General features: G+C 41.1%; 18 protein-coding genes and 5 pseudogenes across 26 annotated transcripts; 13 read left to right on the forward strand and 10 right to left on the reverse strand.

Moving 5' to 3' along the window:
* Nucleotides 1-2498: 2498 nt before the first annotated feature.
* On the reverse strand, nucleotides 2499-3449 carry LOC308645738 (olfactory receptor 7G2-like; the record flags this gene model as incomplete). Its single annotated transcript, XM_081288151.1, has 1 exon — nucleotides 2499-3449. The coding sequence occupies one exon, from the start codon at nucleotides 3447-3449 to the stop codon at nucleotides 2499-2501; it is 951 nt and encodes a 316-aa protein (XP_081144277.1).
* A 6539-nt stretch (nucleotides 3450-9988) lies between these two features.
* Nucleotides 9989-10927, reverse strand: LOC308645921 (olfactory receptor 7G2-like; the record flags this gene model as incomplete). The annotated part of the gene is made up of 1 exon (XM_081288378.1): nucleotides 9989-10927. The coding sequence occupies one exon, from the start codon at nucleotides 10925-10927 to the stop codon at nucleotides 9989-9991; it is 939 nt and encodes a 312-aa protein (XP_081144504.1).
* A 9287-nt stretch (nucleotides 10928-20214) lies between these two features.
* Nucleotides 20215-21153, reverse strand: LOC308645917 (olfactory receptor 7G2-like; the record flags this gene model as incomplete). Its single annotated transcript, XM_081288372.1, has 1 exon — nucleotides 20215-21153. One exon carries the CDS (start codon nucleotides 21151-21153, stop codon nucleotides 20215-20217), a length of 939 nt encoding a protein of 312 aa, XP_081144498.1.
* Nucleotides 21154-30368: 9215 nt separating this feature from the next.
* LOC308645907 (olfactory receptor 7G2-like) lies at nucleotides 30369-31310 on the reverse strand (the record flags this gene model as incomplete). Its single annotated transcript, XM_081288362.1, has 1 exon — nucleotides 30369-31310. One exon carries the CDS (start codon nucleotides 31308-31310, stop codon nucleotides 30369-30371), a length of 942 nt encoding a protein of 313 aa, XP_081144488.1.
* A 4841-nt stretch (nucleotides 31311-36151) lies between these two features.
* Nucleotides 36152-37090, reverse strand: LOC308645910 (olfactory receptor 7G2-like; the record flags this gene model as incomplete). The annotated part of the gene is made up of 1 exon (XM_081288365.1): nucleotides 36152-37090. The coding sequence occupies one exon, from the start codon at nucleotides 37088-37090 to the stop codon at nucleotides 36152-36154; it is 939 nt and encodes a 312-aa protein (XP_081144491.1).
* A 3237-nt stretch (nucleotides 37091-40327) lies between these two features.
* LOC308645947 (olfactory receptor 7G2-like) lies at nucleotides 40328-41285 on the reverse strand (the record flags this gene model as incomplete). The annotated part of the gene is given in 2 exon segments (XM_081288398.1): nucleotides 40328-40739; nucleotides 40741-41285. Coding segments are annotated over 2 exon segments (936 nt in total). The 5' UTR covers nucleotides 41265-41285.
* Nucleotides 41286-45946: 4661 nt separating this feature from the next.
* LOC308645929 (olfactory receptor 7G2-like) lies at nucleotides 45947-46882 on the reverse strand (the record flags this gene model as incomplete). The annotated part of the gene is made up of 1 exon (XM_081288384.1): nucleotides 45947-46882. The coding sequence occupies one exon, from the start codon at nucleotides 46880-46882 to the stop codon at nucleotides 45947-45949; it is 936 nt and encodes a 311-aa protein (XP_081144510.1).
* Nucleotides 46883-57098: 10216 nt separating this feature from the next.
* LOC308645911 (olfactory receptor 7D4-like) lies at nucleotides 57099-58037 on the reverse strand (the record flags this gene model as incomplete). Its single annotated transcript, XM_081288366.1, has 1 exon — nucleotides 57099-58037. The coding sequence occupies one exon, from the start codon at nucleotides 58035-58037 to the stop codon at nucleotides 57099-57101; it is 939 nt and encodes a 312-aa protein (XP_081144492.1).
* Nucleotides 58038-69497: 11460 nt separating this feature from the next.
* On the reverse strand, nucleotides 69498-70432 carry LOC308645772 (olfactory receptor 7G3-like; annotated as a pseudogene). The gene has a single exon. The product of its transcript is annotated as an olfactory receptor 7G3-like (transcript).
* Nucleotides 70433-78682: 8250 nt separating this feature from the next.
* LOC308645776 (ADP-ribosylation factor-like protein 5A) lies at nucleotides 78683-82392 on the forward strand (annotated as a pseudogene). Its single transcript has 2 exons — nucleotides 78683-79157; nucleotides 82328-82392. The product of its transcript is annotated as an ADP-ribosylation factor-like protein 5A (transcript).
* Nucleotides 82393-86872: 4480 nt separating this feature from the next.
* LOC308645926 (olfactory receptor 7D4-like) lies at nucleotides 86873-87811 on the forward strand (the record flags this gene model as incomplete). Its single annotated transcript, XM_081288382.1, has 1 exon — nucleotides 86873-87811. One exon carries the CDS (start codon nucleotides 86873-86875, stop codon nucleotides 87809-87811), a length of 939 nt encoding a protein of 312 aa, XP_081144508.1.
* Nucleotides 87812-97626: 9815 nt separating this feature from the next.
* LOC308645777 (olfactory receptor 7G3-like) lies at nucleotides 97627-98565 on the forward strand (the record flags this gene model as incomplete). Its single annotated transcript, XM_081288190.1, has 1 exon — nucleotides 97627-98565. One exon carries the CDS (start codon nucleotides 97627-97629, stop codon nucleotides 98563-98565), a length of 939 nt encoding a protein of 312 aa, XP_081144316.1.
* A 3975-nt stretch (nucleotides 98566-102540) lies between these two features.
* On the forward strand, nucleotides 102541-103478 carry LOC308645918 (olfactory receptor-like protein OLF4; annotated as a pseudogene). Its single transcript has one exon. The product of its transcript is annotated as an olfactory receptor-like protein OLF4 (transcript).
* A 10271-nt stretch (nucleotides 103479-113749) lies between these two features.
* ZNF317 (zinc finger protein 317) lies at nucleotides 113750-124502 on the forward strand (the record flags this gene model as incomplete). Its single annotated transcript, XM_081288342.1, has 7 exons — nucleotides 113750-113939; nucleotides 118459-118593; nucleotides 119547-119686; nucleotides 120165-120291; nucleotides 120736-120831; nucleotides 121876-121958; nucleotides 123183-124502. The coding sequence occupies exons 2-7, from the start codon at nucleotides 118563-118565 to the stop codon at nucleotides 124500-124502; spliced, it is 1797 nt and encodes a 598-aa protein (XP_081144468.1). The 5' UTR covers nucleotides 113750-113939; nucleotides 118459-118562.
* A 10451-nt stretch (nucleotides 124503-134953) lies between these two features.
* On the reverse strand, nucleotides 134954-224853 carry LOC308645778 (olfactory receptor 7D4-like; annotated as a pseudogene). The gene is made up of 4 exons: nucleotides 224678-224853; nucleotides 143309-143444; nucleotides 142721-142948; nucleotides 134954-135932 (listed from the first exon to the last, which is right to left on the reverse strand). The product of its transcript is annotated as an olfactory receptor 7D4-like (transcript).
* On the forward strand, nucleotides 151502-155307 carry LOC308645022 (olfactory receptor 7E178-like; the record flags this gene model as incomplete). The annotated part of the gene is made up of 2 exons (XM_081286902.1): nucleotides 151502-151728; nucleotides 154365-155307. 2 exons carry the CDS (start codon nucleotides 151502-151504, stop codon nucleotides 155305-155307), a joined length of 1170 nt encoding a protein of 389 aa, XP_081143028.1.
* On the forward strand, nucleotides 170551-171555 carry LOC308645945 (olfactory receptor 7D11-like; the record flags this gene model as incomplete). The annotated part of the gene is made up of 1 exon (XM_081288396.1): nucleotides 170551-171555. Exon 1 carries the CDS (start codon nucleotides 170560-170562, stop codon nucleotides 171553-171555), a length of 996 nt encoding a protein of 331 aa, XP_081144522.1. The 5' UTR covers nucleotides 170551-170559.
* On the forward strand, nucleotides 174587-176046 carry LOC308645903 (nucleosome assembly protein 1-like 1; annotated as a pseudogene). The gene has a single exon. The product of its transcript is annotated as a nucleosome assembly protein 1-like 1 (transcript).
* LOC308645951 (olfactory receptor 7D11-like) lies at nucleotides 193998-194945 on the forward strand (the record flags this gene model as incomplete). The annotated part of the gene is made up of 1 exon (XM_081288402.1): nucleotides 193998-194945. Exon 1 carries the CDS (start codon nucleotides 194007-194009, stop codon nucleotides 194943-194945), a length of 939 nt encoding a protein of 312 aa, XP_081144528.1. The 5' UTR covers nucleotides 193998-194006.
* On the forward strand, nucleotides 210189-217899 carry LOC308645905 (olfactory receptor 7D4-like; the record flags this gene model as incomplete). The annotated part of the gene is made up of 2 exons (XM_081288358.1): nucleotides 210189-210957; nucleotides 217658-217899. The coding sequence occupies 2 exons, from the start codon at nucleotides 210189-210191 to the stop codon at nucleotides 217897-217899; spliced, it is 1011 nt and encodes a 336-aa protein (XP_081144484.1).
* Nucleotides 224854-240544: 15691 nt separating the features above from the next.
* On the forward strand, nucleotides 240545-241483 carry LOC308645919 (olfactory receptor 7D11-like; the record flags this gene model as incomplete). Its single annotated transcript, XM_081288373.1, has 1 exon — nucleotides 240545-241483. The coding sequence occupies one exon, from the start codon at nucleotides 240545-240547 to the stop codon at nucleotides 241481-241483; it is 939 nt and encodes a 312-aa protein (XP_081144499.1).
* Nucleotides 241484-251231: 9748 nt separating this feature from the next.
* On the forward strand, nucleotides 251232-270071 carry LOC308645920 (olfactory receptor 7D4-like; the record flags this gene model as incomplete). 4 transcript variants are annotated; one of them, XM_081288376.1, is made up of 2 exons in its annotated part: nucleotides 251232-251303; nucleotides 269205-270071. In XM_081288376.1, 2 exons carry the CDS (start codon nucleotides 251232-251234, stop codon nucleotides 270069-270071), a joined length of 939 nt encoding a protein of 312 aa, XP_081144502.1. The 4 variants fall into 4 exon arrangements, with proteins under 4 accessions (XP_081144502.1, XP_081144500.1, XP_081144501.1 ...); XM_081288375.1 differs by lacking the exon at nucleotides 251232-251303 and adding an exon at nucleotides 262523-262597; XM_081288377.1 differs by lacking the exon at nucleotides 251232-251303 and adding an exon at nucleotides 262523-262594.
* Nucleotides 270072-277900: 7829 nt separating this feature from the next.
* Nucleotides 277901-278896, forward strand: LOC308645904 (olfactory receptor 7D4-like; the record flags this gene model as incomplete). The annotated part of the gene is made up of 1 exon (XM_081288357.1): nucleotides 277901-278896. One exon carries the CDS (start codon nucleotides 277901-277903, stop codon nucleotides 278894-278896), a length of 996 nt encoding a protein of 331 aa, XP_081144483.1.
* Between the last annotated feature and the right edge of the window lie 9462 nt (nucleotides 278897-288358).

Here is a 288358-nt window from a genome sequence, read left to right on the forward strand (position 1 = left end):
TGTATAATAATTCAGAAAAACCATTCAAAGTCCAGATGGTGCTACAGCAAACCATGTTTCCTTTATGCTTATCCCTATAGGTGGCCCATGCAGCCAAAATCTCTCTGCTCAAGAGACTAGTAAGATTAATGTAGCATGGCTCATGTCTTAAAGGGACAGTATCAGACAAAAAAACAAACAACAACAACAACAACAACAAAACCCCAAACAATAGAGGATCACGAAACCAGGGCTGACAGACAGGAACCTTTAAAACAGATGGACTTGATTGAACAAATTTCTCTCACTTATTTTACCTCTGATAGACCAACTCCAACTGCAAGATTGTATAATAATCTAGAAAGCTATTTAAAAGCCAGATCATTACAGTAAAAAACACTATCTTACAGATGGCCCTTTCTTCAACTCTCTTTATCTCTGACAGAACAATTTCAATTGCAAAATCATAGAAAAAGAAACAGAGAAACCACCAGAGAGAAGCCCCCAAACCATGGCTGACAGATAGGAACCTTTAAATCGACCAGCCAAGAACTTCCCCAGCCAAGAGACCATTCATGGAGTCAATGCAGTACCAGCTAGGTCTCAAAAGCAGATACAAACAAAACAGACAGCAGAGGAATTCCCAAGCCCACGGCCAACAAACAGAGGAGACCCAGAACACATCAGAAGGAGTACATATCCCTAGGTTCTCAAGTGCCACTTACTGGTGACTCCTACACCATTGACACCAGAGATATCCCCAGAAAGAGGGACCAGATGTTCCTACAAGGAGAAACTAGGGGTATGGAGTCAAGGGTCTCGGCGTGCACACCTGGGGAATTACCAAATGGCCCAGGGTGTTTCGACTGGCCTGAGTTCAGTTTCCTTTTTCTCAAAGTAGAGAAAGTGATGGGGCAACTTGTGCAGTTCAGGGAGAGAAGGCAGGAGTGCCCTGAAACAAAAGGAGCTTCCACGGCTGCTGGGAGGGTCCCTCTGGTTCAGTGTGAGGCACCTCACACCATCTCCCAATTTCTCCAGCAGTAGGCACTCAACAAACTCACCAGCACCATGAATCCTCAGCATGGAAGCAGGTTTCCTTGGAGAGCCAGGCCGGCCCAAGAAAGCTGGAGTGGGGGCGTGCTGCTCTTGAGTCCCATCTGGGTTGTCAAATTTATTGCCCAAAGCTGGGTCCTTGTCCCAGATGCCAATCCATTAACAAGGACAAGGTTTTGAGTCAAAGGGGGTAAATCAGTGCTTTGCTAACAAAGGAGAAACACAGGGGCCTCCTGTCCCATAGGCTGTGATTCTGTCCATCCACAGGAAAAGGGGGCTTTTATAGAGGGGATTCAGAGAAAATGAGATTAGGGAGGAGAGATCGGGAAGGAGAAGATCAGGGAAAAAAGAGGATCAGAAAGGAAAAGTTGAGGGTAAAGAATATCAGAGGATATCGGGGAAAAGAAGGTCAGGGAGAAGAAGTTTAGGGAAAAGACAAAAGAACATGTAAGTTTCACAGCCACAAAGGATATAGTCAAGGCATCAAGTGCACCCTGTTACCTGGTGCGCTAGAGTCAGGTTTTCCTTTTCTTGAAGAACTGATGGAATATTCACAGACAAAACTCCAACATTGCGAAATCATCTGAAATCTCTAAGATAATCTAATGATGTAGATGTTACAGTGATACTCGGGGGTGGATGATAATGCGACAGCAGAAGGATACAGCTTCCCAGGAATTGCTTCATTTCCCCCCTAATGGATCAGGGGAATTCAGTTCTTGGGCTTACAGGAGGTCCCCCTGTGAGATGGGCACGTGTGCCCTAACACGGGATCAGGTGAAGAGAGTCTCTGGAAGCAAACCCAGCAGAAAGAGGGACGGACCACAACAGATCAGAAAGGCGTTCTTCATTACACAGTGCAGGGGTACGTTTCCAGGGAAGAAAACGGCACCGGGTTACAAGAGGGGTCTGATTTTTATAGGGTCTAGTGAGAGTTCATCTTAGCAAAATGTTTAGTGTGACTTCATCACTAAAGACAATAACAGTAGCATGTGTCAGTTGGACAGTCAGGAAAACTTGTGGAAGTCATGGGAAATTTGTGAAGTTCAGTGACTGTTGCTTTCCTCCTCTCCCCAGGACCCATTGTCCTCCTTTCTCCCTGGGGCTGTTGTTCCCCCTTCCTCCCCAGAGGTGAGGAGGTTTTCCAAATCCTTCGGTCTCGTTGTCCAGAGTTTGCCTTTCTCAGAGAGTGCACGAGAGCACAGTTTGGTGACACGAGAAACACGGCTTCAGTTTCTGCTTCTCTGAAGCCCAAGCAAAGAAAATTACTTAAAGAACTTGAATTATGTGTCAAATATCTCAAGTTAAATAAAAATCATACTCAGGTTTCAAGCCAATTTAAAATGCACATGGTCATTATTTTGTCTCATTCTTTAAGAACAATGTAGTGATGGAAGAATAAGGTATTCCGTTGAACCAAGAGATCTGTCACTGGGACTCACCGGATCCGGAAGCCCAAATCCAAGTCAGACAATACATCCTAGAAGAGGAGCTCTCCTTCCTATGAGCTTCCTCAAGGCCCCCTTCATGTCCCTGTTCCTCAGGCTGTAGATAAAGGGGTTCAACATTTGAGAGACCACAGTGTACATCACTGAGGCCACTGCAGAATTTCTGGGGGAGTCAGTCACTGCAGAGCTGATGTACACTCCAAAACCTGTCCCGTAGAACAAGAAGACAACCGACAGGTGAGACCCACAGGTGGAAAAGGCTTTATACTTTCCTCCTGATGATGGCATCCTCAAGACAGAAGACACAATGTGAGTGTAAGAGAAAATGATCCCAGAGATGGAAGTAACAGCAAGGAGACCAGTGACCAGATAGACCAGGAGGTTATTGATGAGGGTGTCAGAACAGGCCAGTTTGATGACCTGAGCAAGTTCACAGAAGAAGTGGGGGAACTTCAGGGCTGTGCAGAAGGAGAGTCTCAGCACCATCAGAGTGTGGAGGAGGGCATTCACAGAGCTGATGAGCAGGGAGAGTAGAATCAGCAGGACACACAGGCAGGGGCTCATGATGACACTGTACCTCAGTGGGTAACAAATGGCCACATAGCGGTCATAGGCCATCACTGTTAGGAGACAATTTTCTAAAACAATAAAAATCAAGACAAAGCAGACCTGGGAGAGGCAGCCTGTGTAGGAGATGTGCTGATTCTGTGCTTGGATGTTCACCAGCATCTTGGGGACGGTGGTGGTGCTTAAACAGATGTCATTGAAGGACAGGTTGGAGAGGAAGAAGTACATGGGGGTGTGGAGGTGGGGGTCAGAGCTGACGGCCAGGATGATGAGCAGGTTCCCCAGGATGGTGACCAGGTACATGGACAGGAACAGGCTGAAGATGAGGGGCTGCAGGGCTGGGTCATCTGTCAGTCCCAGGAGAAGGAATTCTGAAACAGCTGTATAGTTTCTAGTGTTCATGTTGTTGAGAAATCTGAAAGAAATATTGGGTAACAAGGAAATGTATGGGCAAAAGCAGAAACACACTTAAAAAAAACACACCTGCAGACAAATGGTCTTTTATTTCTAGAATTCAGAACTGTATGAAAATGAAATTCTGCTTTTATGCCACCCTATCTCTGGTACTTGGCTAGGGCAGCCCTACCAATTAGTACACTCACAAATTAACTTCTCAACAGCTGTACAATATCCAAGTGAATCTCAGAATATGTTAAAACATCATCATTGCTGTAAAGAGTTCAAGATGAACTTCACGCAGAATGGGGACTTCTTGTAGACAGCTCACAAGAAAGGCGGGGGACCCTGTTCCTCCCTCCCATTTTGCTTATCCCCCCCGCAACTGTTTCCAAGGACGAAATTCTAGTGACATACTTGCTTTCAATTCCAAAGCATTTCCTAAGCCACTCTGTATTACCTGGTTGGCTTCAAGAGGAATGGTTTCAGCATCTCAGAGCATTCACAGAGCTGATGAGCAGGGAGAGTAGAATCAGCAGGACACACAGACAGGGGTTCATGATATTGTGCCAGATATTAACTATAGAAGACTTGTCCTCAGGAAATGCAGAGAAACTAAATGAGTCAACAGGGTCCTGTTCCTGAGGAGTCGTCTCTGGGAAGAGGCCCAGTCACTGTGTCCCGATGAAACAGGTCTGTTGAGTGAGGTGGTCATGGGCTGACTCCTATGCTCTTTATTTCCCTGGGGCTCAAGATCCAAAGCTCCTCGTTAGACCAGTAATTTTACAATCATTCAGATCCCAGGAGTGCATATGTTTAAAGACCAAGAGGATAGAAAATAGAAATTTGGAATGGCTGATTTTCTGACCCCAGAGGTCACATGGACACAACTCAGTTCTCCACAATTTTTTTTTTTCTGATTGTCTCTGTTTTATGGATCTAGCCTTCAAAACTCAATGTTTTCCAGTATAGTTACTAATACCAGGAACACTGATTCCTGTTGTAGATGCAGCCATATGCTTTATATTTGTGGGCATAAAGAATGTAATTATATTGGGGCTGGGGATGTGGCTCAAGCGGTAGCGCGCTCGCCTTGCATGCGTGCGGCCTGGGGTTCGATCCTCAGCACCACATACCAACAAAGATGTTGTGTCTGCCAAGAACTAAAAAATAAATAAATAAATATTAAAAAATTCTCTCTCTCTCTCTCTCTCTCTCTCTCTCTCTCTCTCTCTCTCCCCTCTCTCACTCTCTCTCTCTCCCCTCTCTCACTCTCTTTTTTTTTTAAAAAAAGAATGTAATTATATTAACTAAGATGTCATGAAAATACAAACATCCAGGAAGTGTCTTTACCAATGTCACATGGATGTGGAATGAACCTTAATTTTTATTTTTTATGATTGCACAGATTATCATACTGTATCCCAGCATATTGTCCCTAATGATTGTATTGATTCTACTCAATGTTGATTGACAAAAATATGGATACAAAAATAAATTCATGATTATAATTCCATAAGAACTTAAGTCCATAAATATTTTTTTGAATCTTGTTGCAATATTTTGGAAAATTTTTGAGTTGAAGTAGAAAATTTTAATTAAAGTGTTAAATACAAAATCATCAAAAAGTAGCACAGTGCTGATGTGTCCGTATACTCAGAACATTTCTGCTCACTTTGAAACTTCTTATAATTAAGGACTTCAATAATTCCTTAGTTTATCATCACATTTTATAAACACAGCATCCAATCATGTTAAAAATGTTTAAAATAATGTTAAAAATCTCCCCCCCCAGCAAGAACTTACCTCAACTAAGCAAACAAACAAAAGCTTAGAGAGTCTACAGAATGGGAAAAGATATTTTCCACCTGATCCTCAGATGAGGCATTAACATCTAGAATAAATTTAAAAACTCAAAAATCATAAATGGAAAAAAAATCAAATAACCCATTTAAAAATGGGGAAAAAAGTAAACAAAAGAAGAAATACAGACGGCCAAGAAGTATATGAAAAAGTATTCAATATCTTTAGCAATTAGAGAAATGTAAATCAAAACTACATTGAGATCCAGGCAGAATAGCAATTCTCAAGAATACAAATAATTATGAAGTATCAGTGAGGACTTGGGGGAACAGTACTCTCATTATTGTTGGTGGGACTGCAAATTAATACAATCACTCTTGAAAGTAGTATGGAGATTCCTCATCAAACTAGAAATGGAACCACCATAAGACCCAGCTATCCCACTCCTTAGTATATATCCAAAAGATCTAAAATCAGCATGCCATAGAGACACAGCTGCATCAGTGTTCATTCTGTACCCTGATATGCACCTACACCGACACCTGCTGCTTTGATGAGACAGACTTCCTAATCACCACCTGCAGATTCAGTCAAAACTTTAAGTGGAGGGATTGTGCTTATTTTCTGTCAAGAGATAAGAAGAATGAGTGAAAAGATAGAATATGCAAGGTGTTGGGGAAAAAAGAAAAACCACAGCAACACGTTAACGTATCCCAAACTGAATACTATGATGATAATGACACAACCTCCCAACTTCAGTGTTCAGGCAGCCTGTGAACCTTCAGGACTAGCAACATCCCAGGACACTGGGAAATGCATGCCATCACAGGTTAATAGCTGTTCGATTTGAGGAAATTGAAATATTGGCTCAATACAAGAGGCTTGGCAGGAAACTCAGACTTGGCAAATTCCATGTTCTTGTTATGTAAGATGAACATTGTAGATGGATGAGAAAATATGCTTAAATTTGATAAGCACCTTATGTCTCAAATTTGGTCAAGGAAAGTTGTACAATTTAGCTTATAATTCTACTCCAGTGGACAATGGACCCAGAGAAAGGGACTCTCATTACTGCCTCTGGTATCATGTCCACATGTGATGCCTGCTTCTTATGTTACCATCTGGGGACTCAGAGTACATCAAGTCCTTGGAAGATGCCACCTCATGTAGGGCTCAGAGATACCTTAATCTCTGAATCTACACCGAATTCAATGTAATGAACCATAGTTCCTTTATGGCCTCAGGATATTAGGATTAGGGTTTTTTTTTTCCTTTCAAAACTAACAGTGGCTTTACTGATGATGTCTAATATCAGAACACATCCCAAACAATGACAATGATCTAATGATGTGCATTTTGTAAATAATGAAGCTGGGTAGGGTGGATGCTAACATGACCCCATAAGGACACAGTTTCCCAGGGAATGCCTCATTTATTCCTTAACCAAGTGTGGAAGGTCAGTGCATTTCCCTCCCAGGAGGTCAACCAGGGGGATGCAGCCCATGTGGCCCTAAAAATGGGAACAGGATTATAGGGATGACATTGGCCTTGATTCAACCTTACCTTGCCCTATCCACCTTCTACAAATTTCCTTCTTCTGAAACAGATCCAGAAATTTTTTGTTAAAACAGAATAAAACCTGGGGAGATTAGTACTCTGTTTTTGGCTTACAAGACCAAAGTATTCTTTATCCTCCTAGGGCTCTTCATTGAAAGAGCTGGTTTTCAAGTAAGCTAATTGTAGGTATGATCAAGAAAATAGTAGAGAACAAGAGGATCGATGGTAGTCTGCCAATAATAATTAAAGGGTGTTCAAGTGGTTCACCACCAATTCATGTGAATGTAAGTAAGTCAGCTAGTCATACTCAGAAAAGACATTGTTTGAGGGGTTGAAATATTATGTTTCACTGGTTGGATAGTTGGAGCAGGGAGACAGTGCTAGAATAAAAACTGAGAACACTAGTGCATGAACCCCACCTAATTTGTTAGGAATGAATTTTAGAAGTAAGAATTTAAAATATCATTCTGGTTTGATCTGAGGTGGGATATTTAGAGGGTTGGCAAGGATACAGTTGCCTGAGTCTCCTAGTAAGTCATGGGAGAAGTGTACTATAGTTATTAAGAATATAATAAAAAATAATAATAACCCTAATATATCTAATTGTGTAGTAAGAGTGAAATGGTGTTTTAGCTGAGTCTGTTGTTACGTCTTGATGGAGTGTCAGACTCTGTGTAGAAATAGCAGGTGAACTATTACAACAGCTGGAAGGAAAAAATGGGGAGATGAAGTGCAAAAATCAGAGTCACTTTGTCAACAGAAAATCCACCTCAAATTCATTCTACTAGATTAGTAATGACACAAGGGATCGCTGAGAGGAGATTATTCATTACCTTACCCCTCAGAAGGATATTGGTCCTTGTGGCAAGACACAGCCTATGAATGTTGTTGCTATGACTGCAAAGAGGAGTAGAATTCTAAAATTTCATGTTTCAATAGAGGTACAGGATCCACTATAAGGACCTCTGCCTACATGAAGGAATTAGCAGAATAGAGAAGAACAGAGAGGCACCATTGACATGCATATAAGGCATTAGTCATGGGTAGTAGTGAACCTCTCCCACAGACATGTACAACAGAAGAAAATGCTGTTATGGTGCGTGGTGTATAGTGTATAGGTAGGAAAGGTCCAGTAAGAATTTAGATGATTAGGGATATGCCTTAAAGGGATCCAAAGTTTCCCCATGCTGAGATATTGGATAAGGTTAGAAGGCCAATGAGTGAGCATTTCATTATTTTAATTAAAGGGTTGGTTTTGCTGATTTGGGTCATTATGGTTTCTGTAGTACAATAACAATGATGATTTTCATGTTATTAGTTATGGTTAAATTCCATATACAAATAATATCATATGCTGCATTTTTATTAAGTATAATTGTTATAATTTTATTAAGTATAATTTAGACATGTAAATGCTAGGTGACACTGATTAACACCAGTGACAACAATTATTAATCCCAGAGGCATGGAAGTGGAGGATGCAATCTTTTATTTTTAATGTCCTTCTGTGTCAGGGCACAGGGTAGCAAGGTCTTATAGAATTTTCTTCAAAAGAGCCACATTTATGGTGGACTAGGTTTAATTATTAGTGGAGGAATTGGATATGGGATTGTAAAATAGTTTGGTGGATTTTTCTTGGGGTTAATAGTTTTTAAAAAATATTTATTTAGGGGCTGCAATAATGTTTGGGTATAATACAGCTATCACTACAGAAGAATATCCTGAGACTTGAGGTTCTATTATGATTTGAAGTGCTTCATTGATAGAACGTTTAATAGTATTATTATTGGTTCTCTTATGAATGTATATGATGATCTGGGAGATGTTATTCAGTTTAAGAATTTAGAACATTGGATTATGTTTGATAGAGATGAGCTTGGTTTAATTCATGAAGTCTACAGTTATCACAGCTTTATATAGTTATGGAAGTTGATTGATGATTGTAGCCAATCAACCCATGCTTGGTAGCATTTTTCTTATAATTGAAAACACCTGTGGGAATTAAAGAATAATTCCTAGGATTAAAATGATGGATGGGAGGAATGCTCAAAAATATACTTTGATTGGTCTTTTATGTTTAGAGTTGATAGTTGAAACTGTAATTTGAGTGTAGGCAATAGATCTCAAGGGTGTTTTTCCTAATCAAATTAGATGTAATAGAGTTGATGCTGATTTTGGACTAAAAGTAAATTGAGGTGGGGTGATGGTCAGTGTATAGGAACTGAAAACTATCTTAACATGGTTGTAATTAAGGGAATTTTGAATAATATTTGTTAATAGATTCACTTGTACTGTGATGGTAAAGCCTACCATGGTAGTCAAGGGGGCTGAAATTTTTAGGGGCAGTGGTGTGGATATGAATGGGGTATTTATAGGGAGAAATATTGATAGAAAGGAGAATTCCTGGAAAAATTCTGCCAGTTGTAAGGTGTTTAATTGAATTAAATAATAAAGATTTGTTTTCATTGATGCAGACTAGCGTTGAGATTCGTGGCTATCCTAGTTGAGCTAAGGAAATTAAGGTGTGTACTGTAGACAGCAGTGAGGGACTTGGCAATGCATGTGATGAATAGGCTCAGAGGTGGGTACACGACATGTGTGCTGACTCCACAATTAGGTCTTCAGAGAAGAAACCTGTTAGAAGGACATGCCTGAGAGGGCCAGGCTTCTGCTGATAAGTGAGGATGGTAAGGGTTAAAATAGAACTCCTATTTTTGAATGTCCTCTTTGTCATTCAGGTTATGGATAATTATTCCAGAGCATATGAATAGAATAGCTTTAAAAAATCATGGGTACAGACATATAGAAATGCTAGGTGACACTGATTAACACCAGTGACAACTATCATTAATCTGGGTGATATGGAAGTGGAGGATGCCATCTTTTATTTTTAATGTCCTTCTGTGTTGAGGCACAGGGTAGCAGTAGCTCTTAAGCATAGAGTGTTTGATCAGATGAATTCTGGAAGCAGAGCAATGGGATGGAGCATAGAGATGAAAATCACTATCCTATGTCACAGAGCTGGGCAAATGCCAAGTCAGATCAGAGCCCAGGTTGACATGTATTTAGGCGACCATCACAGCCATTGTGGAAGGTGTGGGGAGGGAGGACCAGGCATTCTAGCTCACCAGTACTCTGTCAGCTGATCTCCTGGTAGAGAACACAGCTCACAGCAGATGATAAAGTCACAGAGAAGAGGGTGACCCAGTGAAGAGGCTGCCCAGGGCTCGCTTCATTTCCCTGTTCCTCAAGCTGTAGATGAAGGGGTTCAGCATTTGAGGGACCACCATGTACATCATAGAAGCCACTACATTCTTAACGGAAGAGTCACTTACTGCAGAACTCATGTACACACCAAATCCTGTCCCATAGAATAAGGACACAACCGAGAGGTGAGACCCACAGGTGGAAAAGGCTTTATACCTTCCACCCACTGATGGGATCCTCAAAATAGAGGAGACAATTCGAGCATAAGAGAAAATAATCCCAGAGAGAGGGACACCAGCGAATAGGCTTGTTCCCCAAAACACCAGCAAGTTGTTGATGAGGGTGTCAGAACAGGAGAGTGTGATGACTTGAGTCAGTTCACAGAAGAAGTGGGGGATCTCCAGGGCTGTGCAGAAGGACAGCCGCAGCACCATCAGAGTGTGCAGAAGGGCGTTCACAGTAGTGACCAGCAGGCAGAGTAGAACCAGCAGGACACAGAGGCAGGGGTTCATGATGACCATATACCTCAGAGGGTGACAAATGGCCACATAGCGGTCATAGGCCATCACTGCGAGCAGACAATTTTCTAAGCCACCAAAGATCAAGACAAAGCAGAGCTGGGAGAGGCAGCCAGTGTAGGTGATGCTCTGAGTGTGTGCTTGGATGTTCACCAGCGTCTTGGGGATGGTGGTTGTGCTTATACAGATGTCAGTGAGGGACAGGTTGGAGAGGAAGAAGTACATGGGGGTGTGGAGGTGGGGGTCAGAGCTGACGGCCAGGATGATGAGCAGGTTCCCCAGGATGGTGACCAGGTACATGGACAGGAACAGGCTGAAGACAAGGGGCTGCAGGGCTGGGTCCTCTGTCAGTCCCAGGAGAAGGAATTCTGAAACAGCTGTGTGGTTTGCGGGTTCCATGTCACTGGTCAATCATACCAAAAAGGTCGGGTGAAAAAATGAATCAGGTGGTTTCTAGGGACGCTACAGCCTGCATCTCCTGAGTGTGCACATGTAACTCCTTGGTAACACTCTGGGCTTACCTTTTATGGGGTCTGGGAATGAGGACAGTACTGTATGTCTAAAAACATTCTAGGTGAATTTTAAATCCCTTAACTTTGAGAATAAGTGCTTTAAAAAAACAGAAAAGAAAGAAAAAACATTTCTCTTGTGAGCAACATGAATATGTAACATTGTCTAGAAACTGTCTCCCGTGCTCTCCTCAGCTCCTCTACCGTCCTTTCCCTGTACTGAGACCAACACTTTTCCATGCTTTGTACTGGATACTGAGACTGTAGCAAAAAATAAGACAGAGATTTCCTTTGAAAATATTTCCCTCCTTCAACAAAAACAAGGTGAGGATAAATGTATCAAGCCCATTTCCAGTACAAGGGTCTCTGCCTTTTCCATGACTCAGGATCCCCTGAAGGGCTTATCTAAGTACAAATGCCTCAGTGCCTGCTCCCAGGACCCTGCACCCAGAGAACAAGCCACAGACACCAGGAAGCAAGTTAGTGTTGCCCAGTAATTCACATGTGCTAGGCAGCGCTCTGTCCCTGAGCTACAGCCCCAGCCCTTAAATCTTTATACCAACAAGTCTAGTGTGTATGTTAGTTTTAATTGGAATTCTCTGGGCATCTATTTTTTGATTATTCATGACATATTAGTGCTTCTTTATTTAACTTAAATACACACTATTCTGCTATATTGCCACAATTTATTTCCACATTCCTTGGCTGGTAGTTGTTAAGGGGACTGCCTCTTTTTATTGATGATATGAGAGTAAAATGAACATGGTAAAATGAACCGCCTCAGAGGAAACGTGTCCTGCTGACACCGTGGTTGTTGGAAGTCTGGCCTCCAGAACTGCGAGAAAACAAACTCTCACTGTCCTGTGTCCCTCTTGCGCTAGTTTGTGTAGAAAGCTCAGGAGATGAACACACTGTCCGAGAGCCCTCCTCAGCACCCCACGGGAACTCCAGTCAGCAGCAGAACATTTAGAAACAGCCACTGTGTTTGAGGGAGGGCTGATTTCTGCTCAGAAGGAGACGCGTCCTGTCCCTGAGGACAGGATGAGGCCAGCAGCGTCTGAGCTGGTGAGCACTGGTGTGCGGGCACTCGAGGGCTTGTCCAGAGCGTGACGGACAGCGGACAGGGGAGTCGAGGGGCAGTTTCTCCTGATCTGAGCTCATCCTGTCCTCGCTGCTTCCCCAGGCTGAGCGCTCGTGAAACACCTGCCCTCCCTCCCAAAGCACCAACTGAGCAGCCGTCAGTTACCTGGCTGACCTCACTGGCAGTGGTGCTCAGCCTCTCACCTGGAGCTAGAGAAGTCCTGGTCACCCAAAGGTGACATTCCTAGTGAGAAAGCTCATCTTTGGGAGGAAGCCCAGGTGCTGCTGTCTGGCTGAGTCAGGGCTGTCCATGAGGTGGTCACAGGCCGACTCCTACAGTCTCTGTGTCCCTGGGGCTCAATATCCAAAGCTGCTCATTAGACAGCAGTCTTACTCTCATTCTGATCCCAGGAGAGAACATCCTTCAAGACAAACTCCACACCTCCTGACAGGTGGGGAGCCGAGGAAGGTGATTTCCTGACCCCTGAGGCCCCGCACACAACACCCCGTTCTCGCCATTGTTTTTTGCTCCCCGCTGTTAGATGGACTGGCACACATTTCTTTCTTTTTTATTTATTTATTTTTTTAGTTTTCGGCAGAAACAACATCTTTATTTGTATGTGGTGCTGAGGATCGAACCCAGTGCTGCACATATGCCAGGCGAGGGTGCTACAGCTTGAGCCACATCCCCAGCCCCCGGGCACACATTTCTTATGGCACTTTTCCAATAAATTCCTACCTTCCATTCCATCTATACACAAAAGCATCTCTATATGTGTCATGGTAACACAAAGTCTAATTCCAATATGAGTTTGAACATATGTCTTAAACATTAGTAAAATACTACAAATGCTAGCAAGGATATTCTAGAAAAGAAGGCACACCTAGTTTCTCCTTTTGAAAAATCATCACGTATTATCTAAATATTTGGAATTTTTACTCGGTATATTTTGCACAGTAGATTCTAGTTAATTCTCAGATGAATGTCGAGTGCAAATAGTTCAGACAGGGCTGTTACTCCCTATTGAAATTGTACTTATAACTTTTCCTATGCCACAATGTAATAAATTGTTGTTAATTATATTTGCCTTGATATGCCATTAAACACTACAATTGATTCTTCATTTCAAATAACAAGATTGCACCTGTTGACATCCCCTTTCATCTTCCCTCTGCTTTGTTTAAATAATTATCCCTGCCCTGTCTGCTGCCTCAACTTGCTTTGCTCTGAGATCACACCACAAAAAAAGATGCTGTCACTAGAAACCGTGCTCCAAGCTTGGCCTCTTTAGTTTCAAGCACAGACATTATGCTTAGAGAATTGAAGTCATGTGTTGGCCTTGCAGAGATGGTCATGAAACATTGGAAAGTTTCAAAGAAAGTGAAATTGCAGCTGGTCATTACATTATCTCCTCCTTTTAACAGAATGTGGGGCAGAGAGTATCAGGCGATTGACTCACCAGGAATCCCCTCACTGTGAATCACTGCAGAAAACCAAGTCCAAAGCAATGACACATCACAGGGGAAACATTGTCCTATACATGAGTTTCCTCAAGGCCCCCTTCCTGTCCCTGTTCATAGGCTGTAGATAAAGGGGTTCAGCATCTGTGGGACCACAGAATACATCACGGGGACCACTGCAGTCTCCCTGGTGGAGTCAGTCACTGCAGAGCTAATGTACCTCCCAAAACCTATCCCATAGAACAAGGGGACAACAGACAGGTGAGACCCACAGGTGGAAAAGGCTTTAGGCTTTTCACCCAATGATGACCTTTTTTAAGACAGAAGACACAATGTGAACATAAGAGAAAATGATTACAGTGAGAGAAAAACCAGCAAATAGGTCAGCCACCAAAGCTATCAGCAGGTTATTGATGAGGATATCAGAACAGGCCAACTCAATGACCTGAGCAAATTCCAGAGGAAGTGAGGGACCTCAGGGTCTATGTGGAAGGACAGCCACAGCGCATCAGACTGAAGTAGAGCATGCACAACACTAAGGAACTGGGGAGTAGACTCAGCAGGGAAGCGAGGCCAGGGCTGTTGATGGCCTTGTGCATCAGGGAATGTCAAATGGCCACATTGTGGTCAGAAGCCACCACAACAAGGAAATATTTTTTCAAACCAGTAAAAATAAGGAAAAAACAAACTTGGAAGAAGTATACAGTGAGTGATGCTCTGATCCTGTGTTTGGATGCTCATCATCTATGGGACTCTGGTGGTGGTTAAACTCATGTCCATAGAGGACAGATTGGAGAAAAAGTAATACATGGGACTGTGAAGGAGGCAGTCAGTGCTGACTGCTGGGATGATGAGCAGATCTCCCAGGTAGGACCAGGCACCTGCACCAGAAGAGGCTGAAAAGGGGCTGATGCTCTAGATCATCTGTCAATCCAAGAAAAGGGGATTCTGCATCAAATGTTTGGTTTCTAGCTTCCATGTCATGGAGGAGTCTGATAGACTAAGTAATATTTTAGTTAGCATTTTTACTGCTGTGACCAAAGTACCTGACAAGAAATGTGTAAGGGAGAGAAAGTTTAAATAAACTCATGGTTTTGGTGGTCTCATTCCATAGACATCCTATTTCATTGCTCTGGGCAGAGGTGAGGTCGAACTTCATGGCAAAAGATTGGCCAGAAGACGGAAGTCCAGGACATAGCAATCGGGAAGCAGAGAGAGAGAGCTCTGCTCATCAGGGACAAAATATAAACCCCCAATCACACCCCACGGTGTCCTACCTCAACCAGCCACACCCTACCTGCCTATGGTTACCACCCACTTAAACCATCAGTGGATTAATGCATTGATGAGGTTCAGGCTCCAGTAACCCAATCATCTCACCACTAAGCTTTCTTGCATTTTCATACACGTGAGATGTGGGGGAACACCTCATATCTAAACTGTTGATAGGCATGCGCAGATACTAAGGTCTTTAAATGGACAAGGTTTTAAAATGAATACCCAGGTGGAGTGAAAAGATACTAAAGGTATGGACAGCAGCAGTTTCACTTAGAATAGAATTTGAAAACCATCCCTGTGGACACATTGAGTTCAGACTTCTATATTCCAGAATTGTGAGAAAATAGATTTCTGTTGTGATGGTGCCCAGTCTGTGGTTCTCGGTTATGCCAGCCCTGGCAACGAAGAGACTCACAAACCCCCCTCGCCAACATGTCTATAAGAATTCAAGTAAATTTTGGAATGCTTTGTAACTGTCATCACACTGGAGAAGGGGCAGATTCCTGTACTGAAGGTTATGGGCTCTGTCCTTGAACAGGGTGAGACCAGACAATGAGAACTGGGTCAGTCCTGGGAGAAACAGGATGGAGAACGTGTCATGGGGTCCCACAGTGGACAGGAGAGGGGTGGGCCTGCTTCTCATCATGCCTTTTTTTTTCCTGATTCTTACACTCCTACCTGTTTCCCAGGATCTGATTGCCGTCATACACTCACCCCCTTCCAAGGCATTTGATAAGGGACTTTGGGTTACCTGGTTGACTTCAAAAGGAGCAATATCCAGCATCTCACCTGGAAATTGAGGGTGGAACCTCTGTCCTCAGGAAGTACCGTCAGACTAAATGAGCCAAAGGGGGAGTGTTCTCTTCTATATCAATAATGTTTACTGAACCTTAATTCCGGTTTTTGTGTTTTTCACAGAAGACTCATCTAGTGTAGGATTAACACTGAATGCCAAATATACAGACAGGACCACGACGCCCTGATTAGAACTTTATAAACAAATTTTCAGTCTTGTCAAAGAGTCTTTTTCCTCACTAATGGAGACTGTGAATTGAAATCACAGTTCTTTCTTTTTCATGGAAGGGTTGATTCAATTCCAAAGTCATCAAAAAGTGGTAATACACAGATGGATTCACATGCTTAGCGCATACGGACAGATTTCAGCTATCATTTGATGTGTGGAGATTCTGCTCCATGTGGGAATTCATTTTAAAACCTTGTCCATTGAAAAAGCTCAGTCTCTGCGTGTGCTTACAAACACATTTCACCGTATGTTGATTCATTGCTTCTCTGTGGTGCCAAGGATGAAACCCGGGGCCCTACAGGTGCTGGGTACACACTCTACCACTGAGCTCCACCCTCAGCCCACATAAGTCACTCTATATGAACTTTCAGTTTTCAAGATGCATGATTTAATATTTAGATCAAATAGCATCAAATATCTTCCTTCACATCTCAACCTTGGTCTCTTATAAGAAGAGGAATGGGAGATAAAATATCTAAAATTCTCAATGGGCTTATAAAACATGGGGAATTTTTCTTAAAACACAAAAACAGTGATAATGTGAAATAATAAAATTAATTCAGTTTCAAAAAGAATAAAAGGCAAACATGACATCGCAAATAGACAGCAGCTAGAGCCTGTATGAATGTATCTCTCTAAGCAAAAACACGATGCTATGTCCAAGTAATGAGGACTGACTCTTCTAGGAGACTGTAGCCAAGAACAACTATAAAGTTGTCTTTAATCAACGAATTGATTTGGTTTTGACTTGATCAAAATAGCTGTATGTATTTGTGAGGTACAATATGATGTTTTGTTTCTTTTGTGGATTGAGTAGTGATAACTCAGGTTAACTAGCATATCTGTCCCCTAAAATGTTGTCTTTGGTCTTTGGTGAGCACATTCATATTTCTGTCTTCATTTGAAGATATACATCTCTGTTAATTATGTTTACCTTGCTGGGCCAGAAAAAAACATAGCTCATTCTTCCTATCAAACCCTAACCCTGTACCTAGTGATCGATCTCCCTTTCTCTGCCCTCTCTCCTGTGATCCCTGTATCTGGTGGCCACTATTCTGTTCCCACTTCTATGATATCAGTTTTGTGAGATTCCTGCTCTGTGTGAGATCATGCTATGTTTGTCTTTCTATGCTTGACTTATCTCACTTACACGGTGTTCAAAGTATCCTGCATTTGTCACAAATGATAAAAATTGCATGCTTCCTCATGATAGGATAGTATTTATTCTATGTGTGTGTGTGTGTGTGTGTGTGTGTGTGTGTGTGTGTGCGTTTGATGCCTCTGGCACAACAGACCTAGGAATACTGGTGGAGTATTTTTTCACCTGTTTATTTCATTTTCTTTGAGTAGATACTCAAGAAAGGAATTCCTGGGTTGAGTGGTAGCCCTACTTTTAGTTTTGAGGGGAACCCCATAATATTTTCCATATGGCTGCAATAATTTAAATTCTCAACAAGAATATACAGAGTTCCTATCTCCACATCCTCACTAGGACTTGTTATGTTCTATCTTTTTCATGGTGTTCATTCTCACTGAGAATATGGGGTTGTATTGTCAAATACTTGCCCCTGTAAGTTGGTTGAAGGGAGCTACACTCTTGCTGGTCACAGAGGTACAAGCCTGTGGTGCCAGCTACTTAGGAGACTGAGGCAGGAGGATCACAAGTTCAAGGACTTCCCGGACAACTTAGTGTGACCCATTCTCAAAACAACATAAAAAGGGCTGGGTGTATAGCTCAGTGTTAGTGGGTCTCTGATTTCAGTCCCCAGTATATGAAAAAGGAAGAACAGAAAAGTAAGCAAGCTAGTTAGCAATGCCCAAAGGAAGGAAGACCTTGTAGCCAATAATTACTTCCCAAGTCAGACATGTTTCATTTTGAGGAAGAAACATGAAAGACAATATCCATTCAGCTTTATTCATAATGGCAATAAAACAGATACACAAATTTTATCAAAATTGTGAAGACTGAGTTTTTACTGTCACCATACAGCATGCAAAATAAAGTACATTAAACCCCCCAAAGTGATGGGCTCTCAGAGCTACGCCAATGAAAGTGACAATCAAGATGCAGAAATCATTTATGACCTTGACAACCAAGATGCAGAAATCATTTATCAAGGTCAAAGAGAAGAAAATGGTTGTAATCACTTGTTCAGCCATGTAAGAATGAGTGATAAGAAGGCCTTACTGTTCTGTATAAGGTTTAGGGGGAAGGATTATGGGCATTAGTATTAAAAACTGACCACAGGGCTGGGAGGAGCTCAGTGGCAGGGTGTCTGCCTGTGGTGTTCTAAGCCATGACGTCACAAAAAGAAACAGAAACAAAACTGGCCGCAGTAGTCGAATTTCTCTACTTCTCTGATGAGGATATATGTCATTACACTTACAGACTGTCATATCATCTGGATAAGATCATTCTCTGCAAAATCCTTTTTCAACATGAGTAACACCCACACACATGCTCACATTCACAAGTGAAGAGGATCGGGATATGGAAGTATCAATTTTAAAGCCAACATTCAGGGCTGGGGATGTAGCTCAGTTGGTAGAGTGCTTGCCTCACATGCACAAGGCCCTGGGTTCAATCCCCAACACCACCAAAATAAATAAATAAAGCCACAGATGACACAGATGTCTTCTACACAAATTCTTAGAGAGGTCTGTGATCTGTGGACCAAGTCAGGGCCCTCAGCTTTCTGCCTCTGGCACCATGTCCAGGCACAACACCTGGATCTGTGGCAACCACCTGGGGATGAGGAGAGCACTCCTTAGAAGAGTCCACCTCCTGTAGGACTCAGGGGAACCACAAGTCTGGAAACTTCTCTTTCCTACTCCTGAAGTCCTTTTAAGAAAAAAAAAGTTCTCTTTGTTCCAAACCATGATTTCAAAACCATTACTGAGATAATCTAACCATTTGCGTTTTATAACAGTGCTAATGAACAGGGTGGATGCTGATGTGACCTCACAAGGACACAATTTCCCAGGAGGCATCTCAGTCATTCCCTGAGTGTGAATCAGTATTTTTGCTTCACAGAGGGTCCACCAGTGAGATCAGTGCCCGTGGCCTTAACCATGGGACCAGGCTGAAGATGGTCTCCACACAAGGCCTTGACCTGGGCAAATTGTTCCCAGCCCACTCTACCTTCTTATGTTACAGAACTGTCCAAAAACCAAAGAAGAGCTTGAAATCCAAGCGGAAGTGCAGCTAGCCTTTCTATTCGCGCAGGCTTGTGATTGGGAGAGGTTGTGTTCTAGGTGACAGTAGCAGTGCTTACATACTTCCCTAGCTTTTCCTGTCCTGCAACTCGCCTGTTTCTAAGACTGTGCCAACACAAGTTTTCTAGATCTAAACGCTTCCTTCAGGCTCTACTTCTATACAACCTGAGCCAAGAAACTGTGTTTGCAATATTGAAAGTTTATGTCTAATGGCACAGACTTAGACAAAACTCAGTGTCATGTTTCAAGAGAAATTTACATGCACTTGTTTGTCACCTTTTCCCATCACTTTAGGAACATGGGGTGGCAGAATCACAGGGCATTCTGGGTCTTGAGGAAAACTGTCAATTTGTTTTCATCTAGAAATACAACTCAAAAGCCAAAGACACAGCCTAAAGGAGCAGTTCTACCGATAAGCTTCCTCAAGGCCTCCTTCACGTCCCTGTTCAACATGTAAAGGACCAGAGTGGACATCACTGAGGCCACTACACTGTTTTTTTAATTACTTGAGTATATTAACATCGGGTTTCTTCGTTTTATTAGGATGGAAGGCATCTTCACTAATCAAGTTCAACTATCACAGAATCTTCTCAATGACATCATCTAATTATGAAACTTTATGGCTAATGACCCAAATGATGGTGGGTGTTCTTACTGCCTTGAAGGATATGGATTAGCAGTAACAGGTCCCAGCTGTGGCTTCACAGGGCATGAATACTCAGGCTTTTGCATTTATCCTCACAGTAGGATTAAGTTTAGGATGAAATGAACAAGATCCCAACCAGGAGGACAGCTGGAAACTATTCCATATTCAAAAACACCAATTTGTTTAAATACTACCCTGCCCTGTCTGCCTTCTCCACCTACCTTCTTGTGAGAATGTACCACAGAACATTTGCTTCAGACAGATCCTATGGGACCTGAGAAAAGGTGTTGTGTTTAGATCATTGAAGTCGTGTGGAAACCCTCATGAAGCAATGTCAGGATCTGAACCAAGTTCAATGCACCTGCTCATTATGTTGCTTAGTCATTTTGGGAAAATGCAGTGATAGCAGTACCGGGCTTTCTGTTCTTTTATGAACACTAGAAACATAATTCCAAAAAACAATGTGAGTGCATCATAGGAGAGAACTTGTTCTATCAATGAGTTGTCTCAAGGCCCCCTTCATATCCCTGTTCCTCAGGCTGTAGATGAAGGGGTTCAGCATCTGAGGGACCACAGAATACATCACCGAAGCCACTGCAGTCTTCCCGGGGGAGTTGGTCACCTCAGAGCTAATGTACACCCCAAAACCTGTCCCATAGAACAAGGAGACAACACACAGGTGAGATCCACAGGTGGAGAAGGCTTTATACTTTCCTTCTGATGATGGCATTCTCAAGACAGAGGACACAATGTGAATATAAGAGAAAATGATTCCACAGAGAAAAACACCACCAAATACACCTGATACCAAATATACTGGGAGATTATTGATGAAGGTATCAGAACAGGCCAGTTTGATGACCTGAGCAAGTTCACAGAAGAAGTGGGGGATCTCCAGGGCTGTGCAGAAGGACAGCCGCAGCAACATCAGAGTGTGGAGGAGGGCGTCCACGGTGCTGATGAGCAGGGAGATCCGAAGCAGCTGGACACACAGGCAGGGGTTCATGATGACCGTGTACCTCAGGGGATGACAAATGGCCACATAGCGATCATAGTCCATCACTGTTAGGAGGCAGTTCTCTAAATCACCAAAAATCAAGACAAAGCAGACTTGGGAGAGGCAGTTAGTGTATGTGGTGCTCTGAACCTCTGTTAGGATGTTCACCAGCATCTTTGGGATGGTGCTTGTGCTGAAACAGATGTCATTAAAGGACAAGTTGGAGAGGAAGAAGTACATGGGGGTGTGGAGGCGGGGGTCAGAGCTGACAGCCAGGATGATAAGCAGGTTCCCCAGGATGGTGACCAGGTAGATGGACAGGAACAGGCTGAAGATGAGGGGCTGCAGGGCTGGGTCATCTGTCAGTCCCAGGAGAAGGAATTCAGAAACAGCTGTGTGGTTTCTGGGTTCCATGGTGTTGAAGAATCTCTAATAAATGTTGGGTGAAGAAAAATTGTTGAGACTGCAGCGGTAAGGCTCTTAGAAAACCACACCAGCAGACTTCTTAGGAATTTCAAACACAGGGGATTTGTTTTTCTCTCTCTCTCTTTTCTCTTATTACCTTTATTGCTGCTCAGGATGAAATTATAGTGATATCCTTGCCCTCAAGTTCAAATCATTTGCTAAGGGACTCTGTTACCTGGTTCTCATCAAGAGGAATGATTTCAGCATCTCACCTGGATATTGAAGATGGAAAGTCTGTCCTCAGGAAATGCAGACAGGCTAAACAAGTCCACAGGCTCCTGTTCAAGAGGAGTCCTCTCTGGGAAGAGTCCCAGGTGCTGTGCCCTGACGGATGCAGGGCTCCTGAGTGAGCTGGTCACAGGTTGATTCCTATATTGTCTGTTTCCCTGGGGGCCCAATATCTACAGCTCCTCCTGAGACCAGTTGCTTTAGTGTCATTCAGATCCCAACAGTGCATAGCTTTAAGGATGAAGAGTATAGAAGAGAGTAATTCAGGGCGGCTCAGTCCCTGACCTTGGAGGTCACATGTGCAGCATTGAGTTCTCCACATCCTTTATGCTCACCTCCATTTTATGGTAATGGCACAACACACATCTCAATAAATTCCATTATTCCTTTTAAATTACAAAAAAAGAAATCTACATAGTTACTAATATCAGGAACACTGATTTCCACCATAGATATGAAAATATGCCTTATATATGGGCATAAAGAATGCAGCTATAAATATTAACTAAGATATGGTGAAAACACTCTCACAAATGTCTTTTCTTATGTCACATTGCTGTTTACTGAGTTGTAATATTTGTTCTTTATGTTTGCATAGAGGGCCTTAATCAGTTTATTTTTTTAATCAGTATTGACTACAAAAAATATAGGCAAGGACCATGACTCATGGGTTAGAATTTCATAAGTACTTTTTTCAATATTGTTAAAATAGTTTCAGTAATATTTTTTAGAAATGGAGACTTTGAGTAGAAATTATGTGTCTACATTTTTTTGAATACATAGAAATTGTATCAACTTTCCAGAATATAAGATTAATATGTATCAGCAATTAACAAGTGAATTTTGACATTAAAACACAATGCTATTCACATTAGTACAACAATAAATAAAATAAGTAGGAATAAATCTATAAATATATACAAAATCTATATAAGGAAAATACAAACCTCTGTTAAACAAATTAATAAATAAATGAAGAGTATCATGGATGAGAAAAGTCAATATTTTCAAGACGTGAGTTCTTCCCAATATGATCTATGGAGTCAATACAATCCCAAAGAAAGTTCTAGTAGATTATTTTATGCATATTGAGAAACTTATTCTAATGTCTATGTAGAGAGCTAAAAGACTCAGAATAGACAACATAATATTGCAGAAAAGAACATATTTTAAAGGAATTACTCTGACTTCAATGTTATATTAATATTATAAAGTTAATGTTATATATAATATATATTTACTATGATGTTATATTACAATATATGATGTTATATTAATTTATAGTATATGATGTTATATTAATTACTATGATGTTATATTAATAAAGACATTGTGGTATGATGAAACAGTAGACAAATCAATAGAACAGTAGACAAATCAAAAGTACCTGCATAAATATAGTCAAATGATTTTGGGGAAAAGAGTAAGACAGTGAAATGCAGAAGGAAGTGTTTTCAACAAATGAGCTGGAACACCTGGGCATCCACTTACAAAAAGTGAAGGACAAAAAAATAAAACAAAACAAAACCTAGGCACAGACTTGTACCCTTCACAAAAATTAACCAAATTAACATAAAATTTGAAACTGCAAAACTCCTAGAATATAACATAGGAGAAAACGTAGATGACCTTGGTTTTGGTGATGACTTGGTAGATAATGACAACTAAAGGAATAAGCCATTTAAAACAGAATTAACAAAATGTACTATTTTAAAATTAAAAATTTTAGCTCTGTAAATACCATGTCATAGAATGAAAATAAGCCTCAGTATGGGAGAAAACGTCTGATAAAATACTTTTAAAATATTTTTTATGTTTTATTTATTTTATATTTTTCATAATTTTTTTAAATTTAATTAGTTCTACATGACAGCAGAGTGATTTTGGTTCATCGAACACAAATGGAGCACAGCTTTTCCTTTCTCTGGTAGTATACGATAGTATATTGGTAGTATAGAGTTACACCCCATGTGCAGTCGTACATGTACCTAGAGTAATGATTTCCATTTCATTCCACCATCTTTCCTACCCCCATGTGCCCTTCCCTCCCTCTGTTGTTGGGCAGGTTGCTCAGAAAACACACCAAGTTTTATCCAAATTGAAGACTCTTTATTTAGCCCGTGGGCCAGTGACTGCTCCCCACAGGACTCATGAATATCTCTGCTAGGAACAGCCTCAAGTTTCAACATTTTAGGATACTTAAAGGCAAAAACCACATCTGGGTTGACATAGCTGCAAGAAAGCAGGGTTCAGCGGCTGGACTGGGCAGTTAGCGAGACAATGCAGTGGGTACATTGGGCTTTCCCACAGGACTTTCCAGAAAGCAGAAAGGAAATGAGTCAAAATGACCCTAGTTGACTACAAGTTAGAGAATGATTGCTAACATCTAGACAATCAATCTCTGACAAGGTACATTGCCCAAGAAAAATGGAAACCAAAGAGAACAATTTCACATTGTTTAAGAATTGCTATTTTTTGTTGCCAAGTATGCTATGCTAGGTAACTATTAATGGGTAGAGAGGTAGGACTTTCCATGGGAGGAGCATTTCTTACATGATATGGAGTCTGCTTTGTTATTGCCCATAGAGCCTGACCCATAACACCTCCCTTTGCCCAATCGAAGTTCCTCCATTCTTCCCATGCCTCACCCCCATGATTTTCATTTTTAACTGAGGTGATGATTCAATTACAAAGTCACCAAATGGTAGTACCATTCAGATACACCCACATGCTCAGAGCATTTAGTCAGATTTCACCCATCACTTAGTAGGTAGAGAAGGTGCTCAATCAGTGTTGGTGTTCATTTAAAAAAATGTTGTAATTAAGGGCTGAGCCAGTGAGACCCGCCCTCTCTCAACTCCTGTATGCTTTTTAAGGTATTTTAATTAATTAATCAGCATCTTCTGTGTTTTCAACACATTTTACCCCATGATAACCCCTTCTGTAGGAATTTGTGATTTTCAAGATAGAATATCTGAAATTCATGATGTGATGTGTTTCTCCAACATCTTAAACAGATGCACTTTTAAAGATTTTCCTTTGCCTCCCCTCCTCCCTACTCCCGCTCTCTTTCCTCCATTTCCCTGCTCTTCTGTTTTTTATAATTTTTAAACTAATGCATTATCAATACACATAAAGATGAATTTCATGGTGGTGTATTCGTAAGTGTTCACAGAAGAGTTTGCTCAGTTTCATTCCACTGTTCTTCTCTTATTGCACTCCTCCTCCCTCTCCTCAATCCCCTTCCTCTTATCCACTGATCTGTTTTCTATAAAGTCAATCACTCCCCCCGCTCCCCCGCCGGGGGTACTGGGGATTGAACCAATGGCCTAGTTCATGGTAGGCATGCAGTCTACCAACTGAGCTATATCCCCAACCCCAAACCCATTTACTTTTTTTTTTTAATACCAGGGATTGAACTTAGGGGCACTTGACCACTAAGCAACACCTCCAGCCGTATTTTGTATTTTATTTAGACACAGAGACTCACTGAGTTGCTAAGAGCTCTGACATTGCTGAGACTGGCTTTGAACTGTCTATCCTCCTATTTAGCCTTCTGAACCACTGGGACTACAGGCTCCTGCCTCTCATTCACTTTTAAAAAGAGAAATAATAGGTAACATGTAGAAAGTCATCTATGGGATTATAAAATAAGATAAATGTTTTCATCAACCAAAACAAAAGTACATGAAAAATACAGTAAAATACTTCTGGTTTCAAAAACAATGCTAACATGATATATTGTGTGGGATAAAGCCAAAGTCCTTTGTGGATTTATCTCCATAGTGAAGAGTGTTCTTCATTATTCTTTCCAGAATACCAGAAATACATTGTTTGCCAAGGAAAAGTGCAGAACTCTGTTTTTCATAAGTGTTCCTTTGTGTTGCGAATGACCTATATGTGCACATATCTAGGAAGAGTACTGTGTAGTTCTGATTCCTATATCCACTGGGGATAGATCAAGTCAGGGTCATTAGCACATCCATCTCTTCAAAGCTTTATCATTTTGTTGTGGAGATTACATTCAAATCTCTCTCCTCTCTGTGTGATATACAATGCATTTCTGTTCTTATGTTTACCCTGTGGTGTCCCAAACACCTAAGATTATTACTTTTCTCCAACAATAACATTGTGTCTATGATTCAGCCATCCCTCACCCCCTTCCATACTGTAACTATCTTATGTCACTTTTCTAGTTTTAAACTTTTTCTTGAATTCATATTCTGAAACAATCCTTATGAAAATTTTGAATTTATACAAATTATTCCTTTTGTATAAGATGAAATACTGAATGAATTTTATGGTATTTTAATTTAAATGCAGCTGATTTTTTTTTTACTCTTTGCTATCAAATTACACCTGTTAGAAAACTCTTAGTAACCTTGCTTTTAGTGAAGTCAGAAATACTGCGATCTGAAATTATTTTTCCATTTACCAATCTATAAAAACACATTTACTAAACCCAAATATGTGTTACCTTGTGGAATTCAGAAACCAAGTGTACCTGAAATTATATTTAGCAGTCAATGTTTATGTACTTTAATTTTATAAATAAATCAGATGTCCCCTCTAATGAACATTTATAAAGATTAATCCTAGGCTGAGGTTTTGGCTCAGTGGCAGAGTGCTTGCCTAGCATGTGTGAGGTACTGGGTTCGATTCTCAGCACCACATATAAATAAATGAGTAAAATAAAGGTTCGTCAACATCTAAAAAAAATATTTTTTAAAAAAAGATCGATCCTATTATGTTAAATTTAATTTACTCAGTTTTAACTGTTAACTATGAGTTATCCATGAAAAACAAGCTTACTCAATATTTTAAGCCATCTTTTCTCAACCAAAGACAAATCCTAAAAGCAATGGACATTATGCTTTAAACATTTTATACTGCTCAAATTTTGCACAAACCAGTACTCATCAGTGTGAGGTTTCATAACAGTAAGAATAAGCATGTAGTAGGGGGGCTGACAAACCAAACCAATCTGTGATTCAAGATTTGTCCAGAGGAGAGACAATGGATCCCATCAAAGCCTTGCTCTTAAGGGGAGTTTTTTGTTTGTTTGTTTGTTTTTGTTGTTTTGTTTTGTTTTGTTTTGTTTCCTTCCTGGGGCATGTTATTTCCTCCTTAAACAAAATCTTGATTAAGATCACATGGATCATTCTCCCAGGGTCCCTTTAGCCCAAATGGCCTTGTTCGCTTTTAGAAGACCTCCAGAGGAGAAAGCTTGTTTTTCCTTTTCCTGGGAGACACTTGCAAAAGAAATTGTTGCTGTTTGGTTGAGAAAGTTATTTATGCATTTAATTTAAACAACAAATTTCACCCCTGGAGAGGGACTGGATTATCTGGCTTATACACACACACACATACAAAAGAAAAAAACAAAACAAAACATTTCTCCACTGCCAGGTGCATTCAAGGGGTTGGAGCACAGGATATTTTTGAGCAGGACTTGTCTCCCTTATCATCATCACAAGGCCATTAATTTTGAGTGATCTCCGCACTGTCAATTGTGCCCAGAGGCTCTTTGGGCTTTTTTCTGACACTGGGCAGATTGATATTCAACGGAGGAGGCCCTTGACCATCCCTTAGCAGAGGCTGCCAATAAACCTCAGGATGGCTTTAGCTTCTGTTTTTTTCTTTTCTGGATACAGTTCTTTATCCCCTTGTTTCCCCCATGCATTTAGTTTGGTGGACACTGTCACAGCAAGAACCCAAAAACAACTCAGCAAGGTCCTCAGCCCACCCAGACCCCACCGGCCAGCAGAAGCAGTTGACCAAGTCCCATTCTCAAACTCTAGTTTTACTCCTGTGGGCAAAAAGGGGGCTCTAAGGCAGGGCAGAGGCCAGGTCCTCTGGTGACTGAACGCTCAGTCCTTGCCTCCAATGCCAACCCAGTAAGGAGGACACGATTTCGAGAATAAGGAAAAAAAGTTTGATTGTTTTGCTGACAGAGGAGAAACCCAAGGCACTCCTGTCCCAGAGGCTGTGATTCTTCCCATCAGCAAGAACAGGGGGCTTTCAGAGGTGATTCAAAGGCCACATTCCACATGCTTTCTGTCGAAGTTGTGATTCGCTGATTAAATTGTAAATATTCATTTTTGAGATCTTCTGGTGCCATCCCCAAAGCCTGGATTCCTTCCTTCCTGTAGGACTGTGAACTCGAGGACAGATAAATCTGCATAACATGGAGAGGAAAGGCCACCCTATTTCCCCTGAGATTAGGGAGGGGAAAGATCAGGAGGAGCAGGGAGACAGGAAGAAAGAGAAACATGTCAATTTTCAAAATAAGTTGCAGGGGCAGAGCACAAGGGCTGTATTCCAAGCACAAACTCAACCACTGTTACTCTCTTTGCCCATTTTTTTTTTCAACCCAAGCAGCTTTTTTGGGACTTTTCCCCTCAGCCCAGGGCTGGTGTCCCTTACCCACACTGAGGTGACCTGTGACTTCTCGGAGACAGACTGAGAAGCAGTGCCTTTTACACCATCGACTCGGTTTCTAGCTGTTAAGACTCCTGATGACTGGCTACCAAAAGCTCAGTCCTTTTCCTTGATGCCAATTGAATGATGAGGACACCGTTTTGAAAAGGAAGAGTCAGTTTTATTGTTTTGCTAGCTAAGGAGAGACACAGGAGACTCCTATCCCAGGGGCTGTGATTCTGCTCATCCAGGAGAACCGAAGGTTTTGAAAGAAGCGACTCATTCCAGGTGTTCCCTGTGGAGGGTTGTGATCCACGTGTTATTCTGGGGACAGCCATTCCTTGGATCGCCATCCCTGAAGTCTGAATTGTACTTGGTTCCTGTGGTGGCTGTGTGTTCAAGGACAGATAACTCAGCCTAGGGTTGGAAAAAGGTGATCCTGTTCCCTGGCCCCAGGTTAGGGAGAAGGAGAGGGAGAAGAGGAAAGGAAAACAGGTCCATTTTAAATTAACCCTCATGGCAGAGCAGCAAGGGCTGTATTCAAATCATGAAGGGGACCACTGTCACATGACTACATAATAGGAAATAAGGTCACTCTACCAAAAAATCCGTTTCACCCTCTTATCATGCAGGTCCATCTTCATAAGTAAGAGGCATTAAGATCTGGAAGCCTCATTCCCAGGGCCACCCTTCAATTTAGGACATGGATGTCTTCAGTGTGACTGTTAGAAACATCTGGGTGCTGTAGGAAATCAGCAAGGGAAACCGGACTTCTGCAGAAGAAGATCTGCCCAGGTGTTTAACCGTCACACAGCACAGCCCCTTGCTTTAATAGGAGGAGTGTGGGGTCACAATCTACGTGATTGACAAATTAAATTGGGGAGTACCAGGAGCAGGGCTGTGGTGATGACTGGGTCACCCTCTACTCTCTGGGCATTATGATTGGAAGACTGAGGACAAAGGGAGATAGACTGGGGGCTCAATATGAGCATTTGGCAACCAAGTGACAGAGGCAAGAAACGGGAAGCAAACCTCCGGTCTGCAAGCTTTTCTTTCATCTGCAGTGAAGTCAGTGGACCAGGTACGGGAGGGCTCATTTTCTGGGTATGGGAAATGGCCCCCTGGTTACAGAAGGAGTCTGGGTTTTACAGTTTACAATGAGAGTGAACGCACCATTGGAGACTGCAGAGGTGCAGTTTGGACAGTCAGCGACCTAGTTGTGCAGGTGAAAATTTTAGCTCAGGAAGGCAGGTGTAAAAAGTTTTAAATTTGTTGTCATTGGGAAAAGCCTACAACTCGGTGTTCACTGCTTGTCTCTGGGACACACTGGTACCTAGAGCTTCATTATTTGCTATTCTCCATTTAGGACTCATCTGAAATGAGTTCAGGGCCCAGTACTTCAGTATTTGCCTCCTCCCTTCAGAACTGTGAGGTTAGTGCTTGGCTAGTTTCCTGACCCTCCACCTGAGCTGCACCTTCTCTCCGGGATTCTTCAGGGGCTGGCTATCTTGCAGGAATATTATTTTCCATAACTCTTCTCTCAAAATGCCTGCATTCCAACCACATGGTCTGGTAACTGGAAAAGAGCTCTTCCAAAATATGCAGGATGAAATGTAGGTTTTAGATGGCAGCACGCACATTTTTGTTACATATTAGGGAACTTAGAGAACAGGTTTAACTTTGACAGAAATTAATGTTCCACAGTCTCCACAGAGAGGGCAGTTACCAAAGCACAGAGACACGGGCACTCAGCTTTCTGCCTCCGGCCCCATGTCCAGGTACAGCCTCTGCATCTCCTGCAACCTTCTGAGGACCCTGAGGAGCACATGTCCTGGGGGGAGGCCACCACAGGTAGGACTCAGTGGAGCCCAAATGCCTGAAATGACCCATGTATGTCTGAAATCACTGCCATGAACAACAATCCTCTTTACTATCTCAGTACACTAGAGTTAAGTTTCCTTTTTCTTGGAGAGCTGAGGGCATCTTTATAAATAAAAAGGTCCAATATTGCAAAATGATCTGTACCCTCTAAGATAATCTAATTGTGGAAATTTTGTAAATAATGGAATTGTACAGGCTGGGTGATAATGTGACAGCATAAGGATACAGTTTTCTAGGAATTGACTCATCCTCCCCCACAATTGATCATGAAAATTCAATTCTGTGCCTCACAGGAGGTCCTCCTGTGAGGTGGACACATACTTTCCGTGTCCTCAGCTTGTGGTTCTCTCAGAGCACACAGCAGAATTTGCTAGAGCTACAAACGCTCCTTCAGTTTCTGTTTCTCTGAAACCCAAGCAAAGAAAATTGTTTAAAGAACTTAAATTATGTGCCAAGTATTTCAAATTGAATAAAAGAAATACTTAGATTTTAAGCCAATTGAAAATGCACATGGTCATTATGTGGTCTCATATATTCAGAACAATCTAGTGACGGAAGAATAAGGTATTCTGGTGAAACAGGAGTCCGGTCACTGTGACTCACTCTGGAAGTCCAAATCCAAATCAGATAATACCTCATAGAGGAGGAACTGCCCTTCCTATGAGTTTCCTCAGGGCCTCCTTCATGTCCCTGTTCCTCAGGCTGTAGATAAAGGGGTTCAGCATCTGAGGGACCACAGAGTACATCACTGAAGCCACTGCAGTCTTCCTGGGAGAGTTGGTCACCTCAGAGCTAATGTACACCCCAAAACCTGTCCCATAGAACAGGGAGACAAGAGACAGGTGAGACCCACAGGTGGAAAAGGCTTTGTGCTTTCCTCTGGATGATGGCATCCTCAAGACAGAGGACACAATGTGAACGTAAGAGAAAATGATCCCAGAGACAGACACAACAGCAAGGAGACCAGTGACCAGATAGACCAGGAGGTTATTGATGAGGGTGTCAGAACAGGCCAGTTTGATGACCTGAGCAAGTTCACAGAAGAAGTGGGGGAACTTCAGGGCTTCTGTGCAGAATGACAGTCGCAGCACCATCAGAGTGTGGAGGAGGGCATCCACGGTGCTGATGAGCAGGGAGATCAGAAGCAGCTGGACACACAGGCAGGGGTTCATGATGACCGTGTACCTCAGAGGATGACAAATGGCCACATAGCGATCATAGGCCATCACTGTTAGGAGGCAATTCTCTAAACCACCAAAAATCAAGGCAAAACAGACCTGGGAGAGGCAGTCAGTGTATGTGGTGCTCTGAACCTCTGTTAGGATGTTCACCAGCATCTTTGGGATGGTGCTTGTGCTGAAACAGATGTCATTAAAGGACAGATTGCAGAGGAAGAAGTACATGGGGGTGTGGAGGTAGGAGTCAGAGCTGACAGCCAGGATGATGAACAGATTTCCCACAATGGTGACCAAGTACATGGACAGGAACAGGCTGAAGATGAGGGGCTGCAGTGTTGGGTCATCTGTCAGTCCCAGGAGAAGGAATTCTGAAACAGCTGTGTGGTTTCTTGTTTCCATGTTGTTCAAATCTGAAAGAAGTTTTGGGTGAGAAGAAAATATATGGATAGAAGCAGAAACACTTTCAAATAAAACCACACCTACAAAAACCATGGTCTGATGATTTCTAGACTTCAGAACTGTGAGAAAAAAGTTTTTTTTTATGCCACACTATCTCTGGTACTTGAATTATGGCAGCCCTCTAACGTGTACACTCACAAAATGACATTCTCAACATCTGTACGCAACATCTGTATACATATTCAAGGGGATTTCAGACTATGTTATAATATCATCATTGTTGTACAGAGTTCAAGATGAACTTCATTCATGCAGAATGGGGACTTCTTGCAGACAGTTCACAGGAGAGGCGGGGGACCCCCTGTTCCTCCCTCCCATTTTGCTCATCCACCCCTCCCCTGCCCCCACTGTTTCCAAGGATGAAATTCTATTGCACACTTGTCCCTCAAGTCAAAGCATTTCCTAAGCTACTCTGTATTACCTGGTCGGCTTCAAGAGGAATGGTTTCAGCATCTCTCCCAGATATTAACCTTACAAGACATGTCCTCAGGAAATGCAGAGAAACTAAATAAGTCGTCTCTAGGAAGAGGCCCAGTTGCTGTGTCCCTAAGAAGCAGATCTTTTGAATGAGGTGGTCACAGGCTGACTCCCATGCTCTCTCTTTCCCTGGGGCTCAATATCCAAAGCTCCTCATTAAACCAGTTAGTTTACAATCATTCAGATCCCAGGAGTGCACATCTTTTAAGACCAAGAGGACAGAAAATAGGGATTTGGAATGGCCGATTTCCTGACCCAGTAGGGCACATGTGCACAATTCAGTTCTCCACATTTTTTATTTTTCTGCTCATCTTCATTTTATGAACCTAGCTTTCAAAACTTAATGGTTTCCAGTATTCCTTTTAAATAATAAACAAAAAAATCCACGTAAATTACTAATAGCAGGAACACTGATTCCTGTTGTAGATGGAACCATATGCTTTATATTTGTGGGCATAAAGAATGTAATTATATTAACTAAGATGTCATGAAAATACAAACATCCAGGAAGTGTGTTTACTGATGTCACACTGATGTTTAATGAAACTTAATTCTTATTCTTTGTTTTTTTTTATGCTTGCACAGAACATCATGCTGTACCCCAACATATTGACCCTAATGATCATATTGATTCTAGTCACTGTTGATTGGCAAAATTACTGATAGTACAGCAAATTCATTGTTAGAGTCTGTAAACAAGTCTGGATGGCGCCTGGCAAAATGCCAGAGGGAGTGGTTTGTGAGGTAACGCCAGAGAGCCATTAAGTGTGGAGATTCCTTATTGGTTGACTGATGTATCTAGTTTATGTTAATTAGATAAGCTGTGTGAAATGTATAAATACCACTCCTGTCCTACAATAAACGGCTCCTACCCCTGCTGTATCAATCTTCACAAGTTCCTCGTCACCCCCCAGTTATTTTGCTGTAGCTGGACTGCGGCAATTCATGATTATAACTCCATAAGTAATTAAGTCCATAAGTACTTTTATTCAATCTTGTTACAATATTTTCATGAATTTTCTTCATGAATGGAAAATTTTTGAGTTGAAATAAAAAATGTTAATTAAAGTGTTAATTATAAAATCATCAAAATGTAGTACAGTGTAGATGTGTCCATACACTCAGACCATTTTTGCTCATTTTGAAACCTCTTACAATTAAGTTCAACATTTCCTGAGTTTATCTGTCCATTTTATTAACATAGACTCCAGTCATGTTAAAAAATGCTTGAAAATCTAGTGATGGAAAGAACTACATCAACAAAGAAAACAAACAAAAGCTTGAAGAGAGTCTACAGGATGGGAGTTCATTGCCACCTGTTCCTCAGATGAGGCATTGATATCCAGAACATATTAAAAAAAAACTCAAAAAATCATAACAGCAAAAAATGAAATAACCCACTTTTAAAATGGGGAATGGAACTAAATGAAAGAAGAAATAAAGATGGTTAAGAAGTATATGAAAAAATGTTTGATATCTTGAGCAATTAGAGAAATGCAAAATCAAAAAACTACATTGAGATTTTATCTCACTCCAGGCAGAATGGCAATTCTCAAGAATACAAATAATAGTAAATGTTAGTGAGGACTTGGGGGGAAGGCCCACTCATTTATTGTTGGTGGGACTGCAAATTAGTGCCAATCACTCTTGAAAGCAGTATGGCGATTCCTCATCAAACTAGAAATGGAACCACCATAAGACCCAGCTATCCCCACTCCTTAGTATATATCCAAAAGATCTAAAATCAGCATGCCATAGAGATTCATCTGCATCAGTGTTCATCCAGAAAAACATAAGAAAAAAAGTGTTAATATGTCCTAAACTGAATCCTATGATGATAATGACACAACCTCCTAACTGTAGGGTCCAGGAAGCCGGTGAGCCTGCAGGACTAGGAATATTGCATAGAGCAGAAAAAGACACTGGGCAATGTGTGCCATCACAGGCAAGTAGCTGTTGGATTTGAGGGAACTAAAATATTGGCTCAATACAAGAGGTTTGGCAGGGTATCTGGACTTGGCGAATGCCATGTTCTTGCTATGCAAGATTATCATGATACATGGTTGAGACAATGAACTTGAATTTGATAAAATCTGTGTGTTTCTAACTTGGTTAGTTTGAATTCATCCTTGATTTTAATTCTTGTGCCATAGGAGTCTTATTAAGGAAGCTGGGGCCTAATCCAACACAATGGATATCTGGGCCTACTTTTTCAGAGTAGAACACTGTTAGAAAAGGTATTCCTGAGAAGACCAAGCTTTTGCTGATAAGTAAGGATGAGTGAATGGTAAGGATTAAAATAGACCTCCTATTTTTTGAACATTCTCTTTGTCATTCAGGTTATGGATGATTTCTCCAGACAATATAAATAGTATATCTTTAAAAAAATGCATGGGTACAGACACATATGTACAAATAATGCAATATGCTGCATTTTTATTAAATATAATTATTGTTCTAGGTCTTGTAGGATTTTCTTCAAAAGTGTCACATTCATGGCAGATTAGGTTTAATTGTTAGTAGAGGAATTGGATGTGAAATTGTACAATGTTTTGGTGAATTTCTCTGAGGGTTAGTTTTTAATTTATTTTTAATTTATTTGGGGAACTGCTGTAATGTTTGGGTATATTACAGCTATGGCTACAGAAGAATATCCTGAGACTTGAGGGCCTACAATTATGATTTGAAATACTTTATTGGGGCTGGGGATGTGGCTCAAGCGGTAGCGGGCTCGCCTGGCATGCGTGCGGCACGGGTTCGATCCTCAGCACCACATACAAACAAAGATGTTATGTCCAACGAAGACTAAAAAATAAATAAATATTAAAAAATTCTCTCTCACTCACTCTCTCTCACTCTTTCTAAAAAAATGAAATACTTTATTGTTAGGACTTTTAATGTAATTATTAATTGTTCTCTCATGAATGTACATGATGAGGTAGGAATTGCTATTGACTTTAAGAATTTAGAGGATTTGGTTAAATTTGATGGAGAGGAGCTAGGTTTAATTCATGAAGACTCGAGATGTGGCTGCTTGATACAGTTATGGAAGTTGGCTTACGGTTGTAAACCATGGATCCTTGTGTGTTAGCATTTTTACTGTAACTTATGGGAATTGGATAATAATTCCTAGGTTAAAATAATGGATAGGAGAAATGCTAGAAAATGTTACTTGATCAGTGTTTTGGATTAGAGATGATAGATGAAACTATAACTTGAATGTGGACAATAGTTCAGGAGGGAGTTCTAATCAGATTACAACTAATAGAACTGGTACTGGTTTGGGGCTTATAGTTAAATTTAGGTGGGGAGATAGTGTATAATAATTGGGAAATATCCTAATATGTTTGCACATTTAGAGAAATTTGAATGATGTTTGTTTTTGAGATTTAAAGTTAATAGATTAAATTCTGCTGACATGGCAACACCTACATGGTAGTCAAGGGGCTGTTCTTGTTAGGGGCAGTGGCATGGTTATGAGTGGGGTGTTAGTAAGTGAGATGTGGATAGAAGAAATCCTGCAAAAATGCTTCCAGTGGTAAGGTGTTTAATTAAATTAATAAACAGTTGTTTTCATTAATAAAGATTAGTGTTGAGAATCGTGGCTATCCTAGTAGAGCTAAGGATTAGCTGAAGGTGTGTACTGTAGACAGCAGTGAGGGACTTGGCAATGCAAGTGATGAATAGGGCTCAGAGGTGGGTACACAACAGGTGTGCTGACACCACAATTAGGTCTTCAGAGTAGAAACCTGTTAGAAGCACATTCCTGAGAGGGCCAGGAATGATAAGTGAGGATGAGTACATGGTAAGGTTAAAATAAACCTCCAATTTTTTGAATGTCCTCTTTGTCATTCAGGTTATGGATAATTATTCCAGAGCATATGAATAGAATAGCTTTAAAAATTGCATGGGTACAGACATATAGAAATGCTAGGTGACACTGATTAACACCAGTGACGACTATCATTAATCTGGGTGATATGGAAGTGGAGGATGCCATCTTTTGTTTTTAATGTCCTTCTAGGTTAGGGCACAGGGTAGCAGTAGCTCTTAAGCATAGAGTGTTTGATCAGATGAATTCTGGAAGCAGAGCAATGGGATGGAGCATAGAGATGAAAATCACTATCCTATGTCACAGAGCTGGGCAAATGCCAAGTCAGATCAGAGCCCAGGTTGACATGTATTTAGGCGACCATCACAGCCATTGTGGAAGGTGTGGGGAGGGAGGACCAGGCATTCTAGCTCACCAGTACTCTGTCAGCTGATCTCCTGGTAGAGAACACAGCTCACAGCAGATGATAAAGTCACAGAGAAGAGGGTGACCCAGTGAAGAGGCGCCCCAGGGCTCCCTTCATTTCCCTGTTCCTCAAGCTGTAGATGAAGGGGTTCAGCATTTGAGGGACCACCATGTACATCATTGAAGCCACTACATTCTTAACGGAGGAGTCACTTACTGCAGAACTCATGTACACACCAAATCCTGTCCCATAGAATAAGGACACAACCGAGAGGTGAGACCCACAGGTGGAAAAGGCTTTATACCTTCCACCCACTGATGGGATCCTCAAAATAGAGGAGATAATTCGAGCATAAGAGAAAATAATCCCAGAGAGAGGGACACCAGCGAATAGGCTTGTTCCCCAAAACACCAGCAAGTTGTTGATGAGGGTGTCAGAACAGGAGAGTGTGATGACTTGAGTCAGTTCACAGAAGAAGTGGGGGATCTCCAGGGCTGTGCAGAAGGACAGCCGCAGCACCATCAGAGTGTGCAGAAGGGCGTTCACAGTAGTGACCAGCAGGCAGAGTAGAACCAGCAGGACACAGAGGCAGGGGTTCATGATGACCATATACCTCAGAGGGTGACAAATGGCCACATAGCGGTCATAGGCCATCACTGCGAGCAGACAATTTTCTAAGCCACCAAAGATCAAGACAAAGCAGAGCTGGGAGAGGCAGCCAGTGTAGGTGATGCTCTGAGTGTGTGCTTGGATGTTCACCAGCGTCTTGGGGATGGTGGTTGTGCTTATACAGATGTCAGTGAGGGACAGGTTGCAGAGGAAGAAGTACATGGGGGTGTGGAGGTGGGGGTCAGAGCTGACGGCCAGGATGATGAGCAGGTTCCCCAGGATGGTGACCAGGTACATGGACAGGAACAGGCTGAAGACAAGGGGCTGCAGGGCTGGGTCCTCTGTCAGTCCCAGGAGAAGGAATTCTGAAACAGCTGTGTGGTTTGTGGGTTCCATGTCACTGGTGAATCATACCAAAAAGGTCAGGTGAAAAAATGAATCAGGTGGTTTCTAGGGACGCTACAGCCTGCATCTCCTGAGTGTGCACATGTAACTCCTTGGTAACACTCTGGGCTTACCTTTTATGGGGTCTGGGAATGAGGACAGTACTGTATGTCTAAAAACATTCTAGGTGAATTTTAAATCCCTTAACTTTGAGAATAAGTGCTTTAAAAAAAAAGAAAAGAAAGAAAAAACATTTCTCTTGTGAGCAACATGAATATGTAACATTGTCTAGAAACTGTCTCCCGTGCTCTCCTCAGCTCCTCTACCGTCCTTTCCCTGTACTGAGACCAACACTTTTCCATGCTTTGTACTGGATACTGAGACTGTAGCAAAAAATAAGACAGAGTTTTCCTTTGAAAATATTTCCCTCCTTCAACAAAAACAAGGTGAGGATAAATGTATCAAGCCCATTTCCAGTACAAGGGTCTCTGCCTTTTCCATGACTCAGGATCCCCTGAAGGGCTTATCTAAGTACAAATGCCTCAGTTCCTGCTCCCAGGACCCTGCACCCAGAGAACAAGCCACAGACACCAGGAAGCAAGTTAGTGTTGCCCAGTAATTCACATGTGCTAGGCAGCGCTCTGTCCCTGAGCTACAGCCCCAGCCCTTAAATCTTTATACCAACAAGTCTAGTGTGTATGTTAGTTTTAATTGGAATTCTCTGGGCATCTATTTTTTGATTATTCATGACATATTAGTGCTTCTTTATTTAACTTAAATACACACTATTCTGCTATATTGCCACAATTTATTTCCACATTCCTTTGCTGGTAGTTGTTAAGGGGACTGCCTCTTTTTATTGATGATATGAGAGTAAAATGAACATGGTAAAATGAACCGCCTCAGAGGAAACGTCTCCTGCTGACACCGTGGTTGTTGGAAGTCTGGCCTCCAGAACTGCGAGAAAACAAACTCCCACTGTCCTGTGTCCCTCTTGCGCTAGTTTGTGTAGAAAGCTCAGGAGATGAACACACTGTCCGAGAGCCCTCCTCAGCACCCCACGGGAACTCCAGTCAGCAGCAGAACATTTAGAAACAGCCACTGTGTTTGAGGGAGGGCTGATCTCTGCTCAGAAGGAGACGCGTCCTGTCCCTGAGGACAGGATGAGGCCAGCAGCGTCTGAGCTGGTGAGCACTGGTGTGCGGGCACTCGAGGGCTTGTCCAGAGCGTGACGGACAGCGGACAGGGGAGTCAAGGGGCAGTTTCTCCTGATCTAAGCTCATCCTGTCCTCGCTGCTTCCCCAGGCTGAGCACTCATGAAACACCTGCCCTCCCTCCCAAAGCACTCACTGAGCAGCCGTCAGTTACCTGGCTGACCTCACTGGCAGTGGTGCTCAGCCTCTCACCTGGAGCTAGAGAAGTCCTGGTCACCCAAAGGTGACATTCCTAGTGAGAAAGCTCATCTTTGGGAGGAAGCCCAGGTGCTGCTGTCTGGCTGAGTCAGGGCTGTCCATGAGGTGGTCACAGGCCGACTCCTACAGTCTCGGTGTCCCTGGGGCTCAATATCCAAAGCTGCTCATTAGACAGCAGTCTTACTCTCATTCTGATCCCAGGAGAGAACATCCTTCAAGACAAACTCCACACCTCCTGACAGGTGGGGAGCCGAGGAAGGTGATTTCCTGACCCCTGAGGCCCCGCACACAACACCCCGTTCTCGCTGTTGCTCCTGCTCGGCTCTGTTCCTTGGACTCGCCCACACTTCATGTGCCACTTTTTCACTTAATTCCCACCTTCCCTTTCATCTGTACACAAAAGTATCTCTATGCACCTCATGATATCTGAAAGTCTCATTCAAATTCAGGTGTGAACATGTGTCCTCTGTTTGTAAGTATAATTAATAGGAATATAAGCATCAGGAAAGACAATGCCAAGTGCAAACACGATTTCTCTTCTTAAAAACCATTTAATGTTTGCTGAATACTTGCAAATTCCACTCTCCCTTTTGCATAGTAGATTCTCATTTAGTTGATTGCTGCTGAATGCAGAAATTATAGGCACAGCTCATATTCTTTTTTGGAGTTTTAAAATCACCTTTTGTAATTTCGTCACAATACTTTCAGTGTGAAGTTTTCCTCATTTTAGCAGAATGTGGGAGAAACCTGTGGTTCTTCATCCTCAATTAAGTTAATTCAATTATAAAACCCCCTGAAGATGGTGACATGCCGAAGTGTTCATGCACTCGGCACACCTGGACGGACTCTCTCATCCAACGAGTGTTGTTCTCGTTCTGTTAATGCCACTGTATACTTGAGATTCAAGAACTTGTACATTTTATATGTACAATGCCATATTTTACACCATGTTCACTCATTCTATATAAATACATAATTTCTAAAACAGGTTATTCTAGTATTTAGGGCCAGATGTCTTGCAGCATCGTCTCAACTCCATTCCATTTTTTTTTAGGAGTAATAGACAGTCATCACTGGGATTATAAAATAGAAAAAAAAAAAAGCAAACCTAGTATGGTGAGTGGACTGAAACCAAAGAAATCTCTGTTTTATCTCTGTAAACAAGAATCTTCCTATTTCCAGGTGGTAAGGATTCCATGTCTTAGATGGAGATTAGTTGCAAAGGACAGAGAAGGATTATTTTAAGTGTATTTTTATTGGCTTAATATTTGCACATATTTATGAGGTACATTAGGATTATTTAATTCTCCTATATACTGGGTGGTGATCATCTCAAACTTTACCGTGTCTTTGTGATGACATTATGCAAATGTTCTCTTCTAACTATTTTTGAGGTAAACATTACTGTTAATTATATTAACCTGTTTTGCCACAAAACACCAGAACTGGTTCATCATGTCAAACAATAACATCCCACCAACAGATTAAAGGCTTGCTCTCCCACCTCCCTCTGAGTTCCCTTGTCCACCTTCTCAACTTGCTTTTCTCTGAGACTGTACCATAAAAGTATGTGCTGATGGAAGAACCCCAGCGTCAGTCTCTGCCTCTGTAGACCTGAGCAAGGAAATCTTGTTGAGAAAATTGAAACCATATTTCAAACACACACAGTATTTTCCATGAGGCATTGAAAAGTATCACAGGAAGTTAAAATGCACCTGGTCATTAAGTTTTCTCTACATTTTAAAGAATGGAGTGACAGAAGGATTAGACATTCTGTCTCACACAAATCCTGTTACTGTGACTCACTCTATAAACCCCAGTCTGAAGCAATGGTACATCAGAGAGGAGAAGCTGTCCTTCCTATGAGCTTCCTCAGGGCCTCCTTCATGTCCCTGTTCCTCAGGCTGTAGATAAAGGGGTTCAGCATCTGAGGGACCACAGAGTCCATCACTGAGGCCACTGCAGTCTTCCTGGATGAGTCAGTCACTGCAGAGCTAATGTACACCCCAAACCCTGTCCCATAGAACAGGGAGACCACAGACAGGTGAGACCCACAGGTGGAAAAGGCTTTGTACTTTCCTTCTGATGAGGGCATTTTCAAGACAGAGGACACAATGTTAATATAAGAGAAAATTATTCCAGCGAGAGGAACACCAGCAAATAGACCAGCCACTAAACACACCAGGAGGTTATTGATGAGGGCATCAGAACAGGCCAGCTTGATGACCTGAGCGAGTTCACAGAAGAAGTGGGGACCTCAGGTCTGAGCAGAAGGACAGGCGCAGCACCATCAGAGTGTGGAGGAGGGAGTGCACGACACTAATGAGCAGGGAGAGTAGAACCAGCAGGATGCAGAGGCAGGGGTTCATGATGATTGTGTACCTCAGGGGGTGACAAATGGCCACATAGTGGTCATAGGCCATCACAGCAAGATGACAATTTTCCAAGCCAGTAAAAACCAAGAAGAAACAGACTTGGCAAAGACATCCTGTATAAGTGATTCTCTGAGTCTGCGTTTGGATGTTCACCAGCGTCTTGGGGACTGCAATGTTGCTTAAACAGATGTCAGTGAGGGACAGGTTGGAGAGGAAGAAGTACATGGGGGTGTGGAGGTGGGAGTCAGAGCTGATGGCCAGGATGATGAGCAGGTTCCCCAGGATGGTGACCAGGTACATGGACAGGAACAGGCTGAAGATGAGGGGCTGCAGGGCTGGGTCATCTGTCAGGCCCAGGAGAAGGAATTCTGAAACAGCTGTGTGGTTTCTGGGTTCCATGGTGTTGAGCAATCTGATGGAAAAGATGGATGAAAAGACGATAAATGTATGGACAGCAGCAGTACCACTTCGAATCCTGTTTGAAAACCACACCTGTAGACACCATGATTTTAGACGTCTATATTCCAGGATTATAAGAAAATAAATTTCTGTTGTGATGGTGCCCAGTCTGTGGTTCTTGGTTATGCCAGCCCTGGCAACGAAGAGACTCACAAAACCCCCTGACCAGCATGTCTATAAGAATTCAAGTAAATTTCAGAATGTTTTATGATAGTCATCACACTGGAGAAGGGGCAGATTCCTGTACTGAAGGTTATGGGCTCTGTCCTTGAACAGGGTGAGACCAGGAAATGGGAACTGGGTCAGTCCTGGGAGAAACGTGATGGAGAACATGTCATGGGGTCCCACAGCAGGCAGAAGAGGAGTGGGGCTGCTTCTCATCATGTTCTCTTTCCTGATTCTTACTCTCCTCACGGCTTCCCAGGGTCTGATTACAGTCATCCACTCACCCCCTTCCAAGGCATTTGCTAAGGGACTTGGTGTTACCTGGTTGACTTCAAAAAGAATGTTGTCCAGCTTCTTACCTGGAAATCGAGGGTGAAACCTCTGTCCACCGGACGTACAGATAGACTAAATGAGTCAGCAGTTCCTGGTCAAGAAGGGTGGACTGTGAGAAGAGGCTCGGGAGTTATTGCCTGACGCGGGCAGGGCTGTTGAGTGAGGTACTCACAGACTGACTCCTATATCTCTTTCTGAGGCTCAGTATCTAAAGCTCCTAATTAGAAGAGCTATTTCACTATCACTCTGATCCCAGGAGTGCATGTTCTTAAAGACCAACGTACAGGAGTGAGGAGTTCAGGACAGCTGATTTCCTAGTCCCTGGAGCTGGGTGTACAGCATCCAGTTCTCTCCATCTCTAACCTAACCCTAACCCTAACCCTAACCCTAACTCCTCTCCATTTAACGGGCCTTGCATGCAAAACCCACACCACTTCTCTAATAACCTCCAGTATTTTTATTTAGTTATGCATAAAGGAATCTATGAAATTACTGATGTCAGGACACTGGTTCCTATTTTAGGTGTGAATATATATTTTTATATGTAGGTATAAACTATGGAATTATAAATATTAACTAAGATATTATAAAAACACAAGCTTTCAGGGATGTCTTTTCTTATGTATCATTGATGTTTACTGAACATTAATTTTTGTTCTTTATATTTTGCACAGAAGATTCTCACCTATTTATTTGGCGAATGCTGAATGCCAAATATACTGGCAGGACTATGACTTGGTGGTTAGAATTTTTTTTTTTTTAAGAAAGAGTGAGAGAGAGGGAGAGAGTGGGAGAGAGAGAGAGAATTTTAATATTTATTTTTTAGTATTTGGCGGACACAACATCTTAGTTTGTATGTGGTGCTGAGGATCGAACCCGGGCCGCACGCATGCTAGGTGAGCGCGCTACCGCTTGAGCCACATCCCCAGCCCTGGTGGTTAGAATTTTATGAACATTTTTTCAATATTATCAAAAGAGTTTCAATAATTGAATTCACAGGTGGGGACAGTGAGTAGAAATTATGGTTCTTTGTTTTTAATTGAGGTGTTAATTCAATTACAAAATCACAAAAGTATACAAATGTGTCCTCAAAAGTTCTGCTCCATGTTTGTGTTCACTTGTAAACCTTGCACGTTTAAGAACTTTAGGATATTCATCTGTTTGTCAACACATCTGACACCATGCTACCTCATTTATTTTTGTGTGTGTGGTGCCAGGGATTGAACCCAGGGTCTTGTGCCTGCTAGACAACACTCTACCACTGAGCGACACCCCCAACCCCATGTTAACTCATTCTATATGAATTGATAATTTTAAAAATGCACTAATTAAAATTTAGAGTAAGATGACACTGTCATATCTTCCTTCCCCACCTTAGCACCAGTCTTTTCCCAAAAGAGTAATACTTGATAAAATATTAAAAGTTGTCAGCTATAAGTCAAGGTCAGTTTTCCACAAACCACAAAAAGAACAGTCGCAGTAAATAAAAAAAAATTATCCCAGTTTCAAAAAAATATTAAAACGGCAAACACAATATGCTGAGTGGGATGAAGCCCAAGGGCTCTTGGATTTGTCTCCATAAGCAAGAAAATAGTTCATGTGTCAAGATCATCAAGAGGAGATTAGTTGACAAAAACACATGTAAAACTTAGTTTCTTGATTCAAATAATTAATTTGGCTTTCATTTACTCATACTATTTATATTTTTGTACCTCAAAAATATAAATAGTATGAATAAATGAAAACAAATAGTATAAGTAAATGATGTTTTGATTGTTTTGTAGATTGAGTACAGATAATTCAGGGCAATTAGCATACCTGTCTCCTAAAATACTATCATTTTTTTTTTCTTTGGTGAGCATGTTCATGTTTCTCTCTTCTCACTATCTGGAGATATGCAATGCATTTTTGTGAATTGTATTCACTCTGATGTGTCGTAGAGTGTAACTCCTTTCTCATGTCAAACCTTAGCCCTGTACCTAGTGACTGACCTCCCTTTCTCCTCCCTCCCTACTGTGCTCCCTGTATCTGATGATCACTCTTCTGCTCTCCTCGTCTATATCCACTTGGTTAGATTCCTGTAGTTGGTGAGATTGTTCTGTGTATGTCATTCTATGCTTAACTAGATCTTAATCTTGCTTAGCATATAACGTACTCCAGGTCCATCTACATTTCTGCAAATGACAGGATTTCATGGTTTTCATGGCTAAATAGTATCCCATGTTGTGTATACACATGTACATGCTGACAGCTGTGAGATCTAACAGCATTGTAACGTGTGATCCTTATGAACAGCTCAGCAGGGAACTCAGGTTTGGTGAGCAGGCTGTGCTTGTTATGTAGGGTTATCAAGATACATACATGGTTGAGAAAATGGGTGTGATTTTTTTCAAATCCTTTTTCCCCCTTTTTTTATTTTTTTATTTTTTTGTTCTAAATGTTTATTTTTTATTGGTTGTTCAAAACATTACAAAGCTCTTGACATATCATATTTCATACAAATTATTAATCTCTGTAAATCGGTTGAAGAAAATTCAACTCTTCCAGGCACTGGGGTGCATACCTGTGATGCCAACTACTGGAGACCTGAGGCAGGAAAATCGCAGGTTTGAGGTCAGCCTGGGCATCTTGGCATGACCGTATCTTAGAGTGAAATAAAAAGATTGGGAGGATGGGGAGTAGCTCAGTGAGACAGTACCCCTGGGTTCAATCCCCAGTGCTGAGAAAAGAAGCTACACCTTTTAACCAATAATTACATCCCAATAAAGAATTATCTTTAATTTTAACCAGGAAATGTGAAAGCAAACACTGTTAGCCTTTTTCACAATTACAGGAAACAGATATCCAAATTTCATTGACAGCAATTTCAATTTTTTTTGTTGTCACCACTCATCATGTAAAATGAAGTGAACTGAAAATAAATAAATAAAATAAAAATGATAAATAAATAAATAAATGGAATCTGGAAGAGCAGAGGTGACATGAGTGCTGAGACACAGAACTCAATCAAGATCTTTAAACTGTCCCTAACAGAGTCAGAAAGAAGCAAATTGCTGTAATGTATACCGGGGCCAAATGCAGAGGGGTGATAACAATGAATTAGATTGCCATGGAGTTAGTTTGTTTTTTTTTGTACAATACTGATAATGAAAAAAAGAAAAACGGTCACATTAATCCAATCTCTCTATATATAAAAATAGATGATTACATGATCTGGGGTAAAATTCTCAAAAGATCCCCTTTGAACATAAGTACATTCATTCTCTGGCTATGAAAGGTCAGGATCACAAGTGGACCAAGGGCAGGACACTCTGTTTTCTGTCTCTGGCCCCATGTCCAGGCACAACACCTGCTGAAACCACCTGGGGACCCTGAGGAGCACATGTCCTTGGAAGAGGCCACCCCATGCAGGACTCAGTGAAGCCCTAATATCTGAAACTATATATTACCAACTTCTAAAGTTCTTATAATAAAAAATAGTTCTATTTCTTGCCCCAGCATATTATATATATAGTTATTATTTTTTTCTTTTTGTTAAGAACTTCTTTACTAATGGAGTCCTGATACCACAAAACCATCTCAAACCCCTGACATAGTCTAATTATATGCATTTTATAAATAATGAACCTGAGGAGGGTAGAAGTTAACATGACTTCATAAGGATACAGCTTTCTAGGGAGTGTTCCAGTAATTTCTTCCCAAGTATGAAAGTCGAGTTCTTTGACCTCATATAACATCCATCTACCTGTGGGCTGTAACCCTTGTGGCCATAACCATAGACCAAGGCTGAATCTGGTCTCTAGATATTGCCACAGCCTTTCTTAAAACTCTCCCTTCCCTATTCACCTCATACAACAGTCCTGAGTCTGAGATTGATCTATACAGTACCACTACAATACAACCCCCAACTCAGCCCTGTCTGATGGAGTTAGAGCAACAATTTGGAGCTCAGAGATTGAAATCATGTCTGGGGGACAGAAAGCACATGCAGATTCGAAATCCAAGTTGATAATTGGACAACATGTATCTAGTCATATTTGGAAGAACTTGATAATGGATAAGTAAGGTATGCTAGGTCACCACCAGTTGAATCTGGAAACTCAAACCCAAAGAAGATGACATGATCACAGAGAAGGCCTCCCAGCGATGAGATGTCTCAGGGCTCCCTTCATTTCCCTGTTCCTCAAGCTGTAGATGAAGGGGTTCAGCATTTGAGGGACCACCATGTACATCATTGAAGCCACTACGTTCTTAATGGAAGAGTCAGTCACTGCAGAACTCATGTACACTCCAAAAGCTGTGCCATAGAATAAGGACACAACTAACAGGTGAGACCCACAGGTGGAAAAGGCTTTATACCTTCCATCCATGGATGGCATTTTCAAAACAGAGGACACAATTTGAGTATAAGAGAAAATAATCCCGGAGAGAGGGATGCCAGCAAATAGGCTAGTCACTGAATAAATCAAGAGGTTGTTGATGAGGGTGTCAGAACAGGCCAGCTTGATGAGCTGAACGAGTTCACAGAAGAAGTGGGGGATCCCCAGGTCTGTGCAGAAAGACAGTCGCAGCACCGTCAGTGTGTGCAGAAGGGCATTCATAGTGGTGACCAGTAGGCACAATAGAACCAGCAGGACACAGAGGCAGGGGTTCATGATGGTTGGGTATCTCAGTGGGTGACAAATGGCGACATAGCGGTCATAGGCCATCACTGCAAGGAGGCAACTTTCTAAACCACCAAAAATCAAAACAAAGCAGACCTGGGAGAGGCAGCCTGTGTAACTGATGCTCTGGGTGTGTGTTTGGATGTTCACCAGCGTCTTGGGGATGGTGGTTGTACTTATACAGATGTCAGTGAGGGACAGGTTGGAGAGGAAGAAGTACATGGGGGTGTGGAGGTGGGCGTCAGAGCTGACAGCCAGGATGATGAGCAGGTTCCCCAGGATGGTGACCAGGTACATGGACAGGAACAGGCTGAAGATGAGGGGCTGCAGGGCTGGGTCATCTGTCAGGCCCAGGAGAAGGAATTCTGAAACAGCTGTGTGGTTTCTGGATTCCATGTCACTGGTGAATCCAATGGGGAAAAAAAAAACAATGAGGAGAAAAAGACAGAATTGATGTGTTCTATACAAACAACAGCAGAATCAACCAGGATCGTGGTAATACAAAATTCTTGATAACATTTTGGACTTTATTTTGTGATATTCTGGGAATGAGGACCCACCACGTATCTTTGTACAAACATTTCCAGTAAACTCACCATCTCTAAAGTTTAATAACTAGTGTTCTGAATTTTTTCTCGCGTATATTGTGAAGCACAGGAACATTCAGATCTTTATTTACATTCTCCCACCGTTCCTCTTGTTCATACCTCCCCTAATCTCCAATGTCTTTATTAAACTTTTTTTTTTCAAATATTGTGCCGAGTGGTTAGACTGTCACTAAGAATCAGATAATTCCTTCAGAATTATCCCAAGCCTTCAAAGGAAAAGAAAGGTCAAAATGAACTTATGCAATCTGTGTTTTTGAGCCATGGTATCCAACTTTGCCATGACCTAGAGTCATCTGAAGGGCTCATCGCATGATTTCATCCCACAAACCCATGAGGAAAGGTCACAGACACAAGGTACACCGTCAGTGTTGGCCACAAACAGGGTCACAGCTAAGATCCTCTGACTGCTGAGGCGACTCTCTTGATCAATCTCTGGACAGTACAGAACTAACATTGCCAAATGTTCATGAATGTATCATAATAAAATCTTATGATCTCTTTTTAATCTTAATAGTTCCTTCCTGAACATAGCCCCCCAAATTCTCTTGATTTTCAGTTCTGCCCAACTCTGCCCATTAAGTTCACTGTAGCAGGTAGAGAGCATCCATCATTTGAGATGAGTTCAAATACTAGAAAATGTCACATTTCAACGTGAAGCGCCTAAGACTGCCTTGGAAATGCAGGCAAACTGCTTTAGCAATTAAGTCTAAGAGACGCTGGGTAACCATGCTGAAAAGATTCTCTGCTTTGTCCTAAGGAAACTTCTTCCAGTAATCAGGTGGATAAATAACAAGTAGCTAAATGAGAGAAAGAGTGAAAAGCAAAAGTTACTATGAAAAGAGAAATAAACAAAATTTTCGGTGTTCGTAAAACAGGGGTTTACAAAGTTACAGGCTTAGTTCATCAGGGTTCATAACAGGAATGTTCCTGGGAGAAATGTTGTCCTTTCCTGAGGGAGAAAAAGCGCTGTGACAGGAAAGATGGTGGGTATGACATTAGACTCACACACTGAGTGGAATCCAGAACCCAGCCTGAGACCTATGGGAGGGAACATGCTTCATGTGGATGAGCAACTCTGGTGCCCTCCCCTCACTGCTTCCACAGGATGAAATTCTCCTAAGGCATCCGCCCCATCTCCAATGCACACACTAAGTGACTGTCAGACCCCCTCTGACTCCACTCCACCAAAGTGGTGCTCAGCGTCTCACCTGAAGGTCCAAAGCAGGAGATCTACTCCCCCCATAAGTAGACACAAGGACTGAGTCCTGGTCCGGAAGGCTCATCTCTGGAGGAGGCCCAGGTGCTGCTTCCTGGCTGGGGTAGGGCGTCTGAGTGAGGCGGTCACAGGCTGCCTCCTGCAGCCTCCGTATCCCTGGGGCTCAGAATGCAAAGCTCCTCATTAGAGCAGCTATTTCACCATCATCCTTATCCCAGGAGTGAGTATCCTTAAAGACCAAGACGATGGAGGTGAGGAGTTCAGGATGGCTCATGTCCTGTCCCCTGAGGCCAGGAGTCCAGCGCTCCCTTCTCCCCTTTGTGGCATGCAGAACATTTCTAATAAACTTCAGTATTCACCTCAAGTTACAAAGGCATCACTATAGGATGAATGATGTCAGGAAGACTGGTCCCTATTTTAGGTGTGAAAATATGTCCTTTATATGTAAGTACAAAAATAAAAATATAAGCCAGGCATGGTGGTTCACAACTGTAATCACAGCAACTCAGGAGGATTGCATGTTCAAGACAAGCCTGGGGAACTTAGCAAGACCTTGTCATAAAATGAATAAAAAAAAATAAAAATTTAAAGGGCTGGGCACGTAGTTCAGTGGCAGAGTGTCCCAGGGTTCCATCCCTAGATATGCAAAAAAAATATGTAAATATTAGCAAAGATTCAAGGTGCTTCTTCTTTCTTCCTTTCTTTCTACTTATTTTTGTGGTATTAGGTTTTGAATCCAGATCCTGTATGCAAACTCCACCACTGAACCACAACTCCAGTCTTATTTTCAATTATGAGGCAGTCTCACTGCATTTCTCAGGCTGGCCTCAAACTTGTGAATCCTCTACCTTGTCCTCCTGTGTGTCTGGAATTACAGGTGTGTACCACTATACCAAACTAAAGTGTCTTTTCTTAAAAGTCATGGAGCATTTGCTGAACTCTATCATTAATTCCTTGTATTTTACACTGAAGATTATAATCTATTTTCTTTATGACCATTGAAGGCCAAAAATTATAAATGGGGCAGTTACTCCCTATTTAGAATTTTCTAAATATCTTTTCTAATTCTATCACAATATTTTGATTTTGTTTATGTTTTTCTTGGTGCATTATAATTATAGATGATAGTGGAAATTCATTAGGACATATTTGTACATGCATATAACACAATTTGATCAATTTAATTCCCTAGTACCTTCCTTTCCCTCCCTCCATCTACCCCTGATTCCCTTCCTGTACTCTACCAATACACCTTCTATTATGTTTAATTGGTATGTTACAATTATAGACTCAATTGTGATATATTCCTATATGCACATAGCATCATTTGGTAGATTTCATTCCAATTATCTTCCTTTCCCTTCCTTCCTCCCTTGACTGGTGACAATTTTCTCTACTTTATTGGTTTTCCTTGTATTTTAATGAGATCCTCTTTATCATTCCTTTTTTTGTTCTCCCTAGTTTCCATATATGAGAGAAAACATTTGACCCTTGATTTTCTCAGCCTGACCTTTGTTAGTTAACATGATCTTCTTCAGTTTCATTCATTTGCCAACAAATTTCATTCTTCATTCTGGCTGAGTGAAACCCCATTGAGTCTATATGCCACTTTTTTTTATCCATTCATTTGTTGACAGACAACTAGGCTGGCTGCACAACTTGTCTAATGTCAATTGCACTGTTATAAACATTGGCATGCATATATTCCTATAGTATTGTGATTTGGGGTAAATATCAAGGAGTAGAATAGCTGGTTCATATGGAGATTCCATTCCTAATCTTTTGAGGAATCCACGTTCTGATTTCCATAGTGGTTGTGCTAATTTGGAGATCCACCAACAATGTGTGAGTGTTCCTTTTCCCAGTATCCCCACTAGTATTTATTATCATTATTTCTATTTTTGGCAATGTCTATTCTAAATGGGGTGACATGAAATTTCAGTGTAGTTTTGATTTGCATTTACCTGATTGCTAAAAATGTTGAACATTTTTCATATATTTCCTAGCCCATTTGCATTTCCTTTTTGAGAAATATTTAGTTCATTTTCTCATTTGTTAATTGGATAAAATTTTTGGTGTCCAAACACACACACACACACACACACACACACACACACACACACACACACATATATATATATATATATATATATATATATATATATATATATATATTCATCCTCTGTCAGAAGAGGAGCTAGCAGAAGCAGAAACTGGGTACAGTGCTGCACATCTATAATCCAAGCAATTCAGGAGGCTGAGACAGGAGGATCATAAATTCAAGGAAGTCTCAGCAATTTAGCTAGACCATCAACAACTTAACAAGACTGTGTCTCAAATTTTTAAAATAAAATTAAAAGGACTTGGGATAAGGATTTGGAAAATAGCTCAGTGATAAACTGCACTCGGGTTCAATCCCTAGTACAGGAAAAAAAAAAAAGTAGTTAGCAAAGATTTTCTCCCAGTCTGTAGACTCTCTTTTCATGCTTTAGATTAGTTTCTTTGCTGTACAGAGCTTTTTAATTTGAGACCAGCCCACTTATTGATTCTTGGTTTTATTTCTTGAGCTTTAAGAATCATATTAAGAAAGTCGATGCCTGCATTTACATGTTGGATTGTTGACTGTAATATCTTCTAGCAGCTGCAGAGTTTCTTGTCTAATTTTTTGGTCTTCAATCCACTTTGAGTTGATTTTTGTGCAGGGGGAGAGAGAGAGAGATCTAATGTCTACATATAGATATCCAATTTTCCTAGTACTCAAGAAAATATAATACAAGGTATCCTGACTGCCAAAAAATTACTAAAGTAAAATCCAGTAAGGAATACAAAGAAAATCTGGCATTCTGCCAGATTGGGTTTTATTCCAGGAATGCAAGGTTGGTTCATTCTCTATAGAACTATAACATTCACTTCTGAAACTGTGTCAGGTCTCTACTCAAATATCAACTTTTCAGTGAAACTTTGCTTCATCTTTCTCTGTATGATTATAATAATTTTAACACTTTCTTACTTGATTCCCCAATGTGTACTCTCCATAACATCTAGTAGTTGATACCTTTCTCATAGCATCAGGTTGGGCAGCCAGGGGAGACTCAGACCAAAAATTGGCATGTACAGATTTATTAGGGTATGCACATGGTATCAATGCTTATGACAGAAATGAGATGAAGACAAGATTAGGAAAGTCTTGAGCTGAAATATCACACTCTTCCAATGTTCATATTTGGATATGAGGTGCCCCTTATACCTTCTGCATTGACACAGAAATATTCAGATTACATGATTGGATTATGAGAGCTGTAACATAATAAGTCCATCCTACTTTTTTTAACTTTTTTTTTTTTGAAAGAGAATTTTTTAAATTTTTCTTTCTTTTAGTTTTCGGCGGACACAACATCTTTGTATGTGGTGCTGATGATCGAACCCGGGCTGCATGCATACCAGGCAAGCGCGCTACCACTTGAGCCACATCCCCAGCCCCGTACATCCTACTTTTAATGGATTGGGTGGCAAAGGTAGGCAATTGAGGCACAAATGGAGGAGGTGGGTTGCTGGGGTGTGCCCTGGAAGGGTTGATTCCCTGTGGTCCCTCTCCCCACAATTCCTAGCTACTGGGAATGGAGAAGCACTCCTCCCTCCACCATACCCTTCTGCCATGATGTTCTTCCTCCCCTCAGGCTTAGAGCAATGGAGTTGACTGACCAGGAACTGAATCTCTAAACTTGTGTGCCCAAATCAACTTTTCTTCCTCTAAGTTTTTCTTGTCAGATATTTTGGTCACAGTGATAAAAAGATGACTAACATGGTGTCCATTCATCTGGCAAAGCAATATGGAGATGAGATGTAGCTGGAGAATTGCCCCACATTGTGGCAAATGGACCAGGTTTTAGGTTGTGTATTGATCAGCCTTTGGTTGCATCCTTGGGAAGGAAGCATGAATTTCAGTACAGTAATAATTTTCTTCTGAATGATGGGAAGTCCCAGAAAAGGACTAACAATGATGAGCTGCCTGCCAGCAGTACTCCCAGAAGGTGGGGTAATACATCTAGTAGCACATCACAGTGCCAGCTACACTTACATTTCTTATTTATTGCCTATTGCTACCCTCATGGGTGAATGCCCCCAGAGGAAAAGAATTTCCATCAGTTCTTGTACCATTGCATATGCAGAATCTAGAACAGAACATGGCTGTACTGAGCTATCAGCTTTTGTGGAATTAATGAATAAACAAACAAATATCTACTGGGGAAAAAAATATTTCCACTATAACTGGAGTGCCTAGTGGTAGAGTCCTTCACACATATCTTTCTTTTCTTTTTTAAACATTTTATTTTTGCTATGCTGGGCGCTCTATCACTGAGCAACATCCACAGCACTTTTTATGTTTTACTTGGACACTGTGTGTGTGTGTGTGTACTTACCCATGCTAGGCAAGTGTTCTACCACTGAGCTGTGTCACTGCTCAGTTTATTTTATTTTGAAACAGGGTCTCAGTAATTCACCAATCCTCCTGCCTCAGCCTCTGAAGTAGCTGGGATTACAGGCATGAGCCACCTCACCTGCCTTGAACTTCTTTATATATGAAATTCCATAACACATGTAGCATGAACCAATCAAATCCAACCACCCTTTTCCACCCTCTCCCAACTGCAAACCCTTCCTATTCTCTAGGAATCACTCTTCTACTTTAAAGTCAACTTTTATTTCCTAGTTCTTACATATGAAAGAGAGCATGTGGTACCTGTAGTCCTGTGTCTAGCTTATTTTGTTTAACATAATGTCCTTCATTTCTATCCGTTTTGCTGTAAATGACAGGACTGTAACAGAGACCTTTTAAAATTAAAGGCTCCAGATTGACTTTAGCCCTTCCATTTCCTAGTAAAAGTTTTTATGTTTTTGTTTTTGTTTTTCCCTCAATGAACTTTCTCAAGTGGAAACTGAAAAACTATCCCGGTGCCTAGGTGGGTGCCAGGGAAACAGGAATTCTGACATGTCCTCTGGCCAGCACAGCCGGTGCTGGGTATTCAATCTATGTACACATGTTTCCTGACTTTTGCTTCTGGGAGTTGTGACCACCTCTGTAGGACAGGTGGAGGTGAGCTACCTGCCTTTCCAGGTTTAACCACAACTTCAATTCACTTTTTCTTTTTACATTTCTGCTTATTTCTTATGTGGGAGGGCAATCAAATGCAGTTAGCTGAGCTTTTCTGATTTGCCTGCCAGTAAAAAAAAAAAAAATCATTTTTTTTTTAATTTGGTTGAATAATACTCCATTGTGTATGCACCAAATTTTTCTTATTCACTTATATGTTGATGGACAGGGAACTTTAGCTATTGTGAGTAGTACCATAATAAACAATGGCATGCTGGTGTCCCTTCGATATACTGGTTTCGTTTCCTTTGGAGAGATAACCAGAACTGGGATAGCTAGATATGATTGAAGAGTTTTTTTCAGAGTGGAGAAGTAGCCTAGTGGTAAAGTGCTCTCCCAGCCCGTGTGTGATACTCTGAGTTCAATCCACATCATGTGAAAACACGCGCGCACACACACACACACACACACACACACACACACACACATACAAACTCAAGTACAAAATAGAAGTCTCTTTCAATGTTTCTTCTTTATTATGCTGTGTGTGTGTGTGTGTGTGTGTGTGTGTGTTTTGCTAGGGATGAAATGCAGGGTCTTACACGGGAACTTTACTATTTTCATACCAGGAGACTCCCCTGGCTATGGACTCACATGGTTGGTTATATATAGATCCAGCGCTGTAGGGGAGACACTGAGATGCAAGGAAAGAAGGTGAGTATATGCCCGGTCAGCTTGCCCTTTGGTTTGATGGAGGGTCCTGGTGGATTCCAAATGAGTCCTTTTCTTACCACTCAGGTGTTGTTCTGTGGACGTTCTCTCTCCCTCCTATCTTCTCTACCTTTCTTCTCTGGCTTGCCAACCTTTTCAACACACATAATTGCAGTGCTGAGGAAGGAACCCAGGGCCTCATACATGCTAAGCAAGCACTGAACTACACCTCCAGCCCCAAGCTCATGCCCTTCTCTGGAAGGATCATTTCGGGATTGAGGATCTCTGCTCAAGTCCTACTAATAGGGAAACAAGGATGTGGACTCTTTCACCTGAATCTCTGCCTTCATTTTGCATCGGTCTCCTTTGCTCTGAGTCACCTGAGATTCCTGGAGCAACAGGTCTGATCAATAAGCATTTTGTGAGGCAACAGAAACTTTCTTATCATCAAAAAGGCCTGGCCTGCCAAACCCTGAGATGAAGATCTCTGAGACCATGCCTGGTCAAGATGGTCTGCTTTGACAGCTGTGCAAAGCCTCTAACAATTCAACTCCTGAACGTTTACATAATTAAAACTCAAAGTTTGCCAGATCCTTAATAACAAGGCTATTGGCTCTTGTCTCCTCTTGTCTACCCTGATTAGAGCTTCTTTTCTGCTTTTTCCCCCTTACTTTTTCTATTTGTCATTCAAGATGAGTGGCAGGACCTGATGACTTGTCTGACACCTCCTTCCTGAGTCAGGCCTCTGGCCTAGGACTCCAGTAATAATAGTAATATAAATAGCCCTTAAACAAGCTGGTCTCTAACTTATGATCCTCCTGCCTCTGCCTTCCAAATAGCTGGATTACAGGTGTGCCCCCACTGGGACTGTCCCACACTAATTATTAATGTGACACTTGTGTGTGTGTAGGCCAGGACAAATTTCCCTTTTGCCACATGGCTTCCTATTGTTGTATCAACAGCAACAATAATTATAGCTGGTATCTCTAGAGTAGTCACCATATCTCCAGGCCCTTAGGTCTTTTCTTAAAGCCCATCATGCATTATTCATAGAAAACGCACAAGCAAACTTGGCTCAGCTTCACTTTCTCTCTGTTTGGGTAGATTAATATCCTTCTTCCCCTGCTTCATAAAACATCATGTGGTCTGTGATCCTGAAAGTCAGCACTGATCCTGCAGTACCCTCCCCCTCACCAGCCAGGGTGGATGCACAGGGAACACTGCTCGCTCCTCTCCTTTGCTCTCTCCAGAGCCCCTCCCTCCACCTCTGTCATGAGCATGTCTCCTTCCAAAGCTCACATTCTACATGAATAATATCAGTTGTATAGGTTTAAAAAATCTTAACTAACAGTATAACCATTTTTTTAAAGATCACATAGAAATTATCATATGGGTGTGGCATTTACATGACAGATAAAATGGAGCCTTATTCTTTTTGAAAAAGTTTTTCATTGCAGGAACAAATAGCAAACTACAGTTCAAAAAAGACCAATTCTATTGGCTAAAGATATTTCTTCAAATTAAACAGTTCACAATGCACTAGCTTGATGGGCTTGTAAAGTATAATATCTTTAAAGGGTTAAATGATATGTCATGTCTTACAAAGAGGATGTATAAGATGTGACAGAGTAATTTTCAGGAAAATCTGAGGTTTGTAATAATAACCTTCTGCAGAGAATATCTTGTTAATGACAGAGTTAAGATTTTCTGGGAATTGATGTCATCAAACCAGGTTTGATGCTGTGTGAAGAACTAACTACAATTTAATGCTAGATTTAGCAAAAGCATTAAGGCGGTTGATAGTTCCTAACCAATACAACATCACACATTTTTATTGTTTTAAGTTCTAGCTTTAGAAAAATGCATACGTTTTATTTTAAGAATCATGAGGCATAATAAATTCCCTCAAGAACTAGTGGGTGGCATGAAAACAGAAGAGAGATCAAGTAGGATAGAGGAAAGGGACTGAGGGGGAAGGAGGAGGAAGGAGGAAAGAAAGGAATGGTGGAAGGGAACTGAGGACCCGGTCCTGGGTACACACATGAATACATGAGAGTGAATTTCACCTTGATGTGCATCCGTAATGCACTGAATAAAAAAAACTACAACTACGCAGAAGAAAGGCCAGTAGTATAAATAATTTTTCAAAAAGTGGGAGAGGAGGAAGACATGAGGGTGGAAATGGACAAAATTAAATTCCATGCTTGTATAATTATGTCACAATGAACTCTACTGTTATGTGCAATTATAATGCACTAAGAAAAAATTTTAAAAGAATCAGTGCGTGAAGAAAACAATGAGTAGGAGGACGGATAGGAATTATTGTTTGAATATTACTAGAAAAATGGCTTCCCAGCTGGGGTAGCTGGGGGGGCTGGAGGTGGGAGTGCAGGGGCCTCAGCTGCCTGTGGGGGCGGGAGGGGGGAGGGGGGGTTCCTCCCCAGGGAGCACTCCCACTTCCAGGGAGGGCAGAGTCTGCATCCTGTGTCTGAGGTCACCTCCCCCATGCCCCTGCCACACCCTGCAGGAGCTTCTCTGCCCTGGGCTGAGGATGAGCAGCAGCAGCTGTCAGAGGACTCCCAGGTGTGGGGTGAAGGGAAGCAGCAGCCATGACAGCCCATCCTCAGGGTCCTGGAGTTTGCTGCTTCTGTGACTCCTCAGCTGTTCCACCCTCATGTGGTTTGTCCTTGCAGAGTCCCTGGGAAAGTGTCCTGACTTAGAGATGCCCCAGACATGGGAGGTGAGTGGGACTGAGTTTGAGTGACAGGACAGGGAAGGCACCCACCATGAATCCTGAACAGCTAACCAGCCACAGCTACCAGGGAGTCCTTGGAGGGCATTTGCCCTTTTTGGTTACGGAGAGGCCCGAGGGTCTCATCCCCCACAGCTGTCTTACTCTCCTAAACTCAAGAGGTACTATTTTTCTGGAAGAACTCACTCACTTTGACTCAGTCTAAGAGCTCACAGGCAAGGCAGGTGACAGATTCATGAAATGGAAAATGTCTCCAAGGTGAGTTTTCTCAAGGCCCCCTTCATGTCCTTGTTCCTGAGGCTGTAGATGAAGGGGTTCAGCATGGGGGTGACCAGCGCATACATCACAGAGGCCACTGTACCCTTCCTGGGAGAATCAGTAACTGCAGAACTAAGATAAACCCCAAGAGCAGTCCCATAGAACAAGGAAACCACCGACAGGTGAGACCCACAGGTAGAAAAAGCCTTCCGCCTTCCACCAGTGGACGGGATTCTCAGGATGGAGGAGACAATTTGAACATAGGAGAATATTATGCCACACATAGGACCAATACCCAACAGAGTGGTTGATAAATAAACCACAATGTTGTTGATGAGGGTATTAGAACAGGCTACCTTGAGGACCTGAGTCAGATCACAGAAGAAGTGGGGGATCTGCAGGTGTTTGCAGAAAGACAGACGCAGCAACATCAGAGTGTGCACCAGGGCATCCACAGTGCTGATGAGCAGACAGATCAGGACCAACAGGACACAGAGGTGGGGGTTCATGATGACTGTGTAATACAAGGGGTGGCAGATGGCCACATAGCGATCATAGGCCATCACAGCCAGCAATAAGTTGTCCATACATAGAAAAACCACGAAAAAATATGCCTGAGTGAGGCAGCCTGCATAGGAGATGGCTTTGCTTTCTGTCTGGATGTTCAGCAGCATCTTAGGGACTAAGGTGGAGGTGCTACCGATGTCGGCCAAGGACAGGTTGGAGAGGAAGAAGTACATGGGGGTGTGGAGGTGGGGGTCAGAGCTGACGGCCAGGATGATGAGCAGGTTTCCCAGGACGGTAACCAGATACATCGTCAGGAACAGTCCAAAGAGGATGGGCTGCAGCTCTGGGTCCTCTGAGAGTCCCAGGAGGAGGAATTCTGCTGCAAGTGTTTGGTTTTGGGACTCCATGTGGTTGAGAGATCTGTTGGATGATAGAGACATGGTCAGCAATGGAACACACCCAGTTATCACTTGGTGGAAAGAAGCCTTTGGTAGTGACTCAAAATTGTGGGTCCTATTTAAACATTTCCTCTCTTCAGCTTCTACTCTTTATTCCTTTCTTCACCCATTCATTCTAGAATTTATATTTTATGATTTAAAAAACAAAATGACTGTGTTTTTTAATGTTACAAGACAAGAATAAAAATATATGCTATTTCATTTATTAGGAATTATCACTCCTCAATGCTCTGACTTAACCTAGTATTAAAGGGTCTTCAATTATTAAATACAGTTTCAATCCTAGTTTGATGACATCATTTCCTAAAGAATTTTAAATCTGTCATTAATGTCATTCTCTCTGTCTCTGCCCATCATTGCCAAGTTGAGTATTGCTCAAAATTGCCATATCATGTTTTTTTCCTTCCTCCTTGTGAGAAATGAGGCAATCCAGTCAGTCCTTTAAAGATATTATATTGTTCAATCATCTCAAGCATTGTGACTTATTTAATTTAAAGGAATTCCTTTTTCTTTTCTTTTAATATTTATGTTTTAGTTATAGGTGGACCCAATAGCTTTATTTTATATTTATGTGGTGCTGAGGATTGAACCCAGTGCTTCACGCATGTTAGGCGAGCGCTCTACCTCTGAGTCACAATCCCAGCCCCAAGAATTCCTTTTTTCTACTAGAATTCTAGCATTGACTTTGTGTGTGTGTGTGTGTGTGCGCGCGCGCGCATACACGGGTGTGTCTGTGCGTCTGTGTGTGATGATGATTTGTGATTTGGTCCTGAAGTGAGGAACATTTCTAAAATCACTGAATGAATGAATCTCAACATTGTGTCTTTTTTTTACAACTATTGCAACCATAAAGAAAATGACTATCTGGTCCTGAAAAAAAAAGTAGATTAGTGTTTTTGAAAGTCTGGTTCATTTATTCATTTTAAAAATTATTTATTTGTAATTGCAGTTTCTTTCATTGCTTTGCCTTCTGGGAAGCTTGGAGTCTGATGAGTGGATCACGTCTGGAAAGAACATTTCAGACGCGTATATTTTCACTGATTTTTCTTCTGAGCAGAAGTTTCCAGACTGTGCCCGTAGGGCAATGATTTTGTAATTATCCCTCACACTTAGAGCTCTCCAGAGGGCACTCACCTGTGTGAGTTTTGCAGAGAACTCCAAGATGCAGGTGAAGACCAACGCTGCCTTGTGTCACATGTCCACGGCATTCCACCCAGCACACCTTTAAGACACGCAGGCTCCCTCTGTACCTGGCCCTTGTAAGAATCCTATGTGTGCTGATGTCCTCTTAGCAATCTTCACCTTGTGAAACGGACACTCCCTATCCTAGCTGAGTCAGGAAATCTGCCAGTGTGAACAGTGCTAAGAGCTGATGTGCTGATGTGACTGACTAAAGTCATGGCCAAATGGCATGCTTCTGGTTCCATCCACATTGATGGATATAACAGAAAGTGAAATGAGCCGGGCCAAAAAGACAATAATACTGTATGTTTCCTTTCATATTTAGAGGCTAAAAAAACTTGATTTCATAGCAGTAGACAGCAGAGCGGTGGTCACTGGATCTAGGGATGGGAGGAAGAAGGGTGACAAAGGGAGGCTGGGGAACATGGACCACTGTAGAGTGGAGAGCAGGAATATGTTCTAGGGTGCTACAGCACGGTAGCCTGGCTACGGTTTACAGCCATGTGTTATATATTTTATAAAGAACCTAAAAAATATATTGCAAAGGTTCCCAAACCTAAGAAATGATAAACGTTCTTTTGGAAATACTAATCACCCTCATCTGATCACTGTACATTGACACATATACTGAATTTTCATACTGCTCTTTATAAATATGTGTGATTATTATGTATCAAAAGTTTCTCGCTTCTCCTTGTAAGTGGAGTACGTTCAAATCTCAATGTAGTTTTGATGTGCGTTTTCCTGGTGGCTAAATATGCTGAACATTTCCTCTTGTAGCATTTGGCCATTTGCACTTCTCATTTTGAGAAGTTTGTGTTCAGGCTATTTGACCATTTATTGGTTGGGTGATTTTTTTTTTACCTTTTTTTTTAAATTTTATTGTTGGTTGTTCAAAACATTACATAGTTCTTAATATACCATATTTCACAGATTGATTCAAGTGGGTTATGAACTCCCATTTTTACCCCGTATACAGATTGCTGTGTCACATCAGTTACATTTCCATTGATTTACAAATTGCCTTTCTAGTGACTGATGTATTCTGCTGTCTATCCCATTCTCCACTGTCCCCTCACCCCTTCCCTCCCCTCCCCTCCCCTTCTCTCTCTCCATCCCCTCTACTATAAATCGTTTCTTCCACTTATATAATTTTCCTCCTACTCCTCCTTTCCTCTTATATGTAATTGTGTATAACCCTGAGGCTCACCTTCCAATTCCATGCAATTTCCCTTAACTCTCACTTTCCCTCCCGCCTATCATCCCTGTTTAATGTTATTCTTCTTCTCCAGCTCTTCGTCTCTACCCTGTCCTTGGTTACTCCCCTTATATCAAAGAAGACATTTGACATTTGTTTTTTAAGGATTGGCTAGCTTCACTTAGCATAATCTGCTCTAATGCCATCCATTTCCCTCCAAATTCTATGATTTTGTCATTTCTTATTGCAGAGTAATACTCCATTGTGTATAAATGCCACATTTTTTTAATCCATTCATCTATTGAAGGGCTTCTAGGTTGGTCCCACAATCTTGCTATCGTGAATTGTGCTGCTATGAACATTGATATAGCAGTGTCCCTGTAGCATGCTCTTGTTAGGTCTTTAGGGAATAGACCGAGTAGGGGAATAGCTGGGTCAAATGGTGGTTCCATTCCCAGCTTTCCAAGGAATCTCCATACTGCTTTCCAAATTGGCTGCACCATTTTTAATTTGAGTGGTTTGTGTTTTGAGCTTTTAGTACATCTGGATCACAGCCCTCTTTCAGAATAGGAGCTGGCCACAACTTTCTCCCAGTCTGACAGTTTCCTCATTATTGCGTTTTATCCCTTTTTGACTCCATGTCATCCTGTTTATTAATTCCTTCCTTATTTCCTGAGCTATGGGGTCATTTAGGAAGACTTTACATACACCTAGATGTGAAAGTGTTTCTCCTTTTTTTTCTCCTAATATTTGCTGTATAACTGGTTTTATAGACAAAATGCAAGCATAAAGAATAAAAAATAACAAAAAGTGCTAGCTAAGGTATGGAGCATGAATGACTGGTGGTGGGAACCTAAATTAGTCCAGCCCCTATGGCAATAAAAGAGATTTTCCTGAAAAAGCTAAAAACGCATCTACCATATGATCCAGCACTCCTGGGTACTGGTCAAAAAGGGCTAAAGTCAGCATGGTTTAGAGACACATGATTAGCCATGTTTATTGCTGCATGATTCACAATAGTCAATTAGGGCAACCGCCCAAGTGTTCATCTACAGATTCAGGGATAAAGAAAAGGTGGTATGTTGTGGTACCACATGATAGAATTGGACAGCCTGATATTGAGTAAGTTGAGTGAGACTCAGAGAACAAATTATTACACATGTTATCTCCTATGTGGAAGCTAAAAGGGGAAAACAAATTGGAAGGGAAACAAGAAGAGTAGAGGAAGGGGATTTGGGAGAAACCCATGGGAGGTGGGAGATAGCATTGGGGAATGAAATTGATCAAATTCTGTGTAAACAATATGCACCAATTGTTTAGATTTTTAGATGGATTTTTAAGTATTTATCTGAGGATGTGCATGTGGGAGGATGCGCATTCCCAAGGGAAGTGGTGGAGGGGCCTGCAGGAGTCCAGAGAGACTGTCAAGCATGTTTTTCTCTCTGCCTGTACCCTCGCCCCTTGAAAGGATCACAGACCACAGGATGCATTATGAACTGAGGGAAGAAGGACATTAGTCTACACAGGACAGAGAAATGAAATGGAGCCAAGTCCAGCTGTGCCATTCAAGGGACTGAGCTTTGCAGACATTAATGAAGAATGGTCCACAGTGATAGGGATATTGTGATGAGTCTGGATATATTAGCATTATTTATTGCTGTTGTTACTTTATTAACAATGGCACAGTTGTTGTAAGAAGAAGAAGCTGTCTTGGTATAACACGGGAGAGAAAAGTTTCAGCTCTGTTTAGAACCTTCCCTTTCCCCTGGATATACTGATCTCACTTAGGGCTCTTGAAACGAAAATAGTGCTTATATATTTGTAAAAATAAAAAGTTCAATGAGAAAGGATTTCTATACTTTCTTTTAAAATGTTAAAGATTTTCTCAGAAAATTAAAAATAGAATTAATAAATAGGGGCTCAGTGGCATTTATCTCAGCTACTCATGAAGCCAAGGCAGAAATATTTCTAGAGTCTAGGAGCTCATGGTCAGCTGGGCACCTTAGAAAGACCTCATTGAAAGATAAATCATGATAAAAAGAGTGTTACCACACAATCCTGTAATTACAGTTATGGGTTTGCTTATCCAAAAAACACTGGAAGCAGAGTATTAGAGAGATGTGTACCCCCCATTTACTGTAGTGAACCAAGAAAAATGGCTTCCCTACTAGGGAGCTCACTAGAGCTGGGGAAGGAGGCAGAGGAGGGAAACGGGTTTGGTTTACTGGTAGCTTTGAGGAAGACAGAGGAGAGCTATTTTCTGTCTTAAATCTCCATCTTTCAGGAATCAGGGGCTCAGAAAGCTTTTATAAGTCAGAGCTGACAATGGGATAAAAGGCAGTCTATGCATATATAGACTGCGGCAGGCTGTGTTCATCAGAAACCAGCACAGACTGGGTTTCCTGCGCTGGTCAGGGCCAGACACACTGCTCAGCCTCCATTCTCAGTGTGAAGAAGTTGAGGAGCTAAATCAGTTGGGAGCCTTTGATTTCCAAGGTGACCCTTATCATCAGCATTATTCACAGGACCAGCAGGTGGGAGAAACGCAAGCGTCCAGGTATAGAGGAGTGAAGGTAACCAAGATGGCATGTGGGTAGAGCAGAGTAGCCACTGCCCTCACCAGAAGGATGTTTCCCACAACAGGCTGAGCCTGGAGGACCCCGTGCTCGGTGACAGTGCTCAGTGACGTGAGCAGCCACAGAAAGGCAGAGGCTGGCCTGCATTTCCATGGGGCACCATGCACTGACATTCACAGCGAGGGGGACAGGAGCAGGGCTGTGAGGGCTGGGGGCAGAGAGTGAGGAGTTAGTGTGGATGGTCCAGAGATTGGGTTTTGCAGGATGAAAAGTGTCTTGAGGATGGACGTTGGTGATGTTTGCAAAACATCATGAACATGACTCAGGCCTTATAATTGTCAACTTAAAACTGGTTGTAATTGTAAAGCTTGTTATATCTATTTGCCACAAATTAAAAATTAATTAATAAAAAGCACTGAAGGAACACTTTCTGAGTAGCTTTATTGATGCTCCTCTGCTAGATGGAGCTTTGAGAAACCACCCACCCCTCATGTCTCCCTCTGCATGCAGGAGAAAGCCCTTCTCAGGTGCAGTCCCACGCTCACCCCTCTCCCCTCTCTCTCCCTCAGTCAGGAAGCTGCAGGTCAGGGAACATTTAGCACATTTAGGGAGATATAGACCTTTCCTCTGCCTGTTCTTGGTTAGAATCACCTCCATATCCAGCTCAGAATCAGGGGCTGATGTGTCTCCAGGAGGAGCACACGCAGGGGCAGGGCTTACACACTCACCGCCTGGGTCCCCTCTCCACTCCGGAACTTGGAAGACTGATCTTTGATGACACACAGAAGCATGAAAGTACTGGCTGATCCTTTTAATGTCTGATGAATGGATTTTACAAATAAAGGGACAGGAGCCATTCTAATGAGCCCCTAAGGGTCAGAGATTAAAAAAAAAAAATAAGCACAAAGTTCTTAACACCCAGCCTTCCTGAAAGACCCACAGGGGACAAAAAGAGACCAAGAATGACGAGGTGAGTATTCTCTAGAAAGAAGAAAATTATTATTCCTCTCTGGCCCCAAAACTGCTGTGCATCTTATTCCCAAAAGGGCTTGTTAAACACACATATTTAAGGTCTATTGGAGAATTTGACAATGTTTAGATCTTCAGAAGGATCCTAGAATTTTCCTTCTGTCAAGTTTCCAGGTGCTACTGAATCTAATGGTCTAGGAACTCCACATTGAGAGCCAGTAGTGGAGAACACGGACATTTGCAAGTCCTTCCCACATGGCAATGAACGTAAAATTGCTTCTAAGTGGTTCTTGGTGTCTGTAAGCCTAAAGAAATCCATAATTAGTTTCAAATAAAAGGAATTTATTCTGCTTCTTTTAAGGAATTGCAATAACTGGAGACCCAGAATCTGTCACTGGAGAGGAGGCCTGGACTGGAGATGAGTGGGTTCCTTGACACACATGATGGAAAAGAATTTTAGCCCATGTCGGTCAGAGACACGGAGGTTCATTTAGGACAGCAGATGTACATACCAGGTAACAAGGAAAGCTTGGCCCTATTAGGTAGGAGTTCAGGGACACTGAAGTGATGGAGACAGGGTATTAACAAGAAACTGCTGCAGGACAAGACAAAGAGATCAGTCCCATCCCTATTTACAGTAAATTCCATTACCATGACAACTCCAGGCACTGGGCACTTATCACCATGACAACTCTTGCCACCTGTTCAAATTGTTAAATGGCCAATGGAAATAAAGTGGATAGTAGTCTAATTAGGTTTTCTAATTTGTAAAAATTAAAAGTTCAATGAGAAAGGATTTCTACACTTTCTTTTAAAATGTTAAAGGTTTTCTCAGAAAATTAAAAATAGAATTAATAAATAGGGGCTCGGTGGGGGAGTTGGAAAATATTCTAATCAGGTATCTTAAGATAACCAGTTGGAGAAAATGGGGTAAGGTCTTCAATCAGGTCTGTATAGGCAAGAGAACACCTCAAAGTTCAGGATATGCGACCCTAATTTCCAGATCCTGAGGCCTTGAGCTGGTGACAGAGGGCTTTAGAAGGGATGCAGGGTTCCTCCTCTCCAGATATGATCAGTGGGTATCATCATGTCCAACTTTAACCTGGAGAGAGCTCTTCTCCCATTTCCAGGTCCATGATTTCTTTGTGGGGTTGGTCTGTAATTGGAAAATCAGATAATTGTGCTTTGGACAGGAATAATGTGAATCTTGTTTTCCTCACAGTTAGTGAAGGGAAGAAGGAGAAGACAAAAGAAGAAAAGTGACATGTCTCCAGTCAGAATGGCAGCTAGCAAGAATAAATACAACGAAAAGTGTTGGCGAGGATGTGGGGGAAAAGGCACACTCATACACTGCTGGTGGGACTGCCAATTGGTGCAACTATCTGAAAAGCAATATGGAGAATCCTCAGAAAAACTTGGAATTTGACCCAGCTATCCCACTCCTTGGTTTATACCCAAAGGACTTAAAAACAGCATATTTCAGGAACATAGCCATATCAATGTTTATAGCAGCACAATTCACAATATCTAAATTGTGGCACCAACCCAGATGTCCTTTAGTAGATGAATGGATAAAAAAAAATGTGGTATACACAATGGAATATTACAGAGCAATAAAAGAGAATAAAATCATGGCATTTGCAGGTAAATAGATGGAGTTGAAGAATATAATGCTAAGTGAAATTAGCCAATCCCCAAAAAACCAAATGCCAAATGTTTTCTCTGATATAAGGAGGCTGATTCATAGTGGGGTTGGGAGGGGGAGCAAGGAAGCATTAGAAGAACTTTAGATAGGGCAAAGGGGTAGGAGGGGAGGGGAGAGGGCATGGGGATAGGAAAGATGGTGGAGTGAGATGGACATCATTACCCTAAGTTCATGTTTGAAGACACGAATGGTGTGACTCTACTTTGTGTACAACCAAAGACATGAAAAATTGTGCTCCATATGTGTATTATGAACTGTAATGCATTCTGCTGTCATATATAACAAATTAGAATAAAAATAAAATAAAATAAAAAGAAAGAAAAATGACATGCCATTTTAAAAAATAAGTTGCCCCTGGTGAAGCAGCAAGGTTTGTATCCAAATCTCAGAGTCAAACCCTAAGTTTTGCTGTCTCCTATTGGGCTATTTTAAGAAATGAAACTTCTGTTGACCCCACCTCTCTTCATTCTCTTGTGGCAGGAAGACCTTTTCTGGGGTGAGTACATCTTGGTACCACGCAATTGATTTCTGTTGGTCAGGCTGGACCCTTTCCCCCGTCCTGTTTGTGTGGCCTCTGAATTTTCCACACTCAGGCATTATCTGCTGGTAACCACTCTGTTCTATTTCTGCTCAGCCTGGTTTTTTGGTTTGGGTTTTTTCGTTCTTTAATATTCCCAGTAGTTTCAAATTTAAAGGTAACTACAGTGTTTTGAAAATGGACCACGGCACTTTCTATTTCTCACAAGGGTGGGTGTGGGAAAGTTCCAAGGGTGGCCATCAGTCTAGGGATAACAAGGTGCATTATGGTGGTCTGGTCATTCTCAGGATCTTTTGACTAACGTGGTCTCCACTATGTGATGCTAGGTGGGGGATTTTGATTTTGTGGTGGTAGAAATGAAAGCAAAACATGCAGGCAAGGATTTTATTAGGGTTGCTATTTGAGAAGAGAGACACAGCATCAGGGTCAGGATCCCTTGCTCCCAAAAAAGCTAGTTTTACTCATGTGAAAGGGGTGTTGGCAAGGTGTACGATGGTTTAGACATGTCCGTTAGCATTAGGTGCATTTCAAAGGTGTGTTTTCCCCTCTGTGGGGACTTCAACTTTGAGGCAGGACTGGCCAGCCAGCCACACAGGAGCCCAACATGCAGATACCTTGGGATCGGGAGGATCTGCTGCAGCTGTTAAGGAAGACACAGGAGGAAAACAGGAGAGAACCCAGGGCAAGGAGCACGTTGAAGGCCCTGGGAATTTGTCATTTCCCTGTCTCCTTAACAATTTTTATCTTTCTTGTTATTTGTCCTTGGAAAGCCATGGTAAGTGCATCCTGGTCTTAATACTGCACCTGCTCTGTGAAGCTGACAAGGGGTATTTTAAGCTTTTAATAGCTAATGAATGTTGAGTCAAAATGGGAGAGCACAGCTATAGGCAAATTTTTAAATACAAAAAGTTTTAAAATCTACGGTCAGTACATTTTTGACCACAATGCAAAAAGGGGAAGATAAAACACAGAAGCAAGAACAGGAACCTTCCTTATGTTTGGATATTGAGAAATGCATTTCTATATCATACATAAATTACATAAGAAAACAAAATGGAATTTTTTTCAAAAATTGTTTTTATAAACTCTGGTAGAAAGGAGGAGAAAATCAAGAGGAAACTGATGATAACTGAAAGGGAAAGGGGTGAAGTGAGGAGTGATTTAGTGAAGGTTAAGTGGTTCAGTGGAAGAGGGCGTGTCTCAGGGCCTATGTTCAATCCCCAGAACCACACTTCCCAATAAAACAATATTAACAATGAATGTTGAAGCTAGAAAACATCTATTATCATTTTACTAACACAGCATTGTGCACCAGTAAGTACTGGTTTAATTTGACTTACTTAATGCAATTTGGTTTTTATGTACATATTTTTATGCTGAGATTGCAATAAATCACCAAGTTGATCTTAAAGAAGGAGACAGAAACTTTACTCACCAGCTGGCGGTCAGGATCCACCAGCTTGTGGACCAAGAGGCAGGCTACAAGTCTACACCCTTTGAGCCCCTCCAAGTGTCTGAGTGCTCATCTTGTAGTCCAAAACCATATTAATCATAAGTGGCTGTTGCTATAATTCCAAACCATAACAAAATATCATGAGATTTAAAATCATAAGGCAAAGGGGAAGTGGGTCAAAATGACTCTAGTTGAGTACAAGTAAAAGAATTGCTACTAACGTCTAGACAATCAACCACTGACAGGGCACATTGTCCAAGAAAAATGGGAACCAAAAAGAGAATAATTTTACATGGTGTCAGATTTGTCATTTTGTGCTGCCAAACATGCAATGATATGCAATTGTCTATGGGCACAGAGGCAGGGTGTTCCCATGGGAGAAGCATTTCTTACATGATGTGGAGTCTCAGGGTAAAACAGAGTTTTTTTGGTCATTGCCCATATAGCCTGGCCCATAACAATATCATACATTAAGGGTATCTCACACATACGTATAAGATAGATATAGTCCCTAAGTAACTACCAGTGTGTGATGCTTGTCTGACCCTTTCACAAGTGTGGAAACTGAACTCAGAAAGACAAGGTAGTGGGTCTGTGATATGGAGTAAAACATGGGATATAGAGAATCATATGTAACTGCGCTACTATTACTGTCCTTGATGGAGTCTGCCTACAAACGGGATATTCTGTCAAGGTATAGATAAGTAACAGTGGACATGCTTGAAAACGAGGTGTCTGCTGTCCTTGGGAGGGCCTACTTGCAAACGAGAGGCTCCTTCAAGGTTTAGATAAGGTAACAGCCGACATGCTTGAAAACGAGGTGTCTGCTGTCCTTGGGAGGACTTGCCTGCAAACGGGATGTTCTGCCAAGTGGGCTAGGAGGGCGCTAAGAAAAATTTTATTATCTGTTCTTAACAAAGAGCAGAGCTCAACATACTCCGGGCCAAGAATAGATTAGCCATGAGAAGCGGGTCACTTCTGATTAGAAAGTAAAACTTCTATATGCTATGTTTAATTAGCTGAAAGACCTGATTTATTGATGTTGGAAGGCTGCCTTCTTTGTTCACAATACTATAAAAAGATTGCTTGTACACAATAAAGGACTTTTTTTCTGCTGCTGCTTTGCTTGCTCTGCTTCTTCTTCTTTCTTTTCCCATGCTGACCTGCAAGTGAATTACTGCAACAATGGGAAAACAGGATTTCTTACAAAGCTATTTTCTTCAAAGTCCACAATTAACCATTGGCTAGGAAAACAGGATTAAGTCAGACTCAAGCATATTTTTTTAATCAGCTCCGCATTGCAGTGACCAAAATAACTGAAAAGAGCCACATAGAGAAGAAACAGTATAGTTTGGCCTCCAGGTTTCCGAGGTGCGATCCATGGTTGTCCACATTCATAGCTGTGGACATAAGGTAAGTCATAACAATATGAAAGAAGGGCTTGGCAGAGAAAGCTTCTTGGCTGATGGTTGACTGATGGGAGCCAGGATGGAAAAGGGAAGAGGGACCAGAGACAAATTATATCCTTCAAGGACATGGTCCAGGGTGATGAACTTCATCTAGCCATATCCCACCTGCAGATAATTACTAACCAATAATACATTAAAATTATTAATTAATTAATTCACCAATAAGGTTACCATCTCATAGTCTAATCATACCACCTCTAAGATTCCTGCATTGCTAGTTGAGCTTTTACAGGGACATCTCATATCAAAATCATAACATATGCCCAATATTTAATCTCTTTGCCTAACTCTAGAAGCCCACACCAGGATACTTGAGAAATCATAAAAAAGAAAAGTTGCCCAAGTTGAGTTTTCTCAAGGCGCCTTTCATGTCCTTGGTCCTTAGGCTGTAAATGAAGGGGTTCAGCATGGAAGTGACCACAGTGTACATTACCGAGGCCATGGCACTCATTCTGGGAGAATCAGTAACAGCAGAACTCAGGTAAACCCAACTAGCAGCCCCATAGAACAGGGAAACCACAGACAAGTGAGACTCACAAGTTGAAAAAGCTTTATACTTTCCACCAGTTGATGGGATTCTCAGGATGGAGAAGACAATTTGAGCATATGAGAAAATTATGCCACACATAAGACTAATGCCCAAGAAGATGATTGCTAAATATACAACAATGTTATTGATGAGAGCATCAGAACAGGCCAACTTAAGGATATGACTTAGTTCACAGAAGAAGTGGGGGATCTCAGGGTGTTTGCAGAAAGACAGATGCAGCAACATCAGAGCATGCACCAGGGCATCCACAGTGCTGATGAGCACACAGATTAGAACCAGCAGGACACAGAAGCAGGGATTCATGATGACAGTGTAATACAAGGGGTGGCAGATGGCCACATAGTGATCATAGGCCATCACAGCCAGCAGTAAATTGTCCATACATATAAAAACCATGAAAAAGCATAGCTGAGAAAGGCAGCCTGCTTAAGAGATGGCTTTGCTGTCTGGATGTTCAGCAGCATCGTAGGGACCACAGTGGAGGTGCTACAGATGTCAGCCAAGGACAGGTTGGAGAGGAAGAAGTACATGGGGGTGTGGAGGTGGGAGTCAGAGCTGATGGCCAGGATGATGAGCAGGTTCCCAAGAACAGTGACCAGCTACATGGTCAGCAGCAAGCCAAAGAGGACAGGCTGCAGCTCTGGGTCCTCTGAGAGTCCCAGGAGGAGGAATTCTGCAACCCGTGTTAGATTTTCTGGCTCCATGTTGTTGAAGACCCTGCTGGAGGACAGGGACAAGGTGACGATGGAACACACAGAGATGAGTGTGGGACAGAGGACTTTGGTCCATGACTTAAAATCTAGTAATATTTAGAAAATTGTTCTCTTCAAATTCTCCTACTCAATTCTTCCTTTACCCACTAATTGTTGAGTGAATTTATACATTCTAACATATAAAATTCAATATGTGCATTTTTCTAATACCAAATTTCAAAAATAAACATATGTGGTATCTATGTTTGAAAACTATAAAGTTTGTATGCAATCTTTAAATCTAGCTTCAACCATAGTACTTCTTTAATAAAGCATCCAATTTGGCAAAATTACTATATTTTATCATAAAATCTCTAGTGTGTTGTTCACATAATTTTTCTGAATATGATAATCTTTTCTGATTTCAGGTTATTGCTAAAAATTATAATCTCACATGCTCCAATACCTTATTGTAAGAAATGACTTATTCATTCATTTATTCAAATATTTAAGTCTGCTTCAAAGAATTCATTGGGGGCTTATATAATTTTAACTAATTGGCTTCTAAATTTGCTATTTTTTCCTTTTGAATGGCGATTCATCATTTTTCTTATGTTCCTACAGTGAATGACATTATTAAAAGGTAGTTTGAGTCTATATTTTGCCTATTATACAAACATTACCCCCAAAGTGTAAATTCCCACCTCGCACAATTTTGTTTAAGTGTTACTTGGTGCTGACCCTGGGCTGCTGCATCACAGACCTACTCCTCCCTCCCTCACTTTGTATTTTCCATCTGAAGACAGTGTATCATTAAGTAGCCCAGGCTGGCCTCCAGTTTGCAATTCTCCTTCCTAAGCCTCCAGGAAAGGGAATGATAGGGTGTGCCCCACTATGCCAAGCTACCATCTGATCTTTATAACAAGAATAACGTGCTACACCTTCAAGTGTTACTGTGCCTGCCCAGACCCTCATTGTCTGGCCCTTCTAATACTTTGATGTGTGGTGATGAACTCCCAGCCATCCTCACATAGTATTTCCACACCCTATCATAGCTGAGACAGAAAATCTGCAAGATTAAAAATTCTAAAAGCCAGTGTGCAAATATGTTACTGGACAAGGTGTGCCATGCCAAAATGGAACTATTCTAGACCTATGCATGCTGGTGGAAACAAGAGAAAGTAAAATAAGCCAATCTTAAAAAAGAATACTGCTTGTTCTCGCTGATATGTGGAGGATAGAAAATTGAGGTCATGAAAAGTGAGAGTAGAGTAGTGATCACTAGAGGCCAGGACTGGAGGGAGACAGGGGAACAAGAGGTCAGATAGAAGGTACCAAAGTACAGGTAGGTGGGTGAATAAGTTTTGATGATTTATAGCACTAAAGGGTGACTATGGTTTATAAAATTCACAATAGATTTTCAGTTATTATTCTGACACTGGTATTTGAATGCAGAAGTACTCAGCCATTGATTATATTCCCAGGCATTTAATTTTTATGTTGAAAGATAGACTTGCTAATTTTCCAAGGCTGGCATTGAACTTGGGAGCCTCCTGCTTCAGCTGGTGAGAAGCTGGGATCAGAGGCATTTGTCAATGAGCACAGTGTATTACATATTTTATAAAGAACCAGAAGAGATGAGTTCAAAAGTTCCCAACTCATGGAAATGAGCAATGTTTAAGGAGATGGAAATCCCAATAACCGTGATCTGATTATTGTACTTTGTGCATATCTATCTACTACTTAGTTGTCATATTGACCTATTATGATGTACCTTAAATACATGTTCAACTTTATGTGTTAATTAAATATTTTAAAATATACAACTGAAGGGGAACAAGGGAAGAATGGAGGAACTTTGGATTGAGCAGAGGGGGAGGGAGGGGTTGGGAAAGGGTGTGTGGCGGGGAGAGATGGTGAAATGAGATGGAAATTATTACCCTATGCATGGGTATGATTGCACAAATGGTGTGACCCTACATCATAGCAACCTGAAAAATGAAAAAAAAATAGATATACAACTGAAATTATTCACCTAGAATGTGAGCTTTGGAAGGATGTTTACTCATAACACAAGCGGAGGAAGGGCGGCCCGCATGGACTCTGGGAGAGCTCACAAGAAGAGCAAGCAGTTTTCCCTGTGCATCCATCTGGCTGGGGAGGGAAAGGGCACTGCAGGATCAGCCAACGCTAACTTCCAGGCCAGTTTCGGGATCACAGACCGCTTGATGTTCATGAAGCAAGGGGAAAAGGACATTAATCTATGAAAATGGAGAGAAAAGAAGCTCAGCAACATCTTCCTGTGTGCATCCAACAAAGAAGTCTCTGTGGGTTCTAAGAAATAATGAATTAATTTTAAAAGTTTTCGATGCTGGGAACAAATGACTTTTATAAAAATGAATGTACTTTAAACAGTAGCTAGGGTCATTGCTGCTGTTATTTTTATTAGGAATAGTAGGGTTGAAGATGCAGCAGCAGACGTGTGGCACCACAGCGGGAGGACTGCAGCACTCGGGAGAGGAAATGTGCAGTGAGGTGTGGGATCGTCCCTGGCCTCAGTTTCCTGATCCACAGGCTGCCAGCTGCCTCATTATTTACTAAATATTCTAGAGGCATGAATGGGAGTTGCCCATTTGAAAATTTCAAAATGCAAGAACAAGTCTTGAACATCTTCTGTGTTAAAATATTGAAAATTTCCTCAGAAATTCAGAAAAGGAATTCCCAAAGGATTCAGCAATCCCACCTCCGTGTCATGGTATCTACCTAAAAATAATCAAAGTCAAGGGTGTCAAAGAAATATTTGTACACACTCGTTCCTAACATAATTATTCACAAGAGCCAGAGGCTGGGAGAAACTCCAGCACCCATGGACAGGTGGAAGGGCTCATGAAAAGTACTCTCTGCAGATAATGAATAAAGACTCAGCCTTTAAAAGGAAGGCAACTGTCTCACAAGCTCCAGCGTGGACCTTGAGGATGTTGTGCTCAGGGAAATCAGCCAGGCACAAAAAAGGCCAGAGATTCCACTTCTATGAGGGACACAATGTGTTGAAATTCATAAGGACAAGAACAGAGGACTGGGAGCCAGGGCCAGGGGAAGTGAAGGCAGAGCTCCTGATCAATGAGGATGGAGTGTAATTCTACCAGATGAGAAATGTCCTGAAGATGGATATTGGTGATGACTGTTGAACAATTGTAAATGTGCCTGTTGTCCCTGAACTGCATTTAGAGAGGGTCAAGATGTTAACCTTTGCTATGTACACTTTACCACAATTTTAAAAACAATTACATTTAAAAATGTTTAAGGAACACTTTCTGATTTACTTTATTTATATTTTTCTTTGGTGGAGTTTGGACTCACCACTCTTTTCCCCCACTCTTCATCCATGGGAAGGCCCTCCTTAGTGAATGGTCCCACCCCCACCCAGTCCCATCTCTCTCCCTCACCCAGGAAATTCTGCAGATCAACAAGTATTTAACATGTTTCATTCAGACACAGACACCACCTCCTCCTGGGGGCTGGTCCTTGCATGCAACAGAGGGCAGAGAGGACTGGGTGGTTCTCTAAGTGGTTCTTATAAATAAATGGACAGCAGTCCTCCATAATAAGCCTCAAGGGATCAGAGATACAAGGCAGTGAGAATCACTGAGCTCTCAATAAATATCCCAGCTGCCCTCTCCAGGGAACAAATAAATGGAGGACGCTATGTTGGCTATTCTCAGATTGACAAAGATTACTCTTCCACTGTGGCCCTCAGACTTGATGCCATGCCAACAACTAAAAGACCCTTTAAGAATACTCATCCTGGTCCTTCCCTAGAGTCTCAGACTTACTAGGGTTGGCCCTGTGGTCCTAAGAGCTCTGTCCTACCAAGTTTCCAAGTGATGTGCTCCTGCTGGCCCAAGAACTCCACTTTGAGAACCCCCAGTGTACTGCATTACAATTGGCCAGGACCTATATGTGGCAGTTGTTCTGATACCATTGCTCAGAACTTCCTGATATCAGCAAACTTGTAGAAAAACCATCAATCAGGCCAGAGTCAAAAGCATTTGTTCTAAGACCTTTAGGCATAACCAGAGACTCAGGAATAAAGAGCAACTGTAATGTGTTGTGATAAAAGGGGAGAAGGACACAGTTTAAAAATGAGAAAATCACAACTGTACAAGTTGTTCTCCACAAATTAGGACTGGTGGAAGCTAATGCCTAGCTTATGGGTCTGAAAGTCTTTTGGTTGTCATGGATGATCAGCTCTGGACACAGCAGGAGTAGGTAAGTGTCCAGGGATGGTAGCTGCTGTGGTTTGGCCAAGTTCAAAATACTCAGTAGAGCAGATGTGAGAGGCCCTCCATCTGGAAGACTTCCCCACTCCATTTAAAGTGCTCTGAAACAAGGTGCAGGCACTTTGCAGTCTCAGTCCACACACATGCAATTCCAAAAGTAGAGTTGCCTGCTGTGTGACCATGATGGATTGTACATTCAATACTGCTTGGGGTCAGATGGCAGGTTGAGGTAATGGGGACTTTAGACAGTTTGTGCCAACAATTACTAACCCAAACCAACTGACATTACTCAACCTATGCTTCTGCTCCTTCATGTGTAATATGATCAACTAACAATTAAAAACTATTTGTTTTTTTGATTGTTTTTTCATTTGTTCCTTTTAGATATACATGATAGTAGATTATATTTTGACATATTATACATATTGGGGTATATCTTGTTCTAATTAAGACTGTGGTTTAAAAAGCTTCATAAAACAAATCCCATTTGGTCATGGTGGTGCATACGTATAATCCTAACAGCTCAGGAAGCTGAGGCAGGAGGACTGCAAGTTCCAAGTCAGTCTCAGCAACTTAGCAAGGCCCTAAGCAACTTGAACCCTGGTTCAAAATAAAGAATAAGGGGGCTAGGGATGTGGCTTATGGTTAAGTACCCCTTGTTTCAATCCCTGGTTCCCTGCCCCCCCAAAAAAAATTCCAGTGCAGAGAAACAGAGAAGGTAGGGTTCCAGATTAAGTAAACTCAGTTCCTGTATCTAGATTGCATGATAAATAAATGACTTTTTTCTAATTCATGTGTTTGTGTAAATTCCAGCAAAAATGAAGACAAAATGAAGAGGAAAATAAAGGAAAAAATGAAGTGAAGTGAGAATTGATTTAATGAATAGATTTAATATAGCGGGCTGGAACACACACACACACACACACACACACACACACACACACACAAATAATATATTTCTGATTATGTGGAGGCAAGTAACTGTGCCCCACCAGTTTACTAATGTGGTGTTGTAGTCCCAATAATTACTGTTTAATTTGTGCTGAAACAGACACATTTCTGTGTGTATACAATATATTGAATTGTCTCAGACATTTCAGAGTATTCCCCAAATACTATTGAGTCTGATCTTTTCTGGCTGGGCACAGTGGCTCATACCTGTGGTCCAAGGGACCTGGGAGGATAGGGCAGGAGGGTCACAAGTTCAAAGCCACTCTCAGCTACTTAGTGTGGTCCTAAGTAACTCAATGAGACCCTGTCTCTAAGTAAAATACAAAAAAAGGGAAATGGAGATGTGGCTCAGTTGGTAAGTGCCCTGCCTTCAATCCCCACTACCAAAATAAATAAATAAAACATTTCTCTGAGTGTTTTATAGGTGTGAAATGGTAATCAGAGTTGAGTTACTTGGTAACAGAGTAAAACTAGGAAACAGTGGTTCAATACCAAGCTCCTTGTGTTAAAAGCCCACCCTGAAATCCTTGGCTCTGAGAACTGAACACAGAGGGAGTCAGGATTCCTGCCGCACCCAGTGCTCAGTGCTCTTGTGAGAAGCTGGGTGGCTTCTTCACCAGAAGATTCAGAACAGGCACAGCCACAGTGGGAACAGGACTCTTTACTGGAGCCTCTTGCTGTGGCAGAAGGAGACAGCACTGCCCAAGAGTGTGCAGCTGGCCCCAACAGGAAGGGTGCTGGCTTCCCAGCTGGGGTAGCTGGTGGGGCTGGAGGTGGGAGTGCAGGGGCCTCAGCTGCCTGTCAGGGGGGTTTCCTCCCCAGGGAGCACTCCCACTTCCAGGGAGGGCAGAGTCTGCATCCTGGTGCCTGAGGTCACCTCCCCCATGCCCCTGCCATGTCCTGCAGGAGCTTCTCTGCCCTGAGCTGAGGATGAGCAGCAGCAGCTGTCTGAGGACTCCCAGAACCCCACTTTCCTATTTCATTTACCAACCAAGCCAACTATCTAATTTCAGTTTCCACATCTATAAAATTTTTAGACTAACGTCAAACACTTAATGGTGATTTGGATAATAATCAAAGTTCAAGATAATTCAATATATTGTATCTACATGGAAATTTGTTTGTATTGAACAGAGATAAACAGTAACTATTGGGTCTACAACAGCCACATGAGTAAACTTTCAGGGGACATAATTTTGCTTCGACCTAATTATAAGCATAATAACTCTTTTTTGTCTGTCTTCAGCCACCACATTGATTATTCATTAAATCAACTTCATTTCACCCTCTTCCCTTTCTTTACTTTTCTCCCATTTTGTCCTCATTTCTGTTGTAATTTGTTCCAAACAAATGGATTTGAACAAAATTCATAGAAATTTCTTATGTAATCTACATATAATGAGAAATGCATTTCTTAATATTTAATTATATGGAAAAATCTCTATTATGCTTTAATGATTTATTTTCAGCCAGTTGCATTGTGGTAAGAGAATATTCTCTAGCAAATTTTAATTCTTTGCAATTAAAACTTTGTCTTCTACAGCATCTCTGGTCAAAAGTAGAAAGTGTTTTTTTTTTTTGTTTTGTTTTGTTTTTGTTTTTTGTCCTGAATAAACAATGAATGTGATAAAATTATTGAAAACATTTTTTATGTATGTTCAACAAATCTAGTTTGTTAATCATAGTCAAATCTTGTTGATTTTTACTGATTTTGTTGATCAAACTATTACTCATGGAGTAATATGATATTGAAATCATACAGTGTGTTCTTGACTTTGCTAATCTGCTTCTAATTCATTTAAAAGTTCAATAAATGACTATTAATTCTTAATTGCAAAACTTCCTGGTGCATTGGATGTTTAATCTTTATGCAATTACCTTTGTTATCTCTTGGCATGTCTTTACATTGAAATCTCCTTTTGGGGGGGCACAGTCCAGTTACACAAACTTCCTAGGAGCTCCAGGTGATGAGAAGCCTGGATATACTTCATACTTCCAAATGGTTTGCTTCCCATTCTGTCCTTCTGAGACCCACCCCTGTGTGGTCCCAGGCCAACCAGGGGAATTCTTGACTCTTACCCTTCACTCTTAAGCCTGCAGACACCTAAATTTCAGGATAAGACCAGTCCTGGTGCTCAGATCACATTTAAGGAGCTCTATCCTCTTCATATCTGTACACTAAGATTTGTCATATGGTCGTTATTAAAAACAGATTTATATATATATATATATATATATATATATATATATATATATATATATACACTTATACTAGGGATTGAACTCAGGATCACTTGACAACTGAACCACAGCCAGCCCTATTTTGTATTTTATTTAGAGACAGTGTCTTACTGAGGTGCTTAGCGCCTCACTTTTGCTGAGGCTGGCTTTGAACTCACAAGCCTCCTGTCTCATCCTCCCAAGCTGCTGGGATTTAGGCATGCGCCACCACACCCAGCTACAGATTTTAAATTTTTAAAATCCTGGGTGGAGTGGTGCAGAGTGGCACAGACCAAAAGCCTGAGGGAGGAGGATTTTGAGGCCAGCCTCCACAACTCAGTGAGAACCTGCCTTAAAATTAAAAATAGGAGATGAAACTCAGTAGCAAAAGGCTCCAGGGTTCAATTCCCATTAAAAAATAATAATAATAAATAAAAATATTTTTTTTAAATGGTGTTAGTTGATCTACTTTTACATCTGGTATTACACATGATGGGGCAGAAGCATATAGAGGTGGAGTAATGTCAGCTGGTATGGGTTAGTAAATATTGAATCCAAACTGTCCAGAGTCTCCATTGCCCTCACCCTGCCTCCTACCCCAAGCAGTATTGAATGTGCAATCCATCGTGGGCACACAACAGAGAACCCTACTTTTGGGATTGCATGTGTGACCGCAGCGGTCCGAGAAGAGCTGGGGGAGGACGGCGGCGGCAGCGGGGGGCCTGGGTTTTGGCCTCCACCCGGTTCCCTGGAAGCCGGCCAGCGCGGGAAGGGCAGCAGAAGCAGCAGCAGCAGCAGCAGAGGCGGAGGCTTCACTGCGTCTCTCTACCCTTGAGCCTGAGCCAAGGGAGGCCAGGCAGCCCGGGTGGCTGGAGGGGGTCCGCTGCCCGAGGATGGGAATTCTCTTCACCAGGATATGGAGTCTGTTCAATCACCAGGAGCACAAAGTTATCATTGTTGGATTGGATAATGCAGGAAAAACTACCATCCTTTACCAATTTTTGTAATAGTAGTTGTGGACAGTACAGACAGAGAGAGGATTTCTGTAACTAGAGAAGAACTCTACAAAATGTTAGCACATGAGGACCTAAGAAAAGCTGGACTACCGATTTTTGCTAATAAACAAGAGGTTAAAGAAGGCCTGAGGGTAGCAGAAATCTCCCAGTTTTTGAAGCTAACTTCTATTAAAGATCATCAATGGCATATCCAGGCATGCTGTGCTCCTACTGGTGAGGGATTATGCCAAGGACTTGAATGGATGATGTCACGACTTATGGGCTGGGGATGTGGCTCAAGCATGGGGACCAGTTTCGATCCTCAGCACCACACACAAACAAAAATGTTGTGTCCCCCGAAAACTAAAAAATAAATATTAAAAAATTCTCTCACTCTCTTAAAAAGAAAAAAAAAAGAATAGATGATCTCTACTGACCTCTTCTCATAGACTTTGTATAAACAAAGTGCTGGACTTTACCTGAAAGCTGCAAAGATTAATGGTTTAGATATATTTATAATAAACTGATTTCAATTTTTTTCTATAAGAAGAAAAATTAAGACCACTTATTTGAAAACAAGATGAAGTCTCATCTTCCAATTTGCTTTCTCATTAGTTCCTTCCAAAGTACTTTATTAAAGCTGTGATTGACATTTTTCTCAATGAATCCTCTCAGGTCAATGTAGAGCCTGTGGTAAGTACAAAGGGAGAGGAAGATGTTTTGAACTTTAAGAGCTTTATTATCAGTATACCCCTCCCCAACTGAATGTTGTTCTCTTTTTGTTCCACTAAGTCAAAATTCAAATCAGCACAGATACTGTTTCCAATATTTTAAGTGTCATGTTAGTTATGAAAAAAATGTATTTTACTTAAGGTTGTGTATGTATTATGTATATACCTCAAGTTCAAGTTAATGGCTTTGGTTTGTGTTCTAAAGAAAAGCAAATAACACAAAAATTAGTAATATCCTTAGTTATTGCCCTAATGAGACAAGTACTGGCATTGGTATTAAGTGCCATTTTATACTTTTCCTGTATGTTTTCTGTATTGTACTAATCAAACGTCCCCTCTCCCCCAATCATTGAGCTGCTCTTAAGAAAAAAAAAAAGATACAGAAAAAAGCTTGACATTGTATACCCATTTTTGTTGATCAGTAACACACCTAGAAATGTGTAATCCAACTAAGTGAAATATCTGTCAAATTTTTGGCTTACCCAGTTGACAGAATTGCACAGTGGAGCATTGATCAGATTAATCCTTGTATTGGTCTAAATTATTGAATAGATTATTAATCCATTTATAAATCAATCATAAATTGCGATTAAAACTATCAAGTGGAGCTGGAGATGTGGCTCAAGCGGTAGCGCGCTCACCTGGCTTGCGTGCGGCCCAGGTTCGATCCTCAGCACCACATACAAACAAAGATGTTGTGTCCGCCGAAAACTAAAAAATAAATATTAAAAAAAAATAATAATAAAATTTACACAGTGGACCATTTGTCATCCATGCTGTCCTACAAGTAGTTTAAAAAAAAAACTATCAAGTGATTTTTTTCTTAATTAAAATCTATTGTGTGAAACATGTCTACCCAAAGAGGCAACATTCTATAAATATTATTAAACAATTAGCTACAGTCTTTTTAAGTATAAAATTATATATGTCAAGCTGTTAAAATGAGAGTACAAGTAATGCATAAAAAATTTCTGAGCAACATTTGAAATTTTTTAATTTCCAGATTTCTTATTTCTTATTTTAGGATTTGGAATCCTTTTGAGGTTTTTTTTTGTTGTTGTTGTTGTTGTTGTTGTTTTCTTTGATCTTTCACCATGTAAATGCATTGTTTAACAATTAATAGTGGTAAATTTTTAATGCTGTTGGCTGGAAAACTGATTGGTGTATGATATATTATTTGTACTAAGAAATAACTTGACCCAAAATACCTCTTGTTTGCTTAGGTTTCTTTCTTTCTTTCTTTCTAATGTCTGAAAATTGAAGGTATTTTTGTCATAATTATAAACAGAATTATCCTGTATTAAAATATATACTCTATTTGTGAATCTTTTATGCCCTGAAAATTTGAAGGTTAATTCATACTGGCATGTTTTAGAATATTCAAAAAAAGAAATTACTTTTAATACCAACCTTTTAAATTTCATGAAGATTTTGGTAGGAATAATAGTATATACTATAAGCATTAACAAAACTGAAAATTTCTTTCTATGAAATATAAAATGCTGAGTATCTAAATCCAAGTTGGGTGTGGTATATCAGTGTTAACTTTGGATGTTTTGTGTTTTATATTTATGTTGCAGTGTTCAAAATGCAAATATAACATTTAATATTTGTCATGCTTTTACAAAAGTGAATCCTAAATTACTAAGCTTTGACCATATGTACTCATACTTTTGGAATTACTTGTTGTATATTGAAAATTCCCTTAAACCGCCCCCCCCCCCAAAAAAAAGGAATTGCATGTGTGTGGACTGAGATTACAAACTGCCTGCACCTTGTATCAGAGCTCTTTAAATGGAGCTGGGAAACCTTCCAGAGTGGAGGGCCCATGCATCTCCTCCATTGAATACTTAGTATTGAGCCAAACCACAGGACCTAGAGTCCCTGGACCCTCACTTATTCTTGTTGTGTTCACAACTGATCATCAACAATAGCCAACAGGTGTTCAGACCTATCATTGGACTATTTGTTTCCACCAATCCTAATTTATGGAGAACAACTTGTACAGTTGTGATTTTCTCATTTTTAAACTCTGTCCTTCTCCCCTTCTGTCACAACACACTATTAGTTGCTCCTGTCCCCTGGGTCTATGGCTATTGCAATTCCTAACAGTCCTCGAACAAATGCCCTTGACTGTGGCCTGAGGGTTGGTTTTTCTGTGAGTTTGCTGACACCAGGATCTTCTGGGCAATGATATCACAGCAACTGTCCTATAGTGGGATATTGTCAATTTCGATGCCCTACACTGTGGGTTGTCAAAGTGGAGTTCCTGGTCTAGCTGCAGCACATGACCTGGGAACGTGGTAGAACAGAACTCCTAGGACCACAGGCCAACCCTAAGTCTGAGACTCTAGGGAAGGCCCAGGATGTGTACTCTGACAGGGCCTCTCAGTAATTGATGTGTGCACTAAGTCTGAGGGCCACAGTGGAAGAGCAATCTTTGTCTTTCTGGAGAATAGCCAACATAGCACCCTCCCTCTGTTTTGCTCTCTGGAGATAGCAACTGGGAAGTTGGGTATCAAGAGATCTGTGATTCTCACTGTCTTGTATCTCTAACCCCTTGGGGTTCATTATGGAAGAATCCTGTCCATTTATTTGTAAGAACCACTTAGAGAACCACCCAGTCCTCTCTGCCCTCTGTTGCATGCAAGGATCAGCCCCCAGGATGCTGAAGTAGAGGGACAGAGCTGGTGAGTACTGAAGCCTTTGCCCTGCCTTGCCTGATCCAAGACATTTTTGAACTGGACATGGAGGTGATGCTCCCAAGAACAGGAGGAGGTGGTATCTTTGGCTGAAAGGTGTTAAATACTCCTTGATCTGCAGAATGTTAACAAAGAATTAAAAAAGAAAAAGAAAGGTTTCCTCCCTTTTAAATGCTGAGCTTTACTTAATTCACTGTCTGCATAGAGCCCTATGTGTGCCCTTTTGTCTGTGCATGGGTGCTGGGGTTTCTCCCACCCTCTGGCTCTTGTGAACAATGGTGCTAGGAACAAGTGTGTACAAATATCTCTTTGACACCCTGATTTTGATTAGTATAGGTAGAAACCCTGACACAGAGGTAAAATTGCTGAATCCTTCAGAAATCCTTTTCTAAATTTCCGAGGAAACTTTCAATATTGTAACACAGAAAATGGACAAGACTCCACTCTTGCATTTATAAATTTTCAAGTGTGCATTCCATTCATGCATCCAGAGAGTTCAGTGAGGAATAGTGAGGCAGCTCACAGCCTGTGGGTCAGGAAAGCGAGGCCCAGGGACCATCCCACACCTCGCTGTACCTTTCCTCTCCTGCTCCAGGCCTCTCCCTGTGGTACCAAATCTTCTGCTGCTGCATCTTTAACCTTACTATTCCTAATAAAAATAACAGCAGCAATAACTTAGCCACAGAGCCTTAGTCATTGGAAGCACCCAAACATTGCTGAGCTTCTTTTCTCTCCATTTTAATAAATTAATGTCCTTCGTCCTTTGCTTCATAAACATCATGTGGTCTGTGATCCTGAAACTGGCCTGGAAGTTAGCGTTGGCTGATCCTGCAGTGCCCTTTCCCTCCCCAGCCAGATGGATGCACAGGGAAAAATGCTTGCTCCGCTCCTTTGCTCTCTCCAGAGCCCATGCCTGCCACCCTCCCTCTACTTGCATTATGAGTATGCATCCTTCCAAAGCTCACATTTTAGATGAATAATTTTGGTTGTATACTTTTAAATTTTTAATTAACACAGAAAATTTGGACATATATTTAGTGTACCTTGTGATAGGTCTATGTAGATAACAGAGATAGTAGAAATATATGCGCAAAGTACAATAATCAGATCAAGGTTATTGGGATTTCCATCTCCTTAAACATTCCTCATTTCCATGGGCTAGGAACTTTTGAACTCATCTCTTCCGGTTCATTATTATATGTAATACACTGTGCTCATTGACAAATGCCTGTGATCCCAGCTTCTCACCAGCTGAAGCAGGAGACTCTCAAGTTCAATGCCAGCCTTGGAAAATCAGCAAGTCTATCTTTAAACATAAAAATAAAATGCCTGGGAATATAATCAATGTCTGAGCACTTCTGCATTCAAATGCCAGTGTCAGAATAATATCTGAAAAATTGTAGCAGATTTTGCAAACATCAAAAGGTATTTATCCCATCCACCTGTATTTGGTACATTGTATCTGACCTCTTGTTTCTCCTGTCTCCCTCCTGTCCTGGGCTTCAGTGAGCACTACTCTACTCTCTCTTTTCCAGGACCTCAATTTTCCAGCCTTTATATATGAGTGAGAACAAGCAATATTTTTTTCCCCTAACTGGCTTATTTCATTTTCTCTCATTTCCAGCAGCATGCATAGAACTAGAAAAGTTTCATTTTTGGCAGTGGGGGTGGGGGTGTACCAGGGATTGAATTCAAGGGCACTAGACCACTGAGCAACTTTCCGGCCCTATTTTGCATTTTATTTAGAGACAGGGTATCAATGAGTTGCTTAGCACATCGCTTTTTCTGAGGCTGGCTTTAAACTCTTGATTCTCCTTCTTTCAGTCTCCCAAGACTTTGGGATCACAGGCGTGCACCACCATGGCCTCACTAGAATAGTTTCATTCTGACATGGCAAAACCTTGTTCAGTAATATATTTGCACACTAGCCCTTAGAATTTTTCAATATTGCGGATTTTCTGCCTGCTATGAAAGGTAAGGATGGCCAGGAGTTCATCAGCACATGTGAAAGTATTGGAAGGGCCAGATACTGAGGCTCTGGGAAGGCACAGTGAGCACTAGAAGGTGTAGCAACTTACTCTTGTTTTAAAGATCAGATGATAGCTTGGCACAGTGGGCCCCACGTATCTTTCCCTTTCCTGGGAGGCTGAGGCAGGAGGATCACAAACTGGAGGCCAGCCTGGGCTACTAAATGTCACCCTGTCTCCAAGTAGAAAATACAAAGGGGGAGAGGGTGGTGTCCATGTGTGGTGAGTTGCCAGCACCACTAAAAGAGAGGTTGGGAAGTGGGAATTTCTACTTTGGGTGTAATGTTTCTCTAGTAGGCAAAATATAGACTCAGCTTTTTTTTTTTTTAATTATTTTATTGTTGGTTGTTCAAAACGTTACATAGTTCTTATTATACCATATTTCACAGATTGATTCAAGTGGGTTATGAACTCCCATTTTTACCCCGTATACAGATTGCTGTGTCACATCAGTTACATTTCCATTGATTTACAAATTGCCTTTCTAGTGACTGATGTATGGGAATGTCTATCCCATTCTCCACTGTCCCCTCACCCCTCCCCTCCCCTCCCCTCCCCTACTCTCTCTCCATCCCCTCTACTATAAATCGTTTCTTCCACTTATATAATTTTTCTCCTACTCCTCCTTTCCTCTTATATGTAATTGTGTATAACCCTGAGGCTCACCTTCCAGTTCCATGCAATTTCCCTTAACTCTCACTTTCCCTCCCGCCTATCATCCCTGTTTAATGTTATTCTTCTTCTCCAGCTCTTCGTCTCTACCCTGTCCTTGGTTACTCCCCTTATATCAAAGAAGACATTTGACATTTGTTTTTTAAGGATTGGCTAGCTTCACTTAGCATAATCTGCTCTAATGCCATCCATTTCCCTCCAAATTCTATGATTTTGTCATTTCTTATTGCAGAGTAATACTCCATTGTGTATAAATGCCACATTTTTTAATCCATTCATCTATTGAAGGGCTTCTAGGTTGGTTCCACAATCTTGCTATCGTGAATTGTGCTGCTATGAACATCGATATAGCAGTGTCCCTGTAGCATGCTCTTGTTAGGTCTTTAGGGAATAGACCGAGGAGGGGAATAGCTGGGTCAAATGGTGGTTCCATTCCCAACTTTCCAAGAAATCTCCATACTGCTTTCCAAATTGGCTGCACCATTTTGCAGTCCCACCAACAATGAACAAGTGTACCCATTTCCCCGCATCCTCGCCAGCACTTGTTGTTGTTGGATTTCTTAATGGCTGCCAATCTTACTGGAGTGAGATGGTATCTTAGGGTGGTTTTGATTTGCATTTCTCTGACTGCTAGAGATGGTGAGCATTTTTTCATGTACTTGTTGATTGATTGTATGTCCTCCTCTGAGAAGTGTCTGTTCAGGTCCTTGGCCCATTTGTTGATTGGGTTATTTGTTATCTTATTATCTAATTTTTTGAGTTCTTTGTATACTCTGGATATTAGGGCTCTATCTGAAGTGTGTGGGGTAAAGATTTGTTCCCAGGATGTAGGCTCCCTGTTTATCTCTCTTATTGTTTCTTTTGTTGAGAGAAAACTTCTTAGTTTGAGTAAGTCCCATTTGTTGATTCTGGTTGTTAACTCTTGCGCTATGGGTGTCCTATTGAGGAATTTGGGGCCTGACCCCACAGTATGTAGATCATAGCCGACTTTTTCTTCTATCAGACGCCGTGTCTCTAGACTCAGCTTTTTAATAATGAACTTCATGTAGGAATATAAGAAATATGATGAATTACCATTTAAAAAGAAAAAATAGCAAATCTAGGGACCCAATAATTAAAATTATATAGAACCCAAAATAGTTCATCGAGGCAGACTTAAAATATAAAATATTGGAATAAATGCATGAATAATGGGATTTATTACAATAAGGTAGTAGAGCATCATAAGGTTATAATTTTTAGTAATACCTGAAATCAGAAGAGATGAGCATATACAGAGAAATCATGTGAACTACACACTGCAGGTTCTGTGGCAAAATATTGTTAATTGAAATTACATAGGTCCCAAAGGAGTTGGTTGGTGTGGTTTTGAAACATGTAATATTTGAATAAATACAAGAATGATATCATTTCTTACAATAAGGTAGTAGAGAATGTGAGATTACAATTTTTAGCATATACCTAAAATTAGAAAAGATGAAAATATTCAGAGAAATTATATGAGCTATATGCTTGACCTTCTATAGTACAATGTTGTCATCTGACCAAGTTGGATGCTTTATTAAGGAACTACTAGAGTTTAAGACTCGATTTAAAGATAGCGTTCAAACTTCATAGGTTCTCAAATATAAATACCACATGTTTATTATTGAATTGTGGTATTAAAAATGCACACACTTAATTTTCTCTATTAGAATGTAAAAACTTAGTCAAGAATTAGTGGGTAAAGGAAGAAGTGAATAGGAGAAACTGAAGGGAAGAATTTCTTAAAGATTCCAGATTTTAAGTCATGGACCAAAGTCCTCTGTCCCACACTCATCTCTGTGTGTTCCATCGTCACCTTGTCCCTGTCTTCCAGCAGGGTCTTCAACAACATGGAGCCAGAAAATCTAACACGGGTTGCAGAATTCCTCCTCCTGGGACTCTCAGAGGACCCAGAGCTGCAGCCTGTCCTCTTTGGCCTGCTACTATCCATGTACCTGGTCACAGTGCTGGGGAACCTGCTCATCATCCTGGCGGTCAGCTCTGACTCCCACCTCCACACCCCCATGTACTTCTTCCTCTCCAACCTGGCCCTCACTGACATCTGTAGCACCTCCACCTTAGTCCCTAAGATGCTGCTGAACATCCAGACAGAAAGCAAAGCCATCTCCTATGCAGGCTGCCTCACTCAGGCATATTTTTTCATGGTTTTTCTATGTATGGACAACTTACTGCTGACCGTGATGGCCTATGATCGCTATGTGGCCATCTGCCACCCCTTGCATTACATGGTCATCATGAACCCCTGCCTCTGTGCCCTGCTGGTTCTAATCTGTCTGCTCATCAGCACTGTGGATGCCCTGGTGCATGCTCTGATGTTGCTGCATCTGTCTTTCTGCAAACACCTGGAGATCCCCCACTTCTTCTGTGATCTGACTCAGATCATCAGGATAGCCTGTTCTAATACCCTCGTCAATAACACTATTTTATTGTTAGCAACCATCCTCTTGGGTTTTGGTCCTGTCTCTGGGATAATTTTCTCATATGCTCGAATTGTCTCCTCCATCCTGAGAATCCCATCTACTGGTGGAAAGTGTAAAGCCTTTTCTACCTGTGGGACTCACCTGTCAGTGGTTTCCCTGTTCTATGGGGCTTCTATTTGGGTGTACCTGAGTTCTGCTGCTACTGATTCTCCCAGAATGAGTGCCATGGCCTCGGTGATGTACACCGTGGTCACTCCCATGCTGAACCCCTTCATCTACAGCCTGAGGAACAAGGACATGAAGGGCGCCTTGAGAAAACTCATCTTAGGAGTATTTTCTTTCTTGTGATCTGTCAAATGTCCTGGTGTGGCCTTCTAGAGTGAGTCATAGACAGTGAAACATTGGGCATATATTATGGTTTGGATATGAGATGTCCCTATAAAAGCTCATGTGGCAATGCAGGAGTGTCAGAGGTGATATGAATACACTATGAGATGGTAACCATATTCAAATTTAATATATTACTGGGAGGTAATTGTAGACAGGTGGGATATGGCTAGGTTAAGTATATCACTGGGGGCATGTCCTTGAATGACAAATTTCGTCTCGGGTCCCTCTCTCCGTCTCCATTCTGGCTGCCATCAGTCCATCATCAGCCAAGAAGCTTTCTCTGCCATGCTGCTCTGACTTACCTCTAGTCCACAGATATGAACGTGGACAACTATGGACTGCACCTCAAAAAGCATGAGCCCAAAATAAACCTTTTCTCCTTTTTCTCCTCTGTGTTGTTCTTTTCGGTCATTTCAGTCACTGCAGTGAAGAGCTGATTAAAACAGTAGCCATGGCCCGGGATTGTGGCTCAGGGGTAGAGCGCTTGTCTAGCATGCGTGAGGGTTTGATCCCCAGCATCACATAAAAATAAAAACAAATAAATAAATATTGTGTCTATCTACAACTAAAAAGCAAAACAAAGCAAAAAAGCAGGATGCCAGAATCCTGAGTCTGACTTAATCCTGTTTTCCTAGCCAATGGTCAACTATGGGCTTTAAGAAAATAGCTTTGTAAGAAATCCTGTTTTCCTATGTTTTACTCCATATCACAGACGCATTACCTTGACTCTCCGAGTTCAGTTTCCACACCTGTGAAAGGGTCAGACAAGTGTCACACGTTGGTAGTTATTTAGGGACTATATCTGTCTTATAAGTGTGTGTGAGATATTTTAGTGTCTGGTATATACACTAAAATTGATTGCATTAAGCAAGAAGAATTAAATAAGTAGTTATTGGTATACATCCTGTATTAGTAAAAATTTTAGTAGATGTTTTCTTTCTTCTACATCCAATATTAATGAAATTTTATCAGGAAGTGTGGCTCTGGGGATTGAACACAGGCCCTGCACGTGTGAGACACGCCCTCTTTCCACTGATCCACTTAATCCTCACTAAATCACTTCCCACTTCACCCCTTTCCCTTTCAATTATCATCAATTTCCTCTTGATTTTCTCCTCCTTTCTGCCAGAATTTATAAAGATAACTGAACTTGCAAAAAATCCATTATGTTTTCTTATGTAATTTATGTATGATATAGAAATGCATTTCTCAGTATCCAGACTCAAGGAGGGTCCCTTTTCATGCTTCCGTGATTTATTCTGACATTGTTGCATTGTGGTCAGAGAATGTTTTGCCCATATAATTTTAATTCTTTGTATTTAAAAATATGCCTATAACTGGGCATGGTGGTATTTGCCTGTAATCGCAGTGACTGCAGATACTGATGTAGGAATATCTCAAGTTCAAGACCATCCTTAGCAATATACCAAGGCCATAAACAACTCAGTAAGACCCCATCTCAAAATATAAACTGATCATTGCTGGGGCTGTTGATCAGTGGTTATGTGCCTCTGGGTTCAATCCCTGATACCAAAAAACAAAACAAAAAAGTTGCCTAAATATTGCTTTTGTTCAAAATGGGCCAAGGACCTGAACAGACACTTCTCAGAGGAGGATATACAATCAATCAACAAGTACATGAAAAAATGCTCACCATCTCTAGCAGTCAGAGAAATGCAAATCAAAACCACCCTAAGATACCATCTCACTCCAGTAAGATTGGCAGCCACTATGAAGTCAAACAACAACAAGTGCTGGCGAGGATGTGGAGAAAAGGGTACACTTGTACATTGCTGGTGGGACTGCAAATTGGTGCAGCCAATTTGGAAAGCAGTTTGGAGATTCCTGGGAAAGCTGGGAATGGAACCACCATTTGACCCAGGTATTGCCCTTCTCAGACTATTCCCTGAAGACCTTAAAAGAGCATGCTACAGGGATACTGCCACATCGATGTTCATAGCAGCACAATTCACAATAGCTAGACTGTGGAACCAACCCAGATGCCCTTCAATAGATGAATGGATAAAAAAAAATGTGGCATCTACACACAATGGAGTACTATGCAGCAATAAAAAATGACAAAATCATAGAATTTGCAGGGAAATGGATGGCACTAGAGCAGATTATGCTTAGTGAAGCTAGCCAATCCCTAAAAAACAAATACCAAATGTCTTCTTTGATATAATGAGAGCAACTATAAACAGAGCAGGGAGGAAGAGCAGGAAGAAAAGATTAACATTAAACAGAGACATGAGATGGGAGGGAAAGGGAGAGAAAAGGGAAATTGCATGGAAATGAAGGGAGACCCTCATTGCTATATAAAATTACATATAAGAGGTTGTGAGGGGAATGGAAAAATAAACAAGGAGAGAAATGAATTACAGTAGATGGGGTAGAGAGAGAAGATGTGAGGGAAGGGGAGGGGGGATAGTAGGGGATAGGAAAGGTAGCAGAATACAACAATTACTAATAGGGCATTATGTAAAATTGTGGATGTGTAACCGACGTGATTCTGCAATGTGCATTTGGGGTAAAATTGGGGGTTCATAACCCACTTCAATCTAATGTATGAAATATGATATGTCAAGAGCTTTGTAATGTTGTGAACAACCAATAAAAAAAAGAAAAAAATATTGCTTTTGTTCATATTTTAGTAAAGAGTCCATCTCTGCTGATTAAATATATACATAGACTTTTTTTTTTCTTCCTTCCTTTTTTTCTTTTTCTTTTTGCTATTGTTGTTTTTCTGGTCCAAGGATAGAAATGTGAAGCACTGTACCACTGAGCTATAACATTTTTCATTTTTTATTTTGTGACAAAGTCAACCACAATTGACAAGGCTGGCCTTGAACTTGAAATCCTCCTGCTTCAGTCTCCCAGCTAGCTGAGATTAAAAGACATGTGGATCCTATAGTTACAGTTCTCTGCATTTCCCATCAGTCCAAAGTGGAAATCATATTCAAATCTGGGTGATGCTTTCTGATTTTGTTAGTCTCCTTGTTGAACAATTATGAGAAGATGTGTGGTGAATTCACCCAGGATATTGTTTTGTTTGTCTATAGTAAAAATTCATTCAAGTAACCATCAGGTGGGTGCAAATTCAGAATTGCCTCTCTTGTGATCACAATGAACTTTTCGTGTTTATGAAATCACCTTTGTCATCTCTGAGCTTCGTTTGCAGTAGGGTCTGCTCTGCCTAATGGGAACCCAGTGCAGTTACACAGGCTTCTCTGGGTTCTCCAGATGAAGGGAGCCTGGAGCAGTCCATACTTGCAGGTGCCTTACTTCCCATTCGCCCTTGTTTCTACCAGGTCAAAGAGGAAAGGGCGACTCTCAGCCTTCACCCCTGCCCTGCACACACCCTCAGCTCACACTGGGCCCTTGGGCACCCCTCCCAGATCCCACCAGGGGTGCCTGGTTCAGTTCTCTGGGGTCCTGTCCTCTCCTTGTCTCTACATGGTCATTTGTTGCATCTACCTTTACTTATGTTCTGTTTTTAATTTTTAAATGAATTAATGTTAGTTCCTGTGCTATAGATGAGTAAGCAGAGGCACAGAGAGGTTGATTTATATCCCCATGATTGCACAGCTCATTAGGGTTAATAGAGGTCTGGACACTGAGCACCCACAGTCCACACTGTGCCCACCACACCATGCTGCCTGAACAAGCAGTGAATTTATAAGTAATGCTAGTTACACAGCAAGGACCTCTACTCTGAATTTACCCCTGTGTGAGCCGAGATCATGAATGGCTGTTCTTTGGTTTAGAGCCCCTCGAGGAGAGCCGGGGAGCTCCGTGTACATCCTCATTTTGTGAGCTGAGAGGTTTGCGGGTTGAACCCAGGGCCTTTCGCATGCTAGGATAGCGCTCTGCCTGTTTTTTGTTTTGTTTTGTTTTGTTTTAATTATTTGGGGACAGGTTCTCCTCAGTTACCCAGGTTGACTCAAACTGTCGATCTTCCTTTCTCAGAGTCCAGAGTCCCTGGGATTACAGCAGGTGTCACTGTGCCAGGCACAGTGCTGTGGAACCGGTGTGTCCTGGGCCATTGCTTCCCCTTCCTATACACACAGCAGATGAACAGCAGAATGCATCAGACCTTGGGCTCCACAAACTGCCACTGGCCTCCACGTGTCATAGTGTGTTCCCAACAACTTGTCCAGGTGGAATTTTTGTCATTTCCTGTCCCTTGTCCTCAGAACACATACCACTTACTCCTAGACTTTTAGTGGTATATAAAACATTAAAAAAGAGCATCAGGTAGAAAGCAGATAAAAGAAAGGACAGGGCTGTCATTGTAAAGATCCACAAGTCTCTCTAGACTAGTCACACCCAAGTAAGTCTCTTTCTCAGACCATTCTTTCTCAAATTTTAGGGAATTCTGTAATCCTGAAAGGTACCCCATATTCACCCAGGGTTAATCCGTGCATTGTTCATCACCTTATGCACTCTACAGAATAATATATGGAGAGGAGCCCTGCATTCCCTCTAAAGCCCTCTGTCCCCAGCAGGTGCAATGGCAGCCTCTGTGACGTGAGGAGGCTCTTGCAGATCTCCTTTGCTAGCAAAGCAGTCAAATTTCGTTCTTCCTTTTTTTTTTCTAAAACCCTTGTCCTGGTTATTGAATCAGCATCAGGGACAGGAACTGTTGCCATTGGGATTTCCAGTTGAAGTCCAGGACCTTGGGGTCAGGAACAAAGAACTGAGCAAGGCACCAAGAAGTAACAGAGTACAGGTTAATTGAAGGTAAAGATGGCACTCCATTAGGTGGAACGCAGTGGGCCCAGAGAGAGGCTCAAGACCCCAATGTCTGGATATGAGGATCACATCCTGAACTGTGGGGTGTTCTCTTGCCTACACAGACCTGATTGAAGACCTCACTCCATTTTCTCCAATTGGTTGTCTTAAGATACCTGATCTAAATATTTTCCAATCCCCCCTCCACCATCGGTTACTTTAGAAAACATAATTAGAATACCATCCATTTTATTTCCATTAATCATGTTAAAATCTGAACCTACGGCAAGAGTTGTCATGGTGGTAAGTCCTCAGTGCCTGAGGTTCTCATGGAAATGGGATTGATTGTAAACAAGGACAAGACTGGTCTCTGTCTTGTCCTCCATCAGTTTCTTGTTAATACCCTGTCTCCAGGTATTAGACAGGTTAATACTCTGTCTCCTATTAGGTCCTACCTCATAGGACCGAGCTTTCCCTGATACATGGTATGTGCATCTGCTTTCCTAAATGAATCTCCGTGTCTCTGACGGACATGAGCTGAAATTCTTTTCCATCATGTGTGTCAAGGACCCCACTCATCCTGAGTCCAGGCCTCCTCTCCAGGAACTGCTCAGTCCTCTTCCAGTGACAGACTCTGGGTCTCCAGCTATTTGCAATTCCTTAAAAGAAATAGAATGAATTCCTTTTATCTGAAGCTGATTATGAATTTGTTTTTAGGTTTCCTGACACCAAGAACTACTTAGCAGCAATTTTACGTTCATCGCCACGTGGGAAAGATTTGCAAATGTCCATGTTCTCCACTCCTGGCTCTCAAGGTGGAGTTTCTGGACCAACAGAATCAGCATCACCTGGAATCGTGACAGAAGGAAAATTCTAGAATCTCTCTGAAGATCTAGTCATTGCCAGATTCTCCAATACACCTCAAATATGTGTGTTTAACAAGCCCTTTGGGAATTAAGATGCACGCCAGTTGTGGGGCCACAGTGGTGTACCAACCTTCTTCTTTCTGGAGAATACCCACTCATCATTCTTTGTCTCTTTGTGTCCCCTGTGTGTGGATCTGGGAGGCTGGGTGCTGAGGGCTTTGTGATAATCCATAAGTTTTGCTGTTGTTTTTCTTTTTGTAATCTCTAACCCTTAGGGGCTCATTACACATAGTTCCTGTCCTTTATTTCTAAAAACATTTGTAGACCTTAAAAGGAGCATCCAGTTCTTACATGAATCTCTGTACCATCAAAGATCCTTCTTCCAGGAGTGAGGAGTGAAGAGGGGACCAAGGTGGTGAGTGAGAAAGCCCTGTCCTTGCGTGCACTCCTCCTGGAGACCCATTGGCCCCCTCATTCTAAGCTGGACACTTATGTGATTCTAACCCAAAACAGGCATAGGAGAGATCAGCATCTCCCTCGATGGTGCTAACTGTTGTCCTATCTGCAGTTTCCTGGCTGAGGGAGAGGGAGGGGCCAGGGTGAGTGGGGGACTCTTCCCTGAGAAGGGCTTTTCCGTGCATGAAGAGGGAGACATGAGGGGTGGGTGGTTTCACAAATCTCCATCTAGGAGAGGGACATAAATGAGGCTACTCAGAAAGTGTTCCTTCAATGTTTTTTTATGAATTAATTTTTAAATTGTGGTAAAATAGACATAAAAATTCTATGGTTACAACCACTTTAAGTTGCCACTATTAAGGCCTGAATCATGCTCTTGATGTTTTGCAAACATCACTAGAGTCCATCCTCAAGACACTTTCATCCTGCAAAACTCATTCTCTGACCATCCACACTAACTCCTCACTCTCTGCCCCCAGCCCTCACAGCCCTGCTCCTGTCCCCCTCTCTGTGAATGTCAGTGCATGGTGCCCCATGGAAGTGCAGGCCAGCCTCTGCCTTTTTGTGGCTGCTCACGTCACCAAGCACAGGGTCCTCCAGGCTCAGCCTGTTGTGAGAAACGACCTTCTGGTGAGGGCAGCGGCTACTCTGCTCTACCCACAGCCTTCTTGGTTGCCTTCACTCCTCTGTACCTGGACGCTTGTTTCTCCCACCTGCTGGTCCTGTGAATAATGCTGCTGATAAATTAGCTCCTCAACGTCTTCACACTGAGATTGGAGGCTGAGCAGAGATAGCTGGACCTGACCAGGGCTGGCCCAATCCAGTCTATGCTCCTTTCTGATGAATGCAGCCTGCCACCTTCTACATATGCATGTCAGTTGCCTTTTATCCCCCCTTTTATCTGTCTTATAAAAGCTTTGTGTGCCCCTGATTCCTGGAAGGTGGAGATCTGAGACAGAAAATAGCTCTTCTCTGTCTTCCTCAAAGCTACTGGTAAATAAAATCCATTTTCCTTCCTGTGCCTCGCTCCACAGCTCTAGTTCTCCCCCTAGTGGTGAAGGAAGTCCACTACAGTAAATGTGAGGTACACATCTAATACTCTGCTTCCAATTGTTTGTGGATAAGCAAACCCAGAACTGTAATTACAGGATGATAAGTTAAGACTTTTTTAATCATGATTTAATTTTCAATGGGGTCTTCCTATGGTACCCCATTGACCATGAGCTCCTGGGCTCTAGAAATATTTCTGCCTTGGCTTCATGAGTAGCTGGGATACATGCCACTGAGACCACATTTATTAATTTTTTTTTTCTGAGAAAATCTTTATCATTTTAACGGAAAATGTATGAAGACTTACTCATTGCATTTTTTATTTCTGGAAATATATAAGCATCATTATGTTTAAAGAGCCCTTAGTGAGTGTCAGTGAAGCCGGGTGTCAGTATATCCAGGGGAAAGGGAAGGTTTTAAACAGAGCTGAAACTTTTCTCTCCTGTGTTACAGCAAGACAACTTCCTCTTCTTACAACAATTTACCATTGTTAGTAAAGTAACAGCAGCAATAATTAGAGCTAATATTTCCAGACTCTACATCACGTCCCTAGCACTGTGGACTTCTCCTGATTAACATCTGCAATGCTTAGTCCCTCAGATGACACAGCTGAACTTAGCTCCATTTCATTTCCCTGTCCTGTGTAGAGGAATGTTCTTCTTCTCTCACTTTGTAATGCATCCTATGGTCCCTGATCCTTTAAAGCGGCCTGAGTGTCAGCAATGCCTACTCCAGCTGTCCTCTTCCCCACCCTGACCAGGGTACAGGTGGAGAGAAAAACATGCTTGACAGTCTCCCTTGGGATTGTGCATCCCTCCACATGCACCTTCTCAGATAAATACTTAAATTTTAAAATGAGTCTGAAAATCTACACAATTGGTGCATATTGATTACACAGAATGATAGACTGATTGTGGTTATGCTTGCATAAAGACACTATTTGATTAACTTCATTCCCAAATGCTATCCCCTCCAAAAAAAAAAAAAACCAAATCCGCTTCCTCTGTTCTTCTTGTTTCCCTTCCAATTTCAGGAGTCCCCTTTTTTCCCTTCTAGTTTTCACATCAGTGAGTCTCATGTAATTTGCTCAATATCATGCTCTCCAATTGTATCAATTATACACCATCTTTTCTTTACCCCAGAATGGTCACCTAGGCTGATTTCCAAATTGGCTATTGTGAATTGTGCAGCAATAAATATGGGCACTTGTGTATCTCAAAACTATAATGACTTTAGTTCTTTCTGACCAATACCAAGGTAGGCTATTTATACCTGGATCATATGGTGGATGCATTTTTACCTTTATTAGGAAAACCTCCTTCCTGGTTGCCTTAGTGGCTGGACTAATTTACATCCCCATCAGCAGTGTATAAAAGTTTCTTTTATTTCCCACATCCTAACCAGCACTTATTGCTCTTTTTATTCTTTATGCCTGCCTTTTTTTTTTGCTATAAAACCAGAACATCACAAATATGAGGAGAAAAAAATAGGACAAATACTTCCACTTTTAGGTGTTTGAAAAGACTTCCTGAATAACCCCATCGCTCAGGATATAAAGAAGGAATCAATAAACAGGATAACATTAAATCAAAAAGGTCCTGAACAGCAAGGGATAAAACACAGTGAAGAGGCAACTGTCAGACTGGGAGAAAGTTGTGCCCAGCTTGTACTCTGAAAGAGGGCTGTGATCCCAGATGTACTAGAATTCAAAACAAAAACAATTCAAATTTTTAAAAAATAATAATAACCCAATCGGTAAGTGGTCAAAGAATTGAACACCCACTTCTCAAAATGAGAAATGCAAATGGCCAACTATACAAGAAAAAATGTTCACCGTATTTAGCCACCAGAAAATGCACACCAAAATCACACTGAGATTTGAACTGAAGAAATGAATAAATGAACCAGCTTTTCAAAAAACAGCAACCTACTTTTCTTTTAAAGACTAGATAGTCATTTTCACTAGAGCTGTGATATTTGTAAAAATGATATAATGTGGGGACTCATTCAGTGCTTTTAGAAATATCCCTCATTCGAGGATCAAATCACAAATCATCACACACGAAAAACAAACAAAAATCAGTTCAAGGATTTTAGTGGTTAAAGAAATCCCTTCAAATTAAATAGATCCCAATGGAATGGCTTGAGATGAATGAACACTCTGATATCTTTCAAGGAGTGGGTAGATGATGTCATTTCTCATAAGGAGGCAGGAAAAGACCTGAGATGGTGATTTTCAGCAACACCCAAGACTAGCATTGATGAGCAGAGACAGAGTACGACATTCACAACAGGTTTAAGATGATTTAGGAAAAGATGTCACCAAACCAGCTTTCAAACTGTCTTAATAATTGATGACAATTTAATACTAGATTTCGTGAGAGCATTTAGGCCTGAAATTTCCAATAAATAAAGTAGCACATTTTCATTTCAGGGCTGTTTTTACAATTATAAAAAAGCAGTCATTTAATCGTATTAATTGCAATATATAAATTTACTCTTGAATTAATAGGTGAAGGAAAGAATGAGTAAGAGAACCTGAAGAGAATCATGGTTTACATACTACCCATAACTTTAAGTGATTACCAAAGACTTCTTTCCACCAAGTATTAACTGGTGTGCTCCATTGGTATCCATGTCTCTACCCTCAGCAGATCTCTCAAATACATGGAGTCAGAAAACCAAACACTTGCAGCAGAATTCCTCCTCCTGGGACTCTCAGAGGACCCAGAGCTGCAGCCTGTCCTCTTTGGACTGTTCCTGACGATGTATCTGGTCACCGTTGTTGGGAACCTGCTCATCATTCTGGCCATCAGCTCTGACTCCCACCTCCACACGCCCATGTACTTCTTCCTCTCCAACCTGTCCTTGGCTGACATCTGTAGCACCTCCACCTTAGTCCCTAAGATGCTGCTGAACATCCAGACAGAAAGCAAAACCATCACTTATGCAGGCTGCCTCACTCAGCTATGCTTTTTTGTGGTTTTTGTATGCATGGACAATTTACTGCTGACCGTGATGGCCTATGATCGATACGTGGCCATCTGCCACCCCTTGTATTACACGGTCATCATGAACCCCCACCTCTGTGTCCTGTTGGTCCTGATTTGTCTGCTCATCAGCACTGTGGATGCCCTGGTGCACACTCTGATGTTGCTGCGTCTGTCTTTCTGCAAACATCTGCAGATCCCCCACTTCTTCTGTGATCTGACTCAGATCATCAGGATAGCCTGTTCTGATGCTCTCATCAATAACATTGTGGTTTATTTATCAACTATGCTGTTGGGTATTGGCCCTGTGTCTGGCATAATTTTTTCATATACTCGAATTGTCTCCTCCATCCTGAGAATCCCGTCCACTGGGGGAAGGCGGAAGGCTTTTTCTACCTGTGGGTCTCACCTGTCGGTGGTTTCCTTGTTCTATGGGACTGCTCTTGGGGTTTATCTTAGTTCTGCAGTTACTGATTCTCCCAGGAAGGGTACAGTGGCCTCTGTGATGTATGCGCTGGTCACCCCCATGCTGAACCCCTTCATCTACAGCCTCAGGAACAAGGACATGAAGGGGGCCTTGAGAAAACTCACCTTGGAGACATTTTCCATTTCATGAATCTGTCACCTGCCTTGCCTGTGAGCTCTTAGACTGAGTCAAAGTGAGTGAGTTCTTCCAGAAAAAGTAGCACCCCTTGAGATAAGGAGAGTGAAACCCTGGTGGGGGATGAGACCCTCAGGCCTCTCACCAACCATAAAGGGCAAATGCAGCTCTGGCCAATTAGCTGTTCGGGGTTATGATGGGTGCCCTTCCCTGTCCTTTCACTCAAACTCACTCCCATGCCAGGGGCACCCCTGAGTCAGGACCCCTTCCCAGGGACTCTGAAAGCATAAACCACATGAGGGTGGAACAGCTGAGGAGTCACAGAAGCAGCAAACTCCAGGACCCTGAGGATGGGCTGTCATGGCTGCTGCTTCCCTTCACCCCACACCTGGGAGTCCTCTGACAGCTGCTGCTGCTCATCCTCAGCCCAGGGCAGAGAAGTGGCAGGGGCATGGGGGAGGTGACCTCAGGTACAGGATGCAGACTCTGCCCTCCCTGGAGAGGAAACCCCCCTGACAGGCAGCTGAGGCCCCTGCACTCCCACCTCCAGCCCCACCAGCTACCCCAGCTGGGAAGCCAGCGCCCTTCCTGTTGGGGCCAGCTGCACACTCTTGGGCAGTGCTGTCTCCTTCTGCCACAGCAAGAGGCTCCAGTAAAGAGTCCTGTTCCCACTGTGGCTGTGCCTGTTCTGAATCTTCTGGTGAAGAAGCCACCCAGCTTCTCACAAGAGCACTGAGCACTGGGTGCGGCAGGAATCCTGACTCCCTCTGTGTTCAGTTCTCAGAGCCAAGGATTTAAGGGCGGGCTTTTAACACAAGGAGCTTGGTATTGAACCACAGTCTCCTATACTTACTCTGTTACTTACCAACTAACTCAAATCTGATTTTCATTTTTAAATGCTCCTTTTTTTCTTTTCTTTTCTTTTTTTATTATTATTTTGATGGCTCTGGGTATTGAACCCAGGCCCTTGTGTATGCAAGGCAAGCACTTCCCAAATTAGCTATATCCCCAGCCCTAATTTTCATTTTTATACTTATAAAATTCTTAGAAAAAATATCACCCACTTAATGGTGATTTGAGGAATATTCTGAAATGGCTGAGACAATTCAAAGCAATAAAGATAAATAGCAATGTGGCTGCTTCAGCACAAATTCCACAGTCATTCTTGCAACTGCAGCACCACAGTAGTGAACTTGGGGTGCACAGTTACTTGCCTCCACATAATCAGAAATGTACTATTTGTGTGTGGTCTGTGTCTCAGCCCACCATACTAAATATTCATTCAATCAAGTCTTCACTTCTCTTGATTTTCCTCTTCCTTTTGTCATCATTTCTGCTGGAATTTATACAAACATACAAATCTGAAAAAAAGCCATTTATTTATCATGCAACCCAGATACAAGAGCTCAGTTTACTATCGATTTACCTCCCTTCTCCCTGTCTCTAAATTTTTTTCTTATTTTAGTAGCAGGAATTGACACCGGGAGTGCTAATCACTATTCTACATCCCCAGCCCTTATTCATTTATTGATTTATTCATTTATTCAAGACAACATCTAAGTTACTTAGGACCTCACTAAGGTGCTGAGGCTGACTTTGAACTGCGTGTACCACAATGACCAGCTGTTTGTTTGTTTATCTTTTAATGCCTTTTTAAAATCATATTTCCTATTAGAATAAGTTACACTCTGTGTATATATAATATGTCAAAATACACGCTACTATCATGTATCTAAAAAACAGCAAATAAAAAAACAATAAAACACAGCTTTTAATTGTTAGTTGATCTATTTTGAGTTCTCCTATTACAGGTGAAGGAGCAGAGTCATATAGAAGTTGAGTAATGTCCTGAAAGTTGCACAGCTGTATGGGTTAGTAAATGTTGGATCCAAACTGTTCAAAGTCCCCATTGCCCCCACCATGCCATCCTACCCCAACCAGTATTGAATGACAAACCACTGTGGTCACACAGCAGGGAACTCTACATTTGGAATTGCACATGTGTGGGCTTAGATTGCAGAGTGACTGCACCTTGTCTCAGAGCCCTTTAAAGGGAGCTGGGAAGGATTCCAGGGTGGAGGGCCCTTGCATCTGCTCCACTGAATATTTGGGACTGGGCCAAGCCATAGCAGCTACAGCACTTTTACCCTCGCTTACTCTCATGTCCACGGCTGATCATCAACAACAGCCAATAGACATTCAGACCTATCAGTTGGCTTTCTGATTCCACCAATCCCAATTTGTGGAGAACAACATGGACAGTTGTGATTTTCTCATATTTAAATTCTGTCCTCCTCCCCTTCTGTCACAACACATTACAGTTGCTCCTGTGCCCTGGGTCTCTGGCTATGGTAATACCTAAGGGTCCTAGAATAAATGTCCTTGACTCTGGCCTGATGGTTGTTTTTTCTTGCTTTGCTCACACTAGGAACTTCTGGGCAATGATATCAGAAGAACTGCCATCCATTGGGCTCTTCACAATCAGTGCACTACACTGGGGGGTTCTCTAGGTGGAGTTCCTGGGCCAGCAGCAGCATCACCTAGAGACTTGGTAGAACAGAACTCCTAGGACCACAGGCCAAGCCTAGGAAGTCTGAAAGTCTAGGGAAGGACCAGGATGTGTGTTCTAACAGGGCCTTTCAGTAACTGATGTGTGCACTAAGTCTGAGGGCCACAGTCTTTGTCTTTCTGGAGAATAGCCAATTCAGTGCCTTCCCTGGGGAGGGCAGCTAGGAGGCTGGGTGTTGAGAGCTCTGTGATTCTCACCGTCTTATATCTCTGACCCTTAAGGCTTGTTATGGAGGATACATGTGCATATATTTGTAATAACCACTTAAAGAACCACCCAGTCCTCTGCCCTCTGTTGCATACCAAGATCAGCCTCCGAGGGTGCTGAGGTAGAGCGACAGAGCTGGTGAGTACTGAAGGCTTGCCCCAGCCTTGCCTCCTCCAGGATTCAGTATTCTCCTAATATTCCTGAGCTGTGTTTGTCTGCAAGACATGATCTACTCCATGGTCTCCAAGTTTGGCAACAGTCAAAGGAATGAGAGAAAGATGTGATTATAAAAGAAAATTAATCAGCTCGTCAAAAATAGTAAGTTATGCTTGTTTTAAATACCAGATGGGAGCTGAGTACAGTGGGCCACACCTGTAATTCCCTTACATAGGAATCTGAGGCAGGAGGATCACACATGGAGGCCAGGTTGGGCAACCTAATGAGGCCCTGTCTCAAAATATAAAATCAACAGGACTGGATGTGGGTCGCGATTCAGCACCCCTGTGTCAGTCCCTATAACACCACAAAAGGGGGTCAAGGGAGATGGGCATTTTCACTTTGGATGGGACATGTCAGTATGAAACAAAATACAGACTCATTCAGCTTTGTGAAAATGTCCCTTCCTGGAAAAATATATGACAAATGTCAAATCAAAATCTGAAAAAAAGAAGAGCAACCGTTCTAGGTCTAGAGCATGTAATTGAAATTACATAGATGCTGTTGGAGTTACTTGGTGTAATTATATGATATGAAATATTTAAAGAAATAGACAGGTAATGTCATTTGCCAAAGTAAGGCAGTAGAGAACGTGAGATCGTAATTTTCAGCAACATTTGAGATTAGATCAGTGTAAAGTACAACTTAGGATTCCATGAAAAATGATTGATTCCACCCGTTTGGTGCTTTATTAGGAAACTACTATAGTTTCAGGCTAGATTTAAAGTCTGCATTCAGACTTCAAGTTCCTCAAGCATAAAATAGCACGTTTGTTTTGTATTTTATTATTGGAAAAATTCTCACATTTAATTTTATATATGATAATACATAGAATTCATTCAAAATGCAAGGGCTAAAGAAATGGGTAGGACAACCTGAAGAGAACTTTCTAAATATTACTAGAATTCACATTGTAGACCGAAGGACTGTGTTCAGCACTGATCTCTCTGTGCTGTGTTGTCACTATGTCCCTATCTTGCAGCAGACTTCTCAAAACTATGAAACCAGAAAACCAAACACTTGCAGCAGAATTCCTCCTCCTGGGACTCTCAGAGGACCCAGAGCTGCAGCCCCTCCTCTTTGGACTGCTACTGTCCATGTTCCTTGTCACTGTTGTTGGGAACCTGCTCATCATCCTGGCCGTCAGCTCTGACTCCCACCTCCACACCCCCATGTACTTCTTCCTCTCCAACCTGTCCTTGGCTGACATCTGTAGCACTTCCACTGTGGTCCCTAAGATGCTGCTGAACATCCAGACAGAAAGCAAAGCCATCTCCTATGCAGGCTGCCTCACTCAGGCATATTTTTTCATGGTTTTTGTATGTATGGACAATTTACTGCTGACTGTGATGGCCTATGATCGCTATGTGGCCATCTGCCACCCCTTGCATTACATGGTCATCATGAACCCCGCCTCTGTGCCCTGCTGGTTCTGATCTGTCTGCTCTTCAGCACTGTGGATGCCCTGGTGCACACTCTGATGTTGCTGCGTCTGTCTTTCTGCAAACATCTGCAGATCCCCCACTTCTTCTGTGAACTGACTCAGATCATCAGGATAGCCTGTTCTGATGCTCTCATCAATAACATTGTTGAATTTTTAGCCACCATCTTCTTGGGTATTGCTCCTCTCTCCGGGATAATTTTCTCTTATGCTCAAATTGTCTCCTCCATCTTCAGAATCCCATCTACTGGTGGAAAGTATAAAGCTTTTTCTACCTGTGGGTCTCACCTGTCAGTGGTTTCCCTGTTCTATGGGGCTTCTATTTGGGTTTACCTGAGTTCTGCTGTTACTGATTCTCCCAGAATGAGTGCCATGGCCTCGGTGATGTACACTGTGGTCACCCCCATGCTGAACCCCTTCATCTACAGCCTGAGGAACAAGGACATGAAGGGCGCCTTGAGAAAACTCACCTTGGGGACATTTTTATTGTTGTGACCCTGTTAAGTTTCCTGAGTGTGGGTTTCTACAGGCAAAGAGAATGAAATATTGGGTCTCTATCATGGTTTAAATATGAGATGTTCCTATAAAAGCTCATGTAGCAATTCAGGCATATTCAGAGGTGAAATGATTAGATAATAAATCAGTGGGTTAATCCTTATTGGGAATTAATAATTTCAATGTATTAGTGGATGGTAACTGTAGGCAACTGCTAATAGCTAGAGGAAGTAGAACACTCAGGAGATGCCCTTGGAGACTCTATTTTCTCTCTGTCTCTCTGCTTCCTGCCTATCATAAGCTAAACAGCTTTTGTATGCCACACACTCCTGCCATGATTTCCTCATCTCTGGGGCCCATTAATGAACTGAGCCAACCAGGGACTGAACATCTGAAACCAAAAAGCCAAAATAAACTTTTCCTCTTCTATGTTCTTCTTCTCACATATTTTAGTCACAGCAATGAAAAGGAGACCAATAAAACAGGCAGGAAATCTTGAATCTTCCTTAATTCTAAGTTTTCCTTGCAAACAAATGGTGAAACACAAGCTTTCAAGAAAGTGTCTTTGTATGGAATCCTGTGTTAATATGTTTTGCTCCATGTCACAAACCAACTAACTTCAACTCTTGGTTCAATTTCTACATCTATCATAAGCTCAGACAAATGTCACACACTTAGTAATCATGTAGGGAATATATCTCTTTTACAGAAATATGTGAATTTTTTTCAAGTATCACAATGTTTACAGACAGATACATATATATATATATAAAATCAGGGCATGGACATGACTTAATAAATTAAGTATACTTAATTTCAATACTACAATAAAAGGGACCAATTCAAATTCTCACCGTTTGCTTCACACCCACAAAAACCACTTTAAGGGCACTGAGAGGTTTTAAAATGTATACAAAAAATTGATTGCATTGAGCAAGTAATATTAAACAAGTAATTATTTTATCAACAATCTTGTATTAGTAAAATCATAGTAGACGTGTTCTTGGTTCTACATTAATTGTTAATGTAACTTGATTGACAAATGTGGTTCTGGGGAATGAACCCAGGCCCTGCAAATGTAAGCCCCCACTTACACTTCATCACTTCTCACTTCATACCTTTCCCTTCCAGTTATTGTCAGCTTCCTCTTGATTTTGACCTCCTTTCTACCAGAATTCTAGAGATAAATGCATTTGAAAAAAAAAATCCATGGTGATTTCTTATATAATAGGTATATTATGTAGAAATGCATTTCCCATATCCAAACACATGGAGGGTTTCTCGTCATGCCGTTGGGACTTATTTTCACCTTGTTGCATTGTGGTTATAGAAGGTATTCTCCCCATAATTTTAATTCTTTGAATTTAAAAAATGGCCTTAATTCTCACTGTTGTCAAACAATTACATGTTCCATCTGTAGTGATGAAATAAATGTGCATTCTTTGATGGGTGTGTGTGTGTGTGTGTGTGTGTGTGTGTGTGTGTGTGATTCCTGGGACTGAAAGCAGGGGTGCTCTACCACTGAGCTCCACTCCCAGAACTTTTTATTTATTTATTTTTTTCTGGGACAGAGTCTCCCTAAGTTACTGAGGCTGATCTTGAATTTTAAATCCTCTTGCTTCAGACTCCCAAGTAGCTGAGGTTACAAAATATGTGTATTTGGACTGGGAATATAGCTCAGTTGGTAGAGTGCTTGCCTTGCATGCATAGGGCCCTGGGTTCAAGCCACAGTACCACAAAAAAAAAAACCCAAAAATATGTGTATTCTACAGTTATTGAAAGCATCGATCTCTGCATGTCCAGTCCATCCAACTTGGTAATCATGTTCAAATCTGGGTAAAACTTTCTGATTCTGCTGGTCTCCTTGTTGTACAATCCTGATGAGATGGGTGGTAAATTCACTCAGTGTGATATTGATTTGTCTAGTTATGCTTGTAATTCCATCAGATGACTCTTAAGTGACTGCAGATTCAAAATTTCACCTCTTCCTAGTGCATCAGATTTCTCATGTTTATGAAATCACTTTAGTTATCTCTGAGCTTGGTTTGCATTAAGGTCTGCTCTCTTTGAAAGGAACACAGTGCACTTACACAAGGCTTTTCTGAGTTCTCCAGATGAGGGGAGGAAGCCTGGGTGTAGTTCTTACTAGCAGTTAGTTTATTTCCCATTGTCCCTCATTTCTAAGGCCATCCCTTTGCACAGAACAAATAGTAAAGCCCTTTATTCTCGGCTTTCACTCCTGACTCTGCAGACACCCACAGCTCACATCTGTGTCTCCCAGACCCCTTCATTGGTGAGATCCATTCTAGTGTCTAACTCAGCTTCTGGAGTCCTTGTCTATACACAGTGATTTATTTTATGTTCCTTTATTTGAATATAGTTTTAATTTTAACTAAAGGATTTTTAGCTCCTGTGCCATAAATGGGGAAGCAGAGACATGGAGAGGGTAAGTAATGTCCCCAAATTTTGCACAGGAGACTTCTGGATACAAACCACCCAAAGTTCACACTGTACCCACCATGAATGATTCTGCTTGAATGATTCTCCCAGGAAGACTGCAGTGGCTTCAGTGATGTGCACTGTGGTCACCCCTATGCTAAACCCCTTCATTTACAGCCTGAGCAACAAGGACGTGAAGGGCGCCTTGAGAAAACTCATTTAAGGAATATTTTCCTTTTGTGATTCTGTCAACTGCCCTCAGTATGGAACCTCTAGAATGAGTCAAAGAGGATGAAATATTGGCTGCACCAGAAATCCTGACTTTTCTTTTTCTTTTATTTTTCAGTCCTAGAGATTGACTCCAGGTGTGTTCTACCACCAAGCTATATCCTTGTCCCTTTTTACTTTTTATTTTGAGACAAGAGTGTCACTAAATTGCCTATGCTGCCCTCAAACCTGTGATTCTCCAGCCTCAATTTCTTGAGGTGATGGAATTACAGGCTTGGGCCACCATAGGAGGCCTGACTCTATCTTGGTGCAATTCTCTGAGCAAAGTGGACTTTCAAGACAAACAGCGTTGTATTGACCCTGCTTTTGTGTGTTTCCCTCCATTTCACATACCAACTAACTTACTTTGAGTTCAGTTTCTGCATCCATAAAATGGGCAAAGTAATATAGTGCAAGTAAATAGTGATTTGGGGAATGTGTCAACTATATTGGAATGTATATGATAATTCAAAACATTTGTATACACAGAATTTTGACTGTCTGACGTACCAGTAAAATGAGCATCGGGTGTGCAGCACACATTAATCAACTTGGAGTGAACACTTCCACATTATCACTGGTTGTTTTTTGTTAGTTTGTTTTGTTTTGTTTTGTTTGTCTCTTACTGGGGATCAACTCCGTGACTGCTCATGCTGGGAAAGTTCTCTACCAGTGACGTCACCACCAATCCACCACGTTAATTATTAGGTAAATCAGTTCTTACTGCACCCTGTTCCCTTTGAGGGTGGAGATCCTCCTTGTTTTGTCCTCAGTACTTCCAGAATCCATACATGCTGCGCCCCTCCCCTGACTCAGGCAATGGCAAGGCCCTGCTGAGGTGGATGGCGCAAGGCGTCCATCCTCTGGAGGAGCGCAGTATGTTTCTGGGAACGGGCTGGTTTGTTTCTGTATTCCTTTAATAAGTATAGTTGTGATTTCTCATATGACCATTAAGTATGAAGGAAAAAACATGACTTTCCCAATTAATGCAACTACTTCTAAAGAATAGATCTGTTTGCTCTAAATGCAATTATTCAGTTGTGGAGCGTAAATTGTTAATGTCTAATGAAAAACTCCCTGTATTCCTGTCAAGGAAGTTTTTAAGAAATTAAATTAAAAATCTAGAGAAGAAGAATTAATGTTAAGAAGACAGATTAGTGCTTGGTACTGGACAACTTGTCCTTGTTCCTGTGCACAATGGTTTGTGCTCTTACTCTTGTTTGATTAAAATTAACAACAGGTTAACCACTTGCCGTAACCTTGGCACCGGTTCCAGTCAGCAAGTCAAGAAAGAATAGTCAAGGTATAGGCCAATAGTTTGGGACATTTCTAACGATTATTAAAAGTTAACTAAACAGAAACAGCTCAAAGCAAAACGCGAACTGAAAGGAAAAATGCTTGCTTATGCATATGCCAAGATACATTCTTCTATTCTAATTGTAGCTACGTAATATTTTGTTTCTTTTAATAATGATTCCTGTTTTGTAGCCACAAAGTACTGTGAGCCTGTCAAAATGAAAAGTATATATGATCAACTTCACAAGTAAAGATGGGGACTCAGCACCTTCACTTTGGTGTCTGTGTTGTTTCTCCACCCCCTTTCGCGGATTCCTCACCATCCTTTGTCTCCTGAGACCCCCTGTTGGAGCTGGACTCGACACATACATATAAATGAATTTAAGCAAAGTCCATCTAGAATTTTACATAATACATGTGCTATGTAGAAATTCAGTAGAAATGCATTTTTTTCTTTTTTTTTAAAGAAAGAGTGAAAGAGAGAGAGAGAATTTTAATATTTATCTTTTAGTTCTCGGCTGACACAACATCTTTGTTTGTATGTGGTGCTGAGGATGGAACCCGGGCCGCACGCATGCCAGGCGAGCGCGCTACCGCTTGAGCCACATCCCCAGCCCTCTTTCTTTCTTCCTTTTTTTTTTTTTTTGTTCTCTCTTGGTATTGAGGATTGGACCCAAGGATGCTTTACCACTGAGCTATGTCCCTAACCCTTTTATTTCTTTATTTTGAGTTGGCCTCACTAAGTTGCCCAGGCTGGTCTGTGACCTTGGACCCTCATGCATCAGCCTGCCAAGCATCTAGAATTACCAGTGTGTAGCACTGTGCCCAGATAGAAATGGGAGACCTCTTGTTATGTTTTGGTGGTTCATTTGTAGCACAGTTACATTGTGGTCATATTCTTTATATAATTTCAACTGTTTGAAATTAAATGTCTTGCATGGCATTTGTGGTCAAATTTAGTAAATGTACCATTTGTGCTAAAACATAAATGTGCATTCTATAATTATTGATTGCATTTTTCTATAAAATTTTCAATAAATCAAGTTTTTAATCATGTTAAAATCTTGTGGATTTTTGCTGATTGTTTGTTGGTCTCCTTTTTGTATAAATTATGGAGGAATATATGATAAAGTCACAGAATGTGGTTTTTAAGTTTTTATTTTGCTTTCAATTCATTCAAAGGACCGTTAACTGAGTGCAAATTCATAATTTCGTACCTTCCTGGTGCACTGGATGTTTTATCTTTATGCAATTACCTTTGTTGTCTCTGGGCATGTTTTTGCATTAAAGTCTGCTTCAATGGGAACCTTGCAGTTACACAAGCTTTTCCTGGGTGCTCCAGATAATGGGAAACCTGGATGTACTTCCATACTTCCAATTGGTTTGCTTCCAATTGGTTTTGCTTTCTTTGTTTCTTTCTTTCTTTTATTTTTTATTTTTTGAGAGTGAGAGAGAGAGAGAGAATTTTAATATTTATTTATTTTTTTTTTTTAGTTTTCGGCAGACAACATCTTTGTTTGTATGTGGTGCTGAGGATCGAACCCGGGCCGCACGCATGCCAGGCGAGCGTGCTACCGCTTGAGCCACATCCCCAGCCCCTCTTTTTTTCTTTTTTATCTTTTAGTGTTTTTTTTTTGGGGGGGGTGGTGCTGGGGATCAAACCCAGGCCCTTGTGCATGTGAGGCAAGCAATCTAGCAACTGAGCTATATCCCTAGCCCCTCTTTTAGTGCTTTTATTAAAACATTATAATTATGCACAGCAGTGGGTTTCGCTGTGACATATTTATACATGCACATAACACAGATTTGCTCCACTTCATTCCCCAGTATTTCCCCTTTCTCTCCCTCCTCCCGACCTCCTTTCTTCTCCTTACTGGTCTCCCTTCTATTAATGTATTTTCAAATTGGTGCATTATTAATTATGCATAAAAGTGGGATTCACTGTGCTATATTTATAGAATAATTTGGTCAATTTCCTTCCCTAGTGCTTTCCCTTTCCCTCCCCAGTTCCCCTCTCTCTACTGCTCTACCTTATATTTTTGTGAGACCTTCTTTTTTTATTCCTTTTTATTCTCTCTAGCTTCCACATGTGAGCAATAATACTCAATCCTTTCCAAAATCCCCATTCTATCCATTATGTCATATTTCCTCAGTGAGTTTAGAATCCATAAGTGATCTGGTCACGGAGCAGGAAACCCCACTTTTTAAATTGCATGTGTGTGAACTGAGATCACAGGATGACTGCACTTTGGTTCAGAGCTCCCTAAACAGAGATGGCAAGTCACTGAAGGTGTGGGGCCCATGCACACTCTCAATTGAATATTTGTGATTCCATCAAACCCAGGAGCTACAATACCCTGGACCCTCACTTACTTTTGCTGTCTCCAACTTCTTTTTTTTTCTTCTTTTTTTTTAAATTTTTTTTATTGGTTGTTCAAAACATTACAAAGCTCTTGACATATCATATTTCATACATTAGATTCAAGTGGGTTATGAACTCCCATTTTTACCCCAAATACAGATTGCAGAATCACATCGTTACACATCCACATTTTTACATAATGCCCTATTAGTAACTGTTGTATTCTGCTACCTTTCCTATCCTCTACTATCCCCCCTCCCCTCCCCTCCCATCTTCTCTCTCTACCCCATCTACTGTAATTCATTTCTCTCCTTGTTTTTTTTCCCATTCCCCTCACAACCTCTTATATGTAATTTTGTATAACAATGAGGGTCTCCTTCCATTTCCATGCAATTTCCCTTTTCTCTCCCTTTCCCTCCCACCTCATGTCTCTGTTTAATGTTAATCTTTTCCTCCTGCTCTTCCTCCCTGCTCCGTTCTTAGTTGCTCTCATTATATCAAAGAAGACATTTGGTATTTGTTTTTTAGGGATTGGCTAGCTTCACTTAGCATAATCTGCTCTAATGCCATCCATTTCCCTGCAAATTCCATGATTTTGTCATTTTTTAGTGCTATGTAATACTCCATTGTGTATAAATGCCACATTTTTTTTTTTATCCATTCATCTATTGAAGGGCATCTGGGTTGGTTCCACAGTCTAGCAATTGTGAATTGTGCTGCTATGAACATCGATGTGGCAGTATCCCTGTAGTGTGCTCTTTTAAGGTCTTCAGGGAATAGTCCGAGAAGGGCAATAGCTGGGTCAAATGGTGGTTCCATTCCCAGCTTTCCCAGGAATCTCCATACTGCTTTCCAAATTGGCCGCACCAGTTTGCAGTCCCACCAGCAATGTACAAGAGTACCCTTTTCTCCACATCCTCGCCAGCACTTGTTGTTGTTTGACTTCATAATGGCTGCCAATCTTACTGGAGTGAGATGGTATCTTAGGGTGGTTTTGATTTGCATTTCTCTGACTGCTAGAGATGGTGAGTATTTTTTCATGTACTTGTTGATTGATTGTATGTCCTCCTCTGAGAAGTGTCTGTTCAGGTCCTTGGCCCATTTGTTGATTGGGTTATTTGTTATCTTATTGTTTAATTTTTTGAGTTCTTTGTATACTCTGGATATTAGGGCTCTATCTGAAGTGTGTCTCCAACTTCTGATCAGCAATAATCAATAGACTTTGAACCAATGTGCTTGCCATTTGCCCCACCAATCGCAATTTGTGGAAAACATTTTGTGCAGTTGTGGTTTTTGCATTTTTAAATTCTGCCCTTGTCCCTTCCCTTAGAATGTTACCAGAAAAATCTGAAATAAACCCTTTGGCTTAGTTTGCTCTCAGTTGATTTAAAAATGGCTAGTTTGGGGGTGGGGAGTCACACAGTGGGGCAATGCATTGTAAGTCTCCCACTAGCTTTGTGCTAGATAACGCCTCTTACATGTGACTTATGATGAGAACTCTTCTCTAGGTTACTCTCCAAAGATCTGAAGGCTTTTTCTGAAAACACAGACTCTTTTCATGCCAATGTCAAATGGGTGGCTGGAATGGCTGGGAATGCTTGGCATCTCTGCCTTCACGTTGTGTCTATCTATTTTGCTGCCTTAACCTTTGTGTCATATTCTACTCAATACTGCTGTAGGCATGTTTATAATGTGAGAAATGTTTTGTTCTGAACTATAACATAGGGTTAATTTGACCTAGACTTCCTTAGTGTCCTGCCTCACCCCTACCAGCTGCCATGAACAGAAAAATCAAACATGAAAGGAGGAAAGAGCAGCAACACTAAAATTCCTGGAAGATTTCTGCCTTTTCCTGAAAAAGTCATAAATATTCATCCTTATTTAATAGCCTGTCCTACTCTCTTGTTATTCCTATCCTCTATCTGCAACCCCTCAACCCCGTTAAATTAAGAACTGGTTTGTGAGCAAAACCCCCTCCCTCTTCTGTAACCTTTGACTGCTAAATAAAACCTTCCTTTCTCCCCAAAACATGGTTTTCCTGTTGAAGCTAGATCTAAAGATAGGTAGTGTAGTTAGGTAAATCGGGTCTAATATCCAGTAAAATAAAAAATAAAGGCCATGTTGAGAATGGGGTCCAGGAAAGCAGAACAGCACTTGGGAAATTGAAATGTTAACGTTCCCAAGGCCCAGAGCCCATTCTAAAGAAATGTTAATGAAACAGCTCCCAGCAAACAGGGAGGTGCTAATCAGAAGCGGCCCCAGGCCCTTCTTGCCCAGATTACTCTAAAGGCCCTTCTGCCCCTCACCTTTTGTGTCTCCCCAGGTACATTCTATCCCTGCAAGATAACAGAACAAAGGACAAGAAGCTGACAGAAATGCAGGAAAGCTGAAAGAAGACCTTAGCTATGAAGAGGGGAGACATCGCCCTTCCAGGGATTCCACCTCTTGGGTCCCCTTCTTCCTCCGGGAGAAGTCTTTTCTGCTGTCCTTTAATGAAGCCTCTACTTTCCACTTGAAAGACCCCAGCCCCATAACCTAAGGCCCGACTATGAAAAGTAGAAAGTATGCAGTAAACAGGGTGAGCTCACCACATAACCAGTTGAGAAAGGGCACCCTACCCACATCACAGGACATGCTTGAGCAAACTGGGATCATAAGCGGGAACAGGGAGGAAACAAAATGTAAACCTGTGAGATTTATGAGTTTTTCGGGAACCTATAGTGAAAAATAAGTTTATCATAGTGAAAAACAAGTTTATCATAGTGAAAAACAAGTTTACCCTTTAAGTGACCTGTACGCTGGATTCAAAGGGACCAATGAGACACCTGTTACTGTGCTAGGTGGGAAACAACTCCTTTTTCCCTATAAAAGACCTGTACCCCAAAGCCCGGTGTGCCAGTTCACCAAAGCTTCGGCTGAGGTTTTGCTGTGCACCCGCAGGCGCCTGTGTATTAATAAACTTGCCTCTTGCTTTTGCAGCCAGTGTGACGCTAGTTCTTTTGGATGGGGGATTTGAGGGCCTGAGGGTCTTTCAACTTCAGCATTGGGGAAGCAAGGACTTGTCACCGGTAAACAATGGTAACACCATGGCATGAGTTTCCAAACCTGGGTTTGGTAATAAGAATACAATCCAGTTGCTACTGGATCCTGGGTCTCCAGGATTGCAATTCCCAAAAGACACTGAATAAATGTCTTATCTCAAGCCTATTTATTGGTTTTGTTTCAGGTTTTTGGAGAATTTCTGAGCAGTGATTTTATGATCATTGCCATGTGCTAGATACTTGCAAATTTCAATGTACTAATAAAGTGAAGTTGCTGGGCAGGCCGCATCAGCACCACCTGGAATGCAGACTCTTTGACCCTAACCCAGACTTGCTGAATCAAGTTGCTGGGCTGGGATACAGTTCAGTAGTAGAGCATTTCCTTAGCATGCATGAAGCCCTGGATTCAATCCCCAACACCACATACACAAACACACGTGTAGCTCAGAGGTAGAGTATTCCTGGGTTCAATCCCTAGTACTGTGGAAAAGAGTATGTGCTATTTGAGATTGAGAAAGTTTTGAAGGAAATTGGTTTGCTGCATTTTAACAGATCTATAAAATATGCAAGTGCCAAATGTCTCAGGCAGTATGCAATTTAGAGTTGTGGACAGTATGAACAGTTAAAACAGTGAGATTCACTGCTACCATAGAGTTAATGATTATAGGACGAGAAGGTGGCTGAGGACTGAGCCCTGGGGCAGCCAGACAACTACAACTTGGGAAAGCTGCTAGAGGGAGAGACACCACTTGGGCAGCTCCGCCAAGTCCGTTAAAGCTTGTGAACTACATTTCCCAGAATCCCCTCTGTCCGCGCTTCCTGGCTAGAAGCGGCCAATGAGGTACCGCGAGATTTGGAAGGCGGAAGTGAAGCGGAAGCCATTACTCTCGAGAGGCGATTACTGTAAGACACATGGGCAAAGGAGAGGTCTGCGGCTTCTCCCTTCGGCCTGTTGGGGACCCTCGACTTCCTTACAGCATATGGAGCCTGTCATATGAACTTAGTCTCCGGCGGCGGCTTCCGAGACCTCCGCTCCCTCGATTGTACCCCAGCCCTGTAAGCCCGGTTTTCATCACTAATCCTTCCACCCCCCGCGTTCCTCCGGACCCGAGAGGCCCCGGAAGCGGGGGGCCAGGGGCAGGAATGAGGGGGCCGGGCGGCCGGGCAGGCACGCGAGGAGTGCCTCTTTGGTGGCGGGGTGAGAGGCTGCGGGTGCTGGAGCGGAAGTCCACAGCCTTTGAGTGACGGCGGAGGTGCTGGGAACCTGGTTAGGAATGGAGCCCTGGAGGTGGGGCGGCGACAGACCGTCGGTTTTGCTTCTATTCTTAGGGGCGCGCTGCCTTTCGATGTTGTTTGCATTTAACTTGAATAGTACCTTGTCTGTATCAAGTCTCCGGTGCACCTATTTCAGTTGTCATTCTTGTGTCAGTGACCTACAGGTAGCTTTAAAATTCCGTCTCACATCCGGTTTTTTAACTTTTCGAGAAGAGTTAAGTCTATTAATACTAGCAATGGTTTCTAATATGTTGCATTGAATTCTGCCGTCTTATGTTGTGTTGATTAACCTTTTACTTTCAAATACTTGCACGTTAAAAAGCAGGGCATATGCCCCACCCGCAGCCCCGAAGGAGAAAGAAAAAGTGTGAAAACACATACACAAACTTGGAATTGAAAGTTTGAGAATTGAAATTGAACGCGAATCCTCAAACTAGGCCGAGAAAGAGGTTATTTAACCTCAGAACTGAGTGCTCCTATACCGCATCCTCATCTTCCCCATGGCTTTCTTAGTTACTTTCTTTTTTTCTTCTTCTTTTTACTGTGCTAGTCAAGAGCTCTGCCACTGAGGTACTTGCTCACCCCTTTCTGGTGGTTAATTTTATTCTTGAGACAGGGCCTCCAAGTCGCCCAGGCAGCTTCCAACTTGTGATCATCCCAACTCAGCCTTCTGAATAGCGTAGTGCACCCAACTCCTCCAGGATTTTCTTTATGAATTTTACTGCTTATATATGCTTTCTCAAAAATATGCTTGTTTTTAGGGGCAGCACTGGGGATTGAACTCAAAGGCACTCAACCACTGAGCCACATCCACAGCCCTAGTTTGTATTTTATTTAGAGACCGGGTCTCACTGAATTGCTTAGCACCTCACCATTGCGAGGCTGGCTGTGAACTCGGGATCCTCCTGCCTCAGCCTCCCAAACCCCTGGGATTACACGCCTGTGCCTGTAAATACAAAAATGTATTTGTTAATTTTGGTAATTATTAGTGAATAGACTCACATGCTTAAGTACTTTCATAGATATCCTTTTTTTCTATATTGCTGCAAGTACACATCCATGATTTAGCGATTTCTAAATAACTTACAGGTGAAGTGCTTAAATTTTAGCAATTATTTTTAGGAATGTCAGCTTAAATTTGAAAATAAGTTTGCCAAATTCCACAAACTGGGCTTTAATTTGAATTTATATTTAAATTTTGAGAATATTGGCATTTTCAAAGGATATTTATGAATTGGGCACTAGGCATTGAACACAAGGGTGCTCTAACACTGAGCTACATCCCCACCCCTTTTTAAATTTTTTAAAAAATTTTGAGGCAGGGTCTCGCTTAGTTGCTTAGGCTGATCTTCATCTTGCAATCCTCCTGTCTCAGCTTCTGGAGTAGTTGGGATTATAGGCATGAGCCACTGAGCCTGGCTCCTAACCGTCTTTATACTCTTCATCTTTCTGTGCTGCCCCCATGTTCTTTTGAAGAACTACTTTCTAAACTTAAGCATGCATAGTGTCACCTGTAGAGCTTGTTAAAACACCACTTCTTAGGCCCACTCCACCAGGTCTTAGTTGGACTGGCCTGTGATCTGGTATCAGAATTATTACATTACCCCGAGCGATGTTTGTGCCCTGGCTTGCAGACCACACTTTGGGTCATACCTAGGAAACAAAATCCATTACAGTTTTTAAAATTACTGTATGTTTATTTGTTGTCAGCCCATGAGTAGTTTTGAAGATAGTAAATGTCTGTATTTTGTATTGCTTTGTTTTTGGCACCAGTGATTGAACTCAGGGCACTTATCCACAGAGCCACATCCCCAGCCCCTTTTTATTTATTTATTTATTTTTATTTTGAGACAGGGTCTCCCTAAGTTGCTGAGGTTGGCTTCGCACTTGGCAATCAATCCTCCTGCCTCAGCCTCCAGAACCTCTGGGGTTACAGGCCTGGCCACCACACCTAACTGTTGCTTTTTTAAAACAGGTTGAGTGGAAGGTTTGGTTAGGGTACCTATATTACCTGTTGGAAACAAATCTGACCCTACCTTTTTAGCTCCTGCAACATTTTATCTAGTTGGTTGAAAGCTTAAAGATGGTGGAGTGTACATAGATATGTTGAGTTCCTAGTGCAGCATACTTCTGAACTGAGAAAACAATAGTTGTATGATGTTCTCACTATATTTGTTGCTTTGTGTATGTTTGCTTGCATGGATAACACTGGTAGAAATAGTTGTGGCAAGGGCAAACATTAGTAAAATAATTTGTGCCTGTAGTGTTTGCATATGTTAATTCTGAATGTCCTGGTGCAGCATTGTAAAGTTGAATATAGAGATAAAGTTATATTGGAAGAATTATAGCCACAAAAGAAAACTCACGTTGGAATCATCTGAAAGGGCAAAACTAACCTTAGACTGTAACTAGATGGAAGAGGCAGATCTGTCATTATGAGAAGTGTGGCTGGGCCTCAGTGGGACATGGGAGGTTCCTGGGGTGCTGATTGAAGAAGGCACTCACCCTTGGTGCCAACTCTGTGTTCACGTGAAGCTGAAAGCACTGTCTTGAATTATGTGCCCTGGCACCTTGTAGCCCCCCGAGTCCTATCCCTGATCCTCTTAAGGGTAGAGTAAGATTTGTGGAAATGGTATAGTAGAGCTGCTTTTACTGCATCATGAAGAGCTGAGGGAGAAGTTAAACGACTCATTAACTCTGCAAAAGTAATCTCCATTCTCACTTATCCTTATGGTGTCGTTCTGATTTTCATTGTTTTGTGTGTCTCGTAGAAAACTTCTGAGTTCATAGACTTACACTTCTTCCTATATACCTGTGCTCCACATCCAGCCAGTCTTCCTGCTGTGCCTCTATATTCAGGGCCACCGATTCTTGGTGACTCTCATTCAGCACTGATAAGCCGCTGTGAAAGTGGTACAGTCACTGAGGTGAGAAATGGCCCAGAATTTCTGCTCTGACAGTGAAAGGGTCCCACAGGCCTGAGTTTGATGGGGATCACTCTCTAAGCCTGAGCCACCTGAGCACTTTGCCCCACGTGGAAAGTGTAGATGACGGGGCTCCAGGTCCTGGCCTCAGCCACATGGCTGTGTCTTAGCCACTTGGTAGCCATTCTCTTCACAGGGGAGAGTGGATATTTGGTTGGATATTCAGAGACTCCAGTCCTTGAATTTCATGAGTTCTTCCTCTGTGTTATTGTCAAGGTTATGCACAGCTTTTACTTGATTAATTTCTAGGTACTTTATGTGTGCTAAAAGAATGTATGTAAGTTTTCTTTATGTAGCATACAGAAAACTGATTTTTAATCTTCATTCTCCAATTCTTTGCCAAGGTATGTTTCTTTCTGTATATGATTGCTGTGGAGCGAACTCCAAGATTATTTGCTGAAAGTAAGAGTGATGGTGAGGAAGATTTCTAATTCAGAAACACTGGTGAGACTTTCTTGGTCTCTGGGAGACTGGAAGGTGGGATGGCCTAGTTCGCTTATTTAGTATAGGTGTCCTTTTGGGGTTTGCAACTCCGTTTTTACCCCAACGGGGAGACTTTGTGTGCACACTGGTCTTTCCAAGTGCCTTCAGGGAGGAGGAGACAGATGGCTGGAATCACCAAGCTTTTCTTGCTGGAGACGGGTAGAAGGCAGAAAGAAAAGAATTTAGACAAAGAAGTGGTTGAGGTGATGTGGTGGCTTGTGGGGCAGTGAGAAGCATAGGTGCCTGCAGTCTTCTCTGAGGGGAGAGGTAATAGGATGAGAAAGATATGCAGGGCATTTTATGCAGAGAATCAAGTTTCTTTTTTCTTTCTTGTTCTTTTTTTGTTTTGGTTTGGTTTTTTGTTTTGTTTTGTCTGTTTGCTGGGATTTGAACCCAGGGCCCTTGTGCATGCCAAGCGAATTCTGTACCATCCCAGAAGAGGTGAGGCTGATTTCAGTGGTGAAGGTCGTAATCCATGACTGTGTGTGCCGGTGTGGGTGCAGAGGGCGTTGGAGAGAGGCACTTGTGTCCTAAGGGGAGCATCCTCTTAGACAGAGAGCCATCCTGAGTGAGGCCAGCCTCCATGGTGAAAGGAAGATCACAACTGTGCCTGGTGACACATCAGTTGGGGACAGTGGATATGGCTTCCCACTTGAGGCCAATCAGGGAGCTTCTACCACGTGGCCCGGAAGTTTGACCTACGGGAGGTAGAGGCCAAGGATTGGGCAACTTGCTGCTCAGAGAGAAAATGCCAAAAACAAAACTCAGAATTGTCCTCAGTGAGCAGGAGAGACAGCGGCCTCTGACCTCCTGCTTCCCTCTCATTGCCACAGAGGCCAGTCTGTAGAGAGCCGTGGAATCCAGAGAGTAGCTTCCTGCAGGACTTCCACAGGACTCCAGTGCCCTGCTGTCCAGGAAGTTGACTCCTCCTCACAGGATGGCAGCTCTTGGCCTGTCTCCCACATTTGGTAAGTTCTTAGGTCAACTCATGCCCTTGGGTATGGAGTGTAAGTGTCTCCTGCAGCTCCATTGAGATAAAGGGGACATGCACCCACAGGGAGGGCTGCCAGGGGAGGACGGGCAAGTTGAAGAATGATGGGAGCCGTCCACTGACTGTGTCTGATTCAGGGTTTTCGGGGATTGGGGAGAGGGGAGAGTGGATATTTGGTTGGTGTGTGAAGAGGGGACGGTGGACGGGGGATCGTGTACTATCCATTTGTTATTTTGATAAAATTAGAGCAAAGTAATAGCTCCATCTCTCAGCATTTCAATTCTTCACTCAGAAATTGAAACTTTGTACAAATTGAGCATCCCTAAGTAAAACATTCAGAGTGCTCCAAAATCTGAATCTTTTTGACTGCTAGCACGATGCCACAAGTGCGAAAACTCCCCTTAAAACTTGGGCATACCAGCTGGGTGTGGTCATGCATTCTAGTAATCCCAGCTCTGGAGCCTGGGAATTCCAAGTTTGAGGCCAGCCTGGGCAACTTGATAAGACTGGGGATGCAGCTCAGTGGTAGAGGGTTTGGCTTAATGCCCAGTACAGGGGTGGGGGCGTTCAGACACACTAAAAGTATTCTATGAGATTCCCTTCAGGGTCCTTGTATATTTATAAAACATAAACGAATTTTGTATTTGGATTTGGTCCCCATCTCAAGATGCCTCATTATGTATGTGCAAACATTCTAACACCCGCCTCCCCCCACCACCAGTGTGAAACACTTCTGGTCCCAGGCATTGGGGCTCTGAAATACTCGGCCTGTGTGTTGCTTCCTACTGGTAGGTAGGCCTGGCACCCCTCTCTGTCTTTGAGAGGTGTGGGGCTGCTGTGGTTCACAAATGGGGTGTCTGTGGCGTGTTGTTTGGGTGGAGACACTAGTGGGAGACACGGGATTCTCATGGAGCTTCTTTTCTCCTGTAGCTGTGTCCACCCAGAGCCCTGCTTTTCTCCAAGAGTCAGAATTTCCTCTGTCTTCAAAACACCATTCCTGTCCCCAGAATTTAGACCTATTTGCTTCCCATGGTCTGGAGCCTCCTACACCACCCAGCGTTTCTTCTCAGGTATACAAGGTCTTGGGGCCCTGAGGGGTAGAGATGTTTTCTAGAATACCTTCATCGTTGCCCATTAAATTTTTTCAGATCCTCCTTACTCTGGCAGATGCCTGACCAGGACCCCAGAAATAGCCAGGGAAGGGCAAACTTGTCCTAGTATCGGGGAAGTCACAGGAAGTGATTTATGTAGCAAGAATTTCTCTCCTGCTTGCAGAGTACTCAGACCTACCCATGCTCAATCCTAGATACGCCTGGGGCTGGGGGTAAAGCTAGGCTGGGTAGCGTGTAAAGAGGTCTCATTAGTTCACAGTACTGGAGACTCGGTGCCTCGCAGAATTGTATTTGAAGCAGAGAGATAGAATAAGATCACCTCATGGGGAAGAGACGATGTTTGAGAGCACACCAGCTGGAAGTCCAGTCTTCAGTCTCCTCCATCTTCCTGTGAACTCTGACAGGCTTCTTACCCCAGGTGTGTGTGGTGTTTCAGGAATCCGTGACTTTCCAGGATGTAGCTGTGGACTTCACTGAGAAAGAGTGGCCCCTGCTGGATTCTTCTCAGAGAAAGCTGTACAAAGATGTGATGCTGGAGAACTATAGCAACCTCACTTCACTAGGTAACCCTGGCCGCATTCAGAATTCGTTCTTACCAGAACCAGATGTTTTTGTTGAAGTATTTTCAGTGACTCAGAAACTAGGCAGGGGTTTGAAACATGACTGAATGAGCAGAACCAGTGCCCACCCGCATGGTGTCTCCCAGAGATTTTGAACCCTGATTGTTGCATTGATTTTGGAGACACCCACGTTTGTGTTCTGAGCTTGGACATGGGCTCCTGAAATAAGAAATCCCCATTCTTTTGGAGAGAAAATGTGTGGGTGTGGTTTCATTTGTTTTTGTTTTTAAAGATTCACTGTGTTCTTAGAAATGAGGCACCATCATTTTGTTACTCTTAAGTCAGACTCCACCTTCAGAACCCTGAAGATCAAAATGTTGGCCGCAGTCTAATGGAAGGGTTGTCCTCTGCACAGTCCTCCCTCAACATGTCTTTCCCTGTGAGTAGGGTATCAGGTTGGCAAACCCAGCCTCATCTCACACTTGGAGCAAGAAGAAGAGCCGAGGACAGAGGAGAGGGGCAGTCAGCACGGCACCGGTCCAGGTGAGCAAGCATGAGGGCAAATAGGAGTGCTTTAGACTGTCCACTCTAGGCAGCGACTGGAGTGAGGGAGTGTGTGGGCCATTTTCTATTTCTAGAAAAATGTCCAAGGCTGGGTAGTGTGTAAAGAAAAGAGGTCTCGTTAGTTCACAGTACTGGAGACTCATCATCCTGGAAAGTGTCGTTCCTCTGCCCCCAACACATGCACATTATACTGTGCACAGTTTGGCAGATGGCATCTCAGAGGGAGTGTATTTTAGAAGGGAAGATCCTATTGTAAGACAGAAAGCAAGATACTGAGGAAGGGCCGATCTCACTGATTTCCTAACAGCCCACTTTTATCAGAACTAATTCACCCAGGAGAACAGTATCTCTCCATCTGAGAAGGCCCTACTATATCTTCAGAGTTCCACCACCTTTATATGACCACACTGAGGACCAGGCCTCCAGCACATAAGCCTCTGGGGGACAGATGACTTCCATACTTTAGCAGGGAGGTCTATTAGGTAATATCACCTGAGGAAATTAGAAAATGCTGTCTTTATTTTACTGGCCGTTCATTCTCGCACAAGTCCTTGGTTCTCTATGCCTCTTTGTTTATTGAGGTGCTAGGGATTAAATCTAGGGGTATTTTACGACTGAGACAAGGTCTCACTAAGTTGCTTAGGGCCTTGCCAAGTTGCTTAAGGCTGGCTTTGAACTTGCAGTCCTCATGCCTCCGTCTCCCAAGTTGCTGAGATTACAGGTGTGCGCCACCGTGGCCAGCTTGCCCTGTTTAATTTAATGTTTCTGTGTTGTCTGTCTCATTCTTTTATGCTTAGCCTTCCTGATCATGCATTATTTGAATATCTATCTGAACTGACTTAAATTTATCCTGCCATCATTTCTAAACAGCTCACGTAGCCACATTTTCAACAATTATTTTGCTATTGTGTGTTCTTCCCTTTTGCGTTTTCTTGTGTACAGGTAGTATTTGCAAAGTCTGCCTGTTTTGTCACTGTTATTTTATTTTTTCATCAAGTTAGTATTTTGCTAATTTTATTTCAGATTGGGAGACTCCATCTAAGACCAAGTGGTCAATCCTCATGGAAGATATTTTTGGGAAGGAAACATCCAGTGGTTTGACAATGGTAAGATTTACCTGAGATAATTCTGAATCTTCCCCATTAGAGAAGCAGCTGGAGTTGGCAAAGCTGCTTAAGAACGAGACCTGTGGAACAGTTTCAGGTCTCCTATGGAGACCAAAATCTGCGGATGCTCAAGTCCTTCATATAAAATGACATATAGTATTTGCATGGAACTACACACATCCTCCCTTATGCTTTAAATTATCTCTAGATTGTCTTTAATAACCAATGTAGAAAAAAATGATACTTAAATATTCATTTTTCTGTGTTATTTAAGAATAATGACAAGAAAAAATGTATATGTACTTAATACAGATGCAATTTTTTTTTTAATTTGGAGAAAAATCCTAAATTTAGCTTCAGACTTACTCAAGAATTTTGATGGATAAATATTTTTTATAACTTGCTGGGCACAGTGGCACACACCTGTAATCCCCACAACTTTGGAGGCTGAGGCAGGAGATGGCAAGTTTGAGGCCAACTGTAGCAATTTAGCAAGGCCCAGTCTCAAAATAAAAAATAAGAAGAGCTAAGGATGTAGCTCAGAGGTAAAGTACCCTTGAGTTTAATTCCTAGAACCAAAAAACAAACAAAAAAAACCCCAAAATACAAAATCCATAACTTATCTTAGATGTTGAGTATTTGAGCTCAATTTGGTTGTGTGTGTGAGGGTTTGTTTGTTTGTTTGTATTGCTGGGGATTGATCCTAGCAGCTTGCATATGCTGGGCAAGTGCTGTTATCACTGAACTACATCCCAACCCTTTTTACATTTTATTTGGAGACAGAGTCTCACTGAGTTGTCAAGGCAGACCTCAAACTTAGGATACCACTGCCTCAGCCTCTAGAGTAGCTAGCTGAGATTACAGATGTGTATTGCCGTGTTTAGCTTAATTTGGTTTTAAAGAGTAGATAAGCTGCAAAAAAGCTTTGAAAAAGTAGCACACATGGAGCCTTATAGTATAGCATTTGCCTTTCCTCTTGGATAGAGTTCCAGTGAGACAGGAACAGCACATTTGCACTGCGGATTATGGCATCTTCAGTCCCAGTGGTGAGCATCTATCTTTGAATGTTTAGGCTGAAAGGGCCTGGGGTATAGCTCAGTGGTAGAGCACGAGTTTAGTATGCATGAGGCCATGGGTTCGATCCCCAGTACCAAAAGAAAAAAGGAAGAAGAATGCAGTGTTTGTGGAAAATAACCCAGTCAGCTCTCCTCTCTTAACCAACAGGAAAGAGCTCATCTTGGGGAGAAGTCCACTGAATATGCCCACTTGTTTGAAGTCTTCAGCATGGGTGCTCATCTTACTCAGCCAATGGGGAGACACCCCGGCAAGAGGCCCTACCATCGCCACCATTGCGGGGCAGCCTTCAAGAGCAGGGCGCCTCTCACTCAGCACGAGAACGTGTATGGTGGGAGGAAGATGCACGAGTGCCAGCAGTGCCAGAAGGCCTTCACCACGAGCGCCTCCCTCACCCGGCACAGGAGGATCCACACTGGGGAGAAGCCCTATGGCTGCAGCGACTGCGGGAAGGCCTTCAACGACCCCTCTGCCCTCAGGAGCCACGCACGGACACACCTCAAAGAGAAGCCCTTTGACTGTAGTCAGTGTGGGAACGCCTTCCGCACCCTCTCGGCCCTGAAGATCCACATGAGGGTCCACACTGGCGAGAGACCCTACAAGTGTGATGAGTGTGGCAAGGCCTACGGCAGGAGCTGCCACCTCATTGCACACAAGCGAACACATACTGGGGAGCGGCCCTATGAGTGTCAGGACTGTGGGAAAGCTTTCCAGCACCCCTCACACCTGAAAGAACACGTCAGGAATCACACGGGGGAGAAGCCCTACGAGTGCACACAGTGTGGCAAAGCCTTCCGCTGGAAGTCTAACTTTAATTTGCATAAGAAAAACCATATGGTGGAGAAAACCTATGAATGCAAAGAATGTGGGAAATCCTTTGGTGACCTCTTGTCACGGAGGAAACACATGAGAATCCATATTGTGAAGAAACCAGTGGAATGTCGCCAGTGTGGGAAGGCCTTCCGAAACCAGTCCATCCTGAAGACACACATGAATTCTCACACAGGAGAGAAGCCCTATGGGTGCGATCTCTGTGGGAAAGCCTTCAGCGCCAGCTCCAACCTCACTGCACACAGGAAGATCCACACTCAAGAGAGACGCTATGAATGCGCAGCCTGCGGGAAGATCTTTGGTGATTATCTGTCACGGAGAAGGCACATGAGCATCCATCTGGTGAAGAAGCGTGTGGAGTGTCGGCAGTGCGGGAAAGCCTTCAGGAACCAGTCCACCCTGAAGACCCACATGAGGAGCCACACGGGAGAGAAGCCCTATGAGTGCGACCATTGTGGGAAGGCCTTCAGCATAGGCTCCAACCTCAACGTGCACAGGAGGATTCACACCGGGGAGAAGCCCTATGAGTGCCTTGCCTGCGGGAAGGCCTTCAGCGACCACTCATCCCTCAGGAGCCATATGAAGACGCACCGGGGAGAGAAGCTCTTCCCGGCCTCAGTGTGGAAGAGGCTGCAGTGAGCACTCCAGTAGGCCACGGGAACACTCGGACCAGAAAGGAACCTTCAGGTGTGAGGGAGAAGCTCTCACCTTACAGAGCACAAAAGAGTTCATGGAACGTAGGAGAAATCCAGTTGGTATGAAGCCTGTGAGAAGACAAGTTGTTTCTCATCAGTTGGGAGAACAACACCGTGGGGGGATGTATCTGGTGTGGAAAAGCCTTCAGTGTACATCTAGTTTGTAATCACATGAGAACTTCAGCAGGCTGGACTGTGGCCCTGTGGTAGAGTGCTTGCCTAGCATGCATGAGGCCCTGGGTTCCATCCCCACCAAAAAAAAAAAAAAAAAGAAAGAATTTCAGCAACACTTTCTCAACCTTTTGGACACATTAGGGAGAATTTTTGTCAGTGCAGTGATGGGGGAAATCTTTTCATTCTCACACTCCATTCCTCATGAGATAAATCACACTGAAGAGAAAAATCTATGGGGTGAGGAATGTGGGAAGTCCATAAAAGGGGTGAGCAAACTAACCAGCTGTCTGTGTTTGTATGGTTCATAAGCTAAGAATAGTTGTTCCATTTTAAGAGGAGAGTTTGTGCAGAGACCCTCTGTGGCCCTCTAAGCCTGAAATGCTTGCTGTTTATAGAAAAGCTTTGCTGAGCCTTGGTCCACAGCAGTGGTCCTCAACAGGTAGGGTTTTGTTCCCCAGGGGACATTTTTGGTTGTTACTGGAGGAGGAGCCACTGACAGGTAGTGGGAAGACATTAGGATGGTGCCAAGCATCCTACAGTGCCCAGGAGCCCCTGCCCCCCCACTTCAAAGAATTGTGTGCCCTACAATAACAGTACGCTGAGGTTAAGAATAATTGTACTTAATGTCAGCACCAAACTAGAAGAAATTTCTTTTTAATTTTTTTTTTTTTTAATTAACATGGTTCTTTGAAGAAATTTGTAAGAACTTAACATTGCTGATAATCCCTATGTGTCCCTTCACTTGTGCAAATGAGAATTCTCACTGGGAGAGAAGCTTTGATGATATTCTCCAGTGAATGCAGGATTGCACTTCTCAGTCCTTCATCATGAAAACAGGCCCTAGCTCATGAATTTCTAGTCTTTATTTTTAAGGTTATGCTCCTCTAAATAACCATTAGGCCTCATCACAAAAGGTTTGTATATAGTATTTTTACTGTAGCTTCATTCTTAAGATATCTAATTTCCTTTTGGATAACTTTCTTGACCATTGGCGTATTTAGAATTGTGTTACATACTTGGTGACATAGGTATTTTATAGTACCAATTACTGGTATCTGATTTCAGATGCATTGTGATCAAAGCATGAAGTCTTCATTATATGGATCCTTTGGTATGTTTGTGGCCTGCTGTCCAGCCAAGAATGGCATAGACTTTTAGTTGCATCCACTGTCATCTTCCATATCAAAAGAATTCAAATCTCATATTCGTAAGGTGTGCTATTTTTTAATGTCTCTTAAACAGATTTTCTTGCATTTGGTACTGTCTGCATCCCATAACCCTGGCCATTGACAAATAAGCAGAGGCCACTGTATGGGTTTCTGAGAAAAAGCTCTTGAAAAATAGTCCTTCTTACCTAGATTCTTCTCTCCACATTTGGTTCTTTTTTCCCTACGTCTCACCTTGCAAGGAGATTCAGCTCCTAGTGTTGAAAGATTTGTGGCTGTGAAGACAAAAGCCAGTCTAAGGAGGATGCTGCAGCAAAGTCACAGTGAGCAGGGCTTCCCTGTGGCCTCCGAGTGTCTGTGCCAGCCCTGGGTTTGTTAATTCCAGACCTCCTATTACATGAGAAGAAATAAAACTGATTACTGGCTTATGGCGCTATGAATATTATTTTTGTTTGCTTTATTTCTTGGTGGGAAGAAGCATTTGGTATTTGGTGAGTTTTGATAACTTCTACTTTTGTATGTGGGTATAATGTGTATATTTTGAATTATTAGATAAAGGTTTTTGAGTTCTTTAGACCAGATTTTAAAATTATATTTTAAGTATTTGATTTACTTAGACATTTATTTTCTTGACTTATTTTTTGATAGAAGTCCACAGATGTTCCTTGGCTTACTGTTCAGGTACGTCCTGATAAACCCATCATAAAGTCAAAAAGTCCTAAGTCAGACCATTCTAAGTCAGGGACTGCTGCTAGTTTTCACAAAAGTCCAAGGAAGCAAGTGTTGTCGGCATCTTCATTTTGCACAGGGGAAATCTCAGACAAAAGATTCTTGGTTGCTTATTTGAAGTCAGCCTGTTGGCAGGCAGTAGTGCTTGAATTTCAACCCTGGGTCTGGCTCTAGAGTCCATGCCTCTTACCTCAGCCATTGGTCTGAGATGCCCAGGGTCGGACTGGGGATTCTTGCCCTCTTGGTGCTTATGTTTTAGGTGGGATTGATAAGTAAGGATGTTGTGCATCAGGTGTGACAAATATAGTGGGAGGAAGCATTAAGCATGGTGATGACAAGAGTGGAGCCATTGGGTGGGTAAGGAAGGCTTTTCACTTAAAGGGACATTTGAACAGAGGTATGCTGAGGGCATGTGACAGTGTAATCTGGGGATGAGAACTCTTGGCGGTTCAAAAGTGACATACAACTCTGCTTGGGCCAGCCTTGCAACAGTAGAGGTGTCAGTGGGATGAGTAGAGCAAGTTTGGGCCTCACGATTGATGAGGTCAGAGCTGTACCCTGGGAACAGATCATGGAGTGTTTTGTGAGTGAACTGGAAGAACTTTTCCTTCTATTCTCAGTGTGGCAGGTAGTCAGTGGAGGGTTTTGAACAGAGGAGTGATCACTACCTGGGGGTGGTTTATCAGTCAATCAGGATGAAAAGAACTATGCTTTCAATTTTACTATGAGATAGTGGTCCTCTGTTTTATATCAATTTATTTCCTCTTCTGCTGATGGTACAATTAGTTGTTTCCATCTTTCCATGTTATGGATAATGCTGCTACACGATATCTTTTTTTTTTTTTAAGAGAGAGAATTTTTAATATTTATTTTTTAGTTCTCGGCGGACACAACATCTTCATTGGTATGTGGTGCTGAGGATCGAACCCAGGCCGCACGCATGCCAGGCGAGCGCGCTACCGCTTGAGCCACATCCCCAGCCCATGCTACACGATATCTTGTGCATACCTTTTGGAACATTACTTTCTCTAGGAATGTGAAATTGCCAGGTTGTATTAGTAAGTATTGAGGTAATTTGTATGGTGATTATAACACAGGAGGTGTTTAAAAAGAGGTTTTGAAATGTGACATAAACATTAAAAAAGGTGCTTAGTTAATGAGTGGACAGTTCCGTTAGTTATCACAAGAACACATCCTTAAAACCACCAAGTCAAGAAAGAAGGATTAACATTTCATAAAACCCCTCTTGACCTCTCCAATTAAAACATTATGTAGTTTCCCTTGGGTATTTAATCGTTCATCAGAAGTAATATTTTTTATGCCATTACATCTTCTATTCAATTTGTGTATATGAAAACTACTGATTTTATGTCTTAATTTTATAACCTGCTGCTTCACTGAATTATTTTTTTTAGTTTTATCATTGCTTTTCTGAGTTTTTTCAAGTATACTATGCAGCAAATTGAGATAGCTTTACTTGTGTACCCATTCTTAGTCTCTGGTTTTGCTTGTCTGATTGCATTGGCCAGTACTTCTAATACAGAGATGTATTAGAAGATCTTTACCTTCCTGTAGATGAAATGACTCAACTGTTTTTTTCTTAAGATATTATCTTGTAGAACTTAGGTAATTAACAATCGCCCACACTTTCCACTTCTTCGTTTTTTCACCAGCTTTCTGAGAACTCTGTCTCAGATACTTAAGACATAAAGTCTCAGGTACCGACAGCAGCCAGATACATGTGACATCATTACAAAGTGGTATTCCAGCCCATGGGAGTCCAAACTTCACACTGGGGAGGCTAAGAATGGGCCTGGAGAACCAACAAGGATCTCAAACTGCACACACAGATCTTGTTGCTATGGACTGTGTTCACTCCCTTGTATAGGATCTGCCAATCAACTCATCCCACCGTGGAGAAGCAGCAGCAATTGATTTAATACAGCCTGTGACTATCCTAGGTGTTTAAAGGGTGGGTGCGCACAGGGGTGGACTCTGACTTTGAGGCCACATTTGTTTCTTCTGCTCTTGCTTGGTTCCTTGGAAGGCCTCATAGTCCTTTCCGTCTCTCCCTCCCCCCTCCCTCCCTTCCCTCCCACCTAGAGCTTACCACTGAGCTACATCCCCTGTCCCTGCAGCCTTCTGCCTTCTCCCATTCCCACATTGCCATTTTCTGAGCTTCCTTAGCTCACTGCTTGGCTTTTGTTCTGCCTGCATAGGCGTCATTCCTCACCTAAGTTCCTAGGGGAATGCATCAAACACTGCTTAATATTTGTGTGTGGGGACAGGCTGTGGGATTTAGAGTAGAGTGGCCAAGAAAACACATGGGCCCTTGAGTTTTCAGCAGTTGGCCTCAGAAAGATTTGTGCATCATGCTGACTTACTTTCTCCTTTGTACAAAGTCTTGGGAGTCTATCAAGTGTGTGTTTAAGCTTGTTTCTTGGTCGGAGATTTCCCCGGTCCTTTTGATGCTGTGAGTGCCTGTGTTTCTTGGGAAGGCCCCAGAGTTCCTTTGGTGGTAGGACACAGCATACTTGAAGCCCTGTTGTGTTGACCTATTTGTTTACATCCTTTAGTTAAACAACTACTTTTATCAACCACATTAAAAATTCTTTGTAATTAAATTCTTGCACACACTGGAAATGAACCTCTGTGGTATCCTCAGAATCCACCACAGGTTGCAAATGTCTGGGGGAAAAAATTGCTGACATGTACTATGTAGTTAGCCTTACTGCGGTTGTGTTCATACTGAACATGTACAGATTCTTTTTCTTGTCATTCCCTAAAGAATACAGTATAATTACTATTTATGTAGCATTTACATAATTAATATTAAAAGCCATCTAGAAATAATTTGAGCACTTGGCTCATATATATGAAACACTGGGTTCAATTTCCTAGCATCACATAAAGGTCCATCAACAACTAAAAAATATATTTAAAATGTATATATATGGGAGGGGTGTGCCTATGTTCTATGCAAATATGAGGCCATTTCGAATGAGGGACTTGAGCACCTGAGGATTTTGGTATTTGCAGAGGATTCTGAAAGCAGTCCCCCACAGATATTTGAGGGATGACACTTATTTTCTGCTTCTTCCAGGTATTCATAGGCACTTGCTGTGCACACAGGTCACATTCACATGCATCTGCATGGCACTGTTGGAGCAAGAGGATACTCAGATGTACAGCATCCTGGTGGTCAATACTGTTGAGGAAGGGTGTGGAGAGAGGAGAGGGCTCAACCCACTGACCCTGTGCTGTGCGTAGTACACAGTCATGTTTGGTTGCTTGATCTTTTCAGGAAATATGGTCTCTCAGAAATCCTCTGGAGGCAATTGCCTCTCAGCCTCCCAGTCTCCAAGAACAGGCAGGTTGGCATGTCTACTGAGGATCACATAGTGCTTTCTTTCTGCTCTGATAGCAATTCCTGTTGGCTCTATAAGGCCCTGTATTACTGTATTTATTCGGTTTTCATGTTGCAAGAATTGAAAAATGGTTGCTCAGTCAGAGAGCACTTGCTTCTCCCTGACTTTCATGCCTGTGTCAGGCGATGCATCAGTGGGGCTCAGAGGACCTGATGGACAGCTGCATGACCACAGGGCTTTCAAGTCTTCCTTTGGCCACCTGTAGCCCTAGATCCCTTTCTCTGCACTTGCAGTCTTCCGCACAGTTCCTTGGATGCGGTCCAGGGCAGTAGCACATCCCCGAGTGGCAGTGCTGAATGTTCAGTGGGCCTTTGTTAAAAGTTTTCATAGCTCATTAGTAACATTAGCAATCACTTGCTGGCTTTTGCCTAGGGTTGGAAAAAAAGGATGCATACCACAGAGGCCATACCGCAGGGGAGAACACTTAGCCTGGAGTAAAGTGGTGCCATTTCTGTAATTAGAAGCTTTGGGAATCCAGCAAAACTGTTCCCTCTGTGCCCAATTTTTCTATCACATAAGTTAGCTGCAGGAAGAAGTAATGAATTCCAGTGGGATTCATTACTAAAGTGGCCCAGGGCTCTTGCTTCTCATTGCACTTCCCTGCCAGCACTCAGGACAAGGGATCTTGCTCTCTGGAGGGGACTTTTAATTAACCCAATATTCTTGTCTCATTTTCAGTTCCTGGAGCCACTCCAGCAAGGCCGTCTCTGTCTCCTGTAACATTTAAAGAAGTTTCGATCCATTCAAATATTTTCCTCTGTGGGAAACCTATGTATACGTCATGAGTTTCATGGTGTTCCTTATACTTAGGTGTTGGGAAGAAAGAGATCAATAAGACATGTTCCTGTCCTTAACCAAGTAAGGGTCTGGGAGCAGAAGTGAACAATAACAGCTATTAGGGCTAGTCCATTCAGGAGACCCCAAGAAGGGGACATTGAGTGGGGACAATCAGCCTGTAGGGAAGATGACACAAGCAAAGTGAGAGGCTTATTAAGCGATTCAGGAACAGAATTTAGTGGTTATGTCAGTCCTGAATGCAGAGGCCCAGAAAAAAATGACTTCATCAGGTTCTTGAGATAAAAGGATCATTGGGGTAGGAGATAAAGCTGGAGGATTAAGACAGGATAGTTCATATACAGCATGCACCAACGATACATGTGTCGTTTAACATTGGGGATTTGTTCAGAAAAATGTGTTCTTGGGTGCAAGTGATTTCATCATTGTAAGCATCAGGTGTACTCGAACACCAGGCAATATGATCCTGCGGGACCTCTGTGATGTGCCACGCAGGCAGTCCTTCCTGTCAGCACACATTTATGGCACATGAGTGCATATTAGTCACAAATGTTAATTGGAAGTTGATGAGAATCCATTGGCATTTCATGAGATTTTCAGTTTAGCAAGGTAACCACTGTTCTTTCTTGGGAGATGGATTGAAGGGAACCTATTTCTGTTAACTTGTGTCACATATCAAGCCATCTAGAACAGCAGTTTAAAACAACTCTTTGGCCAAGAGTAGAAGGTACACACCTGTAATCCCAGGGAGTAGGGAGGCAGAGGTAGGAGGATCACAGGTTCAAGGCCAGCCTCTCAGCAACTTAGGGAGACTATGTCTCAACATGGAAAAAAAAAAATAGACTGTATGTGTAGCTTGTAGCTCAGAGGCAAAGCGCCCGAGTTCATTCCCCAGTAACAAGCATTTGTGTAATTTTTCACTGTTTGACAATTTAGGTCACACTCAGCTGGAGAGTTTTTTGCACTGGCATCTGCAGGGTGTTACCAGGTTGAGTGGACGGTTACTTGGTCTCCGCTCCTGGCTTATCCTCCAGCAGTCCAGGCAGGGCCTGTGCACACAGTGCCCAAGGCTCCCCTAGTTTTCAGGCCCCTGCTTGCGTCAAGTTCACCTACTCTGTATGGGCCAGTGTAATCAGGTGGTGATCCCAGAGTGGAAGGGACATGGATATGGAGAAGAAATGGAGTGGAGGTTCATTTTGCATCTGCCACAATGTCCGTGTACTTTTATTGTAAAAGTCCAAGTGAGAGGGAACAGTTTTCTTGAGATGCAGTTGACACATAGGAAACAGTGCATATTTATAGTGTTCAACTTGGCAAGTTTGGACCTAAATGAAACCATCCCCACAGTCAAGTTAGGGAGCCCCCAGAAGTGTCCTCAGGTGTCTTATTATTGAACAGCTCAAACCATGTTTTCCTATGAAGAATGAAAGTCTGATTTCTAACCACTAGCTTCCTTTCCCACTATCCCCCATTCTTTATCTTCCCATCCATGTGGTAACCTGGAAGAGCTCACAGTGAAGTCCCCATGTTCTCTCATGGGAGATGTAGAAATAGAGCACTATTTGGAGCCCAGAGTTTCTTTGGTAACTATGTGTAGAAATTCTGCATAGAGAATTCTAGGGACAGGGACAAAACTGCACAGATGGAAGGAAATTTGGTTTGCAGTTCTGAAAAACTGGTCAGTGAGTTGTCCAGAGAAAGCCCCTTATTTTATATGAGATTGAAATCTTTATAAAGCCACTCAGACACTGGGATTAGATTCAATTCCTAAAAAGCTTCAAATGTATAAATCTGACTAATTTTCTAGATTCTTGTCTGCTCCTGGGACAGAGTGAACCCTATAAGCTCTAATTGGTGACCCCCATGCTTCTGCACTGTAAGGTCCCAAAATGCACTTTCCATGCAGGTTCTACATGAGGACTGTCATTCATTTATTTGGAGACATTTGAGCCCCCCCCCCCACACACACTTTTTTTAAATTTCTGGTCATTGGACATAGGAAGGGAATTGTCTGTGGATGGTATCTCATATGATTGATTGGCAGAAGTCTTCTCTTTTTCAGTGGAAAAGTCTGACTCAGAGTTGGAAGACCATGACTTTCCCTCCTATATGTTTCTGTCTCTAGGTCTTTTTTCTGGTTTGAAATAGGTTTTATGGTGAAGTTAGGTGATGGTCCTGGGTGGAGTTAAATTTGGCCATAAATGGGACAAAAGGATGGTGGGTACGCATCCCTAAATGAAGGCTTTGGGAATTGAGCCAAGTCTGTGCTACAATATCCCTTGGTCCTTTAACTCCTACAAGGAATTGCACCTTGTAGGCTCCTGGGACTTAACTTCCTGCAGAACCTCTCCAAGAAGAAGAAAGGTCAGCAGAAAGACACATATCTTTTCCAAAAATATACTTGGAGGCAAAATCCATAGGAAAGGTTTGCCTTTTGCTCAGACAGTGGAGATGTTCTGATATCGGCAGGCCAATGATTGCTACTTTGTCCTTTTTTCTAAATGGAGGTGGGGTACTGCCTCCCAGGGTGAAGTGTGAAACAGGTTAATAAATTGAGGTAATGGGCACACAGAAACCTCCAGTTTAGCAAAAATTTATTTAGAACTTTATTTAGATTCTAAGGACTTATTTATAACAGACAAGGGTCCTGTTTCAAGGTTCTTGGGGGTGTGAAATAACTAAAAATGTTCTTCAACTTATTCAACAAATGTGGTTTGGTGTTTCTTCTACTCCAGACCTGAGGCCTCCTGTACCCAAGGATGCTTGACAAGTCAGTCTCTTGGGTCTACTGTGTTCTGGGTCTTAGGACAACCAGGATCTTCCCCTCATTGAATTTTCCCTACATTTCCCTTTCCTTGACTCTTCCAATTCATGATAGATCAATGGTTCTCATCCAGGGTAGATTTTGCCCCAAGAGGACTTCTGGCAACGTTCAGGGGGCATTTGGGATAGTCATGGCTTAACAGGGAAAGAATGGGGAGGTTGCTACTAGAATCTAATGACTTGAGGACACAGAGTTGCTGAATGTCTTACAATGCACAGGACAGCCTGCACCACATGCATGTTCACAATATCTGACCCCAACTTCAACAGTGCCCAGGTTCAGAAGCCCTGGGATAGAGTAACAATAGAATGCAGTTGAGGGAGAAATGGGGGACTATCAATACCACTTCAGGCTAATAAGGATAGTCATCTTTTGGAGCCCTCCTAATTCAGCTCAGGTCACTAGGGCAAAGGCTTCCCTAGAGTGGCTGGAAGGTTGGAAATGGACTGAATCAAGTCTTTTCTTCTGGAGCAATCAGTTTGTATCACCTTCAGACATGTGCTGGAGGTGTGACATCCAGGGTCCAAGGCAGAGCACTACTTAGTAAACAAGTACGGTGTTCATAAATATGTCCCCACCACTTGTTGAGAATCTGTAGACACTTCACATTTTCTGCTGACAGGGTAGACATCCTGGTAAATGGCAGAGTTAGGACTCACATTGACCCTGCCCCAGTCCAACCCAGTGCTCCCCAAGAGCATTCAGCAGTCCTCAAGCCAACCCAAGAGGGATTTAGTTTTGTACTCTCAGTTCAAGAGCATCTCCCCATGGAGCCGAACCATGTGAAAAGGAAGCTTTGTCCCCTCTGCTCCCTGTTGGAGGAGAGTTCTTATTGGGGGCCATTTCCTGGTTCAATCCATAGTTTCCAAGAGAGTTCTGTGCTGTACTCCACATATCTCACCTCCAGCAAACAGTGCCTCTTCAGAAGGCTGAGGCTAGGATAGGGCACTCCTCTCCTATGTGACTTCCTTGGTGCCATGAGTCAAGATGGGATGCATGCACTCAGCCCCGTGCCACCTGCAGCCTAGTCTGCCCTTCCTGGTTAGTTTTCTCAACTTTGTGCTGCTGGTAAGGGGTTTTTCCTAGTTGTCGGTGGGCCCATCATTCATTGTCCTTGATGGATGCTGAGCCTTTTGATGTGCTGCTTCAAGTTGTCTTCAGTTCCAGAATATTTTCTTCTAGTATTTCAAGAGTAGTGATTCTTTTCTGTCTTCAGAATATAGGGGGATGGAACTGGTGCAGAGACACAACAGCCATCAGCTCTCTGAATTTCTCTTGTTTATCTTTGACTTGCATTATCTCTCTGAGAGCAAGCTCCTCGGCTGAAGAAGTCTCCTCAGAGCTCCCTTCAGTTCCCTGTTCCTGAGGCTGTAGATAAAGGGGTTCAGCATGGGAGCAACCACGGTGTACATCACCGAGGCGATTGAACCTTTTCTGGATGGATGGGCTGTTCCAGAAGTGAGGTAGACCCCAAGGCCTGCACCATAGAACAAGGAAACCACTGAGAGGTGAGACCCACAGGTGGAAAAGGCTTTATACTTACCTCCAGCAGATGAAATGCCCACTATGGAGGAGATAATTCTAGCATAAGAAAAAAGAATCCCAGACAGGGGAATAATGCCCAGAAGGCCAGTTACACAATACAGCAGGACATCATTGGCAAGGGTGTCTGAGCAGGCCAGCTTGAGGATCTGAGCAAGTTCACAGAAGAAGTGGGGGACTTCTGTTTCTTTGCAGAAAGACACCCTCAAAACCATTAAACTCTGCAGCAAAGAATATGTCAGGCAGATTAGCCAAGAAAGCAGAAGCAGAAGACCACAAAGGCGAGGGTTCATGATGACTGTGTAGCGTAGCGGGTGACAGATGGCCACGAAGCGGTCATACGCCATCACAGTCAGTAGCAAACTATCCAACCCAGAAAAAATCATGAAAAAGTACACCTGAGTAATGCAGGCTTCATAGGTGATGGCTTTGTTCTGTGCCTGGGTGTTCGCTAACATCCTGGGGACCGTGGTGGAGGTGAAACAGATGTCCACGAAGGACAGGTGGGAGAGGAAGAGGTACATGGGGGTGTGGAGGTGGAAGTCAGAGCTGACGGCCAGCATGATGAGCAGGTTTCCCAGGATGGTGACCAGGTACATGGATAGGAACAGCCCAAACAGGAGAGGCTGCAGGGCCTTATCTTCCCACAGTCCCAGAAGGATGAATTTTGAAGTAGCTGTTTGGTTCCCTGGTTCCATAGAGCTCATGGAAATTGGCTAGAAAGAGGAAAGCATAGTTAAAACAGAAATGTGCCATACATTTAAAAATTATTCACTCATGAGCCTGATGTTTAAGCATTTTTGTGTTCTTCAGCTGACCAACATCTCTCTAATACTTCCCTCTTTTCTGTGCTCTGACCACCAGCACCTGCAATGACTCATCTTTAAATAACTGTTCCATGCTGTGCAGAATTCTTTGCATTGTCTCGGACCCAAGGAGATTCCTCCTCTGTTGTTTAATTTCTGAGAAAGAGCCATCATCCTCACCAATACCTCATTTATGCCTTGCATCTTTGGTCATGGGGAGAGAGAGAGAGAGAGAGAGAGAGAGAGAGAGAGAGAGAGAGAGAGAGAGAGAGAGATATCAGTGGGAGTTGCAGAATGTAATGGTAACTTATAGTCTTTATGCCATTGACCAGTGTCATGAAACAAACTCTCTTCTGTCTCAAGTTGGATTCACAGAATACTATGCAAATTTTTCGTAGGAAATACCTCTGTTATTATAGTAACATCTCCAGTCCTCTCCCAATATGTCTCTCTACCTACACCATGAAGACCAAGGCATCCTGCATGCCTCCATATGCTAAAGGTCAAATCAAACCCTCCACTGTGCATTCTAAATATGCCCTGCATGTTTGTGGAAGTTCTTAAATTTCTTTTAAGTCAAGGCATTTTTTAAAGTTTATTTATTTATTTATCTTCACAGTACTGATGATTGAAAGCCTTCTACCTTTTATTTTGCTCCATTAAAAAAATAAACCTTAATTTCTGTGTGAATATTAGCTATCTGTCTCAGAAGTTTCTAAACTCAGAGAAGGTCTTCTGGAACTTCATTCACATGTAAGAGGAAGTTTTCTTTTCTTGAGTTGAAATGCACTTCTGTTTAATCTACACAGTCCTAGTTCCTCTCTCTGAAGATGGTTTCTCTCAGCTGTGAGAGTCTTTAGATACCTGAATACATCTAAATGACTCTCTTTGTGTCTCTTCATATTTAACTTATTCTGCACTTATGCAAGAGTCCCCTCTGTCAGGCAGAGGTTAGACCAAGAATACAAAGGAGAGAGGCCCAGGCTCCACCTTCCTAGAGCCTTGAGCACCTTGGAAATGTCGGTGCAGTGATGATTGTGATCAAAACCCTGATGATTCACTTGAGGAGTGAGAGTCTTGGATGCTCTCGAAATATTAGCTGGTCAAACTTAAGAAACACTGTATGAACTTCACTGAAAATTAGCATTAGATACTCGGCATTTTACAATCCCGGGAACCTCCTGTGCAGTGTCATGGATCTGAGTCTTTGTACTTACCTGTCCTCTTCCCTGAGAGCCCTCTTTCTCCCTTATTCATTTGAAACACTTCTGCCTTTCCTTTCATAGATTGTCCCCAAATCTTCTTTGACCGCCCCAGGCAGCGAGGACCACTCTCTCTTTGGCCTCTGCTGTACTTGTAGAAAACTGGACTGCCTGAGACGGGCGCTCTCACATTGCCCATGTGGTCAGGTCTGGACTTCTCTTCCTCCCACCTCTTGATGTGCTTATCTAGCTCAGTGCTCGCCTGGGGGAGATGCTCTGCAGATGTGCTACATCCTCTGGGGAAGCGTTCAAGTGGGTGGCGAGGGAGCGATGAGGGGGAGGCCCAGGAGATGAGAGATGGGGAGACAGGAGAGCCAACCTAAAGATGCAGAGTGGAGCATAAACGACAGAGGGGCTGGGAAAGCCCTGTTCGGAGCCAAAGTGTGTATTTGATTTCCCTTTTTTCTGCCCCTGGGGTCCCTGCCTAGGCATCAGGAAAGTGCACAAGTGAAAGCATTGGCCCCCTTGCCTCTTTGCCACACCACTTCATGAGCAAACTAGGTCATTACAATGGAATTTCTATTATCTTTGCTTCTCCAAATGGGGGACCAAAAAGCATTGCACTGGGAGCCCAGAGGGGCAAGGACACCTGGTCAGAGCAACACCTGGGTGGCCCAGGGGGGCATTTCCCTGTGGCCTGGGATAAGTGAATATTGAACAGCAAATGGGGGAAGGGGGGGCTAATCCTCTAACTTCTTATTAAATAAATTGCTGTTTTGATTGTCTTTCTGGAGAGGTTCCCTCTTGGGGGTGAGAGGAGTGATCTGTTCTGCCATGTTTACCGTCCATGCCCTTTACCTACCCCAGCCCCATATCTTAAACCTGATTGGATTTTTTTCCTTTTTTGTTTTTTCCCTGATGCTGGCTATTGAACACTGAGCCAACCTAAAGAAGCAGAGTGGAGCATAAACGACGTAAACGTGCTTGTCTCTCTGGGCTCCCAGTGCAATGCTGTTTGGTCCCCCATTTGGAGAAGCAAAGATAATAGAGCCCAATCTTTAGAAATTCCATTGTAATGACCTAGTTTGCTCAGGAAGTGGTGTGGCAAAGAGGCAAGGGGGCCAATGCTTTCACTTGTGCACTTTCCTGGTGCCTAGGCAGGGACCCCAGAGGCAGACCCCAGCCCTTTTTATTTTTTATTAATTTCACTTTGAGATAAGACATCGATAACTTGCCCAGCCTGTCCTTGAATTTGGAATCTTCCTGCCTCAGCCTCCTGATAACTGGGATTACAGGCATGTAGTCACCCAGCCCTGCAGGGTTTTTTGTTTGTTTGTTTGTTTGTTTTCTCCTAAAACCATTATTCTCTCAGGTGTGGACTCCAAAGTACCCAGCTTCCCTTCAGGAACATTTTACTCCATCTCCAGTTTCTTAACAAATCTAAGGATTAAGAATCATCCTTAGTCAAATCTTGTTCGGTGTCCAGAGCACAAAAAGATCTCCAAGAAATCTGGAGAGACAAAATATATTTTATTTATTATATCATGAATATTCAATAGGATTTTTCTCTAATAGCACCTATGAGATGGACTCATAGAATTAAGGGTAGAACTTGAAAGCCCCGTAAGTAATGAAGGCAGCACACTGTAATCCCAGCTGCTCTGGAAGCTGAGGCAGAGGGATCACAAGTTCAGGGACACTCTAGACGAGGTGGAGGCAAGAGTTGGTAATATAGTGAGACTCTGTCTCAAAATAAAAAGTAGAAACACCTGGGCATGTAGCTCAGTGGTAGAACAACCCTGAATTCAATCCTGTGACTGAAAAAAAAAGAAAGAAAAAGAAAAATATTGAAAAATGCCAGAATGTTGGCACAAGTGCCAACTTCCCTAACAAGAACCAAATATGCAAAATAAATAAATAATCGATCAGTGGGATGGCATCAAACTAAAAATCTTCTGCACAGCAAAGGAAGCTGTGCACATCTTCTACATAGTAAAGAGACTACAGAATGCAAAAAGTTCTTTGCAGCTGCTCCTCCAAAGGGGGATTAATATTCAGAATATATAAAGAACTCAAAAAAACATCAAAGCCCTCAAATAACCCAATTAATAAAATGGCCATTTATTAAGGAGGTTGGTGCTTATGCCATTTTTTGGGGTGTCATGCCTGTGTATACTCTAACAGTTGCAAAGTTTCTGCTTTAATTGCTAGGAATCTCTATTTCATTCTTCCAAATAAATTTTAGAAATGTTTGCTCTATTTTCTAAAAAAAAGTAAAGCTGAGTATCAGATGGATTCTCAGTCAAGTTCTACCAGACCTCTAAGGAAGAACACACACCAATCCCCCTCAAATCATTCTGTAAAATACAAAGGGTGGGAACACTGCCAAATTCATTCTATGAAGAAGTCAGTATCACCCTGATACCAATACCAAGAGCATATCAAGGAAAGAAAGCATCAGACCAATATCCATGATGAATCTAGATGAAAAAAATCCTTAATAAAGTTTTTGGAAAATCATATTCAAAAACTCTTCCTCCCTCCCTCCCTCCTTTTCTTTCTTCTTTCTACAGTGGATATTGAACCCTGGGAGGCTTAACCACTAAGACACATCCCGAACCCTTTTAATTATTTTTACTCTTATTATTTTTATTTTGAGACAGTCTCTCCAAATTTGCTTAGGTCCTTGAAAACTTGCTGAAGCTGGTTTCATGTTTGTGATACTCCTGCCTCAGCCTCCCAAGCCACTGTGATTACAGACGTGTACCATCAGGCCAGTCTAATGAAGCATTCTTGAACATTATTTTTTTTTCTGGGCTTGGTGGCTCACACCTGTAATCTCAGCTCCTGGGGAGGCTGAGGCAGGAGGATCGTGAGTTCAAAGCCAGCCTCAGAAACTTAGCGAGCCCTAAACAACTCAACAAAACCCTGTCTCTAAATAAAATATAAATGTGGCTAAATGGTTAAGCATCATGGATACAAAAAAAAAAAAAAAAACCCCACAAAAACAAAAACTTTCCCTTTAAACAATGCTCTATGGTTTGAATAGAGTTTCTGTCCATGGTGATGATGGCTGGGTCTGCAGGGTGGTAATATTAGCCATTTTCCAAAAGAAAAAAATGTTCAGCAGATTTATGAAGAACGACTCAGCATCACAGATCATCTGGGTAATCATAAAGAAAACCACAATGAGACATCAGATCACAACAGTTAGAAAGTTTAATCTCAAAAACCAGAACAAAACATGTTTGTGAGAATATGGACAAAAGGGACCTCTGACTGCAATATTGGGCAACATAAATCAGTGTAATAATTATGGGAGACATTATGCAGGTTCCTTCAAATTTAAAATACAACTACCATAAGATCCAGTAATCCCATTACTGCACATCTGTATAATGTGCATGTAATTGGAATGTCAAAGTAGATGTACAAATCTATCATCATGGCAACAATACTCACAATAATTAATGTAGGGAATCGCCATTAATGTTTATTATCATGTAAATAAATAAATATGCTATACATACACAATGAAATACCACTGTGCATGAAAAGTAAAATAATCTGGGTATTTGATGCATTATGGAGGAGCCAGTGTGACATGATGTAAGTGACAGGGCCAGCCATAGGAAGACAAGCACTGCCAGAGCTCACTTAGAGGTGGATCTAACAGCAGAACTCAGAAGATGGTGACCAGGTCAGCTTTGGGGTAGAAGTTAGGGAGTTAGCAGTCAGAGTCACCAAATTTGAGATAGATTTGATGAACAGCTGATTAGCTAATCATCAACAATAAGCTTCCAAGTGGACACATGGGAAAAATCATATAGAAGGGGGAAATATTGCTAAAACCATATATGATAAGGGTGGTATCTAGACCATGTCATGAACTCTTACAGGTGAGAAACAAAGGTACAACCTGCTTAATTACGAAATGAGCATTGACTCCATAAGACATTTCCCCACAAAAGATATATCAACTGCCAACAAGCCCCTAAAAAAGATGCTCAATTAGTTACAGGGAAATGCAAATCTGAAGCAACGTGAGATTGCTTCACAGCCAATAGAAAGCCTTAATTTACATCAAATTGAAGATGATGAGTTTTGGCAGCAAGGTAAAGAGGCCTGAACCTCCCACACTAGACATGAAACGTGCCAGCTACAACGAAAAGCAGTTTGGTGATTCTTCATTAAGTTGTACCTACCATTGCCTTATTACCCAGTATCTCTTTCCTGTGTACATTTTATCCAAGCAACTGAACATAGAGTCTCGCATGCTTGAGCACCGAGGGTATTTCCTGAGAAGTGCACAGTTGGACAGTTTTGTCATTGTGCAAACATCACAGAGTCACATAAATCAGCATGGGTGTGACATCACTAGACAGACTGAAGTTACGGGACCACCCCCGTGTGTGCAGTCTGTATCTACCCAAGCATCATCAATGCAGCACACACCTGTCCTCAAGCTCTGAACACTATTGTGAGTGCCCACAGGAGGCAGGACCGTTCCCACAGGACCATTCAAATCACCCAGGTGTCCATCAGTGCATGGATGGATGAGCAGCTTATAGTGTACCCTGGAGGAAAAAAATTATTTCACCATAGAAAGAAGATAAATAGTTAAGATTCACTCATGAGATGGCCAAAATCAAGGAGGAAAACAGGAAAGGAAAGAAGAAAGGAACAGGGCAAGATCACAAGGAGGGAAGCAAGATGAGGCATTGTATCACCACATTCATGAAATTGGAATGTCAAGTTCACATTACAATCATTGTAGCCAAAGTAGTAGAGGGAGAAGGGTGTGCTCAGTGCAGACTTGCTCTCACGCACCCATGGAGAGTCTGTTCCCTTCAGAAATTATGTGCATGAGAGAAAATACATCAAAGAACTCTTTGCAGGATAAGTAAAATCAAACATGAAGATCAACAAGCACAGGACAGACGTGGTAAGCACTTTGATGATTTTCATTTCACCGCTAGGGAAAACAAGAATACATTGATGTTCAGGTGAAGAACATTCATAAGTTTTGAGGAACCCATGTTAGCACTTGATGTGGGTTCTTATTTTTTTTTTAGATGTTGATGGATCTGTATTTTATTTTTTATATGCAGTGTTGAGAATCGAACCCAGTACCTCACACGTTACACAAGCATACTACCACTGAGCCACAACCGCAGCCCCATTGATGTAGATTCTATGTCAAGTTGGAAAACTCAGAAATTCCTGTGAGAAAACTTATGGACCATGTTTAGGGAAGAGAATTGAAATGGATCATTAAAGCAGTAAATAGGGTGAAATACACACAAAAATATAAAGAAGCAAAGTCATAGGGAATGAAAGCAACTAATCATTCACTCAAGGAAAAAAAATAAGCCTAGATAGCCAAGTTCACATTTGAATTATGAAATATATTTTCCACTAATTCTGAGGTCAGTTATCCATCCATCAAGGGCCAAAACCTGCTCTGCTGAGGAGTCTCCACAGGGCCCCCTTCACATCCTTATTTCTCAGGCTGTAGATGAAGGGGTTCAGCATGGGGGTGACCACAGAATACATCACTGAGGTGATCATGGTTCTCTGGGAAGAATGGGCCCCAGCAGAACTGGGGTAAACCCCAAGGCCTGTCCCATAGAATAGGGCGACCACACAGAGGTGGGACCCACAGGTGGAAAATGCTTTATACTTGGCCATAGAAGAGGACATCCTCAATAAGAAAGAGACAATCTGAAAGTAAGAGAAGAGGATCCCAGTCATAGGAAAAACCCCCATCACAGTGGTGCTCACATACAGAAAAATATTATTGATGAGTGTATCAGATGAAAAGCTGAGCCAGTCCACAGAAGAAATGTGGGATAACAGTGCCAGTGGAGAAGGTCAGTTGCTTCACCAGTAGAATATGAACCAGGGAGACCCAGAACATGATGAGCCAAGACAGCAGAACCAGAAGAACACAGAACCGTAGATTCATGGTGACTGTAGTTCAATGGATGACAGATGGCCACAAACCGGTCATAAGCCATCATGGTCAGTAGGAAATTATCCATTGCAGCAAATGTATTTAAAAAATATGCCTGTGCCAGGCACTCTGTAGGAGATGTCTTTGTTCTGTGCCTGGATGTTCACCAGCATCTTAGGGACCGTGGTGGAGATGAAGCAGATGTCAGCCCAGGACAGGTTGGAGAGGAAGAAGTACATGGGGGTGTGGAGGTGGGAGTCAGAGCTGACGGCCAGGATGATGAGCAGGTTCCCAAGCACTGTGACCAGGTACATGGACAGGAACAGGCCAAAGAGGACGGGCTGCAGTTCAGCACCATCTGAGAGGCCCAGGCGGAGGAATTCTGATTCACTTCTGCAGTTTCCACTTTCATAGAGTTGGTGCATCTGCTGGGGACAGAGGCAAATGCAACCTTCACAGAATATCCAACTCGCCCCTCCCATGTTATCTCTTTACCATCTCACCCTTGGGTGGATGCCACTCCTCTTGCATTAAACCCTCCAGACGACAATTCCCACTCAGCAGAGTGACGACCCAGTTCTGTTTCCGAGTGTGTAAAGTCAGTCTGCCTTCCTCAACTTAGCAGAGATTATCATCCACTCTCTAGTTTTGGTTGTTCTATCTGAACCTATGGACATCAACCAATTCCTTCTCTTATGACTCGTTGAAAGTATTTGAAGATATTTCATGATGTGTTCTTGATACCTACCTCATTAGGCATTCTAATAGTGCTGTGATAGGAATTAAATATGGAATTTGAACTCAACCTATAATTTTGACTGGACACTTTATCAATTTGTGACAGCTAAATCACACTACCTAATTTTTTTTTTCCCTAACAGTACAGTTACTAATATTACTGTTTTTTGAGGTTTAAAATTGCTTTAGACCCTATAGGGCCTTAAAATGGATTTCTGCCATTGTTTTGTTTTTTAATTTTTAATATTTATTTTTTAGTTTTTGGCAGACACAACATCTTTGTTGGTATGTGGTGCTGAGGATTGAACCCCGGCGGGCTGCACGCATGCCAGGCGAGTGTGCTACCGCTTGAGCCACATCCCCAGCCCCTGCCTTTGTTAATATTAACGCAATCATTATTAATCTCCTCATCTGTGATACATATTGTGGATACATAACACACATAAAGTGCAGCATGTAGCTGTGATTTACTAATTGGATTCTTGCGTAGATTTCATTTAATACAATATTGGTTCAGCAATGTGCCACCTGGGGAAACATGAGAAAATTACTTCTGTTACATTACATCATTTATCTCACAGTAGGAGTCATACGTATTCACTATATCATAGGTGTACAGAGTGAAATTAAATGTAATACTGCATGGAATTCCTCCACTGTGCTTCCTGTGACACACTACAGGCACTTTGTAAGTGTGAGCTTCTGAAGCATTCTTAACATTGCAATAAATCTGTTGGCATGGCTACCACTTGTCAATCTCCCTCTTAATGAGGGACGTCCTTAAGGGTGAAATTCTAATCAATAGAAACAATATCTGTGTTTCCAGTTTTAAATGCACATAGTTCTTATAATTAGTGATGATCCCTATGGCTCCTTCTTTCAGAGAAGTCCGACATGTAAATCAGTCCAGGAAGAGGAAAAGTCTACAAATTAACATAGATAAGAGGAAGAACCCTAAACACCCCACCATTACAGAGAAAAGCAAAAGCCAGGCACTGTGACTCACACTGGTAATCCTAGCTACTCAGGATTCAGAGGCAGGGGCACTGCAAGCTCCAGGCCAGCCTTGGCCCAGCCTCAAAGTAAAAATTAAAATGTGCTGGAGATATAGGTGAGTGGTAGAATGCCCCTGGGCTTAATCCCCACAACTAACACAATGAATATGTGAAGAAACATAAGTTATAATGAAATAAAGTTGCTCACTGGTACAGTATTCCTGAGTTGAGTCCCCAGTACTTTAAAAAAAAAAAAAAAGTCAAGTACAAGAAGGGACGCATGGAAATGTGTGCCCATATGATCTTGAGTGGAGGTATACTATTTTAAAACCTTCAGAATCGATGGCCAAAATAAACAATTGATGGATCTGATTGCCAATATTCAAACAGTATATAAACCCAATAATGGTAAAACAGGCCAATTTATGATTTAAGAATAAAAGATCATCAAGAATCAGAACTGTGGTGACTTTGCAGGACACTGACTAATTCAAGACACAAAAAAATCACTGAGCATAATCTGGTCATGAAGGTGGGAAGGAAGGCTTCTCTGAAACAGGAATGTTTGGGCTGAGAGAGGCAGGACAGGTCATGGCTCATCAGGGGAAACAAAGAAGAGACTTTCTAGCTGGTGAGAAGAGCCCGGGATTTTCCTACCAGATGGTGAGCTGCTACACTGCTCAGTCAGCATGTCCTCCTGAGAGGCCAGCAGAAGACATCTGAGCACCCAACATCAGGTGTAGCCGTGTTATCCTATTTCATCGAACCATTGAAGTGAACAGATAAAAACAGTGAATCAGGCACAATCTGCGGCTATTCAGTGACGTCATTAAGTCAGTCTGACAGCAGCATCGGTAGATTACAAAAGAACAACCAGTCACATCAGAGCAATACCTCATGCAGAAGGGATCTTCAGAGAGCAGTTAGCAAATAAATGATTGAAAGAGGAAATCTAGTAGGGACCTGTCATTTAGGGAGGAGATAGGGAGACTCTCCAGAAAGCACTGCTTTCAAGGAATGGCCATTTCAGACTCCTCCAGAGAGTAAAAGTACCTTGCACGTTCAGGACCTTCACCTTCATAGACTGACTACCCTGGGCTGCCCAGGGTCACTGTCCTGGAGTAGAGCCCGGTGCCCACCTTCCCTTTTCCTTCTTGCTGCACCAGCCACATTGGACACACCAACTCTCTCCAAGGGCTACCACTGGAGATGTCCCTTCTGCACAGCCGGTTCCAGGGAGCCCACTTGGGTTTTCACAGGGACCTGGAACAAAGAAGTCAGGAGAGGGGAGCAGGGGCTTGCTTCAGATTTCTAGCAGCTCAAGGGTTGACTTCTCTGTGCTCCTCACTGAGTCAGTCTTTGTGTTGTTTTCTCACCCTCCAGACAATTCAGCTCCCCTGGGCACAGAGCAGAGAGCACAGTGGAAAATTTTCAGTCAACTTTGAAAGTTTGTAGGCAGCAAAGAGGGTGAGATGGACTCATTTCCTCCAAGGAAAGCATCTGTTTTCTTTGCTTTCACTAAATGTACCAAGTGTCCCCTAAGGAATGTTTAATTTCTACAAGGAACCAATCAGAAGAATCATTCCTCTGTGAGGGGCCTCCCCCAAACGATCTTTGAAGGTTTAATGAATCACTTAGTTTCCACAATGTTAAATCATGATAATTAATAGTGTCAATAGTGGTAGACAGTGAGGGGACTGTAAATGGAGTCCTAGTCAAAGGGGCTCCATTCCTATGGGTGTAAAAGTTTTAAAAATTGGGAATGTATAGTTTCTGCTCACTATGCACACATGTGCCACCAATGTAATTTTCAAAAAAAATTCTTCATACTTTCCTATGGTTTTTATTCATTTTCAAATTTTACTTAATTTATTTTATGCATTTTTGTTCATCTTTTTAAGGAATAAGGAGGAAATAGCTAAAAGGGGTCAGAGTCTGTTTTTGAGGTGATAAAGATGTTCGAAAATTGACCTTTATAAGGTCTCACATGTGTATGAAAAGGCTAGAAGACATTAAGTTATACACTTTCAAAGGGTGAATGACATTGCAAGTGAATTGTATGTCAATAAAGCTGTTAAGCAAAGCTAATCAAACTAATATCAGATATTAAAAGATATATTATTGTGGTTCAAGATGCAAGGGTGATATTGTACACAATGGATTGTAGGTTCTAGAAAGACATAGAGAAGGATTTTACTTTGTTTCTCTAATGGGAATGGCATTACTTGGGAGGTATTGATGGTTGGCTGAATGGTTTGCAGTGCTGGGCTGGAACCCAGGGCCTCCTGCACACCAGGCAGGTGTTCTACCACTTAGCTACACCCATGGCCCTGGGAGGTAACTTGTGACTCCGCTGAAGGAAGGAGGTTTACACTCCAGTGCCAGCTACCTGCAGAGTGCCAGATTGGGAATTAACCACCCTCCATGTTTGCAGGCAGAGGTGTAAGGAACATGCCTGCAAGAAGAAATCAATTCTAAAGTTCATTTCCAAATTTCTTTTCTTCCTCATACTGAATCTCATAATATCCTAGAAAACATTCTATATTTCATAGAATATAGATAATATCATAAAACAGGATAGTGTAATATTAGCTATTGTAAAAGATATAATTAATATAATTAAAATTTATTATTAAATAGTTAATTATTGGGCCAGAAACTATGTTTTAATGTTATATAACATATTTCATAGTACTGTAATATATATTGTAATATTCTATAAGATTTTATGTCAAAATAAATACATAATTTGTTAAATTAAAATCAATATTATCAAATGCAGTTGCTCAATTTTAATAATTTCCAATTTTACTTAAATTTGAGTGCTATTTAGTTCAATTTTTTTTTAAATTCTCTTTGTCTGTTTGTAGACTCAACTTTAGGATCATCCTATTCTGCAACAAGATGAACTTTTTTTTCACGTGACCCAAAGTCATAAGCCCTGGAGACATTTGTTAATTATTGGTAGCTTGATGTGATGTCAGTGAACAGACACTGTTGATGGAAAAGAAACTCTTTTCTTTTGTTGGCTTTCTGACTGCCTGACCTGGAACAGCATGAGGCCATCTTCAGAAATATCAAGATCAGAGTCCATTTCTATTCCCACGTGAGTTCTGCTACAGGGATCTTCTGGTAAAGCATGGTGGTGTGGTGGGTTGGGGCTGTGTCAGACAGTGGAGAAATGTCTCCAGAATCTTAGTATGCGAGGAGCCAAGTGTCCTGACAGAGGGCAAGCATGTGTAGTGGGCTGCTTCTGACATGTTTCTAACAGATCTAACCTCTTGTGTGTGAGTCATTGTGCACACCCATTTCTTTGAGCATGTCCTGGACCTGGCGATTTACTTCCAACCAATGCTATGTGACAGAAGGGACCAGGTGTCACTTTTGAGATTAGGGTATAAAAAGACACTGGCTTCTTTCTGGTTTTCTGCTTTTACCCCACCTATCTGTTCTTTCTGATGGAAACCAACTGCCCAATGTGATCTGCTTCATGCAGAAGTCTATGCAGCAAAGAACTAAGGGTGGCCTTTGTCCAACAGCCCTCAAAGAACTGAGTCCTCCACCAGCCACAGGAGCTTGGAAGCAGGTCTTCTCCAGCAGACTCTTGAGTGACTGCAGCCTTGTGTGACACCATAGGTTATTAAGGGAAATAGCAAGTTATAAGTAACACATCATACATAAGAAAAAAAAATCAATTTTCCAGCTTTATTGAAGCAAAAAAAAGTTAACAAAACTTATACAAATTCAAGATAGACAATGTGATAATTTGATATGCTTATACATCAAATTAATTAACATATCTATCACCTCATGTGATCACGTGTGTACTGTGGTGAAGACACTTAAGATCTCAGTAAATTTCTTTTTTTTTTTTAGACTTCATTTTTGTGAGAAATTCAGAACAAGTTTTGGTAACAGGTTTACAATTAAGAGTTAAATATTTAGGGACATTTACAGTTCTAAGTTGTGCAAACAGTGGCATGTTCATTGGCTGTGAGGAAATGTCATCTGCCTAGTGAATGTAAAAGGCGAATGAGCAGGACTTCAACCCCAGCACCCTTCCCTGTGGCTCTCCTCCCCACACACAGCAACTCCCTGACTGGCAGGCGGGCTCCATTTCCTGATGCCCTGTTCTCCCATCCCAAGGGGCGAACTTCCCACTACACCAGCCAAGACCCTCAAAGCACACAATCCATATCCAGCTGGGCATCTACTGCACAGCGCTGGTCCTCCCCCACGATCAACCCGTCCACAATCCAGACAGAAAAGCAGCATTGCGCCGACTCCACAGCTCTCAGTAAATTTCAAGTAATCAAAACGTAATTACCTATGATGACACCATTATGCATCAAGCTCCAGAATTCTTTCATTTCATAAATAAATATTTATTCCTTTTTACCAACATCTTCCACCCTGACCCGGTAGCAACTACCTTTCTACTCTATTTTTGTGAGTTTGACTTTTTTGGATTCCACATGTAAGTGAGATCATCAGGAGTTTCCTTCTGTGTCTGGTTTACTTCATTTAGCAAGATTTCTTTCTTGTTTATGGCTGAAAATATATTGAATATTATATATATACACACCGTATTTTCTTTATCCTTTCACCCACCAACAGACACCTAGGTGTTTTCCACATCTTGGTTCTTGTGAACAGTGCTGCAAGGACATGAGAGTACAGAGACCTCTTTGAGATGCACATTTTATTTATTTTGGACATATACCCCAAAGTGAGATTGCTGGTTCCTACTGTTGTTCTAGTTTCACATTTGTGAGGCACTTCCACATGGTTTTCCACTATGGCTGAAGCAATTTACATGGTGACCACCAGTGTGCAAGGGTTTTCTTTTCTGCACATCCTCATTGGCATGTTATCTTCTGTCTTATTCATAAAGGCATTCTAACAGATGGGAGGGGCTAGTTCTTTGTGATTTTGATTTGCATGCCCTGAAGTTGAATGATGTCAAAGCAAGTTTTCATATTCCTGTTGGCTATTTGTATGTTTTGGAAAAATGCCTATTCAGGACCTTTGCTTATTCTTAAATTCAGTTGTTTACTTACTCATTTATTGCTTTGGGGTTGTATAAGTTTCTTTTACATATTTTGGATATTAACCTCTTGTCAGACATGTGGTTTGCAAGTACTTTCTCCTATCGTCTGGACTCATTTTTGTTTTGTTGATTATTTTCTTTGATGAAAAAAAATGAACAAAAACTCAAACCACAAAGATTTTTAGTTTGATGTAGTCACAATTGAAACATTTTTGCTTTAGTTGATTTTGGTGGCCAGTCCAAACTGCCAAGACTAATGTCAAGGAAGTTTAACCGTGTGTGTCTTCTTACCAGAGGTTTTATGGTTTCAGGTCTTACCTTTAAGTCTTTAATCTAGTCCAGTTGATTTTTGTGTAAGTCCAATCTTATTCCTTTGCCTGTGGATGCCCAGGTTTTCACACACCATTCCTTCAAGAGGCCCTCCTTCCCCGTGGGGTGTTCTTGGTATCCTTGTCGAAGACTAGCTACCTTCATATGCATGAGCTTATTTCTGCATTCTCTGTTCAGTCCCATGAGTTGATGTGTCTGTTTTCATGCCAGTATCATACTCTTTTGATTACAGTAACTTTATAATATAGCTGGAAACCAGGAAGTGTGATACTGCCACTTTTGTTCATTTTTCTCAAGATTGCTTTGGCTATTAAGAGACTTTCACGTTCCATATAAATTTTAGAATTGTGCCGGGCATGATGGCACATGCCTGTAATCCCAACAGTTTGGGAGGCTGAGGCAGGAGGATTGCAAGTTCAAAGCCAGCCTCAAGCAACAAGGCACTAAGCAACTCAGTGAGACCCTGTCTCTAAATAAAATACAAAATAGGACTGGGGATGTGGCTCAGTGGTGGAGTGCTCCTGAATTCAATCCCCAGTACAAAAAAAAAAAAAAAAAAAACAGTTAGAATTGTTCTAAAAAAACGCTATGGGAATTTTGATTGGGATTGCACTCAATCTGTATGTTGTTTGGTTAGTAGACATTTTAACTGTATTCATCCACTTTATGAACAGGAAATATTGTTTCATTTATTTGTGGCTTTAATTTCTTTCATCCAAAGCCATTTTCTAGTATACTAATATCACACTTTTAAAAGAAAAATTAGGACTTGGGCTGTTATGTAAATAATCAGAAGCCCCCATAAATATTCCATGCATATAAACCAAAACTCCCAAGCAAAGACTACCAAACAGAATGGAGAAATTTTTTCTTAGAGACATAAATCTTAACTGGGAACATGAAATTTGCCTCAGATTATTTATAGAAAACCCAGTTCTTCCTCAAGTGGTTGATGAAAATGATGGACTTACAGATATCAAGGTCAAGAGTCATAAACTAAACTGAAGAAAGAATCACATTTTGTTTTAAGAGAAGCCAAAGGTTGCAGGCCAGCTTTCTCCCTAGAGGAGGAAGGACCCAAGCCCTCATCTTTTCCTTTCCATTAAAATTAGCAAGTCCACAGAGGCTGGGAGAATGTGGACCAATTATGCTAATCGTGAGCTCTGTGCCCTTTGTCTAAGTACAAATAATGAATCTGTGTCCCGGAGATGTTCAGGTTGCTGGTGCCAGTCTGGTGGGCTCTGATATCTGTGTCTCTTCTTCTCAAAGCCACTGTTTGCATCAGTCAGTCCATGACTGAGTCTGCCTTCCTGCTGCCCCCGAGGACGGAGCCTGGGCCCTCACCATTCACCAAGCTGGGAACAGCAGTGGATCCCAATTCCTCACCATGCCCCAACGGGGACAGAGCACAGCCCAGTGAGTGCAAGGGGCGTGGGTGGGGGGTGGGGCAGACACAGGGACCGAGCACAGCCCAGTGTGGGGGGGGTGTCAGACAGCAGCGATGGTGGAGGGGGTGTGGGGAGCCCCGATTCCTCCTCACAGGCAGGAGAGCTGGCATACGCAGACAGAAGAGCCCCAGTTCCCTTTTCTATGATGCAGGAGCATTCAAGGAAAGAGGCTGCCTGTGGCTTTCACTGTTGAGGATGGGCTCCTGCCCATGAGCATGAGCTTCTAGGGATCCCATCTCCTGCCACCTCCATAGGAGGAAAGAGTGAGGTTTCCTTCCTTCCTTCCATTTTCTTTCTCTTCCCTTCCTTCTTCTTTCACTCTTTCTTTCTTTCTCCCTCCCACTAACTTTCTCTCTCTCTCTTTCTTTCTTTCTCTTTCTTTCTTTCTTTCTTTCTTTCTTTCTTTCTTTCTTTCTTTCTTTCTTTCTCTCTCTCTTTCTTTCTTTCTCTCTCTTTCTTTCTCTCTTTCTCTCTCTCTTTCTTTCTCTCTTTCTCTCTCTCTTTCTTTCTCTCTCTCTCCCTTTCTTTCTTTCTTTCTTTCTTTCTTTCTTTCTTTCTTTCTTTCTTTTTCTTTCTTTCTCTCTCTCTTTCTTTCTCTCTTTCTCTCTCTCTTTCTTTCTCTCTTTCTCTCTCTCTTCCTTCCTGTCTTTCTTTCTTTCTTTCTTCTTTCTTTCTTTCTTTCTTTCTCTTTCTTTCTTTCTCTCTTTCTTTCTTTCTCTCTTTCTCCCTCCCTCCCTTTCTTTCTTTCTTTCTTTCTTTCTTTCTTTCTTTCTTTCTTTCTTTCTTTCTCTCTCTCTCTCTCTCTCTCTCTCTCTCCCTCTCCCTCCCTCCCTCCCTCCCCCTCTCTCTCTCTTTCTTTCTTTCTTTCTTTCTTTCTTTCTTTCTTTCTTTCTTTCTTTCTTTCTTTCTCTCTCTCTCTCCCTCTCCCTCTCCCTCCCTCCCTCCCTCCCCCCCTCTTTCTTTCTTTCTTTCTTTCTTTCTTTCTTTTTTTCTTTCTTTCAGGAATGGGGATTACACCCCTCAGTGCTCTACCACTCAGCTATATCCCCAGTCCTTTCTTTTTTAAAAAAAAAATTAAATTTTTTTATTTTGAGAAAGGGTCTCACTAAATTGCTCAAGCTGAACTCAAACTTGTGATCCTTATGCCTCAGTCTTCCAAATCACTGGGATTACAAATCTGTGCCTATATCCAGCCAGGTTCTTTGTTATGCAGCTATTAAAGGATATTTTTGTTTTTGTTGTTATTGTTTCTTTATTGGTTTTCGTGGTGGATAAGGCTGGGCCTCATATGTGCTAGGCAAGCACCCCACCATGTAGCAACACGTCCAGCCCTTTCCATGTGAATTCTGCAACAGTGTCTTGCTATTCTCCGGCTGGCCTCGAGCACAATCTTCCTCCCTCGGCTTCCCAGGTTACCCAGAATTACAGGTGTGCATCACCATGTCTGACGTGAAAGGGTGCTTATAAATAAATAGTCCACTACAAAGGAATTTATGGAACTGCATTTGAGTAAAATAAAGTACACTTGACTATTTAAAGCATTCTTTATCTGGGCATGGTAGTGGACACCCATGATCCCAGCTACTTGGGAGGCTGAGGAAAAAGAATTCCAAGTTTGAAGCTAGTCTAGGCAATTTAGCCGGACCCTGTCTTGAAATTAAAAAAAAAAAAAAAATAGGAAGGGATAGGGATGGGGCTGTAGCTAAGAGGTAGAGTACTTGCCTGGCATGCACCTTTGGGCTTAATCCCTTGTATGGAGGGGAGGGAGGGAGGACTCCTTAATTCGAACAACTTTTTTTTTTTCTTTAAAAGAGAAGGATAATATTTACCGCTATAGAGTGGATCCAAAATGTCCCCCAGAGTCCCATGTGTCAAGGGCTGGGTGGCCAACCTGTGTGCTGTCGGGGGTTAGTGCAACCTTTAAGAGGAGGGGCTAGTGGGAGGAAGTAAGGTCACTGGGGGCATTCCGTTGAAGGGAATATTGGGACCCCAGCCCTGTCCTCTCTCTTTCCTTTCTGGCCACCGTAAGATGAGCAGGCCTCCTCTGCCACATGCCCCCATCATACTTCTGTGTCACCACAGGCCCAAAGCAATAGGACCAAGTGACAGACAAAATAAACATCTTTTTTATGTTTACACTGGATATCGCAGGTATTTTGTTTCAGTAAGAGAAAGCTAACACATTTATGTTCTAGTCAATGGAGGAGACTCATATTTTAGAATGCTTATGGACTTTTCTTAATCTCTAAATATCCATGCTCCCATAGATTCTTCTTCCTAGAGTTTCTAAAGTGGATTTACATGGATTTAGATTCAGCAGATTAATGGAACTAAAACCACAGAGAGACTCCAAAGGAGAAAGTATTTGCCATAATTAAAAAATAGTGCTAATGTGTATGATCCTCAAGTGTGTATCCTTTTTTTTTTTTTTTTTTTTTTTTTTGTGGTGCTTGGGATTGAACCCAGGGCCTTGTGCATATGAGGCAACCACCCTACCAACTGAGTTATATCTCCAGCACAAGTGTGTATGCTTTCATTATGAATTGCTTTAATTCATGACACACAGTAATGGGTCCCAATGTGCTTGTTTTCTTTATTCCAACCTTTTTTTTTTTTCTAAAAGGTGCCTTTGCTATGTGGAACCACAAAATTTAACAGGTGTCTTGGAATTTCTGCTCCTGGGCCTTTCAGATGATCCAGAGGTGCAACCTGTCCTCTTTGGACTGTTCCTGTCCATATACCTGGTCACGGTTCTTGGGAACCTGCTCATCATCCTGGCCGTCAGCTCTGACTCCCACCTCCACACCCCCATGTACTTCTTCCTCTCCAACCTGTCCTTGGCTGACATTGGCTTTAGCAGCTCTACAATTCCCAAGATGCTGGTGAACTTCCAGACACACAGCAAATCCATCAGCTATGCAGGTTGCCTAACTCAGGTGTCCTGTTTTTTCCTTTTTGGATGTTTGGATAGTCTACTGCTGGCTGTGATGGCCTATGACCGCTTGGTGGCCATTTGCCACCCTTTACATTACCCAATCATCATGAACCCCCGCCTCTGTGGCCTGTTGGCCCTGGTGTCCTTCTCCATCAGTCTTGTGGACTCCCAGGTACACTGCTTGATGGTGTCACAACTGACCTTCTGCCAAGATGTAGAAATCCCTCATTTCTTCTGCGATGTGCCTCAGTTGTTCAAACTTGCCTGTTCTGATACCTCTGCTAACAACATAGTCATATTTCTCGTTGGCACCATTTCTGGTTTTCTGCCTATCGCAGGGATCCTCTTCTCCTACTGTAAAATTGTTTCCTCTGTTCTAAGAATCCCATCCTCAGGTGGGAAGTGCAAAGCCTTCTCCACCTGTGGGTCTCACCTATCTGTTGTTTGCTTATTTTACGGAACAGGCCTTGGGGTGTACCTCAGTTCATCTGTCTCAACTTCCTCCAGAAAGAGTATGGTGGTCTCAGTGATGTACACCATGGTCACCCCCATGCTGAACCCCTTCATCTACAGCCTGAGGAACAAGGACATCAAGAAGTCCCTGCAGAGAATTGTCAGAAGAATAACCTAATCTCACTGCCTGTGCTATCCTTTGGTAGTAAGGCTGTAAATAGGAGCAGATTCAAAGGTGGGCAGCAAGAAATCCTGAGTCTGCAGTCCCAGTGTATATGACTGTATTTATCTATATGGCCTTCTGATTTTTGTTAACACAATTATTCCTCTTAGTGTATCTTTAATGGAGTTGAGAAGTTATTATGGATAAACACTTAAGTGATAGTCCCTCAAGGAATGTCTTCAGAACTCAGTATAAACCTCGTGCTTTCCTTATCTACTACCCAGGTCTCTGAATCATGAGAAGTCTCACTTCCTTTCACTGAACACAATCCTGCCTCTCTCTCTCTCTCTCTCTCTCTCTCTCTCTCTCTCTCTCTCTCTCTCTTTCTCTTTTTCAGTACTGGGGATTGAACCTAGGGAATTACATGCTAGGGAAGTGCTCTACCACTGAGCTACACTCTCAACCTTTTATTATTATTCTTTGTTATAAGACAGGGTCTCTCTAAGTTGCCCAGACAGGCCTCAAGTTTGTTATCCTCCTGTATCAGCTTCCCAAGTAGCTGGGATGACAGATATGTACCATCACGCCTGGCTCTCTCTTTCTTGTTCCAAAGCTGCCTTCTTGAAAACAGAGTCAGAATTCCTTGTTCCTTTCTGCCATTTGTTCTTCACCCCAACGGAGCCAAATGGCTTGGAGACTACGTCTCAGGAACAATTTACTGGATGAGCAAGGATAAGAAATCAGTCTCCTCCTCGGGCTCAAGAAGCCAAAACTACTTGCCTGGTACTGTCCATCTATAATTCAGTGACGCTTGATCAGGACTAGACCACACCTGTGCCTCTCACAGACATGAGTTGGGAAGGCTTCAGGACAAGTCTATCTCACTGCCATTCTCTGGTGGAATTTGACCTCAGCCTCTAACTGACAGAGAAGAAAGAGGCTGTCCAACTTTTTTTAATGCAACACCAGCTGAGTAGAGGGAGGATCACCCTGTTCTATTGAGTGAGTTCTGCATGTGAAAAGAAGGATTTTAAAAAGTAGCAAGGAGGGGTTGAGGATATAGCTCAGTTGGTAAAGTGCTTGCTTTGCATGCACAAGGCCCTGGGTTTAATCACCAGCACCACAAAAATAAATAAATGAATAAAAAGGAACAAAGATGGAACTCCCATGGTTGATAATGTCCCCTAGAAACTTTTTGAAATCTCTGGAGTGTGTTTCTCTGGTTATGTATGTCTTTTTAGATTCCATTGTGACTGTCTTCTGTCACCAGCAGCTGTGATGGCCCTTCCTTGTGGAAATTAGTGCCTTTCTCAATGTCACTAAGATTTGGTGCTCCCTGAGTAGTTATTTTCTTTTTAAAGTATATTTTTAGTTGTAGATGGGCACAATACCTTTATTTTATTTTTATGTGGTGCTGAGGATCCAACCCGTACCTCACAGGAGGTAGGAAAGTGCTCCACCACTGAGCTACAGCCTCATCCCCCCCTGAGTAGTTTTTTCCTAAGAATCTCCAACCCACCTACTAACACCTTCCTGGTTCCTTGCTAGTATAGTAGTTCTCAAAGTGAGAACTTAAAAATAAATAAGTAAATGAGTGGAAATAAACCAGCAGAGGAAGGGAAATAGGGGGATGGAGGAAGGGATGGAAAAGGAGGTACCAGGGACTGATATGGAATAAGTCAATTTTCTTGCACATGTGATTATGTCAAAATGAACCCAGCTATTATCTATCACTGTAATGCCCTAATAGATGAAATAGAACCAAAGTAACGGCATTTCATTCTGCCCTGACTCCATTTTATGCTTGCTTAAAATATTTCCTTTTCAGCCTCCTGACAGCTGTATCTGTGTTGACAGTAACAGTAGGACCTTCTGACGTCCCTGACTATGGCCCTGATGTAAAACAAATGACTCTGAAACGTATAACCAAAACAATTCTCCCATGCAATCCAAATATCTGTCAACAGGGTCTTTTGATGTGTGTGGTAGTCAGGCCAATTCTGATTTCAGGAGAATGTGACTCTCTGGATCAGGAGGAATAGGGGAGTTTAAAGGAATTACAAGGGTTACATTCCACTTGTGCTCTGATAGGGGGGCCCCAGGGTGCTCCGATGGAGTTTCAGGATTCATTTGTTAATTTGGGACATATTCACTTCCTAGATCCTCGGCAGAGAGAGAGAGAGAGAGAGAGAATTAAAAAAAATAATAAACTTTAGAGCAATGAGGGCTATATTCAGAAGGTGAAGGGACCTCTGTTACAGAAAGTGAGGCTCTAAGAGCAAACATGCATGCACACACAGGCACAGGATACAGAACAAAGCAAACCTTCCAAAGTGATAGAGGGATCAATGGCAAAAGCAGGACTGAAGCCCAGAACTCTGACCTGAGACCCTATTCTTACGTAACAGGCTGCACAGACATTTGTGTGGGTTTTGGTGTTGTGTGCACTGTTGGAATGAATGTCACTAGTGACTGACAGTATCTCTGGTTGTCCTCTCTTATTTGACACCAAGAACATTGCATTTACTTTGACATTACATATGGCAATGAATAGCATGGAAATGATTTGTTGACTGGCCTGTTCCATAGCTCCACCCTCCTCTTTCTCTCCCCCACCCTCCCCTACCCCTACTCTCTGGAGCTTCTTCATAAGGGCCTTAATCTTCATTAGCCTCTTCCCCTCTTAAAGAGGCAATACCTGAATGTTGGACATTCAAACTCTGCCAATATGTACAGTAATCTGTATGTGCTTCACAGATGTAAAGAGACTTAAAATAACTGTGCAGGAAATACAATTTGAACAGTAAATAAGTTCCTTTTTTCTTGTTTTTTTTTTTTTTTTTTTTTTTTTAACCATCTGGGGATTGAACCCAGGGCCTGGCACATGCACTCTATCACTGAACTGCATCCCTAGCCCTCTTAAATTTTTAGAATTTTGAGACAGTGCCTCTCACTAAGTTGACCAGGCTGGCTTTGACCTTGCAATCCCGCCTCAGCCTTCTGAGCAGCTGGAATTGCAGGCATGTGCTATCATGCTAGGCTGATAAACCCCTTAGAAGTCTTAATCATCTGTAACTGAAAGTTTGGTCCTTGTCCTGGATGCCAATTCACTAACAAGGACACAGTTTTGAGAAAAAGGAAAAAGAGGTTTTATTGTTTTGCTAGCAAAGGAGAAACACAGGGGGCTCCTGTCCCAGATGCAGCAATTCTGCCCATTAGGAGAGACAGGGAGATTTTAAGAAGCTATTCAAAGGCTTCATTCCAGGTGTGCCCTGACAGGGCATCCCAGGGCCCCCTGATGGTGTGTTGGGATTCACTTGTTAATTTGGGAGATAATTCCTTCCTGTGGAGCACAAATAACTCAAGGTAATCCTGTTCCCTGCCCCAGTTTAGGAAGGGGGAGAGGGAGAAGAGGAAAAGGTAAAGTGGAGCACTGTTAAAATTCCTGGAGTATCCTCAGAGTCCCCACTGTCTTCAAGGAAACTTGTCATTGTCACTTGCAGGACATTAGAAGATATCTCAGGGATCACATTGCCAAAAGGAGCTTTTAGAAATATTGATGTGGTTTCTAAAATTATAACCTGAACAGGATTTTTAAAAGGTGAAATCCCATTCTGTTTCTGTCATTAGTTTTCACTACTTTTACCGTAACATGGGGTATCTGTGACATTACACGACATGATCCTCATGAGCAGAATGAGAGTGGTGGCCCCAGGACAGGCAATCATCACTTCATTTACCCCAAACACTTCTAGGAATGGAAAGACTGCATTGTATCCAGTGGGCTGAAGCAGGACCCCAGGAGAGGGTGTCCTGAGAGATGAACTCACAGAACATTTATCTTCAGGAACGTTCTATCCCCAGAAGAATTTCCGCTTTATATGAGAGAAATAAAGAGTGGTGGGATAATGGGAATTTTTCCTTTTGAGACATGTATTGCTGGACATCTTGTGATATCTATTTTCATTTTTAATTACTTTTCTTTCAGTGCTAGAGAAAGAACCCAAGACCATGTGTACGCTGGGCAAGTCTCTATCACTGAGCTCCATTGCTGAAGGTGAAGCCAGATTTAAAGATAGGTAGTCAGTATAGTTAGGTAAATCAGGTCTAATATCAAGTAAGATCCAAAATGGAGGCCATGTTGAGAATGAATTCCAGGAAAAGCTCTTGGAATGTTAATGAAGTCCAGGAAAAGCCCAAGGCCCAGAGTCCATCCCAAAGAAGTGTTAATGAACAGCTTCCAGCAAACTTGAAGATGCTGACTCAAAAGTCCTTCCTGCCCAGATTACTTCTTTGGCCCACCTGTGTCCCACCCTTCGGGCCTTCCCACCTACATTCCATCACTGAAAAAACTATAAAAAGGGGAACACATTTGCCCTTCAATGGATTCCATCTCTTGGGTCCCCTTCTTCCTCCGGAAGAAGTATTTTCTGTTGTCCTTTAATAAACTTCTATTTTCCACTCTGACCTTGCCTCAGCATGCTTCTCTGGTGTTATGCTTCAACATTGGGGAAGCAAGGACTCGTCACCGGTCAACAGCAGTAATATATTGGAGGTCCCACCGAGATTCTACACTGAGGTAAGCGCCTCTCCACACACCCCATGTTTGTCTGAGGTGCATATTTCTCTCTCTTTCTTTCTGGAGGTAAGGAGGGCACCCGATGGCTACTTAAATGCAATTAGTGCAGCTGCCACTCTTTAAGATTCGGGTGAGAGGTTTCCCAGTCTAGGCAGCTCTCAATCAGCTGTTCAATACAGAGCAGGCATGTTGGGTTCTGCCAAAGCCACTTCCAACTTTTCTGTCTGGGCCCGCAGAGCAATTGGCGTGAGTACACAGTGTCCCTAAATCCCGATCTGCCTCGGATGCGTGGAGGTGGAGGAAGGAGTTTGGAACAACTGCGGAATTCCGGTCTGGGCTACACTCAGTCGTATTCCTAAGGTTCCTTTCTCTTGAGCCCCCTCCTGACAGCCCTAAGGGGTATCTAGGGTGATCCATAGATGAATGGCACTGAGGGAAAGCCCCAATCACACTTGCCTCCGTGTGGGCTACGCAACACTCCCACCCCGCATCCATTCCCTCCTGGATGCTCCCCTTCCTTTGCTGGTCAGAAATGTCAGCAATTCAGGTTGTAGGACTGAGAGAAAGGCATGGGATAATTAGTAAAATCTGCCCAGGTTTCCTAAGATGCATAGGCAACTTTCACTAGTCTGTTTTACTGCTCCGATGTTTAAAATGTGCTGTGTTCTCTTTAAGCTGCTAGAGGGAAGCATTTTTAGAATCAACTCCTCCGGTAATCTCTCTGATAGAAAGCGCTACCTTACAACCAGGAGATTTCCCTCATCCTTAGGAAGTTCCTTTAGTCTACAGAGCAAAGGCAACAAAAAGCACACGATTCTCTTTTGCGATGGGTTTTTAATGGCAGGGAGGACAAGCCCTTAAGTCTGAATCCTCCCAGGGTCTTTGGCACAGGGAAAACTGAGACCCTAGCACTTTGCCAAAGGGGACCAGAAACACCCTTGGCAAAGCAAGGTGAGAGACGGGTTTTCTGGACCATTTAGGAAGCTCAAGCTTAGGGAGACGTCCCTAATGAGAACAAGAACAGTTTTCTCTGGCGTGGGCACCTGAGTCCTGCTTTTTTCTCTTCTCACTCAGATGGGAGCTTCACTCTCCAATATGCCAGGTGCACCACTAACCTGCATATTGAAAAATTGGGATAGATTTGACCCTCAAACTCTCAAGAAAAAGCACCTCATTTTCTTGGCCTGGTCTCAGTACAAACTCCCTGACAGAGAAATCTGGCCACCAGAGGGAAGTATCAATTTTAATACAATTTTACAGCTTGATAAATTTTGCAAAAAGGAAGGGAAATGGTGTGAGGTGTTGTATGTTCAGGTTTTCTTTGACCTAAGGGAAAAATCCTAAATTATGCCAACAATGTAAAATAGAGTTAGCTATGATATCTGCCATGAAGAGAGAAAATCTTGGGGACTCACCTACTGAGGAGAAAGAATCAGGAGGACCCACAAAATATCCATCTGCTGTTGGTGCACAGCAACAGCCTTCCTGTCCTCCATATCCTGGCCTCCCTGTGTCTGCCCCAACAGGCAAACCAAATATATTACCTCTCCAGGAGATGCCAGGAGGAGAATTTGGGCCAATCAAAGTACATACCCCCTTCTCCCTTCAAGACCTAAAGCAGATAAAAACAGACTTGGGGAGATTTTCGGAGGACCCAGATAAATATATTGAGGTATTTCTAAACTTATGCCAGGTATTTGACCTCACCTGGAAAGATATTATGCTATTACTCAACCAGACCTTGACTTTCAATGAGAAGGAAGCAACTCTGAGAGCAGCTGAGGAATTTGGGGATGACCTACACCTTGCTCCTTCTCCAGCAGAACAGACTAGGAGCAAGCCCAATTATCCATCTGGAGCACAGGCAGTTCCCATAAATGATCCTGAGTGGGACCCAAATGACGAGCAAGATGCCTTGAGGCCCTTAGGAGAATCAAGCAAAAGCTCATTAACTATTCTAAGATTTCAGAAATTATTCAGGGACCCCAGGAAAGCCCTGCTATTTTCATGGAGAAACTCAGAGAGGCAATAAGAAAACACACCACCATGGATCCTGAATCCACAGAGGGCCAGTTACTTTTAAAGTACAAATTTATCACTCAGTCAGCCCCAGACATTCGGAGGAAGTTACAAAAATTGGCATGGCCCCGATCAATTTTTAGATAACATCCTCTGACTTGCTACTTTTCTATCATAATTTTCAACATCCAAACCTGAAAATTGTGACTTATGGTTAAAATGCCTTAGGCATGAGGCTTCTGCTCAGAATTCCAGTTTTTCCTGCTTCTTCCAGACCTCAGCCAGGACTTAAGTTGAAATGCAAATAGAAGAAGCCTGCGAGCTCAGTAGGAGACTGAGCTGAGACCCAAGACACTTTTATTCTTTTTTTTTTCTCTTTAAGAACACACAACCTGGGTTGATTTAAGATAATGAGTTATCACCTACAGAATAGAGAGATAGACATTAAAGCCCAGTACTCTTAATATAAGGCTGTTGAAATTTATTTGCTGGATGTTTAAGATTAAGTTTTAAAATTAAAGTTAAATTAAAAGGGCCAAGAAAACCAATGTTTGGCTCTTTCCCTCTGAGTCAGTCTGAATTCCAGGGAACAGGGGACTTCTCTAAAGAGCTTTGCAACTCTGGGCCACATAACCTCCCGATCAGGGAGATTAATGAGACCGCTGGAGAACAGAAAGCCAATCAGTGCATTTGCTGTGAAGAGGAGGGTCATCAGAGAAGGGAGACATCCCTGATGCTTCCAAAGGAAGCCACATGGTCAAGCAAGGCCTGGACCCATCCTACTGCAAATGGCACTAGCGGAACTGAGAAGCTGCTGTAAAGTTCCCCCAGGACTCCCAGGGAAACTCAGCTGACTGTTAACAATAGATAGAAACAAAAGTCAGTTTGACTTGCTTCATCTTAAACACTTAGCAAACACAGCTAAAGCCAAAACACAGCTATTCCTGGGCATTTTAAATAATAATAATAGTTAAATGTAACTTCCAAGAATAAGTAAACTGGAGGCTACAAAAGAGATTCTCAGACAGGAATGCCTGATAACTATCAAAAGGAATTGCCAGAGTAGTTTTTAGTTTAAGGCCTACAGATATTCCTAACCTACACAGCTAGGCTTGGTGTTTGCTAGTATGATTATCCAGCCCTAAGTAACAGAATTAAAGGTTTCTCTATTAGACACAGAGGTCATACTAGTAAAAGGATTTTGCAAGCTCAGATAGAAGCCATATCCTAGCCAGCCTTGTCATGGGAACAATACCTTAGCTCCTGGTTCTCTGGTACTTCCTGGTGGAAAACATTGTTAGTCTCTTTGGCATCATACTCATTGGCATATTCCTGTGCTGTGGCATTTATTGCTGCATCAATCTGGTTTCAGTACTAATAAATTCTTGTTTCTCTTATAGACCACCCATCCACTCAAGTGGCCCTCCAGCCTATTACTTCTCAATCAGACTTCTATCATGGACCACTCGATAAACCCAATTTTTAAAGGGGGACTCCAAACTGCTTGCTCAACATCATCCCCTTTCAGCCTGAAGAAGCCAGAACGATCTTTGCCCCCTTTCCTTACAGCAGTAAGAGTTCCCAAAATTAGAGGGGGGAATGAAGCCAGATTTAAAGATAGGTAGTCAGTATAGTTAGGTAAATTGGGTCTAATATTGAATAAGATCCAAAATGGAGGCCATGTTGAAAATGAATTCCAGGAAAAGCTGAACGACTCTTGGAATGTTAATGAAGTCTGTGAAAAGCCCAAGGCCCAGAGCCCATCCCAAAGAAGTGTTAATGAACAGCTTCCAGCAAACTTGAAGATGCTGACTCAAAAGTCCTTCCTGCCCAGATTACTTCTTTGGCCCACCTGTGTCCCACCCTTTGGGCCTTCCCACCTACATTCCATCACTCAAAAAATTATAAAAAGGGGAACACATTCTCCCTTCAATTAATTCCATCTCTTGGGTCCCCTTCTTCCTCCTGGAGAAGTCTTTTCTTCTGTCCTTTAATAAGCTTCTATTTTCCACTCTGACCTTGCCTCAGCGTGCTTCTCTGGTGTTATACTTCAACATTGAGCAAGCAAGGACTCATCACCAGTCAACAGAAGTAATAAAGGGCCTGCCCTTTGGTGGTGCAGAGAAACCCCTCTGGAGACAGTTTCAGAGAACTGCATCTGCTTTATTGCACAGCAAAAACAGCTTTTATAGTGGGTATGTGCCAATTTACATATAACAGTCACAACAGGCCAGAGGTGATACACAACATATCATATTACTGGAGTCCAGACACCAAGAGTTCAGAAACTGCCACTCAGGCTGATCTTGTACCAACAGGGGAATAACTTTTTGTCAAAGGAGCAAGGAAATGGCACTTGCCAGTGTTCTGACAGAACTTTGTCCCCAAACAGTGTTCTGCGTTAGGACTTCCCCGCTGCAGTGAGCAAGACAAGCATTCCTCCCTGAGGGTCCAGAATCAGGCTCACCAACACTCCATCCCCAGCCCACACTCATTTCTTTATTTACTTTTGAATATTGGAGATTGAACCCAGTACTTTACCCCAGAGCCACATCCTCAGCCCCTTTCCTTTGCTAGCAAAGGAGAAACACAGGGGACTCGGGTCCCCTGTATACTTTGAGACAGGGTTTTGCTAAGCTGCCCACACTGGCCTCAAACTTGCAATCCTCCTGCTTCCTTCTCCTGATTGCAGGTGTGTAACACCAAGCCTGGCCCACACTCTGTTTTTTTGTCTAGCATCACTACTGCTGTGTTTCTGAAATTTACACTGTCAATTGCAAGAAATTTTTTTCTCTGTTCTATATTTGTGTTCATAGAACTGAGCACAGTCTCTGGCCTGAGGAAAATCTGTTGAATAGATGAAGCTAAAGATGAGTCTAAAAACAGACAAACAGAATTTAAAAAGTAAGTTGAATTAATGTAGCATTGAAATTTAAGAAAAGTTTGAGCTTTTTGGACTTGAGTATCTGTGTTCAATTATACTGATGCTACTTTATGGAATTTTGTATTTGTTTTTAATACAATATCTTGCAAGATATTATAGTATAATATATGTTATACATTACAATTAAGTATATTTTAAACATCAATATATAGTGTATCACATAATAAAGGAATTTATTATCTAATAATTATTAATTATGTTAATTACATATATTACAATAGCTAATATATTATCCTGTTTTTATGGTATTATCTATATTCTATGGAATATAGAATGTTTTCTAGGATATTATGAGATTCAATATGAGGAAGGAAAAAATTTGGAAATGAACTTTAGAACTGATTTCCTCTTGCAGGCATGTTCCTTACACCTCTGCCTGCAAACATGGAGGGTGGGTGAATTTCTGATGCACTCTGCAGGTAGCTGGCACTGGAGTGTAAACCTCCTTCCTTTAGCAGAGTCATAAAGTACCTCCCAGGGCCATGGGTGTAGCTAAGAGGCAGAGCACCTGCCTGGTGTGCAGGTGAAAAACCAGTCTCTATCTCAGAGCAAAGACTGTCCAAGGAAGGAGGCGGGACCCTTGTCCTTGGAAAGACCCACAGAGCACTCCCAGGCACATAACCACCCTGCTGAGTTGTTTATCTACAAATAACAGGAGAGCCAGGTGTCCCTGACTCAGTCAGGCTAGGTGAGGACCCATAGCAACCATCTAGCAACCACCAATCAGCATGAGACAGGGAAAATACCTGGGATGCCAGATGACCCTCCCAGTAGTTTATGGTGGTTGATCTCATGGCTTAAACCAATCAGTTCAAACAAATCCCCCTCTTGTACTAGCCAATCACCCCTACCCAACTTGTTCCCACCAGTGAATGAGCTAATCATGTTTTAGAGTTGTTTTATGATTTTCCCGTGGTGTGTGATGATTTGCTAAGAGATGCTATGATGTATGTGAAGTCCCTGCCTTCCCCAAAGAGTGTATAAAACTGCTGCAAATCCTGGGCTCGGGGCCTCTCAGCGTCACCAGTTGCTGTGTGTGCGTGTGGAGGACCGAGCTAGCTCGCAATAAACACCTGTTTGCTGCTTACATTGATCTTGATCTCTGGTGGTCTTTTGGGGGTCCCGAATTCAAGCATAACAACACAGGAGGCCCTGGGTTCCATCCCAGCACTGTAAACCAACCAGCCAGCCCTCAATACCTCCCAAGTGATGTCATTCCTTTTACAGAAACAAAGTAACATTCTTCTTTATGTCTTTCTAGAACCTACAATCCATTGTGTACAATATCACTCTTGCACCCTAAACCACAATAATATATATTTTGATATCTGATATTAGTTTGATAAACTTTCCTAAACAGTTTTGTTGCCATATAATCATGTGCCATGTCATTCATCCTCTGAAAGTGTACAACTCAATGACTTCTAGTCTATCCATACACATGTGGGGGCATCATGAGGGCAAATTAGAACATCTTCATCACCATAAAAAACAGACTCTCACACTTTTAGCTATTTACTCCTTATTCCTTGAAAAGATAAACAAAATATATAAAACAAATTAAATAATTTTTGAAAATAAAGAACATGCAGAAAGCTTAAAGAAACATTTTGAAATTACATTGCTTGTGTATTGGGCATAATGTACATATATAGTATATATAATTTTTAGAACTGTTAGACCTATAGGGATGAAGTCACCTTGGCCTCACACTCTACTTATGTACCTCGCTACCTACCTTAATTATCGACACCATTAATTATCATGAATTGAACATTGTGGACTCCAAGAGATTTATTAGATACTCAAAGATTGCTTGGGGCAGGCCCCTCACAGAGGAGTGATTCTTCTGATTAGTCCCTCGTAGAAATTAAACATTCCTTGGAGGACACATTGTATGCTTAAATCAAAGCAAAGAAAACAGATGTTTTCCTTGGAGGAAATAAGCCCATCTCACCCTCTTGCTGCCTACATACACACACTATAGACTGAAAATTTTCCACTGTGCTCTCTGCTCTGTGCCCAGGGGAGCTGAATTGTCTGGAGGGTGAGAATACAACACAAAGACTGACTCAGTGAAGTCACAGAGAAGTCACCCCTTGAGCTGCTAGAAATCTGAAGCAAGCCCCTGCTCCCCTCTCCTGACTTCTTTGTTCCAGGCCCCTGTGAAACCCCAAGTGGGCTCCCTGGAACCGGCTGTGCAGAAGGGACATCTCCAGTGGTAGCCCTTGGAGAGAGTCGGTGTGTCCAGTGTGGCTGGTGCAGCAAGAAGGAAAAGGGAAGGTGGGCACCGGGCTCTACTCCAGGACAGTGACCCTGGGCAGCCCAGGGTAGTCAGTCTGTGCAGGTGAAGGTCCTGAACGTACAAGGTACTTTACTTTCTACCAAACCATCTTTTCAGGCTCCCATTCTGCCTCTTTCCTTGCTCTCTGGAATTCTGAACCTTAATGCAAGAGTCTGAAATGGCCATTCCTTGAAGGCAGTGCTTTCTGGAGAGTCTCCCTATCTCCTCCACTCCCTCCCTGGATGACAGGTCCCTACTAGATTTCCTCTTTCCATTCGTTTATTTGCTAACTGCTCACTAAGATCCCTCCGGCATGAGGTTTTGCTCTGATGTGACTTTTGTAATCTACCGATGCTGCTGTCAGACTGACTTAATTATGTCACTGAATCTGCACTGAAGCTCAGATTGTGGTGACTGTCATTGTTACTATCTGTGCACTTCAGTAGCCACCACATATACAATCCTGATTATTTGTGATGTGTGGTACTCAGGCCAATTCTGATTTTAGGAGAATACTGAATGATTGAAGTTGCCATGTTCATTAACCAAACACAAATATTATAGTGTTTCATTGTAGCATCTTCTGTTTGCTGTGGTTTTTCAACAATCATTTTTTATTGAGTTAAGAAGTTACTATTGTTTTCCTCGTGTCCAAGGATACTGTGGCCTGGCTGTTAAGAACAGTAATGGTTGCTAAATCTCCTCAAAGTCACTTTTTATTGTGATTATACTTTTGAGTTCTCTTCATTGATCTATTTCTTTTTATGTTGTTGTTGACATGAGCTTAAGCAACTTTCTCAAGGTCACACATCTCAGTCTTTGTTACACAGCCAACATCTAGACTTGTTAAGCACCTGCAAGGTGACAGGTACCATATGCATCTTTAAAAAATTTTTTTTAATTAGTTATACATGACAGTAGAATGCATTTCTGCTCTTTGATATATCATACATAGATGGGATATCATTTCTCATTTTTCTGAGTGTACATGTTGCAGAATCATATTGGTCATGCAGTCACATACATACATACAGTCTGTTTCATTCCACTGTCTTTCCTATCCTCACATCCCCTCCCCTTCCCTTCCTTTACTTCCCTCCACCTAATCTAAGGTCACGCTATTCGCTCTTCTTCCCTAGTGCCCCCCGCGCCTTATTGTGAATTAGAATCCACTTATTAGAGAAAACATTTGGCTTTGGTTTTGTGGGATTGTCTTATTTCACTTAGCACGATATTCTCCAACTCCAACCATTTACTAGCAAATGCCATAATTTCTCTCTTCTTTAAAGCTGAGTCATATTCCATTGAGTATATATATATACCACATTTTTCTTTATCCATCCACCATATGCATCTTTGGGTAAAAAAATAAACAAAGATGTCCAAACCTCATATCCTCAAATCAATACAGCTTATCCAATGTGTGAGGAACCTCAGGGAGGACCCTAGGCAGTTCTGAATGTCCCTCTCAATTTCATTCTGTCTCTCCAGAAACTCACGCTGCTCCATCCCTGCTCTCTGTGATGCTGGTCACTGCCACCCCTTCCTATACCAGCTGGCCATCTGATTAGGCAACCACTCATCCTCTTCTCTCAGACCAGAAAGTGTCTTCCTCACTTGCATTCCTCGATGAGCAGTCGCCGTCCTTCCTCTCCCCGCTCAAGCATTCCTGTTTCAGAGAACACTCTCTCCCCACCTTCCCAGACTAAATTGGTGTTCAAGGACTTTTTTTTCATGTTTTAAAAAAACTAACATCCCTAGCCATCTTAATGCTCACTCTTTGTTTAAAATTTTAAATCATAAACTGGTGTTTTGATTTTAAGATGATTTGGTTTATAAATGCTTGAATGCTTGAAATGGAATCCAAAGCTAGATATTTGGCCCACTGACTGCTGATTTCATTACAGAACGTCCCTACTCAAGAGAATGGGCAACTGGACACACGTTCTCACAGGTCTCCTGCATCTGACTTTAATGGTGGTGTGCTTTTGTTTCTTCCTCTTATCAATAGAGTCCCCCTGAACTTTTCCTCTTCTTGGAACAATTCACCTGGCAGGAAATTCTCCCAGAGGAGCCATAGGTCTCTTCATTAATACAAGTGCTGTATGCAGTTAAAAGAGGTAACATCACTGTTGTATCTGTATTGTTCAGAATTTCATCCTTTATGGCTGCCCTGGTTCAGTTAAGAGGAGTATTGAAATACAGTAGCCTGGCAAGGCAGATGTACTGTTCTTAACATTGTTTTTAACATTTCACATTTACTGAGTGCCCATTTTACAGCACAGGAACCACAGGAAAACAATTACATGCACTGTTTCAATTTCACTCTCTAATCCTTACTGTGTCATGAATAATTATGACTCCTACTGTGGAGGGAAGAATCTGCATATAGAAGAGTCTAAGTCATTTTCCCAACATCATGTGCTGCATTGCTGAACCAGAATGAGGTTAAGTGAAATCTGACTTGAGAACTCAATTTCTGAATGTCCCTCTCATAATGATACCTTGGGATAGTTAATAATGATAAATCATTTTTTAGATCCTTCTGGGAACAAGGCATTTTTAAACACCACAAAAATAGTAACAGTGATTACCATTCATTTCCAAGCAAATGTGGGAGTTAATTGATGTCTGTGTGCCATGTCACACAGTGAAGGTAGCTTGGGCTGAAACTTCATGTGCCAGTGACCGTTACAGAGCCATGAGAATTAATAAAGTATTTGGATTACTGAAAAGAGATGATGAAGTTTCTGCAAATACCTTGGAAGTTTAACATAGATGAGAAATCAGGTGATGCCCTGCCAGGGCAGTGAAAATGGAGTTCTCCTCGGTGGAATCAGTTTCAAAAGCTGGAGCAGGATGGGCAAGCTGGTCATGATTGAGTGTTTACACTATGGCAAAATGGAGCCCCCACCTGCTTTCTTTATATCGGGAAATATCAGAGACAGTCCATAGAATGTTCTTTACCAAAAAAGGTTAAATGTGGGCTGTCCACTTCCCAATGGGTTAAACATTCATCTTCGCAGCTACTATGAGGGATCTTCCTAGGAGAGCGGAGTTCAAAGGTCACATGCATTGGGCAATCTATTGCCATGGGAGAACCATGGGTAGTTCCTGAGGCCAAACCTAAATCCTCATGTAATTCATGGGTGGCTTCCCCCAGATGCCCATTAATTTAGTTAGGAAAATTGAAACTAGTGAGTCAATGATAAAAAGAGATGTTTCTGCTAAGTTAAAGGGAGTCAGGATAATTACACACTTTTGAAAGTGGGAAATGGGCTGTCATTTGGCTGAGTAAATCACAGTCAGCGGTGTGATTCAATACAGGGTGAAGGACATCCATCCAAGGGTGACACTGTAAAGAGAAAATTACCTGAGATGATGGTTGGCTATTAATTGAACATTGTACTTGCCTCTTTCCCCAGCAGGTACACCAATTATATGGAAGCAGAAAACCACACATGTGTACCAGGATTTCTCCTCCTGCCTCTCTCAGATGATCCAGACCTGCAGCCCATCCTATTTGGGCTGTTCCTGTCCATGTACCTGGTCACAGTGCTTGGGAACCTGCTCATCATCCTGGCCATCTGCTCTGACTCCCACCTCCACACCCCCATGTACTTCTTCCTCTCCAACCTGTCCTTTATTGATATCTGCTTCATCTCCACCACAGTCCCAAAGATGCTGGTGAAGGTCCAGGCACAGAATAAAGACATCTCCTACATCGAGTGCCTGACTCAGGTATATTTTTTTAATACCTTTGCTGGAATGGAAAATTTCCTATTAACCATCATGGCTTTTGACCGCTTTGTGGCCATCTGTCATCCTCTGAACTACACAGTCATTATGAACCCCCAGCTCTGTGTCCTCCTGGTTCTGATGTCTTGGATCATCATATGCTGGGTCTCCCTGGTTCATATTGTACTGTTGAATCAACTGAACTTCTCCACAGGCATTGAAATCCCACATTTCTTCTGCGAACTGGCTCAGCTTCTCAAGGTGGCCAGATCTGATACCATCATCAATTACATCTTTATGTATACAGTGACTTCCCTGCTGGGTGTGGTTCCTGTCACTGGGATCCTCTACTCCTACTCTCAGATTGTCTCCTCCTTACTGAGGATGTCCTCCTCTGTGGGCAAGTCTAAAGCCTTTTCCACCTGTGGGTCCCACGTCTGTGTGGTCTCCTTGTTCTATGGAACAGGATTTGGAGTTAATCTCAGTTCTGCTGGGACCCAGTCTTCCCCAAGAACCATGATTGCCTCAATGATGTACACTGTGGTCACCCCCATGCTGAACCCCTTCATCTACAGCCTGAGGAACAAGGATGTGAAGGGGGCCCTGGGGAGGCTCCTCAGAAGAGCAGCCTTTGGTCCTTCTTGGATCACTGACCTCAGAACTAGGTGGACATTGCAGATACTTAAGCTATTGCTGTGAATTTACCTATCCTGGCTCCTTCAGGGACCTAAAGACATGCCTTATTTCTTCTTTTCCCCAAAGATCCGTGATTCCACATTTGTTTGTGTTTGTGTTAACTTCTCCTCTAGAATCCATTCAGTACTTTTAACTTTTCTTAATTATACGTGGTGCATGAATTTCCACATGTGGAAGTTTCTGGTAGTCATTCCTGCGATGTTCAACTTGACATAAAGAACTTATGCCAGATGCTGAAATAATTTCCTGAAAAATCATTCCTTGAATATTAATACCTTAATTTGAATATTCCTATTTTCCCTGAGGAAATGGAATGAAAATTTTAAGACAAAAGAGCTTGTTATATCAGGACTATGCTTGTTGCTTTATATCTGTGACTTTATTTACCCTGGAAAAGATTTCTTTGAAATATTTTCTCTCATTCACTTACTCACCGAAGACACTGAGATTGGAATTGAATAAATGTGGAACACACAACTGAGGTCAGCTCCTCCGACCTTTGCTAACATACACTTTGTAACAGCTATGTTTGGATTTTGAACATGAAAATCTGGAATCAAGTTTTGAACACAGGCTTTTCATACGACTTGTGAGGTAATGGCTAGAATCGCACTGAGACCTTGCTTCATTCTCTGTGGTTCTTGCTGGTTTTCCTTCCTTCTTTCCCTCATTTCCTCTGTCCTTATTTTCCTTCTTCCCTTTGGCAGTTTTATTGGTTAATGTTACCTCTCTCACTTTCTGTCACTGCATATTTCACTTTAGGTGTACAACAAAGTGGTTTTGCCATTCCTTCCTTGATGGACCTTGGGGTAATTTACGTCTTTTAGCTACTGTGAAGAGTGCTGCTAAGGATATGCGTGAATGTTTAAGTCTGAGTAAAGTCACATGCTGCATTAATGAGGCTTCAGCAAATGACAGATTGTATATGTGATGGGCAGTTCCATAACGCTGGATTGTCTAGTGATGTCACAGCCATGATACTTCATCTAAGTGTACTGTAGGATGTTTGCATGATGACAAAACTGCATAAGAGTGCATTTCTCAGAATCTATTGTTAAGAACTATACTATTATTATTATTGTTTGGGTAATATAAATAGGAGTGGAGCTTGGGCCTATGGTAAGTGTAAAATGTCACATTTTACATTCTACCTGTGAAGGTTCTGGTATCATAACATCCTTGCCAATACTTATAAAAAGCAGAGCATTCCACAGTCTGTGCAGTACTATCTCATTTTGCATTTGCTTTGCATTTCCCTGTGATACATCGAGCATCTTTTCAGGAATTTGTTGACAGTTGATCTATCTTCAGTGGGGAAATGTCTTATGAAGTCTGTGCTCATTAAGTAATTGTGTAGAGGGTATTTTTGTTTCTGACAGTTAAAATCACTACATGATAAAGATACTTGACCCTTATCCAATATGTGTTTTGCCAATATTTTCCCCTCATTATGATATCTCTCCCTTTGTCTCAACTCTGAAGTTTACTGTCATTGATTATGCTCATCATGTGGTACAATAGATCTCTTGAAGCTTCTCAGCGTATCTAACTGGAATGGGTAGCTCTGACAGATAACCACCTAATCCTCCACCCCACAGCTAGCTCTTGTGGTCACCATCTTCTCTATTTCGCTGGGCTCTACTTTTAGACCCACGTGTAAGTGAGCCATGTGGGGCTTGACTTCCTACGCCCGGCAGCTTCAGTATGACATATCAGGTCATACTGATGTGTCACGCCGATAATGTCATCCAGGTTCATCCATGTTGTACTAAATGCCATGATTCTCTCATGTTGTGCCTGACTAATGTCCCATTGTGTAGATGCATATTTATTTATCCAGTTACATGTCAATAAACATTTACATTGATTTTTTACTTTGAGTACTGTGAATAATATTGCTACAGTAATGAGAATGTACATGTAATGTGAATACCTATTTCACACCCATCTGATTTTCATGCAAAAATGGAATTTCTGGGTGTTATGGTGGTCTATTTAAAATTCTTCAAGCAACTTGTTTTCCATAATTATTACATTTATTTACATTACAACCTGTTTTCCATATTTATTACATTACAATAAATTATTACATTTATTTACATTTCAGAGATGCCTTTTCTCCACATCCTCACCAATATTCCTTTTTTTCTGCCTTTCTTTTTTTTTTCTTTTTTTTTTTTCCAAAAAGATTAAATCCAGGGCCTCACCCAAGCCAGACAGTTGTATCACCACTGAGCTTTATCTGCAGCCTCTTTAATTTTTTATTTAGGGAAAGGATCTTTCTAAGTTTCCCAGGTTGGCTTTGAATTTGAGATTCTCCTGCTTCAGCCTCCTGAGTAGCTAGGATTACAGTGCACAGCCCATGTTTCCCTTTTTATCCTGTTTTTGATCATAACCTTGTTGAGCAGTGTGCAGTGTTGTCTCCTAGTAGTTTTAACTTGCATTACCCTAATGATGAGTGATGTTGAGGAGTTTTGTCATATATCTGCTAGACATTTGTGTCTTCTTCTTGTTTTTTTTTTTTTTTTTTTTTTTGTTAAAGAGAGAGAGATAATTTTTTAATATTTATTTTTTAGTTTTTGGAGGACACAATATCTTTGTGCTGAGGATGGAACCCAGGCCGCAGGCATGCCAGGCGAGTGCTACCGCTTGAGCCACATCCCCAGCCCCCATTTGTGTCTTCTTCTGAGAACAACTTCTCCTTCTCCTTCTTCCTCCTTTCTTCTTCCTTCTTCTTTCTTCCTTCTCCTTCCTTCTTCCTTCTTCCTTCATTACAGCTTTAGGGATAAAGCTGTAATGAAGTGGAAGTGAGGTTCCCTTTTGTGGAGTGGGCTGGCTGCAAAATAAAAGCTAAAAAAGAGAAAGCATTGAGAAAACCACGGGACACAGGATGTAATTTTAAAAAGTAGGGGTGGGTGGGGGCTCGCTGATCTTAAGGATGGAGTTTCCAGCCTTTTTAGCGCCATCTGCTTTCGGCGCCGCCTCCTGCTCCTGGCCTCTCTGCTGCCTCCCGGAGTCACTGCCTGTGCTGCGCGGCTCCGACCACCTGGCTCCCAGTACTAGCTGCCAGTATTTGAAGCTCCTACAACATGGCAGACATTGACAACAAAGAACAATCTGAACTTGATCAAGATTTGGATGATGTTGAAGAAGCAGAAGAAGAAGAAACTGGTGAAGAAACAAAAACCAAAGCGCGTCAGCTGACTGTTCAGATGATGCAAAATCCTCCGATTCTTGCAGCTCTTCAAGAAAGACTTGATGATCTGGTAGAAACACCAACAGGATACACTGAAAGCTTGCCTAGGGTAGTTAAAAGACGAGTGAGTGCTCTCAAAAACCTTCAAGTTATATGTGCACAGACAGAAGCCAAATTCTATGAGGAAATTCATGATCTTGAAAGGAAGTATGCTGTTCTCCATCAGCCTCTATTTGATAAGTGATTTGAGATCATTAATGCAATTTATGAACCTCCAGAAGAAGAATGTGAATGGAAACCAGATGAAGAAGAGGCGATTTCGGAGGAGCTGAAAGAAAAGGCCAAGATAGAAGATGAGAAAAAAAGATGAAGAAAAAAAAGACCCTAAAGGAATTCCTGAATTTTGGTTGACTGTTTTTTAGAACGTTGACTTGCTCAGTGACATGGTTCAGGAACATGATGAACCTATTCTGAAGCACTTGAAAGATATTAAAGTGAAGTTCTCAGATGCTGGCCAGCCTACGAGTTTTATCTCAGAATTTCACTTTGAACCCAACGAATATTTCACAAAGGAAGTGTTGACAAAGACATACAGGATGAGGTCAGAACCAGACAATTCTGATCCCTTTTCTTTTGATGGACCCGAAATTATGGGCCGTACAGGGTGCCAGATAGATTTGAAAACAAGGAAAGAATGTCACTTTGAAAACTATTAAGAAGAAGCAGAAACACAAGGGACGAGGCAAAGTTCGTACCGTGACGGAAACAGTCTCCAATGATTCTTTCTTTTTTTTTTTTTTGCCTCTCCTGAAGTTCCCGACAGTGGAGATCTGGATGATGCTGCTGACGCTATTCTTGCTGCAGACTTTGAAATTGGTCACTTTTTACATGAATGTATAATCCCGAGATCAGTGTTATACTTCACTGGAGAAGCTATTGAAGATGATGATGATGATGATTATGATGAAGAAGGTGAAGAAACAGATGAGGAAGGGGAAGAAGAAGGAGATGAGGGAAATGATCCAGACTATGACTCCAAGAAGGATCAAAACCCAGCAGAGTGCAAGCAACAGTGAAGCAGGATGTATGTGGCTTTGAGGATAACCTGCACTGAATCTACCTTCTGCTCTCCTGGAAAGGATGAATCTACATCATTTGACGAGCCTTTTTCAAGTTTTTCTTGTTTGTTTGCTTGTTTTTGTTTTTACAGCCTAAACTAAAAATGTCAAATATAATTTTAGTTCTCACAAGATACTGTCTTAATTTTGTACTAATTCAGGTTAGACCCAGAGGCTTGGATTAAGGGTTGTGCCCAGTTTACCATATTATTGAAGGAAAGCATGCCAGCTTCATAAGCAAGTGGAAGGAAAAAAAAAAGACTCTTAATGATGTGATATAGTTTTAAAAAGCAAAAATGTTAAATTTCATTTCCTTTTGGCTAGAACCAAAGCCCTAAGCTTGTATGGTTTATTCTAATTCTTACTGCTTTAGTATGTCATTTACCATGCTTCTGTTTACTGTGTATTAAAATGGGTAGTACTGTTTACTTAACTACCTCAAAGATGTGTTAAGGCATATTAAGTTAAATTTCATGAACTGTTTCTCAGCCTCATTAAAAGCTTAAAAATTGGGGCCTGTTTTGTACCACAAGTGTGATATTCAGCATTTTTTTTTTCATACCAGGCTTCCATAATTAACTGGAAAATGAATTGAAAACACTTCTCTTCTGGATCTGGCCAGACAACACTCTTTCAGATCTGTACATGGCTCCTATTTTAATGAAAATTGGATGGGATGAGTGAACTCTTCAGTAGGTCCAAGGATTTTTTTTTCCAGGTGTATCAGATGACCATACTGTAACAAAATACTGTAGAGATCATGGGACTAAAGTGGTAATAAGACCATTTGGGGAAGGGGAATGTGAAAGAATTCCCCACGCAAAGACACTTCGCCGGGAGAATTCCAATTTTATTGCAAAAAGCTGTGTGCTTATATAGAGCTAAAGGGGAGATGGTAGGGCTTAGATAAATGGCAGGCCACCCGTTTATTGGCAAGTTCTTCCAGATATCAGCTCCCGCGCCCAGGAATTAGTTCTCATTGGGGCTAAGGTTCCCTGCCAGCAAGGTTTGAAATTGGCGCCGGTGGGAGATTTCACAAGGGCGGGAACTTTTTGCGCCACTGCAGAGAAGAAGGTAGGAAGAAGTCCTTAGGCGCCATGTTGGGGTTTTTTCTCTGGGGTACGGCTGCCGTTTATACTTTTCCCAACAGAATGAAATTAAATTTGAGACTATAGAGCCACATTTAAAATACCTCAGGCTTATTACTGTTAATTTTGGGGGATGAACTTTTGATCTGACAGTGAGGGTGAACTAAATGAACTGTAATTACAGGAGAGTTTGAATTTCTGCTGTTAATAAAATTACATTGAGTTCACTTTTAGAAGTGATAGTTTTCTTTTGAAAATTTAGTATTAAGGTTTTAGAATGTGAAGGCATTTTATTATTTGCATAGAATTATCCATGCCTTTTCCTGAGATTTTTAACTAACTACTGGAAATCCTTAACCAATTATAATAATTTTTTTCTTCATTTTCAAAATGATTTTGATTGCTTTGACTTAGATAGACTGTGATTTTTTTTTCTAACCACAATCTAAATACAAGCTTTTTCTGAATTTAAAAATTTTGACCTAAAGATAGAATCCCATTTTTAATGAATTGAAAGAAGCAACAAAATCACTATTTTTGTTTTATTCCTTTAAGAAACAGCTATGCCAAAGTGAAAAGATAGTAATACTTCATCTTTAAATAATCAGTGTCATCTGCACAGGAATTGTTTTCTTTATCAAATTGGAGTTTCAGGGAATGTCAGTGTTCATTTATGCCATTTCGTCAGTTCTAAAGTGGTTCTATTCCATTCTAGAAATTTGAAATATTTGTAATTTGAAATCCTTAATAAAACTTGGAATTAATTTTATAAAAAAAAAGGATGGAGTTTCTACACTAGAAAAAGAGAGATGGAGCCCACAATTTTTTTCTTTATATGGGGGAACATCAAAGGTTTTCCATGGAATGATCTTTGCCAAATAAGGTAGGGGGTGGGGTTATGCCCAACAGGTTATGCCCAATTCTGGAGCTGCAGGAGCTGTTCCCCTAGTACAGGGAGGACAGAGGTCTCCTGCCTTGGGCAATCTGATGCGCACAGGAGAGCTGGGATAGTCCTAAGGAAAAACACCTAAGTCTCCATGGCTCAGTACAGAGCAAAGACCCCTCAAATAGCTCACAGAGGACTCCCCACAGTGATGTTTGATCATAACCCTACTTCAAAGTACCTCTCTCTCCACCTTGACACTTTTAATTATCATGAATTTACCATTGCAAACACCAAATGGTTTATAAAACTGTCAAAGATTCTTTTCTTTTTTTTCCTTTGGTGGTGCCGAGGATTGAACCCAGGGCCTTGTGCATGCAAGGCAAGCACTCTACCAACCGAGCTATATCCCTAACCTGAAAGATTCTTTAGAGGAAGCACTTCACAGAGGACTGATTCTTGACTTTGGGTCCATGTAGAAAACAAACATTCCACAGGGAACACCTTGTGACATTTAAATTAAAGCAAAGAAAACTGTTGTTTTCCTTGGAGGAAATGATCCACCTCACCCTCTTGCTGCATACATACATACAATACTGACTGAAAGTTTTTCTTTCTGTTTTCTGCTCCGTGGCCCAGGGGAGTTGAATTACATGCAACTGCAAAGATAAAAGAATAATTTATTTAATGAGGAGCACTGAGAATCCACCTCTTTAAGCATGCCTTCTATCCCCTGTCTTACACTTCTCCGCTCCAACTCTCTGTGAAAACCCAAGTGGCTGTGCAGAGGGATGTCTCCAGTGAGAGTCTTGGAGAGAGTCAGCATTTCCAGGGCGGCTGGTGGAGCAAAAAAAGGAAAAGAGGAAGGTGGGCCCTGGGCTGTACTCCAGGACAATGACCCTGGGACAGCCCCGTGTAGTCAGTCTATGAAGATGAAGGTCCTGCACTTTGCAAGGTACTTTATTTTCCTCTGAATCATCTTTTCAAACTCTCATTCTGCTTCCTTTCCTTGCTTTCTGGTATTCAGAACCCTTTTCAATAGGTCAGAAGCGGCCATTCCGTATCTTTTCTACTCTCTCCCGTGAATTATAGGCTCCTATTAGATTTCCATACCAAATCATATATTTCCTAATTACTCACTGAAGATCCATCCATTCTGCATGAGATACTGTCTTATAGGTTCTTAATGTGATTTTTCTTTTGTACTCTACCTACATTTGCTGTCAATCCTGACTTAATGACATTGCTGAATAGTCCCACATGATGGTTGCTGCCATTCTCCTTTCTGCTCACTTCAGTGGCCACCACATAATACAATAATATGACCTTTTCTGATGTTTGCTATTTGTGCCTATTCTGACCTCATCTCAGGAGAATACTGCCTGATTAATGTTGGAGTATATTTTCTTGGCATATTCATTAACTGAACCCAAATATTACAGTACTCCACCCCAGCATTTCATGTTTGCTATGATCATTTTTATTGTCTTAATAACTTGACCCTGGTTTGCTCATGCTGGAGGATTCTCTGGCCTGGCTGATAAAAACCGTAATGGCTGCTAAATCTCCTCAGAGTCATTTTTTTTTATTGTGATTATCGTTTTGAGTTCTCTTCATTCATCTATTTCTTTTTTGTGTTGTTGTTGACATGAGCTTAAGTAACTTTCTCAAGATCACAGATCTCAGTCTGTTACGCAGCCCGCATCTGTACTTGTCAAGCACCTGCCAGGTGACAGGCACCATATATATGCCTCTGGGTAGAAAAACGAACAAAACGGTCTCAACCTCTTATCCACAAATCAATACAGCTTTACCCATGTGTGAGGGACCTCAGGGAGGTCCCCAGGCAGCTGGACTGTGGGCCTCACACTCTGTCCCTCCAGAAGCCCACCCTGCTCCATCCACTGGCCACTCCACTGGCCACTGCACCCCTCCTATACCAGCTGGCCATCTAGTTGGGCAGACACTTATCCTCTTATACTAGAAAGTTCCTCCCTCACTTACACTCCCCAGTGAGCAGTCCCTGGTCCTTCCTCTCCTTGCCCAAGCATTCCCATTTCAGAGAGCACCTCCTCCCACCTTCATGGACTACATTGGTCTTCAAGGATTTTTTTCCTATCTTGAAATAGTTAACATCCTCAGGTTTCATAATTCTTACTCATCGTAAGCAGTTTTTTTGTTTGTCTGTTTTGTACCAGGAATTGAACCCAGGGCACTCAGTCACTGAGCCACATCCCCAGCCCTTTTTTATTTTGAAACAGGGTCTCTTTAAGTTGCTTATGGCCTCCCCAAGTTACTGAGGCTGGGCTTTGAACTTGCAATCCTCCTCCCTCAGTCTCCTGAGCTGTTGGGATTATAGGCATGAGCCACCAGGCCTAGATATAAACAGTGATGCTTAAATTGTAATTTTGTCACTTAATGTTTCTAGGGTGATTTGGTTTATACATATTAGTTGTAGATGAGCACAATAACTTTTATTTATTTATTTATTTATCATTTATTTATTTATTTATTTATCATTTATTTATTTATTTATTTTTATTGTTGGTCGTTCAAAACATTACATAGTTCTTTTTTTTTATTGGTTGTTCACAACATTACAAAGCTCTTGACATATCATATTTCATACATTAGAATCAATTGGGTTATGAACTCCCATTTTTACCCCAAATACAGATTGCAGAATCACATCGGTTACACATCACATTTTTACATACTGCCATATTAGTGACTGTTGTATTCTGCTACCTTTCCTATCCTCTACTATCCCCCCTCCCCTCCTCTCCCATCTTCTCTCTCTACCCCATCTACTGTAATTCATTTCCCTCCATGTTTGTTATCCCATTCCCCTCATAACCTCTTATATGTAATTTTGTATAACAATGAGGGTCTCCCTCCATTTCCATGTGATTTCCCTTTTTTTCTCCCTTTCCCTCCCACCTCATGTCTCTGTTTAATATTAATCTTTTCTTCCTGCTCTTCCTCCCTGTTCTGTTCTTAGTTGCTCTCATTATATCAAAGGAGACATTTGGTATTTGTTTTTTAGGGATTGGCTAGCTTCACTAAGCATAATCTGCTCTAGTGCCATCCATTTCCCTGCAAATTCCGTGATTTTGTCATTTTTTAGTGCTGAGTAATACTCCATTGTGTATAGATGCCACATTTCTTTTATCCATTCATCTATTGAAGGGCATCTGGGTTGATTCCACAGTCTAGCAATTGTGAATTGTGCTGCTATGAACAACGATGTGGCAGTATCCCTGTAATGTGCTCTTTTAAGGTCTTCAGGAAATAGTCCGAGAAGGGCAATACCTGGGTCAAATGGTGGTTCCATTCCCAGCTTTCCCAGGAATCTCCATACTGCTTTCCAAATTGGCCGCACCCGTTTGCAGTCCCACCAGCAGTGTATAAGAGTACCCTTTTCTCCACATCCTCGCCAGCACTTGTTGTTGTTTGACTTCATAGTGGCTGCCAATCTTACTGGGGTAAGGTGGTATCTTAGGGTGGTTTTGATTTGCATTTCTCTGACTGCTAGAGATGGTGAGCATTTTTTCATGTACTTGTTGATTAATTGTATGTCCTCCTCTGTGAAGTGTTTGTTCATGTCCTTGGCCCATTTGTTGATTGGGTTATTTGTTTTCTTATTGTCTAATTTTTTGAGTTCTTTGTATACTCTGGATATTAGGGCTCTATCTGAAGTGTGAGGAGTAAAAATTTGTTCCCAGGATGTAGGCTCCCTATTTACCTCTCTTATTGTTTCTCTTGCTGAGAAAAAACTTTTCAGTTTAAGAAAGTCCCATTTGTTTATTCTTGTTATTAACTCTTGTGCTATGGGTGTCCTCTTAAGGAATTTTGAGCCCGACCCCACAATCTGTAGATTGGAGCCTACTTTTTCTTCTATCAGTCGGAGAGTCTCTGATTTGATATCTAGCTCCTTGATCCACTTGGAGTTGACTTTTGTGCATGGCAAGAGGAGGGGATTCAGTTTCATTTTGTTGCATATGGATTTCCAGTTTTCCCAACACCATTTGTTGAAGATGCTATCCTTTCTCCATTGCATGTTTTTAGCTCCTTTATAAAATATAAGATAGTTGTAGTTTTGTGGATTGGTTACTGTGTCCTCTATTCTGTACCATTGGTCCACCCGCCTGTTTTGGTACCAGTACCATGCTGTTTTTGTTACTATTGCTCTGTAGTGTAGTTTGAAGTCTGGTATCGCTATACCACTTGATTCACACTTCCTGCTTAGCATTGTTTTTGCTATTCTGGGTCTTTTATTATTCCATATGAATTTCATGATTGTTTTATATATTTCTACAAGAAATGCTGTTGGGATTTTGATTGGCATTGCATTGAACTTATAGAGAACTTTTGGTAATATCGCCATTTTGATGATGTTAGTTCTGCCTATCCATGAACAAAGTATATTTTTCCATCTTCTAAGATCCTCTTCTATTTCTCTCTTTAGGTTTCTGTAGTTTTCATTGTATAGGTCTTTCACCTCTTTTGTTAGGTTGATTCCCAAGTATTTTATTTTTTTGAGGATATTGTGAATGGAGTGTTTTTCCTCATTTCCGTTTCAGAAGTTTTGTCGCTGATATACAGAAATGCCTTTGATTTATGCGTGTTGATTTTATATCCTGCCACTTTGCTGAATTCATTTATTAGTTCTAGTAATTTCTTTGTAGACCCTTTTGGGTCTTCTAGGTATAGAATCATGTCATCTGCAAATAGTGATAATTTAAGTTCTTCTTTTCCAATTTTTATGCCTTTAATTTCTTTCGTCTGTCTAATTGCTCTGGCCAGTGTTTCGAGAACTATATTGAATAGAAGTGGTGATAGGGGGCATCCCTGTCTTGTTCCAGATTTTAGAGGGAATGCCTTCAATTTTTCTCCATTCAGAATGATGCTAGCCTGAGGCTTAGCATAGATAGCTTTTACAATGTCGAGGTAAGTTCCTGTTATCCCTAGTTTTTCTAATGTTTTGAACATAAAGGGATGCTGTACTTTGTCAAATGCTTTTTCTGCGTCTATCGAGATGATCATATGGTTCTTATCTTTAAGTCTATTGATGTGGTGAATAACATTTATTGATTTCCGTATGTTGAACCATCCTTGCATCCCAGGGATGAATCCTACTTGATCATGGTGCACAATTTTTTTTGATGTGCCTTTGTATCCGATTCGCCAGAATTTTATTGAGGATTTTTGCATCTAGGTTCATCAGAGATATTGGTCTGTAGTTTTCTTTCTTTGAGGTGTCTTTGTCTGGTTTCGGAATCAGGGTGATGTTGGCCTCATAGAATGAATTTGGCAGAGCTCCCTCTTTTTCTATTTCCTGAAATAACTTGAAAAGTATTGGTATTAATTCTTCTTTAAAGGTTTTGTAAAACTCCGCTGTATACCTATCCGGTCCTGGGCTTTTCTTGGTTGGAAGTCTTTTGATTGCTTCTTCTATTTCATCTATTGATATTTGTCTGTTTAAGTTGTGAGTATCCTCCTGACTCAGTCTGGGCAAATCATATGACTTAAGGAATTTATCAATGTCTTCACTATCTTCTATTTTATTGGAATATAGGTTTTCAAAATAATTTCTAATTGTCTTCTGTATTTCTGTAGCGTCTGTTGTAATATTGCCTTTTTCATCCTGTATGTTAGTAATTTGAGTTCTCTCTCTTCTTCTCTTCATTAGTATGGCTAGGGGTCTGTCGATCTGATTTATTTTTTCAAAGAACCAACTTTTTGTTTTGTTAATTTTTTCAATAGTTTCTTTTGTTTCAATTTCATTGATTTCTGCTCTGATTTTAATTAATTCTTGCCTTCTGCTACATTTGCTGTTGTTTTGCTATTCCTTTTCTAGGGCTTTGAGATGAAGTGTGAGCTCATTTATTTGTTGGTTTTTCCTTTTTTTGAGGAATGACCTCCAGGCGATGAATTTCCCTCTTAAAACTGCTTTCATTGTGTCCCATAGATTCCGATATGTTGTGTCTGTATTTTCATTTATCTCTAAGAATTTTTTTGATTTCCTCCTTTATCTCTTCTGTAACCCATTGATCATTCAGTAACGTATTGTTCATCATCCATGTGATGTATGATTTTTCCTTCCTTCTTTTATCATTGATTTCCAGTTTCATTCCATTATGATCTGATAAAGTGCATAGTATTATCTCTACCCCTTTATATTTACTGAGGGTTGCCCTATGGCATAATATATGGTCTATTTTTGAGAAGGATCCATGTGCTGCTGAGAAAAAAATATATCCATTTGATGATGGTTGATATATTCTATATATGTCAGTTAAGTCTAGGTTATTGATTGTGATATTGAGGTCAATAGTTTCTTTATTCAACTTTTGTTTGGAGGATCTGTCCAATGGTGAGAGAGGTGTGGTGAAGTCACCCATAATTATTGTGTTGTGGTCTATTTGATTCTTGAACTTGAGGAGAGTTTGTTTTATGAACGTCGCAGCGCCATTATTTGGTGCATAAATATTGATAATTGTTATGTCTTGTTGGTGAATGGTTCCTTTTTACAGTATATAATGTCCTTTCTTATCTCTTTTGATTAACTTAGTCTTGAAGTCGATTTTATTCGATATGAGGATGGCCACCCCTGCTTGCTTACGAGAACTGTGTGCGTGGTATATTTTTTCCCATCCTTTCACCTTCAGCCTGTGTATGTCTCTTCCAATCAGATGTGTCTCCTGGAGGCAGCATATTGTTGGATTTGTTTTTTTAATCCATGTTACCAGCCTATGTCGCTTTATTGGAGAGTTTAAGCCATTAACGTTTAGAGTTACTATTGATATATGGTTTGTACTTCCTGCCATGTTTGATTATTTATCTCTTTTTTTTTCTAATTTAGTTTGTGTCTCCATGATTAGCTTTCCCCCCATCCTCTGTCTTTACCGAGGCACTTCCCACTGATGGTTTTGGTTATTGTTTTTCATTTCTTCCTCGTGTAGAGTTTTGCTCAAGACGCTTTGCAATGCTGGTTTTCTGGCTACAAATTCTTTTAGCTTTTGTTTATCATGAAAGATTTTTATTTCGTTGTCGTATCTGAAGCTTAATTTTGCTGGATACAGAATTCTTGGTTGGCATCCATTGTCTTTCAGTGTTTGAAATACGTTGTTCCAGGATCTTCTCGCTTTCAGCGTCTGTGATGAAAAATCCGTTGTTAACCTTATTGGTTTACCCCTAAATGTAATCTGCCTCTTTTCTCTTGTAGCTTTTAATATTTTCTCTTTGTTCTGTATATTGGATATCTTCATAACAATGTGTCTTGGCGTTGGTCTACTGTGATTTTGTGTGCTCGGTGTTCTGTATGCATCTACAATTTGTATATCTGTTTCCTTTTTTATTTCTGGAAAGTTTTATGTAATTATTTCATTCATCAAGGTACTCATTCCCTTGGCATGAATCTCTGTGCCTTCCTCTATCCTGATGACTCGTAAGTTTGGTTTTTTTAAGTTATCCCAAATCTCTTGGATGTTTTTCTCATGATTTTTTACCAGCCTATCTGAGTTGGCTAGACTCTTTTCAAGATGATATATTTTGTCTTCATTATCTGATGTTCTGGCTTCTACTTGCTCCACTCTGTTAGTGATACTCTCGATTGAGTTTTTAATTTGGTTTATCGTTTCCTTCATTTCTAGAATTATTGTTTGATTTTTTTATAATCTCTATCTCCTGATAAAGATGCTTAACTTCTTCTTTTATCTGTTTATGTAATTCATTTTCAATGTGATCTTTAAGGTTCCTTTCCATCTGTCTAAGGTGTTCCTTGAGTTCTTTATATGGCCATTTTTCTGATGACTCCAGGTCCTCCTGAATATTTAGGCTGTCCTTTATTGTTTGTACTCCTTTTCTTCCTTGCTTTTTTATGCTCATGATACTTCTTGTTCTGTTTGACTGCTGAGTTACTGTTTACTCTTATAAATTTATTTGATGCTTGGGAGGAGAGGTATTAGAAGGGAAGGGAAGAAGTCACTAAAGAGAGTGAGTGTAGGCAGGTAGAATTCAAGAAAGGGGGAATAAGAAAATTGAAAAGAAATGAAAAGACAAAAGAAAAAAGTGAAAAGAAAGAAAGAAAAAACGAAAAAATAAAAATTTAAAACAACAAAAAATTATAATGATAATATACAAATGGAAATTAAAGTTTAAAAAATAATAGTAATAATAATAGAATAAAAATAATTAAAAAATTGAAACCATTAATAAGAAAGTTGAAGAACAACAACAACATCAACAACAAAAAGTGAAAATAAAATTAAAAAAATACCAATAATAATCATTAAAAATAATAATAATAATAATAAATGTGGTCATAGAGCTCAATTAACTTCTCTTCCAGTAGGTGGGAACTGGGTCAGGCTTCTCTTCTTGATGGGTTGGAACCAATCACTGTGCCTCAGCTCTTCTTCCCAGACTGTGCGGGTCTCCAATCCTGAGTGCCTAGGGCCTTCTCTTGTGGTTCCTCAAGCCAGGCCCCACTCACCTGTGACGCTCACCACAATACTGGCTACACGCCGGGTCTGCTGCTCCTGGGAGCCCTGTTTCCATGGATGCCTGGGCACACCCTTTCTGTTTGCCTCCCTTAGACCCTAATTTTGTAGGGCTTGGGGCTGAGGATCCCCAGCGAATTTGTTTGCCCTAAGGTAGCAACTCCCCTGGTAGCTGGTCCAAGGGACCTCTGTTGTCAGCAGAGGGATACCCTGGGTCTGACTATCGTGCTCAGTTGGCTTTTACCTCTTTGAGTTCAGGTGGGCCGACTAGTTATTTCAGCGTGATCATTAGTGGTGAAGCAGGCGAACCAGAACTAGAATGCAGCCCAATCCGGGCTCAGTGTGTTCTGAGAGGGGCAGACTGTTCGCCCGGGATCCCCTTGAGCTCAACAGTTCCTAGTGGTCCTGAGCGAACAGTATTTTGACAGTTTACTTCTCCCTATGCTCGCACAGCTGAAGGGGTTAGAGACATGATCTCTCCGCGTCCGCCGCCATGTTGGATCACTTAGATTTTAAATTGTCACTCATCTTATCAGCTGTTCCATTTAACTCGGCAGCTCACTCGCGCGGTGAAGAGTCTGCTCTATGGTGCTCCGCGGGAAGCGGTGGTGGCGGCGGCGGCGGCGATGCGGTGGCGGCCCAGCTGTGGCCTTTGGGACCCCCGGGGAGGGGGTGCAGGCAGGGGGAGGGGAGGTAGCGCCTCGGGGCCCGCGAAGGCCGGGTACTGGACACGCGGGAGAGTGGGCGGGCTGGGGGAAAGAAATTGAGATCTAGAATTAGGGACTGAGCGTGGGAGGAGAGACGGGGGGGGGAGAAGCAAAGTGGAAAGGCAGAGAGGAGAAGGAGAAGGGGCCGAGGGAGCCGGGCAGCTCGGGGGCTGCAGCCTTACTGCTTGCGCTGAAGTTGTGATGGACTCACTCCACCTTGGCTGGAGTCATGGCGGATTCACTCCACCTAGGCCCCTTTCTTGACACGGTGCTGAGTCTTTGTTGACAGATCTCCTTTAATGATATTTACTTCAGCTTTTAAGACACGGCAACATATGCTGCGGGCGCGGCGGCGCGGAGCACGGAGCGGCTTACTCACTTTCCGCCACCATCTTTTTCCCATAGTTCTTAATATATCATATTTCACAGTTTGATTCAAGTGGGTTATGAACTCCCATTTTTCCCCCCGTATACAGATTGCTGTATTACATCAGTTACACTTCCATTGATTTACATATTGCCATTCTAGTGTCTGATGTATTCTGCTGTCTACCCTATTCTCTACTATCCCCCCTTCTCTCCCCTCCCCTCCCCTCCCCTTTTCTCTCTCTACCCCTTCTACTGTAAATCATTTCTTCACTTGTATTATTCTTCTCTTACCCCTCCTTTCCTCTTATATGTAATTTTGTATTACCCTGAGGATCACCTTCCATTTCCATGCGATTTCCCTTCTCACTCCCTTTCCCTCCCACATCTCATCCCTGTTTAATGTTAATCTTCTTCTCAAGCTCTTCGTCCCTAACCTGTCCTTGGTTACTACCCTTATATCAAAGAAGTCATTTGGCATTTGTTTTTTAAGGATTGGCTAGCTTCGCTTAGCATAATCTGCTCTAATGCCATCCATTTCCCTCCAAATTCTATGATTTTGTCATTTTTTAATACAGAGTAATACTCCATTGTGTATAAATGCCACATTTTTTTAATCCATTCATCTATTGAAGGGCATCTAGGTTGGTTCCACAATCTTGCTATCGTGAATTGTGCTGCTATGAACATCAATGTAGCAGTATCCCTGTAGCATGCTCTTATTAGGTCTTTAGGGAATAGACCGAGAAGGGGAATAGCTGGGTCAAATGGTGGTTCCATTCCCAGCTTTCCAAGAAATCTCCATACTGCTTTCCAAATTGGCTGCACCAATTTGCAGTCCCACCAACAATGAACAAGTGTACCCTTTTCCCCGCATCCTCTCCAGCACTTATTGTTGTTGGACTTCATAATGGCTGCCAATCTTACTGTAGTGAGATGGTATCTTAGGGTGGTTTTGATTTGCATTTCTCTGACTGCTAGCGATGGTGAGCATTTTTTCATGTACTTATTGATTGTTTGTATATCCTCCTCTGAGAAGCGTCTCCTGTAGGCAGCATATTGTTGGGTCTTGTTTTGTGATCCATTCAACTAGCCTGTGTCTCTTAATTGGTGAGTTTAAGCCATTAACATTTAGGGTTATTATTGAGATATGGTTTGTTCTTCCAGCCATATTTGTTTATTAATGTTACTAAACCTGATTTGTTTTCCTCTTTGATTATTTTCCCCCCTTTACTGTCCTACCTCCCACTGTCGGTTTTTGATGTTATTTTCCATTTCCTCTTCCTGTAATGTTTTGCCAAGGATTTTTTGAAGAGATGGTTTTCTAGCTGCAAATTCTTTTAACTTTTGTTTATTGTGGAAAGTTTTAATTTTATCTTCCATCCTGAAGCTTAATTTCACCGGATACACGATTCTTGGTTGGAACCCATTTTCTTTCAGTGTTTGAAATATGTTATTCCAGGATCTTCTAGCTTTCAGAGTCTGTGTTGAGAGATCAGCTGTTATCCTGATTGGTTTACCCCTAAATGTAATCTGCTTCCTTTCTCTTGTAGCTTTTAAAATTCTCTCCTTATTCTGTATGTTGGACATCTTCATTATAATGTGTCTAGGTGTGGATCTCTTATGATTTTGCACATTTGGCATCCTGTAGGCTTCTAGGATTTGGGATTCTGTCTCATTCTTCAAGTCTGGGAAGTTTTCTCCTATTATTTCATTGAATAGATTGTTTAATCCTTTGGTTTGGAGCTCTGTGCCTTCCTGTATCCCAATGACTCTTAAGTTTGGTCTTTTAATGTTATCCCATATTTCTTGGATGTTCTGCTCATGGTTTCTTAGCAGACTTGCTGAGCTGTCTATGTTCTTTTCAAGTTGAAATACTTTGTTTTCATTGTCTGATGTTCTATCCTCTAAGTGATCTACTCTGCTGGTAGTATTCTCAATTGAGTTTTTAAGTTGGTTTATTGCTTCCTGCATTTCTAGGATTTCTATTTGTTTGGTTTTTATTACCTCTATCTCCCTGTGAAATTGATCTTTTACTTCCTGGATTTGTTTATGTAGTTCCTTATCAAAATGATCTTTCATTGTCTGATTTTGCTGTCTCATGTCTTCCTTGAGACTCCAGATCATCTGAAGCATGTATATCCTGAACTCTTTATCTGACATTCCATCTGTTGCAGCTATTACCTCTTCTAAAGTTGAGTTGACCTGCATTGCTTGTGGTCTTTCTTTCCTTGTCTTTTCATACTGCTCGTGTTTCTTTCTGCTTGGTGAAACTGTTGTGTTTTTGAAATTTTCCCCCTATTTATTTATATTGCTCTTGTATAGTTGGGAAATCTCCCTTGCAGGGTGGGTAGTGGCTGTGCTCCTCCTCTAATTAGGGTGATCTGTCTACCACGCTGGTCGGTCGCAGGTCTGCCCACCCTGCGGGCACGGGTGGTGGCTCTGCTCTGCCCCCACTCCAATTGTGGTGACGTAACTACCATGCCCTCGGGTAGTTGGTCTTCATCCAGATGTGGGCGGCGGCTCTGCTCGGCCCCTACTCCAATTGGTGTGACGTGTCTACCACGCTGGCAGGCCTCTAGGCCTGTTCTGCCGGTGGGTCGCAGGTCTGCCTACCTTTCGGGCTCGGGCGGCAGTTCTGCTCAGCCCCCACTCCCAATGGGGGTACCTGACTGCCTCTCCAACGGGTCGCTGGGCCTTTTCCGGACACGGGCGGCGGCTCTGCTCCACCTCCACTCCAACCAGTGTGACGTGACTGCCTCGGTGCTACGTATCCACCACACTGGCAGGCTACCGGGCCTGTCCCGCCGGTGGGTCGCAGGTCTGCCTACCTTGCAGGCTCAGACAGCAGCTCTGCACAGCCCCTACTCCAAATGGGGTGACTTGGCTACCGCGCCGTCGGGTCGCTGGTCCTGTTGTAGGCGTGGGCGGCTACTCTCTTCGGCCCCAGCTGCAGTTGGGGTGTTGTTATACCACACCGGCGGGTCACTTAGCCTGCTCTGGGCGCAGGCGGCAGCTCCACTCTGCCCCCTGGCCCCCACAGCACCCAGCAGGACCCGGACCGAGAAGCAGTCACCGCAGGTTCCCCAGCCCTGGGCCAAAGCAGCTTCGGGAGCCAGAACCCAGCCTCTCCGATCCTGGCACACGCTCTGCTAGGAGCAGGCTCCAAGGAGCGACCCCCGCGGGTTCCCCAGCCCCAGGCCAAAGCAGCTCCGGGAGCCAGAGCCTGGCCGCTCCAAGCTCTCCGAGCTCGGTGCACGCTCCGCTGGGAGCAGGCTCAAAGACGCAGTCCCCGCGGGCTCCCCAGCCCTGGGCTAAAACTGTTCCGGGAGTCAGAACCCAGCCGCCCCGAGCTCAGCGCATGCTCCACTTGGAGCTGGCCTCAACGCGCAGTCTCCGCAGGTTCCCCAGCCCTGGGCCAAAGCGGCCCCGGGAACCAGAATCCGGCCGCTCAGAGCCCGGCGCATGCCTTGCCAGGAGCGAGCTCCAAGGAGTATTCTCCACAGGTTCTCCAGCCCCGAGCCTGAGCGATCTGTCTGCGAGACGCAGGCAAATACCAGCCTGAAATCACCTGTTCCGTAGCTGAATGAGCTGAGATCAGTAGAAAACAGGGATGATTACATCAGCTCTCCAAGATGGTGGCTGCTGTCCTCCTCCGTGGTCCGACCGGTGTTGAGAACCGAGCTGGACCGCTTCTCTCCTCTGTCTCAAAGCCAGAACTCAGCACTAAGCATGGCCATTGCACCACTGGCAGGAGCCCCCAGAATCCGCATTGCTGCACCCCCGCTCCGGCACCTCGCCGCTTCCCAGCGCGCGCCGCAGACTCCAGCTGCGGGGCGGTCCGCCGATCAGGCAATGCGACCCTCCGTGCGGAGAAATTGCCCACGACCGAGCCCCCGCAGCCGAACTTTGCGATGGAAATCCGTCCACTAGATTCTGGAGCACCTCAATTTCACTGGAAATTCCCAACAAGATAGCCTTCAGCTGTTTCACCTCGTCTTTCTCCCGCACAGTGACGCGGCGCACTGGGGTGATGCACTCCCTTCGCCGCCATCTTCTATTTATTTATTTTTTGCAGTGGTGAGGATTGAACCAAGTGCCTCACATGTGCTAGACAAGCGTTCTACCACTGAGCCACCACCCCAGACCCCAGTTAGTGTTCTTAACATCACAAAGATAATCTGTCTTCATGGATTCCATTGGTCAGAATCCCCCTGAACAGGGGTCAGCCATGGAGGATGCAATTCTCATCAATATAAATATCATAATTGTTTTACCTCCTGTAATGGTGCACAGCACTTGTAGTCAGTCACCTTCCCTACGACCCCTTCTTTGGGCCAATTCCTGGGAGGTGCATTGTTGCCAGATGACAAGCCCAGGGACTCCATAAATACAAGGAAGAAACCAAGAAACACCAGCCTCTCAGACAGAAGGCACATGTGAGAGTGTGCCCCGCGTCCTGCTGTTGAGCAGAGAGGCTTTGGACTAAAATCAGCACTTTATGGTCAAAAAATATAATTGATGGTTTTGTTTACAAACAGCAAAGCCTCTCTGCTTGTCATCTGGCGACAATACAAGTTCTATGCACAGTTACAGGAGATAAGACGACTGATACTTATATTGATGAGAATTGCATCCTCCATGGCTGACCCCTGTTCAGGGGGATTCTGAACAATGGTACTCATGAAGACAGATTATCTTTGTGATGTTAAGAACACTAACTGGGGTTGGGGGTTGTAGCTCAGTGGTGGAGTGTTTGTCTAGCAGGTGTGAGGCACTTGGTTCGATCCTCAGTACCACATAAAAATAAATAAAATAAAGGTATTGTTATCATCTACTGTACATATATAAAATATAAATACATATACATTTTATATATAAAAGAACATTAGCTCATGTTTATGAAATGCCCATTGTAGGTCCCCAGAGCCATAGTAGGGCAATTACATGCATTATCCTATTTAATTTCATTCCTCAATCTTACATGGAGTGAATATTTACAACTCCTACTGTGCAGTGAATGATATACATCTAAGAGAGCTTAAATAATTCCTCACAATCACAGAGCAAACACAGTGATGAACCAAAATTCTATTAAATGAAGTCTGACTCAAAACCCAATTTCTAAATGTTGCTCTCACATTGATACCATGGGAGAGCTGGAAGATATATATCCAAAATAATTATCTTACAGGAGGATTTTAGTAATTATAATGTTAATAATGAAAAATCATTTTTTAAATATTTATTTTTTAGTTTTAGGTGGACACAACATCTTTATCTTACTTTTATGTGGTGCTGAGAATTGAACCCAGTGCCTCAGGCATGCTAGGCAAGCACACTACCACTTGAGCCACATCCACATTTCTTACTGACTGTGATGGTCTCCTTGTTCTATGGGACAGGATTGAGGGCTTACCTCAGCTTACCTGAAAAATCAATTTTGAGATACTAATATGCACAAGGCATTTTTTTTAAAAGAGAGAGTGAGAGAGGAGAGAGAGAGAGAGAATTTTTAATATTTATTTTTTAGTTCTCGGCGGACACAACATCTTTGTTGGTATGTGGTGCTGAGGATCGAACCCGGGCCACACGCATGCCAGGCGAGCGCGCTACCGCTTGAGCCACATCCCCAGCCCCCTATGCACAAGGCATTTTTAAAACATCACAAAAATAGTAATAGTACTAATTATTCATTTCCAAATAAAATGTGTAGGCTGTGGAAGTCATAAATTGACAAAGTGTCAAGACAGAATAAAGTTTCCTTCTGCTGAAACTCCATGTTTCTTTACTATTGTGGAGGAATGAGATGAATAAAGATTACCAAGAAGAGGTGATGAGCCAGGCATGGGGGTGCACACCTGTAATCCCAGCAGCTTGGGAGGCTGAGGCAGGGAGATCAAAAGCTCAAAGCCAGCCTCAGCAATTTAGCAAGGCCTTAAGCAACTTAGCAAGACCTTGTCTCAAAAGAAAATTTAAAAAAAGGGCTGGGGATGTGGCTCAATGATTAAGCACCCCTGGGTCCAATTTCTGGTTCAAAACAAAAAAAACTAATAAAATTTCTTCAGACACTTTGAAAGGCTTAGGAAAGAAGAAATGTTTCCATCTATAGATTCCGTTAGGAAAATTGTAACAAGTGAAAGTCAGTGATAAAGAGAGAGAGATTTCTGCAAAATTAGGGGAAGTCAAGGCTGGGCATGATGCCCCCTGCCTGTAATCCAAGCCACTTGGGAGGCTCAGGCAGAAGGATCACATGCTCAAGGCCAGCCTCAGCAAGTCAGAGAGACATCTCAAAATAAAAAATATAAAAAAGGCTGTGAGTGTAGCCCAGTGGTAAGGAGATCCTGGGTTCAATACCTAATAGTAATAAATAAGAACATAAATAAAATTAAAGAAAGCCAGAAAAATGGTATACATTAAAATGAAAATTGTGTCTTACTTGGCTGAGTTGATCAGTCCTTGGCAGGATTCAATACAGGATGAAGAGCCTCTATCTCAGGGTGATATTGAAAAGAGATAAGTACCCAAGGTGACAGTTGGCTATTATTTGAACATAAAACAGGGCTCCTTCCCCAGCAGGTACACCAGCAATATGGAAGCAGAAAACCACACAGGTGTGTTAGAATTCCTCCTCCTGGGCCTCTCAGATGATCCTGAACAGCAGCTGCTGTATTTTGGGCTTTTCCTGTATGTATACCTGGTCACAGTGCTTGGGAACCTGCTCATCATCCTGGCTGTCAGCTCTGACTCCCGCCTCCACACCCCCATGTACTTCTTCCTCTCCAACCTGTCCTTGGTTGACATCTGCTTCATCTCCACCTCAGTCCCAAAGTTGCTGGTGAACATCCAGGCACAGAACAAAGACATCTCCTACACAGAGTGCCTGACTCAGGTCTATTTTTTAAATACATTTGCTGGAATGGAAAATTTCTTACTGACTGTGATGGCCTATGACCGCTTTGTGGCCATCTGCCACCCCCTGAACTACACAGTCATCATGAACCCCCGGCTCTGTGTCCTCCTGGTGCTGCTGTCTTGGCTCATCATGTTCTGGGTCTCCCTGGTTCATATTCTGCTGTTGAATCGACTGACCTTCTCCACTGGCACTGAAATCCCACATTTCTTCTGTGAACTGGCTCAGCTTCTTAAAGTGACCACCTCGGATACCCTTGTGAATAACATCTTTATGTATGTGGTGGCTGCCCTGCTGGGTGTACTTCCCATGGCAGGGATTCTCTACTCTTACTGTCGTATAGTCTCCTCCTTAATGAGGATGCCCTCCCTTGCTAGCAAGTATAAAGCTTTTTCCACGTGTGGGTCTCACCTCTGTGTGGTCTCCTTGTTCTATGGGACAGGATTTGGGGCTTACCTCAGTTCTGCTGTGATCCATTCTTCCCAGAGAAGCATGATGACCTCCGTGATGTACACTGTGGTCACCCCCATGCTGAACCCCTTCATCTACAGCCTGAGGAACAAGGATGTGAAGGGGGCTCTGGGGAGGATGCTCAGCAGAGGAGCTTCATATCTGTGAGACATTCATTGGCCTCAGGAATAAGAGGTTTTGTGCATACTGGGGAAAAAATCACAATAATTTCAAAATTCTTACCTCCAAATCTCTCAAAACATCTAGTTCTTTCATTTAATCTAGAATTCTATGACTTTACTCTTTTTTTCTAGTTTACACACACCTTTAAACAACACATCTCCTCGTAATTTCTTCAATGGCATCCCTGACTGATCTACTGTCCAAAAACTTTCTTCAGTTTTACCTCTACACTGTTGAATTTTAACCAGAACTGGCAGCACTTAAAGTAGCTTTGTTACCGTAAATGTTTCCTTAAGATCCTTAAGATGTAGATGGTTTACTTAATTCAGCTCTATGGGTTTGCATGTGATTTGTGCTGTTTATGTATGTGTTATCAGCAGTAAATGTTTTACTGCATATAGTATGAATATAGTATGAATGCAATAAATATTAAATTTTGGCTGACATTATAACCGGTAATTATGTATTAATCATGCATTAATTACTTTTGAGTATCTTATGAACATGTTCTATTAGTAATGATTACCATCACCTTTTTAGAGGGGAGAAAATTGAAAATAAAAACAAATGAGCACATACATTCACATTCACACAAACACACACACAAAGAAAAACGAAAAGTCTTTCACAAGATTAAAGAGGAAACAAGTAGGCAAAGCACGCTTGAAACCCAGAGCTCTGACCTGGCCCTCCTATCAGATATAGCATTTCCTTTCTCTCTCTCTCTCTCTCTCTCTCTCTCTCTCTCTCTCTCTCTCTCTCTCTGTCTCTTTTAGTGGTGCTGGGGATTTGAACCCAGAGTCTTGTGCATGCGAGGCAATATCACTCTACCAACTGAGCTATATTTTCAGTTCCTTCCTTTCTCCTTTGAAGTTACAGGTGACCAAGTGTTTTGTTCTGTTCAATGAAATATGAGTGGAAAGCAGCTGGCACTTCTAGGCTAAACTATTTAAGAGCTCATTCATTGTTCTTAATATTCTTCCATTTAGCTGGCGTTTGAGGAAGTATGTGCTGATATGGACATTATCATAAGATCAAACTTATCTGGAAAGTTGAGCTAAAACACAAGGACTCCCCAGTCCATTTTCTGTGATTGGTGGATAATTTTCCTGGGAAAGAAATGATTTGATTTCATTAAGTCTGTGACATTTTACACTGTTTTCTGCAACAACGTAACTTACCTTACCTTGGCTGTTACAGATTCCATGTCTTGAAATCCTAAACTGAAACTCCTCTACTCCAGTGATTTTTTACTTACACTAATGTTGATTCTGAGATCTCCTCTTTCTTTCATGTATGATCCTTCTTGAGAACTGTAATTGAGTTTCCTGTTAATACATACACCCAGGCATGCATAGACAAGAACCTATTCTTTATACTGCTTGTGTTGCTATAAAAAAATACCTGAGATGAGTTTGTAAAGAATGCAAATTCATTTGTCTCCCTTTATTGTGAATGTTATTCTACAAAATGTACATAATACTCTAAAGCTACTGGGTTTTTTTTCTTTTTAATGACTACTTAAACAGTTTCCTTTTTTCCTTTCTCTCTCTCTTTTTTTTCTGTGCTAAGAAGGCACTAGATAATATGAATTTCCTCACTCTTGTACTCAGCAATTATGCATTGTGTTTAACAAAGGTGACACACATTTGGATAACAGGATTTAACAAAGGTGACACACATTTGGATAACACATCTGGTTATTCAGGTTCATCTACATTCATTGAAAAAGCAAACTCCAAGTCAGAGAGATAGCAGGCCTCAGTGATGGAGACCCGCAGGTCGGCGGCTGCTGGCTCTGCCTCGGCCACATGAGGGAGCTCTTGCCTAGGAGAAGGAGCGGAGCCGCCCTCCACCCAGGGAAGGCTCACTGGCTGCAGCTGTGGGTGCCCTTTCCTGAGTAAATGAGCTGAAGGTGAAGTTGGCACAGTTTTCCTGCTTGACCATGGCTAACTTTGGACAATACCCTGCAACCTGAAGGGACTGCGGTCCCATCCTCTGCTCCCCAGACCACACTCTGCCCTCATCTGCGGCCTGCTTCTAAGGTATGTTGGAATTAAGGGGTGGGGGAGTTCTGGAAACCCCGAGAGAAGGTATAAACACCTGGAGTCTATTTAGCTCGGCAAGAGTTTTTCTCCCATGTGCAGAAGACGCATAGCAATCAGGCGTGCAAAGCAAGGTTCTGCTCAGCCTTTATCCCTGACTCAGGCCACCTGGCTGCTGCCTGTGGGTCAGGACTGACCACACAATCTTTGGCGTGGTTACTACTGAGGAAACATTAACTTTAGAAAGGCATCTGGGTTGCAAGAAAATGGCAGCCCAGGAAGGTGAAATTATGGCATTTGCTAGTAAGTGAATGGAGTTGGAGAATATCATACTAAGTGAACTAAGCCAATCCCACCAAACCAAAGGCGGAATATATTCTCTAATATCTGCATGCTAATTCACAATAAGGGGGGGCACTAGAGAAGAATAGACAGATTAGGTAGAGGACACTGAGGGGAGAGGAAGGGAGAAGATGTGAAGATAGGAAAGACAGTGGAATGAAACAGACATTATTACTCTATGTATATATGTGGCAGCATGACCAATGTGATTCTGCAACATGTACACTCAGAAAAATGAGAAATTATGGGGGCTGGGGATGTGGCTCAAGAGGTAGCTCGCTCGCCTGACATGCGTGCGGCCCGGGTTCGATCCTCAGCACCACATACCAACAAAGATGTTGTGTCCGCCGAAAACTAAAAAATAAATATTAAAAATTCTCTCTCTCTCTCTCTCTCTCTCTCTCTCTCTCCCCTCTCTCACTCTCTCAAAAAAAAAGAGAGAAATTATGTCCCATCTATGTGTGATATATCAAAGGGCATAGATGCATTCTACTGTCTTGTATAACTAATCAAAACAAAAAATTTTAAAAATGAAGCTTCCATGGTTTGACAGACTTGTTTTGCCCTCAGCTAGAAGGGGGACTTGGCCTCCATTTGGGTGGCCGTCGGTGGATGTACACATAGAGGGGAACACTGTGTCCCTGGAGTGCTCCTGGTAGATTTCCCTAGGACACACTCTCGTGGAACTGCCCTGACTCTCCTGCTGGACCCTGGCTTTCTGGGCATAGCAGGGCTGGTTCTGTGGGTCTTTGAGCAGCTCCATGTGGCTGGACATCAGATATGCATGCTCCTGCAGCGCCTGCCTGTTCAGGTTTTGGCTGTCCTACGTGGCCACCGTGGACAGAAGGCTAATGGGTCTGTCTCCCCCCGACACCTGCCTGCCACTGCCCTCATCAGAAAGGGAGAAGTAGACGGTATGGCCAGAGGGGACACAGGGTACCCAGCCTTACTCAGCACCCACAGCTTCTCCTTGAGCTTCTCGGTAGAAGAGCTGAAGGTGCTGCTGATGGTGGAAAAGCCTTCCCCTTCAGGATATGGTCCTGGTCCCAGCAAGTGACATGGAGCAAGGTGGCCAGGAAGTCTCTTGAAGGTGACAAAAGTTCTCAGCACTTGTTCAGTCTCCCCAAAGGGACCTGGTGTGCACTGTGCTGTGGCCTCCGTGGTTGTGTTTGGAGCAACTGGGGGCTGCTGCTGCCTGGAGCTTGCTTCTGGCTCTGGGTTAACTGGGGGGGGGTGGTGGCGACCTCATGGGATGAGACCTGGCTGGGCAGATGGGGCAACTTGCTCATCCTGCAGGGCAAAGGGATACTGATCTGTTTGTTAGAATTGAGTTGTGCTCACAGGCATCTGCATGGCCACCTGCTGGTTGGTGCCCTGGATACCAGGGGGTCTTCTTTTGGGTGAAGCCAGAGGTACCCTAACAGTCTTTGGGGCGACTGGTCTAGAGATCTCAGGGGGGATATGGACATGACATGTGTATATAGCTCCTTGCTTGTGGCAGACCCTGCATAGGAGGCAGAGTGAGGAGGAGACTTGGATTTGGCCATCTTTTTCAAGGACAGGGCTTGTCCGCCTACCCTTCCAGTGAGCTCTGAATTTGCCACAATGTAATACTAGTCTGGAATTTCTGTTTTGATGTTCTTGATGGTGGATAATTGCCTCATTCATGGACCATCTGTGCCTAGGAACTTGAATGGGAGAAGAGGGGACTATCTCAGGCCTTTTCGAGCAATGCTTTGAGTCCTTTGGGTTTGGGTTCTGTTATTTTTTAGATATTTGGTGTCACCTAACAGCTCATATGTGAGACAAAGCAAGAAATTTTAGAGAGGAAATGATTGTTAGGAGAACCCTAACCTAAGCCGTGAATTAATCCCAACAGGGATTAACTGAGCAGAAACTGAGGCAGGTAGGGGGTGACTGGAGGAGTGGGTCAGTGGGGGCGGGCCTTAGGGGTGTATATTTTGTCCCTGGAGAGTGGAGGCTCCCTCTCTGCTTCCTGATGTGGTGTCCTGGGCCTCACACGCTTCTGCCACAATGTCGTGCCCCACTCAGGCCCTGAGGAGTCAGGCGCCCTTCTGTAGACTGAGACCTCTGAAATCAGGAGCCCTGAAAATAAACTTTTCCACCTCTAACTGTCCTTGTCAAGTCTTTTGGCCACAGAAGGAAAAAAAAAAAAAAGAAAAACGCTGATTAAAAGAGGGTTCAAAGTCACTGTCCTCGTCTGTAACAGGAGGCCCACAGACCCTATGGAGCAGGGTGTTCCATCTTCCTACTCTTCCACGGCTTCGCCAGTTCAGAGGCTCACTCACTGCAGTAACAAGAGTCACGAGAGTCTCTGGTCCCGTTACTGTCCAGCTTTGCTTTCACTGGTCTCCCAGGGTGTCTTTCAACTGGGCCAGTCTGTGTCTCAGAAGGCAGCCAGATAATACTGGGACCGTCAGCGTTAAAACGTCTGATATCCTAGAAACAGCCCCACTCTTGGGACCCAGGTCTGCAATCAGCAGTGAGTGGCCAGTGATAAGTGAGGCCAGCGCTGCAGCCCCACATTTCAGGAAAGTTCCTGGGGGACCCTTCAGAAAGCAAGTGTTTCAGGTTTGCAATGAGGCTGCAAATGGTCCCATGGCTGTGGGCCCAGCTGACAAATTTGTGCAGATTCTCAGGTGAGATATGAAGACAATCTCCTCGTTACAGGATTGGTAATGTCTTTCCTGCAGGTGTCTGTGCGTCTGTCCATAGGAACACAGGCAGTGTTGAAGAATGGGGCCTGCGGGAGCCCAGGATGGACTAGGCAGGACAGAGAGAGGAGCAGAAGAGCAGCAGAGACCTGCACCAATTGGTGCAGATAATGGTGCAGGCCAGGGCAGGGGCGCCAGCCTGTCCTGTCCACCTGCTCATACCTGATTATATGAATCTCATCTTTAATTCTATTTATGTGATGAATTACATTTATTCATTAGCATATGTCAAACCAACCATGCATCCCTGGGATGAAACCCACTTAATCACCGTGTATTATCTTTTTGATGTGTTTTTTCCCCATACTTGATGTGTTTTTAAATGCGATTTGCTAATATTTTATCAATCTGCATCAAAATACCAATGGCATTCTTCATTGAACTAGGAAAAAAAAAAGTACTCTTCAATTCATTTGGAAGAATAAGAGACTCAGAACAGCCAAAGCAATCCTGAGCAAGAAGAGCAAAGCAGGAGACAGCACAAGACCTGACCTCAGATTATGCTACAGAGCTATAGTAACAAAACAGCATGGTATCATCAAAACAGACACAAAGACCAATGGAATAGAAGGCACTGAGATGAACCCACATACTTAGAGCCATCTGATACTTATAAAGGTGCCAAAAATATAAATTGGAAAAGAAGCCTTTTAAATAAATGGTGCCGGGAAAACTGAACATTCATATGTAGAGGAATGAAACTAGCTCCCTTTTTTGCACAAAAATCAATTAAAAGTGGATCAAAGACCTAGGAGTTACACCACAAGCTTTGGGACTGATAGAATAAAACATAGGGCAACACTCCGTTGGTGCAGGTACCAGCTTCCTTTACGAGACCTTAAACTCAAGAAATAAAACCAAGAATCAACAAGTGAGATGCCATTAAATTAAAAAGCTTCTGCCCAGCAAAGGAAACAATAAAGAATGTGGAGAGCATACAGAATGGGAGAAAATATCTGCCATTTACTCTTCTGACAGGGGATTGAAAAAATGAGTCAAAGAACTAAACATATTTGTGTGTGTGTGTGGGGGGCACTGGCAATTGAACTCATGAACATGCAATGCAAGCATTCTACAACTGAGCTAAATCCCCAGCCCCTAAACAGATATTTCTCAAAAGAAGAAACACATGGCCAACAAATATATGAAGAAATGTTCAATGTCTGTAGCCATCAGGAAAATGAAAATCAAAACTACCCTAAGATTTCATCTCACAGCACTCAGAGTAGTAGTGATCAAGAAAACAAATAATAATAAATGTTGGTGAGGATGTGGAGGAAAAGGTACACTCATACATTTTTGGGGGGACTGAAAATTAGTGCAGATCTTCCTTTCCATGATTTATTTATTTTTGGTTGGTGTTTTTTACATATACATAAAGGTGGAATTCCATGTGGTATATTTATATATGCATACAACCTGACTTAAAAGCAGTATGGAGATTTCTCAGAAACTAGGCTTGGAACCACCATATGACCCAGATATCCCACCCCTTGGTATTTATTCTAAAGAATTAAAGTCATCTTTCTACAGTGATACCTGCATACCCATGTTTATAGCAGCACAGTCACAGCCAGCCCAGATACCCATCAATAGATCAATGGATTAAGAAAATGTGGTATATGTACACAATAGAGTTTTACTCAGCTAGAAAAAAATGAAATTATGTCTGCTGGTGAATGGATGGAGTGAAGGACGTCATGCTAAGTGAAATAAGCCAGATTCAGAAAACCAAGGGTGATTTCCTCTCATATGCAGAAAGTAGTGAAAAATAAAAGGAAAAGGGGGGGGGAGGTGGAGGATTGGATATCAAAAAGATAAAGGGGAGATCAGTGGCATAAAAGGAGATACAGAAAGAGGGAAGGACAGGAAAGGAGAGGAAATGTGGAATAAATTTAGCAAAATCAGGCTGTATGCATATATAAATATACCACATGGAATTCCACCTTTATGAATATGTAAAAACCACCAACCAAAAATGAATAAATCATGGAAAGGAAGATCTGTAAGAGTAGAGAAAGGAGAATAGAGGAAAGGAGGGAGTGAAAGTGGGGTGAGGACAGGGACAGAAATGGAGTAAGTCAAATTTCTTGCATCTATGATTTTGTCAAAATGAACCCATATTATGTTTAACTATAAGGCTCTAAATAAAAGTACGTCCAAGGACTGGGTATGTAGCTTGGTGGCAGAGTGCTCTGTGTTTCATATCCACCACTGGAAAAAAAATTCCAACACATTGCAGGTGATTTCATTCACTTTACTTTTTAATTATTATTTTTTTAGTTGCTGGAGGACCCATACCTTTATTTTATTTATTTATTTTTATGTGATGCTAAGGATCAAAACCCAGTGCCTCACTCATGCTAGGCAAGTGCCCTGCCACTGAGCCACAACCCCAGCCCAATTTCATTCACTTTAAAGAAGCAAACTCACTTCCTTCTCTATGGTCTTTAAAAAAATAATAATGTATCGTATCACTCCTGATTCCTGAACCACATGGTAATCTATTTTTATTAATTAATTAATTTGTTTTAATTAGGTATAAATGATGGCAGAATGCATTTTGATTCATTGTACACAATTTCAGCACAAATTTTCATTTCTCTGGTTGTACATGATGCAGCGTCATACCATAAGTGCAGTCATACATGTACCTAGGGTAACGATGTCCATCTCATTCTACCATCTTTCCTGCCTCCATACCCCCTCCCACCTCCCTCTCCTTTGCCCAATCAGAGTTGCTCCATTTTTCCCATGCCTTTTCCCCCCACCCCCATTATGGATCAACATTCCACTTACCAGAGAGAATATTCAGCTTTTGGTCTTTTGGGATTGGCTTACTTTGCTTAGCATGATATTCTCCAACTTCATTTACCTGCAAATGCTATAATTTTATTCTCTTTTAATGATGAGTAACATTCCATTGTGTATACCACAGTTTGTTTATACATTCATCTATTGAACGGTATCTAGGTTGGTTCCACAGTTTAGCTATTGTGAATTGAGCTGCTATGAACATTTTAATTATTTCCTGTCTTCTACTAGTTTTGATGTTGGTTTGTTCTTTTTCTAGGTCATTTATTTGTTGACTTTTTATTCTTTTAATGAATGAGCTTAATGCAATAAGCTGGTCTTTTGGGATTAGCAGTGCCTTCATAGTGTTCCAGAGATATTGATAGTTGTACAGGAATTCTCATTTACCTCTAAGAATTTTTTTTATCTCCTCCCTGATGTCATCTGTTATCCATGCATCATTCAATAGAATATCGTTTGGTCTCCAGGTGGTGGGGTATCTTCTCTTTTTACTTTTATCATTGATTTCTAATTTCATTCCATTATGGTCTGATAGAATGCAGGGTCATATTTCTATTTATTTTTTGTATTTTATAAGACTTGCTGTGTGGCATAACATATGGTCTATTTTGGAGAAGGATCCATGTGCTTCTGAGAAGAAAGTATATTTGCTCTTTGATGGATGGAATATTCTATGTATGTCTGTTAAGTCCAAATTATTGATTGCATTATTGAATTCTTTAGTTTCTTTGTTTGGAAAATCTATCCAGTGGTGAGAGAGTGTATTAACATCACCCAGTTGTGGTCTATTTGGTTCTTGTATTTGAGAAGGGTTTGTCTGACATACATAGTTGCTCCATTATTTGAGACATAGATATTTATGATTGTTATGTCTTGTTGATGTATGAATCCCTTAAGCAGTATGAAATGTCCGTCTTTATCCCTTTTCCTTAGCTTTGCTTTGAAGTCCACTTTATCTGATATGAGGATGGAAACCCCTGCTTGTTTACATGGTCCATGTGAGTGGTACATTTTTTCGCACCTTTTCACCTTTAGTCTGTGGATGTCTTTTCCTGGGAGATGAGTACCTTGAAGTCAGCATATTGTTGGGTCTTTTTTAAAAAAAATCCAATCTCTCAGTCTATGTCTTTTAATTCATGACTTTAGGCCATTCACCTTCAGGGTTCTTATTGAAATATGATTTGTATTCCCAGACATTTTGGTTTATTTTTGGTTTTTAACTTGACTTGGTTTCTCCTTTAATTAGCCTTTCATTTAGTGTAGTTCCTCCCTTTGCTGATTTTCATTGTTGTTTTTCATTTCCTCCTTCTGGAATATTTTGCTGAGAATGCTCTGATATTGTGCAGGCTTTCTTACTGTAAATTCTTTTAACTTTTGTTTAATCATGAAAGGTTTTTATTTCATCATCAAATCTGAAGCTTAGTTTTGCTGGATATAAGATTCTTAGTTGCCATCCATTTTCTTTCAGAGCTTGGTATATGTTGTTCCAGGATCTCCTGGCTTTGAGGGTCTGGGTTGAAAATCTGCTGAAATATGAATTGGTCTCCACCTATCCCCTATATATGATCTGATTCCTCTCTCTTGCAGCCTTTAAGATTCTATCCTTATTCTGTATGCTAAGCATTTTCATCATAATGTGCCTTGGTGTAGCTCTGCTGTAATTTTGTACATTTGGTGTCCTATAGGCCTCTTATACTTGATTTTCCAATTCATTCTTCATGTTTGGGAAGTTTTCTGATATTATCTCATTGAAGATATTGTGCATTCCTTTGGTTTTGAGTCTCTGTGCCTTTCTCTATCCCAATAAATCTTAGATTTGGTTTTTTAATGCTACCCCATAATTCTTGGATATTCTTTTCTTTGTTTCTTATCATCTTCATTGTGTGATCAACTTTATTTTCAAGATTGTATACTTTGTCTTCATTATCTGACATTCTGTCTTCCAAGTGATCTAGTCTGTTGGTGATGCTTTCTATTGAGTTTTTTATTTTATTTACTGTTTCCTTCATTTCAAGGTTTCCTGATTTTTTTTCAGATTCTCTCTTTCTTGAAATAATTTTTTGCTAAGTGTATTTGTTCCCTTATCTCTTTGTTGGTGTGATTGACAGTTGCCTGTATTAGCTTTCTTATCTCTGTTAGAGTGACCAATTTTTGCCTGTACTTGCTCCTTTAGGTCATTCTTTAATTAACAGATCATTTTATGTGCTAAAGTCCTTATCTGACAGTTCATCTACTGGGCTGTCAGTGGATTCTGTTATTGTAGTACCTTGGTTTGTTTGGGGTACTTTCCTCCCTTGTTTTTTCATGTTGTGTATGTGTCTTCCTTTCTTGCAGTAAGGATCTGAGGTATTACAGTTTCTACCTTATAATCTTATAGTGTCCATGCAGATTATCTGTGTCTCACCTTGGTGTTGGGCTTGTAGATCCTGCCAGTGTCCCATGATGGATGCTACTGCAACTACAGGTGGTGGTGGCAACAGGGGAGGTAACTCAAGGTAGGCAGTGGGGGTGGCCCAAGATGGCTGCAACCACTTTCAGAGATGGGGCTGAAAGAGCCTTATAATGGAAACATCTTCCTGTTTCAAGATGCAGCTGATTCTAGGCCCTGTCTGTTGTTGCAAGGTGGAGGCTGCTGCATGGGGAGGGATATGGCAATGGCTGCAGTGTCCTGAGATGGAGGTGGGATAGGCCTGGGCTCCCAGGTGGGCCTGGGGGGTTGGTGCTGGGCCTGACCTGGACCTGGGCTTCTGTGGGGGTATGTTGGTTGGCGGAGACAGTCCTGGGCCTAACCTGGGCCTGGGCTCCTGCACTGGTGGCAGGGGCTGATAATCTATTTTTGATGTCTTCAAAATAAGTTTGATGACTTTCTTAAATACCATTAATGGTATATAACTCACTTATTGTGATCTTACCTGCTTAAAGTGTTTTTTTTTTTTTTTTTTTTTTTTTTGTATATTCTAGACATGTGGAGACATCCCAATGATTGAATGTTGGACATTTATCTCACTTCAAAGAAATTCTGTCTTATGTTTCATCTTTATCCTTTAAAAAGCATAAAATATATAAAACGAAATTAAAAAAAAATTTAAAATAAAGAACACGAGAAAGCTTAATGGAAAAAATTTAAAGTTATATTGGTAGGGTTATATATTTGATGTGCATATACTATGTATGACAATTTTTATAAAGTATTGCAATTGTAGGGATAAAGTCACTTTTGACTCAGAATTCTATTTACAGTTTTCTCACTAACTTGGACTCTAATAATTAGCATGAATTTAACACTATGAATGCTCAGTGGTTCATAAAAACTTCACGGATTCTCTGGAGGAGATCCGTCACAGAGGAATGATTCTTGGGTTTGCTTCCTGATAGAAATTAAACATTCTTAAGGGGACACCTTGTGATTTTTAAATCAAACCAAAGAAAAAAGAATTTTCCTGGCAAGGGATCAATCCCTCTTGCCCTCTTTCTGCCAACACACACACACACACACACACACACACACACACACACACACACACAATATTGACTGAAAATTTTCTAATTGCTATCTACTCTGTACCCAGGGGAGCTGAATTACTTGCAAAGACACAAGAATAATAGACTTAATGAGGAGTGCTGAGAATCCAACCCTTGAGATGGTAGAAATTTTAAGCATGCCCTTCTCTTCCCTTATGTACTCCTCTGCTCCAAGCTTCTGTGAAAACGCAAGTGGGCTCCCTGGAACCGGCTGTGCAGAAGGGATGTCTCCGGTGGTAGCCCTTGGAGAGAGTCAGCATGTCCAGTGTGGCTGGTGCAGCAAGAAGGGAAAAGAGAAGATGGGCACTGGGCTGTACTCCAGGACAGTGACCCTGGGACAGCCCAGGGTAGTCAGTCTATGAAGGCGCAGGTCCTGCACATGCAAGGTACTTTATTTTCCACTGAATCATCTTTTCAGGCTCCCATTCTGCCTCTTTCCTTGCTCTCTGGAATTCTGAACCTTAATGCAAGAGTCTGAAATGGCCATTCCTTGAAGGCAGTGCTTTCTGGAGAGTCTCCCTATCTCCTCCACTCCCTCCCTGGATGACAGGTCCCTATTAGATTTCCTCTTTCAATTCGTTTATTTGCTAACTGCTCACTAAGATCCCTCCGGCATGAGGTTTTGCTCTGATGTGACTTTTGTAATCTACCGATGCTGCTGTCAGACTGACTTAATTATGTCACTGAATCTGCACTGAAGCTCAGATTGTGGTGACTGTCATTGTCACTCTCAGTGCACTTCAGTAGCCACAGCTACAGTCGTGATTATTTGTGATGTGGTACTCAGGACAATTCTGATCTCATCTCAAGAAAATATTGAATGTTCAAAGTTGGAGTACATTCTCTACGGATGTTTATGAGGTAAACACAAATATCACAGTATTTTATTGTAGATTTCCTATATTCTGTGGGTTTTAAATGATCACTTTTTATTGAGTTAAAAAATTTTCCTTGGTTTCTACATGTCTGAGGATTCTTTGTCTTGCTGTTAAAAGAGCATCATAAGCTGCTGAATCTTTTCAAAGATGAAAGTGTGGGCCTCACACACTCTGTCCCTGCTGACCCTCATCCCCTGCTCTCCGCCACACCAGCCTCTCCTAACCCCTCCCAGTGTCAGCTTTCCATTGATAGGACAGCCACACCTTCTCTTCTCTCAGCCTAGATGTCTCTTCCTTCCTTCCTCTAATTACCATCACCACCCCCACTTCAGCCCAGCATCCCTTTTTCAAAGAAGACTCTTCTTCCCACCTTCATAGATAAAATTAATATAAAATAACTTTTTTTTTTCTGTACTGAATTAATTTACATTACCAGGAATTCATAATACTTATTCTTTTTTAACATTTACTTTTAAATCATCAATTTATCTTTTAATTTTTCCAGGATGACTGATTTGTATAATGCTTAAATATTTGTAATAAAATCCATCAACTATAGATTTTGTTCATTAAATATGCTGATTTTAATAAAATACATCTCCAATCTAGAGCAGGGACACCAGAGCACAATCTCACACATTCTTGTGTGTGTGTTTCTGGTCCTGGGGATTGAATCTGGGGCACTTTTCCACTAAGCTACCTCCCAGCCCCTTTTATTTTTTATGTCCAGGTATGGTCTTGCTGCATTTCCCAGGCTTTTCCTGCCTTTTAGAATATTCTTGCATCTGAATCCTCAATAGCTGGCTGCAATGTGGGGGGCTCCTATCCAGGAAGCAAGGTTCAGGGTTCTGGCAGTTGAAAGAAGATCCGAGGTGCAGTTGGGATAGTAGACAGGCCTTATTCAGAGGTGGCAGCAGCCGTTCCCCCCAGGCCATGTCCATAGGCCTTTTTCTATATTCAGGCCAGACAAAGAAGGCACAGTGCCAATAGGTTACATTAGTGCACACATGCTCACAAGAAAATGTTTATGACCTTGAGTACATAAACTGAGCCAGGGTGTTTATGACCTTGGGTACATACTAAATACACCTCCCTCCAAAAGCCTTGGAGAGGGAGCCTAATTATAGCCATCAATCCTGAGTTACAAGGGTGCACCTCTGCACAAGCTTTGTACTTGAAGTTAATGGTGGTGCCTTCTCTCTCTTTTTTTTTTTTTTGAGAGAGAATTTCAATATTTATTTTTCAGTTATTGGCGTACACAACATCTTTGTTTGTATGTGGTGCTGAGGATCGAAACCGGGCCGCACGCATGCCAAGCGAGTGCGCTACTGCTTGAGCCACATCCCCAGCCCCTGGTGGTGCCTTCTCTTTCCTTCTCTTGTGTATATAGTCCACACACTGATTCCTCTTTTGGAAACCTTCACCTGGCAGCAATTCTCTGAAAGGAGCCATAGGGAGCTTCATTAGTTTGAAGACCTGTATGCTGTTAAAAGAAACAACTCAGATGTTGTATTCATGATGATTGTAATTTCATCCTTCATGGCTGCCCCAGTGAAGAGGGGTACTGACAAACAGTAGCTAGGCAAGACAGATGCATTGCGACGTTTAAGAACAAAAGCTCATACTTACAAAATGTTCATTGCTATGTCATGGGAACCGCAGGAGAAAAATTACATGCATTATCTCTTTTAATTTCACTCTTCAATCATACCATGTAGTGAATATTCATGATTCTTACCGTAGAGGTGAAGGATATCCATCTAAGAGAGTCTAAATATTTTGTCTCAAGACCACACAAATGCTAAAGTCAAGGGTCAAAATTTTTTTTCTGATATCAAATCTAGAAATAAATAAGGAATAAAAAAGGGGGATCTCATGAAAACTGAAGGGAGAACAGTAAAGCAGAGGAAGGGGATCAAGGGAGAGGAAGGAGGATGAGAAAAGGGAGGAAGAGAGGAATGAAATTGACCCAATTATGCCATCTGCCTGTGTGACTGCATCACAATAAGTCCCACGTTTATGTGTAATTATAATGCAGAAGTTTGGAAAGGTAAAGGCATATGAGGATCAGTAAAGTAGACGGGAAAAGTTGGGGGGAGGGAAAAAAGGAGGGAAAGAGGAAGTCCTGGGGAAAGAAATAGAACACATTGTATCCTATGCATTTATGAATACACCAAAGGGAACCCCACTAGTACGTGTAACTATAATGCACTAATAAAAAATTAAAGTAAATAAATAAAAAACCCCACACAGAGGGTGTGTTGATAAACCAAATTCATATCAAGGGAAGTCTGACTCAAGATCCCCATTTCTAAATGTCCCTCTACCATTGGTATCTCAGAAATATTATGCATTTGAAATAATTATCATAAAAAAGGAGCTTAACAATGAAAATATCATATTAATAATGACAACAATAATTTTTTTAGGTTTTACTGTCCACAAGGCATTTTAGACCTCAAAAACATAGGAATAGTAATAATCATACTTTTTTACTAAGAAAAAGATTATGCCATGGTAATTAACTCTCACAAATCTATAAAGTGTCAAGTTATGGAATAAAGGATTCTTGGATTTAAAAAAAAATCTATGTTTAATCACTGTCTTAGAGGTATGTAAATGAATAAGTATTAGTATCACCTGGAGCCGATCCTGAAATGTCTTTGAACAGTTTGGAATAAAAGTTGATGTTCGAGAATGAGTGATTGATTCAAAGATGGAAATTTCTTCTAACCTGAAGAAGTCAAGAAAATTGTACACATTTAAGTGGAAATGGTGGGTGACTTGGATGAGTGAGTCATAGTCATTGGTAGGACCCAACACACGATGAAGGATGCCCTAGGGTGATGTAGTAAGGAGAAAACTTTCCCTGAGGTGCCAGTTGGCGGTTCAATGAACACTGCATCTCCCTCTTTCTCCAGAAGATACACCAGCTTCATGGAAGCAGAAAACTGCACACAGGTGTCAAAATTCCTGCTCTTGGGCCTCTCAGATGATCCTGAACTGCAGCCAATGTTCTTTGGACTGTTCCTGTCCATGTGCCTGGTCACAGTGCTGGGGAACCTGCTCATCATCCTGGCCGTCAGCTCTGACCCCCACCTCCACACCCCCATGTACTTCTTCCTCTCCAACCTGTCCTTCAATGACATCTGCTTCATCTCCACCACGGTCCCCAAGATGCTGGTGAACATCCAGGCACAGAACAAGGACATCTCCTACATAGAGTGCCTGGCACAGGCATATTTTTTAAGTACTTTTGCTGGAATGGATAATTTCCTACTGACCATGATGGCCTATGACCGTTTTGTGGCCATCTGTCATCCATTGAGTTACACAGCCGTCATGAATCCCCGGTTCTGTGTCCTTCTGATCCTGCTATCTTGGTTCATCATTTTCTGGGTGTCTCTGATTGATATTCTACTGGTGAAGAGACTGAACTTCTCCACTAGCACTGAAATCCCACATTTCTTCTGTGGATTGGCTCAGCTCCTTAATGTGGCCACCTCTGATACCCTTATCAACAATATCTTTCTGTATGTGTCGACTGCCCTGTTAGGTATGTTTCCTATGACTGGGATCCTCTTCTCTTACTCTCAGATAGTCTCCTCCTTGATGAAGATGTCCTCCGTTGCTAGCAAATATAAAGCATTTTCTACCTGTGGTGTCGCGCCCCCTCGCCCACAAGGAAGACGCAACAACAGGAATCTTCTTTCAGCCGTTTATTCAGGTCCTTGTTATTCCTTCTTCTTCCCCTTGGATGTCCCTCCCAGCCTTAATAAAGCATCCCAAGCCCCAATGCGAAGCTGCTACGTGGAGCTTTCTCATAGGGTGTTAAAAAACCCTGTGCCAACTCTCCCAAATAAGGAGTTGTTTGTTACAGACCACAGTGGAGCCAGCGCCATCTTGTGATGGTGACCACAGTCCGCAGAAACGGCTCACCACAGTTCCCCCTTTTGTTTTCTAAGAACAACACAGGCGAGAGTAGAGGTCCTATCCCACTGTGCAGAAGTGGCTGTATAGTATGGCTCAGCCCCAAGGAGGCGCCTTCCCCAGATCCGAGGCCATATCAGCCGACGCCTTTTTCCGTGGGACGGGGCGTGGACGCGTCTAACCCGCATGCAATAGGACATGCTCTCCTTGAGGTCCACTTCAAGGATCACTCAAGTGCAGTGCTTTGCCTCGCATCCTGTATCGTGACGATGGTGGACGAAGGGGGATAGCTGAGGCTGAACTGTGGCTGTATAGAAATACAACGATAAACAAATTGGTAACACCCTAAAAGAAAGGCACGGGTCTTAAGGCGATAGAAAAGCACTAGTGTGGAAACCCATCTGCGTGCAATGGCAGTAAAGCCGGCAGAGTGTAAGGGCTTTCCAACACTAAGAGAATAACAAAGAAAGACATGTCGATCCCAGCGCAATGTTCATAAAACTTGGGGTGCAACGACCATGTCAAAGATTTACTGTTTAATCTGCGCAAGCCAGACTTGAGGTGAATTGCCATTACTCATACTAAGCCTTCAACCAGGAACCTTATCAGACCCAAGCAGGTCAGGACGTTCCCACATGACCGTTATTGGCTGAATATGAAAACAGACACCACAAATCTTACAAGGCCCTGTGAGCTGGCCTCCTTGACGTGCATAAAATTCAGGGCTGGATCCAAGCCCTGGGGGCCGGGGGGAAACCACTGCCAGCAGTTTTTTTCTTTTGTTTGTTGCACGTCAAAGGGAATCAAGTAGCCCCTGTCTTAGGTCGTTCACTGTCCTTACATTGCTTACCCGTCTTTGGGGAGGCCCCATTCCCCTGTCTTAGGTTGCAGTGTAAGCGTGAAAGTTGCCCGTCTCTGGGTACTACAAGATCAGCTCGTTGTTGCCAAGGCGTTTAATGGTATCTACTCAGCCAGTCATCATTAGGTCTCTAATTGGTTCCGGTTCAACAAGGCATAAAGTCAGAGGAGAGGAATAATAAAATAAAGAAGAAAGAGGGTGAAAGGAGGAAGGCATGAAGCAGGGATTATTGTAGAAAAATTATCTTTGAATTGGTCGGAGACAAACTTCAGCAAAATCATCCTTGGTTTGTAGGCGTTGATAATGAACCTGTATTGGCTTAGAAGTCAGAATGTTAATTTGATCTTTAATAAATTGTGTCACTCTCTTACCTAGGCAGGGGCCTACAGCAGCTATAAGGAGGAGACTGAAAAGCGGTCCCATTACAGTGGATATCAAAGGAGTTAACCATGGGGTATTTTTAAACCACTGTTCAAATCATCCTTGTTGTGCTTCAAACTCCTTTTGTCTTTTAGCCAATCTTTCCGTGACCTTTTCTATAGTTTCAGGATTACCCCAGTGTGATCTGCATAAGCATAACACTGTTCCTATAAAGCTATACATAGTTCTCCTTCCCTTACGAACAATAAATCTAGTCCCCTCCTATTTTGTAACACAACTTTTGAGAGGGAGGTGAGGGACTTTTCCAAGGCGGTAATTGATTTGGCCATGGCTGTTAAATCCTCATTCATAGCCATTTGTAGATTTAGTAATTGACCTCCCTGGACATAGGTGGCTGTCCCTGTTCCTATTCCGGTTGCTATTCTGCCTATGCCCAGTAGGAGGGCAATAGTCATAGTTATGGGTTCTCTGGGGAGCCGAGTATGTCCCTCAAGGTGTCCCAGGGTGTAGTCTGACCCATGATAAGATATCCTCGGCCATAATTGTATCAGCACACAGAAATCAGTAGTTGTATTTGGGACTGCCATGGAAACACAGGGAGTTAACCCAGTATTGTAAGCAAATTAGGACCCTTTGGGACCCCACAAATAATCAGATTGGGATTGATTTATAAGTCGGGTGATGTTGCAGAAATGTTGGCGTGAAAGCGGCACCTTTCCCAAGCAAACCCCTTGCCCCATGACCTCCGTGATAGTCAACTTATAGCTGGGCAGAGAATAACATTTAGGATCTGCAGTGGTATTAGAGGATAAATTAGACAGTATCGTTACCCCCTCATAATAGGGCGGCCTGGAGGTCAAGCATAGCCAGCAATCTTGGGTCCTGTTAGGATTAGTGGCATTGAGAGCGAAGAAGGCTCCTTGGACCAAATTAAGAAGGCGATCTCCAGTTCCAGGGTATATGGGCTCAGGGGCATAATCAAAGGTTTGATAGCCCATAGTTTTTGTTTGACCGCTGGGGGAAGGTTTTACTGTTGGGGCTATGGGCTGCTTGGGTCCAGATGGGGCCTTTTGGTCTCCGAGCACCTGATTAGGTCCTATTAGACTTCCAGTAGGCTGTTCTGTGGTCAATTTGAGCCGAAAAAGCAGGCCAGGATTGTACTGTCCGGGGGTGTAAATACTCAGCCCCCAGAGATATCCTTAAGTCCAATCTGGTTGTTGTCTTCCATTGGAAGTAAACTGAATAGTAATATTTGTTTGCCAGAAATGGGCATAGTCATTCCTAGGTGAATTCTTAAGTCAATACCCATTACTAGAGGTTTCACATCCCCAGGAGGCACAATAATAGGCCTTAGGTCCCTGGCAGCATCTATATATTTTCCCCTCCTTTATTTTTTGTAGATAAATTTTTAAATGTTGATGGGCTCGTTCCACAATAGCTTGTCCCTGGGGGTTATAAGGAATACCTGTTTTGTGTTCAATCTCCCATTGGGTGCAGAACCGTTGAATTGTTTGGCTTATATATGTGGGTCCATTGTCTGTTTTGAGACAACGTGGACTGCCCATGCAAGAGAAAGCTTTTAAGAGATGTCCAATAACATCTTTGGCCTTTTCTCCAGTGTGTAATGTAACAAAGATATAGCCAAAGTATGTATCAATAGAAACATGTACAAAAGACAGCTTACCAAAACTAGGGAAGTGGGTAACATCAGTTTGCCAGATATCATTGGGGTGTAAGCCTCTAGGGTTAACACCCAAACTGGGAAAATGAAGAAATGGAGCACATACTGGGCATAGGGAAACAATCTGTAAAGCCTGATCACGCGAGCATCCTGTGCGGAAGCGTAAGGATTGTGCATTTAGATGGAATTTAGCATGGAGTTGTGAGGCCTCATCATACTTGGTTATAGTGTATACTAGGCCCATATTATGAGTGGCGGCATCTGTTTTAGCATTACCTTCCGCCAGAGGCCCAGGAAGCTCCGAGTGTCCTCGGATATGTCCAATGAATAAAGGATCTCGTCTAGCCCAAACAAGGAGCTGAACCGTTTGTAATTGTTCCATGATAGTGGATTGCCTGCCAATATAAGGGGCTGTTTTAATAACTGAGGCTAACTTAGCAACATAGAGACTATCAGTATACACATTAAGTGGGATGGAATTGTATAGTTTAAGGGCCATAATTAGAGCCTCAACTTCTGATCTTTGGGCAGACAGTTTAGGAACAGGGTGTCGAATTACTTGAGATCCATCAAAAACAACAGCAAACCCCCCTTTTTGCTCCGTCTGTATAAACAGTTTGAGCTCCCGAAATAGGCTCTCTTTTAATAATTTTAGGAAAAATGATAGGACATCTCTTAAGGCCTTCTAGAAGTTTATGTCGGGGAAAGTGATTATCAATTTTACCTTTGAAAGTACAAAGAAAAAGACACCAAAGATCATGTTTCTGTTGCAATTTTAAAATCATATCTTGGGTATAAGGTTGAATGAGAATGTCAAGAGTCTTTTCAAATAGTGCATCACCCAAATATTTGGCTTTCCAGAGCAGATTTATCACCAGTTCATAAAAGGGAGTTATCACCCGAGAGTTAGAAGCAGGTAAATGGACCCAATAGATGGGACTAGTCTGTCAAAACACTCCAGTAGGAGTTAATTTTGATGGCAGGATTATAAGTGATAGGGGTATAGAATAATCTATCTGGGTAACCTGCATCTCTTGTAAGGCTGTTTCTATTAACCTGAGTGCCTTCAAGGCTTTTGGAGTAGGTTTTCGCAGGGAGGTGGGTGAGGGGCCTCCTCTCAAAAGGTCATACAGGGGTTTAAGTTAGTAGTTTAATATACTTAATGTTTAATCAACAATGTGAATTTATTTACCAAAATTAATCCCTATCTTAAACAGTAAGAATTGTTAGGCAACAAGGATCTTTCTGTAAAGAAATAAACTCACATTCCAATAGGTGTTTGTCATGTCAAAATATGGACAAAATTTTAGCTCACATTAGTATGGTTAAATTAGGAAAATAAACTGAAATATCTTTAAGTTAATTATAGTCAGTTTAGTATATGAAATTTTTTCTCTCTTTTTTGTTTAGATAACAATATAAAAATCTTTTTACTTAGGGAAATGAATAGAAAGACCTTATTTTACCCAAAGATGATTTCTTTCTTCTTCTTAGGATCCATGTGTACTTCTTCTTTGTTGGAACATCTTTTTCTTAAAAAAAAATATACTTTGGAACAATCTTTGAACACCTTAGGATCTATAAACAAATTATTATACTTTGATAAGAAATATCAATGAAAATATAGTTAAAACCCTTAGATATTTTGTAGAAATAATTATAATAATTTATCATCTTATGAGTTTAAATAGTAACTTTGAGAATTAGAAATTATTTGATTGTATTTTTACTTAAAAGCAAATTTATAGTAAACACATTTATCTCAAATATCTGTAACTGAAAAGGCAGAGTATCTGATAAATGTAAATATAAAACATAAATTATGGGTTTCCTGTTGAAGAAAAACAATTAGGCAAATATATATTAATTAATCAATTAGGCATGTGCTAATTAATTTATAGATTAACAAATATAGGTTATTTAAATATCTAAAAAATATATATTAAGAATAAGAACTTAACTTATAATTGTATTAACTTTATGTAACCACGTGGTCTTAAAATATTTGGATCCATTTTAATTTATTTTTAACTAGGAGTGCACTCTTCTATGTGACGTCACTAGATGTACTGAAATAAGATCCTTGAGTATACATTTTTATTTTTATGGTTAGCAATGAAAATAAGGATTTTTTGGTCATCACAGGAACCTTGTCGGCTTGTTCCTGTGGCGAATAAATGCATCCTCATAATCTCCAAAATTAAAAGTAAAATATAAAGAAGCATATCTGATATCTCAATAGAACATTATTTAGTAACACAACTACAGAGAAAAGTCAGGTTATTTAACTTAGAACTAGTTTAAATTTAGGACTGTAACATAGAAACACGTGGAATTAAATTTTGTCTGAAAAAGATATCTTTCTGAGCAGCTCCGGTAGAAATCTGAAACACAGCAAAGCAGGTTAGTGGCTGGAAGGCGGGACCAGAAGTCCTGTCTGAGTGACTGTGGAAGAACCAATCGGAAGCCCGCAAAAGTGTGGGAGGTGGGACCAGGAGGCTGCTCTTCCGGCCAGGCACCCCATGGTTACCATGGTGATGTAAACAACATGGAGTCCGCTGCCCGTTCTCGGGGCAAAAGTTCTCCAAGTTTTCCTAGCCGATTGCCTTTTGTATGATTTTGTCTGCATTTTCCCCCGCCTGGCCAAGATCTTACTGCGGTAGCAGCTTGTTCTGTCTTTGGACCGTCCCGTACACTCTGGCATACGGGGCCCGGGGTGGGCCCTTGTTCCCGTTTCCCGGCTGCAGTGGGCGTTCCTGAGTATCAAACTTGGAACGACACTCGCTGCTCCAGGCGTGCCTTCCCGATCCCGTCTATCCCCCTCGGGACAATTTCATTTAATATGTCCCTCTAGCTGATTGGCAGAGAAAGACTCAAAGAGAGTCAATGTAAAGGGATGACACAGCAACAAAACAGACACAGAAAGCAAAAATGAAGGCACACAGAAAACAAAAATGAAAGTACACAGTGCAGCTGCAATAAAATATGAGGCTCTCTCTTTCTTAGTAGAGGAGCTGATTCCGCTTTGGTCGCGGGTCCCGCTCTCCGGGACGATGGGGTCCCGCTCTCCGGGACGATGGGGTCCCACTCTCTGGGACGATGGGGTCTCGCTCTCCGAGACGATGGGGTCCCACTCTCTGGGACGATGGGGTCTCGCTCTCCGAGACGATGGGGTCCCACTCACCGGGACGATCTGGTGCACCACTCCTGACGACTGAGAGTCCTGGTTTTTCCCGGGTTTCGGCACCACTTGTCGCGCCCCCTCGCCCGCAAGGAAGACGCAACAACAGGAATCTTCTTTCAGCCGTTTATTCAGGTCCTTGTTATTCCTTCTTCTTCCCCTTGGATGTCCCTCCCAGCCTTAATAAAGCATCCCAAGCCCCAATGCGAAGCTGCTACGTGGAGCTTTCTCATAGGGTGTTAAAAAACCCTGTGCCAACTCTCCCAAATAAGGAGTTGTTTGTTACAGACCACAGTGGAGCCAGCGCCATCTTGTGATGGTGACCACAGTCCGCAGAAACGGCTCACCACACTGTGGGTCTCACCTCTGTGTGGTCTGCTTGTTCTATGGAACAGGGCTTGTGGAATACCTCACTTCTGCTGTGACCCATTCTTCTCTGAGAACCATGATGGCCTCAATGATGTACACTGTGGTCACCCCCATGCTGAACCCCTTCATCTACAGCCTGAGGAATAAGGATGTGAAGGGGGCCCTGGAGAAACTCCTCAGCAGAGCAGCCCCTTGTCCCTGATGGACCACTGACCTCTAGTTCTGAGGAACTAGAGTCTGTACCAGAAGGCAAATATGAACTTGAATATCTAGGCTCTTTTTTTCATCCCTAAAATACATGCTTAATTTCTTCTATTTGCTATGACTTCTCTTATGTATATTTTTGTATATATTTCCCCCCAACAACTCCCTTACTAACCTCTTTTCAGTTTTCTTCCTTATACATGGCTCATAAAGTTCCAAGATTGGTGAAATTTCTTATAGGCAATTTCTGAAATTTCCACTTTTATGGGAATGGTGAAATTAAATTGACCAAACTATCTTATGTACATATATGAATATATCACAGTGAATTTCAACTTTATATATATATATATATATATATATATATATATATATTTATATATATATATATATATACCATTGATTAAAAAATCTATAAAATACAAATTTATAAAATAAACAAGGAAGACCAGTAAAAGTAAAAGACAGTGAACAGGGAGAGGGAAGATGGAAGGAAAATAGGAAGTATTGGGAACCCCCCAAAATTAATGACAATATTATGTCTAAGTATAATGTAATAATAAGTGAAAATAAAAAAAAAATTAAAGACTTTCATATCAAGTGCTGTCATGGTTTTGTTAGAATTTATAGCTTGAATGTTGGTGCTCATCACTTGAACTTGAATCGTTATTCTGGTTTTCTCTGGAAGAAATTGAATGAAAACCATCAGAGTGCTTCCTGTATCTGTCCTGTGCTTGCTGATTTTCATATTTGATTTTACTTATTCTGAAAAGATTGCTTTGATGTATTTTCTCTCATTCACACAATTTCTGAAGGGAAGATACCCCTCAGGGGCATGAGAATGAGCCTATGCTGAGTGCAAGCCCCTGCCTTTGCTATCTTAGGTTTTGTAACAACAATGGTTGGATTTTGAGCATGAAGGCTGGAGTCTGCCTTTGAAAGCAGTGTGCTTCTAGGACTCATGGTGATATCAAGTGCTTTGGATGACCCCGACATGTTGCTCTGTTCCTTGTGATCCTTGCAGTGTTTCCTTTCAAAATCCTTCTTTCTTCCTCTCTTGTTTTCTTTTCTCCTCCATTCTCTCCTTCCCAACTTCCCTCCTTCCTCCTCTGGTTGTTTGGGTTAATGTTAACTATTTATCTTCTTTCTGTAACTGAGTAATTTTTCTCTTTACGTGTGCATCACTAGTTGCTTTTATATTAATCTTTTGTTGGTCTTTTAATTTCTACCATTTTGATATTGTGAACAGTAGTGCCTAAAAGGATATTTGTGAACATGGATTATTTGAGTATAGTCGTATGTTAAAATAATAAGCTTTGGGAGGTGACAGACGGTATATTTGATAGTGGTCCCATAAGATGAGGTCGTCTAGTGACATCCCAGCCATGTGAGTTTATGTAAGTGACCTGTGATTTTGCACAACAGTGAAACTGCCAAAAGATGCATTTCCTATGGTTCAACAGTGCACGGTTATGTGGCTGTCAGTTGCTTGGGTAATATATACATAGAAGTAAGACACTGGGTGGTAAGGCAATGGCATATTCAACTTTTTAAGGAATCATCAAACTGCTGTTTTGTTGTAGCTGGTGTGTTTCATATCTAATGTGTGAAGGTTCTGGTGTCTTTAGGTCATTGCCCAAACTTGTCATCTTCAATTTGATCTCAACCAAAGCTTCCTATTGGCTGTGAAGTGGTATCTCTTCCTGCTTTGGATTTGTGTTTCCTTATGACTAATCGAGCATCTTTTCAGGTACTTGTTGTCAGTTAATAAATCTTCTGTGGGTAAATGTCGTATCGGGTCTGTGCTCATTTCCTAATTTTGTAGATTATGTCATCATCGGGGTGTCCAGGTGGGGTCCAGGTTCTTGGTGTACCAAACAAAGAACTGAGCAAAATACACACAGGTAACAGGCAAAGTACAGACTTATTGAAGACAAAGGTGGAGGTGGCACTCTGGTAGGTAGAGTACAGTGGGCTGAGCAAGAGAGAGAGGCCAGAGGGCCTGATGTCTGGAAATTAGTGTCTCCTGCTCTCAGCTGTGAGGTGTTCTCTGCCTATACAGACCTGATTGAAGACCTTACCCCGTTTGCTCCCAATGGTTACCTATGGGACCTGATTAGAACATTGTCCAATTTCCCCCCATTGGTCATCTTAAAGTACTTGCAAAGTACTTTATTTTCCACCAAATGATCCTTCTTCTGCCTCCTTTCCTTGCTTTCTGGAATTCAGAACCTTTTCCAATAAGTCAGATTTACCCATTCCTCAAAGGTAGTACTTTCCGGAAAGTTTCCCTCTCTTCTCCACTCCCTCCCATGAATTCCAGGTCCTTATTAGATTTCCTGTTTCAATTAGTTTATTAGTAACTGCTCACCCAAGATCCATTATGCATGGGTCATTGTCCCTTTTGTGCTTGATGTGATTGGGTGTTTCTTCTGTAATCTACTTGTGCTTGCCGTCAGATGTGAGTTAATAACATCATTGAATAGTTTTGTATTTTGGTTGTTGTCATTGTCATTATCTGTTCACTTTAGTGGCCACCATATATATAATCACATCATCATTTCTATTTTTTTGGTACTCAGGCCAATTCAGTGCTCTGGAGAATACTGAATGATTGGAGTTGGAGTATGTACTCTTGCCATGTTTATGAGCTGACCACAAATATCTATAATATTGTATTGTAGCATTTTCTTTTTATTAGGGTTTTTCCAACAATCATTTTTTATTGAGTTAAGAAGTTATTGCTGGTTTCCTCATGTCTGAGGATACTCTGGCCTGGCTGCTAAAAATAGCATTAGCTGCTAAATCTTCTGAAGGACATTTTTCTACTGTGATTTTTGTTATGATTTCTCTTTATTGTCCTACTTCTTTTTTTGTGCTGTAACTGACATGCTGGTCTTAGTCTTTGTTACACATTCAAGGTTAGCATTTGTGGAACATCTACTAGGTGATAGGGACTCTGACAATCCCTGTAAAGAAATATGAGAGAAAACTGTCACAAACTCAGGTCTACAAATAAGTGTAAGTTTGTCAGTGTGAGAACAACATCAAGAAGACCCCAGGATCTGTTCTGTGGACCTCACACACTCGTCCCTGCTGAGCTCTCCATCATAATGGCCTCTCTTAACCCGAAGTAACTCTCCACCTGAAAGGACAGCCCCACCTTCTCTTCTCTCAGCCCAGGATTTCTCTTCCTTCCTTTCTTCCTCTAATTAACCACGACCCCTCCTGCCTCTCAGCCCAGCATCCCTATTTCAGAGAAGACTCTCCTTCCAACCTTTGATAGACTACACTGGTTTAAATTTACTTTTTATGTCTTGAGTTAATTCACATAGCCAGACTTTAATAACACTGTAAATCTTTATTTTTTAAAACATTTGTTTTTAGCTGTAGATGGACACATATCTTTATTTATTTTTATGTGGTGCTGAGGATGGAACCCAGTACCTCACACATGCAAGGTGGGCACTGTACCACTGAGCTACAGCCTCAGCCCCTGTAATTCTTTATTTTTAAGCCATCAATTTATCTTTTAATTTTTCCAGGATGATTGAACTATATAATGCTTAAATATTTGTAATCAAATCAATCAATTTTATATTTTGGCTATTATCTCTGGTGATATTAATACAAAACATCTCCACTCAAAAACATGGACACATGACCACACATACATCCTTATATTCAATTTTTCTTTCTTTTTTCTGGTACTGGGGTTTGACTCAAGGTGCTCTACCACTGAGCTACATCTCCAGCCCTTTTATGTATTGAAACAGGGTCACTAATTTGCCCAGGCTGGCTTGAATTTGTGCTGCTCCTGCCCCTCCCTTTGAGTAGCTCCTTATAGGCACGGGCCACCCGCAGCTGCAGCTCTGACTGCTATTGTGGTTGTTAACAGTTGTTTCCTTTCTGAGTGGTGCTGAGAATTGAGTCCAGCGTATGGAGCATGTTGGGTAGGTGCTTTGCTGATGAGCTACACCCCTAGACCACTCGGAAGAAATTTCACCTTACTCCAGCCATGACCTACCCCCCACTACCTGGGTCTACTTGGGGCAGGTTATGTGCTAGGGACTTTTCCCTATTTTGTAATTTGAAGTCTCCACTAAGGTTCAAACCTTCCTTCATCCATCAACTTCCTGAGCCCTTACCAGGTTAAGCTGCTTCTCTGCTGGGTTATGACCAAGAATGGAAAATCCAACACCCCTCCCTTGCCTGGTGCCCAGTGGAACCTCAGTCTGTCCTGGGGACTGAGAAGAATACAGTATCAGATAGAAATTTTCAGATGCAGACAACCAAGTGAGGAGAAGACACAGGTATGGAGCCCACAGGACTTGGAACAACTAAAGGTCTGGAGATACAGGCTCATTATTTCGATTATGGGACCTGGAGGGTCACTGCAGAAGCTGAAAGCTAGTAGTAATATTGATCCGTGTTATCATAATCTCTAAAGACTTCCGATATTAGTAGTAGAAGAAGAAGAGAACATGGATATCTATAAAAGTTTTGGGACTCTATCTCTACTCCAGAGATAGCTCATGCATACAATTCATACCACTCCTTTCTTTTATTTTTTTTCAAGTCTCATCTTTTTATTTTGTTTTTTATTGTGGCAAAATATACAGAGCCAAATATACCACCATTGAAACTACTTAGTTGCATTTGTCCGTTGGCATTAATTACATTCACATACTTGTGTAATCATGGCCATCGTCCATCTCCAAAAATGTTTCATCCTCTGGATTCACAGGTTTGTACACATTTTAAAAATGAATTTAGAAAGAAAGGACATTTTCCCTACCATAACTTGTGAATCTGAAATGATGCCTAAAATCTCCAGAGATTGTGAGCTGAGAAACATCACAGGAGCTGGTTCTGGGGACTTTGCATACATTCTCAGTCATTCCTTCCTAACTTTTCTCCCTTATACATGGTCCATAAAGGTCCAAGTTTATTTTTTAACAGGTATTCCTGAGATTTCCACCTTGACTTAAGATAGATCAGGCATGAGAAAAATATCCCTAAGATGAAAGAAAAAAAAATAAATGCAAATATAACACCAGCAAAATGCAGGACTATGTTTTGGTGACAGTGTCACAAAAGCAGACAAATGGGCTAACATTCACACAGCAGTGCATTATTCACAAGGGTGAAAAGATGTAAGTCACTCCAATGTCCATGAATGGATATACAGATAAACTCCAACATACCAAACTACAATAGACTATTTCAGCCATAGAGAGGAGCAAGTGGATCTTTACCAACAAACCAGCCAAAAGACAGGAGGGAAAAAAAGAAGGAAGGAATAAATGAAGGAGAAAAGGAAGGAAAGAATAAATGGAAATAAGGAACGTTCATAAAATAACATAAAAAATCAGAGTTACCGAAGGCATCTTATCAGTAAGAATCATATGAACAAACCCACATTAAAAATTAGATTTAAAATTTCAGGTTGAAAATTGAAGCATTGCTCTAATTAACAGTATGATACCAGAGTCAGTGAGGGCTCTGTGTCAGGTCCAGTATTTTGTCCAACCCAGTCTTCCTTTGGAAAATGTATGAATGAGAGCGAATGTCTCAAAGTGTTTTCAAAATTAAATAAGGTCATACAGATAAAGTGACCAGCACAGTCATGATATGATGAGCACTTTGCTTTGATGATTTGTACCTTTTTTTGCTCCAGAGAAAGTAAAACAAAATACAAAACAATAAATTAAGTGAAAGAACATGAACATTCTACCAACAATTTTTTAGGAAACCATGCCAACATGTGATAGACTTAAGTCAAGTTGGAAATCTCAGAAGTACCTGTGAGAAACCTTTAAAAACTTGGACCTTTATGGACCATGCATGAGGGGAAAAAGTTAGGAAAGAATTACTGAGTGTGTATGCAAAGCCGTAGGTGGTTTAAGGATAGAAGACATCAAGTACATCTCTGGGGAGAAAAAGAACCAAGATCTAAAATCCACAGTATTTGTTTTGGGGGAACCCAACGCTCAGCTCTGAGCTGAGTGATCCATCAGGAACAAGACACTGCTCTTTCTACGAGTTTCCGAAGGGCCCCCTTCATATCCTTGTTCCTCAGACTATAGATGAAAGGGTTCAGCATGGGGGTGACCACAGAGTACATCACTGAGGTGATCATGGTTCTCTGGGAAGAATGGGCCACCGCAGAACTGAGGTAAACCCCAAGCGCTGTTCCATAGAACAAGGCGACCACACAGAGGTGGGACCCACAGGTGGAGAATGCCTTAGACTTGCCCACAGAGGAGGACATCTTCAGTAAGGAGGAGATAATCCGAAAATAAGAGAAGAGGATCCCGGTGACAGGGAACACACCCAGCAGAGTGGTTGCCATGTAAAGAAAGACTTTATTGATGAGGGTGTCAGAGCTGGCCACCCTGAGAAGCTGAGTCACTTCACAGAAGAAATGTGGGATTTCAGTGCCTGTGGAGAAGGCCAGTCGATTCAACAGCAGAACATGAATCAGAGAGAACCAGAACATGATGATCCAAGACATCAGAACCAGGAGGACACAGAACCAGGGGTTCATGATGACTGCGTAGTTCAAGGGGTGGCAGATGGCCACAAAGCGGTCATAGGCCATTACAGTCAGTAGGAAATTATCCATTCCAATAAAGGTATTAAAAAAATATGCCTGAGTAAGGCACTCTATGTAGGAAATGTCATTTTTGTCCTGTGCCTGGAAGTTCACTTTGGGGACTGTGGTGGAGATGAAGCAGATATCAATGAAGGACAGGTTGGAGAGGAAGAAGTACATGGGGGTGTGGAGGCGGGAGTCAGAGGAGATGGTCAGGATGATGAGCAGGTTCCCAAGCACTGTGACCAGGTACATGGACAGGAACAGTCCAAAGAGGATGGGTTGCAATTCAGGATCCTCTGAGAGGCCCAGGAGGAAGAATTGGGACAGGCCTGTATGGTTTTTTGTTTCCATAGAGCCGGTGTATCTTCTGGAGAAAGAGAAAAGCAAGTTCAACGAACAGTCAACTGAAACCTCAGTTAGCTCTCACTTTATAATATCATCCTAGGGTGTTGGCCTTCATTCTTTATTTATTTCTGTCAGTGATTGTGATTTATTCAGTTAAGGGGCACCCATTTCTCTTTCAAAGCATATAATCATTCTGCTTTACTTTCTTTCTTTTTTTTTTTTGGTACTGGGGATAGAATGCAGGGGTGCTCCACAACTGATCAACATCCTCATCCCTTTTTTAAAAATTTATTTATTATTTTGAAATAGGGTATCCCTAAGTTGCTCATGGCCTTGCTAAATTGCTGAGACTGTGGTCATTGCTATTTCCTTATTTGTTAGATTTTAAATGCCCTGGTGCTGAGTAGGAGTCTGAGTAAATGAGAGTTGTCATTATTATTACCACTGTTATTTAAGAACTCCTTTAAGATATTTTGAACATATAAATATCTCAATGTGATGTGATTTAGAAATGGGATTGATTCCTGAGTCCAGAGTTTCTAGAATAGAGATTTGCCCCTCATTGCACTATCTTTGTGACCTTGAAGGTGTTATTTAAGGTCACAGTACCACTCTTAACAGCAGGAGCAGTGAGCATTCACTGCATGGGAGGATTGAAATGTGAAATTAAATGAGATGATGTGATTTTCTACTGTGACCCTGGTGATACACCCAGGGTATTTAATAAATTTGGTTTTCCATATTGGGTAGGACAGCCTACTCAGAAGCCTGGATGTTGAACCGAGAGAGGAAGACTGGGTCACTGTTAATAAGAGGACTTAGGAACAAAAACCATTTTTGGAGGAGAGAGAAGGATCTATGTTGGTTCTGTCAGTTGGTGAGCTTGGTGCAGGAAGGGCTGTGAGGAGCCATGTGATGAAGACAGGGCGATGGCAAGGAGGGACAGAGTGTGTGGGGCCCACAGTGGGGCTTCCCGTGCTCGTCCTTCATGACCTCACACCAGTGAACTCATGTTGATTGGTGAGTCTGAGACTGTGAGAGTTTTGTCTCATCATTTGTCTTTCCAGTGACATACACAGTGACTGTCACATGGCAGGTGTTGAACAAATGCAATCTTGGAAGTACAATAAATATGGAGAGTAGAATGTTTTCTATAACACAAAAGATAAAGTGTCCAACTAATCATCTGCCTGGATATGGGCACAAAATTGGAGAGTAATGGTGAAGTTAAAGGCAGGCATCCAAATCTATTTTTTCTAGGTTTTTAAAATAGCTCATTTTTTAATTTAATATTTTTTAAGTTAATATGTGCATTACAGGAAAAATAAAAACACAAGCCAAAGAACAAAGTCATCCAGTCACAAGCACTTTACTTGGATCTGTCCCTCTAGGTTGTGCACATACATACTCAATATCCCATTTTGTGTGATTGAGATCGTAGTGTATCATGTTTTCCCACACATCTCGAATTCAAAATCTCCAAGCTATGTGAGTGTTTTTGATAACCAAGAATACACTACACCATCTCAATCTGTTTATCCTTTCTTGAGGACAAAAATTTCACTGAAGACAGAAAAGGCAGCAGGCAGAGTTAGAACGAAAACAATGCATTTTCTGAATGATCAATTTTAAATGAGACAGAGCAACAGAATACACCAAGCTTATTTCATTAGTAGATTTCTGCTACTAAAATATTAGCAAGAATGGATGTCCCCAGTGACTTAAAGTATTCATATAGGACAGCCAGAAGATGCACACCCACCAGTGGCTCACATCAAAATGTAAATCATTGCATGCTTCCTGGTGCCCCTCTGCTGCCAGCCTGATGAGCACCTGGCACACACTGCCCAGAGCTAAAATAATTCCACATCCAAGATGCATCTTTTCTATCAATTATAACAAAAATATATTCACAAATTGTCCAATTCACTAGCTCTAATTTTTATGATTCATTGTCACCTCAGGACATCTAGATAGCATAGATGTTGTGAAATAAAGCATTAACTTTGTGCACAATAAACACAAGTACTTTACCAAAAATGCTCACACAGATCTATGGTTATAATCTAAACCTGTATTCCAGATGTGGAGATACTAGCAAAGAGCACTTCCCCTCACCCTTCCTCTTCTCCCTCTTCGCCATTCCAGTGACTATATTCAGGACTACGCCTAGTTCCAAGAGCTGGATTAACAAAGGTAATTCCCAGAAGACAGTTCTTCCTAAAATTTAAGAAAAGAACATTTATTTAGGGATTATTTTGCTACTTCTAACAAATTTTGGGCATCAGGATTTATCCTTTAATGCCTAGCAATATTAACCAAAATGCACATGGAACAATGGCTAGATGACCTGAACTAATCTAAGGGGCACAGGATGCTTCTCTATGCATACTTCTCCTTCCCCCACCCACCACCTAGAGAACCTTCAGCACACTCTCCAAGACATCAAGTTCAACAATTCCATTCCTCTAAATGGCAAAGCATGCCTTTGTAGTAACGAAAAATACTTAAAGGACATTACTTTAGCCTTCTACTTTTACCATGTGTTGTTCACTTTTAAACATCTAAAAATACTGGATGTTTCCAACAAGGACTTAAAATTTCAACTATACATACAGTATCACTGAATAAACTGCAAAACTTACTAAATGAAGGCTATACTTTGAAGCCAACCCCCCCCCCCTTTTTTAAAGGCTAGAATTGGATAGTGTCTTCCAAACAGGAATATTCTGGCCTAGAACCCTTCCTCTTCTAGTTTCTTATTGACCCAGGGGTCAAATATATTTTAAAACAAAAATACAGAATGAACAAACAATCCTAATTCTGGCAATGGAAGTCAGTTTAAGAAAAACATATTTGTTAATATAATTAATTGCTGAACTAGGTCTTTGAAGTGAAATCTTAACAGAACACAATGAATAAAATTCATTTGAGAAAATTTAACAGTCATTACTATGAGTGGCAGCCAGGGCTGAGACTGTTGGTAAAGGAAGAAACTAAGAATAATTCCTTCACCCAGTAAAGAATGGTTATTGTCAAACCGCATCCACCAAGACAGGCTACATTTGAAAATTCATGAACAGACCAAGGCATTCTCTTCCAACTTCTACTACTTGATATTTCCCTGAACACTTAATAATGTTGATAATCAGAGAAAAGGAAATTGGACTGACTGTTGAGTGTCAGAAAATATCACATGGGGGATCTTAAGGTGAAACCAAGGCTATCGCATCACAGAACTAATAAGAGCTCTCAGTAAGTCAAAGATGCCAGTAATAAAGGTTAGGAAAAACGAAATCAAATTTAGAGAAAAACAGATAATCCCCCAGGCAATTTAGATCTTCGGTGGGTGAATCATTAACACATAAATACCTGGATGCGGGGAAATCTGTCAGCAGCCTGCAATTTATAGACAAGAGTGCAGAAGAGCAGGAGAGTCTCCAGAAAAAAAAACTTTCAGGAGAAAAGTTCTAGATTCCCAAGATCAGTAGATAGGGAAACGGAGAAACAGATGGAGGAGACAGGTCTCCATGGAAACTGAAGTGCCTTCAAAGCACAAGGACTTCACAGACTACAGAAATTTGATATAGTCCTATTCTCATTTCAGAGATAAAACATGATACCCACATTCTCTGCATTTTCATCTCACTGTTCCAGCCTGAGTGGAGCACACCAACTGTCTCCAGTCATGTTGCTGCAGTTTCCTCTTCCCAATGTCTGTCTGCAGGAAGCACCCTGGGCTGTCGCTGAGGCTGAGATCACAGAAGTGCAGGTGGGAACCCCAGGAGCATTATTAAATTTTCTGCCATCTTGGAGTTCAAATTCTCAGCGCTCCTCATTAAATAAATTGTTTTATTTTCTTTCATACTCTCCACACTATTCAGCTCTTTTGGGGTACAAAGAAAATGGCGGAGTGGAAAAGTCTCAGCCAGTTTTTTATTTGTGGAGTCGGCGGCAGGGGAACATATTTCCTTCAAGAGAAAAATCCCATTTTTTTAAAACTTTGGTTTGATTTATAAATCATAAGCTGTCCCCTATGGAAAGGCTAATTTCTTTAAGGAACCGGTCTCAGGAAATAGCTCCTGTCACATGACTCCATTTGACCATCTTTGGGGATCGTAGACATTATTTCACAATGTCATGGAAGAAAAGAAGTCCCTTCTTTTTAGTTTTCTTTACCATTTTTAATATTCAAATTTATTTGTCCATTTATTTGTTTACTTAAGTTGGCATATAAAATTGTACACACACATATTTAATGTGATATTTGGAAATATTTTGTGTCATGCATCAGTTGGATCTAAAACAACTTTTGCATCATCTCATTAGTTAACGTTGTGGTGAGAATACTTAACATTTTTCAATAATACACTGTATCATCACTAACTATAGTCACCATGCTGTGCAGTAAATCTCTTGAAATTATTTCTCAAATCTAAATGTGTTTGTGTAATGATGACCAACATTTTCCCAGCACATCCCCAAAGCACCAGCCTGTGGTAACTACTGCTCTGCTCTGTCTAAATCAACTTCTTTTTTTTTTATTTGTCAAATGCATTTATTTTTTTTATTGGTTGTTCAAAACATTACATAGTTCTTGATATATCATATTTCACACTTTGATTCAAGTGGGTTATGAACTCCCATTTTTACCCCATATACAGATTGCAGAGTCACATCAGTTACACTTCCACTGATTTACATATTGACATACTCATGTCTGTTGTATTCTGCTGCCTTTCCTATCCTCTACTATCCCCCCTCCCCTCCCCTCCCCTCCCCTCCCCTCCCCTCTTCTCTCTCTACCCCCTCTACTGTAATTCATTTCTCCCCCTTGTATTATTTTTCCCTTTCCCCTCACTTCCTCTTGTATGTAATTTTGTATAACCCTAAGGGTCTCCTTCCATTTCCAAGCAATTTCCCTTCTCTCTCCCTGTCCCTCCCACCTCTCATCCCTGTTTAATGTTAGTCATCTTCTCATGCTCTTCTTCCCTACTCTGTTCTTAGTTACTCTCCTTATATCAAAGAAGACATTTGGCATTTGTTTTTAAGGGATTGGCTAGCTTCACTTAGTATAATCTGCTCTAATGCCATCCATTTCCCTCCAAATTCTATGATTTTGTCATTTTTTAATGCAGAGTAAAACTCCATTGTGTATAAATGCCACATTTTTTTTATCCATTCGTCTATTGAAGGGCATCTAGGTTGCTTCCACAGTCTTGCTATTGTGAATTGTGCTGCTATGAACATCGATGTAGCAGTGTCCCTGTAGCATGCTGTTTTTAGGTCTTTAGGGAATAGACCCAGAAGGGGAATAGCTGGATCAAATGGTGGTTCCATTCCCAGCTTTCCAAGAAATCTCCATACTGCTTTCCAAATTGGTTGCACCAATTTGCAGTCCCACCGACAATGTACAAGTGTACCCTTTTCCCCACATCCTCTCCAGCACTTGTTGTTGTTTGACTTCATAATGGCTGCCAATCTTACTGGAGTGAGATGATATCTTAGGGTGGTTTTGATTTGCATTTCTCTGACTGCTAGCGATGGTGAGCATTTTTTCATGTACTTGTTGATTGATTGTATGTCCTCCTCTGAGAAGTGTCTGTTTAGGTCCTTGGCCCATTTGTTGATTGGGTTATTTGTTATCTTATTTTCTAATTTTTTGAGTTCTTTATATACTCTGGATATTAGGGCTCTATCTGAAGTGTGAGAACTAAAGATTTGTTCCCATGATGTAGGCTCCCTATTTACCTCTCTTATTGTTTCTTTTGCTGAGAAAAAACTTTTTAGTTTGAGCAAGTCCCATTTGTTGATTCTAGATATTAATTCTTGTGCTATGGGTGTCCTATTGAGGAATTTGGAACCCGACCCCACAGTATGTAGGTCGTAGCCAACTTTTTCTTCTATCAGATGCCTTGCCTCTGGTTTGACATCAAGCTCCTTGATCCATTTTGAGTTAACTTTTGTGCATGGCGAGAGAAAAGGATTCAGTTTCATTTTGTTGCATATGGATTTCCAGTTTTCCCAGCACCATTTGTTGAAGATGCTATCCTTCCTCCATTGCATGCTTTTAGCCCCTTTATCAAATATAAGAAAGTTGTAGTTTTGTGGGTTGGTTTCTGTGTCCTCTATTCTGTACCATTGGTCCACCTGCCTGTTTTGGTACCAATACCATGCTGTTTTTGTTACTATTGCTCTGTAGTATAGTTTGAAGTCTGGTATCGCTATACCACCTGATTCACACTTCCTGCTTAGCATTGTTTTTGCTATTCTGGGTCTCTTATTTTTCCATATGAATTTCATGATTGCTTTCTCTATTTCTACAAGAAATGCCATTGGAATTTTGATTTCGAAACAAAAGAAACAATTGAAAAAATTGATAAAACTAAAAGTTGGTTCTTTGAAAAAATAAATAAAATCAACAGACCCTTAGCCATGCTAACGAAGAGAAGAAGAGAGAGAACTCAAATTACTAGCATACAGGATGAAAAAGGCAATATCACAACAGACACTTCAGAAATACAGAAGATACTCAGAAATTATTTTGAATCCTTATACTCCAATAAAATAGAAGATAGTGAAGGCATAGATAAATTTCTTAAGTCATATGATCTGCCCAGATTGAGACAGGAGGATATAGACAACCTAAACAGACCAATATCAATTGAGGAAATAGAAGAAACCATCAAAAGATTACCAACTAAGAAAAGCCCAGGACCGGATGAGTATACAGCAGAGTTCTACAAAACCTTTAAAGAGGAACTAATACCAATACTTTTCAAGCTATTTCAGGAAATAGAAAAAGAGGGAGAACTTCCAAATACATTCTACGAGGCCAACATCACCCTGATTCCTAAATCAACTTCTTAAGATCCAACAAATAAACGGGATCCTGTGCTATTTGTTTTTTCATGCTGAGCTTCAGTTAACATAGTGTCTTTCAAGGTCGTCAGTGACAGGATCTCCTCTTTTTATGCCATGTGGTATTCACTGTGTTTGTACCATGCAGTCAACTATCCCTGCCTCGTCTCATGCCTCGTCTCATCATTGCTTTTTCCCTCTAGTAGAGCCTGGCATAAGTTCTGATCTGACGGTGATTCTCGATTGATTGGCAAGATCTAGGGGAAATTACATTACCTTCCATCGCAATTTCTTAATCAGTAACAACAAGCATTGTATCCAAGGTTTTAATTTGTGCGGAAGAAGGTACATAAAGCCCTTCATACAGTGAAACTAGCCTATACCACTTGTTAGCCCACTATGATTAGTGACTTCCCATTTTTCCTGTGCTTCTCTCTGCTCACTTTGAGCCAAGCCTGCGCACAGCTCCTGTCTGGGCATGCGCACCAGCACTACGGCCGCACCCTCTCCTAAGTCAATCATTGGGTGAGGGAAAGGGGGAAAGTAGACTCGCTTCCACCCGCTGTGTATAATTATGTGGTTAAAACAGCCTAAGGAACAGGTTAAAAGGAGTAGAAAGCCCCGCGTTCTCCTTGCCAGAACTGCAGCACCTTCCAACTCGGGCCTGGCAAAACCAGAGCCTCTCAGGCCCGCCCCGGCTCTACGCTGGAAGGTGAGCCTGGCCATCCGCAGCTAACAGGGGCGGGAGCACACCGCCTAGCCGGCTTTTCATTGGCCCAGAGTCACAAAGGCCAGAGGCTTCCCCTCTTTCCTGTCGCTGAGTGGTTGAGGCCAAAAATCAACTCCTATGATCATTGGCTGAACCGGCTGTCAGTCGGTTTGCGTCTGGGGTCGGACCTATAAGAGCAGGTGGAACCCTAATGACGTGAGTTCCCTTAGGCGGGAGGAGACCGGTGGCCTCCAAGAGGCCGGCTCTGAGAGAGCTGGAACATCCAGGCCTGTTCTAGGACCTAGGTTGGGTGGGAAGCCTCCCGGCTTCCACCATGGGGCACTGGGCCTAGGTGCTTGCGGAAAAACAGGGAGGCCTGGTAGTGCAGGGAAGGGGCCCACACTGCGCATGCCCGGAGCTGCAGCCTAAAGCCTCTTTGCTGCCATGGCCATTAAATTATTATTTTTTAAAATAATTCAAATTAAAGGAGATGAAAGCCCCCAGCTGATCTCCCAGCCCCAAGTAGATATAGCTGGGAGGCCTGAATCCCACTTCTGCACATTCCCCCACGTGGCAACAGCAGAGAGAAGTAAGGTAACTGTTGAGTTCCTGTGAGGGACCTGGGCAGAGGTTATGAAAGACCCCCGAAGAGAGGGTACTTTCCGTCTGGGGAGACCCGTTCCCAAGGATCAGCGAGACCACGGTGTTCGGATGCAAACAGCAAGAGGTTTATTCAGGCACTCGGGTACCCGGGGCGACAAGCTGCATGAGACTTGCGCGCCCCCAGTACATTCAGAGGGGTTTATATAGGACTTGTGAGCAGAAGCATGAGTACAGAAGCAAGATGCGTAGTTACAGGGTCTCTATTGGAGGATTTGAGTGGGGAGGGGGCCAAGGTTATTTCCCATATTTTTCACGTCTTGGAAATCAGATAAAGCTGTTGACCAGTTTCTGTTTTCTTCCTGCACTCTTTGTTTCCCCCCAGATGTCAGCCTGTTGGACATCCTGTTTTTGTAACGACCCTGAGCAAGCCCAACTGCTGAACTTGCTGAACTTGCACGTCCTGTTGCCCCACTGACCTCCTTTTGTAAAACTACTATATTTCTTAAGCCTTGCTTCATCCGGCGTTACAAAGCTAGTGCTACAAAGCTAGTGCTATAAGCTGGGCTGGGGTCTTTCAGTTACTCCCACACACTTTTAGAATACACATTGCTGACAAGACTGGAGTAGTAACCAGGAGAGTGGAGAGAAATAAAGACTTTCCAAGATACACATAAAGGAAAAGTGGATGTCCACATGTAGAAGATTGAAGCCAGATCCCTACTGCTCACCCTGTACAAAAATCTACTTGAAATGGATCAAAGAAATTAATGTGTGAACTGACAATTTGAAAATATTAGAGGAAAATAGGCAAAACAGTTCAAGATATAGACACAAGCAATGATTTCCAGAATAGGACTCCAGGGGCTCAGGAAATAAAAGGCAGAGTTGAAAAAATCAGATTAGATCAAAATAAAAACCTTTTGCACAGCAAGGAAACATCATGATGATGGTCCTACAGAAAGGACCAAAATCTTTGCTAGCTGATCATCTGACAGAGGGTTAATATTCAAAATGTGTACAGAACTTGAAAAACAATACCAAAAGAATAAATAATCCAATTAAAAAGGGGAAATGATCTGAAAAATGCTTCTCAAGAAAAGTGCAAATGGCCAATAAATATATGAAAAAAATGCTCAGCATGTTTCTCTCTATGAGAAATCAAATCAAAATTGGCTTTGAGATTCTATCTCACCCAAGTCAGAATGGGATTTATTAATACAAAAATGAAAACAAAACTGCAAATGTTGGTGAGGATGTGGGGAAACAGGAACCCTGGTAGTCTGTCGATGGGAATGTAAATTAGTACAACCACTATAGAAAACAGTATGGAGGTTCCCCAAGAGACTACCATGGGATTCAGCTAACCCACTCCTGCATTTTGACCCAAAGAAAAGGAAGTCGGCACACAAAAAAGAGATACATGCTGTGCTAATCAGCTTTTCATTCCTATGACAAAATACCTGAACAACTTAAAGGAAGATAAATTTATTTCAGATCATGGTTTCAGTCCATGGTTGTTAGTTTCCATTGCTTTGGGCCTAAGGTGAGGCAGAACATGAAGACTGAAGGAAGTGGCTGGGGAAAGCTCCTCAGATCAAGGTAGCCAAAACCAGAGCAGGGGAGGGATAAATTCTTCACAGGCTTGTGTGCAGAAACCTACTTCCTCCAACTAGGTCCCACCTTCTAGTAGTCCATTCAGCTATTAATGGATTTAGTCACTGATGAAGAAGGTAGAGTCTTCATGATGCAGTCGCTTCCTAAAAGCCCCACCTCTGACTATTGATGTGTTCAGGACCAAGCCTTCACTATGGAGACTTTGGTGAACAAACCAGAATTCCTATATACCCATGTTTATTGTGGCACTATTCATAAGAGCAAGATATGACATTAATGTAAGTGCCCATTAACAAATGAATGGATTGGAAAACAAACAAACACCCCCGCCCCCCACCAAACCAAGCCTTATATACATAATGGAGTCGTATTTAGCCGTGGAGAAGAATGAAATCATGTCATTTGCAGGAAAATGGATGGAACTGGAGAACACCATAGTAAGTGAAGTAAAACAGACCTAGAAAGACAAGAATTTCACGTTTTCTCTCATATGTGGAAATAAAAAACAAACAAAACCCCAAACCTTGAAAATAGAAGATTCCTGTGATCAATTCCTATGATCATTGACTGGGAAGGGGAAAAGTAGGGAAGGGGAAAAGATGGGAAGACAGTTTAGTTTGGTTCTGCCTGGACATGTCAGCTCTGGACTCAGTACATCTGAACTTTTCCTACGTTCATGAAAATAGACATCTAACTTTCTGAAATAAAACTATTACTGTAATATGATCCTGCTAAGAGCCACAGCCAAGTAATATGATGCATGGCATTTTTGGTTGAAAGGTGATGCCAGCTAGCCATGGAGATGATATGATTATGTTAACATTTACATTCATATGGATATTGGCCTCCTGTTGTCCACCTCTGCCCGCTAAGGGACTCCTGGAGAGTTCCCATTGGTTGGGGAAGTGCGGTAGGAGGGAATTCCGGAGGAGGAACTTCCTCTTGGGATCGGCAATTCCCCCCCCCCCCCCCCCAGCGTACGGGGTATTGGCGGCAGTTTCAAAAATAAAGTTTGTTCCTGCTTAAGTGGCTTGTGATTTTGTGCCCAGCCAGACTGCGGCATGATCCCTCTGTTGCATTACTGGACATATATCCAAGTCAATAAGATGAGTGTGTTTAAGAGATTTCTACTCTCCCATGTTCTGCAGCTGAGATATGGAATCAGCCTTAGTGTCCATCAGCATAGGGTGAATAAAGAAAACATGTATATACACAAAACCAAATACTACCTGGAAAATGAAAACAAACTTTTTATTTTTCATGACAAAGTTTACTTATGACACATTTATCATAGAAATATGTCATAAGTAAAAGTAAATAGAAATCCTATCATTGACATAAGATGTATGAATCTGGAGAACATTATATTAATTGAAATACACCAAGCAGAAAAAGATACCACATGATCTCCCTCATTTTGGGAATTTTTAAGAAGTTGATCTTATAGAAAAAGAGCAGATCAGTAGTTACCAGAAGTGGGGGCCATTGGGAGGTGGTGAGCAGAAGTGTTGGTCAAAGGGTGTTCCACTGATATAGGTATAGGAGCAATAACATGTAAGAGGCCTATTGTGTACCACAGTGACTAAAGTAGTGATCATATATTCCATTGTTGAAAAATTTAGAGCTGATATTATGTATCCTCATTAAAAATGATAAGTTCCTTTTATCTGTCAATTTAAATAAATAAGTTGACAAATAACTTAGTAAAGAAAAAAGCTTCAAGAGAACTAAAAAGAAATAGTCCCCTTTTTCCCCATAACATTGTGAATCCAAAATGATGTCGATAATGTCCAAAGATTGTTCAAAGGAGGCCCATCACAGGAGATGGATCCTGGGACAGGTTCTTTGTAGAAAATAACCATTCATTATGAGATATCTTATGACGTTTAAATCAAATTAAAGAAAAAAAGATACTTTTTTCTCCCTTGGAGGAAATAAAACCATTTCTCCCTGCCACTGTTCCACAGAAAAATCAATGGAACATTTCTACCCTGCTCTCTTTTTTGCACCCCAAGGGAACCAAATTGTTTGGAGAGTAGAAAGAAAATACAATTTCTTTAATGAGGAGCTCTGAGAATTCAAACCTGGAAATAGTAGAGAATTTAAATAATGCTCCTGGTGCCCCTCACCTATGTTTCCCTGGTCCCAGCCTTCCATGAAGGCTCAAACGGGCTTCCTCACAACCAGTGTGGGGAAGGGAAAGCTTCTGCGACCACCACTGGAGATTGGCAGAATGTCCCTGTAATGCAGGAGGAGTAAGAGTACAGAGAGAAAGCAGGTATGGGGCTTCACCTCCAGAACAGTGAGAGCAGGCACATCCTTTTCTTTAGTCTAAGGAGGTTAAGTCCTCCCTAGTGATACTGCCTGTTATTGGTGACGAGTTCTGGTCTCTCACATGTTAAGTTTGAACATTAGAGAAGCACACCGAGGCAAGCATATAAAGCAGGATTTATTTCAAAAGGGTTAACAGACTCCTCCCAGGAGGGAGAAGGGGGCCATAGTTGGTATTCTGGTATCCCAAGAAGCGAGGGTGTTTTGATTTTTTATATGTCCTAGGCTTCCTTTATTATCCTGCTCTTTCTCCCTTCCAGCATATGTGACTAGGCCCAGGAAATGCTCGGTGGGATGGCTAAAAGGTGAGAAACAGGTGGGCTGGAGGGCCACTGGAAAAGTGGTCCAGGCAGGATGGGGTGTAATTAACAACAACCTGTAGGGAGGGACAATTCCTTAGACAGGTTACCTTAGCAACAGGTTGGAGCAGGGGCAGATTATCTTGATAATGGTGGAGAAAGAGCTCTGAAGGTATTAGAATTTCAGTCTCTCTCCAACTTCCCAGACCCAAATTGGCCTCCTTGATGGATCTGACTCCATTTACCTGTATACTGACTGCCTCTTTTAGTTCTGGTTTTACTAGAGTGCTGTGAATGCACTTGAGTTTCCATTAAGAACTGTATCTTCCAGTTATTCTTCTGTTTCCTTCTCTCACTATTTGCATTCTAGAGCATCTCTCCTGAAAGTGTTATTTCCTCAGTTTCCAACTCTTCTGCACTCTTTTCTATAAATTTAGGCTGCTGTCCAACTTCCTGCATCCAATTATTTGCTAACTATTCACCAAATGTCTACTATGTACAAGATACTGCCTATTTTGTTTCAAGTTTATTGGATTCTTTTTGGAATGCTTAATTATTTTATTGGTATATCTGACTTACCAAGTACACAATAGGTGTATTTGATATATCTATATTGTAGTTTTCATCTTAACTTAAGATACACAAAATATCTACCATCAATATAGTTTTATCTGATATTCAACACTCAGTCTTACTTCCTTTTCTTTTATACTAATCTCTTCAGTTTTTGGAAAGTATTGAGTGATTGAAATTGAAGGAGACTTCCTTGGCATGTTCATGATTTTGACATAATACTGCAATGTTTAATGTAGCATCTCCTCTTGGATGTGGTTTGAAGCAACCATTTTTTATTGGGCTTGAGAACTGTCCTTGTTATCTTCCTTTTCAGACAATCTCAGGCCTTAAGCGTTGCCTGCCACCCCAATTAATGGCTGTTAAGTTTCCTCAAATCCTTTTCATATATTGTGCTTTTGGTTATAATTTCACATCACTAACTTAATTTTTTTGTAATGAGTAATGTTGGCAAACTTACTTTTCTTACATTGTCTTCCATTCCCGGAATTGGTTTTACTTGTTGATCCTTAAATAATATGCATTCATATCTATTTTTAAAAAATTATAAGGATAATTCATAACTCCATCATTTAATTCTGTGCCTATCTTTGGGGATATGATGTTGAAAAACTTCTCTTTTGGGTCACAGGAGACGTTTTATTTACAATATTTATTATACTTCCAACATTTGCAGTTGCTCAGGACCTGTAAGGTGAGAGGCACCATTTACATCCCTGGAAAGAATCAATAAGACAAAACCATCACAAGCCACAAAGGAAATAAACCCTGAGAGAGTCTTAAAGGAAGATTACAGAAACTTCACTGTAGGCTTCACACACTTTGTTCCTCCTGAGTCTTGTCCCCTGCTCTCCAGCGGCTGGCTTCTCCATCCCTTGTGTACCAGCTCACCCACCAACTGGGCAAGTAGACATTCTGTTCTCTTCCCTCACTTCCCCTGATTAACAATGACTCATCTTTCCTCTCAGTGGAAGCACTCCCATTTCAGAGCAGACATTCTTACCTGTCTTCACAGACTAACCTGGTCCTCGGTGGATTTTATAAGTGCCTCATTCTCTAGACATTTATAGCACTGATTTTTCTGTCATAGGATGTAAATATTTATTTTTAAACCTTAAGTTTATCCTTTTTATCCTGTAGGATAGATAGATTATACAACTTTTGGATATTTGTGACCAAATCCATGAATTACATTTCTTGACCTTTAGCTGTGATCCCTGTGATACAATAAATTCCCATTCAAGAGCACAGACACATGAACGCCCTTTCCCTCACATGCTTTTCTCTCCTGTTGTGTGGCTGGTCCACATGCTTTTGCCTCCTCTTGGAAGAATAACCCAGCAGGTGCTCTCTGAAAGAAGCACCCATAGGGATTGCTGTCAATTAGTAGTGCTCTATGACAGTAGAAGTGTGAAGATAGCTGTTGAGTTTACACCAATAAGAGCTCCATCCCAGATGCCTGACCCAGTTTCAGAGAGAGATTGATAAATGATAGCCATGTCCGACAGATCTATTGAGATATGAAGAACAGGAGTTCACATTTATGAAATACCCACTGTATCACAGTAGAAATCACAGTAGAAAAATTGTATCATCTTATTTAATTATACTTTTCAATCCTACCATGTAGGAAATAATTACTACTTCTGCTATAGAAATACTGGTAGTTGAGAGAGTTTAAATAGCTTTCTCAAGGTCACAAAGATGATATGAAAGGTGATATGTTGGTGGAGCAAACTTCTGTTACTGAAAATCTGACTCAAAAATCCCATATTGGTGCTGGGGATATAGCTCAGTTGGTAGAGTGCTTGCCTTGCATGCACAAGGCCCTGGTTTCAATTGCTGCACCACACACATATAAAAAAAAAAGAATCCCATATTTATACCATATATATATATATATATATATATATATATATATATATATATATATACATACACACACACACACACACACACACACACACACACGAGGTCTATACCTATATATATCACCAAAACATAAAGCATGAGTTTTAAATAATATTAATGATAACAATGGCAACTTTATTTACTGAGAGTACTACTGAGATGAAAGGTGTTTTAAAATCTACAGGAATAAGGGAACAAAGGAGGGTAATAGGTTGGTATATATGATCAACGTGTGTTATAAACAGGATGTAAAGTGAAACCCATTATTCTGTGTGATTGATTTAAACTAATAAAAATATCTCTAAATTGGTAATAGCAAAACCACATTTTAAGAAAGAAAAAAGGCATTGAGAGAAAACTGTCATTATGGTGTATCCACTCATAAATAAAGGTAGTTGAATTAAATATTCTGTGTTTAAAGATGATCATAAAGCTGCAGCATAAAGAAGTATGGAAATTACAAGGAAAAGATGTTAGATGTCTTCAATTGTCTAGTCTATAGCATATGAAAAGTTAGCTTACAAACATATATTTAAAAAGAAAATTAAACTCATTAGTGAAAAAAGAGATTTCTGTTAATGCAAAGAAAGCATGGATGTTCAGTGAATGTTAATTTACCTTTTTTTTAAAAATTTTTGATTGTAGATGGACAAGTGCCTTTATTTTATTCATTTATTTTTATGTGGTGCTGAGGATTGAATCTAGTGTCTCACATGTGCTGGGCAAGCACTCTACCACTGAGCTACAGCCCCAGCCCTGTGATTTTACCTTCTGAACCAGAAGACACACTATATACATGGAAGCAGAAAACCACACAGGAATATCACAGTTCCTCCTCCAGGGCTTGTCCGATGACCCTGAATTGCAGCCTGTTCTCTTTGGACTGTTCCTTTCCATGTACCTGGTCACCATCCTGGGGAACCTGCTCATTATCTTGGCCACGAGCACTGACCCCCGCCTCCACACCCCCATGTACTTCTTCCTCTCCACCCTGTCTTTCACTGATGTCTGTTTAATCTGCACCACGGTCCCAAAGATGCTGGTGAACATCCAGGCACAGAACAAGGACATCTCCTACATACAGTGCCTCACTCAGGTCTATTTTTTTCTTCTCTTTCTTGGGATGGATAATTTCCTACTGACTGTGATGGCTTTTGACCGCTTTGTGGCCATCTGCCACCCCCTGAACTACACTGTCATCATGAACCCCTGGCTCTGTGTCCTACTGGTTCTCATGTCTTGGCTCATCATGTTCTGGGTCTCCCTCATTCATGTTCTGCTGTTGAATCAACTGACCTTCTCTATGGGCACTGAAGTCCCACATTTCTTCTGTGAACTGTCTCATCTTCTCAAGGTGGCCAGCTCTGACACCCTTGTCAACAACATCTTTCTGTATGTGGTGGCTGCCCTGCTGGGTGTGTTCCCTGTCACTGGGATTCTCTACTCTTACTCTCAGATTGTCTCCTCCTTAATGAGAATGTACTCCTCTGTGAGCAAGTATAAAGCCTTTTCCACTTGTGGATCTCACCTCTGTGTGGTCTCCTTGTTCTATGGAACAGGATTTGGGGTTCACCTCAGTTCTGCTGTGACCCATTCTTCTCAGAGAACCATGATGGCCTCAGTGATGTACACTGTGGTCACCCCCATGCTGAACCCCTTCATCTACAGCCTGAGGAACAAGGATGTGAAGGGGGCCCTGGGGAGACTCCTCAGCAGAGCAGCTTCTTCTCTTTAATGGATCACTGACCTCAGAGCTAAATGGACATTGTAGTTCCCAAGGCAAATGTTGTGAATTTCAATATTCTAGTTCTGTTTCTTCCCTAAGACACGTTTAATTTCTTCTGTTTTACATAACTTTGATTTTGCATATTTTTGTACATATTTCTCTCTAACAACTATCTCAGTAATTTTTTTTTGAATTTTCTTTCCTGTACACGGCCCATAAAGTTCTACATTATGTGACTTTTCTTGCTGTAATTCCTAAGATTTCCAACTTTAAATGAAGAATGTACATCAAAGACTGACATGATTTCCTCAAAATTATTGCTTAAATGTTAAAATCCTTCATCTTAATGTTATTGCATTATTGTTTTATCTGGAAAAAACGGAATAAAAGTTATCAGAGAAGTGTTTACCATATTAGTACTGTGCTCCTCACTTTATGTGTCTGACTTCATTTATCCCAGAAAGATTTCATTCATTTATTTCCTCTCAGGCACAAAATATCTAAAGGGAAGAATTTGAAAATGTGATGCATGAAACTGGATCTTCACTGAGCACACCCTCCTATCTTTGATATCCCACTTTTTCCTACTTTTTATAACAGCAGTAGTGGATTTTGAACATGGAAGCAGGAGTCTACCTTCGCAGCAGGCTTGTTTATGTGTTCATCATCATATAATGCCTTGTATGTTCTTTATATGTTGAACCACATTGATCCTGATAACGAAACATTTATATCAGGAATGAAAGATCTTCAGAGGGCTCTGGGGCAATCTTAGGGGGCTTTGGTATTGAACCTGAACACTCTAGTAGGCTTTCCTGTTTCTCAAGCAGCACAAGCCATAGGAAGAGAGGAGAATGAATTGATCAGAAAGTAGAAGATAAGAGAGGGCAAAGGAATAACAAAATGATGAATACAGGTAACGAGGAGCCAGATGTATAATGATCTAAATACAGTGGGGTCTCCTGTGGAAGAAGCTGATGATCAATCTACTACTATTTTGGCAAGACTATGGGAAAAGCTAAAACCTGAAGAATTCTTTTCAGTATTGGGGATTGAACCTGTGGCACTAAACCACTGAGCAACATATACTTTATACTTTATTGTTATACTTTATTTAGAAGCAGGGTCTTGCTAAGTTGCTAAGGGCCTCACTAAGTTGCTGAGGCTGGCTTTGAACTCATGGTCCTCCTGCCTCAGCCTCCTGAGCTATGGGCATCACAGGTATGCTCCACTGTGTCTGGCTGAGCAGTGGTTTTCTAAGCACTTGAGAATAGAGAAACTAAGACTATGCTTACTGCCCCGATGTGGGAGTATCCTCTTCCCACAACTGCCAACCACAGAAAAAGTCAAGGTCTTCCAGAGAGCCCAGCTCCAGCCTTATTTGTGCATGCTGTGTTGGGAAAATAGAGATCATGTATAGAAATAGCAATTTATTGGACAGAATAAATGTGCAAGCCATTTTTAGCATTTCTAGACTCAGGTACTGAATATTCTTGTATTCATGGGAATCCATCAGGTTTGAGGAGAAAGATGAATACAGGGTAAGTATGGTCAAGGTCATGCATGCATCTTGATGAACAAGACCTGACAGTATCTGTGTCTCATTTTATCAATGAAATAATGTTAACATCTAAGACTTTTCTAGACCTAGAAAAGGTCAAACAGCAGTGATGCCTTTCCAAAGGAAAGGGTGTGTCATCAATACCTTATCACTGGCTCTCTATAAAAGTTGATGCATAATGGAATAATGACTTAAAAACAAGATCGGAAAGCATAAAACTATTGAGAAGAATCCTGAGGGAAACACTCCATAACTTTAATCTGTGCAAAGACTCTTTTGGATATAATCTCTAAAGCATTGACCATGAGAGCAATGATAGATGAGTAGGATTACATCAAACACAAAAGCTTCTATCCAGCAAAGAATAAGTAAAGACTAATAGAAATCAAACAGGAGATATTGTTTGCAAACTATAAATTTTATGTGGGGTTAATATCTAAAACATAAAGAACTAAAACAATTCATTATATGAAAATGAATAACTTGATTAGAAACTGGTCAAAAGATCCAAGTAGGTGCTTCTCAAAAGAAGAAGTATGAAAAGTTGTTCAGTACAGCTCCCTAGTCTCCACCCGAGAGCCTCTTATAGTCACCGTTGCCTCTGTTTCTCTGAGTTCTACATTTTTAGATCCACATATGAGTCAGCTCATGCAGTGTTTGTCCTTCTATGCCTGTCTCATTTTCCTTTTCAAAATGTTCTACAGGTTTATCCTCATCCTAGCAAATGTCAGGATTATCTTATATTTAATGACTGCATGGTGTCCATTGTGTATATACACCACAATTCTTCATCAATTCATCTATTCTTCAGTTTTTGCCAAAAGTTTTCTTATTTTCACCACTCGTATTTGTATTAAAGCTGCAGTGATTTGTTGGCAGATGGCATTGAGCCAATGGAAATTCTAACGACAGTCTCTAAATTCACCTCCTTTGGTCTTTTGGGTACCAGTGCTCAGCATTAAAGAAAAATATTGGTCCAGAAGTTTGCAGTCAACCAGTACTATTTTGAATTAATGGGAATACCTGCTGTAGCAATTCAGTTTATTTTGAGCACTTTATTTTTGTTGTCAATTCAGGGGAAACAGTTTTGGCATACCAGGGCTGGTCTAGGAAAGAGAACTTTAGGTTCTTAGCAAATCTTTTCCATAGTGAAGCCACTCAGAGGAAAAGGTTGGACTAATACCTTCTAAGAAGTTCAGAACAAGATTAGAACAGAAAATGAGTTGTTTTTTTTTTTACAACTAGATGCACCAAGATGTGCATTAATTCTTAAATTACCTGCCCCGTGCAATTACTATATTTTACAAAATGAGAAAGAAGGAAAAATAAAATGGTTGCTTACCTAATGGTTATATTGATAGTAAAAATAATAATAGCACACTAGCCCTGGTGTGGGTTCATGAGATTTTTCATGGTACATTAATAAATTAAACCTGATGTCTTACTTATGAAATTACAAGCAGCAAAGATTAAGACTTTTTAGACATTTCCATTAATGTGAAGCAAAACATATATAAAAAAAAAACCCTTTAGGCTTTAGCAATACAGAAACTCTGTCCAGGGAACACAAATAGTACTAAGAAGATCAGCAAGCAGGAATCGCACAAAGGGTTGAATTGCCCATGATTCTAGGTCTATACCTGAACAAGTTACATATGTGGATCATCTTCATTGAAAATAAGACTTTCTTGTTGCATACTTTTTTTCTTTAGAACTCCCTCTATTTAACACTTCAAATGACACAGATAATCCTGATGGAATGAACCACCTTGTTGCTGTTGTGGTTCACTGTGGAATAGCCCCAACTGAGGCCACATTGCACAAGTAACAGTCAGGACTTTTGGGTGGTTGCTTGATGGTGACACTGTAGAAACACACAGATGGAATCTACTAGTTTGTATTGATGACTTAAGGAGATAATACTGAACACACTCTACGTGTTTGGTAGGTATTGAAGCACATTCACTTTTGTGAAAAATTAACATATATTAAAATTTAGTGTCAGGAAGACAAATATGTCTTGCTTCTCTAAAGAAGTTTACAATAACATGTATGTGTGTGTAGGGAACAGTTGGTAAAAAATGGACTTTTGTTTCTCAAGGGGAAAGATGTCTTTGTAATTGTAATTTTTCCTTATTTATTTTACATAAAACTAGTAGAGTCTAAGTATTATATTGAATTCCTCATGACTCTGTCAGTATATTTTAGCATATTTTTTTTACTAGTTTTGTGAGGCTAAGTAGTTCTTTTTACTTGTTTCTATTTTTAAGTGAATTTTAAATTCTAAAATCACAATAATACCTTGAGAAAAATTTCAATGAGAAGAGTTCCTCTATTCAGGAAGAAATGCTAAATATTTGTGCTTTTATCATAGTTAATAAGTCACCTGTTTTACTCAGATTTAATGTCAGTAGAATAAAAAACTCCAAAATCCCCTATACTTCTTGAAATGATCAAAGTAATTCTAGTGCAGTGGTGATAGATATACTGTTCTTTCAAATTCTTAAATAATCTAATGTTTCAAGTTGAGTCGTGCTTAGAAAAAATCATGTCATCACATTTGCATTATTTTCAAATGTTATTATTTTACCTTGAATATAAGGCATTCATCACTGCTCCAGCAGCCTGGGTGACATCTAGAAAGCTTTTGATGACATTTAGATGAAGTAGATTCTAATCTAACACACGAACTCTTTTTGTACCTTCTGACCATACAAATCTGATTGGAAGACTATTTAGAAATTAAAATCTAAGTTCACAAATGCATTCCACTAGGGTTTTTAAGAAGTTAAATATCTAGTATAAAAGGTCTGTAAACTATTGCAGTTGACATTTCCCATGCATCAGTAAGTGTTCTGACAGCCAAATGTAACCTCCAGAAAACACTGAAAATTATGTCAGAAATAATAGCAATCAATCATTGGGGTTCTTTATCAAACCTTTCAGGCAGTAATTTCAAAAAACAAATGTTTCCAGTTTTCTAAATTTATTTAGTAAATCTGTTGCCTATATAACAAGAATGATTCTACTAAAAAAAGAAATCAGAGAAGAATTTTCATTCACAATGGCTAAAAAAAAACGACTTGTGGGGGCTGGGCTGTGGCTCAGAGGTAGAGTGCCTGCCAAGCATGCATGAGGCCCTGGGCTCAGTCCTCAGCACCGCATGAAAATAAAAAGTTGAGCTCATGGAAATGGAGAACAGAGCAGTGGCTACCACATTCTGGGGAAGTTGGCAGGTGGTTTGGGGAAATACTGGTCAAAAGTTTCCCCACAGCCCCATTTAGACAGGAGGATTATGCCCAAGAGATCTCTTGTATGGCATGGCTGCTAGGCTTCGTGACAGTGCAGTGTATAATAGAAAATGATGAGCTGGCATTAAGTATTTTCACCACAATAAGAACTCACGAGGGACTACAGGTGTTAACTTTTCAGATATAGCCATAATGCAAATCAGAATTCTTCTAAACAGCATATTACACATAATAAATATATATATATATAATTTTATAAGTCAATTTAAAGAAATACACAAATAAGTTGAAAAACAGAAATGGTAAGAAAATTAAAAAGAAAGGTTTCTTGGGGCCGGGATTGTGGCTCAGTGGTAGTGTGCTCGCCTAGCATGCAGGAGGCACTGGGTTCGATTCCCAGCACCACATAAAAATAAAGACAATAATGTCCATCAACAACTAGAATAATATTAAAGAAAAGAGAAAGTTTTCCTTTTTTTCCCTACCACATTGTGAATTTGAAATGCTGTATACAAGCTCCAAAGATTATGAAATGGAGACACCTCATGATATCTCCTTGTAGAAATTCACCTTTCCCTAGGGGATACCTTACTATTTTTAAGTCAAAAGGATGCAAAAAGAGTTTTTTTTCTTTAATAAAATCAACTCATCATCTCTTGTCACTGCCTCCACAGAAACAAAAAATGACTGGGAATTTTCCTCTTTGCCATCTCCCTTGTACCCCAAGGGAACTGAATGGTTTGGAGAGGGGGCAGACTATAGAACAATTTATTTAATGAGGAGCTCTGAGAATCCAAACCCTGAGAGAGGAGAAAACTTAATAATGCTCCTGGTGCTCCCCACCTGTACTTCTCTAGTATCTGCTTTTCTAAAAACCTAAGTCCTCTTTCTATGGACAGGTTGTAGAGGAGAGAGGCTTCAGAGAGACTCACTGGAGAGTTGGTGTGTCCTGGTAAGGCTGGAAGAAGAAGAAGGAAAATGGGAGACAGCGTGGAGACTGGGCTTTGCCTCTAGAACAATGGAAATGGAAATAGGATTTCACATTTCTTTAGGCTGTGAAGGTGAAATGTCTGTACTTTGAAGGCACTCTAGTCCCCACTGAGATCTTTCTCTTCAATCTATTTCTCACTCTTTGGAATCTAGATCCCCTCTCCTAAAAGAGTTAATTTCTGGAGAATCTCCAACTCCTCCCGACTCTTTCCTATAGTTCCTGTCAGGTTTCCAGCCTCCCGTTATTTATCTGTTAAATGCTGTTATGCATGATGTATTGATTATTTTATTCTAAATTTGGTTTTTTTATGGTTACATCTCCTGATTATTTGTATTTGCATATTTGTCTTACTGATAGATCTCATTATTTCTTCATCTTTATTTATTCATTCATTATTTGTGAGTCTGGAGATCTAACCTAGGAACTCACTCATGCCTAGTCAAGTGCTCTTAGTTTAATATTGCTCAAGTTATCATTTTGCCTTGAGGTAATCTGTAATCTAACATTGGCATAATTGTTTCTGATGTCCAATACTCAGTCCAATATTCTTTTCTTATATTTATCAATCCCCTTCAATATTTAACAGTTGAATCTGGAGGAGACTTCACTGGCATGCTTATGAATTTAACAAAGAGACTGTACATAAGCCAGCATCTCTTGGATGTTGTCTGAAAACAACCATTTTTTTATTGGGTTAGGGACTGTCCTTGGTCTCTTCATTCACTGCCAGCCTCAGCCCTGGCTGCTACCTGTAGTAATGGCAGGAGGATTTTCTCAAATCCATGCATATATCGAGCTTATGTTTATGACTTCACATCATTGAAGTAGTTTGTGACAGATTATTTTGTTTTAAACTGGCTTCTGTACCTGAAATCGGCATTACTTTTAGTCCTGTTTTACTGTTTAAAATAGATACGGATACATTTTATTTAACTTCGCTATTTGATTCTGTGTCTATATTCAGGTATATGAGAAATTGGAAGATTTCCCTTTTGTTTTCTGCTAGGCATTTTGATCTCGATATATACTATGAATCTATATTATGCGTTGTGTTTGTTCAGCACCTATCATGTGACAATACCATTGAAGTCTCTGAACAAGTAATAACCCCAAATTGTCAGAGCCAAAAATGAACACCAACTGAGAGGGTTGTAAAGACCACAGAAGCTCCACAGTGGGCCTTGCACATTCTGTCCCTGCTGACCTTCCTGACCCTCAACTCCTGCTCTCCCTCACACTGGATTCCCTCATCCCTCTAGTACCGGCTCACATCTGAGAGGGTAACTGAACAACTGTTCTCTCAACCTACAATAGTTCTTCTTTCCTTGTGTCCCCTATTTAACAATGAATGCTTCTTCCTCTCCTGGCTCAAACATTCCTATTTCAGAGTAAACTCCCAAACCACTTCCACAGGGTAAATTGGTCCCTAGTGGTTTTTTTTTTTTTTTAATTTTTTTTCCTGTCTTGAACTAATGTTCCTCCTTTAGGTATTCCTAATAATGACCTTTTGTGTCATGGAGCATAAACACATTTTAAAATTTCAAACTTGCCTTTTGATTTTTCTAGAATGAAAGAATTCATACAATTTAGGAATATTTTAGATCAAATTCATCAATTAAATATTTTGGCCATTAAGTCTATTGATTTTAATATATCGTCTCTTAAGAGCAAGGACACATGAGAATGCACCTCAGACCTGCTTTGGGTTAGACTGTTATGGTCTTATGATTTCCACCCCTCACCCCCTGATTGATGTGGTCTCTATCCTTTTTCCTCTTAGAACAATTCATCCAGCAGATATTCTCTGAAAGGACCTTTAGAGATCTTCATTAATTGTGCTTTATGGCAGTCAAGAGGGAAAGAGCTGTTGAACTTACATGAGTGAGAATTCCACCCTTGATTACTACCATAGTTTGAGGGATTTTTGCTAAATGACAGATTTATTGTCATGTTAAATACAGAAGCTGACATTTATGAGATGCCCATTTTAAGTCACAGGAAGGAAACATAGCATAAATTTAATTACACTGTATAATTAAATTTTACTCTTCAATCCTATCATGTAGTAGATGTACGTCTGCTATAGAGGTGAGGTACTTATAATTAAGATCATTTAATAACTTTCTCAAGGTCACAGAGATGGTGTGTTGATAGAGCAAACTCTACTCCTGGAAGGCTGATTTCAGAATCCCATTTTTAAATCACAGCTCTACAGGATCCGCTGAGAGATGTATATATCCAAAGAATCACAAAGGAGGGGTTTTTACATAATTTTTGTAGTAACAACAATAGCTATAGTTTACTGAACTGCTCCAAAGCAGAACAGCATTTTTAACCTTACAATTGTGTAATAGCAATAACTTCATATTTAGAGGAAAAAATAAGGCACTCCAAGAGAACTATCACAGCACGATTAAGTGCTGAGTCACAGAATAAAGATTGTTGAAATAAAAATCCACAACAAGCACAGATAATATAACAAAAACATGTGAAGGTCTTCAATTCCTATGGTTGGGTCACATTGAGGAAAACATTAGCTCATGTCCATAGATTTAAAAAGGGAATTGAAAAAAGAGATAGCTAAATCCTGTGGCTTGATGATAAAGAGAATAATTTTTGTTAATTTTTATTTATAAAATAATAATTATTAGTGCATATTAATTGTGCAGATTCATAGGTTTGACTGTGACATTTCCTTACATACTTGCATTGTGCATTGACCACATCCACCATCCCTGGTATCCTCTCCCCACTGCATGTCCCCCTCTCTTCCCCCATTGCCCTCTTACTCCTTTATTGCTAGGACTTCCTTTATTTTCAGGACTTTTCCTTTTTTTAAGTTCTACACTTGAAAGAAAATATGCAATGCTTGTCTTTCTGTGTCTGGCTTATTCCATTCTTCTCTGTGGCTGAGTAATTCTCTTTTGTGAGTATGGACCACATTTTCCTTCTCTACTCATCTGTGGATGGACACCTAGTCTGACTTGATAAAGTTCCTACTGTGAATAGAGTTATGATCAATATTAGGTATGCACGCACCTCTTTTGCATGCTGAGTCCAATTTCATTGGCTATACCAGGAGTGGTACAGCTGATTATGTGGAAGTCAATTTTAGTTTTTTGAGGGACCTCCATTCTCTTTTCCATAGTGGATGTACTGATTTGCATTCCCACCGACAGTGTTTGTAGGTCTTCCCCCCCCCATGACACCCTCACCACCATTTGTTATTTTTATTTTTCTGATAAAACCCATTCTGACTCCAGTGAGATTAGATATCAATGAAGTTTTGATTTGCATTTCCCTGAAGACTGCAGATGCTGAGCATTTCTTCATGTATTTATTGGTCTTTTGTAATTCTTTTGAGAAATGTCAAAAGATCCTGTACCCATTTATTGATTGGATCCTTTTTCTTTACTGTTAATTTCTTTTTGTTCTTTATATATCCTGGATTTTAACCCTCTGTCAGATGAATACCTAGCAGATTTGTCTCCATTCTCTGGATGTCTCTTCACTCTATTGTTTCTTTTGCTGTGCAGGTTTTAGCGTAATGTCATTGCATTTGTCAGTACTTGCTTTTGTTTCCTGAACTACTGGAGACCTATTCTGGAAATTATAGCCTATGACAGTATCTTGAACTATGTACCCCTATTTTCCAATGGTTCTTTCAAACTTTTACGACTCAATTTAATGTCTTGGAATCCAGTTACAATTGTCTACATGTGGATATCCACTTTTGATTTCTGGTAATTTAAAGAAAGTTCATGTGATGATACACTTTAAAGGAGAAATGGGCTGCCACATGGTTGAGAAAAATCACACTCACTGGCGGGAGAAACTAAGGATGAAGGGTCTCCATCCTAAGGAGAGCTCATAAAGTGCTAATTAACTGGGATTCCAGATGGCTATCCATTGAAACTTACCTTTACCTGCTTCTGTAAGAGCTACACCAGCAACATGGAAGCTGAGAACCACACAGTCCTGTCACAGTTCCTCCTCCTGGGCCTCTCAGATGATCCCAAACTGCAGCCCGTCCTCTTTGGCCTGTTCCTGTCCATGTACCTGGTCGCAGTGCTTGGGAACCTGCTCATCATCCTGGCCGTCAGCTCTGACTCCCACCTCCACACCCCCATGTACTTCTTCCTCTCCAACCTGTCCCTCACTGACATCTGCTTCATCTCCACCACAGTCCCAAAGATGCTGGTGAACATCCAGGCACATAGCAATGACATCTCCTACACAGAGTGCCTGACTCAAGTGTATTTTTTCCTTATGTTTCTTGGAGTGGATAATTTTCTGCTGACGGTGATGGCCTATGACCGCTTTGTGGCCATCTGCCACCCCCTGAACTACACAGTCATCATAAACCCTCGGCTCTGTGTCCTCCTGGTTCTGACATCTTGGCTCATCATGCTCTGGGTCTCCCTGATTCATATTCTACTGGCAAAACGACTGACCTTCTCCACAGGTACTGAAATCCCACATTTCTTCTGTGAAGTGGCTCAGCTTCTCAAGGTGGCCAGCTCTGACACCCTCGTCAATATCATCTTTTTGTATGTGTCAACTGCTTTGCTGGGCATGATTCCTATGACAGGGATCCTCTTCTCTTACTCTCAGATTGTCTCCTCCTTAATCAGAATGTCCTCCATTGAGAGCAAGTACAAAGCCTTCTCCACCTGTGGGTCCCACCTCTGTGTGGTCTCCTTGTTCTATGGAACAGCACTTGGGGTTTACCTCAGCTCTGCTGTGACCCATTCTCCACAGGCAAGCTCCGTTGCCTCCGTGATGTACACTGTGGTCACCCCCATGCTGAACCCCTTCATCTACAGCCTGAGGAACAAGGATGTGAAGGGGGCCCTGGGGAGACTCCTCAGCAGAGCAGCCTCTGGTCCTTAAGGAATGACTGACCTGAGAAGTAGAGGGACACTGTGGCCTGTAGGGCAAATGTTGTTTCAATGTCCAGCACCAGGCTCTGTTTCTTTCCTAAAACATGCATTTGATTTCTTCTATACCCTATGCCTTTGCTTCTGTAGATTTTTGTATACCTCCCTAACAATTACTTCAGTGTTTTCTTTTTAATTTTCTCCTCTGTATGTAGCCCGTAATATTTCAAGTTTTGTAAGTTTTCTTGCAGGCATTTCTAGATTTCCGACTTGACATGAAGAACTTATATCAAATGAAGACATGGTTTCCTGAAAAATTATGGGATGAATATTCTCCACCTTAATGTGATTTTGTTCTTTTTTCTCTGGAATAAATGAAAATCATTAGAACAAAGTGCTACCAGGCTCTGCTTGTGACTCCATATTTGTGTATATATTCATTTTGGAGGGATTTGAGACATTTTCTGTTTTTATTTCTTCACATGATTTCTGAAGAGAAGCAACATATTGGATGGACTAAAACAGGAAGCTAAAAATGAGCACACCCTAATACCCTTGTTTTCCTGCTTTTTGTAGCAGCAGTGATTGGATTTTGAATATGAAGGATACAATCCAGCTTTAAAAGAGCATGTGTTTCTCTGTTACACAGTAATATAATGCCTATGATATTCTGAAAGATTGTTTCATTCTTTTTTTGGGGGGAGGGGTACCGGGGATTGAACTCAGGGGCACTCAATTACTGAGCCACATCCCCAACCCTGTTTTGTATTTTATTTACAGACAGGGTCTCATTGGGTTGCTTAGCACCCCACTTTTGCTGAGGCTGGCTTTGAACTCACGATCTTCCTGTCTCAACCTCCTGAGCCACTGGGATTACATACCCAACTGCTTAATTATTTTTGATCTATAATTTCCCCTTTCTTCCTTCTTATCTTCATATTTTCTCCTTCTTTCGTTCCCTCCTTCCTTAGTTTCCTCATTTCTTTGGGCTCTTTTGTAGGTTAAAGTTAACTATCTTCTTTACTATGGCTAAAGATCGACTTTAAGTATACACCACAAGTTGTTTATCCATTGATGGACATGTGGGTTATTTCCACCTTTAACTATTAGTAAATTACTGCTCTGGATATGCACAATTGGGTATTCTTTGTGTTGCATAAATGATGCTTTGGTGAATGACAGGCTGTCTGTGTGATGGTGATCCCATAAAACTGGTTTGCCTAGTGGTGTCACAGTCATGATAGTTTATGTAAGTGCACTGCAGGATGATTGAACACTGATAAAATTGCCTAATGTTCATTTCTCAGAATATATTCTCATTGTTAAACAGTGTGTGACTACATGATTCTCATTTTACCGGTAATGTATATAGGGATGGGACAGCTTGATTGTGTGGTATTTCACTTAGCAGAATTACCATGCAGGTTTTTGTTGTGGCCAGCAAATTTTATATTTTAATGTATGGAGGTTCTGTTATCTTGCATCCTTGCCAATATTAGTGATATATAATTTTATAAAAAGTATGCCACTCTTGACTCTGAAGTAGCACCTCATTTGCTTTTGATTTGTGTTTCCCTGTGAGTCATTGAGCATCTTTTCAGGTGCTTCTTTGAAGTTAATGCATCTTCTATGCAGAAATGCCTTATTAAATCTTAGCTCATTTAGCAATTGTGTAGATTATGCTTTTTTTTCCTGTTAAAATTTCATTATTTTGTCAGGATACTTGACCCTTATCAGATGAATGTTTTAATAATATTTTTTCCATTCTGTATGTTAGTATTCCCTTTTCCTCAAACGTTCAGTTTAATGTTAATTATGCCCACCTTGATGTGCAAGAAATCTATTGAAGTTATTTCTGTCTAATGGAAGCTTTGTGTCATTGGACGAACATCATGTTGCCTATCATGACATTTAAGGCTCCTTTTTCTCCATATACTCACCAGCCCTTGTTGTCATCTGTGTTTTTGACAATATCCCCTCTAATGTGTGAGATGATGTCTCCTTGCAGTTTACTTTGCATTAAACTAATGAATAGTGACAGTGAGCATTTTCTTCATATACTTGTTAGATATTTGTGTCTGTCTGTCTGTCTATCTATCTATCTATCTATCTATCTATCTATCTATCTATCTATCCAGACACATTCAAATACATATAAGTGAGTAATCATTGTCTCAACCAATATCATAGTGTTTTCTCTAGTTGTCTTCTAATAGTTTTATAATTTCAGGTCTTACATTAGAATCTCGAATTCTTAGTCATTTTTATGTGCATGTTGTCACAAAGGGTCTATGTTCATTTTTCTATATATGGATATCCAGTTTTCCTAGAATCATTGACTGAACACATTTCTCCTCTCCCAACCATGTGTTCTTGACATTATTGTCAAAAATAGTTTAATTATGAATTGATCCATAAACTGGTGCATTCATTTCTGGGCTTGCTATCCTGTTCCATTGTCTTTATGTCCATTTTATGCCTCTGTTAGGCTCCATTTCCTTGATAGTGTGTCTTGGTGTGTATAAATTTTTGAATTTATTTAAGAGCAACATAACTTTTTTGTTGTTTTTTTTTGTTTGTTTTTTGCTTTTTTTTTAATGAATTGGGGTCATTTCAAAAATCCAAGGTGAAGATGTAATATTCAGGTCTATTCTAAAAGATTTATGATTTTACCGATAATATTTAAACTATTGGATTTTTGGGGTTATATATGGTGTGAGCTAGGTCTCCAAATTACTTTCTTTTTATTAAATTCATTCCTGGAAATTTCACTAGATATGTTTGTGAATCACATCATTAATTATATCTATTTGGCAGTGAAACATGACACTCAGGTGTTCTCCTTATCTAAAAGGCATTGCAAGGAAGGCAATTATGTTTATAGAGAAATAGGTGAGAAAGTAATGATTATGGTTGATGGAGCCCTAGTCATGGTTTTTCAGTTCTCATACTTAAGGCAAGTCTTCCCCAAATTCTAATGCATATTCATGATGAATAAGCTCTCATGGGTCACTGTTCTTATTGACATTTATGTTTCCAGGAAGCCAACTTGGAAATTAGGGCACTTGTTCATGAAATGTCTTGGAGAATGTGATTGGAACAAATATCTGTGTAGAGAATTTGAACAGATTTCACTATTCCAATAACTATAGGAAAAGACCTGTAAAAGGCGTAAGTAAACCAGATAAGACATCACAGTCATATCTATCAAGTGGTGATCAGGAAAGGGTTCTTCTTCCTCAGTGTTAAAGAATTAACACTCAAGAAATGCCAAGGCAAGGGGAGCAAGCATGTTTTATTTAGGAAAGGGATAGAGATAGACTTCTCCAAAGAGAAGGGGGACTTGAGCTGAAAACCCATGGGGCGGGGTGTGATTTAATTTCTTATAACCCTGGAATTCCCCTCTTTAATCATTGTCTTCTCTTTCTTCCATGCATATGTGAATGACAGCAAGAGTGTAGGGTTAACCATTAGCAACACATTGTTCTCTCTTCAATAACCTGTCATCACCCTCTCAACCCCCATCATTGATTACTGCACTGACTGCCTAACTTTTACCTCTGTCTCATTCCTCACTCAAGAACTTTGGGTCCTTAAATCTTCTTAGGGCATTTGGGTTCCAACTCATTTTGGCTACTTCCTGCTGAAAGTGGGTGGTTTTGGGAGAATGAAACCTGAAGTCTTTATTCTCTATCAGGTGGGGCAGTATTTAGCATTATTAGGACAGTCCAGAGGGCCATGATGACTGTTGTTGGGTGACTGGATGAGGTGAGATCATGCTAACATAATAATAAATAAGCAGCAAAACATTATTTTTGCAAACAATCAGTGTGAAAGCAATCAGTATTATTGGCTGGTCTCTGGACACCATGAAGATGGTAACTCATTAAAGCTCTAAGTGGGATCCACATGCCACTGATCTGTGAGTGGAGGTCAGTTAAGGAATTGGAAACATTAGCAGAGTTGTTAGAGACATATACATAACATTTAGTTTTTTATAATGTCACAGATATCCTCGTGAACTCTATTTAAGATATTTAATGCCATCTTATTTTTGTAAAATATCTTTCTATTGGCAATACCTCTATGTTTACTAGAGATCCCTTTATCTCTGTCACTTAGGACTTTCTTGGTAAAGTTAATTAGTAATTTTATGTGCCATATTACATTATTTAGACGAGTATGAGGGATAAATATTGGGGCTAGATGCCATGCTAGTAAACATAGACCAAGCCTGCTTACGTGGAATGTTAGGAATCTCAAAGTGATTCAAAATAGCTTGTGACTCTGACAGTCTCTTTTGATAGTTATCAGACAACTCCTGTCTAAAAACCCTTCATTTAAAACCTCCAGCTTTACTTACTTTAGGCAGGCTGACACAAGTTGTACAATTTAAAATACATTAAAAAACTATCGTCTTTCCTTTTAAATACCCAGGTATGTCTGTCTGTGTTTTAGTTATAACTCTCTTGCTAGATGTTTAAGACCAAGTTAGTCAAATTGACCTTGTTTCTATCTACTGTTAAGAGTCAACTAAGATTCTTCAGAGAATCACTCTTGGGAACTCGAAAGAAGCCTCTTAGTTTCTCTAGTGCCACCTGCCAGGATGGATCAGATTCTTGCTGACCACATGGAAGCATCAGGGATATTTTGCCCTTTAATTACCCTCCTTTTTGCAGAATGTGCACTGGTTGGCTTCCTGGTCTCTATGATCCCATTGATCCTCCTGATTGGGAGGTCATGGGACCAGAGTTGCAAGGCCCTTGGTGAAGGCCCCTGGGTCCACACTGACCTCAAAGAGCAAGAGCCAAATATTGGCTATTTTCCTTGGCCCTTTTATTTTCTTAACTTTAGTCTCCAAGTTTTAGTTTTAAACATGTAGCAGGCCAGTGTCACCAATCTTGAAGTAGGAGAACTGGGGTTTTAACTTTAATGTTTATAATTTTACAAGAACTTACCTCCTTCCATTTAACTGGGGTCAGTATGAGTACTGGAAGTCAGCCATGTCTGTCTATCTTATAGGTGATGGCTTAAGCTTGTTTAATTTGTCGAATTAACCCACATTGTTTTATGAGATGTGTACTTCTGCAAAGCGCTAGCAGATAATAGATACGATATTTTACAAGGAAAATACAAAATGGAATTAACAAGCGCAGAGACATAATCAGTTTGTATAATAACTATGAACCAAGAAACATATTTTTTATAATCCCAAACCTTAGTTTATAGTTATATACTATATCCCCTGTTTATTTTGAGATCACAGTAATTTTTATAACAAAAATCTATAATTTAGAACTTAAATTTAAATGAACTTAAGTTTAGCCTAATTTAGAGTCATTTTACCATGGAATAAAGTGAGGGCAGAGTTTTAACTCAGGTGAGGTAGACTTTTGACAAATCTTAGGTAAAGTATTTTATTTCTGAACCTGATCTTTGCCTCTTTCTTAAATATTATTTTACAAACTTCTCATATATTATTTTCTAAGTCTACTAGAAAAGTCTACTAGTTCCCTTAAACAATAAAACCTAATGCATTCAAGAAATTATCTTGATAGTTAAGAGCAGATTAGTGTTTTAAGAAACCATTGTTACTTTAACACATAGAGAATTTTAATAAATTTAATAAATAAATTCTTGTTTATATCAGTATATTATTTTTACCTTAGGAAAAAAGCTTTAAATAACTTTAACTGATAATGCTAATTATACTCAACTTAATTAGACACAAACCTTTTTGTGATTTTTGAGATTTATCCTTATTTTTGAGATTTTTTTTTAGATTTAATTATATATTATTTTTAAGTTTTCTATCTGACCCAAAATGTTAATAAATTTTTAAATAGACCACTGAAAAATGGGGAGGGGTAATTCATGACAAAATAATTAATAAGCTTAATACACAAACAGCTTAAAAATCTATAAGGAAAAAAAATATAATGCTCCAATAGAAAAACTAAACAAAAGTTTTAAAGAAGAGATTTTTTCCTCCAAAAACCTTGTGTAACTTACTTAGACACACTACAACTTGTTTAATTAGTCATACAAAAGACTTTCTCATCCAGAAACCCTTCTTTTTCCTTCTAATTTCCAATTAAAATATATTTCCATACCTAGAACTTTTTTATATCTATTTCCTAGTTGCTGACCCTTTTTTAAAATTTATATTCTGAAAAATCCTTATGGGATTTCTGAATTTAGACAAATTACTCAATTTTAGTAAGATGAAATTCTTTATGCTTTTTATAGCACTTTAATTGAAACACAACTAGAAACTTTTATACTTTTTTGCACATAGAATTATACTTGATATTATATTAACTCTTAGTAACCTTGATTTTAGTGAAGACCCAGAAACAAAGCAATCTTTTTTTTTTTTTTGAGGGTGGGCACTGAGGATTGAACTCAGGGGCACTCAACTACTGAGCCACATCTCCAGCCCTATTTTGTATTTATTTAGAGATAGGGTCCCAATGTGGTACCCAGTGATAAAAAACGGGCCTACAGTAGGTCTCACTGAATTGCTTAGTTCCTCACGTTTGCTGAGCCTAGTTTTGAACTCATGATCTTCCTTTCACATCTTCCCGAGCCACTGGGATTACAGGTATGCACTATCATGCCCAGCACAAAGCAATCTTAAACTCCTTTTTTTTATTTACAAGAATTCCCTCAATACAAACCCTCTCATAGAGAAGCATGGCTATCAGAGGGAAATATACATTTTAATACCAGTATTGTGGCAACCTTTGTGGTCATGGAATTCTAGCCCAGCACCTTGCTTGATGGCTGGCTGAAATTGGCCAATGACCTTCCCAAGAAATAGGAGAACAATAGAAAAGGGAAAAAGAATTTCATTTTCAGTTTTGATCAAACTGAAGAGATGCAGCTAGATTGCTTCTCTGTGGTTCCCACAGAATTGGTTAAAGTTTACAGAAACAAAATCGGAGTCTATACCTATGTAGATCTAGCTAGGCTGTGTTAGAGAAAGTATCAATGGTGCCCCTCCACAGCAAGGGGTCATTTTATTCCCAGCATGAGGAAGTTCGGGAGCTGTCTGATTCACCATTGCTGGGTAGAATCCAAGTAAATAAAATGAGTATCTTGAAAAGATAGCTGCTTTCCAAGATTTTCAAAATAGCCAAGATACGTAATCAATCTAACTGTCCATCAACAGGGGAGTGGATAAAGAAAATGTAGTATGTAAACACAATGAATTCTAATTTCCATACTAAAATATATTTCCATACATAGAACTTTTTTATATCTATTTCCTAGTTGCTGACCCTTTTTAAAATTTATATTCTGAAAAGTCCTTATGGGATTTCTGAATTAGAAAAGGAAATCATCTACAACTACATGGATAAACCTGGAGAACCTTATAGGAATCGAAGTAACCTAGACTAACTGAGATAAATACTACATGACCGCTCATTTGTGGAAAATTTTAGGTGATATAAAAGAAATAGAATGAGGAAGAGTGGTCACTACAGGCTGGACGTTGGGAAGGTAATACTGGGGAAATGTTGGACAAAGGGTAAGAATTCCTTTTAAATGTGAGGAACAATTCAAGAGACCTATGGCCTAGCAATTCAACTAGTGATGATGTATTGTATTCTTAAAAAATGTTGAGCTGATGTGAAATATTCTTACCCTAAAACAGATATTAATGAGGTAATGCACATGCTGATTTTTAGTCTTTACCATTGCATAATGCAAAAATAATTCTAGATTTCTTATTGTACCCATATATATCTACAATTTTATCTGTCAATTTGAATAAATATTCAATAAATAGACATGTAAACATGAAAAATAAAAGAGCTATGGAAAATTAAAAAGGAAGGACTCCTTCCCCACCCAACTTTGTGAGTCTGAAATTATTTTTACAGTTTCCAAAGATTGTTAAAAGCAGACATATTGAGGGAGTTGGCTGGTTCATGGGACTAGTTCCTTGTGAAAATTAATCATTTCCTTTGAGCACATAATATGACTTTTAAACCAAAACAAAGAAAAAAGAGATTTTTCTTGGAGTACACAAATCTATCCCTCCCACTATATAAACACAAAACTGACTGAAAAATTTCCATCCTGCTATCTCCTTTGTCCCTCAAGGGAGGTGAACTGTTGCAAACTGGAAAGACAGTAGAGGACAATTTACTTAATGAGGAGATCTGAGAATTCAAACCTGAGACAGTAGAAACTTTAAGCTCAACTTGTCTCTCTGGCCCCTCGCCTGCACCTCTCTGGTCTCAGCCTCTGTGAAGAGACAAGTGAGCTTCCCAGGGACAGATGGTGGAGAAGACAATATCTGAGAGAGCTGGTGTCCCTGTAAGGCTAGTGGAGGAAGAAGGAAAGAGGAGATGACGTGGGTACTGGGTTTTACCTCTAGGATAGTAAGAATATGAATGACCCATGTTTATGGAGTCTATGAGGAATGAGTGTGGAGTACCGATGTACTTCAGTTTCCATTAGGACCTGTCTCTTCCAGGTGTTCTGTTTCCTTTTCTCATTCTTTGGGATCTAGAGCTTCTCTCTATGATAGGATTTTTTTTAAAAGAACCTCCAATTGTTCACTAGTATTATAGGTTCTTCTAAGATTTCCTCCATCCAATTATTTATTGTTAACAACTCACTGAAGATCTTTTATGGATGAGGTATAACTTATTTTGTTTCAAAGTTGAATGTATTTTACCATTATATTTCCTCACTATTTTTTTACTGGCCTAATTGATAGCTCTTATTAGTTCTCTATTGTTCTGGTTATCATTTCACTTCAAGGTCCACACTATATACACTGCTAGTTTAATTGTTTCTGATGCTCAACACTTAGTACAATTTCCTTTTCTCATATTACCAACCAGTACGTTTTGGAAAATATTTAAAGCTGAGGTTGGTAGTGACTGCCTTGGCAGGTTCATGAATTTTGCACAAATACTGTAGTAAGTACATTGTGTTGAATGTAGAGTAGACTCTCCTGTCTGCCTTCACAGACAAAATTTGTCCTCAATCATTCTTTTTCCAGTCTTTATATTTATTCCGTGGGCATTCACAAAGCTGACCCTTTTTGTCATGGAGAATAGAAATATTTATTTTTAAATCTTAAATTTGCCTTTCACTTTTCTAGAATAAATGAGTTTATATCATATTTGATTTTGTAGTCAAATCTATTGGATATATTTTGACTATTAACTATGAAGGATTTCAATATAATACAACCCCATCCAAGAGCCCCACACAGAAGCACACACTATTACAAGTACCTTATATTTGATTTTAAAAGTGGTGTGGGCTGCATGCTTCTTCTTCTTCTTGGAAGAGTTTACTCACCAGGCATTCTCTGAATGAAGGAACCATGGGTGTCTTCATTAATTAGAAATGCAGATGGTAGTCAAAGAAGCACCCAAAATGCTCTTTTTTAAGGAACAGAATTCATCCGTGATGGAGAATTCAGTTTCAGAGGGAGAATGCCAAATGATAGCAATGAATCCTGTTGTACCGATATGTGAAGAAGAAAAGCTCCAGTGTAGTAAATGACCATCGGGTGCCACAGGAATCACAAGTAGAAATATTACATACCACGGAGTGAACACTGACTACCTCAGCTGTAGAGGTGAGGTAAAGGTAGGTAAAGAGTTTGTGTGCCTTGTTCAACATCACAGCGATGGAATGCTGGTGGAGCAAAACTCTACTCCAGGAATTCTGACTCCAGAATACCATTTTAAAGCCACGGTTATATCATGTATATCGGTAAACTTACACACATAAAACATCATAAAGGAGGAGTTTTAAAGTAACATTAACATAATAATTTCAGCATCTATTTACAGCAAGCTTTACTGAGACTCCTACTGAGCACAAAAGAACTTGTAATCCTCATCAATAGGTCATAGAAATAACTATATATGTAGAAAGAAAATAAGGGAGAGAACTACCACATCACTATCAATTCTCATGTCATAGCATAAAGTCTAGATAGAGTAAAAATCCGTGATTAATCATGATTATAGAGATACAGCATGAAGAATTATGAACATTTCCAAGAAAAGGATGAGAAATTTCTGTAATTCTTATGGAAGGATTTCATTGAGGAGGCATGGACTCATGTGCATAAATTTTTAAAAATGAGAATTAAAACTTGCAAGTAGATGAGAAAAGACACTTTTGCTAATTTAAAGAAAGTCTGATCATACCTCTGAAAGAGAAATGGACTTTCACTTGGGTGAGTAAGTCATTCTCCTTGGCAGACTCACAGGGAATGAAGGACACTCCCAGGGGTGATATGTGAGGTGAGGACTAGCTGAGCTTCTAGCTGAGTGATCATTGAATATTGCTTTTACCTTCTTCTGCAGAAATTACACCCACTGCATGGAAGAAGTGAACCATACATGTGCATCACAGTTCCTCCTCCTGGGCCTTTCAGATGATCCTGAACTGCAGCCTGTTCTCTTTGAACTGTTCCTGTCCATGTACCTGGTCACAGTGCTCGGGAACCTGCTCATCATCCTGGCTGTCAGCTCTGACTCCCACCTCCGCACCCCCATGTACTTCTTCCTCTCCAACTTGTCCTTTGTTGACATCTGTTGCATCTCCACCACGGTCCCAAAGATGCTGGTGAATATCCAGGTGCAGAGAAAAGACATCTCCTACATAGAGTGCTTCACTCAAGTGTATTTTTTGATTATTTTTATTGGAATGGATAATTTCCTCTTATCTGTGATGGCCTTTGACCGCTTTGTGGCCATCTGCCACCCTCTGAATTACACAGTCATCATGAACCCCCGGCTCTGTGTCGTCCTGGTTCTGTTGTGTTGGTTCATCATGTTCTGGGTCTCCCTGATTCATATTCTACTGGTGAAGCGACTGACCTCCTCCGTAGGCACTGAAATCCCACATTTCTTCTGTGAGCTGACTCAGCTTCTCGATGTAGCCAGCTCTGATACTCAAGTCAATTACGTTGTTATGCATGTGTTGTTTGCCTTGCTGGGTGTGATTCCTATGACTGGGATCCTCTACTCTTACTCTCAGATTATCTCCTCCTTATTGAAGATGTCCTCCATTGTGAACAAATACAAAGCCTTTTCCACCTGTGGGTCTCACCTCTGTGTGGTTTCCTTGTTTTATGGAACAGCATTTGGGGTTTATCTCAGTTCTGCTGTGACCCATGCTTCCCAGAGACGTTTGATCACCTCAGTAATGTACAGTGTGGTCATCCCCATGCTGAACCCCTTCATCTACAGCCTGAGGAACAAGGATGTGAAAGGGGCTCTGGGGAGACTCCTCAGCAGAGCAGCCTCTGGTCTTTGAGACCTCAGAAATAAAGAGACTTTCTTATGCTGAAACACAATTATTTTTAAATATCATTGTTCATGTGTGAGTGCAGTCACATGTTGTATTCTTGATGATTTGTGTAAAGGATAGACTGTCTATGATTGTGGTCATAACATTGGATTGCCTAGTGATGTCACAGCCATGGTAGTTAACGTGGTGCACGCTATGGTGTTTGCACAAAGGAACTTTGCTCATTTAGAAATTCTACACATTGTACTTTTCTTGTGCTAAAAATTGATTGCGTTGTCTGGCTACTTGACACTTCTTACATATGTGTTTGCAAATAATTTTCAAGCTGTATGTTTTTCTTTCTTTTTTCTCAAGTATGCAGTTCATTGTGATTCATTACTTATACTAATTGTGATGTACAAGTGATCTCTTGGCATTCTTCATTCTGACTGGAATTTTGTGCCCTTTACCAAAATGTACCTAACCTTCAACCCTCACCTCTAATATTCACCGTTCTACTCTGTCTACAAATTCTACTTCTTCAGACTTATATATCAGTGAGCAAGTTAGCTCACTGGTCATTGGTATTTTTCATCATAAGTCTGGTTTATTCCACTTGACATAATGTCACAGACGTTCATCCATGTAGCAGCAAATGCTAAGATTTCTTTCTTTCTTTCTTTCTTTCTTTCTTTCTTTCTTTCTTTCTTTCTTTCTTTCTTTCTTTCTTCCTTCCTTCCTTCCTTCCTTCCTTCCTTCCTTCCTTCCCTGGGGATTGAATGCAGAGGTACTTAATCATGGAACCACATCCCCAGCCTTTTCATTTCATTTTATTTTAAAACAGGGTCTCACTAAGTTATTGAGGTGGCCTTGAACCTGGGATCCTCCTGCCTCAGACACCCAAGGCACTGCAATTACAGGGGTGTGCCACCATGTCTGGCTAGGATCACCTGTTTCTTAGCATGACTACTGTTCCCTTTTGAGTATATAATGAGCCACATTTTCAATCTATTCATCTGATAGTAAACACTTGACTGTTGTGAATAATGCTGCCATGATAATGGGAATATACATTTATTTTGACATACTGATTTCGTGTCCTCTGGATAAACACGCAGCAATGGTATTGCTGGATATGATAGGAGTACTATTTTAATTTTTCTAAATCCCTGCACACTTTCTTCCATAATTACTATACTGATTTACATTTCAGACAACAGAATTTAATGGTCCCTTTTATCAATATCCTCGCCCAAAACAGTAACTTCTGTGCTTTTGATAATAGTCATTTTAATACATGTGAGGTGATGTCTCCTAGCAGATTTATACGTGTTATGCTAATGATCAGTGATGCTGAGCATTTTTTAATTTTTTTTCAGTACCATGGATTGAACCTATGGGTGCTTAAACACTAAGATACATCCCCAGCCCTGTTTTTATATTATTTTATTTTTGAGGCAGGGTCTCACTAAGTGGCATAGGGCCTTGCTAATTTGCTGAGGCTGGCTTCGAAACACCTGCCTCAGCCTCTAGAGTTGTTGGGATTACAGGCATGTACCACCTAGCCCCACTACAATGGAAAATATTTCTAGCTATCATATTGTACATAATAAATATTTACAATATTACCTGTCAGTTTAAATAATTAAATAAATAGGCAAACACATGAAAATGAAAAATAGGTAAGCACCTGAACATAAAAATAAAAGAGGAAAATTACAAAAGAAAGAACTTCATTTGTCTATAACATCATAAATTTGAAATGATTTCTAAAATCTCAAGATCATTCAAAGAAGGCACATCAGAGGAGATGGCTCCTGAAACCTGTTCTTTATAGGAATGAACTGTTCCTTATGACTGTGAAATCAAACCAAGAAAAAAGATTTTTTTCTTAGAAGATATACACCCATTTTCCCCTGCCACTTTCTCCAGAAATGCAAAGCTGATGAAAAATTTCCACTGTTCTTTCTCCTTTCTATCCCAGGGGAGTTGACTAGTTTGGAGAGTGAAAAGATACATGAACAATTTGCTAAATGATGAGCTTTGAGGATTCATGCCTTGAGACTAGAAACTTTTAAACATGCCTCTCTGGCGCCTCACTGCTGTACTGCGTAATCTCGGTCTCTATGAATAAGTAAGAGGGCTTTCTGGGAACAGATTGTGGAGAAGATAAAGCTTCAGTGGCAGCCACTGGAGACAGTAGGTGTGTCCAAGTGAGGCGCATGGAGGAAGAAGGAAAAGGGGAGAGAATGTGGGACTGGGCTCTCCCTCCAACACTGAGAACAGGAACGCTCCACATTTCTTTGGGCTGAGAAGGTGAAGTCCCTGATCTGTGAGTGCACTTTTGTTTCCATTGAGACCTGCCTCCTCCTATCCTCTGTTTATCCTCTCACTCTTTGGAATTTAGAACCTTTCTCCGGAAAGAGTGATATCGTAGACAGTCTAATTCTTTTACAATCTTTCTGACGAATTGTATGCTACTGCCAGATTTTCTGCATCCAATTACTTATTTATTAACTATTCATACTCTCTCTCTCTCTCTCTCTCTCTCTCTCTATATATATATATATATATATATATATATATATATATATATATATATATATATATAATTCAAGGCATGAATCCTCAAAGCTCATCATTTAGCAAATTGTTCTCCACTGTGGGCCTCATATACACACACACACACACACACACACACACACACACACACATCTATATAGGGGGAGAGAGAGAGAGAGAGAGAGAGAGAGGGATTGCAACTGAGGTGCTTAATTACTGAGCCATATTTCCAGCTCTTTTTAAATTTTAAATTTTAAAAAATTTTCAGGCAGGGTCCCATTAAGTTGCTAAGAACCTTGTTATGTTGCTTACGCTGGCTTTGAACTTGTGATTCTCCTGCCTCATACTCCAGGGTCACTGGGATTATAGGCATGTGCCTTCATGTTCAGTTCTCTGAAGACCTATTATGCACAAAGTATTGTTTATTTTGTTTCACACTTGATTGAATTTTCTGTTGTTTTCTCCCATCTTACCTTGCTGTGTTACTAATCAGTAGCTAATATTAATTCAATTTTTTGTCATTATTGTTTAACTTTAGGGTCCATAGTCTATCTACTTTTAATGTGATTATTTCTGATGTTTTAACATTCAGTCCAATTCCCTCTTCTCATTTCACCAACCCTTTGAAAAGTGCAAATGGTTGAATGTGGAATATATTGCCTCGGAATGTTCATAAATTTAGCACAAACATTGTAATGTTTTATATGGCTTGAAAACAGTCACTCTATATCATCGATCACAGCCTTGCTTGCTACACACAGTAAGGCTTATAAATATTCTCAAGTACATTACAGAAGCTGAGGTTTTTGTTATGATATTGCTTCACTGATCTAGTTTTTGATGAAGTTTTTAAACATAATTAATCTGGCTTTCATTCCCAGAATTGATATTACTGGCTAGTACTGCATTATTCCTTTAAAATAATCATGAATGCTTGTTATTTAATTTAATTTTTAAATTCTGTGCCAATACTCAAGCATATGACCAGTTGGAAGATTTCCTCTCTGTTATACTAGATGTCGCATCATATTTATTATACATCCAACATTGAATTTCTTCAGCACTTTCAAGGTGACACACACCATGGAAATCTCACAAAAGGCAAACAAGAAAAAAAAAAACTCTTTGTAACCTTAGACCCACAAATGTACTTGTATTTACCAGTGTCATTGGAACATAACGGTAGGCTTCACTGTGGGCATCACACGCTCTAATCCATGGACCTCCACCCCTGCTCTCTGTCACACTGCCCTCTCAAATCTCTTCCATACCAAGCTCCACTGTCTGATAGGGCCACTGCATATTCTGCTCACTGAGCCTAGAATGCTTCTTCCTTCATTACTGGTGAACAATGATCCAACCTTGCTTTCTCAGATCCAACATTTCTGTTTCAGAATAGTCTCCTATCAAACTTTACAGACTAAATTGTTTCTCAGGGATTTTTTTTTTCTTATTTGCTGTTTTTGTGTATTCCCTAAGAATGCATACTTACTGACAATGTAACATAAATATTTAAAAATAAACTTATCTATTTTTACTTTTTATTTTTTGATATCAGCAATTGAACTTGGGGGTACTTGAACACTGAGGCACTCCCCAGCCCTGTTTTGTATTTTATTTGGAGACAGGATCTTACTAGTTGCTTAAGGCTCCACTTTTGCTGAGGTTGTCTTTAAACTCAAAATTCTCCTGCCTCAGCCTCCCCAGCTACTGGGATTACAGGTGTGCACCACCGCACCCAGCTTACTTTTTAATTTTTAACTCATGAATTCCCCTTTAAGGAATGTATGGATTCATGATTTGAATATTTTATTCACATCTATCAATTGTGTATTTTTGCCATTGACTGCTGATTTTAATATCATACAGCCCCACTGAAGTGTATGGCTATAGCAGCACATGCAGTCAGAAGGCCTTCTGCTTATGCCTAATGGTGGTCTGATGTTCCCCCTTTTCTGTGGGTGATCCATATACTTTTTGCTTTTAGAAGTACTCCCTCAGCAGGAATTCTCTGAATGAAGGAACTGTAGAGATCTTCATTGATTAGAAGTGTTGTACGGCAGACAAGGGGGTAAACAAACTCTTTTATTAAACATGATCAGGATTCCATTTATGATGGTTAACAGAGTTTAAATAGCATGTGTGCTAAGTTATTCCCATGCAAGATAGATTTACCGATATGTTAAGAACACAAGTTCTCATTTTGAAATGCTCACAATATGACATAGGAAGCTTGATAGAAAAATTACATCATCTCATATAAAATTTCATTCTTTGATGCTATCAGGGAGTGAACATTTACTACCTCTGCTGTGGTTGGCTTTAAACTTGTGGATGTGTGTTGTGGATGCAATGTACTGGGGCTAGAGAGTTCAAATAATCTTTCAAGGTGTGTGGTTGGAGTGAACTCTACTACAGGAATTGAGTAGCCCTTTCTCCTGTCCATTTTACTGACTCGGTAACCCCATTTTAACATCACAGATCTTTACTGTCCACTAGGAGAGATATATATAATATACATATATATGCATCTGAAATATCATAAGTGAATATTTGTAAAATACTAATAAAATTAATAATAATTATCATTTACTAATAATCTTACAACATACACAGACATTTTTAACTTTACAGATAAGACCAATGACTGTATATTTAGAAAAAAGAATGTCATTGAAAAACAGCTATCATATCAGTATGACATGTCAAGTGAAAGAATAAAGGTTGTTGGGAACAAAAATCCGTATTAATCACTATTATACAGCTGCAGCATAAAGTAACAGGGACACTGTCAAGGAAAATGTGAAATATCTTCAATTCTATGGACAGGTCACATCAAGGAAATATTAGATCATATTTATAGATTTAAAAGTAAGAATCAGTTAAAAGAATTGATTTAAAAGTGAGTTGATTATAGAACACACAGAGAGATTTGTTAAAGAAAGTTCACATGTTTGAGAACTTTAAGAGAAGTGGATGTCATTTGGCTGAGTAAATGACACTCCTTGGCAGCAATCACTACAGGATGAAGAAACTGCATACAGTGGAGTTATTCTAAAGTGATAACTAAGTGAAGTACCCTTTGCTGGTCATTGAATGCTGCTTTTCTTCCCTTCCCAGAAATCATAACAGGTAGATGGATGCACAGAATGATTCAGCCACATCCCAATTCCTCCTCCTGGGACTCTCAGAAGATCCAGACCTGCAGCCCTTTCTCTTTGGGCTGTTCCTGTGCATGTACCTGGTCACAGTGCTTGGGAACTTGCTCATCATCCTGGCCATCAGCTCTGACTCCCACCTCCACACCCCCATGTACTTCTTCCTCTCCAACCTGTCCTTTATTGACATCTGTTTCACCTCCACCACGGTCCCAAAGATGCTAGTGAATATCCAGGCACATAGCAAAGGTATCTCCTACATAGAATGCCTCACTCAGGTGTATTTTTTAATTATTTTTCTTGGAATGGATAATTTTCTACTGACTGTGATGGCATATGACCGCTTCGTGGCCATCTGCTACCCTCTGAACTACACAGTCATCATGAACCCCCGGTTCTGTGGACTGCTGGTTCTGATGTCTTGGCTCATCATGTTCTTGGTGTCCCTGATTGATATTCTACTAATGAAGCGACTGACCTTCTCCACTGGCACTAAAATCCCACATTTCTTCTGTGAACTGGCTCAGATTCTCAATGCAGCCAGCTCTGATACCCTTATCAATAATATTGTTATGTATATTCTGACTGCCCTCTTGGGTATGATTCCTATGACAGGGATCCTCTTCTCTTACTCTCAGATTGTCTCTTCCTTATTGAGGATGTCCTCCATTGCTAGCAAGTATAAAGCATTCTCCACCTGTGGGTCCCACCTCTGTGTGGTCTCCTTGTTCTATGGAACGGTGCTTGGGGTTTACCTCAGTTCTGCGGTGACCCAGGCTTCCCAGGGAAGTTCTACGGCTTCTGTAATGTACACTGTGGTCACCCCCATGCTGAACCCCTTCATCTACAGCCTGAGGAACAAGGATGTGAAGGGGGCCCTGGGGAGGCTCCTCAGCAGAGCAGCTTCTAGACCTTGATGGATCACTGACCTTGGGATTAAGGGTACATTGACCTGGACTTGGTATCCTGTCTTCTCCTCCCTAGTCACTGGGAACACAGACATGCACCACCAAATTCCAGCTATCGAACACTTCTTTTACATAGACTTGTTGAATATTTGTATATTCTTTTTGAGAAATGACTGTTCAGGTCTTTTGTTTATTTGTTGTCATGTTATTTGTATTCTTACTGTTGGATTGAAAGAGGTCCAAATATTTTGGATGTTGACATCTTATCCAATGTATGGTGTCAATACTCCTCAGTTTTCCAGTTGTCTCTTTGCTTTGTAGGTTTTCTCTTTCACAGTTTAGAAGCCATCAAGCTTGAAACAATCTTTTTATTTTCTTATTTACTTTTGGTTCCTGTGCTTGCTCAAACCTATATCATCGCACTTTCTCCTGCCTCCCTCTTATAATTTCAGGATTTATACTGACATGCTCAATCCATTCTTATCTATTTTTATGTGCATTATGTGACAAACAGGTTTCAGTTCATTCTTCTGAATGTGCGTGTCCAGCTTTCCTGGCATCATTGAATGAAGAGAGACTTTCACACATCAGGTGTTCTTGATAACATAGTCACAAATCCCCTGGCCATTAATTGGTTCATGAATTTGTTAATTTTTTTCTGGGTTCTCTATAATGTGATGATGTGGAAAAGTGTTTGATTTGTTGAAGAGTCATATTACTGTCTGTGCTTTTTTGCTCATTTGTTTGGTGTCATTCAAAAACAAAGGTTAATTAGAAATTCTTCAGTTCTCTTCCAAAAGAATTATTACTTTACCCATTATATTTAAACTACTGATTCTTTTCTGAACTATATATTGTGTAAGCTAAATCTTCAACTTCCTTTCTTTGTGTTGAGTTTATTCTTGGAAAGTTCACTAACTGCACCTGTGACTTGCACCATTAATTTTATCCACTTGGCAGTGAAACGTGCTACTGAGCTGTTCTGTCTGTAAATAGCACTGCAAGGAAAGCAATTAGGTCTATAGTGATACAGGACAGGAAGTGGTGATTGAGGTGGATGGAGCCCTGCTTGTTCTCTTTCATTTTTTCAGTTTAGAGCTCCTTCTTAAGGAAAGTCCTTTCTAATTCTTGAGGCCATGCATAAAGAACAAGCTCCCATGGGACTCTGCACTTTGGCTACTCATGTTCTCTAGGAAGCAGACTCTAAGAACAGGGCCTAGGTGCTTGAATATTCATGAGCAAATGGACTTGGAATAAACATCTGTGTGGAGAGTTTGAACAAATTTCATGTTTTTAATAACCATTTGCACAGGAAAAAGTTAAATAAACAGGTAAGATCACAGTACCTGGTTGTATCATTATATTAGTAATAGCTGATAACAAGTGAAAGACGTTTCATCTAACCCACATCCAATAAATCTTGGCAGTTCAGGACACAAAGAGGGCAGGAGCCATCATTCACATTGGGAAAACAGATGGAAATAAACACAGTACTGTGGGCCCTCACACTAGCCCTATAATGTTAAACAGAAATGAGCCACATCCCCCGACTATAAGATGGTGCCTACAGACTGCATCCCCTTATGTACCCTAGCCCCAGTCATGAATCTGTTACCTTGAAAGGCAGACTTGATCTACACTTCACATCTATGCCAGATGACTCCATTGGCTTTGGGCTCCTGACAAACCTCCGTGACAAACAAGCCCCAGGGGCTGTGGGTACAGGGCCTTCCCCAGAACCATGCCAGCCTCACTGGCTATGAAACTTCATGCATGCCCCAGTACTGCTGCCACGTCAAGGGCCATGGAATTCCTGCCTGACTCCTTGTTGCCAGCAGTTGTACCAAGCTAAGAGTACCCCAATATTGACTTAGCCATCATGGTCCCAGACTAAGGGACTATATATCATCTGCTCAGACTCTCTGAACTGGCTTACTCTTGTTATGGGCCAGGCATTATGGGCAATGACCAAACAGACTCCATTTTACCCTGAGACTCCGTGTCATATAAGAAATGCTTCTTCCCTGGGGAAACCCTGCCTCTGTACCCATCAACGGTTGCTTAGCCTAGTATATTGGCAACACAAAATGACAAAGTTGATCTTTCTATTCTTACACACTGTATTTGTGCAATGTATCCTAATCGCATAGACTGCTAACATTTTTCTAGATGTTAGTAACCATTCTTTAATGTGTACTAAACTAGGGTCATTTTGGCTCATTTCCCCTTCTGTTTATGATTTTAAATCTCATGATGTTTGTTTACAGTTTTGAATTATAACAATAGTCACTTATGATTAATGTACTGACATGCTTTACTTATGGTATGAAAGGCATCCTCTAACCCCTGGAGTGGGTCGAAGATTGCAGACTTGCAGGCTGCCGTTGTCCCGCCAGCTGGTGAATAAAGATGATTCCATCTCCTGCTTTAAGACTGACTTGGTGATTTATTGAAGTCTCACCATAACACTCTGAAAGTCCTTCCCAAACAAAGCTAGTCTATGTAGAGTATAATTACACAGTTCTTCAAATATATTTGCAGACATTGACATGTGACCTTGAAGATCCTTGACAATCAGGGAACCATGACATAACAAGGGAGAAAAAGCAGTGCTGGGAACAACCGTGGAGAGATTACAGTTCATATACTTCCCAGCAAAAATATAAATGACCGTCTTAAGGAGGCTCAGCAAATTTAATAAAATGGAAGAATCATTCAGCAAAAGACGAAAACAATATTAAGGTGCATGTACCTAAGAAGAAGTTGTCCTGGAGTTTAAAATATATGTATCTATATATCTCGAAAAGAAGTAGTGCTAGAGCTAAAAATGCAGTATCATGGAATAAATGGAATAAAATGGAATAAAAGTATGAATTGCAGAATTGATATCGATGATGAGAGATTCATGATCTGGGAGGTAGGAAAAGTCATTGGAGACACGGTGGAAGATGCTAAAATGGAAAAAAGGAAATCTTAAAGGATTTTTGAGAGAGTTTCAAAAGAACAAATATTCAAGTCATTGCAGTTCAATCCAGAAAAAAATATAATCATAAAAAAATTGTATTTAAAGCCAGGTACTGTGGTGCACACCTATAATCCCAGCAGCTCTGGAGGCTGAGACAGGAAGATCACATTCAAAGTGAGCTTCAGCAAAAGCAAGGCGCTAAGCAACTCAGTGAGCCCCTGACTCTAAATAAAATACAAAATAGGGCTGGGGATGTGGCTTAGTGTTCGAGTGCACATGAGTTCAACCCATGGCGAACCTTCCCCTCACCAAAAAAAGAAATCGTATTTAAAGATATAATAACATAAAATAAAATAACAATATAGTGGTGAAATCAATTCATACCCCGAGAAACATAAATATATAAGAAAAGTAGGTCCGTATTCTCCAATCAGGTTCAATCTACATAAGACAATCCCATGATATATTGTAATGAAACCATAAATGATCAAATAAAAAGAAAGGATAATGAAACAACAAGGAAAAGAAGAAAAATTTTTTTTTCAGTTATCTGCAGTAGGCCTCATAGCACAAATCTTACAAGTTAGGGCAGAGTGGGAGGATACACCCAGTATGCTGAAATAAAAAACTGCCCACCATGACGGTTCCCTGGCAAAGCTGTTTTTCATAAATGAAGAGAGATAAAGACTTTTCCAAACAAGCTGTGGGGAGTTCTTCTCTACCAGGCTGTCCTTCAGGAAATGCTGAATGAGCCCTTCAAGCTGGTGGAATAGGATTTTAAAGAGTAATAGAAAAACATGAGAGTATGTTAATTAAACTCATTGCTCATAGTAAGAGCTAGCAGTTCCAGGATAATGTCACTCTGGTGCACAATTAATATCTCAAATTGGACAGTGAGAAGAAAAAGCTGTTCCAATGATCATCTTTTTTAATGATTTTATAGGAATAATCACATCTAAAATGAAAAGATGTCAAGTAAACAACCTAATGTTGCGCACTATGGATGTACAGAAATAAGAATAAACTGAGTCCCAAATTAACAGAATGAAGGCAATAATAAAGTTCAGAATAAAAATAAATGGGGCTGGGGATGTGGCTCAAGCGGTAGCGCGCTCGCCTGGCATGCGTGCGGCCCGGGTTCGATCCTCAGCACCACATACCAACAAAGATGTTGTGTCCGCCGAGAACTAAAAAATAAATATTAAAAATTCTCTCTCTCTCTCTCTCTCTCTCTCTCTCTCTCTCTCCTCTCTCTCACTCTCTCTTAAAAAAAAATAAATAAATAAATGAAACAGAATAGAAAAAAAAGAGAAAAATCAATGAAATAGAGGTCATTTTTGAAAAAAAGTATTGACAAATTGTCAGATTAACAACAAAGAAGATAAGACTCATATAAAATATTTCTAAGTACCATATTTACATAATATATGTACAATTTTGTCTCCTAATTTAAAGAAATAAATACATAATTAAATACACGTGGAAAATAAAGAGGTTAAAAAATTACAAATACTATTTTTTAAAATAGCATTATGAATCTGAAATGAGGTCTAAAATATCCAGATTGTCAAAATGAGGCATATCACAGGAGATGATTCCTGGGACAGGTTCCTTATAGAAATTAACCTTCCATTGGCAGACACCTTATGACTTTTAAATTAAACCAAAGAAAAAAAAAGAAATATATTTTTTAAGGAAAAAATCCATTTTCCCCTGCCACTTCTGCCACAGATGCAAAATTGGCTGAAATTTTTCTGCTCTGCTTCTTTGTATCCCAAGGGGGTTGAATTGTTTGGACAATAGAAAGACAGTGAAATTATTTATTTAATTAGGAGCTTTGAGAATTCAAGCTTGGAGGCTGCAGAAAATTTAACAACACTCCTGGCGCTCCTCTCTCATCCTTCTCTGTTCTCAGCCGTCCTGAAAACCTAAGCTGGCTTCCTATGGACAGGTCAGGGGGAAGAGGAAGTTCAGTGACAGCCTTCAGACACAGTCGGTGTTTTGCAGTAAGAGGACAACAGAAGAGGACTTGGGTGCTGGGTTTACCTCTAGGATAATGGGGAAGGGAATGTTCCACAGTTCTTGAGTTGTGAAGGTGAAGCGCCTGTACTTTGAAGGCACTGTAGTGTCTGTTGGAACCTGTCTCTTCCACCTCTATTGCTTTGCTTCCTTCTGTCTTTGAAATCTAGAGCCTCTCTCCCAAATTGTGGTTTCCTGAGAGTCTGCAACTCTTCTCCACTCTTTCTAAATTATAGGCTCCTGTCAGATTTCCTGCACCTAAGTATTTGTTATCTACCACTAAAGATCTATTACATACAAGGAATTGTCTTTTTTGTTCTATATTTGATTGGATTTTTTCCATTATATTCTCTATTTTTACCTTAATATTTTTACTTTCATATTTGACTTAATATTTGTAGTTATCAATTCACCTTACAGTACACAATATATCTTCTACTAGTATAATTGCTTCTGATGTTCACACTCAGTCCAATATACTTTTATGGCATTATCATTTCTTTTAAAAGTTCAGGAAAATATCAAATGGTTGAAACTGGAGGAGATTGTCCTCGCAAGTTTATGAGTTCAAATCAAATACTGTAGTGTGTATCTATTTTTCTAGTCCTGGAGATGAATCTAGGGCCTCATGCTTGCTAGGCAAGTGCTAGACCACTGAGCTACATTCCCAGCACTCCCTATTTTTATTTCTTTTGAGACAGGCCTTGCTAAGTTGCTCAGGGTACCATGTCTAGCAAAGGTTTGTTTTCAGTTACTGGGCTGTATTGTTACAATGTAGTGCCTCTTGTTGGGTGTAATCTAAACAGTGCTTCTTGGTTGGGTGAGCAAATGTCAATGTTCATAGTGGATTGTGTGGATCCATGAGCATCTCCACAGGAATGCCTGCTAAATATCCCCAAATACTTTTACTATATTGTGCTTATTATTTTTATTTTATTGGCCTAGTTTTGTGATAAAATATGTAATTGGTATTATTTATTAATCCTGTATTGTTCTTTTAAAACAGACATAAATGCGTATCCTTCAACTTCACTTCTACATTTTGTTCCCATATTCAGGCATGATACACTGGAACACTTATCTTTTGTATCGTAGTAGAAATTTTGGTCTTCAGCATCCCTAATGTTACAGACACCTTGTTAAGTTCATGATGAGACAAAACTGTCACAATTTCAGATTCACAAATGAACATGAATTTGCCAATAGGAGAGGGTGCTAAGGAAACATCATAGTGAGCTCATATACCCCGTCCCTCCTGACCCTCGTCCTCTGATCTCCATCACCCTCTGTACCAAGCTCACCATCTGATGGGCAATACACATTCTGCTCTCTCAGCCTGGGCTGTTTCTTCCTCCCTTCCTCCTCCTGATTAACAATAACCCAACCTTCCTCTCTCAAGCATTTCTATTTCAGGGTGAAATCTCCTACCCACCTCCACACACTAAATCAGTGTTCAGTGATTTTTTTGCCTGTCTTGAATTTAGGTTCATGGCCAAGGCATTAAAAATACTGACTTTTCCTATAACAGAATCTAAACACTTATTTCTGAAACTTAAATTCTTTCACTTCTTATAGGATGAGTGATTTATGTAGTTTTGAATTCTTTAGATTGAACTTTATTTTGGCTACTAACTATAATGATTTTAATATAGTACATCCTCACTCAAGCACATGGACATCTAGGTGACTTGTGTTTAATGTTAATGGTGGCTCCGTTTTCCACCTTTATTTATTTAGTTATTTGCTATGGAATCCCCATGTGTTTCATCTTCCTGTAAGAATTCACTGGACAGAAGTTCTCTGAAAGAAGTCTCCATAGGGAACTCCTTGGGGTAGAAGTGCTCTGTGGCACTTAGAAGAGGTAACAGACCTGTTGATATTACTGATAATAATTCTACTCTTAATAGTTTAGGAGGGATATTGTGAAATGCTAGTCATGAACAACAAATTTATCAAAATGTTAAGAACACAAGCTCACATTTGTGTAACACCCATATAAGTTACAGAAACCATAGTAGAAAATTTTATCAGCTCACTTATTTTCACTCCTGGATCCTACCCTATTGTGAATACTACATGGTCTGCTGTAGAGGAGAGGTGCTTTAGTTAAGCGAGTTTGAAGAACTTTCTCAAACTTAAAAGATGGTACATTGCTAGAGCATACGTTGGTGGAGCAAATCTCTACTCCAGGAAATTTGGCTCAAGCATCCCATTTTTGAATCACAGGTCTATTATGTACATTGGAAATTTTATTTAAAAATGTCATTAAGGACACATTTTGAAGGAAGGTTAATAATAGTAATGAGAGTTATTTTCTGAGACTCCTATTAAGAAAGCAAAAGCATTTCAACTTCACAAATCAGGTGATAGCAATCATCACATTTACAGCAACAACAACAAAAATGGGGACTGAGAAAACTCTCATGACACTGTGAAATCTCACATCACAGAATGAAGGTTGTTTAAATTAAAAATTTATATTTAATCACTATTAAAGAGCTTTAGACTGAGAGAGTCTGGAAATTAACAAGAAACTATGAAATGTCTTCACTTCTTGCACATGGGTTATATCATGAAAATATTAGATCTCAGGGATAGATTTTAAAAGGAGAATTAAAATTAGGAAGTTGATGATAAAGGAGATGTTGTGGGTGATTTAAAGAGAACCTGAAGGATTATACCCTAGAAGTTAGATACGGGCTGGCACTTGGCTGAGCCCTTGTACTCCTGGACAGGTATCAACACAGGATGGGCCATGCTGATCCAAGTGTGTAAATAACAATTCACTCGAGGATTCACTTGCCTGTTCCTTAATTGTTCTTTTACCTCCTTCCCCAGAACATACACCAGGTACATGGAAGCAGAGAACCACACAGTCCTATCCCACTTCCTCCTCCTGGGCCTCTCAGAGGATCCAGACCTGCAGCCTATCCTCTTTGTCCTGTTCCTGTGCATGTACCTGGTCGCAGTGCTTGGGAACCTGCTCATCATCCTGGCTGTCAGCTCAGACTCCCACCTCCACACCCCCATGTACTTCTTCCTCTCCAACCTGTCCTTGGCTGACATCTGCTTCATCTCCACCACGGTCCCTAAGATGCTGGTGAACATTCACACACATAGCAAAGACATCTCCTACCTAGAATGCCTTGCACAAGCATATTTTTTTATTATTTACGCTGGAGTGGATCATTTTCTACTGTCTATAATGGCTTTTGACCGCTTTGTGGCCATCTGTCATCCCCTGCATTACACAGTCATCATGAACCCCCGACTCTGTGTCCTCCTGGTGCTGCTGTCTTGGCTCATCATGTTCTGGGTCTCCCTGATTCATGTTCTACTGCTGAATCAACTGACCTTCTCCACAGGCACTGAAATTCCACATTTCTTCTGTGAACTGGCTCAGCTACTCAAGGTGGCCGGCTCTGATACCATCATCAATGACATCTTTATGTATGTGGTGGCTGCCCTGCTGGGTGTGGTTCCTGTCACTGGGATCCTCTTCTCTTACTCTCAGATTGTCTCCTCCTTACTGAGGGTGTCCTCCTCTGTGGGCAAGTCTAAAGCCTTCTCCACCTGTGGGTCCCACCTCTGTGTGGTCTCCTTGTTCTATGGAACAGCTTTTGGAGTTAATCTCAGTTCTGCTGGGACCCAGTCTTCCTCAAGAACCATGATGGCCTCAGTGATGTACACTGTGGTCACCCCCATGCTGAACCCCTTCATCTACAGCCTGAGGAACAAGGATGTGAAGGGGGCCTTGAGGAGACTCCTCAGCAGAGCAGTCTTTGGTCCTTCTTGGATCACTGACCTCAGAACTAGGTGGACTCTGCAGAACCTTAAGCTATTGCTGTGAATTTATATAACCTGGTTCTTTTCCGCCTGAAAGGATGTGGTTTATTTCCTTTATTCACCAAGCTCCTGCAACTTGTTATTTTTAAATATATATATTTATCTTTCTTCCTTGTACATTGTCCTCAAAGTTTCAAGTTTGTTGAAGTTTTTCAAGTGTTTTTTTTTCTTTTTTAAAAATTTGTTGTTTTTATATATACATGACCGTAGGGTGTATTTTCACATATTATACGAATTATTTATACACGGGGTGCAACCCATCACCATTTTCATCACATTCTTGTGGTTGAACATGCTGTGGAGTTAAACTGGTTGTGAATTCAATTATGAGCATAGAAAAATTATGACCCATTTATTCTAATGTCTTTCCTATTCCCAACCCTTCTCCCTTCCCTTCATTCCCCTTTGTCTAATACCACGAACTTCTATTCTATCCCTGCTTACCCTCCATTGTTATGGGTTAGCATCCACATATCAGAGAGAATATTCAACCTTTAATTTTGAGGGACTGGCTTATTTCACTTAGCATGACATTCCACAATTCCATTGATTTACCTGCTAATGCCATAATTTCATTCTTCTTTATTACTAAGTAGTATTCCATGTGTATCATACCACATGTTCTTGACCCATTCAAGGGCACCTAGTTTGATTCCATAGCCTTGGATATTGTGAATTAACTGCTATAAACATTGATGTGGATGTGTCACTCTAGTATGCTGATTTTATGTCCTTTGGGTATAAGCTGAGGAGTGGACAACTGGGTCAAATGGTGGTTCCATTCCAGGTCTTCTAAGGAATCTCCATACTGCTTTCCAGAGTGGTTACACCGATTTTGGACTCCCACCAGCAATGTATAAGTGAACCTTTTCCCCCCACAACTCACCAACATTTATTGTAACTTGTATTCTTAATAATTGCCATTCTGGCTGGAGTGAGATGGAATCTCGTTGTAGTTTTTAATTTGTGTTCTCCATTGCTGGAGATGTTGAACATTCTTTTATATATTTTTTGACCATTCATATTTCTTCTTCTGTGAAGTGCCTATTTAGTTCCTTTATCCAAAAAACCCACAAGTTTGTCCAGGTATATGCAGTGGGCCTCACAGCACACTTCTCTGCATAAATCTTACAAGCCAAGTCAGAGTGGGAGGATGCACTCAGTATGCTGAAATAAAAAAAAACTGCCTATCATGACTGCTCTCTAGCAAAGCTGTTTTTCTCATAAATGAAGGCGAGGTAAAGATTTTCCAAAACAAGCTGTGGGGAGTTCATCTCCACCAGACTGGCCTTCAGGAAATGCTGAAGGGAGTAGGTGGAGTAGGATTTTAAAAAGTAATACAAAAATATGTGAGTGTGTTAATTAAACTCATTGGTCAAAGTAAGCAAGCTGTTTCAGGATAATGTCACCCTGGTACACAACTTAAGTTCTCAAGTTTGATAGTGAGAAGAAACAGCTATTCCAAAGATCATCTTTTTTATGAATAAGAAATAATCACCTACATGAAAAGTGAAAATATATCAAGCAAAAAAATTAATGTACAGTAAGGGTGCACAGAAATAAGAATAAACTGAGTCTCAAATTATTAGAATCAAGGAAATAATAAAGATCAGAGTAGAAATAAATAAAACAGACTAGAAAAATGAGAAAATTCAATGAAACAGAGATTTTTTTCAAGAACCATATTGACAAATGTCAGATTAACACAAAAAAGAGAAGCCTCATATAACATATTTCTAAGCACCATATGTGCATAATATATGTACAATTTTGTCTGCCAATTTAAAGAAATAAATACGTAATTAAATACACATGAAAATTAGGAGGATAAAGAAAATTACAGATACTAATTTTTTAATAGCATTGTGTATCTGAAATGATATCTAAAATCTCTAGATTATTAAAGGTGGCATGTCCCAGGAGACAATTTCTGGGAATGTTCCATGTAGATATACTTCCATTGGCAGACACCTTATGACTTTTAAATCAAACCAAAGGGAAAAAAAGATATTTTTTTGAAGGAAATAAATCCACCTCCCACTGCCACTTCCTCCACAGATGCAAAATTGGCTGAAAATGTCTGTTAAACTTCTTTATATCCCAAGGGGGTTGAATTGCTTAGACAATGGAAAGACCGTGAATTTATTTAATTAGAAACATTGAGAATTCAAGCTTGGAGGCTGCAGAAAATTTAACAACACTCCTGGCGCCCCTCCCTCATCCTTCTCTGTTCTCAGCCGTCCTGAAAACCTAAGTTGGCTTCCTATGGACAGGTCAGGGGGAAGAGGAAGTTCAGTGACAGACTTCACACACTGTCGGTGTTTTGCAGTAAGAGGACAACAGGAGAGGACATGGGTGTCAGGTTTACCTCTAGGATAATGGGAAAGGGAATGTTCCACAGTTCTTGAGTTGTGAAGGTGAAGCGCCTGTACTTTGAAGGCACTGTAGTGTCTGTTGGAACCTGTCTCTTCCACCTCTATTGCTTTGCTTCCTTCTGTCTTTGAAATCTAGAGCCTCTCTCCCAAATTGTGGTTTTCTGAGAGTCTTTAACTCTTCTCCACTCTTTCTAAATTATAGGCTCCTGTCAGATTTCCTGCACCTAAGTATTTGTTATTACCACTAGAGATCTATTACACACAAGCTATTGTCTGTTTTGTTCCATATCTGACTGGATTTTTCTATTGTATTCTCTACTTTTACCTTCATATTTGACTTAATGATAACTTTGATTAATTCCATATGTTTATAGTAATCAATTTATCTTATGGTATACAATATAATCATTTATATAATTATTTCTGATATTCAACACTGAGTCCAATATACTTTTTTTTAAACTAAGAACAGTGATGTTGTTGATGGACCTTTATTTTTATTTACTTATTTATATGTGGTGCTGAGAATCTAACCCAGTGCCTCACACATGTGAGGCAAGCGCTCTACCACTAAGCTACGACTCCAATATACTTTTATCACATTATCTATTCCTTTAAAAATTGACAAAAATATCAATGGTTGATTTGCAGGAGACTGCCTTGGCATGTTCATGAGTTTAAATTGAACACTGTAGTGTGTGTTTGTTTTTGTAGTCCTGGGAATGAACCCAGGGCCTCATGCTTGCTAGGAAAGTGCTACACTCTGAGCTATATTTCCTGCACTTCTTATTTTTCTTTATTTTAAGATAGGCCTTACAAAAAATGTTCAACATCTCTAGCAATTAGAGAAATGCAAATCAAAACCACTCTAAGATTTCATCTCACTCCAGTCAGATTGGAAGCTATTATGAATACAAACAACAACAAGTGTTGGAGAGGATGTGGGGGAAAAGGCACACTCATACTTGGTGGTGGGACTGCAGATTTGTGCAGCCAATATGGAAAGCAGTACAGAGATTTCTTGGAAAATTGGGAATGGGACCACCATTTGACATAGCTATCCCTCTCTATATTTGGTCTATACCCAAAGGACTTAAAAACAGCATACTACAGGGACACAGCCACATCAAGGTTTATAGCAGCACAATTCACAATAGCTAAACTGTGGAACCACCCTAGATGCCCTTCAATAGATGAATGGATTAAAAAATGTGGCATATATACACAATGGAATATTACTCAGCAATAAAAGAGAATAAAATCATGGCATTTGCAGGTAAATGGATGGAGTTAGAGAAGATAATGCTAAGTGAAGTTAGCCAATCCCAAAAAATCAAATGCCAAATGTTTTCTCTGATATAAGGAGGCTGATTCATAGTCGGGTAGGGATGGGGAGCATAGGAGGAATAGATGAACTCTAGATAGGGCAAAGAGGTGGGAGGGCAAGGGAGCGGGGCATGGGGTTAGAAATGATGGTGGAATGTGATGGTCATCATTATCCAAAGTACGCATATGAAGACACAAATTGGTGTGAATACATTTTGTATCCAACCAGAAATGAAAAATGGTGCTCTATATGTGTAATAATAATTGCAATGCATTCCACTGTCTATATAAATTTAAAAAAATTAATTAAAAAAAGAAATATTTGACAATAAATTGAAAAGAAAATGACAAAACAGGCTTCATAAGGCACTGATGAAATTCTGAAATTCAGTCTAATTATTTCTATACAGCAAGATTTTTTTTCCACAGAACAATAAAGATTTGCCTCTTCAAACAAAAAAACAAACAAAAAAACAAACAACAAAGAAAGATAGGCCTTGCTCTCTTGCTCAAGGTATCCATGGTTCCAAGCATGAGCCTCCACATCTAGTAAAACTTGTTTGTGTGCTTATCTTCAGTTACTGAGCAGTAGTGTTACAATGTGGTAGTTTTAGTAGTTAAGAGAGTTTGAATAACTTTCCTGAGATCATAAAAATATTATATTGTATTTATACTCCAGGAAATCTGACTCAAACATCCCGTTTTTAATGCAGGACATCATTATCCAAAGTACATGTATAAAGACACGAATGTGTGAATATACTTTGTATTCAACCAAATGAATACTTTATATTAAGACAAATGAAAAATTGTGCTTTATATGTATAATATAAATTATAATGCATTCCACTGTCATTTATTTTAAAAAATCAATAAAATTAAAAAAAAGAAAAGAAACAGAGACGAGAGAACGAGAAAAAAATAGTCTGAATGATTATGCACTAAAAGTTTAATATGGGCTGGCACTTAGCTGAGCCCTTGTACTCCTGGACAGATAGCAACACAGGATGAACCATGCTGATCCAAGAGTGTAAATAACAACTTACTCTAGGATTCACTTGCCTGTTCCTTAATTGTTCTTTTACCTCCCTCCCCAGAACATACACCAGGTACATGGAAGCAGAGAACCACACAGTCCTATCCCACTTCCTCCTCCTGGGCCTCTCAGAGGATCCAGACCTGTATCCCATCCTATTGGGGCTGTTGATGTCCATGATGGTCAGACTGCTTTAGAACCTGCTCATCATCCTGGCTGTCAGCTCAGACTCCCACCTCCACACCCCCATGTACTTCTTCCTCTCCTGTCCTTGGCTGACATCGACTTCATCTCCATCATGGTCCCAAAGATGCTGGTGAACATCCAGGCACAGAAAAATGACATCTCCTATATAGAAAGTCTGTCTCAGGCATTTTTTAAAAAAAATATTTATGGTGGAGTAGATGCTTTCCTACTGACTATGATGGCCTAGAACTGCTTAGTGGCTGTCTGCCGTCCCCTGCATTACACAGTCATCATGAACCCCCAGCTCTGTGTCCGTCTGGTTCTGATGTCTTGGATCATCATATGCTGGGTCTCCCTGATTCAAATTCTACTGTTGAACCAACTGACCTTCTCTACAGGCATTGAAATCCCACATTTCTTCTGTGAACTGGCTCAGCTACTCAAGGTGGCCAGTTCAGACACCCTTGTTAATAACATCTCTGTTGACAGGGTGTGTGGTGGCTGCCCTGCTGGGTGTGGTTCCTGTCACTGGGATCCTCTTCTCCTACTCTCAGATTGTCTCCTCCTTAATGAGGGTGTCCTCCTCTGTGGGCAAGTCTAAAGCCTTTTCCACCTGTGGGTCCCACCTCTGTGTGGTCTCCTTTTGTAATGGAACAGGTCTTGGGGTTCCCCTCAGTTCTGCTGTGACCCATTCTTCCCTGTGAACCATGATGGCCTCAATGATGTACAGTGTGGTCACTCTCATGCTGTATCCCACCATGTACAGCCTGGGGAACAAGGATGTGAAGGGGCCCTGGGGAGACTCCTCAGCAGAGCAGCCTCTAGTCCTTGAGGGCTCACTAAAACCCCAGAACTATGTAAATGCTGCAGATCCTTAAGCTGTTGCTGTGAATTTACATATTGTGGTTCTTTTCCCCTCTTAATGGATGTGGATGATTTTCTTTTTTCTAAAAACACCTATAACTTGATACTTATAAATATTTGTATTTATATCTCTCCCTTGTACATTGTCCACAAATTGCAAATTTGTTAAACTTTTAATGGCATTTCTCAGAATTCTAATATGATATCAAGAATTTATATTACATGCTGACATGGTTCCCTGAAAAAATCATTGCTTAAATGTTACTGTTTTCCACATTAATTTAATTGTATTTTTTGTTCTTTTCTGGAGGAAACATAATAAAAATCATCACATTTAAATGCCCACCTTGTCATGACTTTGCTGGTTGTTGGTGTTATTTTTTTCCAAAAAAACTTTTCTTAGAATATTTTTTATCATTCACACTTTCCTCAAGGAAGAGTAAGATTGGGAAGAAAAGTCCTGTAGACTTGACATTGAGCCTTCACTCCAAACTTTGCTATTCTGTTTCTATATGAGCAGTATTTTATTTTCACCCTGAAATCTGGGATCTGCCTTTTATTTCAGGTTTGTTCCTATATTCATACTGATGTGTTGCCTTTGGAAACTCCAATGTGTTGTTTTTCACTCTGTGAAAACTATTTTCGTTTTCTTTATCCCTTTCTTCCCCCAGTTCTACTTTTCTTCATGCTTTTGACTGATTTATTAGTAAATATTAACTTGTTCCACTTCCTCAATGGGTGAGTAATAGTTTACCCTGTTTATACACATGAGGTATTTATCCCTGAATCTGCTGATTGTCATCTGAGCAATTTCCTTTTTTTGGCTATTATGAAGAGTGCTCTTACAGAAATTCATGCACATGTGTTCCTTGAGTAAATTTATGAACTTCATAAGGTCATTTCAATCAATGATGAACAGCATAGATGACATTGGTCCTATGATATGTATCACATAGGGACATATCCTAGTTTGTTCCAGTGTGATTTACTGTGTTCACACAATGATGAAATCAGCTATCAATGTGCTCCTTAGAACCTAAGCCCATCATTGAACACTGGCTATATTGGTTTTCAATTATTTGGATTAGGCATACAGGAGTGAGACTGCTTGGTCATATAGTAAAGGCATATTTAAGTGTTTGGGAAACAGCCCAATTGTACTTCATAGTAGCTGGTGCACTTTACATTATGAGGGTCCTGATATCCTCACCACTTTGCCAGTAACTTTTTGTCTTCAATTTCATAAAAGTTATAGCCCCCCCATGGATTATGAATTGGTTCTGGTGCTTTTGCTTTACATTTCTCTATGACTTACCGAACGTCTTTTCATGTGCTTTGGCAGTATATAAATATGTGGAGGAATGTCTTTAAATTGAACTCATTTGTCATCTGTGTTGATAGTATTTTTATTTGTGATCTGCAAAAATCCCTTATGTATTCTGGATACGAGGCCCTTGTCAGATATGCATTTTGCAAATATTTTCTCCATTCCGTATGGTGTCTTTCCATTTTTTATTCGTACATTTTTACCTATATTCATTATAATACATGTCTTGAAGCTGTTCATCCTAACTGAAATTTTGTGTCCTCTGACAAACATCTCTCCATTCCACCATCCCCAGAGACTGTGCCAGTCAGCATTTTACTGTTTCCATGAGTTTGACTTTTTTTTTTTTTCATATTTCAGAGACTTTTCCCCTCTTTGCACATTTTTATTGGTACATTGGTCATAATAATGGGATTCATTGTTACATGTTCGTACATAACAGTACAGTTTGGCCAATAATACTCCCCAGCACTTCCCCCTTCCTCCCCACCCCTCACCCTCTGGTCCTTTCCTCCACTGATCTCTCTTTGATTTTCATGAAATTCCAATGAGTTTGACATTTTAGATTACTCATAGAAGTGAGGTCATGTGGTGTTTGTATTTCTATGCCTGGCTCATTTGTCTTAACTGAATTTGATACAGGTTCATCTATTTAGCAGAAAATGATGGAATTTCCTTCTTTTCATGCTTAAGTAGTGTTCTATTGTGTATTTGACCACATTACTATACCGATGATTCTCACTTTGGACTCTTATGTTGATTCAATAAGAGTGACAAATTTTGCCTTGAAAATTGGAGTTCAGATATCTTTTGACAAATTCATTTCATATCTTTTTAATCTATACTCAGTCCTGGAATTGCTATTGCATATGACTGTTCTATTTTTAGTTTTTGAAAGAACTCCATGCATTTTTCATATGGCTGCACTTATTTAAATTCCCACTAATAGCATTCAATGGCCCCTTCTCCAAATCTTTACCTACACTTATTATCAGTTTTTTTTGATGACAGTCATTCAATGGGTGTGAAGTGACATTGTGATTTAAGTTTGTATTTCCATGATGGTTAGTGATGCTGAACATTAATGTTTTCGTATACTTCATATGCTTTCGTATACTTCGTATGCTGATCTTAAAAATGTCAATAAAGATTCAATGCATTATTTATCTCTTTAAATTAAATTTATTTTAGTGATACAGAAAAACACAAAGATTATACATATTAAAAGGGTAATTTTATATTTCAATCCATATAAATATATACATCCATAGTAGATGAAGAGTAGCTTTGAAGATTTTTATTGGTACATAATAATTATACATAGTGACATATGAATACATATGTATACATAATGTATACATCAGAATACATTGTACATCATACATGTCAAAATGACATATACTTGCACCTAATATAATATGTTGGAGTCAATTCCTTAGTACCTCCTTTTTCCCTTTCATGTTCTATCCTCCTGACACATTTCCTCTACCCTAACAGTCTCCCTTCTATTTTCATTATAAAGAGAAAAAATGAAAAGAAATTTCAAAGTCAGTTTAAACACACCTGTCTATTTAAAGATTTATCATTTTTTTAATGGTCAAGACTTTCACAATCCTTTTTTCTGGCTTTTAGAAATGTACAAGAGGTTATTGTTATCTCCAGGCACTCTCCTGTGCAATAGCACACCAGAATTCTCAAGCCTACTCAGCTGTTACCCAATGTCCATTGATCATCCTTTCCCCATCCCTTTCTCCTGCCTACCTTTCCCAGTCTCTGGTCACCACCATTCTACCCCCAGTGTCTATCAGATCACATTATTTAGATCCCACATATGAGTAGGATCATGTGATACTTGTCCTTCTGTGCTGGCTTATTTCATTTAACTTAATTATCTCCAGTTCTAGCCATGTTGTTGCAAATGACAGGGTTTTATTCTTGACTATGACTGGATGGTGTTCCATGATGTACATGTACCATGTTTTCTTGATCCACTCACCAGTGTATGTGCACTTTGGTTGTTTCCACTTCTTGGCTCTTGTGGCTGCAATGCACATGGGAGTGAAGATGTCCCTTCACAATACTGGTTTTATTTCCTTTCAATATACACCCAGGAGTGACATTGCTGGATGTTGTCTCAGGAAGGATGGGCATGAAAATCTATTAACCAGAAATGCTGATACTCAACCTCGGCTTTGGATTCTTTCCTGGTACTAGAGTTCTCAAATAAAAATAAAGCAATTATGATCAGAAAAACAATGAAGCAGTATGAGCAGTAGCCTGTAACAGAATACTGCATAAAGAAAAAAAAAAGCGAAGACTTGTCTACCATAACAGATGTTTATCTGAGTTGTA

This window comes from Spermophilus citellus, assembly GCF_964194105.1.
Source record: "Spermophilus citellus genome assembly, chromosome: 3".
Lineage (NCBI taxonomy): Eukaryota > Metazoa > Chordata > Mammalia > Rodentia > Sciuridae > Spermophilus > Spermophilus citellus.